The sequence below is a fragment of the Rhipicephalus microplus genome, unplaced genomic scaffold (genome assembly GCF_043290135.1).
Source record: "Rhipicephalus microplus isolate Deutch F79 unplaced genomic scaffold, USDA_Rmic scaffold_18, whole genome shotgun sequence".
Classification (NCBI taxonomy): Eukaryota; Metazoa; Arthropoda; class Arachnida; order Ixodida; family Ixodidae; genus Rhipicephalus; species Rhipicephalus microplus.
In genome coordinates, this window is record NW_027464591.1 from 10,001,962 (window position 1) to 10,290,319 (window position 288,358).

The following is a 288,358-nucleotide window of genomic DNA, read 5'->3' on the forward strand; positions in this document are numbered from 1 at the left end:
TAGCCGCGTTAGATGGCGCCACCTATTCAGCTGGTCTGGGCTTGCATATATTTAGTTTCTTTGTTCCAGGCCATTCTAGCTTTGGTAATCTGGCTGAAACCGTGTAATCGCTATAAGTGCTCGCACTTTGGCTCATTTTAACTCGACGGCTAGAGTAACCGCAGTGCGGATACTGTGAGTTCTTGCGAAGGCGGACCTTACAAGGCGGCCGATCCATGCTGTCCGAGATTTCGCGCCTTTGTGTCATGCTATTTGTATAGTGACTAGCCACTATAATATTTGCGCTTAAAACCTAAATGTCAAAGTGGTGGCTCTGGCCAGCCTCGGCTTTGCTCGCCGTGAAGGTAAGATGATGCGCCAGCATTTGCGCCGGGGCAGCTTATCTCCGCTGGGAGGCCAGTGGTGTCAGCGTTGTTTATGGGCGCACAGACACATCGCTCCATCGCCCCAGCGATCTTGCGACGCATCTGCTTGGGGCTTCGCGCATGCGCAATACCGCCGCCCCAACGTCCTGCGTACGCAAGCCGCTTGAGTACCCAGCACTAAAACTCCCTATTGACATGCGGCCCGCGGAAGAGTACGGCAATAGTTTTGTGCCTCATACTACAGGCATACTGCACGTAAATCGCTGCTGTAAAGTGAAACAGCTGGAATCACACAAGAATAAGGGCCATAAGTATACTTAATTGTACACTTCATAGGGCTCGTAGTTTTTCCTGCTGAATGCTAATATATCTCAAGGTGATGGAGCTCGGCGTTTTTCGTTGTGGACGGAAATCTGTGCAATCTCAAAACACCGCACCGGCACGATTCCCGCGATGCGCTGTGAACTTCACATGCAATGCTCAGCAATTCCTTCTTCTTGCGCAGGTTGTTGCCGAATCAGAAGACAGCGCAGTAGTATCCACATGGCATTTTATAAGCGGGCGCAGCGTGAACAGGTGCTTTTTCGCATTTGCAGCATCAGAGCCACTGCTTGCCATGCTAGCGAGGTGCGCCTTGGCAGTTCAAACAAATTATGTCGTCTCTAGGCGCAAGCGTATACCGCCGAAGGCGCCTAGCTGGGTGTGAGATAGGCGTGCTCTCGTCTATAGAACAGGAAAGGAAATTTTACGGCCTTGCTTTTCTTTGCTAGATGCAATAATAATGAGAACTAACCGATAACACTGCCAAGGAAAGTATAGGGATGCTATTAGTAGTGAATTTCATTGATTTCTGAAAGAAACGTACGTGAAAAGATCACTTGCCATGGTCAGTGACCAAACCCGCGACCTTAGAATAACGCGTCCGATGCTCTACCAACTGAGCTGCCACGGTAGATTTTTTCCAACTTCTGACCTTGCTATGTATGTTTTCGTCGTAACAGCGGACAATTTCAAAGGGTTCGAGAGTTTTCGGTGTTCTTTAGATCCATATGAATCAGAAATCATGCAGGTAAGTTATTATCAACAAACGACTGGCTTTGTTATATATTGCTTCTTAATAATCTGCATGAACGGTCAATATATATGAATGTTTTCCGAGCTACGGGTCACTGGCATGCAAGCAAAAATGCTCTGTTTGTTAGTCTGCCTATTATGTCTAGTCCACCTGAGCAAAATATGATAAGAGAAAATAAAAAAGAACTGTCATTCATAGATTTCGCTTTTTAACAGGTGAGGGTGTTTGAGCTATCGTTGACTTGTGCTCCGCCATACGAAATTCTACAGATGTGGATATGCCAAAGGAATTGGGTTAACCCAACTATGGAGCTAGTACTGCAGCGCCGAGCGTTAAACAAAAGCGCTGCATGGCAAATCGGATGACGTAAAACATGTCAAAGAGAAAAAAGGATGTGAAGGGAAAAAAAGAGAAAATAGAGAGAAAAACGTGAATAAGTCACAAAAATTCTGAAAGAGGAGGAAAGACGTAGAAGACAGAAAAAGATATAAAAAGTAATAATTATAAAAAACACGAAAACATGGGGAGCAAGACAGGTGGGTAGAGAGAAAGAAAGAAAGAGGGAGAAAAAAGGCGACGAAGAGACAGAAAAAGACATTAGAGGAAAAATAAAAAGATGGAAAGAATTATAGAGAAAAAGAAATAGAGAAAAAACTCAAAGTGACACAGAAAGAGAAAAAAAGGTAGAAATATCTAGAAACCTATAGAATATATAGAAAGAAATAAAAAAGAACGAATTAAAAAACGAGGTACAAGAAAACGAACAACAGCTAGGATAAAAAATATGAAAAAAGGCGCAAAAGATAGACATATTGAAGGTCACGAAGCTCTGTTCTTTTTTGAGGCTTCGCACCACAGTGCAAAGCTGCCATCGTTTTAGTTTATATTTTTTATTTTAGCTAATAGGATTGTTTAAGTATTTTGTGTTTTGGACTTTCAGCCATGCCAGCACCAAAGCTCCAACCATGTTTTTTTTTCATACTTGTCTCATACCCATTCACTATTCTGGCGTTGTCCGTGCAAGCAAGGACTTCGAGTCTCCATATCCCTCACTAAAAAAATTCGCCAGATCCCACGTACCTGGGAGTCGACGTTATGCGAAGCATGCAAAGGGAAGGTTACCGTGTTGCAATTTTTTATTAAGTGACATTTGTTTATTCGTTTATTAGTACCTCAAGGGTCCCGAGGGACATGACTACAGAGGTGGGCAAAAAAAACATAACACGTCGTCAAATGGCGCTAAATATATGTACAAATCTTGCGCGCACAGACATGTTGAAGAATTGCAGATGTTTGCCCCGCCGCGGTGGTCTAGTGGCTAAGGTAATCGGCTGCTGACCTGCAGGGCGCGGGTTCAAATCCCGGCTGCGGCGGCTGCATTTCCGATGGAGGCGGAAATGTTGTAGGCCCGTGTGCTCAGATTTGGGTGCACGTTAAAGAACCCCAGGTGGTCTAAATTTCCGGAGCCCTCCACTACGGCGTCTGTCATAATCATATAGTGGTTTTGGGACGTTAAACCCCACATATCTATCTAATTGCAGATGTTTACATAACCAACTGTCTGCACTTGCGTGACGATGCCAACTGGAACATGCGTATTACAACACCAGAAGCTGATATGAAGCACTGATGCTCGCAAGGATGCTTGCGCTAGACACTTCTACATAAATAAACTTCAGCGCATGACAATCACAATACTGCCCTCACGTTATACTGCCCTCACGTTAAACCGACGTGAGGGCAGTACCAAAGGAGTACATATGTAATGTTTATAAAATTGGGTAGGCAGCAATGCAATGACTAGTTTGTATGTATCATGAAGATTCGTGTCTATTTGAAAAGTAGTTCCGAGACCTGGCGTAGCTCTGTCATAAAATGCTTCATTGCCACGCAGAATGGTTGGGTTTGATTCCAACTGGGATCCTTACACTTATTATTTGCATTCATCGGCACGACGCTGCCGAAATTGGTTATTTCTTAACGCTTGCACATTAAAATTGCCCATGAGTGTTCTCGTCGTTCCTGGGTAGATACCGAGTGTAAATCACCTATGGCACATACCCAGATACCAGTGGCACATACCCGCCCGTGGGTATGTGTCAATGTCTGGCGGGGAGTGTTTGACGACGTACGCGATGGAATTGTGACAATATTCATGTCTCGACCAGTGCGTCACTTTTGTCAAAACAACTTACCCTCCCATGCTAACTTTGGTTCACGCCAAATCGCCAAGTGACCATGAGAGCACGCAAGCGTAAGCGGATGGATAGATAGATAGATGGATAGATAGATAGATAGATAGATAGATAGATACGCTCAACGTAGACGAATTTCGCTAAAATATGCTTCGCATTTAAAAACACCGAGGAAGAAGATCTTCCCGTTTAGTTGAAATAACATCCGTCATTTCTTTAGCTTTTCCGCGGGAAGTGTGCGTAGTTATTTGTTTAACGAGCTTCGCTCTAAAACTGCATGTTGAAATGAAACCCAGTCTTTCTTAAAACGGTGATGCTCTTCTTCTTGATATTGCTACGGGGCGCCACAAACGAACATTGTAGAAAAGAGGACGATGTTTAGGGCGAGCTCCTGCTGACTGGGCTCCATATTGTATGCCTGTCAGTTTACTATAAGTAAAAGAATTTTTTCAGACGCCTTCTCCCCGTAACATTTTGGTGCAGAGTGCGGGTCTTCCCACAGTCAACACCACGACAATTCTACGCAGCGGACGTTCCTTGGCTGCCAGTGCGATGCCTGATCAAGACGAGCACGAGGATTCTTCGAGCACGAGGATTCTTCGGAGACTGCCCCAACCGTGCTTCGTCTAACTACGCAGCAACCAACAGCACCGCATTCAGCTGCTACTAACCGCACCGTCATCCTGACTCAACCGCGACACCCAGGCACCTTTTCGGCCAGTGACGGTACTGACGTGGAGGAATGGCTTCAGCTGTACGAAAGGGTGAGTGCTCTTTGCAACTGGGACCCGACGCTCATGTTGGCCAATATTATTTTCTACCTTGATGGTACAGCTAAAGTGTGGTTTTCCAACCACGAGGAAGATATCATGAGTTGGGATACCTGTAAGCAGAAACTCATCGATCTCTTCGGCAAGCCCATCGGGCGTCGTCGTGCTGCGCAGAAGGAACTAGCGTGCCGAATCCAGTCCTGTACCGAGTCGTACGTTACGTACATACAACATGTGCTCGCCCTCGGCCGGAAGGTTGATGACAAAATGCCGGAATCTGAAAAGGTCCTGCACATCGTCAAAGGAATCACCGATCACGCCTTCAATCTCCTCGTATTTCGAAACTCATTGACCGTAGATGACGTTATCACTGAATGCCGACGCTTCGAAGACGCGAAAAGTCGCCATATCACTCCGCACTTTTCGCGTCTTCCCAACACGGCTGCAACATCTACCTGCGAGGACGCCCGTTTGCCACCAGCCCCTGCTGCTTCCGACAATATCGTGCGATCGTGCGCCACGAAATCGAGGCAGCGTCTCCCCTGTCTGACCAAGTCCAGGCCCCCGACGACTCTCGCGCCACGATTTCTTTGATCAAGAGTGTCGTACGCCAGGAACTGGCCAACGCCGGACTTCAGACGCTATGCCCCGTTAACCGACCTGACTACTGACTGCCCAGTACACCTAGTATGTCCCGCGGACCGACTAACCGCCCACGTTACCGGAGCCCGGCAGAATGGTGAACTTCCGATGACAGGCCGATCTGCTTTAACTGTGAAAGAGTCGGCCATATTTCATGTCATTGCTGCACTTCCCGGGGTTGGCAGCCATGGTCGCATTATGCCAACACCCGACGCCCACCTGCTGGCTCTCGGATGCCGATCTACAAGGCACAAGATGATGCTTCGCCATCCAGGCCCGCCTAACCAAGCCGCTCCCCATCGCCCTCTGGACGCATGTCCTGCTATGCCTGCGAGTCCACAGCGGACGTCCGTGCCTCTGAAAAAGGCAATCTGTGTCAAGGCCAGCCCGCCTGACGCGAACAACTTAACGGCGTAAACACGCGCGGCGCCTTTCTGTCGCCCACGTGCAGTGAGTCAGCGCAGCCAGCGAGCCCGTCGAGTAAACAACCGGCGTCTTCCTGTCTGGGTGGGGGGGGGGGTGACGCAATGCACGGCGACGTCACTCGTCCTTGGGTGCAGCCACCTGCAGCGCAGCCTCTCCAAATCTGATGAGAAAGAAGGACGCGGCCCAGCGGCGCCCTCTTTGGAGGATTCTGACCTCGCGGCCAGCGGCGCTTCGGGTTGGACATTTGGGTTGGACCCGGGGCATATAAAAGAAGCCCTGCGGCGCGTCGAGAAAGACCCCTTTGACAGCAGACCCATTTGAGAGCAGACCTATATGTTAGAGAGGAAAGCTCGGCTCCTCGAGTCTCTGTCGGCCCCAGTGCCGAATTTGTAACGCCTCTGTATATATGCTGTACATAAACCTTGTTTAACTCACCGTCGTCTAGTCCGCTCGTCTATCAGCTCTGCGCAGAAGCAGTCGCGAGCTGAAAAAGCTACGCTACCAAACGGCTGGTGACCTTCCCGGCAGAGTTCGAAGCAGTGGCGCCTTCGGGACCGTGTTGGCGTCCTCGTCTTTCGAAACAGTGGTCGCAGCGGTGAGATTCGTAGCGCCCTTCGTAACGTCGTCGGAGGCGCGCTTCGCAACAGTGGTGGCAGCGGTGGGATCGGCCGGCGTCAGCGACATTGATGCGGTGAGTGCCTGATGTTTTCCCCTCAGTTCATCAGACTACTCTAGCTCAGGTTGTAGTAGTTTAGAGAAGGGCTGTGTGAAGCACTGAAGTGAGCTTTGATCGTTTCAAGCAAAGTCGAAGTGCTTTGAAACCAAAGTTATTGCGGAGGGGGTAAACACAAGGTGTGAAAAATTGCTTGCGCGTCTTGCTAGTAGGCTTATAGTGGGTACGGCAAGTAGATTCTTAACAGAGGCAAACAGCAAGAGGCTAGTGTGAACGATGGAGAACCTTAAAGTGAAGGAACTCATCGAAATTTATGAGGAACTCGGCATTACTTTGGGCCATGCGAAACGAAAGCAAGCGATCCTCGAGATCATGAAGGAGAAGGGAGTGTCGGCTGAGGAAGTCGATGAGGCCTGGGTGGATATCAAAGCACACCGCGAGGAGGCTGAAAGGCGAGAAGCTCGCGAACGTGAAGAAGCTGAAAGGGGAGAAGCTCGCGAACGGGAAGAAAGGCGAGAAGCTCGCGAACGTGAAGAAGCTGAAAGGCGAGAAGCTCGCGAACGTGAACAAAGGCGAGAAGTTCGTGAAGAAGCTGAAAGGCGAGAACGCCGCGAGGAGGCCGAGAGACAGGAGCGCCTCGAGTTGAAACGAATGGAATTGGCGATACTACAGTGTTCGCAGGCGCCTAGCGTAGCTTCTCCAACAGTTCTGGTCAGCGGTTATGGAATTCGGGACCAACTGCCACCGTTCGTAGTAGGCGAGGACATGGCGAAGGATCTCGTCAAGTTTGAACACGTCTGTGAGCGAAACGCTTTGGAGCGGTCTGTTTGGGCGCAGAACCTGTTAGCTCTTCTTCCCGGCGAAGTGTCCGACGCGATAACTTGCTTGTCGAGGGAAGCGTTTGAGAGCTATGACGAGGTCAAGGAAGTGCTCTTGAGACGTTATAAGTTGTCACCCGAGGCTTTCAGGCAAAGGTTCCTGTATGCTAAAAAGGGGAATGAGTCACATGTTGACTTCGCGTTTCGTCTTAAAGCCGATTTAATTGAATGGCTCAAGGGCGAAGGTGTTTATGACGACCGCGATAAAGTGGTGGAATATGTTGCATTGGAGCAATTCTACCGCTGCATCGAGGAGGATGTCAAACTTTGGCTGCAGGACAAAATTGGTGAAGGGCAGCTAAACAAGGCACCAGAGTTAGCTGAGGAGTATTATACTCGCCGAAAGTTGCATAGCAGGGCAGTGCGCGTTGGAAAGGATGAAAGAAAAGAGGGCTTTTCAAAGAAACCTGATCAACGGAAACCCGCGCTCCGCATCGTAATTTCAAGACGGACCCGCCTCTTACGAAGGACAGTGTAGGGGAAGGGCAAACAGAAGCGGAGAAATCGAGTGAGGTTTCTAAACAACGCACAGATACCACACGGGCGTTTGAATCACGGAAGCCACTAATCTGCTACAACTACAAAAAAGAAGGGCACATCGCGATAAACTGTAAGCAAAAGTTTGCTTTTGCAACAATTCGAGAATCGGAAAAGAACATGCGGTTGTTGGAGCCGTATATCCAAGAAATTAGTGTGAATGGGCAAACGTGTCGAGCACTTCGTGACTCAGCGGCAACCATGGATGTTGTCCATCCTTCATTGGTGTCTCCGGATGACTTTACAGGAGAACGCGCGTGGATCAGGCAAGTCGCCGAGGAGCAGAGTGCTTGCTTACCAATCGCCACGGTTGTCATTGAAGGCCCGTTCGGTAAGCTTCGCACCGAAGCGGCTGTGTCTGCCACGCTTCCCGATAGTTTTCCTTATCTTTTCTCCAACAACTCAGAGCAGCTTCTCAAAAAGCAGGGTAAATCGTTCTTCCCAAACTTAGCGTACATGGCCCTCACGCGATCGCAAGCGCGGAAGCTTTCGCAGGAGCTTGATCTGGTTCAATGCGGTGAACTTTCAAGTGACCTTGTCGGCGGGTCGACGGAACCTCAAAGAGGAAATTTTCCGCGTGAGTCATTTGAGCCGTCACTCGAGCGGCCCGTCGCCGAAGCGACCGGCGCGGTATGCGCAGCAAGGGGAGATAACATGGCGCCATTGAATCAGAGAGAGAGGGCTGCCACGCTCTCGCCTGTAGCGGAAAGTTGGAGCGAGCTGTCGAGGGTTGATCGGGAGACGCTCATTCGAGAGCAGCGTGCGGACCTCTCGATTAAAGCGCTAGTGGAAAGCCACGTGAAAACTGCACGAGTGTTGTCGAAGGAGTGCTACGACAATTCGGCGAAGAAGCGCGCTTTTGATGTAGGAGGTCAGGTAAAGCTGCTGCAGCCGTCCAAAAGGAACAAGCTTGAGGTTCATTGGGAAGGGCCCGCCAAAGTAATATCCAAGCTTTCCGATACGAATTATGAGGTGAAATTAAGAAGGCGGCAGAACAAAATTTACAACTTGATGAAACCCTACGTTCAACATCAAGCGGTCGTAAATCAGCTATTGAATGCTTCAGAGGAAGAGGAAGCAGAAATTTTTAGTTCTTGTGAGGTAATCGAAGGGGGATCGAAAGTAATCTGGGAGCAGATAATCCTAGAGCCTAGGTTAAGTGAAGTCCGGAAGGAGGACCTGAGAAGGATTATTTCCGAGTTCGGAGACGTATTTTCGGACCGCCCCGGAAACACGAGGGTGATCGAACACGATATCGAGCTAAGCGGTGAGGAGCCAATCCCTAGCAAGCCATATCGTTGTTCTCCTGTGGAACGTCGCAAGTGTGAGCCGCTCTTGGTACCGCATAGGTATCGTCGCCTAAAAGTGGCCGGTAACTGATGATGGAGCATGATGCTCCAACGGCACAACTTTTACGTTCGCTACCAAAAAAAGGGAAAGCTAAACGCTAATGCAGACGCATTGAGCAGTGTGTTTAGTTAGTACCTTCTCCACCTTTCGGTTTCTCGCTGGCGATTCGGGGCAAAATTTTGTCCTCATCACGACCTGGGCTGAGCGCTCTCGTTCAGAGTGATCTCAAGGGACACACTTTATGTTGTATTCTAATTCGTTACGTTGTTGTCCGTGGAAAAAAAAGTCGTCATTTTAGGAGTCTTGTGTCCCACATGTGCCTCTTGATGTAGAGGGAATGAAATTCCGATAAACACATAGCTAGGTATATGTTGTACTATACTTTGTCTGGTGTTCTGTCGGGTGAGCAAGGGCACTTGCTTGTGTCGTGTGTTGTCTGTTGTCGATCCGTTCTTGACAAGTTGCAGAACCATCGACAAGTGCTGAAACCAAGGATCGTTAGAGACGAGCAAAGCTGGTCGACAAGTTGTGGCGACAAGCCAGTGGAGCAGGGATCCGTCCTCAAGAATGGGATGTGTTCCCGGAACGGAGTCTGGAGCTGCTTTCTCCCCATGGCCCTGGAGGCGAACCTGGAGGGACCTGGCGAACGAGCGCACCTGTCATCCGAGCCACCTGGAAGCAGCTCGTCTTTTCGGTGCATTGTCTGGCGGCGGGGGTGCTGTTATGCCTGCTAGTCCACAGCGGACGTCCGTGCCTCTGAAAAAGGTAATCTGTGTCAAGGCCAGCCCGCCTGACGCGAACAACTCAACGGCGTAAACACGCGCGGCGCCTTTCTGTCGCCCACGTGCAGTGAGTCAGCGCAGCCAGTGAGCCCGTCGAGTAAACAAACGGTGTCTTCCTGTCTGGGGGGGGTGACGCAATGCGCGGCGACGTCACTCGTCCTTGGGTGCAGCCACCTGCAGCGCAGTCTCTCCAGATCCGATGAGAAAGAAGGACGCGGCCCAGCGGCGCCCTCATTGGAGGATTCTGACCTCGCGACCAGCGGCGCTTCGGGCTGGACATTTGGGTTGGACCCGGGGCATATAAAAGAAGCCCTGCGGCGCGTCGAGAGAGACCCCTTTGACAGCAGACCCATTTGAGAGCAGACCTATGTGTTAGAGAGGAGAGCTCGGCTCCTCGAGTCTCTGTCGGCCCCAGTGCCGAATTTGTAACGCTTCTGTATATATGCTGTACATAAACCTTGTTTAACTCACCGTCGTCTAGTCCGCTCGTCTATCAGCTCTGCGCAGAAGCAGTCGCGAGCTGAAAAACCTACGCTACCATACGTCTGGTGACCTTCCCGGAGGAGTTCGAAGCAGTGGCGCCTTCGGGACCATGTTGGCGTCGCCGTCTTTCGAAACAGTGGTTGCAGCGGTGAGATTCGTAGCGCCCTTCGTAACGTCGTCGGAGGCGCGCTTCACAACAGTCCTGCTCAACTAAACGACGTCGCTCCTGCTCACCCTCCTACCACCAATCCTCGGAAAACTGACGGGCGCAGCTCCTAGAGGTGAGCCTGCTTTGACGAACCGACCCGAAATTCGTCTACACACGATACCCGGACACAACAACTTGATTAATGTAAATGTTGACGATACTTCTGTGGTAGCACTCACTGACACCGGCGCTCACATATCAGTCATGAACTCTAGCCTTTGTGCTCGACTCAAGAAAGTGCTCACTCCTGCTCCGATCACTGTTGTCCGAGTAGCTGATGGTGCAACACCAGCAGTCACTGAGATGTGTGCCGCCCGTGTCACTGTGGCTGGACGTCATACCACTGTTTTGTTTTACGTACGCGACCACTGCCCACATTACATCATTTTGGGACTCGATTTTCTGTCGGAGCATTCCGCCCTAATTGACTGTTCTGCTGGTGTTGTTCAGCTCGTCCTACCACACGCCGTAGACCCTCCTGATCCTGCACCGCCAAAGCTATGCTCCGCCGACTTTGTTCACCTATCTTGTCGAGCTGTGACGTATATTGACGTCTCTTCTGATCTACCTGTGGCTGACGGCGATTATGTCATTTCACCTAATCCTACAGTCGTCTGTTCGCTCAATGATGCGTTTCCCCACAACAACATCACAATGAAGGACAACGTGGAATTTCTCCCTAATGTGAATTTTGGACTTTGCTCTGAAGTGCTGCCACGAGGGATATCCCTTGCAACCCTTGCCCCGGCCAGCGACTACCACATATCGGCCATAATAGAGGATACACCGTCATCTGCCAGTATTCAGTCGGGCAGTACACTAGACTGCATAACTGAAATGATTGCCTGTGATCTCCCGGCCGAACATGTGTCTGCGCTTCGTGGCTTTCTTGCGTCGTATCAAGACGTCTTTGATTTCTGCGACCAACCCCTAGGTGAAACGACCGTCGTAAAGCATCGGATCAACACCGGTGATGCAAATCCAGAACACCGGTGACCCTATCGGGTTTCCTCCACCGAGCGCCACGTGATCCAGCAAGAAGTCGACAAGATGCTTGCCCGAGACAGCATTGAACCTTCTTCAAGCCCTTAGGCTTCGCCTGTTGTGCTCGTGAGAAAGAAGGATAACAGCTGGCGCTTCTGTGTCGACTACAGAAATCTTAACAAAGTTACAAAAAAGACGTGTATCCTCTGCCGCGGATAGATGACGCTCTTGACTGCCTTAGTGAAGCAAATTATTTCTCTTCCATCGACATTCGTTCCGGGTACTGGCAGATATCAGTTGATGATCTGGACCGTGAAAAGACGGCATTTATAATTCCCGACGGGCTCTATCAGTTTAAACTAATGCCGTTCGGGTTATGGAATGCCCCGGCTACATTCGAAAGAATGATGGACTCTCTTCTTCACGGTTTCAAGTGGTCAATCTGCTTATGCTACCTTGATGACGTCATTGTTTTTTCCTCAACTTTCGAAACTCACCTCGAGCGTCTCTCAACAATTCTTTCGGTTTTCCGCAAAGCAGGGCTCCAACTAAACTGGTCGAAATATCACTTCGGCCGCCGGCAGCCCACCGTCCTTGGACACCTTGTGGATTCTTCTGGTGTTCGTCCCGATCCTGAGAAAATCTGCACCGTCAAGGACTTCCCTGTGCCGACCTCTGCGAACGGATTTCGAAGTTTTGTGGGCCTTTGTTCTCACTTTCGTAGATTTCTGCGGAATTTCGCTGACGTCGCACGCCCGCTCACGGAACTACTAAAAATGTGATTTTTCTGTGGGGAACTGAACAAGCCAGAGCATTCGTTGAACTGACGAGTAGACTTATGACACCAGCGATTCTCGGCCACTTTGATTTATGCGCTCCAACGGAAGTGTGTACCGACGCCAGCGGCCACGGAATTGGAGCCGTTTTGGCACAACGACAGCACGGCCGCAAGCGCGTTATTGCATACGATAGCCGTTTTTTATCGCCAGCAGAGCGAAATTACTCCATCACGGAACGCGAATGCCTCGCGCTCGTCTGGGCAGTGGCTAAATTTCGGTCGTATTTGTATGGACGCCCGTTCACGGTTGTCACTGATCACCAAGCCTTATGCTGGTTGTCGTCCTTAAAAGATCCTAGTGGGCGTCTCGGCCGGTGGGCTCTACGGCTACAGGAATGTTCCTACCCGGTTGTCTACAAATCAGGTCACCACCATGAGGATGCTGATTGCTCGTCACGTCATCCAGTAGACCCAGCAGACGTTTCTGAGAGCGATGAGCCTACTTGCGTTTTGGCACTTTCCGCATTCAGCAACATCGGAGATCAGCAATGCCGTGATCCTCACCTCAGAGATATAATCCTTCGGCTTAGTGGTCCCCCAACTCCTCCTTCTCTCCGCATGTTCCTGCTACAAGATGGCGTCTTATATCGCTACAGTATGTATCCTGACGGACCTGAGCTGCTGTTGGTCATACCACAACATATGCGTCAGACTGTCCTTGCACAGTTGCATGATATTCCGACAGCTGGTCACCTGGGAGTTTCAAGAACTTATGACCGCGTTCGACGTCGCTTCTTTTGGCCCGGTATTTACCGATCCGTCTGCCGTTACGTCGCCTCATGCAAATCCTGTCAACACCGCAAAAAACCAGCAACCCTTCCAGCGGGACGCTTTCAGCCCATTAAGATCCCATCCGAACCATTTTAGAGGGTAGGTGTTGACTTACTAGGACCGTTTCCTTTATCGGCCAGCGGAAACAAGTGGATAGCTGTCGCCACGGATTACACCACTCGGTATGCCATCACGCGAGCCCTTCTTACCAGTTGTGCGACCGACGTCGCTGACTTGCTTCTAGAAGACGTCATATTACACCACGGCGCTCCTCGGCAACTGCTTACCGATCGGGGTCGCTACTTTTTATCACAAGTTAACCAAGACATATTACACTCTTGTGCTACAAAGCACAAGTTCACAACGGCGTATCATCCTCAAACCAACGGGCTCACGGAGCGGCTAAATAGAACCATCACGGACATGCTCGCCATGTTCGTTTCTTCCGACCATCGTGACTGGGACTCCGCCCTTCCATTTGTAACATTTGCCTATAATACGTCTCGGCATGACACTACAGGTTTCTCGCCTTTTTTCCTCCTGTACGGACGAGAACCTACGTTGCCTTTTGACACGCTCCTTCCTGCCGTTAGCCACACGTCAGAATATGCCCGCGATTTCATCTCTAGAGCTCTAGAGGCACGTGAGATTGCTCACCGGCGTCTGAGCGATTTGCAGTAACGACAACGACAGGTCTACAACGCGTGCCATCGTGATGTCCACTTCAGTCAAGGTGACACAGTCCTTCTCTGGACGTCGTTACGGTGAGTTGGCCTGTGCGAAAAGCTGACTTCACCGCACCTGGGTCCATAACGTGTGGTGCGCCGACGTGACATATGAAATTGAACCTCTTAACGCCACCAGCGCGCGATCGTGTTCAGACGTTGTTCACGTCACGAGGCTGAAGCGGTATTACTCGGACCAACCAAGCACCGAGACGGTGCCTTCGCCGCCGGGGGTGATGCTACGGGGCGCCACAAACGAACATTGTAGAAAAGAGGACGATGTTCAGGGCGAGCTCGTGCTGACTGGGCTCCATATTGTATGCCTGCCGGTTCACCAGAAGTCAAGGGATTTTTTCAGACGCCTTCTCCCCGTAACAATATATACCTCAATGCTTCTATCTTCAAAGTTAATACGTTCTGATAGCATCTTTTTTTTCTGTTTTGTCATCGCTGTTATAGAACATACATTCTCTGCTTCTCTGAGAATGGGCTTAGGGAGTCCAGCGCGAAATCTAGTGCCCTTATGTTTCCCCACTTTCGACCACCAATTAAAGTATTACCTTTTGACATTAAACATTTCACTGCGTAACACTGCAAATTCCTAATGCCAATTGTCTACTTTTATTCAAGAATGATATCAATAAATTTTAAGATTCAGAACATGTTGATTGAAAGGTACGTCTGATTCAGCACTGGTAGGAAGCCTCCAAGAGTGCTAAAGAATTTGCAGTACCAAAAGAAAACTTATGTGACTAATTGTTGTTTTCAAATATTAACAGGGCGGCCGCTGGGTATATTTTAAGCTAAAATGGAAGCTAAAAGTAGCCGAGGTAGCCGTGTCATGTAAGTTGATCGTCACATTTTCATTTATATACGCTAATAGCCCATGTGGGCATTACTTAAGGGTAGCGTTATGCTCACAATACAAATAATCACACAGAACATGAAAAACAAAAAATTAATAAAGCACAAAAAATCTGCATACAAAGAAAACAGGGTAGTGCAACATAGCACTCAGCCAAATAGAACGATATAGCCAAAATAAACAAAAGTGCTATTGTGACTGAAATTAATTTTATTATTATACAATAAATATGATTTCGAATATGCAAAAACATAGAATATGGTTAACAGTTTTACGGCCTTTCCTAATGTTCAAGTCACGTGTTAGTCGCAAAAAATATTTATTCATTTCTTTATTTATTATTCTGTCTATTCATTTGTTCATTCTAAATAAAACATAGAAATGCAACCAAAATAGAGTCATTAAAATAAAGAACGTAGGGACTTCCTCACGAAATTGATAAAGATTACCACTTTTTCGGTAAGGAGGTGCATGATTCCAATCGCTTGGGGTGCGCAGTAGAAAATAAACTATGGATTTCACAAAGTGTTATACCTATGTAATAGAGATAAACAAAGCATTGAGATAAATAGTGCGGTGATAAAATGAATGCACCGTAAAGAAATCTCAGCAACTTCAAGCGGCTAAATTTAGATGTGTTGTGAAAGATACGGGCAAAACGCTTGATTTTGTGGCTGTAATAATAAAGGTGATTGTGGTTATAAAGAATGTAACATTCTTCCCAGTCATATTACATGATACTTGACCGTATGAATAGTCGTAATAAGTGACGAGGCTTTAATAAAATGCTATACAAGGTAACGAGGCTGTTTCTATTTTGGCTAGCACCAATCGCCTTACATTTTCTGACGCTTCGTTCAATACAGCACGTTTTTTTTTCTCTACCCGGTAGCACTTCAACTATATAGGATTGGTTAATATGAATTTATTGTGCCTGTAGATAGTTTATGCAGCTGCAGAACAGAGTTTTCACCAGAGACCGAGTGGTTTTGGGACAATAAAAGCAAATAAGCCAGAGGCAACATTAAACATTGAGACGCAATAATAATGAGAACTAACCAATAATGGGCCAAGGAAAGTGTAGGGTACCTTATGAGAAGTAGTTGTGATGTAAATGCGAAAAAAAAATTTAGACTTAAATAAAACTTGCAGCGGCAGGATCTGACTTTCGTTGGCATTACTAACGGTTAGTTCTCATTTTTACTGCGCCTACCAGAAAAAAAAGCCCTTAAATTTCACGCTTTGCTTTATTCATAGCGAAGGCTTCGTTCTGCATGCTACCTGAAGGCTTCATGCCTTCAGGTAGCATGGGAGGCATTGCAGGTCCGGTGTCATGTCGTAATAATATCATAATATACGTGACGCCAAAGAGGCAAAAATAGTGTTACACACTCGCCATAATGGCAACGGGTCGCACTGACTGACGCTGTCACATTTAAACGCACATATATACCCCATAAACGTAGGCGTGGAGAGGGCCGCCACCATAGAACAAAAATCGAATGTTGCAGGTTCGGATCTTGCTGGTGGCACTACTCGTATAGGAGACCCACTTGCCTTGCCGTTTAACGGCCGGCAAACCACGCCGCGAGGCTGAAGCGACAATAATCAATCTGATACTGATTTTTGCATCGAGCGAAGCTGGAGTGCCTTTCTGCTTCTCAAGAAGAAGTGATTCAGCTGCACTTGATTACAAATTACGTGACAAAAACAATCTGCCGGTATTGCGAGATGGTTGCCATGTAGTCGGTGGTGATTCGTATCGGCTCGATCACAAACTACGTTTTCATCACGACAAAACTCGTGGCTTTTGCAACGATGCACTTGTATTTGGATTGATGAGAAGCCTGGAAGCAGAGGAAGGTGCTGCAACAGCAGCAGCCAGTCTGCATGCCCCAACGTGTGTCGCTTTTGCACGGCCGGCTGACTCTGCTGCCTCCGTTGCCGCTCTACTGGTGCATCTCCTGAATCAACGTTTGGAAAGGTAAATATTGTTTCTTTTTAGTTTTTGCGTGCATGACTCTTATTCGGTACCGAATTCAATTATCAGGTAACGGGCAAAACGGAATTAATTCATAAAGTGGCAAAGGTGGCGGCATGCTCCAAAGGCAGAAAAATGCAGACGTTTTGGACGTGCGCTGACATGTTTTTCCGGCCGCTCTGGCATTTGCCTCGCGAGTGACATGACGCTATACTACTGGCCCGTCGTCAATAAAGTATTGTAACGCACGACGATGAAGTATTGAAACGCATGGCGATTCTGGATGCTTTCCGATTCAGTCATTCGTACATGACACGAGGACCCAACGTTCACACCACCACTTGTGACGAAGAAGGGCTGATGCAACTTGCGCACTTGAAGACTTGCGATACCTATAGCAAGCAAAAGCAAATGATTTCTGCCAGAGCTGGTAGCTTCCGCAAGTATATTTATGATCTTTGATGAAATGGCGCATTGGCTAAGAAATATTAAAGTGGATTTGCCAGCCCACACATCGCCCTGCGAGAAGCTCCCACTTTAAAGACCTTCCGGCGCATCTTCTGTGGCGTATAGCTAAATATACGCCTTCGAGTATCGGTCTCTCGTCAGCCAACAGCTTCAAAGGTGAATGTGATTTTATATTTCGCACAAGAATATCGAAATTGTTATTGATTCGCTTTACAAAATTAATCGTGGAGATTGCTTGTCACCATAAATGCAGGCAAAAATAGTTTGGTTTGTTTTTCTTTAGCAATATGTAGGGTACGTTTTAGACAATAATTTTTAAAGTTAAGCTTCAACATTTTTTACCACAATAGTGTTGAAGAGCTTGATTAGCATAAATTTTGCCGTCGGCATCATTGGTTAGAGCGAAATGGCAACTTTTGTCATGAAGGAAAATTTCAGTTGATACAAGTAAAGATATGAGCCGGAGGGCGTCTTGAGTTCGGCTTTTCTATCGAAAGAACTGAGGACTTCATCGAGAAGCGAAGGCTCGCAATTGGGATGTCGATAGTGGGTGCTTGCGTGTATGTATGTGTGCCGTGTAAGAGCCGATCACTATCACGTCTTTTTCTTGTAGGTGCAACTTAAATGTACATATTAACGCCCTCGCTTTTTTACGTCACATCGCAATTTCACGTGAGAAATTTAAGACAGTTGTATTGCAGCGGAATTTGTTCGGAAAAAACCGCTAGTTGTCTATAACACAGAAGTGGTCCACATATTTTTCGCGTGTCATGCTTCGTGCTTGAAAGGTATTTTCGCGATGTACCAAACAAAACTAAGTGCCACCTTTTCTCTCACTGGGCAGCGTGAAACTATAGGGTGGAGCCCCTGCAACGCTTCTTATTAGAGGCGTTTCTCTACGCTTATTTAGATTGCGAGAAATAAATAAATTAGCAGATTAGCTGTAATTGCTGACTACACTCTACTGCGACGAGCCTTGATAGGAGCTCTATTTCGATAATTAACATATCAAATACGTGTTTTTTAAAGTTATTTACAAAAATGGGTATGGCAGATATCACCACATACCCCAAATATCCCATGAAAATAACTGCCGTCAAGTTAATATTTACAAAGTTATTTACCACATTTTTTCGGCTAGCCGTTTCAGTAGAACTTCATGTGTGAAAGGTATGTCTGCCTTGACGTAGAGCTCGCGTGCGAACAACGGCAAGCTCACCGGCTCAAAGCAATTTTATAAATGACTTGAAAAATCCCCAAAAGAAACATGCTTACGTGAACTAATATTACACATACAACACACATGTACTGAAATGCAATAGTTAGGCAGCAGAAAATATAAGCTTAACGGGATCATTGTTACATCACACCCGTGCTATTACCAAAAGTAAACTTAAATAAGCGGAAAAGAGGGTGTTTTATGTGAGCCACTTGAATGCGTCGCGATTTCCAGAAGTGTGGGGCAGATGAAATGCAGCCGAATGTTCGGTTTACCTTAATGAGTAGGATGTTAGTTTTATAACAGCTGTTGGTCGATTGTTCATAGTTCAGTCAAGTCTAGCCAATACCAGTTCGTTCGCTTGTAGTATGCGAGTGAGTACGCTGTTGAACCTATGCGAATTATTGTGACGCTACTTTAGGTGGTGCTTCTTTCCAGCGCAGCCGATATCGCTTGTCAGAAATTAGACATCGTTGTATACTGCATATAGAAGAAAGTATGAGGTCATTGTCCTCAAAACTAAATCCGCACAGTTTGCATTAGCGGCACAAAGCTGGAACCGTCAGCAGAGCTACTGTTCGACCTGGCTAAGTTTTGCTAGTGATACCAAGCTTTTGCTAGAAGTACTCAGTATTACTAGACTTCGCTATATATGTCATGTTACGATGTGTTACATGCTTGTGTCATTTTACCGCGAGACTAGCTGGTCTGGGGTATATGGCGGAATCCTGTCACATGACTACCTGCTACGTGGCGTATGACGGGAACATGTGACATGACTACCTATGAAGAGATATTGCTTGATTTGGTCTCGTGAATAAATTTTACATGATTTAGACAGGTGGCGAGACGCTCCGTGATGTTACGTGGTTTTCAGCTTGCGAGTAGTTACGCAACTGTACGAGATTCTAGTCACGTGGCTACTGACGTAACATTACGTGATTTTTCTTCACGCGAAGTTGTTTCGCGATGTTAGGTGATTTTAGCCGTGTAACAGAGTCACCCATCGTTGCTTTTGTAATACGCGCCGGTAAAATTGGCGCACGTGTTGTGGGAGCTGAGCAGTAGTCGAAGAGGACGAAGCGAGCACGCGTTCCGGTTCATAATGTTGATCATTCCTGTTCGCACTACCCTGCGCAACAAAAACCCTAAAGAGATCCGCTGTGAAAGGTAGGGGGAGGGGGGGCCGTGGTAAACCTCGATTGTTTAGCATGATCTGTTTGCCTGAGCTTCTAGAACTTCCTTGTGTGAGGTAGGATATGTGGGTACCTTCCACACGCACGTTTGTACGCCGCAGTGTTCGAGCTTGTGTACGAACGAATGCTCCGTACATTTTTTAGCTACATTGTCGAATTGGAATACAGTTGTCCCCAGTGACGTCGTGGGATAACGGTCGGGCCAGGTTTGGTTGAACAGAGAAGGTGTATGACTTCATAGAATGCCCCCCTCCCCTTTTTTTGTGACATCAATATCGCCCCACCGGTATAGATTGACTTCACTGTATAGCATCGCACCTCCGAGGGTGGAACCCTACCCCTTCCATGTGGGCGAAACACAATTCACTCCTGTCATGTTACAGACATGTGCGTGTGAAATTCTGACCGACTGGCAGTCGATATGAGAGGGACGCTTACAAAGTGTATTCACACTTAAAAGGTCACCGCTTTGCCACAGAGGTGAAGCAATGAACGCGATAACAGCAATTTGAAAGGTCACGCACAGAATGGAAAGCAGATTGAAACGTGCCCCGCGTTTCTCATGCAAAAATTACGCACGAAACGTACTCACAGCATCGGGTGCACAGGAATAGGCGTCTCATTTTTTACTTCGGAGCATCTGAAAAGCGCGCGCTTTTCGCGAACGCAGATTGCAATGATTGCAGTGATCATTGTGCACCCGGTAACTACAGCAGAGCCGTTACCCGGTAACTACAGCAGAACCGTTCCAACTAAAACCTACACCAGCCAAGGTGTATGATCCTCTCCTCCTCGCCACCGCGTGAGGGAACGTCGCCCCCGTTCTCTAAGCCGGGCGAAGTACGCGTAGGAGATTAGAGTGAGCGCCACTGCGTGATGTGGCGACGTGCGCTCATTGCGCCATCTTTCTGGTAATGCTGTAAACACATGCGCGGTAAGTGATAGATATAAATAGCTTGCTGTTTGAGCAATGAAGAACGTTCTCTATGGTGGTTCAGTGGTTAGCGCCTCACTTTCACGAAGCAGAAGTCCTACGTTCGGTTCCACGCCCCGGAGTGCTTTTTTTCTGGATTTTTTTCTTTCTTCTGTTTTCATATATATAGGTGCGTGTACATGTACGGCGCATGACATCGGCGCTGACGTTGACGCCCACGGCGGCCGCAAAATCTAGCCGAGTGTCTCCATATAATTGTAATCGCAATAAAAATCCCAGAAAAAAAGACTCCAGCGTGTGGACTCGCAAGCGAGACCTTCGCGTCGTGAATCCACTGAGGCACCGAAAGGTACCTCTATCAACCTTCAAACGGGAAGCTATTTATATCTACCACTTACCGCTGTTGGCAGGAATCTCTTGGGGAAACTATCGTGTTTTCAGCATTATCAGCAGGATGGCGCCGTGTGCACGCGGCGGCTGTCATCTCTCACGCCTACTGTGACCCGCGTAGAGAATAAGGGGGTGTACGCTTGATAGCCTGCCCTCATCTTGCAGGGGGGGAATCGTACGTCCTTGCTAGCCTTTGGGTTTCGTCGGAGCGATTCTGTTGTAGTTATCGGGCGCACAAAGGTCCCTGAAATCGTTGCACAGCTTCCGTTTGCGAAAAGGGCATGCTTTTCGGACACAGCGAAGTAGCAACTGAGACGCTTATTCGCGTTCATCTGTACCTGTGAGTACGTTTTGTGCGTCATTTGTGCGTGAGAAACATGGGGCACGTTTCGATCTGCTTGCCATTCTGCGCGTGACCTTCCAATTTGTTGCTATCGTGTTCCTTTCTTCGCCCTTGCGGAAAAGCTGTGACATCTCTGATATATTATTATATTATTATTGTAGTATAACAAATTATTATTATTATATTAGGTTTATTATTATTAATAATATAAATTATTATTATTATTATTTTAATATTGTTTGTGGTCAGACACATTCTTTCAGGTAACATTAATAATAGACGAGCAACAAAACACCACCACGTTCTCTTTACTTCCGGCAGATACGTGGGTAATGAAATACACAGCACATCGACCAATGAAAAGTGTGGGCCTTGAATTGACAAAAGCGCCTCTCGGAAAGGCGGCGCCTCTTTGAGCACGACAATGGAAAAGGTGGGAGGGAAAAGAAATAGGAAGAAGTAAAAGCCAGCGTTATGCAAAATGTCTGCAGATATCTTAAGAATTGTTTACGCCATATAAACATTCGAAATTGAAGTGAAAGATAACTTATCATCAATCTAGACCTAGCCATATATACCGCAGTGCCGAGTAGAATGAAAAAAAGGAAATGTTGGGAGCGAAGTATTGTTAAGCCGACAATGCAAAGAAGCACTTCACTGAAACATATTTATTGAATAAAACGATACCTGTCATAACCTGATGTCATCAAATAATTACACGAGTCAACAAAAGAATCAAACAAGGTGCTTTGTTGTAAGGCAAAGAGATAGGTTTTGTGTTGTTCATTTTCTCTTGTGATTGAAATAATTGGTGAGTGGGAAGATATAAACTTCAGGTACCAAGTTATATTTATTGAGATTAATTTAAGCTTGCACATTAACCATCTAATATTAGTAACAAGAATGCAGCGGACGGCAGATTGAGGCAGTGTCAAAATTCATCGCGAGCTCATATTCGCTAAAGCAATATAACTTCGTCAAATTGAATCGCAGGCAAGGATTACATACAGAAAATTGTATAATAGATCACTTGAGTACATAGTAAAAACTACGCATATAAATTCAGCAGTACAACCCCAACAGACTCCCCAGTTCAGCAACCACCGGAAAGGATAGGCCCTAGACGATGCTGAGACAGCTCATGCGTCCACTTTCGCGCACCACAGTGAGCCGCACGTGGCGGGATTTCCACGGCAGCTTGCCGCCTGCGCTACGCCGAAGTTGGCAGAACTCGGTGGCTACGGCGTCGAACAGCGTGTCCCGAGCGCCGCACTCCTGCGACTCTCGAAAAGCATCCGAACAGAGTTGCTTCAGCGCGACGCCTAGCAACCCGCTAGCCGCGATGAACATCATCTGTGGAATGAAAAGCAGCCGCAAGGGCAATAATACAGTAAATATTGTCAAGGAGTCGTTTTCGGGCAGTGTGCTTAATATGAATGGCGAATTACCGAAAGAAGAGAAGCAATTCGAAAGTGGACAAGAAGGCAATAAAGAATAATATTTTGCGTCCCAGTAACATGACCCATGACAGTAACATGAATTGGCAGCAGCAAGCATAGGACTAGGTTAACTGGCGGAACATGGGAGAGGCCTTTGTCCTGCACTTGACGTAGTCAGGCTGATGATGATGATGATGAACATTACCCAGAGTTATGATTTGCCACAGCTGATGTACGCAGACGTTGTACGCATTTTGATTGTGTCATATTCTAATCGCAGATACCTTTGAAGAGTCGGAAGCTTTTGTTTGTTATCCTAATCACTTTTTCTGACCATGATGACAAAAGCCCATGAGGTTTCACTGTTTGTTTACTGTGTTTCGCTTGGAAAAGCTGCAGTTGACGTGCCTCCTGTGCCTCATCTTTTCTAACACAAGTAAGCTCCAGATACGCGCTTCCGTTATTGTGTTATATTTGATGTGGACTTCTGGCTACAGCATAGCCAGAAAAGGCTTCGGAGACTAGTTTGATCAGAAATCAACCTTGAATAATAGAGGCCCACTAACGAATGCCCGTTGTACGCCTCAGAGCGCTCGGTGTAAAACTAATGTGGAACCGGCTAGGATTTGCTGCCTATTCCTTCCAACATGGTGCATTGGACCTGGAGCACTCTTTTGCGCGAGAAATCATAAGCTAGAGTGGAAGAACATCAACACATACATGTGTTACTGTGTCAAGTATTGTGAAGGCGTGTTCGAACGGTGCCTGTAGTTTCTTGAAAGAGATATTGGGAAATGTGTATTTTCATTGAGCAACTGTTCCATACTTGCAAAAATGTGAGAGATGTTAAAACTTTAGGAGTTAACAATATATTCAGTTTTACTTGTAAGTAAAAAGCAAGCTTCGGTTTCCTACTTTTTCATTAAAACCACTACCACGACACGACACCACTGTTAAAATGACATGACGCTTAGCAAACAATAAAACGAGCCAAAGGAAAATGCTGTCAGCGACACCAACTTCAGAATCCCGCTGCATACATCATAACGTAAGAATTTTCGAAAAAGTGTCTACAGGGTAATACGCAGCTTCCAATCAATAAAATGAAGTGCATTGGAAGCGTGTGTCTCTGACACATCTGAACATCGATCGCTTTCACTCAGCCGATCTGCTCTGATGATGTCGACCGTACACAGTCGTCAGTGCTCCCGCTGCCACGTTCGCACGGTTGAGCGCTGCCTGTTCTAAATTGCCGCTTTTCGGTGGCTATGGGTGTACAATCGGCAACTTTCTCCTGTAGGTTCCTAAAATGAAGTGCATTTTATTCTGTGGGTGAAATGAACATAGCATACAAAGTTTCAGCAAATTCCATCGAGCCAATGCCACGAAAATGCCGAAAATGCATTTTGAAATTTCATACATCACGCACGAAATCCCTGACCGCTCCCCCCCCCCCCCCCAAATTAAACCTCGACCTTCACTTTCTTCACTTATACCAAATTTATGTTAGTGAAACATATGTCGTTAGAGTTCTGAGAGTGCATTTTCTTAATATAATTCAAGCCATTGTTCCTCTTTAGTGTCCCTTTAAACTCGCTACAACTTTCCGGAATATTTAACTTCTGTTTTTTTTTTCTTTTCATAGGTGATCTTTCAGCATATCCTTCACTCTTAGCATCAATTTAAAAAGTGGCAGAACTTCGTATATAGATTTAACTGATTCGCACTTCATTATCTCAATTATTTAAAATGGCAATCAGCAAGAATATTGAATGAAATAAACATACCAAGCATTGCATAGTGACACCACAGCGAGATACACAACATATAACCAAGGCGTAAACGAGGGCCATACGGACTTGTTTGTATGAAATTTACGCGGATCAAAAGTATCCTCTTTGTAACTAGAGTAGATTTAGCACCTCCAGTGGCTTTAGCGTAATACTGGGTTAGTTGATGATTACAGCTACACATTGAGAGCCTTTCTGTAATTATTCTGCCATCTAGACCTGTTTTAATGTATGATCAACGCTGTCCTTTAATGTGCTAACATTGAAAAAATCTGCGCATTCCAAACTATCAAGCTTTCAATAACTGCTAACACAAGGAGTGAGATAAGACACACTTTATTTCCTCAATAACAGTTATTATTCTGGCCGGCTAATTTTTGTTGCCAGAGCACGCCCCCAGTACAATATGACCGCTCAAGCGTGCGAATGGTCAAGTTGGTGCGTTTAACGCACTGATTCACCGGTGACGTAGCAAATATTTATTGCACCGCCGTAGTGGTCTAGTGGCTAAGGTACTTGGCGGCTGACCTGCAGGTCGCGGGATTGAATCCCAGCTGCGGCGGCTGCATTTCCGATGTAGGCGGAAACGTAGGCCCGTGTGCTCAGATCTGGGTGCACGTTAAAGAACACCAGGTGGTAGAAATTTCCGGAACCCTCCACTAAGGCGTTTCTCATAATCATATGTTAGTTTTTGGACGTTAAACCTCATATATATATATATATATATATATTTATATATATATATATATATATATATATATATATATATATATATATATATATATATATATATATATATATATATATTGAAATACAACGGTTCAGCTGACGCTTTATTCAAGCAACAGCAAGACGGCGCCGTTGATTCAGAAGAATGGGCGAAGACTGATGATGGTTATTGACAGATGAGGAAGATGACGTCCAATGAATTCTTACACTAATTTCCCCCGTCGACGGAAGCGGCCAGCCTGGCCGCGAATTACGCTGGGGAACGCATACGATAGGGCTTGAGACGCGAAACGTGCACAATCTCTGTCCCGCGGCAGCGTTGGTCAGTGGGGACATGAACAGGTGTGACAAGGTAGTTCACCTGTGAGGTCTGTTCGACAACTTTGTAGGGAGCGTGACAACTTTGTAGGAGCGTGACTCAAGCTTCTCGCATAAGCCAGGCGTTCGCGCAGGAGTCCAAAGAAGGAGATCGTCGCCAGGGTGGTAGAGAACGACGCGGTGAGTGGCATCGTAACGATGTTTGCGATCTTTTTGGCTAGCTTCGGTGTTTACACGGGCAAGACGACGGCATCGAGCACCACGGGACAGAAACTGGTCGCAAACGAATGGTGAAGAGTTGACGGGGCCAGAAAAGAATGAAACGTCATCTTCCTCTTCTGTCAATAACCATCATCAGTCTTTGCCCGTTCTTCTTCATCATCGGCGCCATCTTGCTGTTGCTTGAATAAAGCGTCAGCTGAACCGTTGTATTTCAAGCAACAGCAAGATGGCGCCGATGATGAAGAAGAACGGGCGAAGACTGATGATGGTTATTGACAGATGAGGAAAATGACGTCCAATGAATACTTACTATATATATATATATATATATATATATATATATATATATATATATATATATATATATATATATATATATATATATATATATATATATACATATATATACATATATATATATATATATATATATATATATATATATATATATAAAGAAAATATTTATTGCTAAGCAACTGTTTGGTCGAACCTTCTAGTTCAACGGACACTGAAGGTGCGTTCAAATTATTGACGCCGTTGGTCATCTGGGCTGTTGGCGCCACGTGTGCACGTGTGACACGCACGTGGATAAGTGAATAGATTCAAGAAACATACAGAGATATTTTGTTGCACGAAAACAAGGAATAGATATATGCACACGTCCCACCACGCTCCACCCCATCACCTCTGTTAGTCATGGCAGCACATTGGCTTTCACAGTTGATGTCGGAGCCATGTGAACTTGCGCACGACATTGAAACTGTGTGCTGTAAAAAGTAGGGACGTCGCAGAGCACAGAACAGTTGATGCAAACGTTCAAGAAAACACCAAGTCAGAATCTGTACAGTTAGCCGAAAGCCTACTCTCCTAAATTGTGGTTGTTTGGAAAGTGTAATGTATTGAAGATGACGCATACTTCGCGTCATTTAAACATATCCATCGTCTTTTTATGTCTCCGGGTTCGAAGACAGTTATATTGATTTGTGAAAGGTATGACGACAACTTACCTTGCAACGAATGCTTTTTTTGGTTTCCAGCACGATTATTCTTTGTTCTTTCGAATTCATGAAGCAGTATTCGTTTTCTTGCCAGGCTTTCATCCACGACGTGTCCTTTAATGTTTGGCACATTTGTAATACGCGAGCGAATTTCAAGATGACCCGAAAGCTCCAGTGACGCTTCAATTTTTAAAGTATGACTCATTGCTTGTGGTTTACGAGGAGGTATTGATTATAAAGCACTCAAAACAGCTCAAAATTATGCGCTCAGTTACAAGAGATCAGAACAAGGGAATATTATAAAATATGTGCTATGGTTATCCTGCATGCTGCATATAGTGTACACAGTTTGTAACAATTTTGACCACCTGGTCTTTCAGTGTGCGCTATTGAATTCAAGTTCTTGCTTCTAGCCAGGTCGAAATATAGGCACCCAGCCAGGAGCCTGATACGAGCGGCAGAGCCGTACGGCCGCTTGGGAACGCCGATCGTACCTTGGTACAGATATTTCCGGAGAAAGCACTGGCTATAGGAGTGCTATAAGAACCACCACGTTTACCTAAATGTAATACCTATACATCTCACAATAGCACAATGCTTTGCATGGAAGGCTGCCATCGTACTCATGTATCAACGTAGGTAGCATGTAGGTGAACGTCATTCCGGCGAACTTGCGTCCCAATTACGTGCACTTTGCACTGCACAGCAAATGCAGCACCCAGCTAGAGCTGCAGAAATAAACATTTCAGGTATGTGTTGAAAAAAATGCGAGTACCTCGAAGAAGGTCCAGACACCCGGCGAAGAGTGGTACTGTCTCTTCGGGGCCAGCCCCCAGCATCCGATTCCTTCGGAGAAGCTGGCAACTCTGGGCAGAGCATCTCGCAGCTCGAACTCTCGCGACATGAATGGCACCACAGGAACCAGCCGAGACAATGTGTTCGTGCTGGCGTACATCATTCCAAGAGTGGTGTTCTGTAAGGATAGCCCAGTAGAATAATCTCATGACGTCAAGCTCTGTTGGTAAATATAGTTACACTCCCCGAATGCGACGTCAGGAATGCATCCCTGCATTTTCATTCAAGCAGTGTCATATATAGTGCCTAACATGAATACTTCCTTCAAGGCTCTATAATAGTTGAGGGGCGTTCAACAGTCAAAGCGATGAGACAAATACAAAAACCGGTCGTAAAACAAAAATCGTAAACTGCGAGAAAGTGCAGCGAGAAAGCAATACTACATATCAACATCCACGCATGGATATGCTTAAAAAATTCGAACCATAAAACAAACACCTCATTAATCATGGTATTTTTTCTGTAACGCTTCATCATTTAAGTGCAATCCTACGCTGACAGCACGGAGAAATAGAGAAAGTGTTTTCTGATCTCCCATATTGATAACTATGAGTAGTGACGTAGCAAAGATGTTTTCGGGATAAGTGGGTGAGAGGTGGGGCGTTGAACCATACTTTGTGTTTGGCCATGCATTTGAATGTGCCTGTGTCATAACACTATAAATAATTGAAACATTTAGAGGGTGATCGTTAAGGGCAGGAAGGTGTCTAACCCCTTGTCCCACTGACGACGCTAATGTTTGTTTTGAGCAGGAAGCATGAATTTACAACGGTAATGATGTGGACAAGATGTATATATAAACAGAAATATGGACCCTTGCATAAAGAATACATCAGTATGTCGGTAAATTCTTCATTGACTCATTGTGTTAAGTTTAACATCTTGACGTTATAATGTAACATAAACCTGTATCGAAAGGACAGAAGAACGTCAGGCTAGTCTGATTACTGGCAACACAAACTTATCTTTTTTTCGCGAGCCTATTTTCACCATCTTTCCAACAGTGGCATATACAAGCCTGTCAACAACGATAGCGCGGAATGCAAGGTAATATGCTCGTGGCAATATATCTGTTTCCCCGCTTCTTAGCAGTAGCCGTTCCTTGGCGCTCTCACACTTATGTAGTAGTACGCAGCGAATCATACGAAGTTTCTTCAAGTGGACTGAGCCTGCTTCCTTAAGTCATGGAAGGCTCAACCTACATTTGTTCTCTTAGTAGTGCAGGTTCTACATAATTACCACAAGTTGTGACAACGAGCACTGTTAGTGATAAAATATCTGACCCAGGAAGCGTTTTCGTAAAGCGGAGTGTGGGCCGAGGAAACCTAGGCCTTTCAAACAAGATCTTGTGTGTTCAGCACCAAAAAGTCGACGGCCCTGCATGAAATAAACGGGCTCTAAATGCTTTCGCAGCTGCGCACATCTCCAAACGTCTGTCAGTCTATGCAGAACAAGTAGTGTTTCCGCAAAGAACGCAACCAAATATAATAAACTTTCTTGGTTAACAAAATACTCCTGTTAGCGGATGCTATGTTCATTCCCTTTTTGTAGAGATTATTTATTTTAGCGTTACAGGAACGTAGAAATGTACTGCACAGCCTAGCTGAAAATTTAGCTGAAAATATAGCGGTCGCAGATGTACCCACGGCTTTCTTTAGGGTAACGCGACAAGTTTTGCCTAGGCAATGCAGGTGACTCAAAGTACTTTTATTTCGCTTCCATTTTCTTCTCTCATATAAATTTAATTACCTGAGCAAGTTTCTACACTGGTGAGGCAAAGATATGCGCATGAGATAGAGCCTACATGGCAACATAGAAAGTGTACTCGGCTCTAACATAAACTTTGTAGACAATCACACACGCAGAAAAGGTATCATTTTCCAGCATGTATTCTTCTATGTTTGTATAGAGAATGTAGTAAATCATCTGTTTTCTATTAAAATTGTTAGTTATTCAGTCAGTGCGCAAATTAATATGGATGCCAAGTATAGCTCCCTTCCCCTTTCTCAATAACATGGACCATGGGAGATGTCGGTGGTATATATAACATAGTAGGCACAGTAACTAAACTTCAAGACCGTCGAATATTTTCGAAACTCAATACAGTCTAGGAGAAGGTGCGCAGAACATGGAGAGTACAATGTCAAAGCTCTGGACAGAATTTAAGTCGGTAGCCATTGGGAACCACTAAGGTGACTCGAATACATTTTTACATGCGGACCATTCGTTTTGATCTCCCATATCGGTAATCAACTTTCTAATTCTTCGCTTCAAAAAAATGGTCATGGTACATTTATTTAAAAATTAGGTATTCCAGGCTGAACACTACAGTGCTGAACACGACGTCGTTGAAGGCAACCGGTCAATGGCAAAAAACACGGCTGAACAAGAAAGTCTGTGAATTCAATCTATAATTCTTGCCCTCTATCATCTTGCAAAAGCAACTTCCCGCGGTGTAATGATGGCTCGAAAAGATGGGCGCTTTCACTGTGATACTTCATTGCTTTATGAAGACAACGCAAACATTGAAAAACGCATTGCATCACTGGTAGAAGCAGGAAACGAACGGCATTCTATGCAAACTAAGGGACCTGTGCCCTTTACCGCGAAATCCACAAAGTGAACACTCATTGTATTCATCATCTGACACTCTTCGGGAGCTCATTGCTTGTGAGCCGTTATAATGGCAGTCTCATCCGTGTTTCCTAATGACCGAAAACATAACTGAGAGAGAATGAATGCGATGCATATTATCAGAATACGAGAGTTTAATTCTTATTTCTGGGTGCTTTTACAATGGCTCCAAATTTTCTGTTTTGAGCCTGCGTTCACCATCTCTGAGACCGTACGAATCTACCTAATGTTCACATCAATGGTCAACAGATGGCGAAAGTAGCTAAGCATATTGAGTGTTGTTTAGGAAAGGGCAAGGTTTTTCTACGATGAGGAAACTTCATGGCACCTTTTTAAACGCTAAACGACGATTATACAACCAACTGGCCCAAAGGTTTGCACGATTAAACATCCATTTCATTTGAAAAATACGTGCTTATAAAAACTGATCAAGTGCACGTGCGGATGATAGTAGTTTCTTGACAAGATTCTACAATAATAGAAAGTGAACAACTACATGTGCTGATTCTTACATGAAGTCAGAATATTGTTCACACATTTTAGGTTTCGATTTCATCTTTGAGCACTGCAAAATACAGATGTTATATGACGGCTACTTGAAAGGCGTTGAAGACTTAAGGTCTTTGTGAGATTTCATATTCGAACAAGGCTGCTTGGTTCGATTGAAGCTGCATGTTATGGCTTGCGTGGTTCTCTTCTAGACATCGAAAATCGCTGGAATCCCTTGATGTGTTGGTTTTTGTACTTTAGCTGCTGCGATTACTAGATGCATATTTTTCTACCTGATTACAGTCGTCGGTTTTCCTTTGTTTGCTAGTTTCTCAGTTTAGGACTCTCGCATGTCGCGTATATTTTGTAGAATTTGTAATGAAATTGTTCCCACCTTGTTTTCGTAGCAAATGAAAACACAAAATTTTCTTTGGGAGCAGTAGCCATCATGAAGACACTTTTGTTACTTTGAAGCTCTTATCCTATATGTGGGACAATGTGGCCCATTTTTATGTGCAATGTAGCAGGAGAGTTATGTCAGAATAACTTTCCTGAAATTCATATTTTTGCTGCTGTTTTCCTCGCCGATAATGCAGCCTTTTATATTAACGATAAGCGATGCTGACATTCGCAAGAAGTCTTATTTTATCTAATCAAATAAGACTGAAAAGATTATAAATCCTAATTCATGATGGCATATTTGTCTGTATAAGAAGCTTCTTATCAAAGTCTCTAACACGTTTTTTGTTGTTTTAAATAATGTCAGTGCTGTGCCAGAACTGTTCGTATTACTGTGATACATGTAATAGCTAATTAGCAAGAGAATGCTCCATGGAGACGGCGGCCATTATGCGCTTCATTGCATAGGCAAGCATTCTACTATTTCCCGTGTATAAAGCAAAGACTGTATACATGAGTACCAAGTATAAAGATTTTTCAGCATGTAGTCGTAATTATTGTCAATTTCATTTCTTCTCGTTTTTCACTCACCTGTGTAGCTGCCTCAAGTCCATCTGATTCACAAAACTGGGCGTCATGTAAACATTCGCACTCAATATCCACAGTTGCGTTGCTAACGCCATCTCCATAGACACAGCCTGCAACACAACGGAAATTTCTTTCTTGCACTTTATATGCTGAGATATATACTTGTATATATCTTAGCATATAACCATTGTGTTGGTTATGGAACTCAAGATGCTAAGTGATAGAGGTCACGAAGTTTATTTGAGATTATCGCAGTAACGTTTTCCTGATGCATAATGGAAAACCACTGATATTTAAATCATTAGTTCTACTTTAAGATAGACCTCACAAAAATCCAACAAGAACCATGGCAGAGTGAAACGAAGAAAATTTCTTTCGAGACGCTGTATTTCATCATACCCTTGAAATGCCATATACATTTCAGAGATCACCAGATGGCACGTATAGCGCATTTTAATACAACCTGTGTCGTTGCAGAAGTGTGTATATGTTTACGTGAAACACTTATTTTATTGTAATTAGGCAGCTCCTATGAATATCAGCATAGAGCTCAATCGATCCTTAACGTAGAGATCAAGGAAATACCAACAGGCTTATAACTCCACACTAAAGCAGTAACCACAGTAGCGACTTTCGGCAATATGTACCACCATAGTGGTCTAGTGGCTAATGTACTCGGCTGCTTACCCAATGGTCGCGAAATTGAATCCCGGCTGCGGCGGCTGCATTTCCGATGGAGGCGGAAATGTTGTAGGCCCGTGTGCTCAGATTTAAGCGCACGTTAAATAACCCTAGGTGGTCGAAATTTGCGGAGCCTTCCACTGTGGCGTCTCTCATAATCATATGGTGGTTTTGGGAAGTTGAACCCCAAAAATCAATCAATCAAACTTTCGGCATTATGTCCTGAAGAGTGGTAAACTGTTGACTTAAAGTTCTCAGAATGTTGTTAACGAGCATTATAATTCATAACGTGGTTTAACTTTAAACGTTTACTTTTCAAGTGCGCTTTCGTCTACACCTAACAAGTTTTCCTCTTTAAGCTGGTAGCTTTCAACGTCTATGTGACAAATACAAGGATTTCAGCCCATCACTACTCTTTATAGATCAATTAACAGAATCCACAATCTACAACGTAGTAATGCTTGCTACAATGTTAACAACCGCAAAAATGCATCGGTGCCCTCAATAATTACGAACTAATGTACGCTGCTTTCGCCTTATTCCATTTGATGAAAGCTTATTTTTTCAAGAAATTCAGCAGCGGCTTTCAAACAAGATTTTCAAGTTGTGTAACATATATATTGTTTTTTTCCAGCGTAGCATTAGCTTTCTATATAAATATTGTACGTATGAGTTTATACGCCTATAACGTTTTTAATGGATTTGAAACTTGTGATAATTTGTAGACTTCATAATCAAGTGGAGAATGATATTTTGTTATGTTAATTACGGCAACACTCCTGCACAGCAACAACACTTCGGCAAGTAAATGTGGCGTTCTGTGCTCTTCAGTGCATTTGAACATGTTTTACGACACCACACATGAGCGACGGGAACTTCATGAAAAAGTTACCTATGCTGGATTGAAACAACGCTTCATTAGAAGGTTGACCAAACGCAACCCATCGTTACTGAATGCCTCGCTTTGCTAAAGGAAGGTTACGCTGCTTTAAAATCGATTGCGATGTAAAGTTTCGCGCCGTTAACTTACCTTGACCAGAGCGTCAAAAGCAAGAGCAGCTGTGTCTTCGGGTATGTCGACTTCTACAACATCGAAGCTGTTTTTTATTGCCCACTGACCACACTAATGGTGAGTAGTATCGAGTTTGAAGCCGCCCCGGTGACGTCTCGGACCATCACGGATACCAGTACAGGTAGACCAGGCCGCCTCAGGGTCAGAAAATTCGCGAGAGAGACTGCGTGTAATCAAGAGAACGATGGCACACGTATGATGTGCCTAAACGTGAACGTTTAGGCACATCATTCACCCGAGTGCCACTTGTATTATCGGTGCATCCTTTGAACTTAGCATCTTTCTATGTGCACTAATGATCATATTTGTATGTGCCAAAATGATGGATGCGTTCCTTCGCGTTAAGCTATATTAACGCAGCAATATTAAACAGCTCGTCATCAAAAGTCCGGTGTCGGCATCGGTTACAATGGTGCTGTCTGTGGATGTGAGGGCAACATTGGCGTTGTTCGCGAACAAAACAATGCGAGAGACGCAAACGAAAAAATAATAAAGAAATATTCGGTCCACGTTGGAAGCCAGTTCAGTACTTCTGCATGGCAAGGCGGCGTTATATCGCGGAGTCGCGTAAATGTTTAGAACGGCCTCGTATGAAAACGCTATGAATGCAATGTAAGAAAACGAGTCCGCCTTAACACTTCTAGTATTGCGTGGTAAAAAAACAAGTTCGCAGGTGTCGAAATATTGTCATGGTGTCGTGTCGTCAATAAAGGCAGAGACGACTTGCTCAAAATGAAACTGTTTATTTGGCCTAACTTTTAGCCGGCAAACAGAAACTCGGCAACTATACTCACAGTACGCCCTTTAGGACAGTTTGAACGATCCAAAGTTACGTGCACAAACATTCTTTTAGTTGGGGCAAGTTTGATGGCAATGTTCACCGGACTTGTTTGCGCTATAACGTTCTTCTCTTGAAGGGGAAGCTAAAGAAGCGTTCATCGAGAATGTTTGGTAGCTGTATGTTTTTGGGACTTTACAGGGCAGTACCCATGCACTGTGCGTGTTATAGTCGGCCTTATGAATTATATGGCTTAATGCCAAGCATATTCTGCGTATTCTTGTTCAATGTGAAATACTGAAAATTTCTGGGAACCAATTGTGTGGTGTAAAAACAAATGTGCGTAACACAAGTGTTGTCAGTAGCATCTCCTTTTATATATTTTACCATTAAATTCTATATCAAAGCTCGTGCGATAAAAGCTTTGTTGATATTCTCCTCTGCTCCAACACAACCCATGTTTTCGCCACGAGGGTTTCTTATTGAGCAAGTCTTTTAACAAACCGGCATTGATTAATCAAGCAAAGCTTTGGAAACCTTACAAGCGTTCGCTTGTCTACCTGCGACGTATCCCGGAATTACGATGCCACGGTAGTCATACTGCACGCCCACAAAGACCGCGTGCGTGCGTGCACGTGTCGGTGTGAAAGTGCTGCAGCAGGTCGTAGGCCCAGGTGCCACGTTTGGTCATGTTCGACCACGCCGGATCATAGTAGCAGCTTATCACGGGACTAGGAACCGAACCACGTGGGCGGGTGAGCACGAAGACTGTTGGCATGAATGAGGCCACGTGCATTAACGTTAGGATAACTTACTGAGCTGCCAAGTTTTTCTTCCTTATAACACCATATCTTACGCATATAACTGGCGAGCTTACACCTGTCTCAAAGCTCTGATACATTAGCTAGTTCGCTCGTGCACAAAAATTGTGAGAGGTGTCTTAGGAGCCAGAAGGTACAATTTTTCATTTCTCCTGCGGAATAGCTACCGAGATGCACGCTGAACTCCAGGGACCATTCCTGGGTTGTTGACACTAGAAAGTACAAAACGTTTTTCAATTGAAAGCAGCGTCTGGTGACACCAACACTTTTTTCATTCAAGAGAGAAAAGCTAGATAAAACGGGCTATCCAATTTATCGTATTTAATTTAGGTTCACAATGTCGCCATGCAGCTTTGATGGTGGGGCTGATATTTGAGACCCCCTACAGAATCAAGTATAGCGCTGGAGATCTCAATCCTGCCCAATAGAAGCATCGTTCATTCAGTAGCTGCAATGCTGACTTCTTCAATCGACATTTTGGTAGTGGAGGAGCTTAAGCGAAGAGCACACCGGATGTATCTGTCCACCAGCTAGTGCAGAAGCTCAAGCAAATTGTATATAGACTGCTGGATTCTATTGCGAACTGTCGTCGGTGACAAGAAGCGATGGCAACGTTTTGCACCGCTTAATGATCGTCGTGGCTGTGATAATGTGGCCACACATACTGGCTTCAGCGTTCATATAAGCATTCGACTGGCACAACTGCATCTGCACCTTGAGGACTACGTGACACAGCAGTAGATTGTCAGGTGGGCTATGCAACGCGGAAACATAATGTAATGCTGAGGTTAGATATTGGAAGGTCCCGAGGTCTGTCAGAATCAGAATAATTCTTTTTCAATGAATTTAAACTGTGCATCGATGTAAGTTTTTTTTCGCAGTTGAATTCATAAGCGAGAAGAAAATAGCTTCATTACCTTTGACTGAGCGTTCTGGTGCATCGTCTGCAGAAAGCAACAGGTGGAAAGCTTAATGGTGATGGAGACATGGCTGGTGAACTACTAAAAACGCAACAAATGGCAGGACGAAGACGGTAGAAGCTTCCAATGAAAAATAAATGCCAGGCCTGCGCAGAACACGCAGTACAATCACAGCAAAAGCTGGAACAACGTGTTTTCTAGGCCTCGTTGTAGACTATCTTGGGTCAACTAATAAAAATATACATGTAAGGTACCCACTGCGACATGCACCGCCGTAACATTCAAGAAGTATGCAAGCACCTAATAAGCCATTGTTCGTTATTCTGCGGATACGAGACACACCCGCTAATGTAAGGCATTATGCTCACTGTGCCCGTGCTCTGGCTGATGATGGTGAATAATTATGGCTGAGTCTTTTATAAGGGGTACATTGAATGATTCACTCGTCGTGTATATCGCGTTGTGGGACACCTGGTTGAAGTTTACTCTTATACGATGCTAAATGACGCCTATATACGTTAACAAGGCTCCTTGCCCGACATGACACCTGGCGTTCTCATGAAGGAGTTTCAAGAACCAGCGTGACTTGAATACTCACCGGCCTCGCAGAGATCCCGGGTTGGAATTCCATTCATTCCTACAGTCTTTTTAATTACACATTTATGTTTCTCGCTATAGTGTAGTGGATGCGAACACTAGAGATGTCGGCGGCGTATAGCGACTTCTAAATGGGTCCCTGTGGTGATCTCAACACAGCTTTCACTGGAATATCATGAGGGCTCATGCTATCATCACTATAGGAAGAGTCATAGCGGTCAGCCTGGAGGGGCTCCTCATTAATGGTTAGGTCGATATATGGTGGATGGCAGCAGAGAATAACAGCCACCATCAGTTATAACTTTCACTCAGGTTGATGCCGTTCATTGATATTGAAAAACAATGTTGCTTTCGCGGGACCACAATAGTTTTTACAAATGTTCATGCTTGATTGACGGCAATATTCAGTAAAAGTGACCGACGTTCGTAAAATTGTTTTCCTGGAGGCATTTTTTCAATTTCGGCTGATTCGGTTACAGACACCAGAGGCGGACCACTAACACACTGCCACTGTCGTTGTGATCTCATATTAGCTTTCACGGTAAAATCCGTAAACAGGGATTATGTGCACGAGTCGGCATTTTCACAAGCGGGTTTGCCTTCCTGAAGCTTGGACCAGAAGTTATGTTCTAGCCTCGAGGAAGACAAATCTGCAAGTCGAAACTTCGCTTCAAGCGTACAAGCCTTGTTTAACGATTTAACTGGGCAACAGCTTTGTTGAGACAGGGCCTCAGCTGGCTGCAGCTGAGAGAAATGCGTCATACAAGAAGTATTCAGGAATTAGTTAAGGAACTGGCTTTTGGCTTAATCACTGCTCGGACAGAATATAAGAAAGTTAGTTTGTGAAAATGAACTGGGCATTTACTTTCATTCTTGTGTGTACCAGGGGCAACTTGCCGGAGAACTCAGGGCCAGTATATAGCTTAGGCACTCTGCGTGAGAATGTACAATATTTGTTGAATTTGTTCGTCGTAGCTCATTTTCGTACTTAGTGATGTCAAGGAATTCTAGAGGAAATAATTTTCAATAAAATTATGTATCCTACCACTCTGCCGTGCTTTGCGACGTGACTTCAAGCAGTAAAAATAATAGATGCTTATGAAGCTATCCTAATACTCGCCGGGAAAAGCAATGAGGAAAAGTTATGCCATTTCTATCGTGGTGATTGTCACTGTTAATGCGAGAGCAATCACATACGCATCATTTGAATAAATATTCCATTATGTGTTCATTCACTTAATTCAACTTTCACTGTAAATTCTGTTATGGTTATGGGAGAAATTACCGGACTATGATGGTACATGCGTATTCATGCAAAGTGCCCATGAATTGGAACGCGACATAAGTTTTGCAAGAACGACTGGCATGCGCCACTTTTGGAAATAGCCGCGTAATGTCAGCACGAGTCTGGCCGCTAAAGGTAATTCTGGTTCTAATGGAAGTACGCCAGTTACAATTAAGCTGACATGATACGAACTAGATACAGCGGAAACAGATGTATATACGTTACCATGCGCTGAATTGTGTTTCAAAAAGTGAGCATTGTAGAATTTCTACGTATTTGCAATATCTACGACGAATGCTGGCCTTGCCAGGATAGCAAGTTTACTAAGGAAAGCTTTACTTCAGTGCCAGACGCTAAGCGCTAAATGATGTTTAATTGATTGCCACTTATCATGGACGTCATCTTCGAAAGATTCCATCGAATGACCTGCGAGTATACACACGGGAAGACTCTGCCGGGAGGATGTACGGGGATCGTAGTCTAGCCATCGTAGTCTCACAATCTTTCCAGCCATCTTCGAGAAAATTTTAATCAAGGCAAGGTCAATTCAAGTAGTTCGCGAAATTTGGAACGAAAACTGGTCCGAAACCTATCGCGACAGACATCAACAACCACGTGACGATTGAAGCGTGACTGAGTGAGGAGGGGAGAAATAACGAAAACAAAAATACTTAAACGTTTATTTTCAATAGTTTAATTTATTTGTTACAAAAAATTAGTAGATTGCTTCAATAAAGCTTTATTCTTAGGAATTTTTTTTGCTTTTCTAGCTTTCGTTTAAAGATGTAGTGTTAGAGCAGAAGAAAGGTTAGGTTGACTACAATTTCAGTTGTCTTGAGATGACGTCATACATTGGTGTATATAGCCACAACCAGCGCCACATGGTCGTTTCAGAAGCCCTAGAAAACCACCATTTCAGTTTGTCCTCATTAATTAATCACAGGATACTATGCCAAAATATTTCGGAGTCAGCCTGTATAATCCTTAATGAAGCAGCCGAACAGCTTCATTTTTTACGCGAGTCTTTATTGCGCACCCTATATGGAGGTGTCATAAGGCTGATATTTTGGAAATTGTAATATTGTCACGGGCTAAGTAGATGCCTGAGGATGACGACGACGAAGTGCTGAACGTGACCGTGCTCGGACTGCAGCAGCGTTGTACGCATTAGCTCGCCAGTATATTCGCCAGTACGCATTTGCTCGCCAGCGTATACTTTATTCCCCGTAACATCATTGGTGGAGGTGCTGGGTACCACTCGCTATACAGCCCAACGAGCTGGATCTTCGCAGCGGACGGCGCATTGCAGCTACCACGATGACTGACCAGGCAACTCAATGTCAACAAGATCCGTCAGCCCCACAGCCGATCGTTGTGGTGCAACCTCGTGACCCAGGCCCATTCAACGGCACAAGTGGCATAGACGTCGATGACTGGCTGGTTCTATATGAGCGCGTCAGCAGCAGCAACCATTGGGATCCGACGCTTATGTTGGCGAACATCATCTTCTACTTGCATGGCACGGCAAAACTCTGGTACGAGAAACATCAAGAAGAGTTGACTAGCTGGGACGTCTGTAAGCAGAAATTGCGCTATCTATTTGGGAAACCCATCGGACGTCAAGTGGCCGCAAAGAAAGAGCTTGCGACTCGTGCCCAGACATCCACAGAGCCGTACATCGCGTACATCCAGGACGTGTTGGCTTTCTGCCGCAAGGTCGACAAGGACATGCTCGACGAGGACAAAGTCGGACACATCCTGAAACAAATTGCCGATGACGCCTTCAATTTTCTCCTGTGCAAGGACTGCTCGACAGTGGAGTCGGTCATCGAAGCATGTCGTCGCTTCGAACAGGCAAAAAGTAGGCGCATAGTTCACCGATTTGACCGCCTTCCCAACACGGCGGCTACGTCCTCTTGCGAAGATTTGCCCACACTACATCAACCACCAGCGCCAGAAAACGTCACCAGAATAGTCCGTCGGGAACTCGAGGCTATGGCTCCCGCTATGTCTAGCGTCAGCGCGCCAGGACACAACCTCGATGCTGTTTTAATGATACAGACCGTGGTTCGCCAAGAGATCGCGAATATGGGCATTACGCCACCTCATCAAAATGCCCCTGCTACTTCCAGCTTGGCTCCAGTCGTTGCGGCTACCACTCCGAACCGCACGTTCGCGCCACGATGAAACCCAGCTGAATGGCGCACTCATGATGATCGGCCCATATGTTTCACAAGCCATCGGATAGGACACATCACTCGCCATTGCCGCAGCCGTTGGACCTCATCACCTCGACCGAGCTTCTATGACTGGCGGCCTCACTCTGAACGTGCACCTTATGCCCCGTCCTACCGTGCTAAGACAGGTGCAGAACATAATCCAGAACGTCAGACCAGCCGCTGGCCATCGCCCGTGCGTCGTCAGCCCCGCTCGCCCCAACCCCGCCGTTCTCGGTCTCCCTATGACCGTCGCTCGGAAAACTAGCCGGTGCAGCCCCCGGAGGTGACGCTGCATACACGACTCGGACTGCAAATCCTCTGATTCCTCCTGAGCAGCGGTGCAACCTTCTTACAATTTTGGTTGATGGTTTACCTGTAACTGATCTTATTGATACCGGTGCACAAATATCTGTGATGAGCTCAGACCTCCGCCGCCGCCTCCAAAAAGTTCTGACGCCTCCGATTGCACCTACCGTTCCAGCGAATGGGAGTACTCCTGCTGTGCTTGGAATGTGCACTGCGCGATTAACGATTTCTGAGCATCAAACTTCAGTTCTGTTCGCTGTACTGGAAAATTGGCCTCATCACCTCATCCTTAGACTCGACTTTCTGACTTCACACGCTGCGGTCATTGATTGCTCCAAAGGTCTTCTTCGGCTCGAACTACCATCCTTCTCAGAGACCGTCTCTACCAGCCCACCTCGTCTACGCTCTGTCGATTTCTTCAGACTTCCGCCGCAAGCCGCAGTCCAAGTCCAACTCTCGCCATATCCTCCAGTACCCGATGGTGATTATGTTGCTGCCCCAATTTCTGACGTGGCCATGACACGCAATGTTGCACTCCCCAACACGGTGGTTACCGTTAAGGACAACCGAACTTCATTTCCCGTCCTCAATTTCGGCTTCTCAGCGCAAGTTATTCCTCACGGCATGTCACTTGCGCATCTGACATCACTGGTCGACCACACAGTTTCCGCCCTAACCACCGATTCCGCCCTAACCACCGCCCTAACCACCGCCCTAACCACCCAGTTTTTCATCAACGTCGCTCTCGTCACGTTCCTGTTTCGACATTTTCAAGCCAATGCTATCTGACAAGCTCACCTCTGAACAAGTCTCTGCTTTCTGCCGTGTGCTTGCTTCATATCAGGACATCTTTGACTTCGGCGACCGTAATTTGAGCCAGACATCCGTGGTAACCCATCGCATCGACACCGGTGACGCTTGACCCATTCGCCGACGACCCTACCGTGTGTCAGCCCCGGAGCGTGCTATTATGCAACGAGAAGTCGATAAAATGCTTGATAAGCGCATAATCGAACCCTCATCTAGTCCCTGGTCCTCACCCGTTGTACTTGTTAAAAAGAGGGACAACAGCTGGAGATTCTGTGTTGATTACCGCCATCTCAACCATATTACCAAGAAAGATGTCTATCCCCTACCGCGCATTGATGATGCACTCGATTGCTTGCATGGTGCCAAATATTTCTCTTCAATAGACCTTCGCTCAGGCTACTGGCAGATCGCTGTGGACGACAAAGACACAGAGAAGACGGCCTTCGTGACTCCTGATGGACTTTATCAGTTCAAGATGATGCCTTTTGGAATATGCAATGCCCTCGCGACATTTGAGCGCATGATGGACTCTCTCCTTCGAGGCATGAAGTGGACCATCTGCCTCTGCTATCTTGACGACGTTATTGTTTTTTCGACTACTTTCGACGACCATCTTACGCATCTGTCCACAGTGCTTGATGTTTTTCAACGTGCCGACTTGCAACTTAACTCGTCCAAATGCCACTTTGGGCAACGCCAAATCTGCGTACTCGGCCATCTTGTTAACGTTGCGGGCGTTCAACCAGACCCTGCGAAAGTCCGAGCAGTTCGCGACTTCCCCACACCCCGCTCAGCCAAGGACGTCCGACGTTTTCTGGGACTAGCCTCCTATTTCCGTCGTTTTGTCGAGAAGTTTGCTGAAGTAGCCCGTCCTCTAACCGGCCTCCTCAAAACGGATGTCGCATTCACCTGGGGCCAACAGCAAGCAAACGCCTTCTCGTCGCTCGTTGACATTCTCACCAATCCACCAGTCCTAGCACACTTCGACCCATCTGCCGCCACGGAACTTCGTACTGACGCCAGTGGCCACGGCCAAGGCGCAGTGCTGGCGCAGCGGCAACAAGGCCTGCACCGCGTCGTCGCGTATGCAAGCAGACTGTTGTCGCGCTCGGAACAAAATTATTCCATCACAGAACGTGAGTGCTTAGCTCTCATCTGGGCCATTGCGAGATTCCGACCGTACCTGTATGGCCGACCATTCTCAGTTATTACGGACCACCATGCGCTTTGCTGGCTCTTCTCACTCAAGGACCCTACGGGACGCCTTGGTCGCTGGGTGCTGCGCTTACAAGAGTACACTTTTTCCGTATACTATAAATCCGGACAACTTCACAAGGATGCCGACTGCTTGTCCCGTTACCAAGTCGATCCCCCTGACACGAGGGAAGATGAACAAGACGCCCTCGTTCTTTCAATTACCGACTTCACCGATATTGCTGCTGAGCAACGCCGCGACCCCTCTTTGCGTGCTATTATCAATGGTCTGCACTCTCCCCACCCTGACCACTCCTTACAACTGTTCGTTCTTCACAACGACATCTTGCACCGCTACAACGCCCGCCCTGAAGGGGCTTTGCTTTTACGCGTGTTTCCTGTGCATCTTCGCTCAGACGTTTTGGCCCAGCTGCATGATGCCCCCTCCGCTGGACACCTAGGGGTGTCACGCACGTATGACCGCATTCGCCACCGATTGTTTTGGCCTGGCCTCTACCGTTCTGTGCGACAGTACGTTGCGGCATGCGACCTCTGCCAGCGCCGCAAGACACCTGCTCTGAGACCTGCTGGTACCCTCCAGCCCTTTGAAGTACAAGATGAGCCATTTTTCCGAGTCGGCCTCGATATTCTAGGACCCTTTCTCGTGTCGGCCACTGGTAATAGGTCGATTGCTATTGCTACCGACTACGCAACGCGGTATGCCGTTACACGTGCCCTCCCCACCAGCTGCGCTACTGATGTTGCTGATTTCCTTCTTTATGACATCATTCTGCGTCATGGTGCTCCTCGTCAGTTGATCACCGACCACGGCAGCTGTTTTCTATCTAAAGTAGTCGACGAGCTCCTGCGATCCTGCTCTACCCACCACAAGTTCACTACAGCGTACCATCCGCAAACCAACGGCCTCACGGAACGCCTCAACTGCAACGTAAAGCAATAAGATTCATTTTCTCCAAATACCGTTCAACTGATTCCCCATCAACCCTAATGCTAACTAATAGCATTCCAACATTACAACTACGGCGTAAAATTCTCAGACTAAAATTTATGTTCTTGCTGAAAAATAATCGTTTATCCCTTAACCCGCAGCCTTTCATAACTCCGCTCGAAGCACGCCGGACAAGGCATCGCCACGCTGAATCCCTAACGCCTTATAGCACTAAAACTAACGTATTTAAGTATTCATTTTTTCCGCGTACAATATCAGACTGGAACAACTTGCCTTGTGAACAGCTGTCCAATATTGACGCAATTGCTCAGTTAAGATGTTAAGTTTTTTATGCTTTGTGTATGCCTTGTGTATGCCTTTTTGTTCTTGCCTTGTATTTGCTTTGCATATGCTTAGTTTTTATGCCAACATTTGTATTGTTTCTTTTCCCGTTCCATACTTACAATGTTGTTTCCCTCTGGTTATTATAATTTGTACTTCCCATGCCCCTCCTGCTTGGGCCCTTACCTGGGCCTGCAGTATGTCATAAATAAATAAAATATATAAATAAATAACTGTACCTTGACGAATATGTTAGCGATGTACGTCTCCAAGGATCACAAAGATTGGGACATCCACTTACCTTTCGTTACCTTCGCATACAACAGTTCACGTCATGATACAGCTGGATTTTCACCTTTTTACCTACTGTTTGGTTATGACCCGCCTTTGCCCATAGACACCATGCTCCAATCTCGACTGCTTATGCTCGTGATGTCCTGGCCCGAGCTAAAATCGCCCGCCAAGTCGCCCGAGATTGTTTATGTTCCTCGCAGCTTAACCAAAAGAGTGCTTACGATCGCCGGCACCGCGACGTACAGTACTCTCCGGGGTCACTCGTCTTGCTGTGGTTACCATCACGTCGGGTTGGTCTCTGCGAAAAACTGATGTCCCGTTACGTTGGCCCCTACCGCGTCATACGCAAGGTCACCAGCGCGACCTATGAGATAGCTCCCCTTCATACCACGTCAGTACCAGCTTCAGTCCCGACCAATATACTGAACGTCTCACGGCTTAAACCATACTACTCACGCCTCGAGAATTGATCGCACCGAGATGGTGCTTCTGCCGCCGGCGGGTAATGTCACGGGCTAAGTAGATGCCTGAGGATGACGACGACGAAGTCCTGAACGTGACCGTGCTCGGATTGCAGCAGCGTTGTTCGCATTAGCTCGCCAGTATATTCGCCAGTACGCATTTGCTCACCAGTGTATACTTTATTCCCCGTAACAATATGTGGTCTTGCGTCCCAAAACCAAAATACAGATACTGAAATGGGCGGCTGTGGAAATTATGACCATCTGGTGATCTTTACAGGGACACTAACGGAAAGTATTAAGCCAACGTTGATTGTTGAAATAGTGGTCCAGAATGCTCGTAGTGTTACTTTTGTGCCAAGCAAAGGCCTATTTGGAAAGAAAATCAAGTTTTAGTGGTTCGCATCGGGTTAGCGCACTTCAAAGTACCCGCCTAAAGAAGCGGACTGACCGGACCAACTCACGCCACTGTTGCCAGGCACAATGTTGCCCGGCTTCACTGTGCTATTAGTAACAAACCGAGAGCAGCGGGAGGCACAACAGCAACAACCATAACCTTCGAGATGGCGGGCGCGCACGCCCGTTATCTCGGAGGCCATAGCGGACGTTTTTTTGTTTTGTTTTTAGCTGCGTCTCGCTGGATGACAGCACCTGTCCAATGTTACTACACGTAAACTGAATTTTTAAACCACTAGCGCCATTCCCCTTAGTAACGCCCGGCCGTTCTTTTTTCAATGAATCAAACGAAAAAGAACAAGCATCATTTTATTGCGTCTCTTGATGCACGGAAGGTTCTTTATATAGTGCAGATAAATCGATTACTAGTGATAATATGTAGGCGATCCGTCTGATGTCTTCGGGATCATTTTGAGAATGTCCTACTGCGGCGCTTGTGTTCTTGTGCATTTACCTTAATTTCTCTGTAAGTAAGGTACTGTTGTTGATAAAATTGTTTTGAATTTTGTAATACATTGAGCTTTCACTCTGACGTTAATTATTATGACTTGAGTGCCCCGTTAACGTGCACTGGCATCCAACAGTACCGGGCCTCTACCAGTTCACCTTAATCAAAATCTGACCACAGCAGCCTGGCTCACATCCGTGACCTTAGGGTCAGCAGCCGTAGCCACTGTTCCTGTTCTACCGAGGAGAACTGCGGAAATCAAAAGTTCAAACACTGCAGTGGCGTTGATTCATTGCAATGCTTTATTATCCCTAAAAATGGTCAATGAAAATGAGGAACAAATTACGCCACGCCAAAGTTTATAGGATCAGCACAGATTTTATAAAATAAGCAAACTATAGGTCTGTCTAAAGAGAACGCCATATATGTCGATCGCCATCGCACACAACGCGAATGCGAGCTGTGATATCAAATAACAAATTATATTATCAATGTTTATGCTTCGATAAGCCACTATTCGGATTTAAGTTAATGCAATATATTTTTTATCATTTAGCGCTAATAAGCGTGTAGTAGCTATTTTTATGTAAATACAATTCGCTATGACTGCAGTTGTTTAGCTAGCAGAGCAGGTATACGGGGCTCGCTGGTTAGTCGTGTTCAATCTGGCCCAGCGAACGGCCTTCAGTTTCGGGGATCAGGTATATGGCTGTCGCGGCGACAACTGCCACTGTAAGGCTTAGCGCCAAAAGCGGTCCCTTCTGCTGGAATGCGGTGAGCACGTCGACGTCGAAGTACAGCACCAGGAAGGCCAAGAGCCAGCGTGACGACCACACGATGGACGAGCCCAGAAAACGTATCCTCGAAGGCATGAGCTCACCGGTCAGCAGCGTCGGCAGGTGGCACACGCCCACCGAGTAGGCCACGACGAGCATTCCGATGGAGATCGCGGCCCCCCAGCTTGTCTTGCCTGACTGTTCAGTCACAGACCAGTGGCTGGGCGAGTTAAGATGTGGGCACAGTTTCTGTCAGCCTTCATGAATAGCGAAACCACCAACCCACATGCCACGTACGAACTTTCACAAAATGATACTATACAGTGGCATGCTACGATGGATATTTAGCTACTTTTGTTAGTCTGCAGATATCCGAGAATATCCTTTGTTATATTAAACTGCGTTGAAAATTAGGGAACATGTGCCCATACCTGTCTTTTTTACAAGACTTAAATGTATGCCTATTGTACATTGGTACGTTTGCGTTTTATGTTTGAACGTGTGCTCGCATATGACAGAGACGTCTGTATACTGTGTACTAATTTTTATGGAAACAAGTACTCTTGATTTCCTGTTGTAGGGTGCTGGCGCGCGAAGTGCAAATAAATAAACCAACTTATGTTTATTATCAGAAATTTAGAAGGCTTTTGTCGCGTTAATAGAATTCGCAAACACGAAAGTAATAGCATCGTTCATAAACGTTTGTAGATGACTGCATTACAAATTCACATGTGGTATAACTACTAAAAATGAAACTCCGGAAAGCTCCAGCACTCCGTCACATGCTCAGAAAACCCCATTATCGGTTATATTTCATTGTACATAACATTAGCTCCTTGAGAACACGACAGAGCATTGTGGCAATGTGAGCACCATGGGTTTCTTCCAGGACACCGCGCTCTACTATTGTGTTCGGAGCAATACCGGGATCTAGCAGAGTTCTACCTTCGGTATCTAGCGGAGCAGAGCGCCACCAGTATCTAGCAGATCTGGCACCGCAATTTAGCCAAGTGGCTTGCGCAGCTTCTGTTGTTGGCACGGTGGTGAATGTACCACCTTCCTTGACTGATGCCTGTGTGACTGATTTTGTTTTGTTTTGTTTCCGTTGTTTTTGCAAAATACGTCAGACGTGCAAACATGTTCTCCTATTTTGGCCACCAATTTCTACGACGAAACATTCCTCGTAAGAGTCGATCATGCTTTCTTTTGACTGCATCAAAATTAAACTTGTTGTTGTTAATTCCATGGATCAGCACAGATATTCTTTTGTGCATATAGTCGGACAGCCTGGGAAGTGTGTGTATTAGGCTGGCGAGATCATGTGGTTTCGGAAATTCTACGCAAAATTTGAAATGTATCCTCTTACACATGAATCGGTAAGTGTGGGTGAGTGTGCCAATGGTAATGATAGTTGCTTTCAGACCATGAGGGCTCGGGTTCAAACCTTGCCTCTCAGTAAAAAGTGATTTACTTGTTATATATTTTATTTCTTCATTTAACTTGAGTACTGGTCACGCACTCTGCGTGACATCTACTACTACTACTACCACTATTACTACTGTGACTACGACTACGGGAACAATGGAACGAAGTAGACTAAGACAGCCACAGGGTAACTTCTTCTTGGACGTGTTTACTAGACATATTATGGTAGTGCGAATTTCGGTAAAAAAAGCAAACTTGAAAAAGTAGACGAAAAATCATTTATGCGCTGTTGCATTTCTGTTTCCCTTTTTACACGAACTCCGTGCTACAGAATGTTAAGACAGCATTGCTGCAATGCTCTCGGTAAGCTCTTGTACATTGAGAGAGTGAGACTCACGTGAATGTTAGGTGGTCCAGCGGCCTAAAAATGAAGAGGGTGACTGCAACCAGGAAGGCTGAGATTCCGAGCTGCGTGCGACGATTTGTGAGGGGCGTTAAGGCTGTGGCCAGGGTGGTGCATGCGAGGTGCGAGAAAACCAGCACTACGGCCAGGAACTGTGGTGGCACTTCTACCACCACGTTGCTCATCACTTGAACAGCACGCAGCAGACACATTTGGGCGCCTGAGATGTTCTGAAGGAGGTACAGCAGGAGGCATGTCGACACCACCCTGTCAATGTGGAAAAATTATAGAAATGGAAGATACAAAATGAATGAAAAATGGCTGGCTAAGTGTGACTTCCCACTGAGTATAACACTGCCGTATTTGTACATTGGGTAAAGGGCTCCAGCAAGAATATGACACTTTTAGAGCTGTGACAATTTTGATGTCTTCACATTGATCATAAGTAACATGTACGAATAAGCAGTTCATTAAGTGGTATCGAAAGGACAACTTCTCAAACCACTTTAAGTAATATGTATAATGTCAGAAGAGTAACACACACGTACATTGTTCTAAGGTATTTATCACTCAGAAGCATAGCGAGAATGGAATAACAATAGAAAAAAGTAATGTACCATCATGGAAAGATGTCCAATGTCGTATTAATGCAATTCTTCGGTGAACTCGTTATACACCTGGTATTAGTTGAACCCACAAAAAGCTCGTAATAAAAGCGAAAAAAATAAGAAACTTCATGATGGGCTAAGCAAGCAAACGTTGTTTATGTTTGTCATAGCGTGTGAAAAGACTGGAATATAGTATGACACTATGGCATACTAACAATCATCAACATTTCTCTTTGGATGAATAGTAATAAACTGATCTGAACAGAACATTCGGCTAGTAGATGCATAGTCTCTATTTAAACTGCAACAATGTGGAGCCTGCTATTGACCTCAGCCTCAGGATGCGTGTCCGAGTTTAACGTATTATCGATAGCCCGAGCAATCGGTGAAATGAAGAGGGATTACGCCAACGCATATACTACGGCAAACAAAGTGCGCAGGCAGTGAAGAAACGCCACGGGGAACACAGCAACTCCCGTCACGATCAAGCATGGGTCTCAAACACGCAGCCCACTGGCCTTTTGCTTGCAGCTTGCTGCTTCACATTGAATAAAGTTACGCGACTTTGGTAAATAGCGTTCGCATCACCTTGACGATAGACGTGCTTTGGCTCGTAAATCTAACGTTTGGCGCACTCCTGATCGTCGACCTCTGTGCTTCCGCTGCGGTGACGCGTACCATTTGTACCACCAGTGACCATACCGGCGCCTCGAGCTGCGGGACATTTCAGTATATTCAGCGCCTCTTTGGTATGGCCAGTGACCCCGGGACATTGCGGACTGCCTGGCTCAGCAGCGCATGCCACCGCCATCTGGATGGCAGTCACGCTCACTGTCTCAGGAGTGCTTTTCATCTCCGTCCCAGTGACATGCCTGCGCGTGGTCCCCATGTCCCCACCGAGAAAACTAAGGAAAGTGACCTATGGAGGCGAGGTCGCTGGCAGTCAACGTGCTGAAGACCTCCGATTCACGCTAGCAGGCAAGGGTGTGGATTTGACTGAACGGTATGTGCAGCTTTCTCTGGATACACCGGTGCTAATCGACGGCTATGCAGCTGGTGCTTTAGTGGATACTGGGGCTGACTATTCGATACTAAGCGGGTAAATAACCACACTACTAAAGAAGGCAATCACGCCCTGGCATGGCTCCGTGATTCGAACGGCTGGTGGTCACACCGTCTCTCCGCTTGCAACTTGCACGAGTACGGGTCTGCGGTTTTACTTTCGTAGCAAGTTTTCTTGTGCTCCGTGAATGTTCACACGACGCCATTCTTGGTGTTGACTGCTTACAGGAGTATGGACCTGTCATCGATCTTCAAGAAAATCGCATCACCTTCTCAGCCGACCGAGCAAGAGATAAGCATGACGACCAACAGCGTGCCAACTGCTGACATTATTCGTGTTTTTTGCTGAAAGTGTAACGCTCCTTTCAAGAGCCAGTGTTGTTGTTGATGTCACATGTAGTGTATTGTGAAATGGCGCAGCGATTGTGGAAAGCGATTTTTAAGACCTGCTGACTAAAGGTGTTTGTGTGGCTGGAAGTATCATACAGCTCCGTGCTGGCCGATCTCAACTGCCGGTTACAAATTTTAGTAAATACCAACACCTTTATTGTGGCACTTCGTTAGCGTTTGCAGATGAATTAGAAACCGTTCCCACCTGCTTCACGTCGGACGCAGCAGAAGCCGCCCATACGTCTCTAAACAATATCGACATTATTTTTGACCTCTTACGAGAAAACCAAACAGCATTGCGAAAACTCTTGCTTGAATTCAAGTCATGCTTCACTACTTCCTCTAATGTGCGCCAGACTTCGATCACTAGGCACAAAATCGTCACTTACGATAACGCCCACCCAGTACACCAGCAGCCTTACGGCGTGTCAACAAAGGGACGTGAAGCGATTCGTACGCAAGTTTGAGAAATGCTTGACAACGGCATCGTCGAGCCTTCCCACAGTGCGAGGTCCTCTCCGGTCGTCCTAGTCATTAAGAAAGACGGAACGTTACGCTTTTGCGTCGATTACCGAAAGCTGAACAGCGTGACTAAAAAGGACGTTTACCTGCTGCCACGCATCGACGACTCATTATACAGATTACGCAGCGCTCACTATTTTTCTTCCTTGGATTTAAAAAGTGGGCACTAGCAGATTGAGGCTGACGAGCGAGACCATGTGAAAACGGCCTTTGTGACCACCAATGGCATGTATAAGGTTCGAGTTCTTTTTTTTGGCTTGTGTTCAGCGCCCGCAACTTTCCAGTGAATGATCTACACTGTAAAAGACTTGTCTTGTATACCTTGATGATGTAGTCGTTTTTCTGAAACATTGCAGCAACATCTTCACCGCCTCAGTAGTGTGCCAGAGGCTATTTGATCAGTAGATCTTACATTCAAACCGGAGAAGTGTCATTTTGGTTATGAAAAGCTCAAGTTTATTGGCCATGTAGTGAACGTGAAAGGAGTTCAACCCGATCCCGACAAGCTTGCCGCTGTAGCCGCATTTCCGTCTTCTTAAGACAAACAGGCTGCTTGGCGCTTTCTGCGCTAGTGCGTCTACTATCGATGATTTATCAGAGGGATTCCAAAGGTAGTGAAACCCTTGACCCGCTTTACACGAGACGACACACCGTTCGAATGGGCTACCGAGCAACATGCTGCTTTTGCCAAACTACGACAGTGGATGCAGTCAGCCCCCCGTTCTTGCGCATTTCGACGGTGATGCTGACACAGAGGTGCACACTGACGCCAGTAACATCGGCGTCGGTGCAGTGCTCGTCCAGCATCAACACAACCAAGAACGATTCATAGCCTATGCCAGCCGCTCACTGTCCCGTACCGAGGTAAATTATATGACCACAGAGAAAGAGTGTCTCGCAGTAGTATGGGCGATCACCATGCTTCACCCGTACCTCTATGGTCATCCGTTCAAAGTGGTGACGGACCACCATGCCCTCTGCTGGTTTGTGAACACACGTTATCCCTCAGGACGACTGGACCCAGTGGAGCTTTCGTCTACAGGAATTTGATGCGACCATCGTCTATAAGTGTGGACGGAAGCACGAAGTCACTGATACACTGTCGCGTGTGCCCATACATTGTCAGTCAGGAAGAAGAGAACGATGATGGTTTCCTGGGCGCCTTTAGTTCATCTAACTTGAGCAGACGGCAGCAAAGCGAGGGAATGAACAGATTAAGATCTATCTCACGTCGTTATGTCTTTCTGCCTCCGAGATAATGCCCTGTATAAGAGAAAAAGTCACAGCTTTGCGCCAAAAAGGTGAAAAAATGAACACGAAAGCAACAAATTGGAAAGTCACGAGCAGAATGGCAAGCAGATAGAAACGCGCCCCGCGTTTCTCACGCACACATAATGCACGAAACGTGCTCACAGGTACAGATGAACGCGAATAAGCGTCTCAGTTGCTACTTCGCTGTACCTGAAAAGCGCACCCTTTCCGCGAATGGAGGTGGTTGCAGTGACCTTTGTGCGCCCGGTAACTACAACATAATTGTCCCGGTAAAACGCAAAGGCTATCCAAGACGCATGACCTCCCCACTGCAAGATAAGGGCGCGTGATCGAGGTACACCCTTCTTATTTTCAACGCGGGCCAAGCTACGGGTGGGAGATTAGACCCGCCTCTAGGATGCCTCAATGCGCGCATCCCAAGTGGAGGAGCCATCTTGCTGATAATGCTCAAAACACGATAGCCCCCCTTCCCCTGAAATGCCCACCAACAGCCCTAAGTGGTAGATATAAATAGCTTGCCGTTTGGACGTCGAAGGAGGTACCTTTCGGTGGCTCAGTGGTTAACGTCTCGCATTCACGACGCAGAGGTCCCACGTTCGTTTCCGCCCGCCGGAGTCTTTTTTCTGAATTTTTCGTTCTTGCGTTTTCATATGTATACAGACACGTACAAATATATGGTTCATGACGCCGACGCTGGCGGCGAAATTCAGCCGAGAGTGTCCGGGCCTCGGAAAGTCTCAAATTCTGTCCATCGCCGACGGGGGGGGGGGAGGTGGGGGGGGGGGGGAGGTGGGCGGGGAAAAAATCAACAGCTAATGATGTAACATAGTGGCTCCGTTCATATCTGCCCTCAGGGACGCCACAAAATTTGCTAGGGGCACCATAGTAAGCTCAAAATTTAAAGCAAAGAGAGCCACCATTTTTGCAAAAATTATTGTTTCCTATATAATCGAAGTGTAACATCCGAATTCCGCGTTGTGCGTTCTTCTGAGCACTAAATTTGTTCAGCGATCGCGGTGCCATGCGAGTTCTACTACGGATTCTCTTATCTGTGATGGTGACGGAGGGGAAACATGCGCTGCCGCTGTTCGACGAGTGCAGCCGACGTGCATATGCGCAGTAAGTTTTCACGCGATGGCTGGCGTGGTGCTCGGCGTTCCATTTCATTTCTAGCACGTGTTTATTCGCTTCGGTAAGTCACTGCAGTTGCTGTCCGCAGCAACTGTAATATCGGCGAAGGCATCTATTTCTGCAAGTTTTGTGGCGATGACAGGTTGCTTATTTTTGCGAATGCCCACATATTTGTTTTTGCTTTTTTATCGTTAGTTTCACTCTCAGACGTTGTTATTGCTGCTAGTGTCGTGTAATAGTGCACTACGTTCATTTGCACGGATCCTGCAGATGATAAAATGCTTGCGCTTCTCTCGACATTCGCTCCACCGTAATTTACTTGCAAAAAAAAAAAAACCTCCTTGGGTCCTCAGCTTGACTGCTCTACGTTGTAATGCAAAAAAGTGGGTGTTGAAGCCATGCTCGGCGAAAGCAGGAGCTGTAATTCAAAGCTGTTACTGATGCAACTCAGGCTGATCCTTATGACTGTTTTGCAATGATAGTTACTACTAACGAGACAGGCTGTTCTGTTCGTTTTGCTTCTGAAAACGAAGGCGTGCCGTTTGCACACTGGTGATAATGCTTCTAACACAATAGATTTTTTTGCATTGAAATGTGATTGCTGGTTCGTTGTCAATGTTGTTTCCCGTACCGAGTTGTGCATTGTTTGTACTGGTGCCAACTGCCAATGAATGCCTTTCGGTTCCATGTAACCGTTGTACGCAGAGGTACGGTGTTCCAAAGGATACTTTGGTGTGCTGCTTGGCGTATCGATGCGCTTAAAACAACCGGGCGAAAGATAACGAGACACCCGTAGCCTTGCACAAGTCCCGGTGTCTTTCGTCCACTTCTGTTTAAAAAAGGGATATCTATTAAATAAAGAATCAGCCGAGGCAACCGAAATTCAGAATACGTACCCGGTACGCAATAAAAAAAGCGATAATTTTTTGTGCTACCTATAAAACAAAAAAAATATTTTCCGCTTTCTGCTTAATCAGCGCCATCTCTCGCAGAGCTACAAGTGGAATTCGCAGAACGCAATAATTTACGAAGTTTGAATACTTTCTACCGAAAACGAGGAAACCCTAAGTCGACATGAAGGAGCCCTATTGGTGAAAATAAGAATGAAATAGACTTTATAATGAGTGCAAACCCAGGCATCGTGCAGGATGTGGTAGGGGATGGCAAGGTACGATGCAGTGGCCATAGAATGGTACGGTCTCGAATTCACCTAGACTTGAAGAAGGAACGACAGAAATTGATACGCAAGAAGCCAATCATTGAGCTAGCACTGAGAGGGGAAGTACAGGAATTCAGAGTTTCGCTTCAGAACAAGTTCTCGGCTCTTATTGAGGAAACCAACCTTAGCGTAGATACAATGAATGACAATGTGACGAGTATCATTACGGAGTGTGCAGTGAAAGTTGGAGGCTCGGTAGTTAGACAGGACACTGGCAATCTTTCCAAGGAAACAAAGAATCTCATTAGAAAGCGTCAAAGCATAAAAGTCTCAATTACAAGAGACAAATAAGAACTGGCAGAGCTTTCGAAGTTGATTATTAAGCGTAAGGTATCTGATGTAAAAAGGTATAACATAGAGGGAATGGAACATGCTCTGAAAAACGGAGGAAGCATCAAAGCAGTGAAGAGGAAACTTGAGATAGGCAAAATCGGATGTATGCACTAATTGACAAATAAGGCAAAGTGACTTCCAGTATAGATAGGATAGTTGAAATAGCGGAGAATTTTTACAGAAATCTGTACAGTAGCCGGTACAACCAGGACCTTAATACCTTAAGAACTAGCCGTTATCCAGATGACACCCCACCAGTAATGATAGAAGAAGTCAGAAATGCCTGACCATGCAAAGAGGCAAAGCTGCTGGTGAAGATCAGGTAACATCAGATCTGCTGAAAGATGGAAGACAGATTGTGTTAGAAAAACTAGCCACCCTTTTTACGAGGTGTCTCCCGATAGCAAGAGTACCAGAGTCTTGGAAGAATGCTAACATCATCTTAATGCATGAGATAGGAGATGACAAGGGCTTGAAGAATTACAGGCTGATTAGCTTGCTCTCAGTAGTATACAAGCTATATACAAAGGTAATTGTGAACTCAGTTAAGAAAACATTAGAATTTAATAACCAAAACGAACAAGCCGCATTTCGAACAGGCTACTCAACAACCGACTACATTCATAATAACAATCAGGTAGTACAGGAATACTCAGAATACAGCCAACAACTATAACTATAAGGAGCCTATACAATTAACTATAACTATAACAACTATAAGGAGCCTTCATTGATTACGCCTTCATTGATTGAACAACTATAAGGAGCCTTCATTGATTACGAGAAGGCGTTTGATTCAGTAGAAATATCAGCAGTCATTCAGACGCTGTGGAATCAGTGCATCGATGAAGCATATATAAACATCCTGGAATAAATCTACATGCGATCAACTGCAAATATAGTGCTTCATAAAGAAAGCAACAAAATACCAATCAACAAGTGTATAAGGCAGAAGTATATATCTCACCAATGCTATTTACCGTGTACATACGAGAGGTTTTCAGAGACCTAGAATGGGAAGAGTTAGAGATAAGACTTAATGGAGAGTACCTTAGTAACCTGCGTTTTGCCGATTACATTGCATTGTTGAGTAACTCAGAGTATGAATCGCAACTGATGATTACGAGGTTAGACAAGGAGAGCAGAAAGATGGGACTTCTAATTATTCTGCAAAAAATGAAAGTAATGTACAACAAAGTCGGAAGAGACCAGCGCTTCGAGATAAGTAATAGTGCACTTCAAGTTGTAAAAGACTATGTCTACTTAGGGCAGGTAATAACCGCGGAGCCGAACCACGAGAGTCAAGTAGCTAGAAGAATACGAATGGGGTGGAGAACATTTGGCAAGCACTTTCAAATTATGACAGGTAGATTGCCACTATCCCTCAAGAGGAAGGTATATAACAGCTGTATCTTGCCGGTACATAGCTACGGAACAGAAACCTGGAGACTTACAAAAGAAGGATCAGCTTAAATTGAAGACGACGCAGTTAGCAATGGAAAGAAAAATGGTAGGTGTAACCTTAAGGGTCAAAAAAAGAGCAGAGTGGATTAGCGGAACAAACCGGGATTAAGAATGTCATAGTTGAAATCAAGAAGTGGAAATGGACATGGGCCGGGCATGTAGCGCGCGGACAGGATAACCACTGGTCATTAAGGGTAACAATCTGGATTCCCAGAGAAGGCAAGTGGGTTAAGGAGGACAGAAGATTAGGTGGGCAGATGAGATTAAGAAGTTTGTGGGTGTAAATTGGCAGCAGCAAGCACAGGACAGAGTTAACAGACGGAACATTGAAGAGGTCTTTGTGCTGCAGTGAATGTAGACAGGTCGATGATGATGATCATCATCATCATCATCATTATCATCATCATCTCTTGGTTGCACTCGGCAGTTCCAAGCCCCACCGATGCTTATTTTGCGTACTTCTGTCAAGGCTACAGTTTCCCTCCTCTAAATTGGTTCTTTATTCTATGGAGTGTCCCTATAATTGCTATCGCAATAAAACGCCCATTCTACGAGCCACGCCAACCTCCTCGTCGTTCCGAAGGACATGCGGGACGAAGTCGTCTACGCGTGTCATGAGGAGCACACATATGGTCATCTAGGTTACTCGCGAACGCTCGCCAGAGTAAATGAGACGTACTACTGGCCCGGACTTTCGGCAAGCGTGAAGCAGTAGGTTAACAGCTGTCATGAATGCCAGCGTGGAAAGTCGCCACCAAGCAAGCAGGCGGGATTACTTCAGCCAATTGGTCCATCCCACAAGCCATTCGATCAAATCGGCATGGACATTCTAGGCCTATTTCCTTTATCGGCCGACGGCAACAAATGGGTCATTGTTGCAACTGATTATCTGACTCGCTATTGCGCCGCGTGAGTGATGCAAACTACGAATTTGTTACGGACACTGCGTGGACAAAATGGGCCCAACGAAGACAACCGAGCACTAACATAGTTCACGTGGTGCGCATGAAACTTTATTTTGCGCGTTCATAAAGGAACACTTTTCTTGCGTTTTTTTATTCGTGCAACGGCCATTGCTTCATTATTGGTGAACTGTTCACGTGTAACATTTGACTATTAGTGTACTTTTCTATAGATCAGCCTCCTTTGTTTGTTTGTTTTGCAATAACTTTACTATATTGGAACGATGATCTGTTTTTGTTTGTGAAAGAGGAATACTGCACCTACTTTTAGTAGTGGGTCCTATGCCAAGGCGAAGACTCACACCACTAAAGAAAGAAGTGCCTGCGTGCCCCTGCTCTGGCGAGCAAGTCTATTGTTATTCATGGCTACGAGACTACCTGAATGCCTGACTTAGCACACTTGATGATCCTGCCGCCCAGTTCTTGGCCGATCCCCCTTTGTGGGCGAGTGCCAACAAAGCTAAAGGTTCATCATCATCATCATCAAGCCCAACCGACGCGCTTGGTAAGCGCCCTCTTGCTCAGACCTCAATAAATCTTCTCTGGGCCCCTGGAGTGACGTGATAATCAGTATACTTTTTTTGCAAACTTTGACCTCCCTCCTCCCGCCCTCTTTGGCCTCTTCAATGTCCCGGGGCTTGTGAGACTAAATTGCGACTACGTCTTGCTAGCGGAGCTGAGTTGGAGTGAGACCCCTGCAGTAAAGAAGCGGTTGGAGCGACGTGACCAGTATTATGCCAAAATCACCGTCATGGGCCATGCGGAAGAGCCTGAAAACGCTCACACATCCTACGTTATGGTATAAAACAATGAGTAGTCAAAAAACACATGTTAGTGTGTTCACAGAATTCGATTTTGACCAGTCCGATGTCCACGGCACAACTTTCCTACCTTACGTCACTGGGCCACAGGCGGCTGGAAGTGGAGGCTGGCTTATGCTCCTCGGCTCCTTTTTTGTTCCTTTCGCGGAAGTCGGGTGGAGGATCGAGACCGTACAGGCGCATCACGGATGTGTCGGCGTCCAGTGAAAGGTGCTTGGACATCAGCCACCGCGGATTCTCGATCACATAGCGCTGCAAAGCCATCATGGGAACCGAGGCCATCGCGCAGCCGACCGCCTGTTGCTGCCATGCGAAGCCAGCCATGGCGTACGCACACAGCATGCCCACACTTGTCGACACCTACATGCCACAAACATTGCAAGCGCTGTAGGGACAAATTGACTTCAATTGTTTACAGGTTGTTTTCTAATTTTGTATGCGATCCACGCATGAGCTGATTTCATTTATGTTGCAAATAGCCGAGTGTTATTATACATAATTGGCTCCGAATCTGTTCTAACGGCTGCACATACTACTCATTATAGCACTAGAATATCTTGGTTCTATAAAGCTTCGAAAAAGTCCCTAAAATGTGGTTTCCCTGCGACTCATTCAACTTCCACATTGAATATTTTGTTTGAATATGGATAGTTTATACTACATCCACTCACACGGTAGAGCCTCAGACTCGTAATTTGAAGGTTGTGGGTATAGATACCACATACCCGAAATGTAGTTTGTCAATTTACATCATCACTGTCACACTAAAGCTAAATAAAACAATCAATCTTCTACATGCTCTCTTTGTGCTAATCATCTGTTTGATTCATTTCATTGTAGCCACCCTACCAATAACACAGAGTGCAATAGATAGAAACATTTAGACAGGTTGCTCACTTTGGGAAGCGATTGGTTAAAACTGAGCTTTATAGGGCTTGTCCACAAAGCAGCTATCTATGGGAGAAACCATAAAATGTGCTATTCGCAAGGAGCAGATGGCGATGACAGGAAGGAAAATTTGTATTTTGGCTTGATCACCAACGCATACTACCACCCATAAGTAGAATAAGACTGACCTGGTTATAAGTACCCCTGGCTAATGATTCATTCATTCATCATCCGAAAAGAATGCTTACTAATGAGCACGCCGCTGCAAGAGTGTAGCGTTCACTCCTAGGAACAACTTACAAGCAATTCAGTGTTAGCACACGAGGCGCAGTGGTGTAGAAATTCAGCTACACTTGGCTGATTGCAGACAGCGAAAGAGCGCTCCGAAAAACCAGGCGTGCAGCGCGAATGTTTTCTTCTGAACTTCCCGCCGTTTTCCAAGGACCAACAGTACGCAATGTTGTGCCGAAAATCGTCTCACAGCTTTACATTATTATTATGATTTATTATTATTATTATTATTATTATTATTATTATTATCATTGTTGTTGTTGGTGGTGGTGTTGGTGGTGTTGGTGTTGGTATTGTTGTTGTTGTTGTTGTTGGTGTTGTTGTTGTGGCGGTAATAATTTAGACCCTCATAATAACGTCTTTTTACATTATAATTTCCCCCATCGAAAAATATGAACCCATTCTGGCAATCTAACAGGTGGGAACAACCTACTTGAAGTACGGTTTGAGGTGGTCTACGTGGACGATATCATGGTACGCTGACGATAGTCGCTCGGTGGCGTGAGAGGTACGATGGCGTAATTCACGGGCTATGCACACTCAACCACGCGGTAGGTACCATAATAATTGGAGAGTAACTTGGGCGTTAAAAGAGGAGTGCAGGATGGCACGTGGAGCCAACAAGTGCCCCCGAACGAACGTTGCTGCATGAGAATGGTCGTCGTCGTGGGTGTATTTCTGGCGCAATGTCTTCTGGCTCATTATTGCAATGTCTGTAGATAGTGGAGACCGCGACAGTGCACAATCATCGGTATGCTTACGACCGGAACAATATATAGCGCTGATGTCATAATTTTGAAGCTGAAGAGCCCAACGGGCAAGGTGTCCCGATATATCCTTGAGCGAAGACAACCGGCATACTGCGTTGTGATTCATTACTACATCAAAAGTACGGCCATAAAAATGAGGACGGAACTTGACGAGAACCCAACCGATCGCCAGGCCTTCTTTCTCGGTGACACTATACTGTTGAACTTCGCCTTGGTCAAAGTTCTGCTCGCGTATGCGATGACATACTCGCCGAATCCAGAATTTTGTTGCGCGAGGACAGTACCGATGGTGTGGAGCTCAGTAGCCATCCATAGGATCGTAGTGACGCAATATTGGTGCTGCATTGAGGACACAACGAACGGTAAGGAAGGCGGGACAGAACTCGGAAGACAGCGACAAAATATCGGTGGCGCTGTTTAACATTGGGTCGAAGGCACTAAGTAGAGGCGAAAATGCACACGAACCGGCGAAAGGAGGAGTATAACACTATGAAGCTTTGCTGCTTCACAGTCATTGGTACGGGGAAGTAGGCAACAGCAGGTAATTTAGCCAGGGCTGGAAGTATACTGTGCTTGAATACGACGTGACCGAGAATCGTAGGCGGCAGCATTCATCATCATGATTATTATTATTATTATTATTATTATTATTATTATTATTATTATTATTATTATTATTATTATTATTATTATTATTATTATTATTATTATTATTATTATTATTATTATTATTAATGTTATTAATGTTATTATACTATTATTATTAATAGCTTAGCGCGAAAATTGCAAGTCAATGCAGTATATGTTACTTCATAAAGCGAAATTAGTCGTCATGGCATATTTTTCAGAGCTAGATTTATCCATACTTTACCAAGAACTTTCCTGTTGTGGGCGCCGCCATACTATTCAGATGCTGCGATAAAAAAAAGCACTACAGAATAGCTCGAAAAAAAGTTGGCCCGAATCTACACGTTACACTGTAAATGTCGTCCAGGCGCTTGCGTCTGGAGAGAGGGAACAAAACGTTTTTTGTGTGTGTGTGTTCTGCGCAAGAAAATCGGTGAATGGCATTCTGAAGGCGCTGCATTAGAGTTCCTCGAGCGTGTAACGGAGGTGAACAAGCGCATCTAGGCACGTTAAATACGAACGCAATCTGGCAGTTATCTTCGAAAATGAAGGCATGCGTGATCGCGCAGAAACATGCGTGCCAGTCATGGAGGTGATAAGGTGTAGAATGGAAAGCGACGGGCAGGTGCCACCACCGTGCCGTCGTAGCAAAGCGTTGGAAACACCCTTCTTGAACATCTCGTTGCACTGTTAGCGCAGCTCGAGAAACGTTACAGTCCTTAGAGTATTTTGTGTGTGTCCTCTTCTAGTATAAAGGCACACATACAAAACATAGACATATTGTAATGGTGCCTCAAATATGCGCAATATTTGATTTTTAATTGACAATTGCACAACTATGAACGCTAAACCCTGAGCAATATTAGTAGGCGCTGTGGATTGGGTTGACCGTTCAGTGCCGTTTGAGGTATTGTTGGGGCGGACAAATAGACAAATGTACAGACAGACATGCAGACAGACAGACAGACAGACAGACAGACAGACAGACTAAAATTTTTCCGTCGAAGTTGCCCAAGAAAGACTATCGTCTTTAAAAAAGATCAGCATATCCCTCGTATCCTAATTGATGCTATGCGAAGCAAGCGAATGGAAGGTGACTGTGTTGTGATTTTTATATTCAACAAAACATTACGAAATAGCGTTAAATATAAGTACGCACAGATATACGTAAGACAGCCACATAATCTTTATACTAGCACTTCACTGTTTCGCAAGGATGCCAACAGCTACTTGGATATTAGCAACACCAGAAGCGGTCAGCTGATATGAGCGCTGGTGCTTGCGCTGGTGCTCGCGCTGGTGCTCGCGAGGATAGTAGCCCTGAACACTGCTACATAAATCAACATCATCAGATGGCACCTAATTACAATTGGCATAAACCGGACATGGCGGTTAAGCCATAATAGTATAAATATGATGATTATAAAATTAGATGGCCAGCACTGCAAACAAATTGTCGTCTCATGTACATTACGCTACATTTAAAAAAATAGTTCTAAGACCTCGCTTGGCTCTGTGGTATAATACTTGATTGCCACGCAGAATGGTAAGCTCTAATTCTTGGTGATATCCTTGCATTTATTCTTTGCATTTGTAAAGTCCATGCTAAGGACCTCGGCTTTTAATTGATGCTCATGCCTTAAAACTACCATTGTGTGTTCTCGCTGTTCCTTGGTAGATATAACTGTCAATATCCTGTGGCACGTTCCTGCATACCAGTGGCACATACCCGCCCGTGGGTATGTGCCACTGTCTGAAGGAAAGCGTTTGACGACCTACGCGACGGGATTGCCATTTTTCATGTCATGACCAGTGAGTCGTATTCGTCAAACCATCTCAGCATCCCATACTAGAAAGAGAGATATCAATAGAGAGAAAAGGCAGGGAGGTTAACCAAGCATGGCTCGGTTGGCTACCCTACACTTGGGGTGGGGCAAAAGGGGAATAATAGAACGGAAAGAGACAGAAAAGAAGAGGAGTAAGAAAGAGAAGCATAAATAGTCAGCTCTAGACTACACAGCACGGCCTCGCACAGTTCTTTCACAAGCGGTCGTGAAGTTTGGTGGTCCTTAAAAAGTACAAGAGGGCTTTCGTGGCTTTGCGCGTATGGGAAGCCATCTGCCAAGGTCCCAGGATCTTCTCTTCTGTAAGCGGCCGTGAATCCAGCTGACAGAGCTTGGCTTCCATAATACGTCGTTCGGTCAGGTATGTTGGGCAATGACATAGAATGTGCTCAAGCGTTTCCTCGCAGGCGCAGATATTGCATGCCGAAGTGCTCGCCATTCCAAGGAGACGAGAGTACGAATTCGTAAATGCCACGCCCAACCTCATGCGACACAGCAAAGTTTCAGTGCATCGTGGGAGCCCGGATGGCAAACGAAGTTGCAAGTTTGGGTCGATCGAATACAGGTGCGTGTTGGAGAAACCCTGCGTATTCCATTGTAGGAGAGATATACGGCGAGCAAGTGATTGTAGTAGCCTTGCAGCGTCCGTTCTCAAGAGTGGTATGGGCGTGAGCTCGTCTTGGTCATGAGCCGATCGAGCAGCTTCATCCGCATGGTCATTTCCGACGATTCCGCAATGACTCGGCAACCACTGAAATACAATATCGTGACCTTCAGTAAGCGCTTTGTGGTAGTCGTGCCTTATCTGATATACGGACTGTTCATGTAACCCGTGCTGCATAACAAACCGTAGTGACTGTAAGGCTGACCTGGAGTCGCAAAAGATGGCCCATTGGTTAGGTTGCTGGCGAAGAATGTACTTTACTGCACCTTGAAGTGCTGCGAGCTCTGCTGCTATCAACGTCGTGGTGTGAGAAAACTTGTACTGAAGCAACACATCTTCAGATGGAACAACCACTGCTCCTGTGGAGCTGTTGGAATTAGTGGAGCCATCGGTGTAAACATGTATGCGGTCGAAGTACCTTTCGTCCAACAGAGGCAAAGTCAAATGCTTCAGGGCTAGCGTTGACATGCGTGCCTTCTTAAAGATTCCAGGAACTGATAAGCGCACGTCTGGTTGACGAAGACTCCATGGCGCAGTTGCTGGATGCATCGCAATTTTGAAGCCAGGCGGTAGTATGCCCTGATGTTTTGTCACGATACCGCAGTACGAGGAATGGGGCCTCCGAGCTGTCAAACACGCTAAATGATGTAACGGTAGCCGTGATAAATGCCGAATGTGCGCTCTCAGCGTCTCGACAATGATGTGCGTTGTGACCGGTTGTTCTTGTGCAATAACAATAATTGACACTGTCGATGAGCATCTTGGAAGGCCAAGGCATGTCCGAAGTGCTTGGGCTTGTACGCTTTGCAGTGCACGGATATTAGTCTTGCACGTGTTGGACAGGACAGGAAGGCTGTACCGGAGAGTTCCGAGAAAGAGGGCTGTGTAAAGCTGCAACATGGAGTGCACGAATGGGCCCCATGATTTTCCGGCGACGAACTTGAATACATTCTCAATGCCAATGAGCTTTTTCTTCAGGTATGTGACATGTGGGCTCCAGGTTAGGTCACGATCTACGATGACGCCTAAGAATCTATGAGTGCTCTTATATGGGATTGATCTGCCATCGATGCACAATGAGTAAAAAGACATCGGTTTGCGTGTAAACGCCACCGCTGCGCATTTTTCTGTGGCGATAGTCAAACCTTGCTGGCGAAGGTATGTCGATGTAATTGTTGCCGCTTTCTGTATTCTTGCGCGCACTTGAGGCCGTGTCACGCCGGACACCCAAATGCAGATATCGTCAGCGTAGAGATATATCAGCTGTCTGTGGCAGCAATACGGTGAGCCCCGCGAGAACCAGGTTGAAAAGTGTTGTACTCAAAACACCGCCTTGTGGCACCCCACGACTTGTGAAATACTTATTCGTAGACGCATCTTCAGTTAAAACGAACATAGATCTCTTTGTGAGGTAGCTTCTTACCCCCCAAACGTAGGCGAATAGATAGATAGATAGATAGATAGGTAGATAGATAGATAGATAGATAAATAGATAGATAGATAGATAGATAGATAGATAGATAGATAGATAGATAGATAGATAGATAGATAGACAGATAGATAGATAGATAGATAGATAGATAGACAGATAGATAGACAGACAGACAGACAGACAGACAGACAGACAGACAGACAGACAGACAGACAGACAGACAGACAGACAGATAGATAGATAGATAGACAGATAGATAGATAGATAGATAGATAGATAGATAGATAGATAGATAGATAGATAGATAGATAGATAGATAGATAGATAGATAGATAGATAGATAGATAGATACATAGATAGATAGATAGATAGATGCTTAAAGAGCCTGCAATATTAAAAGAAAGACATCGCATATTATTTGCTTGAGAATATGAGAACATATGAGAATTATCTTAAAGTGGCTAGACATTCAGTCGAAGAGAACGTGTCACGCCGAATTCCTTAGTGCACATGTGTACTTGTCACATCCTGTTTTTAAAAACAAAGCAATTATCAGCGAACTTCGGCGACTTTGAGTGAATATATCTCTTAATAGCCGCTTAGGTGCGGGTGCTCTCGTCGTCACCCCCTTAAGTTAGCGTGCACCAAATTTAGCATGGGAGGGTAACTTGGTTTGACAAATATTACGCGCTAGTCAAGACATGTATAATTCCCCAATCCCTTCGCGTACGTCGTCAAACACTTCCCGCCAGACAGTGGCATATACCTACTATGGGCGGGTGTGTGCCACTGCTATGCGGGTGCGTGCCACAGGTTATTGGCACTTAATATCTACCCAGCAACGATGAGAACACACATGGGTACTTTCAACGCCTGCGCATTAAGTAATACCCGACATCGGTAGCGTCGATTCAACGAAGGCATGCAATAAATGTCAGTGTTAAGAAAAACCTGACATTGGCAGCGTAGACCCCCCGACGAACGCAAAGAATAAATTTCAGGATCCCAGCAGGAATCAAACCCGAGCAGTCTGCGTGGCAGTCAAGCATTCTAGTGTAGAGCTACGCCAGGTCTCGGAACTACTTTTGAAATAGACGCTAATCTTTTCTGAACATGAATAGTGGTTGCAGTGCTGCCTACCCAATTTTATGTGCTCCTTTCATACAGCCGTCACGTCGGGGTAACGTCAATTGTAGTTAGGTGCCATGCACTGAAAATGATTTATGTAGCAGTGTCCAGGGCCAGCATCTTCAAGAGCATCAGCGCTTCATATCAGCATCTGGTGTTGCTAATACGCTTGTTCCAGTTGACTTCATTGCGCAAGTTCAAACAACTGGTTATATAAACGTCTGCAACTCTTCAACATGTCTGTGCGTGCAACATTTGTACTTATATTTAGCGTCATTTCATGACGTGTCACTCAATAAAAAGAAAAATTTAAACATATTCACCTTCCCTCCGCAAGCTTCGCATAACGCCGATTCCTAGGTACGTGGGATCTGCCAAATTTATTTGTGGTACGTACTTTAACCCGCAGCTGTCTCATAATGGGGTTATCTCGGCCCTAATACACCACCTGTCGTAAATTAGAAAGTATTGCGCAGGCTGCTGCATGTGGACCCGTCCTCGCTCTTTTATCTGCAGGGTGGGCGGTGTTCCGTGAGCATAAACCCAGCAGTCACAACTGTCCTCCCAGCGAAATTTACTGAACTTGGTCAAACTTAATGGCAGTTTTTGTTACCTCATTATGCGTGTCTTTTTCATATAGCTGGTATGATACAAACCTCAACGAGGCCTCCGTAGAGTGTTCTCTTGGCTGGAGGAGCGACGTCAGTGACGTAAAGGCAGACGCAGTTGGTCATGACGCCCACGCAAAGGCCGATGGCCACACGGCTGACGACTATCATGCTGACCCTGTTCGCCAGCATCAAGGACACCCAGAAGCTAGTTAGGCCACCCGAACTCAGCAGCAGGGTCCATCGGTGGCCCACAAGGTGCAGCAGAATTCCTTCATTGCCAACAAGCATAAACCAACCAACGTGAAAAATACATATTCCCGCCACAAATCACTGAATGCATGATGCGCAATACACAACAGGGAGAATTTTACGAGAATAGCTTGTAGGCTTCATGCGTTTCTCGGAAAAAAAAAGTCAGCGAGAAAACATATATACGTAATCGGCAATGTTCATGCGTGTAGAATTCAATGCGTTGAAGACATGTAAACAACCACGGCAGAACGCTTTGTTGCACCCATCACAGCAAGCATAGAATGTTGAATACTGCAGAGCAACACTTAGCATTATGCTTTCGGGTGATGGAGATTATAGACGAATGTTGGTTTCACAGTTATAAGTTGGAAAAAATTCACCTCTATACTGCACCACCCAACGTGACTCTCGACATGACATCGTAGGCATGCAGCCTTGCGAGAGCACACATACGAACGCTATAAAATGCGTGTTGTACCACAACACCTGGCGTCATAACAACTGATTCTCTAAATTAGGGGTCTCAATCACGTGACCCATGGGCCGCATGCGGCTCACGACACCTCCCAGCAGTCAGGCCTGCACATCACTTCGTGCTATATATCTTTAAATATTTTGTTAGAAAGCATCTAGGTAAGCTTGACAGATATAATAGCCATCAGTATTATCTTTCACAAACAATCCTATGTAGCTCCTATGAGTTAAGACACAACCGAAAGAAAAAGAAACTGTATTTTCAGAATTGACATCTGCACATTAGTGTTGCTATTTGCCCCGAAGAGTGCAAGGTCTAAGTTATCTTCAGAAATGATTAAACTAAACACTTCAACCATGAAAGTCTTCATGGTCTCGGCATTTACAGGAGAGTAAGGGTTCTGACGAACTTTCTTGCGGATATGAGTTCAGAGGCACAGACCGCCCAGCGTAGAATAGAACACAGAGAGAGTAGAGCAAAATAATACTATTTATTTGCCCTGTAGTTACACCATACGTGGCTCCCAAAGGTTCATCGGGGAGCCCTGCACAATAACCATTAGGGCCCTTTAAACTTCAGCTGTGCACTGCCATCACGCGCAGCATGAGAATATGTTGCAACGACTATCTGGAAATTCGTTATCACGATGGCATCACTGCTATGCCTATATACCAGACATGATATCTACAACTGAAACTCGCATACCGGAGACAAGAGCGCCAACAGTGGCACCCAGGAAGAGGCTGTCGGGGATCCAGCGATTTTCGGGTGGGCCGGACGGTGCGTCGCGCCAGAAGCGGCGTTCGATGGAGGGCATGGCGGCCGAGGCGTTGCCGAGAGCCATACCGGCGGCCAACATGCCTGAGAGAGCCATCAGCATGGCACGCACATGGTGACCACAGGGCCTGAAGCTGTCCATTTGGCTAAACGGTGTAGCACCTTTTACCGGATGCTTCAGCTTCTGCAGCGCTTGCATGGCCGTGTTGAACGGTGGCGACGACAGTGCATCCATGGAATGGCTCATCAGCGTCGACCCCGGTGCGTGCTGCCGTGGTGCCAGGGATGTGTGTCTCGTCTTCGACGGCCTGCAATTAATGAGAAAAAAAACGTGGTTAATCCGTCTTTCTGGGAATTGGTACAACGCGAAAGTAAGCCGTGTTCTCGTAGTGGTATTCAAGCGTCCATTCTGCATTGTTTTACTCCAAGAGCGAAGGAAGGTATGTTACAGGAACGAAATGCATTATGTCACACGAAGAACGGCAAAAAAAACTAAACTTGTAGTGGCCACCCCAAGCATAAAGCACGCTCAAAATGAGCGTAGACAGGATCATCGTGGACAAACAACTGTCAAAGCTAGACACTTGACGCGCGCTGGTCAAATTGGAAGACGCAAGAAATGAGCGCACAGGTATGCACAGGACGAGTGCGAAGTGTACAAATACATACTTTTTCACCTATGAGCAGCATGCTCCTTTCGTAACGCAGCCGCGCCAACAAGCGAAGTGACGTTCCTTTTCTCTTTAGCTACTATGAATTCAGAAGTAAACTTGCAAGGTATAGAGTGCCCGAATCTAGTGATATTCACGCGCGGGAGTGAGCCGTCATGCCAGAGAACTTCTATACGAACTTTGACTATGCCTTGTGGAGGCGCGTGCTCATAGCGACCCGTGGGGTGGCGCGGCACGACGACCTTTAGAGACACGGCCGTCGTACCATCTTGCTACTGATAATGAAAAGGCGCTGTGTTCGTTGAGATCAAAGGATTGCCAGTGGTAAATTGCGTATATAAATGGCTCGCCATTATTAAGTTCGAAAAGGATCGTTGGTTAGCGTCGTGCGCTGAGGAGCGCGAGGTCACTGGTTGGACGCCCCGCGTTGCGAAATACGCCTTCTAGTTTATTTCTTTCGGATCTGCAAATACTATTTACGACGTCATATTCGTGACGGGAATACGTCACGAATACGTCAAGAATACGGCTCCCCTGACGGAAATACGTCAGGGGAGCCGTGGGTGACCCCGGCATAAAACACCTTCGTGTTTAAAAAGTTATCTGTTGTGTCGTTTTCTTCAAATCTACGCTGACAAAGTGTTATTTCAAAAGTGTGGGTGTGCTAACTTCCTTGTCACTACTGTAATTACGCCAGCAGGAAAAAGTAAAGGACTAAGCATTGATTGCACGGGCGAGGAAGGCACCGGCCTTTCAAACTACAGATGTCTGAAAGGCTGAGCTCGCCTCCCTTTGCTTTGTTCTGTGATCGGTCACTTTGAGGGGCACCCTAGCAAACAAACAACTGCCACTTAATCTCATGTTGAAGATTAACGTATACCCTGTTTCTAAAGGAAACATTCTCTTCCGCGCGCCACTTCGACGCATGCTGGTTTCTCTGGAGCATGGCGCGTACAAGGGAAGATATTCGCATTTTGTGCTCTTGAATGACGGACCAGGCTACCAGTCAGCAAGGGCTCTGTAGCGTCAAACTATTCCATCCGGTACTTGTTTTCTCTTGTTTACACATTTTTTGTTTCCTTTTGTGTTTGATATCTCTCTACACCCATTTATTCTGTGGTCTGTGGTTGCCGAGTTGAAACCCTCGAATACAAGTGGACAGCTAGGCGAAGTAATTAACAAACAAGTGTATGAGAAGTAACAACCTTTTACTCGTAAGCCTTCCTGAAGGCGATTATGAGAGTCACGCAGAGACAAAACTAATCCTCATTGCTTGTTCCTTCATCGCCTTATCAATATAGTTAGCGATATTGAACAGGCACATCACATTGGCTAACGTCATAACGGCTTGCTGCATCCTATCCGTAAAGTTTCTTAACCTTTAAACTGAAATAGATTCCCTGCGCAACTCGTATGAGCGTTGAAAACTGGAGACATCAAAAGTTTGCTGGAAGAGGATTTCTGATTGATTGATTGATTGATTGATTGATCGATACGCGGGGTTTAACGTCCAAAAACGACCATATGATTATGAGAGACGCCGTAGTGGAGGGCTCTGGAAATTTCGACCACCTGGGGTTCTTTAACGTGTACCCAAATCTGAGCACATTGGCCTACAACATTTCCGCCTCCATCGGAAATGCAGCCGCCGCAGCCAGGATTAGAACCCGCGATCTGCGGGTCAGCAGCCGACTACCTTAGCCACTAGAACACCGCGGCAGGGGAAAGAGAATTTCTCGCTGATTATTGAAATCGCTACAAAGAAGCTGTGGGAATTCACCAGGCGTAACGTACGGACCACGCCATATATTGAGTGATCTTTAACAACCTCTACTGCAGGGAAAGGTTTATCAGTTTGAGCCAATAGTTTGAGCTTGCCCACGTCTCGATGGATAAAACATCTTCTGACCCTGAATGAGCTGCTAGAGCGTTTTCAGTGGCACACGGTCAGCGACCTACCCCTATAAAATCATTTTCAGTGCTTTTGGCCAACTTACGTTCCATGTACCATGAAACTGACATCTTAAAAGCCTTCATGCAAATGTGCCTCGCATTATAGGTACCTGCACAGTACATTGCACGTACAGTACATGTAGTGCTTCGCTCCTAATAATGTATTGGGTGTTTCACTTAGCAACACCACATCGTATTGCCTATTGCCGCGGTAAGGTGAGTCCCTTTCTGTTGGCAGTATCGAGAACAGAAAATCAAATCATTGCTTATAGACAATAAATACAGCATGCAGAAGCATCCCTCAAGGCAGACTCAATACCGAACACGAAACTGCCATCGGAAGGGGGACCTTTCTGCGTTCATATGGATGTCTATGACATCGTACTGCCAAAGTGTGCTCGCATGATCACGACAAATGCAAAAAAGAACTCACGCATTTGATTTTTTAAGCCAGACCAGCTTATGAAACATAGCCTTGACTTTCTCCATCTCTTCTTCTTTACGCGTGCACTTTTTAGGAGTGTGAGGCTGCTTGGTAATGACGATGAAAGTCTCGAATAATGGCACCTACCCAGAAGGAAGATCGCAATATTCAAAAAGTGAGAGGTAGGGAAATATTTAAAAAAAGAATGAGATCAGGCGCAAATAGCAGTGTAAGAAAACTAAAGCTGAAGAATTACTTGCAATGCTATTTATTCGCATATTGCAGTTTCTCAAGCATAAATTATACGCACTAGACTTTGTGGTCAAATACTGCACTGGAATAAGAAAGATCCAAGCGAAATGTGCACTTGCTTCTGTTTACTTAAAAATAGGATCTAAAAGCAGCATTCAATTAAACAGTATTGCTACTTTTTATATTCTGCCTTTGATATCTTCATTATGCCACCTCAAGGGTATCTGCTACGCTGTTGAAAAATATTTATTAAATCAGGGTGGCTTTCATACAAAGTTCAAAAATTAGCAATATAATACGGAGTGATCCCCGTAATATTTTTCAATATTCTTGCGATTCATGCGTTAACTCCTGAGAAGTATTCGTTTCTTGCCCATCACTCAGGGTGGGTGTGAGCCCCATAAGTGACATCATGATCAAAATTCTCGTGATCATTGATCATCCTAAGCCATTGCCTTGAAAATATGCGCAAGGACATGTTTCCCCGACGTAAATACCAATGAAATGTCTTTCCAAACAAGTGAAAATAAGCAAATACCTTCTGATGTGCAGTCTCATAACCGAAAAGTTAGCATATTTCTGGTGCAATCCGGCGACACCACATAAAAAGAATTGATTCACTTTGACAGCTGCTTCAGATGTTCAGAAAAGCGATATCATTATGAGAAACGTCGTAGAGGAGGTCACTGAATTCATTTAAGCCACTTGGGATTATTTAACGTGCACATCATGCATACCTGTAATGGGGAGATCATCTTCAGGAATGAGCTTGGCTGCCTCGTGCTCCTTAACACAAAGCGATGATTTCTGTAAGCCACCAGAGCAGATGCGGGCTTCTACAAGGGGCACACGTGTTCAACACGAAGGCTTTGCAAGAGGGTGAAAAAAACGGGAAATGAACAACGTGATATAATCCACAATGACACTAAAGCAAAAAAAAAATGAAGGGGCCAATGTGACACCAATGTGGTGGCCTCCACTATATGACCCGACATAGGGAGATGGTGCCGATGAATCTTGGCTGACGCAAACGGTATATATTGATGGCAATGGCATGACTAGGACATCGCCACTACGACGACATAACCCTTATGAAAGATGATAACTTTATGACAATGTTTCATCAGTGTGGATGTCATGGCCATAATCATCACCATCAGCCTGACTGTGGACACTGCTAGGTAAAGGCCTCTTGCATGTTCCGCAAGTCAACGAAGTCCTGTGTTTGTTGCGGTCACGTCATACAGCAGAACTTACTAATCTCATGTGCTCGTCTAACTCTTTGTCGCTCCCTCGCGCGTTTCCTCTATGTTATTCTTAAAATAACCTTAAAACACTTCTAATAGCTATTCCTCGAACACCCTGACCTTATTCCTCCATCACCCTGACACAATAAACTTTTCAGGAACAAGGTAAGTTTTGCCATTTCCCATTTATTCAAAGGGGTAGGAGCGTACGTAGAACACTGTTCTTGGGTAGAATACGTGTGTTGTCTTTCACGTTCTTCCCTGCCTTCTTTGACCTGTTAAATAGCCCCGCCAGAGGACCATCGTGCTATCATGGAAACGCTGTTTAGTTCAGTTTTCTCAAAATCGGCATTTCCGTTAGATGTGCAGTTTCTTATATCTACCTCGTGTACGCGTTACCCAGCAGGTCACTCGTAGTCCACTAATAGTAAACATTGCAGTGAAGTGCCCACAGTAAGCGTACTGCACTCCGAATGTTGTCCAAGGCGAAAGCCATAGGCATCTCATCCCAGGCGAAGTTTTACAGCGGGCATCCCGCGTTGGTGACATCGGGGGCAAGTGCTGCAAATAAAAGCACAGCATACCTACGGCGTTAAATATGATGGGTTGGGCGAAGCCTCCGTCTGTCCATCCAACAGTTAATCCATCTGTTTGTCCGTCTATGTGTCTGTCCGTCCACCCGTCCACCCATCCATCTGTCTGTGCTTCCGTCCACGCTTCCATTCATTCGTCATTCCGTGTGTGCGTCTGTCTGTCTGTCTGTCTGTACGTCTGTACGTCTGTACGCCTGTCCGTCTGTCTGTCTGTCTGTCTGTCTGTCTGTCTGTCTGTCTGTCTGTGTGTCTGTCTGATGCTTCCGGTTACGCCCGACGTAAGACAAAGAAACTACGAAGAGCTGCGCCCCTAAAATTACTATCACGAGAGGACCTAACCATACGACGTGATGATGGCGTCAGATATCACGAAAACTTGTGACGTCGTTATGACGTAATCATGACGCCCTGTCAAACTTGAAATGATGAGGTCTTCACATGACCTTGTGGCAGACCTTGCTGCAGAGTGCTACAGAATCATATCTTGGTCAGAGGTGGTCCTATCAAGTACAACAGACAAAATAGAACTAGCAGAGTTTTTAAGTTTATTAATAGGCGTAAGGTGTGCGATGTAAGAAGGTATAACATGGAGAGAATTAAACACGCTCTGAAAAACGGAGGCAACGTCAAAGCGGTGAAATACAAACTTGAATAGGCAAAAAAAAAATAGAATGTATGCACTAAGGGACAACGAAGGCAAAATAACTACCAATATAGATAGGATAGTTAAAATAGCGGAGGAGTTTTACAGAGATCTGTACACTAGCCGGGACCAGCACGACCTTATTACTTTAAGAACTAGCACTAATTCAGATGACACCCCACCAGTAATGATTGAAGAAGTCGGAAACGTTTTGGGGCGCATGCAAAGAGGCAAAGCTGCTGGTGAGGATCAGGTACTCGGCTGCTGACCCGCAGGTCGTGGGTTAGATTCCCGGTAGCGGCGGCAGCATTTTCGATGGAGGCAGAAATGTTGTAGGCCCGTGTACTCAGATTTGGGTGCACGTTAAAGAACCCCAGGTGGTCAAAATTTCTGGAGCCCTCCACTACGGCGTCTCTCATAATCAAATGGTGGTTTTGGGACGTTAAACCTCACAAATCAATCAATCAATCATGGTGAGGATCAGGTAACAACAGATCTGCTGAAAGATGGAGGACAGATTGTGTTAGAAAAACTAGCCACCGAGTTTACGAGGTGTTCTGTTAGAAAAACTAGCCACCCTGTTTACGAGGTGTCTCCTGACGAGGAGAGTACCAGAGTCTTGGAAGACTGCTAACATCATCTTAATACATAAGAAAGGAGATAACAAGGACTTGAATTACAAGCTGATCAGCTTGCTCTCTGTAGTATACAAGCTTTTTATAAAGGTAATTGCTAACAGAGTAGAGAAAACATTACAAATCAATCAACCAAAGGAACAAGCAGGATTTCGAACAGGGTACTCAACAATCGACCACATTTATATATATATATATATATATATATATATATATATATATATATATATATATATATATATATATATATATATATATTTATTCGATGAACATACTTCAATATAATCGTAATGAAGCAATGCATTCTATTGATTAAAATTCTTGTAGTGCTCTTTATTGTTTACTGAATGTAGTTCGTACGTACTCTGTGCCGTTAGCCACAGTGCAGGCAAAAAAAAACTAATAGTGCTATATATAACGATTCAAAGTTGCGACCCAATGAGAGGTTTTTTGCCTTTATTACATGCGTCGAGGTTCATTGAAAAACGTGACAGGGCAGCAACTACCTTACTGATGAGAAATTGAACAGACTCAGTAGGTTTGCGAAAGAAATATTTTATCCATGGAAGACGTAGAAATCAGAAACATATTTATATAGAAGATACCCGGCTTAACACCGTAAACATCACTTCCTGCCTACTCCACGTTGCAGCGGCAAACCTATATTTGTGCCAGGTGGAGCAACGGCGGGTACGACGCGGCCGACGGTCTGTCAGGCGGTTATCTATGAATGTCCGTCAGTGTGCGTCCTTCGGTTTCGGGGATGAGAGCAATGGCAGTGACCGCCACCACTGCGACAACCACGCTGAGCGTGAGCAGCGTTTCCCTGTTCTCGAAAGCGGCGAGCACGTCGTCGTCGAAGTGGATCATCACGAAGGTCAGCGACCACCGCGACGCCCACACGAACGAGGAGCCGACGTATCTCCGCCGCAGAGGGATCAGCTCGCCGGTGAGCAGTGCGGGGATGTGGCACAAGCCCACCGAGTAAGCCAGCACGAGCAGGCCCACCGAAAGCAAGACCGTCCAGCTGGCTCTGGTGGAGTCCTTGTCCACGGTCCAGTCTCTGTCCGGAAATCAGTATGCATAGTGCTCATTTTTGAATAGAAGTGTTGCTTCATTTGCTTATAATAGAGAATAAAGGAAGTGTGGATGAATCTCGGTGCTGCTGCGTTATAATTGAATGTGATTTTTTTAACTTCTCCTGCTCAACTGAGAAATCTCCAGTGTTTCTTGATTTAATAAATAATTTCTGCCAAGATGAAAACATTGACACATCAAAGACTGTAGCCTATTTAATCTGTTCGACAGTATGTACGGGTAATAAGATAAATGGAAGAGATATGCACATTTAAAAAGATCGGACAAAGGTATGCCGCTTTTCAGCCTGCTATTTCGGAAGCTAAGTAAGCAATTTTTTTCCTTACTGTAGAGGGCTAACGTCTGCGAAGCACTTTATTCTAATTTTATTAACAGAATATTTCACAGTACTGAATGCACGCATAAATATATCTATATTCATTTTTTTACAAAACTCGACGGAAACCAGCCACTCAAGAAACATTTCGCTGAAATCAATATATTGATGAGAAGCCCCTCTGAATGTCTTTTTCCGGACATACACTTGCACAGTATTACGCCTACTCTACAAAAACTGAGAGAAGCGTTATGTAGGTCTCGGTGGCAGAAGCGTCATTCCGGATTAGGAAGAAAGAGGGAAGGGTAAAATGGAAGCGGACGAAGTGTTACTCAAACCTATCTGCCAGCAGTTACTTCTGTAGGCTACAGGTTTTAAATTAAATGAACAAACAAACTTGTGCACCTTACGAACCTACGAAAGTTGTTCAGAATTTTGTTTACCACAACGAATAATTGAAAGAGAAAAGAGAGAATGCGCAAAAGTGCCATTGTGCCGGAAACTTGGCAGAATTGATTTTGCATGAAACAACATGGCTTGACTGATGCGAGAAAACATGATGCGAGAACAGTACTGCGTTCTTATACAGCACGAAAATGACTAAATGGCTCCTAAACATCAGTTTCGCCAACACAATTACTTATTTTTGTTTAGATGGCTCCTGCCTAGACCCCCCCCCCCCCTCTCTTTAATGACTCGGGTATGTCTATATGCAGTTACATTCTTATCAGCCTATCACTATCTGATTAGCAGGGTGAGCTCCGTTGATTAAAGAACCTCAGGCATTGAAAAGCTCGACAACGTTTTCACTAAAGGACCGAATGCTGGCGTTGTTAAAGCAAAGATCTCTACCATAAAATATGATGGGTCGTCTCCTTATGCACGGGCTTATAGTAAACTGTTAAAAATTTACACCCTCAATGATGCCACGTTCTTCTATAGGTTTTACAAAACTTTTATCTTTACAAATTCCCTACGAACGATGTGGGGCTCAAGCTACATGTATTATGAGCATCAGTGTCAATAATTTTTAATGCTTCGGATAGACAGACATGCATACCTCAATAAGACATGATCTTTCGGCAGGGATGGCCAAGAAGATAGTTATTGGAATATGTTTCACCATTGTCGGAATTGCTAGTTACAATGGAAACTCGTAAAACAAGGAAATTATAATCACTGCTACCTACGAATTGATCGTATGATTTCTTTGTGAACCAAGTGCCTTTTAACCGTTTCTGTTCTTCTACACGCCTACGTCAGGATGCTCTATTAGTCTTCTCGTTGATTTGGTCTATACTAAATCTGGCATATTTCTTTGGGGGGGGGGATGATGTCTGAACCATGAGCACAACAGCTAACGGTACGAATAACATGACAAACCTGTCGTCTACGTCATTAAAACCCTTTGCGAAAGTCCCTGTCAATCGTATAGGGGCATAACATGCTCCATTGTACGCGGGTATGTCGCACAGCTGACTCTCACTCAACATCTCTTCAGGTGAGTGAAAATAGGCATCAAAACATTATGTTAGGGGGTCCAACATATCATATGTTAGAGATCGCTCTGCTGCTGTAACTCTGCACTTGTTGATTTGTACGCATGTGCTTCTGCCATTCAAGTTATAGTTCGGCACTACTCACCCCGTCCGATGAACGATATTTGTACTTGCACTTTGTTTCGAAAAGGGGAAGTGTGTGCTGCAACTAGAGTGTTTGCATTGCGCCAAAGAAAAAAAACTATTCCGTAGGGGGCAGAATGTAGTCGGTATGCCTGGTAAACCCATGATATATATGCACGCAACAACAGAAAGTAAGCAAATGTGGTAAACGTCTTGGTAATACCTAACCGAAAGCGGTGTTAAGCGGCTACAGCCACAGGCTGCTTCGCATAGCAATGATTCTCACAATGCGTGGTATATACAGTTATTTCTCACACTGACAAGGTTCTTCAAAATTTTCGTTTGTAGGCATGCCGTCAAATTGTCAAATTACGCTGAAGAAGCTACGTGAACAGGTTAGGAAGTCCGTGTTCTTTAATAGGAGAACGCTTACATGAAGCCAAGATGATCCAGTGGTCGCAGTATGAACAAAACAGCTGCGACCAGTAAGGCCGACAGACCAAGGAGTCCACGTCGGCTGGCTTTTTTTGTTGCGGTAATGGCTAAGGTGGCGCATCCTATGTGCAAGATGATTAGGAACATAGCGAAGGCCTGTGGGGGCACGTCTGCCACTGCGCCGGCCATCACCTGCACAGCTCGAAGCAGGCAAAGCTGAGCGCAGGAGATGTTCTGAAGAAGGTACAGTAACAGACAAGCCGTGAAATTCCTGCGATTGTTTAAAGAGAGCCATACATAAAACAAGTGCAATTACAACAGAAATCTATTAAAGTAAAATCATTGTCAGGTTATTTTCTCGCTCAGCGAGGCCATGACGCACTCTCTGGTGCCCTGCCGCATGTGCACGAATCAGCCCCATGTGCACGAAAGATTTTCTTCTTCCTGGTTATTTCTGTAAATTATATTGCGATAAACCTCATTCGTTCATTTCAAGCCAGTGTCGATCATTTCTAGCCTTGTAATGACCCGTATAGTAGCTCCCTTTACCTGTATTGAACGCCGTATACCATGAGCGTTACGACGCCTCAAGATATAGATGGAGGGACGAAAGGGTGCGTCCGTGGAGCACTCCGAATCAAACAAAAATGGTGGGAATTAAACTCAGCCATGTAATGGATGTTGCATAAAAAGAAGGCAGTTAAAACTGCGTATAGCATACACTAATTCTTCCTTAAAATGTTGAGTAATTGTTATACTTAGCTATAACTTTACCGACACTACGAAGTCAGTCAAAGGTCAGGTAAAAGCTGTCACTGTAGGTGTCATGTGATTACACACACTAAGTAATTAAGGGAGGCCTCTACTAGGGACAAATTCAATTCATTAAGTAATGGATCAAGCCCTCTTACAGATGGATAGTGTTAGAGGCCGCGCAAGGCGTAGTCTTCAAACAATTTTCACCTGGCTTCCTTCGGCCATCGGCTGGCATCTGCGGATCTCTGCTGGTCCGAGGCGCCCTCGACTTTGCGCTGTCGGAAGTCAGCGGGCGGGTCGATGCCGTACAGTCGCAACACGGCCGTGTCAGCGTCCAAAGAGCGGTCCCGTGCAAGCAGCCAGCGCGGGTTTTCGACAATGTAGCGCTGCATCGCCAGCATGGGGACGGCCGTGAGGGCGCAACCGCCCGCCTGCACTTCCCAGGGAAATCCGGACAGCGAGTAAGCCGTCAGAAGCCCGGCGCTCATGGCTACCTGCAAGTATACCGACGTTAAATTCACGAGTGGCCAATAGCACGCGGTGAACGATCTCTCTTGGAAGAAAATGCCGAAAGCAGTGGCCACTTCGAGGTGCCTCAATAGCCACACGATCACCAGCTGATAAACAGAAGATGCAAAGTACAATTTCCGATCTGTGCGAGTGCATTCCGAAGTAAGAGAAGTTGCATTTAGAGATGCAACACTTGCGTCAAAACCTGTGTGTTAGTGAGGCACGAAACGAAAGCTAACCGAAATTACGCGAGTAAGCGATTGCATTACTTAAAAGCTATATGTCGTGATCATACTAATTATTTCCATACTACACACAACGTGCTGTGTCAATGTGCACAGTGTTTACTATAATTTTTCATGCTTCTGTAAATGCACATATCAACACATATCAACAGTTTCGTGCTGCGAGATATTTTGGTTTTATTAAAAGGAGAAAGAGTGGCACCGGGGCACGGTCGCATAGAAAAAATAGAGCGCGAAAAATCGAGGAGCCTTAAGCTTCGCGTTTAAAAGTTGAACACGATAGTGATACTCTGTTCCGAGTGCGTACTTCAAACACTTGGTAAATGAAATATTTTCAAACTGCCTAAGCACGCACTACGTGACCATAAGGTTGCAGTAGCGAGTGTGTTTCTATTAATGGGTGACTGACTTTAAACTATGAATTTGTCGTATTAATTCCATGTTGTGACCTCCAATAGCAATGTAAGCTTGTACCACGCATTATTGCGCAATTTTTCATGGTGTATGTATACAGGACGCGCGTGTTAAGTACGAGTTCCTTCTAATGCATTTTCAAGCAGAGGAAGGTATTTTCACTGTACCCAGGAGCAGAGACATGGATGTGTGATCGAACACCCGCATGCCATGCAAACGACCATAGTTCGATCCGCACTCGATACCAGAATTCTTTATTTTATTTTATTTGCATCTTTCTCAATTTTTCGTCATGCAAAGTTGCTTGTTTTAATTTTTTTTTCACGCAAAGACTATAATTGCTCGCTCACAGCCAACGACGTCCATACCGACTCCGTGATTTCGGCTGAACGAACTATTTAATGCTGTCGCGTAAAATGTTTAGCATAAATAAACACTAAATTAGAAGCGACTCCACGGCACTACCACTGGAAGGGTTTGAGAGCAATTAGCTTTTCCACTATAGCTCTTCGAGGTCTCAGGGGGCTACCGAGGGGCGTGAGTTTTTTTTAAAACAACCCAGCCGCCTATTGGTGTGATCGAGCGTTGTCAGCGAGAAAGGTTTTCTTAGTAGAAGTAGTGTATGATGTGGCCATTGCAGATTGTGCACTGTGATTAGATCAGACATGTGGCAAGTGCATCGCTTGGAATCTAGTTAGTTATCAAGGTACTGGGCTCTGAATGTCAAAGCGGCTACCGTTCAGGTGCTGAAACAGCAGAACGGAGTAGGACGAAGAAGAGTGGCAGAAAAGCGCGGCTTGCATTGTTAGCTACGATAGCTCCCCGCAATGGCGCACTGCCGATGGTAATCGTGGAGTTGTCGCCGAGCTGTTTGTGAGGCGGGTGACACAGCCATAGTCGACAATGGAGAGCAGTCGTGGTATAGGTGGTTTTCATGCCAGGCTAACTGGAACTCAACCACACAAATTTGATTTGTTATTCGTCTGATGAACATTCGGAAGCTTATAAAGGGTACGTAGTCTAGATCAAAGTACGACCAGGTATTACGACTGTCGAGATGCGCGGTGTCAGAGAGAGCTAGGGGTCGAAGCCCCTGAGGGAGAACGAGTCGCGGAGCGAGCTTAAACCGGACGGCATAAAGTAGTTCAGCGTACCTCCGGAAGACCTCCAAAAGTGGTTCTCTTGGCTGGAGGCGCGACGTCGGCAACGTAGAGACAAACGCAGTTGGCGACAACGCCCACAAAGAGACCGCAAGCAACCCGGCCGACTAGTATCACGCTCACGCTGTTTCCCACGGCCAAGCACATCCACGAACTGACAAGGCCGGCGGAAGACAGCAACATAATTGTTCTGTGGCCGACTAGATGCAGTAGAAATCCTGAAACGTGCATCATGGACGAAGAAATGGTGTATTACTTAACCACACTAAAGAACAACGCAGTGCATCTTATTTAGTGTTTAACACATGTTCGTGAAGTACCGTACCATAGTTATGCAGAAATACTTCTTCTAACTTATGATTTACAACGGCTTAAAAGAATACCCATCATGAAACAATTTCGAGCAGCTTCTGCTTCGTGTTACGAAGAGGCTGTCTTTAAGGACATAAGAAAGCAGAGCAGAAAAATGCACATTACTCGAATATTTTAGTACTTCAATAAAATGTAGGTTTATTGGGAAGCGAAACATGAAATGACAGCTGGTGCTCGCCGTCCTGGCTCAGCTGATTTCCTCAAACAAAAACATGCACTGCGTACCATAGAAGTAAATAAAAAGCTCACGTAATTTCTCGGCTGCGTCGCTTGCTCACCTGAGAACAGAGAGCCCACAGTGGCACCCAGGAAGAGGCTGTCGGCGATCCACCTGTTCTCAGGCGGAATCCGTGGCAGGTCGTACCAGGGTTGGCGTTCAATGGATTCCATGGCGGCCGAGGCGAACCCGAGTGCGGTGCCAGCGGCCAAGGTACCAGAGCATGCGACCAGCATCGCGTAAAAGTGGTGACCGCAGGGCAGTGCGCTGTCCGGGTCCGTGACCGGCGTCGCACCCTTGGCCGGCGGCTGCATGCGCCGCAGCGCCTCCATTGCCGCATTGAATGGCGGGGATTGCGGCTCATTTGGCGAGCTGAACAAGGCGGGCGCTGTCGCGGTATGCCGCGAGGACGTCGACTCGTGGCTATGCCTCGACGAGCTACGAATAGGACAGTATAGTGATAGAACCACATCGTTATACAAGGATGGGATGGTCACGAACGCCTGCATGCGTCTCCTCACATTACCCTAACCGAACCTCACTTCATGGCAGATCTAATGCTCGAACTTTCTTCTTGTTCTCTTGTGCTGATGTTCCATGGCACCACCTAAGTTTGTAGACCGTGCTCGGTGCATCGCTATACGAGCCACGTGTTGTGCATTTAATAAAAAGCTTTTATATGGTGGATCCAATGGGCACCTTTAGGCTACATGACCCGGTGTGATGCTGGGCAGTATTAAATGCGAAGTACTTCTTCACGAACTTCAGCAACTTAGCGCGTATCTATCTATCTATCTATCTATCTATCTATCTATCTATCTATCTATCTATCTATCTATCTATCTATCTATCTATCTATCTATCTATCTATCTATCTATCTATCTATCTGTCTGTCTGTCTGTCTGTCTGTCTGTCTGTCTGTCTGTCTGTCTGTCTGTCTGTCTGTCTGTCTGTCTGTCTATCTATCTATCTATCTATCTATCTATCTATCTATCTATCTATCTATCTATCTATCTATCTATCTATCTATCTATCTATATATCTATCTATCTATCTATCTATCTATCTATCTATCTATCTATCTATCTAGCCGCCTACAACTTTTAGCTTTCCTGGCCGTTTCAATAACGGTATCGATACCAAACTTGGTATGGCATAACATGACTGTATGAAGAACATATTTGACTAGTCATAACATGAAAAGCATGATGTGGATGTCATAAATGTCATGATTTACATTTCATGATCCTGCAGCTCTTACAGTGATTTCGTTCTTATGGCATGTTACAAAACTGGTATGGCATGACATGATTGCATGGCGAACACAAGGGACAGACCCTAACCTGAAAATCATAATATTCATGTCATGTAAGAACATGACTACACGCCAAGCTCATGATGCGCTCGCGGACGTTTCGCTAGCGTCACATTTACCAAATTTGGTATTACAGTACGCGAATAGATTACGAAAGTATGTGACTGATGCAAACATGATGATCATAAGATGCGTGTCTTTTAACAACATTACAACATTCCACGCTCGTGATGCGCTGGCAGCCGTTTCGGTAGCTTCACTTATACCGAATTCGGTATTACGGGACCTGAATGAATGACGAAGGTATGATACTGGTGCAAACATGATAAACATGAGATGCATGACATGTAACAACAAGACTACAAGCAATGCTCATGATGCGGGTCGCGGGTTCGAATCCCGGATGCGACGGCTGCATTTCCGATGGAGGCGGAAATGTTGTAGGCCCGTGTGCTCAGATTTGGGTGCACGTTAAAGAGCCCCAGGTGGTCAAAATTTTCGGAGCCCTCCGCTACGGCGTCTCTCATAATCATATGGTGGTTTTGGGACGTTAAACCCCACAAATCAAATCAAATCAATCAGCTATGCTCATGATGCGCTCACGGCCGTTTCGCCAGCTTCACATGTACCAAACTCAGTATTACGTGACGTGAATGGACAACATAGGTAAATGACACATACAAACATGATAATCACGACTTGCGTGTCATGTAACAACATGAATACCTACAACACTCATGATGCGCTCACGGCTATTTCGCTAGCTTTACATATGCCAAATTTGGTATTACGTGACGTCAATGGATTACGAAGGTATGTGACTGGTTCAAACATAATAATCAAGAGATGCGTGTCATGTGAGAACATAACTACATGCCACAGTCAAGGTGCCAATACATTTCGGCGTGACGGGGTGCGCGTGGTCACCGGCGTTCATTTCGTCGGGTCACGCCGGCGTTTCCACGCCAGGCACCAGTCCTGCCATGAACTCGCAGGCACGCGCCGCGCTGCGTTGCTTTGACGCATGCGCGTTCAGCGCATCCGGCATCCTTTCGTCACGAAAAGTGGGAGACGCTGTGTTGTCTGGGTAGCGCATGGGCGTGAATCGAAGCATGTCGCATTTCGCGCCGTTCATCGTTGGGCCGCGCCGACGAACGCTGGTCGCGCTGGCCACACCTTGCATCAGACTATTGAGTGCTCGCGTTCTGCTAACGTAGAGTCGGTGTTCCCAGCGTGCGCGTGAGTCAACGCAACATTAGAGTATATTGAGCCCTTCATAATGCGCACGCGGCCGTTTTACTAGCTGCACATATACCAAACTTGGTGTTACGTGACGTCAATGGATGACGAAAGTATATGACTGGTGCAAATATGATAATCCTGATACGCGTGTTATGTAAGAACATGACAACATACCACGCTCATAGCTTGCTCGCGGACGTTTCACTTCCTCCACATATACTAAATTTGGTATCACGGGGCGTGAATAGATGACGAAATTAAACGACACATCCAAACATGATAATCATGACACGGAAGTCATGTACGGCCGCATTCACCTCCACCTCGTAACGCTGCGCTGATTTTAAAGTGACATGTCAACCTTTTTCATTCGTGCTTCGCATATGACCGATTCCCACTGTGTGTGGGATCTGCCAATTTTTTTCAACCAAGGTGATCAGAGACCAACCAGTCCTGTCGGCTAAAATCAGTTGGCCGCAAGATTCTATCGATTTCAGGAGTGCAAATACATCTTCATTATAGACGGTGGCAGAAACAGTAACTGTCATAAAAATTACTTATGCTCTCGTAACGTCCTTAGGATAAATGCCGCACGCTACACCTGTGTCACACTCGGACAGCTTTCGCACAGGTCCTCCGGGTCTTCCGTGCATCATACGGAGCCTTAAAGTTCATCGGCAAATATCTTAAAATATTGCGTGTTAGTTCTGCGAAACTAATTTATACTCGCGTGCCAATGTCTCTGCGCTTTAATTGCGAACGTGCCTACTTCGCACAGAAGTAAGCGAAAGGTCTTTCGGTTTGGCACATTCGTGGGGGAGTGCTTGTCAGGATGTTGCATTCAAAGGTGAAGTGTGAAGTTTGGTTAAGGGAGTGGAAAATGCTAGGCAAGGGTTAACCCTAATAGCTCCTAACATTGGCTACAATGGCTGACTTTCCGCTTATTCTGCAGTTAAGGCGCCCAACTTGAACGCACCTCGGGAACAAAACTAGTCCTCTCCTTTAAGGTAAATATTGAAGTTATTACCTGCTCGATCTCCTTCTGGACGCCAGGGCAGCAGCGGTTAGAGACAACGTTCTTGCCTTTCGTTCTTCTTCTTCTTCTTCTTCTTCTTAGTCTCTTTTGTCGCATGGCAAGCTTGCTCGCTTGGCCCGTGTGATTCAGCTGTTACCGAGTTTGGGGGATTTGCTCTGAACCGGTGGTTAATATAGGCATAATGTTTAGAATTGAGACGAAGAAAAAAAAGCCTAATTGGTCAAGGTGGAAGTATAGAATTTTTAAGATGAATGTTTTATGTACCATTAAACTAGGCATAGAACAACGCAGAGGCACATGCAATCACCTAACAACAAAAAAAAGGCTGACCTGCAGTAGTTGGAACGAAAATAATTTACCAAGGAATCCTCTCTGTGTGATTGATTGATTGATTGATTGATTAAAACTTTATTTTTGTCCTGAGAAGACGCAGGGGAGACCCCGCGCCACCCGGCTAATCCCACGTTGGGACCGTCAAGCCGAGCTTGGCGGCCTGTTTACGGGCCCTCTGGACGGCCAGGGTTTGATCCTTAAGTTCGGGGCTGCGTAAGAGCGCAGCCCACCTGTCCTCGCTGAGGGCGGGGCCGATGGCTTCACACTCCCACAACACATGATTGAATGTGGCTAACAGTCCACAAGCGGGGCAATCCGCACTTGGATACCATTCAGGGTAGATGGCTTGAAGAACCACAGGGTTAGGATACGCACTGGCTTGGAATATTCTTAGGGTGACTGCCTGCGCCCTGCACAAGGCCGGGTGTGGGAGAGGGAATACCCTTCTTGACATATAGAAGTGCTTTGTCATTTCGTTGAACGTAAGTAAGGGTTCCCAGCGAGGCAGAGGGACTGTGGAGGCGGCGCGGTCAGTGAGTCCTCGCGCGGCCTCGTGTGCGCCCTCGTTCGGGTTAGAGGTAAAGCCCTCAATCGACCCCAGGTGAGCGGGAAACCAAGCGAGAGAATGGGACGTGATACTCTTGACGCTTTGGAGAATGCGGAGGGCCTGAGGGGCTACCATCCCAGTTTCTTAGGCTTTGATAGCCGCCTTGGAGCCGCTGTATATTGACTCTCTGCGACAGTCTAGCATAGCCAGCGCGATTGCAACCTGTTCAGCTCTGACGGGCTTCAATGTGCGTACTGTGGCGGAGCAAGTGAGCCTGGAATTTGAGTCGACGATAGAAACAGCGAATGCTTCTTTTTGGACATATGGCGCAGCATCCACAAAGCTTGCATCAGTGGGGTTGCTACGGACGTGCTCGAGCAGAGCTCTACCCCTGGCCCTACGCCGACCGACGTTGTGAGCAGGGTGCATAATGCGGGGAACGGGTGCGATGCGCAGTTCAGACCTGATGTTTCTGGGAATCTGCATGGAGTCGGGGCACTGGTCAATAGAGTTGAGGCCCAAATCATCGAGTATCTTGTGGCCCGATATGGTTCCGGAAAGCCTGAGCAGCTGTGAGCGCTCTTGCGCCTCGATTATCTCTTCGAGTGTATTGTGAACACCGAGCTTGAAAAGGTTTTCAGTGCGAGTGCTTACAGGCAAGCCGAGCGCGAGCTTGAAGACCTTTCTTATGAGGGAATTGAGCTTACTTCTCTCTGCAACATGCCGATTATACATTGCCGCTGAGTACGAAAGGTGGCAGAGCACAAACGCATGTATGATGCGGATGCGATTGTCTTCCTTGATTCCGCGGTGTCTGTTGGTGATCCTCCGGATGAGGCCGAGAGCACTTTCCGTCTTGGTAGTGATCTGTTTCAGTGCAGCTCCGTTAGCGCCGTTGGACTCGATATACATTCCCAATATTTGGAGCGAATCCACTCTGGGCACTGGGGACCCGTCACTAGTGAAAAGCCGTATTTCTATTTGAGACGCAGGTTTCCAGTCACGGTGGCCGCCGCCTCGGGGTCTTTTCTTGTTCAGATTTCCAGGGGGAGCACCTGAGACCGGTGGGACGGAGGAAACGTTCGGTCACGTCGATTGCGTGCTGCATGGCTTCCTCAACTTGACCATCGCTCCCACCGGTGCACCAGATGGTTATATCATCTGCGTAGGTGGTATGATTGATTCCTTGAATCTTCGCGAGTTCCTTGGAGAGCCCGATCATCACGATGTTAAATAGTGTTGGTGAAATAACTGAGCCCTGAGGCGTGCCACGTGAACCGAGGTTGATCTCTCGTGAGAAGTATCCTTCGATCTTGAGCTTGGTAGTTCTCTGGTAAAGAAAGGATCTCACGAAGTCGTAGACCCTCTTCCCTAGCCCTAGGCTGGCAATAGACTGGAGAATGAATTCGTGAGAAAAGTTGTCGAAAGCCTTCTCCAGGTCTAATCCAAGGATGGCTCTGGTATCTCCTGTGCTCCGGTCGATGATCTGATGCTTTATCAGCTTCATGGCGTCCTGTGTCGAGAGACCAGCTCTGAAAGCAATCATATTGTGGGTGTACATGTCATTGGTCTCGAGGTTCCCCTTGAGTCGGTCCAGAAGGGCGTGCTCTGCGACCTTATCGACACAGGAAGTTAAGGAAATCGGTCTTAGATTATCTATTCCTGGTGCTTTACCAGGTTTCGGGATTAGAACTGTGTCGGCCGTCTTCCATTCTGCGGGAACCTCCCCACTGTGCCACACCTCATTATTCTTTTCCGTAAGAAATTCGATGGAGTCATCGCCAAGGTTCTTGAGCATCTCATTGGTTATGCCATCAGGGCCAGGGGCGGATTTGGCATTTAGGGAAAAAAGAGCCTGCCGTATCTCGGCCACAGTATAGTCCTGGTACAACTCCGGCACGTCGCACCCCGCGTAGTCCGGAAACTGTGTGGGTGCAGAGCTATCCGCGACTCGCAGATACCTGTCTATAAGCTTGTTGACAACCAATTCCTCCGGGGTAGAGTCAGTAGCAAGAGGGATGGCTCGCGCGAGGGATCGCCTCTGACTGGACCTGGTGCTGCCCTGAACGAGAAGGTGTTTGAGAAGACCCCAGCTCTTCCCAGATCTGAGCTGACCCTCGATGCTCTCACTGAGCTCATGCCATTGTTGTTTACACAAGGTTTTGCAGTGCTCCTCGATCGCCCTGTTAACCTCGGAAACCTTCTTGCGGAGCCTCCTGTTATGCTTCTGTCCCTTCCACCTCGTGAGTAGGGCTTGCTTGGCTTCTAGTAGGTGTGCCAACCTGCTGTTCATATTTTCAACATCGAGGTCAGTGACGACCTCCTTGGTCGCTGCCGTGGCGTCATCTCTCATTCCTTTGTACCATTCTTCAAAGTCTGTCCCAGCTGTCGGTGCTCTCTCCGCTCTGACTTTGCGAAAAACGTCCCAGTCGACCACCTTGAATTTTTTCGTCCTAAAGCGGGCAATCGCGAAGGATACCTCGATGATGTAGTGGTCACTTCCGAGGTCTAGAGCCGTGTTGACCCATTTGACCCCATCTATATGCTTCACAAAAGTCAGGTCAGGGGTGGTATCCCGACATATGGAGTTACCTCTCCTAGTGGGGAAATCCTTGTCAGTTATAAGCGTCAAGTCGGCTTCTATCGCAGTCTGCCATAGCTCGCGTCCCTTGGGGGTATCATACATGTATCCCCACACGCTGTGTGGGGCGTTGAAATCCCATACAACTACAAGGGGGTAACTACTGGCCATGCTCACAGCCCTTTTGAGGAGAGAGTTTGCTCTCGCCCTGCGATTACCGGGACTGCAGTATACGTTGAGAATAAAAAGGCTATTTCTTCGAAGACCCTTCTTGGGTGAGTTCATTATAATTTCAGTCATTACGTACTCAATGATATCGGCAACTGCACCGAGGTCACGCGATAGGTAATTGTACCTTCTGCTGATAAGTGTGGCAACTCCCCTACCTCCTGAATGTGATGACGCTACTAGGTAACCCGGGAGTTTGATGGGGGTGCCAGACGCAACTTCCTGAACAGCGATGATTTGGGGCTTAACATCGAGAGTTCTTAAATATTGCTGTAGAATGGGCTTTTTGTGAGTAAGCCCGCCACAGTTTCATTGCCAAATTCTGAAGTTTTCCTCCACACTATCTATGTTTAGGCTGAGGGGATGGTTGAGCAGCTATAGCAGCCCGGAGGATCGCGCCCTCAGTCGGTGGCGCTAATATAATGCGTTGTGCTGGGACCGTTGTGCTGGGTGCGTTGTGCTGGCATTAGGAGCACTGGGACTCCGTGCTCCTAATCCCATCTTGGGGTGCGCCACGGCTTCTTGAATTTTCGCTGAAGTAGCCTGCATGTTCACAAAGAAAAACTTGAGTTACGACAGGAAGTTTACCGCCTCTTCTTCTTGTGTGTTCTCAACCGCTCGGCGCTTGGTTCCACTAGGCCTATGAAGTGCCTCAGACGTATCCATGGCGACCGGGGTTGGGGCGGACTGCACCGAAGGGGGCGAGGACGCGATCTTTCTAATCTCCGCTATCTCCGCTGCTAGCCTGCTCTTTTCTTGCTTAAGCTGCGCGTTTTCTTTCCCCAGCTGCTCGTTAGCTCGTCGCATCTCGTCGAGCTCACTCGCGTGGGGAGAACCGCGATTCGATTCGTCGCCTCTAGGAGACTCACCTCTTCCTCGGGCTTTGTCGGCCCAGGAGAGCGTCGGCTTCTTGCTGTTAGAGGTGGTGGGCGTGCGGGAGCGGGACCTGGTCGGCCCCGACGAAACGTGCCCCAGCTTTGAGTTGGAGCGAGGCTGAGAAGTGGAACTTCCCCTGGCACGTTCTGTCGACCTGGAGCGCGAGCCGGAACATACCTTGGAGGCACCACGGCACCTGGATCCGGAGCGGCCTCCCGAGCGTCCCCTGGAACGGGGGCGTCCTCTGCGCTGAGCATCCGTGGTGGGTGACGAAGACTGGAACTCGTCCGCAGTGTCGAGGTGACGTTGCGGAGACGGTGACGCAGCACCAGCCATTCTGGCACGCTCACTGCGACGACGGCGCACAATGTACGGGATCTTGAACCTTTGAGAACAGTCTTTGCTAGCTGTGAGATGCTGGCCACCACAGAGTTTGCACTTGGGAGTACACACATGTTGCTTGTCAGGGCTTGCGGCACCACAGCCTCGGCAAATCGTGTCACCGGGAGTGGGGCACACGTCAGCGCGATGACCAAGACGGCCGCACGCATGACACACGTCGATTCGCTTGCGGTAGAGTGAGCACTGCATCAGCACTGATCCATACCTTTCAAAGTTCGGTACACGATACCCGTCGAAAGCGATGAATACCGTGCCAGTTTGGGCTATTCTCTTGGCTGCTAAGGCGAGTATATTATTTGGGTTGACCACCTTCGCATCGATGACGTCAGGGCCGTCTTGATGTGGGACGTTGAGAATCACCCCTTTGCAAGTAGAGTGTGGGGCAGTCTCGTGCACCTTGCCCTAAATGAGTATTTGCTTCATCCGAACGTATCGGTGTGCGTTTTCGCGCTTGGGAGTACTGGCAACCATAATATTTTGCTGCAGATTCGGGCATAGAGTATCCTGGCACAAATCTTCCTGGCTTATGCCAGCGGCAACTAGTATTGCGTCTGCCACCGTAGCTGCACCAACTTTCGAGATATTGAGTCCACCTCTCGGCCGGATCAAATCTTGATGTCATCTTGAGGAAGGAAGGGCATCTTTCCCGCCCGTATTGCTTTGGACTTCAGCGCAGCGCCTCTCGATTTGCCGCGGCGTGCGCCCGGCTGCGACGATGGCACGTTAGAGTCAGCAGTGCGTGTTTTGGCGCCAGCTCTTCTGTCCCCAGCGGACTGCCAACCTTTTTCTTGAGTAAACTCTTCTTCTGAAATATCCTCTCCGTGCACTTCATACTCCATCGTGAGCAAATAATTCCGCGCACCGGGCCTCCGAAGGGCCGGCCGCAGGCGAGAACAAGCCCAGCAAAAGCGCGGTCTCCCGAGCCACTCGTTAGGGTTAAAGAGGGCACCGCTCCACAGGAAAAGAAATTGTTCCTAACTTGACAAAAACTTACTGTGGTCAAATATGGTATCGGTAGGATCCTGATGACTTCTCGGAACCGATGCGAGCAACAGTTCATGAACACTTGAAGAAAAAACTCTCTCCTCTCTGTGTCGCCGAAGAAATCACATATGGGTAAGCAAATGTTCATTTTTTTGGGGGGGAGGGTGCCAGAGAAGAAGCTACAAAGAAATAATATTTTCTGAGTGAAGAGTTATTCCAAAGTGTCTCAATACAATGTCAAGATATGTTTTCCCGGCTAGAGAAAGGACGGCAAGTTAGTGAAATGTGATCAATATTTTTTTTGGGTTCTTGACAGTTAAAGCATAGTGGAGAGGGCACCGAACCAGCCCTGTGTAAATGAAAATGCATGTGTGTTTCTTTTTAGCTTATTTTCCTTCTCAATCTCTAAGATGCGAATCTAACATAGTATGGACGTTTTCGCTTATTTTCAAACATACGCATGAACCTCCCTTCCTTTATCTTTTGTCGCTGCCTTCATGCTTGAGGTTCCTCAAGGTATATCTGTACCAGCTGGCGCTTTGTTTGGTCTTTCTTGGGGTATTGCTATTGAACTTACAGAAAACGGTCATTTATCAAAGCCCCAGGTATTATGCGGATAGCAAATGAACAATATATGCAGGTAAGCAATCCGTCCTCTTATTAGATGCGAAGCAGCCTATGGTCAGAGATTTTCCCTTGTACGTCGTCATAGCCACGCTAGTACTTGTAGAACCCACTAGATGGTTCTGTTATAGAGCACTCGCTCCATTCCGGCGCGTGCTCGGTATCAGTGGAGACCACTATAGCGACACTGCGCTCCTTTCTAGGAGCGCTTACTCCTCCTATCTAGGAGCGCTTACTCCTAGGAGTAAGTAAGTTTCTAGAAGCTCTTACTGCTCCTATATAGGTCTGCGGTAGAACGCTCGCTTAACTCCTGCAAGTGGTCTGGTATTAGTGGAGATCGCTAGAGGCGCTGCGCCGCTCTGTATAATAAAAGCGTTTACTCCTCTTCCTCTCTCACACACAGCGTAATAGTATGAATGAAGACATGAGCATAAGTGTGGTGGAGGCGAGCGCTCGGAAAGCGGCTGTGCGCGTAAATTATCAAAGTCTACAGTGACGAGTAACGAACACCTCTTTACAAAACTTCAAGTCGACCCATGGCTGCTTCGCACGCTACGCATGCTTCGCCTACTTCACGCTCGTCTGAGCGACGTGTGTGATTTTTTAACGGGTGTTTTTGTAGAGTTAGGCACAGCCGAGCCAAAGCGGCTTCGCTTGCACGTACAAGAACCGTGCTGCGCATGCGCGAGGAGCAGCCACAGTGCGTGCCTTGCCGGTGTGCGCATTCCAGGGGAGTGATGTCACAGCCTCTGCAGGCGCATTCTCATCGTACTCGGTGGCTCATACACCTCAAGCCGCACTGCCCTCTTCGGCCGCGTCTGCCGCGGCAGGATTAAAAAAATTGCTGGAGTGGAAGCGCCTGCAATGCTTTGACAGCAAGCGTGAAGCCAGGTTTTGCCCCCCAAAGATCTCGAAAACATGCTCTGTTCTGGCAGCTTGCACTTAGGGATCAAGGGATTTTGATTTGTTAGTGTAACAATTAGGTAATTATGAATTGATGGACAGTTATTCCCGACAATGTAAAAGAGACGAGTATCGGTGACTCCATCTTAAATAAAATCTGCTTAGAAATAGAGGCTTACTAAGAAAAACGAGTAACACGAAGAAGCCCTTTCAGCCCTTTGCGACCCGAAAACGTTACATTAAACTCGTTCGGCCTGCGAGCAAAGTGCTCTGTTTCACTCGCCAAACGCCGGCAGTTTATCACACCTCCAGTAACCGCAGTCGCCATCTTTTGATGGATACGGTTTCACCCCTGTGCAGTGCTCTCCGCTCCAGCAATTTTTTAAAACTTCTTTGGGCGCAACGTACATACAGCGGGGCATTTTTCCCTATAGTATAACCATGTAGACAGAGAGCGGAGAAGCTTAATGTTGAAGTAGTTGCTGGGCAATTAATGGTTGAGCATAGGAAGAACAAACAGAAGAAGGCTAAGCTTGCTGCGCCACCCGCCGTGGTGGTCTTGTGGCTAAGGTACTCGGCTGTGGACCCGAAGGTGACGGGATCGAAGCCCAGCCATGGCGGCTGCATTTTCGATGGAGGTGAAAAGGCTTGTGGCCCGTGAGCTTAGATTTAGGTGCACGTTAAAGAAGCTTAGGGGGTCTAAATTTCCGGAGCATTCTACTATGGCGTCTCTCATAATTATATGGAGGTTTCGGGATGTTAAACCACAACAATCATCATTAAACGTGGTGTGGAGACACCGGAGCAAAAGAAGTAACGTCTAGCAAATCGGTGTCGCTAGGAGGCCGATTGACTGATTATGCGGTCAAGTTTAGCGAAAGTGTCAGTATGACTCGGACCTCCCCTATTGACCTCATAAACAACCCGTTTGGATACGTGTACAACGTGTGTGAAAGACTTCACGCCTGTAATTAGTACCATGCGTGAAACGTTGATTTTAGCGCGGCTCCCTTAGCTCACACTACGTATATATTCGTATAGGCCAGCAAAGCCCTTGCTAGCCATATAGAAGCTTTTTGCTTGCAGATAGCGGAAAAAATTGGGCCTTCTTGGCTACTCATTTCAGCTACGCGTATAGCGAGGAGATGGAATGGGAGGGAAAATCCTTTGTCGATGACGAATAAATTTGGTCATTTTGTGTATATTAGGTCATTGTTATCAAACATGCGGTTATATTTCTAGAATTACATGCAGTTTAAGAAGCATGAATATTTCGTCATGCCAATTCGGAAGGATAACTTTGACTAAACAGAGATATCTAAAAAGTACATAAACATGTTAGAATATTTTGAAATGAGAATAGGCAAGCAAAAAAAAAGATGTAGCAATGTGAGTGTCTTTGAACCGAAGGTTACAACATGGTCATGATCTACGCATGAGTCGACACTGGTCAACAGGAAGCTGAGGTTCGACTGATAGCTGAACATACCATAAGTTGTGTTTATCGATAGGCGTAAAACATTGATTTTTTGTTTATTGCATACAGTTCCCATATCACTTTACTGTGATAAGCCGATTGACATAGCAACTTTCTCAATAAACAAAAAAACGTTGCTCACATGGAAGTACATAATATGTTCGAGATTCTTAAGAAACAACACCAGAACTGCATATAAAGACTGAAAAATTGCTAGAATACCTGGGAACTAACAACACACGTAATATCAGGACAGAAATATTCATAAACACTGAGAGTTTCATAAATTAGGCCTTTCATTGATTGATTGAAATCTGGGGTTTAACGTCCCGAAACCACCATATGATTATGAGACACTGTAATGGAGGGCTCCGGACATTTCGATCACCTGGGGTTCTTAAACGGCACCCAAATCTGAGCACACAGACCTACAGCGGTTAGTCAGGTATTTTATAAATATGTTTTATGAGGCAGTGTTCTATTTAAAGGTGCAAGGTTCTACTGAAAAACAAGCCTATGAAGAATGCAGCGAGATTCCGGCAGCTTTATGCTAACACAGCCAAATCTTGAGCGGCTGGTTGTTTTATATGTAATAAATCAAAGTATAAAAGAATGCTGGTAACACATACTTTCACTTCAATCCACCTAGAACGTTTTCTGAGCAGTGTGAAGAAACTTCGTATGTGCTTCTCAGTTGTAACACTCAGAGGCATTTGCACAATTTTTTGAAGGGCATAAAGAGTCACCAAAGAGCAAAAAGATTTTCCCCGTATTAGTAAAGTGTACTTTCACAACCCCGAAAACACCCCCATTACCGCGAAATTACGCTTGGTAAAGCTGAAAACGCGCGAAAAGAAAATGAGTTCGGACAACACACCGTGAAATTCTTGCACCAAACACCATGCCGTTGTAAATTTTCAAAGCTGCTACTTGGTTCTGCGTAGCTTCTAGTCATTGAAAATGAAGCGCATTGTCTTCTGTTGGCGCCGTATATAGAGTTTTCTAAAATAAGCTAGAGGGGACTCTTGCGCTGCGATCATACAGCAACCATGAGAATGATGGGTAGCACACAGATTCGCCTATAGTCTTTGTACTTGCGGGTAGCGAATCGTACTTGCGGCTTCTTTTATTGCTGGTTTCGGTTTCGATTTGAAGGAACGAAACTTTGTGACTACATTTGAAATAGTAAGTCTCAAACAGATAAGGTCACAACCGCTGAACATTTGCAGATTTTTGTTTCGTAAGAAAACAGCTCCCAGCCACACGAACCCATACGGAGCTAGAAGCAGGCCAGAAGTACAAAGATTAGACAAATTCGCGAACTACTCATCATTCCCACGCTCGCTGAAGCACCATGCGTTGCAGATCGCATAGAAACTAGCGCCAGAGTTACCTCTAGTGTACATTATGAAATTCTATGGTTGGTGCCATAGCCCTTGCATATCAAGTTCCAGAAAATTTCATGGAGCCAATGCCGTGTAATTACGAAGAATGCACTGAAATTCGTTACGTGCCGCGAGGAAATTTCGGCACGAAATTTAGAATGAATGTTGAACCTTGATTTTCTCCTCTAATCATGCACTTATGACAGTAAAACTTATGTCAATAAATTTTTAAAAGTGCAGTTAATTAATCTAAACCAAGGTATTGCTTCTCTTTAGTGTTCCTTTGTATACTGCTTGATTTAAATAAATTTAACGCCTTACTAAAAACATAGTTCTTCACCGTGAACATCGAGCCCTATAGTCACATTTATTTCTTCCCAAATTCTAGTGGCTAAGGTACTCGACCTGTCACCAGCAGGCCACGGGATCGAATCCCGGCTGCGGCGGCTGCATTTCCGATGGAGGTGGAAATGTCGTAGGCCCGTGTGCTCAGATTTAGGTGCACGTTAAAGAACCCCAGGTGGTCGAAATTTCTGGAGCCTTCCACTACGGCGCCTCTCATAATCATATGATGGTTTTGGGACGTTAAACCCCACATATCAATAAATAAATAAATAAATAAATAAATATATCGAATCGAATCAGTTCATTCTAAACACGCGGGAAGCGAATCACACGGTTCTTGCCACACCCTTGAACCAACTCTTGTTAGGGCAAGTTAGAAAACACCAGGTGATCGCTATTTCTAGAGCCCTCCCCTACGGCGTGCCTGATAATCATATAATAGTTATGGCATTTAGAACTTCAGGTATTAATAAACTCCGAATGAACGAGTGCTGTGAACTTGATTAATGTATTCTGCTATGATTTCCCTGTATTGTGCGGATGAAGGGGCATTGACGAAGCGAGCATCGCGCTGAATATACGGCACAAAAATAAGGAACAAAAAAGTTTCGATGCCTCAAAAAGAAAAAAATGAACTACTGTTGCGGTACACTTTTTCAGCTGTTGCATTTTTTACATCGGCGTAAAAATTGAAACGAAATTGAAACGTACCATTCCAGGTTGAAGAAAACAACAATAACTACTTCTTTCTTCTTAGCTGGTGGTTTTCCGCAAAAAAACTGAATATTTTGGCCAATTTGGGAATTCCCATGTAAAGAAAGTTTACCCAGACCAAAAAAAACATCGTATGTTTTAAAAAGGTACGCAGAAACTAAAACACATCAAAACCATCGAATATTCGTACTTATTATTTCATTAGTGCATAGACAATAAAAAATCGAGCAAAGTTTTTTTTTAAGGTAATGGCCATTATCAGCACGTATTATCAACTGGCGGATTGCAAGCGAATGCTCGGCCAAAAAGAGCCGACGTGTTGGTCGCGAAGCGCAGGAAGCTGATGTAATCCTCGCCGCAGAAGGTCCGGCCAAAGCGCACGAAAAAGAACTGATCGAAGACGAGCTTATCCAAGTAATTGTGGTTGCGTTTCATGGCCATGAATGCCACTTCCAAAGCCCACTTCATGACAGCGTAAGCCTTCCAATCCTTGGGATCAAAAGTAATATTTAGTGCTTTTTTCGCATACGACGCGAGGCACGTTCCGTAATCTTCCACCTCCTGGTCCTCAGCGTCTCGCGATGATGGTTGCAGGGCGGCTCCAATTAGCATGTTTGCGATCATTACGCCCATCGTGGCGTAGTTTATACTTGGCTCCGGGGCCAAAGGGTACATGAAGTCTGGCCGCACGTGGATGGCGTCGAAGTTCCCGTGTGTCAGAGGCAAGGACGCCAGCCCCCGGCTGATGTTGATCTGGTTACCCGTGAGTCTCGTGTTCAGGACGAGGTTGCTCAGGAAGTCCGGGCCGTAGGCTTCCTTCAGCGAAGGTGCATCTTCATCGCTAGGTTCGAGTGCATCTGCAGAAAAAAAAGTAATGAATATGGTGCACGCTTGAAATACCACTCTCATTACGCGCCACCCTCGTGATTACATCATAGGTCAGTAATAAAACTGTAGTAAGAGCTGTAAAATGATAAAACGCTCTGGGCACATATGACAACCAGCTTTATCATATAGCAGTTTTAGCTATCGTTAGCCAGTTTCTGGTGCGTGCACGTCGAGCAGATGATTAGGCCTTCCTATTGATCAACGTTTCTATGACGAAAAAAATAAAGCTCGTCAAAAATATTAAAAACCATTGAAAAAGCTGCATGAACTTCAGCCAAGGGTGTCAAAAGCAGCAAAATGTAGCCACGCGTGTTAGAAAACAAACTCGCCGTTTTCTTCATTAAACGCGAATCATTTCTTCGCGTACTACAAGCACTTTGAGTGGTGTCTGTCTGCCATCCATCTATCTATCTATCTATCTATCTATCTATCTATCTATCTATCTATCTATCTATCTATCTATCTATCTATCTATCTCTGTGTGCTCTAATGATCACTCCCTTAATTTGGGGTCAGGCAAAATTAGTATGGGAGTGTAAGATGGTTTGACGAGTATGACTCGCTGGTTGCAGCGGACATAAAATTGGCTGCCTATCTGCGTGCTTCGCTGCCAGAGCTTGTTGAAAGACGATAGTCTTCTGTCTGGAGAGAGAGAAAGGAACGTATATTTGTCCTCTGCGCTAGAAAATTTGCGAGCAGGCGCTGCGTAAAATATGGGCGAAATCTAGCAGTATTTTGAAGAAACAAAATTTTTTATAGAACGCAACGTGACTGGTAGGTGAGAGCACCTTGTAGTTCTAGTGAAGCGTAGCAAACACAGTTTTTTTCGGTCATAGCATCACATTGCCAGAGCCGCGTAATAGGCGCTGCAGTAATTATAATTACGTAACTATGCAATTTTAAAATAAAGTAGCACAGTACCTAATGACCACGTACTGCTCTTGGGCCAAAACATGCGTAATATTCGTTTTTTGATTGACAATGTTGGCACCTATGTGTGCAGAAATCGTATGAAGATGACTGGTCGCTTGGGAAAGGGTCAAACTTTCGCCGGGCTACAGCATTGGGTGAAAGACAAAAATTCTACGTCGACAAGTCCTAAGGTGAAGTGACGGGTGGCTTTATGTTCTCCCATAGTAGAGTACCTAGTGCTCGAAATCGTTAAGCACTTTTGTAAACAAACAAGAAAACATTTGTAGCCTTGACCTCGTCTGCTTGTTTGGGACGGCTTTTCACTCCTCCATGGTAGGGTACCAAGTAATCAAAATTGTTAGCAACTTTTTCAAAGCACACTACTATCGCCTTTAAAACTGGTCATGCCGTGAGTTATGTCACAAGCTAGTCCCGTACGTCGTCAAACCCTCTCCGCCAGAGGTGTGGCACTTACTCGCGGGCGTGTGTGTGTCATGGCTATGCAGAAACAGGTGCCACAGCTGATTGACTGTTTATAAGTACCCAAGAACGGTGAAAACATATACGGGAAATATAACGTCTGAGAGTCAAAAAAAATTTAACATCGGCAGCGTTCACCCAACGAATGCAAAGAATAAATGACAAGGTCCCAGAAAAAATGAAAGCTCAAGAATTCTGCGTGGCAAACAACTATTCTACCAAAGAGCCACGCCAGATCTCGGAAATATACTTTTTACTCTAATGTTCGTGAAATGCCATTTTGGGTTGCATTGCTGGCTTTCCAGTTTATAAACCTTAAATGTACACTTTCACGGTACAGCCATCACGTCGGGTAACATCAATTGTAGTGGACCTTTCCAGAAATTCGCGCGCGCCCCCTAGGCTTGCCGTAAAGCATTCTGGCAAGCCGGAGCGCCGGCATAGTGTCATCTGCTCGCGGAAGCGTTGGCTTACATCGTTTCCCACATTGCATGCGCGTACCAACGCGCCCTTGCGGGAATATCGCGTGTGATAATCCTGCTTCAATCTGCACTCACAGAAAAGGCACAACGCAGAGCAACATAAATTAAGCAAACGGTAAGTATCCTTGACTTATTAAAGACCCGGGAAAATGCTAACGTACCCACGAAAAAGCCCACTTAATCGGAAACATTTCACTGCTTTCGCGGCAAGCCCGTGCGCTTCATTGGTGATATTTTATGAAGCAGAAGCTTTTTCTCTTGTTTTCTTTTCAGCAGGACTGTACAGCTTTACTATTAGTACTGTATGTTATGCACTATCACTCGTGATATACTTCTGCGCAATACTCGGTGCAAGACCGTGGCACTTCATGCATGATAATCAATGTCGAAATTCGACCCCTATAGTTTAGTTGGAGCCCCACTATGCTGGCGGATCGAAATCCTAGTTGCATGTTTCAAATGCTGTGCCAGAGAAACTTTGCACTAGGAATGGTGAGAGTGTAGCAAAAACCAGCTACCAGCACGCTTATAGAGCAGACATCAAGCGAGTACTCTCGGGTGTGGAGATTACATAGTTACAGCGCAGTGTCACACTTCATAAAGCGAGGATATTCTGCACATTTGACTTCGCAGTATTTTTGTGAAATAGCGTAAAACATCTTGTCTCTGTGTGGCTCATGTTAAGAACTTAAGAATTTTCGACTTGTCTTACCTTTCCTTTCACCGCACTGCATACAGTACTGTCCACTGTTAAAGGGAACACACAACTGCACATCATATATAATGCTGGCCCACTCACAGCAAGTTGTTATGAAAACAATCTTCCTGTACATCACTAGTCTGTCAAGAGCAGTCAGAACCTTAAACCACCAGTATAGTCTTATTCACATCTAGGCTACTGTGCTTCCATAAGATAGCGAAATCTATACGTGCTATTCACTCAGGTATATCCCTTTAACAGTGGACGCAGTCGTACATCGATCATGAAGGCCCAACTTGCCCAATACCCTCTCCCCACCTTGAAAATTACAATTGCGAGTTCGCATGAATCACTGTCACCTTTAATCTTGTGTTTTGTGTGTGTTTGTGTGTGTGGGCAATGCCGATGTGCGAGCAGTTTGTAATTGTAAGTCGCAGCGAGCAATCACTATTATGAAATGACAGAATGGTTCGTGAGATATCTGTTCTGTTCCGTCAACGGAGGGCAGAGAGTGTTCGGTGCGCAACGCTCTCGATTGTCCTGCTAAGTCTAATTACGGCAACATAGATATTCTGCAAAGTTAGTTTCAATGCAGCAGTTTTGCTCAAGGCCAGGGTCACGCATCCAGGAGGCTTTTACTTTGTGTAATGCAATGGCCTGAAAACTTGCCTTCACTGCCTCGTTTCGACACTAAGCACTATTGAGGTAGATACTGGGAAATCACAAAATGTGATTCATTCGATCAAAAAACGGAACAAGAAAATATAGGAAGAAGCGAAGCGCCCAAAGCATTTCTTCTGCCTCCCCCAGCTTGAAAAAGTAGAATTCAGCACGAAGTAGCAACAGTTGACAACTATTTTATGAACGTGACTCCGAACCATTGCCATTGCGTTGTGTTTGATAAACATCAAACTTACTATCTCTAACAACAACGTAGTCTGAAGAACTTCCGCAAAAGCGACCAAGCATAACGACCGAAGCGCCGCGCAACTCCTACAGTGGGGCTTACGAAACGTGGATCTCCATGAGGCGAGTAACACAAATTGCCCAAATAGTTTTATCTCTAATCAATCTTATGCAGATTATTCCTGCACTGTATTTCGGAGCCATATCAATGGAACATTCATATGCTTGCATAACTTAGACGATATGATATCAAGCAGTGTTGATATTGGAGACATAATTAGCGAGCGCGATCATGCAATGGGAATCATTGGGATGTCCCATTTCAGTTTACACTACGGGAACGCCTTCTGTATATCCTTATCTCGCACAATGTTCTGTGAAATAATAAGAATTGATTTGATTTTATTTAAATGCTTACGAAAGAAACGAAAGTTAACCTCAGAGTACGTTCGAAACAGCTCTAGCCTAATCTACCTACGTGAACATTCCACAGAGCAGATGCCAGCTTGTGTGTTTGGCAGCATTACTCTCGGCGGTTTCCTAAATGCGAAACATCTCTCACGAAGAATTAGTCGAGTGAATTTAATTTCTCGATTACGCATCCCGACAACGCAATCGCGTTGGTATGATTGAGGTAAGAGTGAATGAACTAAAAGGCTACGGTAGCAAAAGCCGAGATTCTACCGCGTGACCACAAGAAAGTATTCATTTTAAGACAACTACTTTAGCGGAAAACAAGCTCTCCCTTACAGTGTAATTGATCAGCGGCAATGTGGGTGTGCAGTATCGTCCTGTTCAGCTCCAAACCTGTGCTGACATTCCACAGATCCAATGCCTGGCCGCGAACGTGTTTCCAGATGAAAATGACGGTATCCGCCTCCCTGTCTTGGCTTTCCTCATCCTCAGCGATCGCATCCTGCAGCTCTCGGTCGAAGTGGAACTGCGCGACCTGCAAGCACCTGCATTTGGATGCAACAGGGAAAGCACGTCTTCGGCGAGATACACACAAATGGAGTACTGTCATGTGTTTTCAGCGTTATGTCATGGTTGAGTTATAGGAAATAAATTTTTCAAAATTGGGTACCACCCCCACAGTTTCTAGATGCTGTCGAGCCAACAAGCCAATAATCAGCACAAATGAAGTGCGAAAGTACAGCCAATGTATTAATTTTTTTCAATATCAATAATATTAGGAACGTTTCAAAAAAAAAAACATGGTTCATATACGATGCCGCATTAAAAAAGATCACATTAACAATTTTGTAAAGGGAAAATACGTGCAGCTACGAGCGAAAGCACCATAATTGTTTCACATTCTCTTCAACATAATATCAATGTGGTTAAATGCACGTTTTAAGTGCCTAATTAATGTTACTCTGTGATTTACCCAACGAATACGTGCTTGACTTCACCACTCAACCACTAAAAATTATCGGAAATTCACTATTTGTGAACGATGAACGCGTTATTGGTGAACGCAGTGATCACTAATATGAATATGTTCACTAGAAAAAAAATGCGGGAGCCTACAGCTTCGCATTTAAGAGTTGAACGCGATAGCGATGTCCTGTCCTTAGTGCGTACATCGTACACCTGGTGCGTTAAATCTTTTCGAACTTGCTATGCACACTACATGGCCTCAAGAGGATAGGCAGAGGAATGTGTCGGTATTTTGGAGTGGGTGATCGGTTTTAAACCATGAAGTCATTATAATAATCACATGTTCTGACGTGCATCCGTAAAGCACGCTTGTACGCACCACACATCATTGCTCAAATATTTCATGTTGTATTGTGATACATGTACACAGGTCGCTAGTGATTGTAAAGCATCAAAGTTATTTTCACTTCATTTTCAAGCAGAACAAGTTATTTTCACTGTAATCAAAAGCAGACGCGTGGCTATGTGGTGAAGTATCAGCTTGCCTGGCAAACGGCCCACCTTTGATGCGTCAATCGGACCCAGAAGTTCTTGTTATTTTTATTTTATTTGGATCTTTCGCCACTTTCCGGTCACGCACAGTATGATGATTTTCGCTGACAACCAACGAGGCCAACGCCAGAACTTCTGCGAAACGAGCTCTTTATTTCCACTAAGTTAAGTGTAACTAACCTCTCAGAAAGCGACAAGCAATTGGAAAATTCTGCAAGCAACTGCGAAAAAAAAAAAGGAGCTGAAACCGTTTGTCATAAGTGGAACTGAAAACTCTGACCTTCACCTAAGCAAAACGAAGAGCTTAGGTACAGTGTACACAGTAGCTTTGATGTCAGTGTTGGGCGGTGCTCTCGGAGAGGCGGTGACCTCGATTCAACAGGTATCTTACGAAAAAAAAAGTGTCTCGTCGTAAGGGTAAATCAATGAACCAGCTGAGAAAAAGTTGTAATGCTGTATGAAATAATGCAAGCAGCAAATTCTTCTGAATCTGATTTAGTGTAATCGTAAAATAATGCCGCCGTACTTGAATACGGCCACCCCAAAGAGTGAGTTATTTTCACGCTGTCTATCGTCGTAACACTAAGTAAGTGGTCGGAGAGCACAGCATCCGCAACGGCATACCAGCAGCATTGGATGTCTGTCGAAAAAAAGCTCGAAACCAAGCCCTTTTGATCAAAGTTCGCAGTACCTTTCTAAGCAAGGCCGCCCCTCTCAGCCCCCTCTACCGGTGCCCCATCGATCTCTTTCTCCTTAGACGTGTGGCAGCTTGGGTTAGTTGGTATGGCATGACGATAGTTATAGCGCGAGAACAAAACGACGACACAGAGTCTTTCGTGTCCTTCTTGTCTCTGTGTCGTCGTTTTGTTCTCGCGCTATAACTATCGTCATGCTCTTTCTCCTGACAAAAGACGGGCGGGGTACTTCCTCTCTGGTTGGGGAGCCATTCGCACTAGTTCTCGCGCTTCGTGCGACAGATTATGGCCGGCTCCTTTCATCTCTACTTCAGCCGCATTCGTCCGCCACATTCACGCGCTTTTACTTGAGCATAGAACACATAATCCAAGGAAGGAGGCTACTAATTAGACTTTATACTGAACATTATTGCGACGACCAAACTCACCGAGAGTGTATATATAGTTACCATCGCTGCGAAGGTTCTTTTCGCGAACGTGTGCGGGAGCAATAGTGCACAATGTGAAAACGATCGTATATGCGCCTGCTGCCGATTCCTCCCCCTCAGCTTTACTCTTCAGACTAACCCTTAAAAGTAGGCGCGCGCGTACCACACATTTATGCGTTAGCGCAACAGCTCATAGTTACGTCAGCTCGGCTGCCACCTTTGGCTCTACTTAGCGGTCAGCAGGCGGTTGGCGGAGAGTGCATGATCTAGCGGCTCACGCCAACGGCTGCGCAAACGTGCCACTACGGAAGAAGCATTGTCGCTGCTTTTGATCTTGTAGAGTCAGGGGCGTAAGCCACGATTTTTTTTTCTGAGGGTGAGGGGGTAGGGAATCTTCTCGATCTGAAGTGAGGGTCGGACCGGCATATGCATCTGAGTATATTGTTTTTTTTGGATGACTTCCTGGCATGTCGCTAAGCGCTGGAACACGCCAGGCCTGCTGTCAACAATACCGACAAGCGACGCGGTGCGGTGGTCTAGAAGGGCTGCTCGCTTCAGAATACTGTCGCCTTTGGCACCCACCTCGCTCCCTTCTACGAGTGCACCGGCTCCGCCACAAACTCGGCAGCCACCTCACCCCATTTTACGTGTGCGCCGGCTCCCAACAACAACCGTGTACGGATGTGCTGACAGCTGTACCTGCTGCGACCATACGTGCTGTGCTTGTGCTTATACCGATACACAATCTCCGTCCCATGAATTACGTACCGCTGCTCCTGCCACGCACGAAGCAATCGCCGCGGAGAATTAGTCGGCCAAAAGTGCTCCCGCATTGAGGCCAACAGGACTTCAACACGTGAGTTGAAAAAACCGCTAATTTTTTCTTGCCTGCGCTACGCGCCCCGGCGAGTGCTTCACGCGCTCAGGTAATCTGAACCTGCCGTTCTGAAGTCAGTGAAGGTGGCGATTTCGGCTTGTTGGTATGGTAGCGTGATAATGTGGGGGTTTAGAATAGCGCACCGCAAGCCCTTCTGGTACACTCACTGCCCCTGCCCATGCGTCGTAACGCGAGCCACCATTCACGTTTGCGGCCCGCCCGCAGAAATTCCAAAATAGCGTGCTTCGATCATGGCGCGCGCGAGGCCTGCGAAGGGCTTTGTGTAGCTTCCATGCATTTGAGTTTGCGGTCAGGTTCAAAGTCTTTAGACTTTTTCCTAAGGCGAGCAAACGCTATTCTAAAGCTTATATGGGGCCCGCAACTGAAGCAACGCCCGCAACGCTCGTGAACGTTATTCTAAACCTCCCTAATGTATGGTAGCGCAGTTAGCCAAGTTATTGCTATATATGTTGTCTTGAATGTACCTTCTAATGTTCATGTCGTTTGTCTGTGCTATCATATATTATCATGCGCCATTCTGACCCGCTTGTTTTGCTTCTTGAGGGAGTAGTTTTTCCGGCCTGTACCCAGCGGCTTTTGCTGTGGGCTGTGCGTTGCGTGCAAAAGCGCTAACGGGTGGCAGACAGACTCACTCCATTTTTTTGGGAGAGCGGATCTTATTCAGCCAACACTCCGCCATCGCCGTTTTATTTTTTTTATTTTTTGGCGGACCCTTCGCTCCATAGCGAAAGGAATGTTTGCGCACTTAGCATTGGCCCATTGAAGCTATCCTATAAAATGTGTGCTGCAAGTGCACTTGCGCAGTTCTGACTACGCCGAATTGCGTCTTCTAATTGGCGAAGTACCCCCTATGACCCGTAAGATAACACGCACAACTGCACGCTTTGGTGATGATACTGCTGATTATGAATAATTATGAGTCCATTCTAATCAGTGGGCCTTTAGACCAACCCCTTTGCACAGTTCGCAAGTTTGTACGCCTGGTCAAATTCTACGTTTCAACTACGCTATTTTACATGCTGTAATGATAATCCTCTCACTACAGGGGCGCTGGTGTGTTAAGTAGCGTCAACCTATCTTATTCACTTGTTGACATGATCCACACCTGTTTAATTACACCTAAGATATTGTCAGCTAACGCGAGAAACCGATGAAAAAATTATAAATGCCTTGGTGTTTATTTTTTATCAACTCTTACTTGTCCTAAGCCTCGTGATGATGATGTGGTTATCCTACATAATGTTAAATTTTGTTAAACGTAACTACCGCTTAGCTTCTCTCAAAAATAAAATAAGTATATATAGTTTATCTTTCGAACGTCAGACCTATAATTAAATAAGCTTGTGTAGCTTGGGTCTCACAACTTAATTCCCTATCTATTATGCTCAGTCTGGTAAAAAAAGACAAAAAACAATGCGGCTCGTCTTGTTAGTGTTAACTATGATCTCTCGTTTAGTGGTACTGCACTTTAGAGATTATGGTGGGCACTACGAAGTACCCGCAAAAAAATGTCATTATGGAAATCCTTTTCGATGTATTTTGTGGGATGTGGTGAAAATAAATATTGAATCTTATCTTTACCTTCCCATATCTTAGCTCGCAAAAGTGACGAACCTCTGAATAAAAAAAAGTTTTTGCAGAACACGCGCATACAAATGCACGTTCTTTTTTTTCGCACAATTTTCCTGTGCAATCAACTTTCTCTGGAGATCGTTTACTGCTGCACTGAAACATTGCTTGAAGACGTAGCAATATTTTTTTCTTTTCTTCTTTTTTTGGTTTTGTTTGCGTGTACATAAGTTTTATGCAAGCATATGTTACCCAGTGTGTGTGTCCCCCCCCCCCCTGCAACAATGCTTCAGGTGCTGCAAAAACTTTGAATTCAAAAAATAGGTAAATAAATTACGAAACAGTTTTCAGCACTAACATATACATGGTATGCAAGAAAACCTCACCACGCAGGCAATCGTATACTATGTGAAATTTTCGCTCGCACACAACGCCAATGTTTTGCCGCCAATCAACGATGCCACCGCCGGAATTCCTGCGATACAAGCTGCCTAGTTAAATGTTTTATTACACCTACAATAGGTGAACTGGTGTGGACATCGGTTGCACAGCTGAGGAGGTCGGCGGTGATCTTTCCAGATTCCGTACGAGCCCGATGTCGAAAGGCGCGTTCCCAATTGCCTTCAAAGCGAGCGGGATTGGAAAAACTCAGCTGAAATGCACTCACTATGTCGCCTAAGAGGCCTGAAAACTACGCCCCGAGGCCGGTGCGAAACGAATTGGTCGTAGAACGATATTTGCGCCACGTGGTGACAGATCACCTTTCAGCTGCACGGCTTTTGCTGCACTAGTGCCACTAACCCAAGCTACGGGATGTCAACGACCAGCAGAAAATCCAACATGGCGGCAAAGAGGTCTGTGGTGGCTCGCATCACCGTAATTGCTGATTGATCGTGCAGTACGACAAAGCACATGGCCTGGACAATGACGCTATCGTCGAGAGACCCGTTTTAATTACGACCGCCGCAGACACAGGAAGCTGAAAAAAGTGCAGCTGCAGTGAGTCGACATACCTTCCCGTGTCTCGCTTTCCTACAGCCGGCTGAAACCACCGCCATTGCCCACTCGTGTCGTTTCTGCTGATGCATCTTCGAAAACAACGTTTAAAAAAGTGCAGACTGATCCTTTTCAGTGCTGTGAATATATACCTAAAACGTGGTATGAAGTTTACTGCTCAGGAAAAGGGCATAATGTAATGAATTGTGAAGGTGTTGAAGGTGGCGGTGACATGTATACGAGATGCAGAACGAACGTGAACGTTTTTGACGTGCGTAGACGTGGCTTTTCGGCTACTCTGTCACTTTTGTTTTGCTTCTCAATTATGAATGTGCCATAACTGTGGAAACGAGATGCAAAGCAATGACGTGCGCCACGAGCAAACGATAAAAATATATTTGAAACGCAGAAACGAGCTCGCATGAAGAATTCGAAGTGTTGATCCAAACATCTGTCCAGTGTGGCTATTCTTGACTAACATGAGTGCAGCGATGAGTTTGCCTTGTTCAGTGACGTGTGCATAAAGCCCCCACTGATTTTAAAGAGATCAACATCATGCATTGCTATGACCTGCTTTTCCGTAGTTTTGCCAAGTGTAATCTAGTGACATGATTTTAGTGTTTAAAAGTCAACGAGAGTCCAACGAGGGGGTTGCCTGCATAGGACGACAATTGCCGTACCTTCTTTGCACATCCTTGGTTTCAAGTCGTGGTTCTCGTTTGGTCTCCGAGGCGAACCTTATGAAGGGGGCGAACTGAACGAGAAGCAAGTACACTCGCGTGGCCTCGAACTTGCTTTTTGCCAGTGCCTTGAGAATACCGAGGATTGCATCACCGTTAGTTGCCCGAACTTGATGCTGGGACGAGGACGATGGGGCGTATACATCGAGCACGGGCATCCACCTGGAAGTATATGTTACGTACTCCTCAGTATATAACGTACCAGATATAGTCTGTGCAAGTAACATTGTTATGAGGTAAGAGCAAAGCCGGTTTCTTAATGCGGTAGCTGCAGCACGACGTCAATGAAAAGAAAATTTGAGGCAGGAAAGTACATTCGCTTTCTCTTTCCTTCAGATCGATTTCTTAATTATTGTCCAGCAGAATTTAACACATCCCGAATCATCAGCTTACCCAAATCAATCTGTTCCTGCTAAATTATTTGGCGTGAGCAGTTGTAAGCATAGCAGGGGAGTTTTGTCAACAATCATATAAATGTGACATAGCCTTGTGCACTTAATGTCACCCATATGTTTCATCTTTTCGCAGGTATCTGAAACTTTCATGCACGTGTTCTAAGGCAAGCATGGTACAAAATCTCTAAGTCACAACGTAGCGGTGCATGAACAGCGTCTTCCGCACAACAAATGACCAATATTCAGCACCGTTTACTTGCACTCAGCGTGGCCGAAAATATAAAGTTCTACAAGACCCATCTCGTGCAGGGCACATTATTAGTTTGACATGTGTTTCCCCGCCGTGGTGATCTAGTGGCTAAGTTACTCGGCTGCTGACCCGCAAGCCACGGCATCAAATCCTGGCTATGGCGGCTGCATTTCCGATAGAGGCGAAATGTTAAGGCCCATGTGCTCAGATTTGGGTACGTGTTAAAGAACCCCATGTGGTCGAAATTTCCGGAGCCCTTCACTACGGCGTCTCTCTAAATCATATGGTGGTTTTCGAAAGTTAAACACCACATATCAATCATTAGTTTGACATGTGGTCTAAACTGGGTCAACCGAAACCAAATGTCACGATATTATCTATTTGAGACATTCACATTTGAGGGCAAACAATCGCAAAGGGCAGTGTTGCCATAAACTAGAATTAGAGCAATAATTTCACCCCCACACCCAAAATAACTCAGTGTTACTAGTGTTTTTGGCTGCAAGACACTTCTTTTACTTGCCGAGCCTCTGCCCCTCAACACAGGTCAGACTGATGATGAGTATGTACATATAAGATGACGCGTATGAATAAAGCTCACACTTATTTTCCCCCCACGCGTAAGCGGCCAGCCCGGACGCGTCTTAGATGGAAACGGAATGTCGAACGAATGGCTTCAGACGCGATACGTGAACAATCTCCGAACCACGACAGCGACGATCCTAAGAAAGGTGGTGGGAGTGACAGGATAGTTCACTGGGGACGTTTGTTCATTGATTGTATATGGTCCAATGAAGCGTGACTGAAACTTGTCACACAATCCTGGAGTACGAATGGGCGTCCAAAGCCCCCCGGACTTCATCCCCCGGACTGAAGGAGACGTCGCGATGAGAGCTGTCGTAGCGTTGCTTGCGATCTTGCTGGTTGGCTTCTCTATTAAGGCGAGCCCGTTGCCGGCATTCTTCAAGTCTTGTGATGAACTGCTCCGATACGGTTGCTGAGGCGTCGGTTGGCACATTTAGGAAAGAGACGTCGATGGTGAATGTCGGTGAACGGCCGTACACGAGGTAGAAAGGCGAGTAGCCAGTAGTTCTTTGAACAGCGGTGTTATGGGCAAACGTCACAAAAGGCAAAATCGTATTCCAGTTGTTGTGGTTTGGTGCGATGTACATCGACAGCATGTCTGTTAGTGTCCGATGAAATCTCTCTGTCAGCCCATTAGTTTGGGGATGGTAGGCTGACGTCGTCTTATGTTCTGTGCCACAGGTTGTGAGCAGGGCTTCATTATGGTGGACAGGAACGTCTTGCCGCGATCCCTCAGGAGGACGCGAGGTGCACCGTGACGCAATACAATGGCGTTGAGAAAGACGTCTGCGACGTCTGAAGCAGAACTTGTGCGTAGTGCAGCAGTCTCTGCGTACCGTGTCAGGTGGTCGACAGCAGTCACAATCCAACGATTACCTGCTGGCGTGATGGGGAGAGGTCCGAGTAGGTCTATACCAACGATGGCAAATGGAGTCTCGGGACACGGGATAGGTTGCAGAAGGCCAGCAGGAGACGAAGTTGGTCGCTTCCGCCGTTGACACAGATGGCAAGATGCAACGTACTTGGCCACAAAGGTAGAGATGCCTGGCCACAAGAAACGGTTTCTGATGCGGCTTTGTGTTTTGTAAAATCCCAAATGGCCTGCACATGGGTCGTCGTGAAAGGCTTCGAGGACTTGATAACGTAGAGAACGCGGAACTACTGGAACCCAGCGGTGTCCATCAGTAGTGTAAACATAACGATGGAGCACATTGTTATCGAGCTTAAATTGCCGTAGTTGTCGGCGCAGTCTAGCATTAGAAGTAGGTGATACGCCATTTAGGCGTTGGACAATGCGATTGCAATATGGATCATCACGCTGGCGTGTGGCGAACTCGGTGTTGCGATTTGAAGCCAGCATGCCGATAACCGCAAGGTGTGATAATGTGAGGGGTGACGCAGTGCCTTGCCCACCAGACGAGCAATAAGCTGACGTACTTGATGATGAAAGCGGAAGGGAGCAGCGAGAGAGAGAGCATCTGCATCTTGGTGTCTTTTGCCAGACCTATAGATGACGTCAAATTCGTACTCTTGTAGGCGGAGCACCCAACGACCGAGGCGACCAGGCAAGTTTCTCAGTGTCGAGAGCCAGCACAAGGCGTGGTGGTCTGTAATAACCGTGAAATGGCGTCCGTAAAGATACGGTCGAAATGTTTGTATGGCCCAAACAACAGCAAGGCACTCCTGCTCAGTTACGGAGTAGTTCTGTTCAGCAGCCGTAAGAGCATGACTAGCATATGCTATAACTCTTTCCCATGAAGTGGCATCCCGCTGTAGAAGAACTGCACCACTGCCATGGCCGGTCGCGTCGGTGTGCAGACATGTAGGTGCGTTCTCGTCGAAATGGCACAGAACAGGGTCGGACGTTAAAGCATTCTTGAGGGCTTGAAAGGCACGCTCGCAGTCGTCGTTCCAAGCGAAAGTTGATACGAATGTGAGCAGCCTGTGCAGTGGCGACGCGATCGCAGCAAAATGACTAATGAAGCGGCGGAAGTAAGATGCCAGGACCAGGAAACTTCGTAGGTGTTTCTGATTTTCTGGCCGAGGGAAGAGTATCACGGCAGCAAGCTTAACAGGATCCGGACGAAGGCCATCTTTGCTGACATGGTGGCCCAACACCTTGATGTTCTAGTTGGCAAAATGGCATTTTTTTATGTTGAGCTGAAGACCAGCACTAGAAATACACGTCAAAACTTCGTCCAAACGATCAAGATGCTGACGAAAAGATGAGAAAATGACGATGTCATCTAGATAACAGAGACATGTTTTCGATTTTAGGCCGCGTAGAACTGTGTCTATCATGCGTCCAAACGTTGCGGGAGCGTTACATAAACCGAATGGCATGACATTGAATTCGTAGAGCCCGCCTGGTGTTGCAAAGGCAGTTTTTTCTTTGTCCGCTTCATGCATAGATATTTGCTAATAACCAGACCATAAATCGAGGCTGGAGAAAAATTCAGCGCCTTGCAGAGAGTCAAGTACGTCGTCGACTCGTGGCATCGGGTAGACGTCTTTACGCGTGATCTTATTAAGTGCTCGATAATCGACGCAGAATCGCACCGAACCATCCTTCTTTCAGACTAGCACTACAGGTGATGATCACGAGCTGGACGAAGGCCAGATAACATCTCGTTTGAGCATATCAGCAACGTTGTCCTCGATGATTTTCCGCTCTGCGGATGACACTCGATATGGGTGGCGGCGTACGATTGTATTGCCTTCCGTTTCAATTCGATTCACGGTGACAGAAGTGCGACCCAGAAGCTGGGAAGATACATCAAATGAAGCGCTGTGTTTTTGAAGCATACCCAAAAGTTCTTGCTTTTGCGCGATCGTGATTGTGGCTGTTAAAGCAGCCGTCGTAGCATCGTCATGAGTACTCGTAGAGAAAGCTGGTGAGTCTGCGTGAAGGGGCACCAGAGAAAGTGGTTCGGTATCTGTGAAGCAAACCACACTGGTGCCCTGGGGCAGTGCAACAGGCAGTGAAGTGGGGTTAACTGCCGTAACTAATGCTCTGCGATCACGAAAGCGCACCAGGCTAGGAGCGATGGTAAGTCCACCAGATATGTAGTGTCCACACGGTGCTATGAACACATCACGAGTACCAATCTTATCTGATGTCAGGGTCAGAATATGCTCACTACCTGGAGGAGTAAAACAGTCATCAGCGGTGACAAAACGCTGGCTATGGGCATAGTTATCAGACGAAAGCGCAGTATCTGACATGCGAATGACCCTCTGACGACAAGATATCACGGCTGAAGGTGAGGAGAGAAAGTCCCATCCTAAAATGAGCGCACTGGTACAGGATGACAGAACGACGAACTGTATATGGTGAAGGATGCCCTCAATAAAAACTTGTGCTGTGCAAACACCAGAAGGCTGAACAAAAACCGCATTAGCACAGCGAAGGGGAGGGCCATCATACGGTGTCTTCACTTTGCGCAAACGGGAGCACAAGTCCACACTAATAACTGAGAGCGATGCACCTGTGTCCACCAAGGCTTCAGTCCGTATACCCTCAACACACACTGAAAGTACATTTGAGGGGCGTTCCGGAGGAGTTCAATGCAGTCCGCAAAATGCAGCTTTCCCTCCTGAAGCTGCACTGTTTAGTTTTCCGGGCGATGATCAGACACCGTGGTAGCCGGACGAAGTGGTGACGAGGAACGGCGCATAGGTGACGGGGAGCGACGGCGCGAGGAGCGGAAGCTACTGGCTGCATCGAAATGTTGTGGAGAGGGTGAGCTGCGTTGGTACAGTTGGTATGGGTGACGATGTTGTGGAGCAGGGGCAAACTCCTCCCTCTCGAAGTCACCATAGCCACGCCTTTCGTCTTGTTGACGTCGACGACAGAACCGTGAGATGTGGCCGCGTATTCCGCAATAATAGCAAATTGGTCTAGATGGATGCCAGGCTTGAAAAGAATTAGGTGTTGCTCTCAGGGCGAGGACATTTAGTGAAGGCTGCATAGTTGACCCATATTGTAGTGATTGCTGAGGAGGTGACGCTGCAACCACCTGAGCGTACGTCGGTTTTGGAGTGGTATGCGAGCTCGGAACTTGCTCACACGTCATGGACGCTAGTTCTTCCCTCACAATGTTGCGGAGGATGCCTGCAGAAGGCGTCATGCGGAGCTCACCAGATGACGAGGTGGCCTGGAGCTGCAGCTCCTCGCGGATCATGGACCGTATCAGCGCACGGAGCTCACCGTCATGCGCTGGCCTGATATCTGCTGTTTCAGGTTGTAAACGTATAAGTTGAAAGGCATCGAGTCGCTGACACGTACTGATGATATCGGCAATCGTGGTCGGGTTCTTTGCCGCCAGAGCGTTAAATGCGACGGCGCCTATGCCCTTGAGCAAGTGGCGAACGCGGTCATGCTCCGCCATCGACCTGTTGACGCGACGGCGTAGGGCAAGAACATCTTCAATGTATGAAGTATAGAACTCGCCGGAGTACTGGACACGTTCAGCAAGCTGCCGTTTGGCGATGTCTGCACGTACAGAAGGGTTGGCAAATATCTGACGGAGCTGCTGCTTAAAGGTAGGCCAGTCTGGGAAATCCAGCTGATGGTTGAGAAACCATGTCTTAGCGACACCCGTCAGATAGAACGGTACGCGGGACAGCTTGACAGAATCATGCCATTAGTTAAGCGCAATCACACGGTCGTACTCGTCCAACCAGTCTTCAACGTCTTCACCGCGAAGGCCGGCGAATATCGGGGAATCTTTTTGAGGGGCGGTGACAGTCCAAGAAGGCATTCCCAGGGGTGCAGGTGGGGTGGATGGCGCCGTGTTGTTGTGCTCGTCTTGCGACCGTAGGCTGACTGCGCAGACGGCGACCCAACCGGAGCTCCAGGGATGGTTCGTAGTCGAAGATAACGAAAAAACGCTGCATGGAGAGGAACAGGGGACCGGAAAGCACTCTCCACCACTTGTAAGGCAACGTTTTTGGCTGCAAGACGCTTCTTTTACTTGCCGAGCCTCTGCCCCACAACACAGGTCAGACTGATGATGATGAGTATGTACATATAAGATGACGCGTATGAATAATGCTCACACTAGGAATAAACGAGCAAAGAGAACGTGATTTCTTTCTGGTGTTCACAGATACGGGTCTTTCTCTGGAACTGGGACCGCACTATATCACAATAAAACATAGAGGTACCTTAGTAACATTGATTTACTCTTACCAGGCTGCACGCCACGCCCGTGCACAGATCAACGCACTACACCGTCGGTTGCCCACTTACGTACAGGGAACATAGCTAGCGGTAATGGTAGTTACTTTCGTTCTTTAGTGATTTATTCAGCACTTATTATCTCCTCAAACCGTTTTCGCTTACCTACTTAGCACAGTCACTTCATTCGTTTTCTGCGTCATGGCAGATCGTTAACCTGTGATAGCTCAACGTACAGTGGAAGAATTCCAGCACTGTTTTATGTAACCACCTACGTGGCCAGCATTGTCCGGACATGATTTAGCACCCTCTGTCCGAGCCATCCTCGGGCGGCCCTCGAAGACTTAGGACGCACAGGTGTGTGTTACAGCTGACAACAAAGCTGTGAAGCCATGATAGCTACTGGATATCGCTACATTGCAACTTCAGGTTAAAAATATCAGATTTCTTCATTTTACGACGTTCCAGATCTAACCGAATATTTTGAGCAGGGTAATCACTTTGTTAATTATAGTTTCAACTGTATATTTCATTTGGTATATAGATTACGATGTAAAATCACCTCGTGACTTTGATGAATAACGATTGCGGGTTCTTCGTAATGGCGAAAGCCGTCAGGCGTGATCACTCCTTCTGGTCTCGCGTGCATAAGTGGTATTCGTAAGGCGAGAAACCCGTTTTTTTTTCTACTTGACCCGAGAGAGCTAAATGAGTAAATGCTCTTCTGTGCAGCTTTATCCAAATGCAAAGTGATTCTTTATCAGGTGTGTGTTTTGAAAAAGCAGGGAAGGTCAAATAAATGTGTTAGGATAAAGCATTATGAGGCTAACCGGTGTTGGAACGCGCTATATATAGGCCTGCTGCACTGCAATTCGGCTGCAAATTCGCTGCAAATGCAATTCGGCTAGCTATGTTTAGATCTTGTTACATGTCACAGACGATACTATCATACTGTCAGACGATACTAAAAGTGACACATCACTCAATCCCGCACACCAGCGCGCGTGGACAGCCAGGGTATGTAGAAGGGACCTCAAACACGCGGTGCGGTAGCCCCATGCAGCCTGCTGAGGAGGACAAGAAAGAAACTTTATTGAGAGGGAAAAACAAAGACGTTTCAATAACGACACACAGCTACACAAGAAACAAAATGTTTGTGACTATATCAAATGGTACTCGTGATAATACCTCTCTTATGGCGATTACTAACGCTTTGTTGGGGTAAGCTGGAGAGACGAGACTGGTCTCGAGGGTTTTTTTTTTTTCGTTACGCACCCCATGCAGTGATGCATTTGTTCAAACGAAAGCATGGTGCGAGATCTCTTAGTCACAATCGACGACCTCTTTCAAATCATTGTTGAGACCAGTATAGGGATATGTTTCTCGAATACTGACGCAAAATCTACTTCAAAAATTAACGACACATGGGATATGCAAAGTGACTACGTTTGGCGAAACGTTCCTCACCAAACTCTCCCCTTTAACCTTCTTCCCGGTACTTGCGGCAGTAAATTTTCGGATTGCGGCACGCTAATTGCGGCGAGTTCAGGGCATCTGAGATAGGTGGTTTAAATATAGCCAGCTCTGCCATATGAGAGAGTAGATGTAATCACGAAAGCGCTACCTGTAAAGCAGATTTATTGCCAACTATATTACCGTAATATTAGTATGTAGTCATTGATGATTATATATAGTGTTTCTTGGCCCAAGGGCCATGTAATGGCCAAAGAGCGCCAATACATCAGACAAAGGAAGTGAGTAATGAGTGTGGTGACTGGCTGTATAGGGGCCTAATATTCCTCGCACTAAAGCCTGGTAAACCATATACGTATTAAAATTATGAGAGTGACATTAAATGTGTACAGTGAAAATGACTAACGAAAGGCTTGAATGCAATCCTGAAAGCTTGCTGAGCCAAAATAAACCTGTTTTGAGTTAAATCTCATTGCATGTCTTGTCTCATTCAAAGCCCAACCCGCATGACCACGCCAAGTACACTGTTGGCATGGCACCATCTCTCGAAGGAGGCTATGAAGGAAGAAACGAGTGGGAATTCACGGGATTTTGTTTGGAGGTCATACAGTAACATCCGCTATAGTTGGTGACGAGCTTTTGTTCTTGGCGGATATTCTTCTCTTGGCGCTCCGCGCTGACGTCGTGGGTGGCTGGCGCCGGCAGCGTCAGCGTGCTGCGGCCTTTCGTTCTTGTTCTTCTTCGGCGTCGCGGCCAGCTGACTTCGACACAACAATGGCACAACTATTATTTTCACAACAGTGCGTTAGTTTTCATTGTCATTGTGCCAAACAAGAAAAAACGAGCCCTCAGAGTTCCACCTCAACATTTGCTTCCCAACCCAGTCGCGGCGGCTGCCTTCAATAGGTTCTTTGGAACCTTCTTCCCAGGGCGCAAATCACGAGTTAATCTACCATTCTGTCTGTTTCCTGCGTTGATAGTTATGTTCTCGTTCTGGCTAACTTGATGCGTTCTCTATACGAAGGTCACAAGATCGGCCCCTGTCAACGGCAAGTTAACTTCTCCTGCAATTTTCATTCTTTTATAATGTATAATTTTAATTGTTGGATTTTAACGTCCCCACACCAGCTTATGATTACGAGAGATGCCGTAGTGGAGGGTTCCGAAAATTTCCACCACCTGGGGCTCATTAACGTGCACCCAAATCTGAGCACACGGACTTCAAGCGATTTCGCCTCCATCGAAAATGCGGTTGCCATAGCTGGCATACGGGTCAGCAGCCGAGTGACTTGGCCCCTAGACCATGGACCGTAGCGCGTCACTTTTCTTTTTAAAGATCTAAATTACCCTTACTACTAATAACAACCCCTTAACGTTTTCTGATGTGACTGCCTGTTTGTTTGCATGAATGTTATCGCTATGTATTTCAGGCGGTCGTCTTAAGGCTACGCAGTGCGGGATCTTGGTCTATGGGGCATTTACAGCATGCTCTGTTGTATTCATAGTTCGGAGAATACGTGAACCTTCTATATCGATGTCATCTGTGCTGACATGCTCTCTTACCGGCATGCTTTATTTTTTTTATTCAGTTTCTCAGTGATAAACATGTTTAGGTGAATGGCAATAGTCCATGATATGGGCATTTTGATATTGTACATCCTTTTTTAGTATAGGGGTGTTAGTTAGCATGGTGAAACTCTCGTAAGGGTGTAGACTGCTTTATTTGCGCACTGACTCTATTACTGGTACTTTTTATTGGCGGGATGTTTCACACTCGTCTTGCTGTTTCTTAACAGCATCACTTACGTTAATAATTTTCTGAGCTGCATGTTAATAGACAACCTAAAAGTAGACTTCGTTATAAATAGTTTACCATTATGTGAATTACTCTAAATTGAATTTATAGCAGAAATACTTAGGCAGTGCGTAAATTTCAAGTACTCATTGTTACACGTGTCGTTTGCCCGAAGTATCGACCACACACCTTTTCCCGCTGAATCCTTCCAGAACATATGACTGACTTGCCTAATCGTACCACACCACACTTGGTGATTACTCTGAACAATCATTCTACGTGATTCCTCACTTTCATCGTGTTGTAGTGATGAGCAGTGAGTGCTGGTGACAGCTAAAGTCGGCAGCCCATTGCTTGAGTTAATGACGAACCGTCTTACACAAGAAAAGCGTCCTGGCTCTGTCTGAGGTTACAATCTCACCGTTGAATGGGTTTATAACGCACTGGCTTTTTTTGTTGCATAGTGGGACACATTTAATGACATTGGCAGTTTTCTGAGCTCCTGTTAACCGCAACATCACAGGTTTGTTTTTTTTTCTTTATGGCGTAACCGCTTTCTCGTGAAGGTGGAATAAAGAAGGGCTTTGATACGGTGTTGAGCTACGGGCTTAGCGAAAACCTCACTGTCAGAATAAGTTCGGAGGTTTAAAAATGCAGTGTTTGTAATAAGCACTCGACCACTTCTAGTCCTTTTTAAATTTTCTTTTTACGATTGCCAGTGAACACATCTATGAATTATATATATATATATATATATATATATATATATATATATATATATATATATATATATATATATATATATATAGAGAGAGAGAGAGAGAGAGAGAGATGGCTTTTTCGCAGTGCCAGCGAAACGAAGATGTAAATTATTTCCGCGAAAAAGGAACATGTTTGTTTCTCTCACCTGACATTTTCTTCGTCCAGGTCTAGAGCGTCACTTTCTATTGAATGCAAGGGCGTAACATTCACTTGCGCTGAGTGGACGAATGCGCGTACAGCTTCGTCCAAGTGTTTCACGTGGATGTTTAGAGCCCAAATGCCTTGTATCCCGTGTTGAGTGGAGGCCTCGTCTAGCAACGCACTCGTCAGATCAGAGGCATTGCTGAGAACGAAAGAGAAGCAGCAAGCTTACAAACGGCGCTACATAGTGACGCCAGCGCGTTCAATATAATGTAATAATTGGGGGAGGGGAGTGATTTTAAATGAAAAGAAGAGAAAAGTGGACCCCGTCACTGTCCCTCAGGGGGAGGACACCTCAATGGTAGCTCACGAGGGCTGGGGGTAAAGGAGGGATTTAAAGGATACGATTAGAAGGTAAAGAGATAGAGAGAGAGGAAGGAAAGGGTGAGGCGCAGGGACAGTGAATGACAGAAGTAAGAAGATAGGAAAGATGGAGACGGTCACAGGAGTCCGAGGACGGGGCACCACTCGGCGCGAGCACTTGTCGACGTCACGAGATGGCGTAGGGCGAGTCCAGTCGGCCAGAGCTGCGCTGTTGTCGGAGATCGCGGGGGCACAACCGGTCGGCACGAAATCCAGTGAGCGAGTCCGAAATAATCGTTAGGGTTCAACGTCCCAATACCACCACATGATTGTGAGAGAAACCGTGGTGAAGGGCCTAAGAAATTTTGACCACCTGGAGTTCTTTAACGTGCACCTGAATATAAGCACACGAGCTTCAAGCATTTGCGCCTCCATCAATAATGCGGCCGGCGCAGTCGGAATTCGATCCCACCACGTGCGAGTCAGCAGCCGAGTGCCTTAGTCACTAGACCAAAGTGGTGGGTTGTAGCGCATTCTAATGCAAACTGAAAACTACAGTGGAGCGAAACGTTCACAGTGAGAAGGTATACGATACCACACCACATATTAATGTCCCTAGTCAGGAACTGGGCAGTTTTAGTTGGGCGTACTCAACCGTTCTACGTACGCAGCACGGTACGTTGTATACGCTGCAAGCGAAGCGCTCCACAACACTTTTAATTGATCGTATCGACCGCACCGAGATGCGTTTCGTTCAAGTCGATGTGTCACATGCGAAACGAAACAGCTTTCGGGAGATTCAAGGAAAACTTGTGTGTGCAAGTAAAGACAAGGACACGGAAAGACCGGAGAGGGAGAGCTGCATCAGGCGCTGTGTCTGCCTTTATTTGCGCACACCAGTAAACCTTGAAATATGAGTTAACTCGCCCAGCTTCAAGTTTTGCTGAACCACATTCCCGGCGCTTCTTTCCGTCATCGTGTGGAAGCACCCGTGCTCGGCTACTGGCATCCAAGTCAAAACCAGTAGTTGGATCCATGGTTTTACGTTCTGTGCCATCCTGCAATCTGACTGCTCTTTGATTCGATATCTCGTGGAAGAGTATCGTAGCCAGCACTACATTTCGTTACGTTTGCGTGTGTCGGGTCTTTCTTTTTTTCGGACGTATTCACGCATCGGTAGAATAGATACGTTACGTACTGCGCATGCGCATTTCTCTCCCGTAATCACGCTGCCTATACGTAAGCTCGTTACGTATGCCCAACTAAAGTTTCTAATCCCCTTGTTATCGTATACCCTTGCTTACCCGTACATGTCAATTGGGCTGCCTGGGTACACGTCAACTGTTCCATCTTTGTGGCTGCGAATCATCAGAGCAGACTGCAGGTGGCTCTCCAGAATTCCGCGAACCATAAGTTGGAAGAGCGCTGAGAAAGTGGACACCTGCATCCATGCGTCCGTGTTCAATTTAGCAGCATGCCACATTGAGCTCAGGTGACCTTTGGTGGTTGTGTTATCGAAAAAGGCGATGCAAGATTGGTACGATCTGGCCACCTGAAATTGAAAACAAAAGTGACTCTGTAACAAGCTCGCAGCAGTTGGCATGCGTTCCCGATGTAATAATCTGGCCTCTCCACGGTGATCTAGTGGCTAAGGTACTCGGCTGCTGACCCGCAGGCCGCCGAATCGAATCCCGGCTGCGGTGGCTGCATTTTTGATGGAGGTGAAAATGCAGTCACCGTGTGCTGAGATTTGGGTGCTCGGTAAAAAACCCCAGGTGGTGGAAATTTCCGGAATCCTCAACAACGGCGTCTCTCATAATCATATGGTGGTTTTGGGACGTACTTGAAACCCCATAAATCAATCAATCATGTCATAATCTGCATGAGAATTGAAACTTGAGCAAGTTGGTAAGTATTCATCTTTATTTTAGCAGCGAATTTGGGAACGAGGAAAAATGGCGAATTTTATTGAGAGTAAAGAAGTAGAAGGAGAGGGCAGTGGGGAGTGGGAGACAGAGCACTGGGAAACAAGGTCACACGATCTGCCACTGGAATGCGGCCCGCTCCCGGAGAGCAGGTGAGAGGGGTATGAGTGCGGAGACCATGTGAAAGCAAAATACGCCTGAAATCGGACAGTCACTACTTCGTTACCCTAGTACATAGTATATTTGTGCAAGGATGCATTTGCCAGACGTTCAGCTGTCATCGTCGCCACCCGTAAAGAAACGGGGAACAGTGGTTTTGAACTACACATGATTCCGACCAATGCCACCGCACTCACCGGATTAAGACAAATTGGGAGAAAGTGACGTTCATAGTCGATATGACTCGTTGTACTGCGCCTACTCCGCTTTTCAGGCTAGAGCACCATACAAACTGCTCCTCGCTTCTCTCGGTGCAGCAGAAGCGCTCTCGCTCAACCAATGAATGAAAGGGCTCCTGCCCCTGTTCGACCACTAAAACACATTGGCTCTGAGGGGAGCACTTTCAGCGTTCTGTTGGGTGCACCTGCTCTCCTAGTGGAATTCACCATAGAAGATCCGTGTTGTGCACATTCTCTTCTTCTTAGTCCTCGTCTTCTGGTGCGCTGCTAAAATCAAGTTAAGTCATTATCTGCTATGTTTGAAAACCTTCGATAACCGCACGTTTAAGTAACAAAGTGCGCACAATCTGTTTTATTGAAGTGGCAGGCTGGCGATCACCTTTTTCACGTATATCGTTTGTGGACGTGAAATGGCGTTGCTTTTAAACATCTTCCAGAACGATCGGAAGATAAAAATTTCATGCACAATCTTTAAAACTAGGCTTCTCGTACTTGATTCACGGTTAACAACCGCGCAATCACCATTTCTTGCATTAATACAGGTATGTATTTCGCTATTTTTTTCGGTCCCATGACTTGCAGCTGGCAGTACCACCTGTTCATGCTTAAATCAGTGAATGCACAAAAGCAAGCACACACGTGAATATTTTACCTCGGATGTGTGTGAATTTTCTTGCATATCTATGAATATCTGTATGCTTCTCTAATCTTGGATAACTATTTCATACTTTGCCTGATCAAGTTGGCAGTAGACTGTTATGAATCGCACAAGGTATTAACATTCCAGACAATAACACAACATTAAGTTGTTTGTAACAAAAGAGCGCGAGCAATAGCATAACATTTCAGTACGTTTAGATATGTAAGATCTCCCCATGCGGTGTTGGTCGCCTTATTAATGTTATCTGGAGTTTAACTTCCCCACACTACGATATGATTTTGAGAGATGTCGTAGCGGAGGGCTCCGGAAATTTTGGACATGTGGGGTTGCTAACCATGTTTCGACATTTCACAGAATCACAGACTCACAGTACACGGGCCTCTAGCATTTCACCTCCATCGAAAGGCGATTGCCACGGCGGGAATCGAACCCGCGACTTTTGCGTCCTCGTACGTTAACCACTACACCAACGCAGCAAGTGAGGGTCACCTTTAAGGGCCGATGAGGACGCTCGATTTTGACGTCAGCGGACGGACGGTGCGAAGGCTGCAGCAGTGTTTCACATTCAGGATGTGAGCGAGAACATTTGCTATGTTCTCGCGTTAGAACTGAAAGAGGTGGCGCGATATCAAATAAAACATGCCGCACACTCATTAAAGTATCAATGCAGCACCCGGAAATTGAGATTCCTGGTGTAACACTCCGAAATCGAAACTCATCTAGTACCCTTCCTGCGGAAGGATCGTTTCTGTCGTCGTCATCGTCCGTGTTCTTGGAGTTGAGTAGTTCTAGCAGCCTGGTGTTAACGTGGGCGACGTAGCGATCTTCCAGCCACTGCTGATAAGTGCCCGAGTGGTTGCCGCCGTCCTCGAGACCCTGCTGCGATACGTTCCAGAGTCCGCAGCAGAACTGGTAGAAATCGGAGCACGGATTGACACCACGAGTACGGACCGAGTCGGTGAGGGCATAGGCGGCTGTTCTGCAGTCCTGAAACGCAGTAATAGGAGAATGAAGCAGAAAAACATAGGCACGAAAAAAAAAACTATTATTGTAACTAAAATAACACCATTGCAGTCACTGAGTCTTCGGGTTGCCACTCTTTGTTCAACAATTATTCAGCAACATACGGCTATTGTTCTTGTTCGCATTTTTACGCCTTTGTTCTTCTAATCGATCGTCAGCTGAGTGTTATGACCATCTGTGTTCCGTGCAAAGTCCATAACAATCATGACTGTAATAAAAAAAAATAAAGAACTAAACACTTTTGATGAACGTGTTGCTTGAACTTCAGTGATGAAATCTGTGTAAGTATGTTCTTTTTTGCGTTTTCCGATCTTTTAAATTTCAGTTGTAAAATCTCGGAAAGATTATTCAATATAAAATTAGCACTGAAGTGAATTCACTATGTTTCCGGTAAGGTAGTCTTATTTTCTCAGGAGGGTAGCTGTAAAAATACACTTGTACTCAATTTGCTCCACTGTCCGATGTCTGATACAAAATAGCGCACTTTCGATATATTGGAGTGTTGTCCATCCGGCTTAATGCGGTTGCGCATGACGATGCAGAGTAGAGTTGCTCTTCCAGACGAAATTGTGTATTAATAAATTCACATTGCCAGAGAGTGGCGTCTGGCACATATTTAGGCTTATTTAAAGCTGTAGCGCAGTAGTGCGGGCTACAAAATTCCGACCAGGAGAAGACGATGAAGGCACAACAAGCACAAGATGATGGCGCCTGTTCCTACTGGTGTCCCCAAAGATGGCTTCAGAATAAATACATCGTGGTCTTGAAGCATCGTCATTTGTCTCCCAGTTTGCAGGAAACAGGTACACGGAATAAAAACTTGGCAACTGCGATTCAAATCCGAGCTTTTCGAAGGGGAAGCGAGCATTTTACCGCTGCAGCACTTTGGTGCAGCCGCGTGCCGCTCTCAAGGCAGACTCATTTCAAACTACTGATCCAGCACTCCAAGTGGGTTGACCCTGTTTGGGCTTCACTTTTCGACGCTCGTTCTGGACGCCCCCCTGGTGTAGTACACTATACCATATGTGAACATAAAATTGAAAATTTCCTTTGGCTGCGAAAAAAAAAATGGCAGCATATCCACGGAGTGAATGGTGAAGAGTGGGGCGAAGAATTCGTCCGTCCATTCGTTCTTGCTTCCGTCCGCCCATGCGTCCGTCAGTGTGACCGTCCATGCGTCCATCAGCCCGTCCGTGTGTGCGTCTGTTCGCGCGTCCGTCCCTGCGTTCGTCCATGCAGCCGCCCCTGAGTCCGTTCATGCGTCCATACATGCATCTGTCTATGTGTCCGTTCGTTCATCTATTCAACACTCCAACTACCACCATCTCGCATCTTTTCATCATATATTCCCCATATAGAAGCACCGCCATCCAGCGGACATTCCAAGGACTAAACAAGAGGTGGCACACGCACACTTTCTTACGGCTTGCGCTTCGGGTCCACTTCCCACCTTTAACCACCTCGAGTTCATGGTATATACTAGTTCACTGCATTCATGGCACTGCGGCCGCACGCTCGCTAAACCTTTCGAAAACCAAGGAGGTTACGCCCGGCGAGTATGACGTAGCAAACTTTTTCAGTCAGATAGTGCTCAATGTACATGCCAATGGCTGCTAATGGGAAATGAGAGGCGGAGAATTCGGCTTTTACTTTCTTACGGCTTGCGCTTCGTATCTACTTCCCAATTAAACCACCTCGAGTTCATTCATGGTATATACAAGTTCATTGTATTCATGGCACTGCGGCCCAACGCTCGCTAAATATTTCTAAAGCTAAGGAGGTTACACCCAGCGAGTATAACCTAGCAACACTTTCTTGTCAGATAGTGGTCAATGTACATGCCAATGGCTGCTAATGGTGATCGCAGCCTGCGCGTTAACTAAAAGCCGAATGCTCCTGTCTCTCATTCCCCATTAGCAGCCATTGACATGTACATTGAGCACTATTTTTTATTGTGCAACAACGCACAGAAGAAGTCTCTCACCGGCACTACCTTGGAGGTCAAAATGTTATACTTGTTACATACTACGGGGGACGAACGGGTGGCGCTATAAAGAGTTTCGACCCTAAAACTTGCTATAATGACAGCCCAAACACTAATTTTGCTTCCTAAGTTGACGGATTCATATATTTACTCGGCCCCGTATACTGACTTAGTAGCAAGGAAGGTGCTGCGAAGGATGTCCCCCTTTTCTGCCGGGACACCCTGCTGACGCATATAACAAAGAACAACGTAAGGTACAACATCTAGTGACACTAATTATATGACGCAGCAAATCATCTCCGTTACATCCAAATCTTACTTGGGAGGTACAAGATTTCGTCACGTCTTTGATGAGGTGACGAAGTTTGAGTGGGTCGGTGCCGTTGAGCGCTTGGAGTGCCTTGGCGATCATGATGCTGAAGGACCAAACGCCGAGGCAGAGGATAGCAAGGGCAATCACGAGAGCGCCGATGACAAGGAGCAGAGATATGTGCTCGGCAGCCTCCTCATCGTCATCCACATCCTCACCACCAGCGTCGGTCTGGCCTTTCGTTTTCGATTTGACTGCATCAACAGCAATCGATTTGTTAAAGTACAACTGCGCCTTTCGTCAGCATGAATAGCACACGCTTTTGATCAATTTATTGAAAGCTCTGAATTGTCCAGTCGAATCAGTAAAGAGAGAATTTACTTCATAAAACAAGCTATTAATCCCAGCAGCCAGAGTTACAAGAGAGACAATGATTTCCTCTAAGATATAAGACTGCATTAGTCGTTCTTTGTTCAGACCACAATTTGCACATATACACTTAAAAAATTGAGTGCCAAAGTGAACTATAACTGACTGATAGGTTTGTGTGAGGAAAATTCAATCTGAAAATAATAAAAGTAAAACAACGAACAATGCACTGTCGGCTACACCGAAGTATTGCAGGCTACCACAATAAAGAATGCATAGAAGAAGTGTAAAGTAGTAATTTTGAAGAAGAAAAAAGAGAGGGAGAAATAAAAAGTAGAAAGCATCATCACTATCGCCAACCTCCTTCAAAAGAACCGCCGAGGAACTCAGCGATGTACTGTACAAAACTATATAACGTAATACACAAATAAATTTTTCGAACTTGGTCATGATTTGCAAATTGTTGACTTACAAATATACAAATACAATTTTTTCGCTCATTTTTTTTTCTTCAGCTTGATATATTTCTATCTTCCACGGTGAACCCTCCGTCTTCCTTGCCTCTTCCTTTCATGTCCTTCGCTCCACTTTCTTGTGTATCACAGTGAACCATAAATAATAAAGCTGTGTCGTGATGCACGCGTCCACACGAATCCTTAACAACATTTGAGCTTAGTCGAGTCTTTGTAGCCACCGGCACTGTACAAGTTAGAGCTAACACTGTATCAGCACTGTTTAAAATAATGCAGAAAAAGACAAATAAACAGGTAAGCGCTAGTCGGACAGTTGGTACGACTTCCCATGAAGGGCCGGCAACGCCTGTAGCTGTCTAATTATTCCTATCTTTATCTCGCACCATGCCGTTGGGCCATACGATGTGGCCAGAGAATTCACTTGTTTGGTTAGGAAAAAAATGTGCGTAATAAAGTCGTGCCATTATCAACCGAATCTGTGTCAGGGGCAAGGGATGTCTTGGAGAACGCATCCAGATTCATATAATCGAAAGTCATATCCCTAAAATAAGTTATATGTTTTCAATGACTTGCCAGTAGTTTCGAGCTCTAGAAGAAATGATTGATTTGTGGGGTTTAACGTCCCAAAACCACCATTTGATTATGAGAGACGCCGTAGTGGAGGGCTCCGGAAATTTTGACCACCTGGGGTTCTTTAACGTGCACCCAAATCTGAGTACACGGGCCTACAACATTTCCGCCTCCATCGGAAATGCAGCCGCCGCAGCCGGGAATCGAACCCGCGACCTGCGGGTCAGCAGCCGAGTACCTTAGCCACTTGACCACCGCGGCGGGGCGAGCTCTAGAAGAAAGGCGCCTTTGTTATAGAAAGGATTACTTATACGGCTATGGTTACAAGTAATTCTTATTTGTGTGTACACAATAAAGAAAGGCGAGGGTGGGCCTTTTTATGAAGTATTGCGATATTGGGCAAACCCGCTGAGGGGGCAAAAGAGGTGTCATGCACGCCGCTGTTAGTAACACAAGTTATACACATTAGGTATATATATTCATGAGAACATGCCCACCCTCCCGGACATGGGTTACGTCACTGCATACGCAAATGTACATTATAATGCCAAGAATACGTCCTAAGTTAAAACCGAACCAATTTGTGTGTATCGGGGTAGTCGCAAAGCTATCCACACAACAATAGCGAAATGGTAAAAATAAGTACACGTCGTCTTTTCTAACATTTTGTGATGCTCTGCACTTTCATTGGGCATTCATCTTCACAGAGTGAAATGTCCCGTAGCATTTTTAAGCCTAAGTTACCTCTGCGTAGCTATGCAGCCCAACGCAAAATTTCCTGAACCTGGTGTTTTAGTTCTGAGGCACTTAGTGAAGCATGTAACAACTAGTACCAATTTCGTGGTTAACTTTTCATAATCTAAAGCGTCTGAGGCTAATAGGCAACTGATCAGAGCAAAAAAAAAATTACTACCCAAGTAAGTATTACTGTAGAATTTGTTACTTTTTTTTTGGCATGAAAGGAATACAATCAAACAAAGCCTAATGTAATGCAGATGGTTGCTTTTATCTTTATTGCCCAAAAGCTTCTTATTTTCCCTTTTGTTTGATTCAGTTTTTGCCCAGAAAGCCTGGGTCAAGAATGCTCAGCGCAAACTGCGCCTCATTGCTCGAAAAGGATCGCGATCATTGTAGATCATTCTGTTAAGATTGCGAGCAAGACATGCACACTCAAAATTATTCCAAAGTTTGCGCGACGACCAGTGAAATGGCTGGAATATTCGACAGCACATGTATAAATGCCGACACACTTCGCCGCATGTCAGTTGATCGACAGCCGACGTTCTGTTCGCCGCTATCAGTGCCTGTGTGTATCTCTGTGATCAAACCTTCCGTTTACCGGCCACAAGTTCGGCATAATAAAGTTCAATCGTGAACATACAGTTAGCTCTCTCCATCCCCGTCACGACCCCATGACAATATGTTTAATAAACATTGGGTCAGCTTTCCTTCATTTTCTTTTTTGGGGGTTCTGTTTGTTAGATTACCCCCATATCTATACTGTCGCAATAAAGTTTAAAATATTGTAAATTTCAAAAACCAGTCATACATTATGCTCTGTAGCAAAACAAAGAAAGCTACTGCAAGTACGCTTAAAATGTCGCCGCGGCTTCTGCTATGTCATAGACACATTTAAGCAAGGTCTCCTTTGATTTAGACTGCATATTTATAAGCAAATATATAAAGCACGTGAACGCATCGTTCAAGCTACGCACATTCGACAATTCGTATGCATCGCCACTGAGGTATATCACGAGCTTTTCACAAATCTTGAAAGTTCTAATGCCGATTACTTTGTGTCTGCCTTCAGAAATGTAGTGTCGAATTGCCGGTATTTATGGATCAAGAATTATGTATAAAAATTTAGTCTATTGAACCTTTGGTGACAAAATAATCCTACCACACCCGCGGTCATAACAATCAACCTTTCATTAAGAAGAGAACATTTAGTTACAAAAAATTTCTACCTTCCCAGTGGTCATAAGAATCTATCATTCATTAGAAAAAGGGAGTGGCTTGGAAGGACTGTATCTGTAAAAAAAAAGGAAGGGAGCTGTTCAGTGAACTTAGCTTGTATTAGCACGGTACATGTAAAGAGAAAACTCGACAAAGACGTAAACAGACAGGATGGCGCAAAATCAAAACACTTAACAGAAAATGACAAACACAAAAAAAAGATGGGTGCTCACAACCGTTACATAGCGCCTGCCAGTTTCTTACGTATGTGTCGAGTTTTCATATTATATTGCCAAATGTAACTTTCCTTCCTCAAGTTTTGCTATCGCCATGTTACAGTGTAAGCAATGTTCGTCTAAGTAACTTCATGAGTAGCACGTGTATTCATGAGTAGCACATGTATAAATGCCGACGCGTTTCACCACTTGTCAGTTCTTTGAAGGCCGACGCCCTGTTCCCGCAATCAGTGACAAAGTGTTACTGTAATATGACTTTTCGTTGACCAGCCACAAGTACGGCCAAATAAATACATTGATCTCCGACCTGCAGTCTGCTTCTTTTGTCGACGTCACGACCCCGCGACAAGAAGTACAGCGCTAATACAAGATAAGTTCACGAATGACCAACTCACCCGAGCTACAACACTTTTGTTCAGTGATTGAGGTTCTTCGCGTTGTCATCAGTACTAAGGATAATACAGCAGAAAAGAATAAAAATCATGGCTGGTTCTGGTATGACTGCGAGTCCAAACCACACTTCATTGCTTTTGCAAAGTATTCAAGCTAGTATCGTCGTGTCAAGACCGACAGACTGGCTGATGCGACCAGCGTCGAAACCAGTGAGCCAGCCAGGCTGATGCAATCGACGACATATCTAGCGGTGCGTCTTACGCAACGCGCGGCACGGCGTCCTCACCCACGGGTCCGATTTCAGCGAGCGACCAGCGGCGGTTCGTGACTGAAGCCTTCGAACTACTGTCTCATGCAAGAAATACCCAGGGCCTATAAAAGAATCAAGTGGTGCGAGGAGAGAGCAACGGAAGAAATCCCGGCTCATCGTAGCACCTAAATGCGTACTCCTTAAGCTGTCGGGTCCCAGTGCCGAATATGTTACGCCCCAGTTAACACCATACATAAATGCTGCCTTAACTCATCGTCGCCTTGTCCGCTTCGTCTATCAGCAGATGGAGCTGCGAGCTGAAACATGCGATAGCCAACAGTTCCCGAGTTATGATAATCAATATAAAAAAATATGTCCTTACACAAGTTGTTTGTCTATTATGGATCGATAGATCTGAGCTTGTAAAATCTCAATGAGTGTTTCGATGTTGCTTTACCATTTCACGTGGATGTACTCACGTCGATGCCCAAAGACAAATCTCCATTGTGGTTACTAACTCTAATGGTCATGATTTAGCCACTGTGGTAAGTGAAGTTGTTGGCGCACAGTTAAACACAGTATGACGTGAATCTCTCACGGGGATGCCTTAATTATGAGTGCATAATAAATGATTTTTATTTATACATCTCCAAAACATCGTGAAGTGAGAAACACCATGCTGTGCGCTCCCGAGTTATAGGGTGACATACGACTGAGCTTATGCCTTCACTATATACCACCTTTCAGCAGCATGGGAGACAGAGTTTGATAGCTTGAGCCGCGAACGCACAGAGAGATTCTGCATGCCGTTGGCCTCCATATCCATTTACATATGCACAAAGAAAAAGGCAGATACGGTTAAAGACTCGCTTTCTTCGTTGGAAAGATTATTAATGAGAACTGACAGACAAGGATTCAATGGAAAGTATAGAGAATATTGTTAGTTTCACATTGTCTACTCTCGTACAAACGTAATCGAAGGCCGAGAAACGTACGAAGGCCGCGAATTCATTCCAGCGCAAGCTCGGGTCGCGCGTGTATATCACTGACGCTGTGGCTTGCCTTCTCGACTACTTCGTCGTCGTCGCGCAATGCTCACTCCATTAAAAGCAATTGTAACATAAATGTAAAGAAATATTAGGGGATGAAAGGATAACTTGTTTGGGGCAGGAACCAAATCTGCGACGCTCGAATGACGCGTGCGATATTTTATCAACTGAACTACCACGGCGGCTATCTCCCCCCCCCCCCCTTTTCACTTTATGGCGTGTGCATGTTTACTTGAACGTGGGAGCGTCGGTGAGCGCCACATGTTGACATTCAGGCGAGTGTGGGGCACTTTTTTTTTGCCTATTGGCGTCCAGCAACTTGCACGTCAACATCGTTTTCTTCTTGCTACGCTACTTGAAGCGATTTTACCAGTCAGTGCTATCGCCAAATTTAACGCTTTCCACAGACAACATGACATTGTCTCGCTCTATTTCAGCTTGGACACAGCACGCTAAACAAACCGCAACAAGAACTGAGACATCTTTCACTGGACATTGGGAGGAAAATTGAAGTAAGCCCCATACCCCGCATCATGCACCCTGATCGACATATAGGACGGAAGCGAGCAAGATTTCAGTCATAATGCGAGTCGTAGGTGATGGTACATCTAACAAACCAGTTCTTTACACTGATCTGCCCGGATATTCACAAAAACAGGTCATGTGTTTGGTCGTAGTTGACAATACCGATTCCGTAACGATATACGCTACGCTTAAAACCGTGAACAGTGGCCCGCCAGAGGAGGCTGCTATCACCTTGACTATCATACATGTTTCATGAATACCAGCACCGGACGAAGCAATCACAATACTAACTGATTCACAAACTGCATATCGGAATTTCGCGAAAGGAATACTCACACCGAACGCACTGTATCCTGGCATATGTACATCCCACTTTGACACACAGGGGGCGTATCATCTGGACACTTGGACACGTCTCTCTCCATTGCACTGAAGATGCTGATGTGGTAGCTCGAGGGCTTACAAGCTGGGTGCCATCGGGAGTGCATCGGGACTTCCCACCACCACACAAATCACTCAACCCAAGAGGATGGAGCTGTCTGGCAGCAGCTTCAGACTAATTCATTTCTCGGCCTTCACATCCTTGAACTCTTCCACCCCACACAATATCCCTCACCTGCCCCGCTTGTGGAGCAAAGCCCACGGTATATCAGTGCACCTTTATATGTCCGCAACCACAGGGCTACCGCCCTATTCTTACACCCTTACATTTCTTCGGAGCATGCATGCGCTGACCAGCTCAGAGCCGCAAGAGCAACGTCGGCTGATCCAGCGGACGCATGGCGAGGCGCCAGCCAATGGGGCCCTGAACTAAGAACTTCTTTAGGAAGGATGACCCTTTCGGCATGCATGAATAAAAGTTTTTCTCTCCTTCTCGCCGATATTCACTCTATAGCAGCGTCATCGTAAAATTACTCCATTTGGCGCTCGTTAGTGTCATGATGCTGTAGTTCACTTCACAGCTCATCGACGGTGTCACCGCCACATTCCACCTGGTCCCACTAACAAAACGTTCCGCGCAAGAGAGCATACGATACCTTTGTAAAGCGTCCTGCGTGTGCTCCGGTGGCGAAGTTGTCAGAGTGGTAGGCACTTATGGTTGCACACCGCGAAGTCGTCGGTTTTATTCCCGACAGCCAACTTTCCTGTAGTCTTTTTTCTCATATGTTAATGGGCATTTTGCGCTCATCACAGGCGTTGCTAAACTTCATCGGGGACGCCTTAGTGGACCATGGCATAAACTTTCGTGTTGGAACTGTTCATGCTGCTTCCCATCATGCTAAATTCTTTAACAATAAACCTTATTCACGGTTCTCAATCACTGTAATCAGTGCAACGTTTCATAATCAAGGAGTTAGTATGAAAGCTTTCACTCAAAATTTCTGGTTAATTCAAGAGGTAAGGGCGTTGCATGACGAAAGCCAGATGGAAATCAAACTTTGAGAAAATTAAAAAAAAATTGTTACAAGTATATTTTTGGTTTTAAGGAAGTTACGAGAAGGACCGAAAAGAATTACGACGTTTGAATAGATGTATGTAGAAAGAATTTTTCCCACAGCAGATTTCCGAGTGACTAAAGATTCTTAGGTTTCAACTTGTAGTACCTTGTTTTGAAAAGGCCATTTCAAAGGTTGGAGGCTATCTTTAAGGCCACAACAAAGTTACATTGTTATTTTACAAGCTCGTCACCGGTAAGACAACAAGGTACCATGGAAAAATTTAGGAGTAGTAAAAGCTGCACAAAAGAGACACAACAACGCGCAACATTTGTGTCACTTGAAATAGCATAGAAGCATATCTTTTCATTTTAAGGGTTAAACGAATACAAACCTTGAGTAACCGCAAAAGTGATTAGAGGGGTAATTTTTAAAAATCACTGCCATATCCTCAGAGTGAAAGACGTTAGAGGAGCTTGCTCGAAGGTGCACGGGCGAAGCTTCTTAAAGCGGCACCCGTTCATTCCTCGTAGTAGTGCGTAACATGTCTAACGCTTTGACCTGCCAGGTGGTGCCGGTGGGAGATTTCTCCAGTGCGTTGTCGAACAATAAAAAATTCGCAGCGTGGGCGTTAACTAAAAGCCGAATTCTCCTGTCTCTCATTCCCCATTAGCAGCCATTGGCATGTACTATAAGTACTATCTGACAAGAAAGGGTTGCTATGTTATACTCACTGGGTGTAACCTCCTCGACTTTAGAGAGTTTAGCGAGCGCTGGGCCGCAGTGCCATGAATACAGTGAACTAGTATATACTATGAACTCGAGGGGCTTAAAAGTGGGAAGTAGACACGAAGCGCAAGCAAGCCGTAAGAAAGTGCACGTGTGCCACATCTCGTTTAGTCCTTGAAATGTCCGCTGGATGGCGGTGCTTTTATATGCGGAATATAAGATGAAAAGATGTGAGATGGTGGTACTTGGAGTGTTGACCAGATGGACGAACGGACACACAGACCGATGCATGGACGGACGCACGGATGGCTGCACGGACGGATGGACGCATGGATGAACGCAGGGAAGAACGCACGGATGGCCGTGCGATGCACGAACAGGCTAACGCACGGACGGGCGGATGGACGCACGGACGGTCACACAGACGGACGCATGGACGGACGGAAGCAAGAACGAATGGATGGACGGATGCTAAGCCCCACTCTCCATCATTCACCCCGTGGATATGCTGCCTTTTTTTTTGGGGGGGGGGGGGCGAGGCCATTTCTGTAGGAAGGCTTGCTAACTAAACGGTGCATTATGTGTACGTCGAAGGCAGCGTGGTCGGGCACGTTCCGCGGCTGGTGCTGCACAGTTTTGGCCACGTCGATCGGCACGTTAGGCACCTGCCCCTTTATGCCATACTGGCCGCTGCTGTGGGTCAAGTGCCTAACGCAGATAAATGGCAGACGTGTAGCCATCAGCCGTGTTTGGGAGCAGGCAGGTGGGGGGATAAAGAGGATATCGGTACTCGTGCGTAACACTGATCGTAGGAGCTTGTGCCGTACTGCTGAGCCTACGAAAGGACGTTAAGGAAGTACACGTAGTCGCGAGGAGGAAGCGCGCGGGTTATCGAAAACCGACGCCTTGGGTGCAAGCGCGACAGCAGGAAGGAGGGGGGGGGGGGGGTGCTTCAAAGGGTATTTTTGGCAGCAGTGGTTGCGGCTGTGTACAAGCATTGACCCTTGTGTTCGCTCCGTCCAGGTGGTGAACCTTATCTGCACGGCTCACTGGACAGCACTGCTTAGCTGCTGCTGCTGTATCCTCGGCACGTGCAACTACGTCACTGAACTTCAGCCGCTACGTTCGCCATCTACCGCACAAGGAGCCCTACAAATAGACCATCGCTTGCCATTGCTTGTCATTTTGGCAGCAGCGGTTGCGACTGTGTACAAGCATTGACCCTTGTGTTCGCTCCGTCCAGGTGGTGAATCTTATCTGCACGGCTCACTGGACAGCACTGCTTAGCTGCTGCTGCTGTATCCTCGGCACGTGCAACTACGTCACTGAACTTCAGCCGCTACGTTCACCATCTACCGGACAAGGAGCCCTACAAATAGACCATCGCTTGCCATTGCTTGTTATTTTGGCAGCAGCGGTTGCGGCTGTGTACAAGCATTGACCCTTGTGTTCGCTCCGTCCAGGTTCGTTGTTTCTCGGTGCACTCCTTTCTGTTTTGCGTTTTTTCTCGCTTCCACTGCTGCCTTTAGTATGGTTTATATAGTTTATTTTCTTTTTTATTTTGTGTCTTGTGTTCCGTATTTTGAGTTTACTTTTCTTCATTACTTATCTTGAGAATGCCGACTTGCGCGGAACTAGCAAAGGAATTACAGGCTCTTCGGCAGGAGGTCGCAGAGATGAAAACAAGCCTTGTGATGTTCAATGACTTCTGTGAACGTGTAAAGAATGAAAATGAGGCACTAACTAAAGAAAACAAGGTCCTGAGGAATGAGAATAAGAAGCTCGGTAAACAAATGTGTGATCTCGAACAATACTCGCGACTTAATAATGTTGAACTGAAGGGAATCCCTGAGACAAAGGGCGAAGACTGCTTGGCAGTCGTCCAGGTTATCGGTGAGAAGATTGGTTGTCTAATTGCCGATACAGACATAGACGCCGCGCATCGGGTGCCCGCAAAGAATGGAAGCAACATTATTGCGCGATTCTGTTCGAGAAACAAGAAGGCTGAATTCGCTAAGAAGGCAAGAAAGGCACGCCTGTCTACCACAGATATAGGGTTTTCTCAGAGCACAGGCCCTAAACCTGTGTATGTGAATGACCATCTCACACCAGAGCGAAAGCGCCTTTTTGCACAGGCACTTGCGCTTAAAAAAGCCAACCAGTGGAAGCATCTCTGGACTGACAATTGTACAATCAAAGCCAGGAAGGCGGATGACAGTCGCGTGTTTCGAATTGATTTGATTTGATATGTGGGGTTTAACGTCCCAAAACCACTATATGATTATGAGAGACGCCGTAGTGGAGGGCTCCGGAAATTTAGACCACCTGGGGTTCTTTAACGTGCACCCAAATCTGAGCACACGGGCCTACAACATTTCCGCCTCCATCGGAAATGCAGCCGCCGCAGCCGGGATTTGAACCCGCGCCCTGCGGGTCAGCAGCCGAGTACCTTAGCCACTAGACCACCGCGGCGGGGCGCGTGTTTCGAATTGCATACGTAGATCTCCGAGTATTCTCTTAGATATCCTATCAGTCCCCACTTTAAACCGACCTTAAATCAACATGGCTGCGTTCTCGTGCCAGCAAACATCACAATTGCTACTCGAGAAGTCACCATCCCTATCACTACTTCACTTAAACATTCGCAGTCTTAGAAAGCACCAGGATGACCTTGTTGCGTTGATTTCCTTGCTTAAACATTCATTCTCTGTGATATGTTTATCTGAAACTTGGTTGTCTGGTAATGAGGATAACTTGTACGGATTGCCATGTTATTATTCTGAATACTGTAATCGTGAGCTCTGTCGTGGTGGCGGTAGTGCCATACTTGTCAACTCATCCTTAACCTACACACGCCGTAGTGACATAACCTTCAACAATAATTTATGTGAATCTGTTTGGCTTGAATTCAACCATAGTGTTATACCATTGAATAGCCGTAGTACTATTATAACTTCCATTTATCGGTCACCTTCATCGTCGTATTCTGATTTTTGTAATCAGTTAAGCATCATTCTTAATAACCTAGTGAGGGAAAATAAAAACGTTGTCTTATGTCGTGATTTTAATATAAACATTATTGATCCTGATAGTGCATCGTGCTTAGAATATAAGAACTGTTTATAGTGCTATGGCTTTACGTTAGAAACGATTTACTAGGTTCGAATTCCCTAATAGATCATATCATCTCCAACATTTCCACTGAACACGTTGCAGGTGTAATAGATCATAGCATTACAGACCATAATCCCGTATTTTTCATTCTGGGCTCCGAAAATGCCAAGGCCAGTAACATCTTTACGAAACGCCGATTCGATGCGGACAAGTTTGTGCAATGAATTAGCACAGTAGTCTGGACATCGGTGACTAATCTAGACTGCGCAGAAAAGGCTTTTGAGTCTTTCTCAGAAGTAATAGCTTCAGGTATAGATGCATGCACCACTTCCACTACTGTCACGAAGTGGTATCGTTACCCTAGAAATCCATGGATAAGCAACTCGTTGTTGAAGGCCATTAATAAAAAGAATAACCTTCATAAGAAACTAAAGTCGCAGCCTTATAACCTCACATTAGAATGCCGCTTTCACAAATACTCAGCAACATTATCTTCCTTACTTAGGCGTGCTAAGCGCAATTACTACCGGAATCTTATTGTAAAAAACACAGGTAACACGAGACGCTGCTGGGAAATCATTAAAGAATTTTTGAACATCAAAAACTGCTCAGAGCCCAAAATAAGAATAAAGCAAGGCGACGAAATGTATACCGACCCTGTAAGAGAGGCCGCCACGTTCATTGAGCCTTTCTGCGCATCTGCGGATACGCAGCGATCCCCAGGTCATTTACGCAATATACCACGGTGTACTTATTATTTTTATCTTGATTCCACGTCTGCAGATGAAGTCCTTCAGGTCATCACATCACTAAAGACCACAAGTGCTGGTTTAGATAATAGTGATCCTTTTAAAGTAAAACTAGTTTCAAACTTTATATCACCACCTTTGGCAGTAATTATTAACAAGCTGTTTTAGCGGGTGTGTTTCCGAGCTGCCTTAAGGCTGGTAAAATAGTTCCAGTTTTTAAAAAGGGTGATAAGACTTTTGTACAGAATTATAGGCCAATCTGTATCCTGCCTTTCTTCGGTAAGGTAATTGAAAAGTTATTCCACATTAGATTAATGCGTTATCTGAAAAAATTTAATCGTTTATCTCCACAACAATTCGGATTCCGCCAAGGATATTCAACTGAGCTGGCACTAATTACCTTAACGGAGGAAATTAAACAAGCTATTGATAGAGATTACTTGTGGGATCTGTGTTTATCGATTTGACGAAGGCTTTTGACACTATAAATCATCACGTTCTACTTGCTAATCTCGAATCATTTGGTATGTCTGGTCCGCCACTAAGTTTTATTAAGAGCTACCTCAGTAACCGGTCTCAAATGGTTCATGTTAATGACCATCTTTCAACGCCCAAGTTAATTACTGTTGGTGTTCCACAGGGATCAATTTTAGGCCCACTTTTATTTTTGATGTTTATTAATGATCTACCTACCATTTTTACAAGGACCAAGTGCATACTTTACGCTGACGACACAACCATCTTTCAGTCATCTAAATCAGTTTCTTCACTCCAGTCTGACCTCAACACAGATTTACATAACATAACTTTATGGTGCCAGGCCAATTATCTTCAGATCAATGCTACTAAAACCGTGTTTATGTTGTTCCATTCCCCGCGCATTTCACTTGACATACAACCTTCCCTTCACATTGGTAATACCGTCATAAACATTTCCAGTGAAGCGCGGTTTCTTGGTGTCATCTTAGATAGCGAACTAAAATTTCATAAACATGCAGCATCACTCGTTAAAAGGATTGCATTTGGTATTCACGTTATCATCAAGACACGAACTTATTTACCGCCTCACATCATACGTACTTTGTATTTTGCTTATATTCATAGCCATATTTTGTATTGCGTATCATCTTGGGCCAACACATATTTCACGCACATCGAACGTTTGCAGCGACTTCAGAATCAAGCAGTTATATTAATGACTTTCAGCCCATTTTACTTCTCCTGCAGCTCGTTGTTTCCTCAGCTTAACATACTCCCATTGAAACAATTATTTTGTCATAGAATGTCCATTGTCGCCTTTAGACTCATCACGCATGACATTTTTATTGCATGCATTGATCATCGTCACTTAACTAATGGTAACATCACCCGGTTTTCTCAGTGCAATAATCTTCTTTTGCCGGCCGTAAGGACAAACTACGGCAAGTTCTCAACCTTATTTACTAGCATAGCCATTTGGAATTCATTGCCTTTCGAATTGAAATCATCGCATAACATCCATATTTTCACTTCGCGCAGTAAGAAATATTACGTTCAGGATATAATCAACTCATCCGATTTGTTTAATTAACTGTTAATAGCTCTCCACAGTTCTGTGCTAATTTACTACTTCAATTTGCCTTTGTATGATTGATAACACTGATAATAAAACGTGTTGCATTTGTCACGTAGAATTCATTAATATTGTTTTTGTCTTCACTTGCTTTTGACTATTTCCTTGTTATTTTTCAATAGTGAGTATTACCATTATGTTGTGTATTGATCGTATTTTTATTGTTAATCAAGATTATTCATTTATACTCACAAGTCCGTATACTATTGCTGTATTTTTTGTAATTACCCCATCCATGTAGCCATAGGAGGTCCCCCTGTAAGTTTCTCTGAAACTTTGGGACCTCCTGCTGTAATAACGCTAACCATGTAACTCAACTGAACTATTTAATAAACTTGACTTGAGTAATAATATTGATACCCGTGCGTAACACTCATCGTTGGAATTTGTCACGTGCTGCCGAGCCTACGAAGCGACGCGAACGAAGTGGACGTAGTCGCGAGGCGGCGAGCGTGTGGTCAAGCGTAGTGCGAGCCATCGAAAAACGGACGCCTTGGGTGGCGGCGCTCCATCTAATAAGCATTGTTAGAATCACTAGAGCCCACCAGAGCACCGCTATTGAGCGGCGACTCAAGAAGTGTGCAGTGGCAACAGTGGTATATGAGCCATCGGCTGACGGACAGAGCGCGAGCCTTAGGAGCAAGCCCCTAAAAGGCCACATAAAGCCACCAGGACACCTCAAAGAAATGGCAGCAGTAATTCGCTGTAAAAGTGGCTGATGACACCATACAGCAGATCTTCACGCAAACAAACAAGGAATACTGAAAATTATGCTACATGGTTCTGCCTAATCACAACAGAAGATAATTTGGAACTACCACGTCACAGAAGCTTGTTTTCAAGATTGCCATGGTCTGATGAAAAAGAAGGATCGATGCCTTCTCCACAGCGCCTTCATAGATTCAGCCACTACGTTCACTGAGACTTTGTTTTCTGGGCTAACCTATGCACATTAATTACTTCAGGAAGCTTGAACGCAGTGTACGAGTTTCGAAGTATGAGCAAGCAATGCAAACGCATGCGAACCTTCTCTGCTTTCTTGTCTAGCACTTCACGAGCCCCAATAACTAACGTTCTCTAATCTTAATAGTGCGGAAGTGCTTTTAACAAAGACGAATGATAAAATGTCTTTAGTTTTACATTTTCAAGGCGGAGACCCTTCATCCCACTTAGGGATAGAACACCAGAAGTAAGCTTTCACCAGTAAGCATACTTCAGGCGATATTATGAATACCTTTATTTCTCGCACAGAACAACAAGAACATTCGCAACAATTATTTTTAACATAGGTCAAAAATATAGGCACTAATGTGTTTGAAGCTGTCGGAGTTTATTCACTACTTTTCTCTGCTAGATTTGTCCGGGGTAGCTTTTCATACGGGCTAGCCTGCAGAATATCGGCTCTAATGTATACCTCTCAAGCAATTTTTTTCTCGAGAAGGCTAGTAAAATAAGATACCATCAAATGTACGTGATAGGTGACTGCACAGACAAATTGTTGAAGTATGTTATGTTTCTTACGTTTTTGTTACTTTGAGCATGTATGATTGAAAAAACTGCGAAATACTTTATATTGAAATGAAAATTCCACTGCTTATTTGCCAAAGCCATACTGATCGTTAGTGACCCTGTATAATTGTTAGCTGGGGAATCGTTTGGGCACTCTGGTGCCCTTTGATACGAACACGGATTTATCGAGATGGCTGCAGCGCATGAGATATTTTTATGAAGTCTGGTATACAGACGCCATTGAAATGCGATCGTAGTTGCCCAGGAAGAAAAGCTTGAGCACTGGTTCCTATATCAGCGGAACGCCGTAGCGAGAACTCCACCATTCGGTTGAATCCTAAAGTTCATTATAAAACTTTCATTATGATTTCCCTTTTGGCGAAGAACTTACGCGGGCTGAATAATTTAAGCGGTGTGCTGCCATGTCCACGCGTCACTTTTCGCCGGCGACGCATTTTGATCAGGGCCCTGCTCACGGTAGTGAGGTGCTGGTCATTGTTGTGGCCAGACGATTCCATTGGAGAAGTGGGCTGTTCATCTGGCTCGTGCGGCATTCCTGCCTGCACCTGTTCTTCTGGCTTGGGTGACCTTTGCTCGTCGTTTGCGTTCACTCTTGGCTGCTTCCCATCGATCTTCACCTGCGGTTTGATAGACAAAACAGGACATAAGGTACGATTTCCAAGATATCACTTGAAGTTGTACAACACGCCGGCTCCGGCGCATCATTCCTTTGCATGTTACGTGCTCCATTTGTAATGCGGGAATTGTGTTTAATTTCAGAACAACACCCCTGATATAAACGAACCTGTAACATGAGTAGCGAATACGTTGCGCCTTCCTCGCCGGTCTTCTTGCTTTCTTTTGGTATAATGGCGTCCCTTGTAAGCAAAGCACTTCACGCGTGGTGCTTGCAGACAGCTCTCGCAGCGGCCTTCAAGCACGTGGCACTACGGTTGCACGCGCTCTCTATTGGCGCACCGTCGCAGCATGCGCCAAGATGCTCTCTATCAATAACACAACACAACGTCGTTCTAGGCACAGAAGGCCTTAGAGGAGGCCTTCGTTAGGACCATGAAAGAATAAATTACTTAGTTCCTTCACAGCTCGAGTCACGAAAATAAGTCTTGTCAAGGCTTACAAGTTGCTTTGTTGTCGTTGATCGGTGCACATTACTTCTTGTTTATAAGGACATAAAGCTCACTTAAAACATTTGGGAACGCTATTTTTGTAGCTACATATCTCGACAACGGTACAACTACAATGCTGAAACGAGTATAGCAATAGACAACCGAAATGCGAGCCCGGTTAGAATATTTAAAGTGCAATCTCTCCTACTTGTTTTTGCACGTGCGTTTATTGTATTAATGCATTTTCCTTGTACGGTTCGTATGTGGCCCAAGATATCTTACGCAGCTGCATAATTACCAAAGTGAGATTGAGGTCTGCGAACGTTGTTTGCGGAAGCCGCTGCACTTAATTTCTTGTTCGCGCTCCACTTGTCCGTATATTCCCTTGTATACAGCACTGGAGCAGAGATGTTCGAACTGTAGGTGTGTTTAAGTGCGTGCGGCAAAACAAACAGTCAGGAAAGCATGTCTTAAACCGTGAAAATCTGAGCACAACATTTTACACCACCAAGTTATTGTTATGTTTTGAAATATAAGCCCTTAGGAGCGCATAGAGGGGATATAGTAGGCATAGTCGGTGGTAAGTTTCACCTAGAATTGCTTCTAACCATACGCATCAACGAGGACAAATAACTTATTCTGACATTCTGCGGTGAGCATCTCACATGCGTCATCCTAGGCTGAAGCCCAGTTCACAACTATGGTGGTCCAACAAGTTCCTGCGTATATTGAGTAACAATGTTTTCGCAGCATTGCGGTAATTACTGATCAGTTACAACCAAAAAGCAGAAATAGCTTCCTAATATCCTATTTTTCACCACCTCAAATTAACAGCATGCTGATAATATGAAGCTGCTGCAATCCAGTTTAAATATGGCATCATTTCAGTCACCTTGATCAACAATAACGGCTCTTTATGTACTCACTAACAAATCGCATTCTCGTGAATTCCGATGCTTTTCATATACACCTGCTCAACTTGCCTCAAGGGGAGATTGTTCTGGAACAGGGCTTTTGGGTGTTTTGGCACCACCCGTGCCTGGCTGCTTGCGTGGCAGGCTGAGCTGGTCAGATTTACCACACTTGACTCCTGGCGATCCTTCTTGCGGCATCTGCGTTGAGTAGCGAACACATACTAATGGGAAGGCGTTACTTCGAACTCCTCGCCTTCCCCTATGGCGGTAAGCAATAACAAGTGCATGCGTACGTCGTCATGAAAGGAGACAGTGAAGTGTGAGTGTGAAGCCATATCCATAAAAGCAGAAGCTTTGTGGTAGGCTCAGTGCATTATTGAGGAATGCTCATCGTGTTACTGGTCAGGGCTTGTGCGCTGCTAGGACAATTCACAAGTTTTAAAAAAATACCCTGCAACACTTTTTCAAGCAGCCATGAAAGTTAACCACAAGAGAAGCTTATTGCCTCATGAATTCACTGCAACAATAACTATTAGAATATTTTTAGTACCAGTGGAGTTACAAAGATTTGTCGCACGCTGCTATTGCATTATCTTTTCTCTCATCCCGACGAGAACTCTGGAAGCTAAGCAAAAAGAAATGGCTCGGGGAAAGAAACTACGTCACCTCAGCTTTGTGACCCACGATCGGCTTTCTGCGTTAAAGGTTGCACTGGTCAAGTTTTGCGCGCTTGACTTCTGCTGATCGTTCTTGGGGCATCTGTGTTGAGTACAGCATATATAACGGAGAATGTTCGTTCAAGAACCTGATGTCTCAAGTTTGGCACTGCGTTTGGCCACTAACATAATTTATTCGCGACTCTAACTGAGCGCTCTCCACCTAGCGGCCGCGCCTAGAAACGGCACAACAGGATCAATGTTGACAGGAGATACGTTACCACGTTGCGCGCCTTGAGAAGCGGCCGCATAGTTTCATTTTTGCTATGCCACACGCGTGAGCCCGAAAGAGGACAGCGACTTTCAATTATCATTGCACTGTTCCACGATGCGTGGTGTTTCGGAGGAAAGATAGCAATGTTTCGTTCTATCACTTCCCGAAGATTGCAGAGAAAGTCTTACGCTTTGGAAAAAAGGTGATGATTAAAATGATAGTTTGTTCTACTAAACTCGCTCGCGATGACTTAATTCTCCTCGGTGAGTACACCATTATTTAGCGTGTGTGCATTTTTGTGAATATTTCGGCTTTTTAAAGCTCGGAGGCCATTACATGGTGTGCCCGGTAGCACGCACGCCGTCTGCCAACAGGGATGAAGATTTCGAGTGGTTCATACCTGCTCCGACAGGTGCCGCCATCCTACCTGTCGATCTTACTTCGGCGCATTCCACAGCCCATGACAGCCAATCAGACCCGCAGCCACACTGACGTCAAGTGACCAGAGCATGTCACTCTGTTAATGGATGGTTGAAAACGCGCGTGCTCGAGTCGCAGTGGCCGTAAGTGATCTGCAGCGATTTGCAGCTTTAAAGCGTTGCAACAAATTACACAGTTTACGCAGAGAGCTTTAATCAGTTTTTAAATGACTTCTACCAGCCCTATGTGTTTGTGCAAATTGTCGAAAACCGTTTCAGGGTTACTTTATTGGCGGCTCCCAATTAGTGCACTTATGCGACTGCAAACGCCTTCTACTCTATTTCGCTGCTTTTCAAAACGTGCAAGTATTCAACTTGCCTCTGGCGGTGGTTGTTCCAGATCTGGGATTTTGGATACCTCGACACGTTCCACGACTGGCTTCTTGCGTGGCAGATTGCTCTGATCACGTCTCCCGCTCTTGACTACTGGCGATCCTTCCGGCTTCTGTGTTTAGTACAGAAGATGTTAGTTATTACAGAAGAGGTTTTACCTATTTACCTTGCCTCGCAGCACTTTTTCCAAGCACTGTAACATACTACATTATTTTGCTGCTGTATGCTAATGCTGAACTGAGCGTACCTAAAAAATTAAACACCTTTCACGCAACAACGACGCTAAACAGAACAACTTTGTGTGTTCGCGAGTACACGTGCCTGAGTGTTAATGATTTCACAGTGTCTAACATTCATGAAAAAAATGGCTAGTGCAACGTAGAGACCGCCATATCAGTTGTACCAACTTGCCTTGTAAGGTGCTACGTATTGCATGCTGTTAGATTCGATGACCGCCCCATACGTAAAGGGACCGGCTCTCACTCAGGTCTTCTCACCAATTCATAGGAGAAAAAAGCTAAGTCTACGTGTCTGTAAATATATTGACGACTGATGGCAATTTGAAAGTTTCTATGAGACAAGACAAGGAATTGATTTTCCCTTTAAAAAATCTGTAGAAGCTAGTAAGTTCTTTTATTCGTGAGAGGCAAGCAGGCTCATCATATTACTCGCCAGTGCTCTAGCTCTGCTCGAGTGCTTAAAACTAATTAGTGCAACCGAGAATATTTCGGGGGTTGTTTAGGTTGCATTGATAAACATAGCCTGCTGGCTTTCGTACAGTATATACTGCTAGGATGGCAAGCGCGTTCGACACTAATTGGTTGGTTTTCAAAAGGCACATATATTCAACTTACCTCAGGGGGTGGTTGTTCCGAGTCTGGGCTTGTGGATGTTTCAGCACCACCCATGCCCGGCTTCTTACGTGGCGGGTTTAACTGGTCACGTCCTCCACGCTTGACTTCCACTAGTCTTTCTTGCGCCGTCTGTGTGCAAAGTTGCACATATAACGAGGAATAGTTGTACAAAAACCAGTAGTACACATGTTTGCACATTTTCGGGCATAGTAATATATTCATTTACCATATTGCTGCTGTATGTTATTGTTGCATCCAGCATGGTTAAAAATCACAAACGCCTCCACTACTCTACTCTTCCCCGCATTACAACATGTGTACGTCCTCAATAAGCCTACCTCAAGGTTACGCGAACACACATGTACGCCTATGCCTGTGCGCCTGTCGGTGTGTCTGCGCATACATATGTGTGTGTGAATGTGTGCAGATGTCAGGCTAACAGTACGCGTCAACAACCGCTCCCCAACAAATGTAATTTCTCAATGTCAATAATATTCCTTGTTGTAAGAAATGCGCACGAGAGTGGTGCAACTTTTATTATGTTACAACGTTACAGAACACTGAAGAATGAGCAGACTGATAGGAAGAGAAACGACGCATACAACAAGCGTTTATTCTTAACAAAGCGGTTCGAAGTATATTACGCATTCGTACAAGCAACCTTACTAATTGCAACTCATGATTACGGAGTTAGACAAGGAGAGCAGAAAGGTGGGTCTTAAAATAATCTGCAGAAAATGAAAGTAATGTACAACAATCTCGAAAGAGTGCAGCGCTTCGAAGTAGGTAATAGTGCACTTCAAGTTGTAAAAGAGTATGTCTACTTAGGGCAGGTAATAACCGCGAAGCCGAACCACGAGATTGAAGTAACTAGAAGAATAAGAATGGGGTGGAGCACATTTTACAAGCACTCTCAGATTATGACAGGTAGATTGTCACTATCTCTCGAGAGGAAGGTATATAACAGCCGTATCTTGCCAGGTACTTAACTACGGAGCAGAAACCTGGAGACTTACAAAGAAAGTTCAGCTTAAATTGAGGACGACGCATCGAGCAATAGAAAGAAAAATGGTAGGTGTAACCTTAAAAGACACGAAGAGATTTATTTATTTATTTATTTATTCAATACTGTGGGCCTTTTCAGGCCTATACAGGAGAGGGCGTACAGAGGAAATAACACTTCATATCGCGAAGATGAAAAGAAAAGAAAAATAACGATATAACAGTATAAAGCAATGAATGAACAATGCACATGTTTTTCACTAAAAGATCTACTTAGCATGATAACATCAACTGTAACATTCATACACAGTTGCAGGTGGTTAAGCACATGTAGCAATGTGCAAGCACATACGCGATACACTGTTTCAACCTTTATTTCGGCGAAGATAGCACAGGATTTATTGCAATGCCTCTAAATGAATTTTCAACAGCGATGAAAATGATTCAGGTGACTGTGGACTGACAACGTCGTTCGACAAGTCATTCCACATATCTATAGCTGCAGGAAAAAAAGAATACTTGAACGTGTTACAACGTGACAGGAATGGGCGTATGCATTTGTCATTGTTAGTTCTGCTGGAGTGACGGTGCGGAGCTTTAGGTAATCATCCTTATTTAAATTTACCAGGTTGTTTGAAAGAAGGAAAAGAAATTTCAGGCTCGCTAATTGTCGTCGGCTAGCAAGAGTTGCGACACGTGCTTGAAAACGCAGCGCAACAGATCAGAGTGGATTAGGGAACAAACGGGGGTTAAGGATATCATAATTGAAATCAAGAAGAGCGATTGGACATGGGCTGGGCATGTAGCGCGTAGACAGGATAACCGCTGGTCATTAAGGGTAACTGACTGGATTCCCAGAGAAGGCAAGCGGGTTAGGGGGAGACAGAAAGTTGGGTGGGCCGATGAGATTAAGAAGTTTGCGGGTATAAATTGGCAGCAGCAAGCACAGGACCGAGTTAACTGACAGAACATGGGAGAGGCCTTTGTCCTGCAGCGGACGTAGTGAGGCTGCTGCTGCTGCTGATGATGATGATGATGACGATGATGACGATGATGGTGATGATGGTGATGATGGTGATGATGATGATGATGATGATGATGATGATGATGATGATAAGCAACCTGTATGTGCACATGACATGACTGTCACCTCTGGCTTGTCTATGTAATATTTCAAGGAGTGAAAATGCTAGCCGCATAAAATGAAATTCATTGTCCAATTGATCAACTGAACCTTTGCTTACCCATTTTCATCTTTTTGCCAATGCCAAAGGGATCTACCACCAATCTGTCAATATGATACCATTGCATATATATCATACAAGCTTATGTATTAAACTGTATAGGCCTCATCTGTCCTCCTAAACTCACTGAGCCCTAATACATTCCATTTAACACCCTCTAGCTCCTCGAATAGTACAGCTAGACTTACCTCACTTGATAAGGTTCTGGCAATAAACGTTGCCAAATTCAGGTTCCAATGGCGGCCTGTACAGACCCACAGATTCTTAGTACCCTCTGATGCGTTGCAGATCTGACCGCCGCCATGGTCAGTTGCTTCGCAGCCGCTGGGACCTGAGGGCCGTGAGTTAATTGACGTATGCATGTGGGAGGTAGTGGCCTGTGCTATCGTGGCTTGGCTGACAGAAGAGAACTGGGAGTGGGATTGCTTATCCACAAAACATAGCTGGCAACATAGAGGAATACTATAGCATCAATTAAAGGGTGGTAGGTATCGTAATTAAACTCAATGAGAGACACAAGATGAAGGTGGTACAGGCTTAAGCGCCTACATCTAACCATGATGACGCGTCGGATGAAAGCTTCTGTGAAGACGTGAAATCGGCGATGAGTAAGGTAAAAACACAGTATGCCCGATTGTTGGGTGTCTTGAATGCGAAGGTAAGGAAGAAGCCGGCTGGAGACCAGGCAGTAGGAGATTACGTCATCGGTATTCCAAATGCCCGAGGGGGGCTATTCATAGCATTCGCAGAACGCAATAATTTACGAATCTTGAATACCTTCTACTGAAAACTAGGGAATTATAAGTGGACCTGAAGGAGCCTTAATAGCGAAAATAAGAACGAAATAGAGTTTATAGTGAGTGCACACCCAGACATTGTGCAGAATGTGTAAGTTCCTGGCATGGTACGATACAATGACCATAGAATGGTATGGTCTCGAATTCGCCTAGACTTAAGGAACGACAGAAACTGATACAAAAAAAGCCAATCAGTGAGCCAGCATTGAGAGGGAAAGTACGGGCATGCCGAGTCTCACTTCAGAACATGAGCTCGGCTCTTATTGAGGAAGCCGACCTTAGAGTTGAAGCAATTAACGATAATCTCACGAGTATCATTACGGAGCGTGCAGTGATATTGGGAGTTGTGGTAGTTAGAAAGGACCATTCCAAGCTGTCCAACAAACTAAGAACCTCATTAAGAAGCGTCGAAGCATGAAAGCATCAAGTGAAACAGACAAAATAGGGTTGAAAGAGCTTTCCAAAATTGATTAATAAGCGCAAATTGTCCTATGTAAGCAGGTATAGCATGAATAAAATTGAACGTGCTCCGAAGAATGGGGGAACCATCAAAGCAGTCAAGAGGAAACTTGGGATATGCAAAAGTCAGATGTACGCACTAAGGGACAAGGAAGGCAAAATAACGACCAATATGGAAAGCATAGTTAAAATCACGGAGCAGTTCTACAGAAATCTGTACAGTAACCGGGAAAACGACGACCTTAATACTATGAGAACTAGCAGTAACCCAGATGGCACCCCAACAGTAATGATAGAAGTAAAAAAAACCTTTGAGAGCATGCAAAGTGGCAAAGCTGCTGGTCAGGATCAGGTAACATCAAATCTGCTGAAAGATGAAGGACAGATAGTGTTAGAAAATTTAGCCACCCTGTTTTCGAGGAGTCCCCTGACGGGAAGAGTACCATAATCTTGGAAGAATGCTAACATCAACTCGACACGTAAAAAAGGCGATGACAAGGACTTGACTTCTAAGACGATCAGCTTGCTCTTTGTCGTATAGGAGCCATTTACCTAGGTAATTGCTAACAGAGTAAAGAAAACATTAGAATTCAATCAACCAAAGGAACAAGCAGGATTTCGAACAGGCTACTCAACAAGTGACCACATTCATGCTATCAATCAGGTAATAGCGAAATGCTCAGAGTATAACCAACCACTATACATAGCCTTCATAGATTACGAGGAGGCGTTTGATTCAGTAGAAATATCAGCAGTCATGCAGACACTGTGGAATCAGGGCGTCAACTAAGCATATATAAAATCCTGGAAGAAATCTACGGGGTATCAACTGGTACCATTGTGCTTCATAAAGAGAGCTACAGAATGCAAATCAAGAAGGGTGTGAGGCATGGGTATACAATCTCCTCAATGCTATTTACCACGTGCTTACAGGAGGTTTTCAGAAGACTAGAATGGGAACAGTTAGGGATAAGAGTTATTGGAGAGTACCTTAGTAATCGTTTCGCGGATGGCATTGCATAGCTGAGTAACTTAGGGGACGAATTGCAACTCATGATCACTAAGTTGGACAAAGAAAGCAGAAAGATAGTTCTTAAAATAATATGCAGAAAATGAAGGTAATGTACGACGACCTTGCAAGAGAACAGTACTACGAGATAGGTAACAGTGCACTAAACGTTGTAAAAGACTACTTAAAACAAGTAATAACCGTGGAGCCGAACCATGAGATTGAAGTAACTAGAATAATAAACATGGGGGAGCACATTCGGCAAACACTCTCAAAGTATGACAGGTAGATTGCCAGTATCCCTCAAGACGAAGGTATATGAAAGCTGCACCTTGCCGGTACTCAGCAATGGAGCAGAGACTTGGAGACTTACAAAGAGGGTTCAGATTGAATTGAGGACGTTGCAGCGAGCAATGGAAATAAAAATGGTAGGTGTAACCTTAAGAGACAAGAAGAGAGCAGAGTGGATCAGGGAACAAACCACGGTTAATTATATCATAGTTGAAGAAGAGGAAATGAACATGGGCTGGGCATGTAGCACGTAGACAGGATAACCACTCGTACTTAAGGGTAACTAACTAGATTCTCTGAGAACGCACTTGGGTTAGAGGGAGACGGAAAATTTGGTGGGCATATAACATTAATAAGTTTGCGGGTATCAAAAGTTAGCAGAAAGCACAGGACCAAGTTGACTGGCGGAACGTGGGAGAGGTCTTTGTCCTGCAGTTGACGTAGTCAGGATGATGTAAATAATGATGATGATGACGATGATGACGACGATGATGATCATATTTTACACTAGTGCTTGTGAAAACAAGGAAGTGCCCATACTATCAACGGTGCACAGCTGGTTCAGCATTAGCAACATTCTATAAAAAGGCATTTTGTTTCTTCAGTCGATGGCTGCATTTCATGTCACGTGTACCTGCATGTTGCTCATATCTATGTTGGGGTTCTTGAAATACGAGCAGCGCCACTCTCAAAAACCACGAACACAGTTGACGCGTCGGAACCTGACTAGATATTGTGTAAATTTCTTCAACTATTCCTACATCAACGATATCACTAGCCGAATCAAAAACGTAACTAGTGACACACTAAAACAGCCACATAGAATATTTCAATACACTCAATCACTCTAAACACTGAATAACGTGAAGGTGCTGTCCTCTAATCACCACGGGGGGCGCACGAGAGACATCCCGCGCTGTCGCCCCCATGGACCTACCGGGGGCGACGACTGTTCGAGCCAACCGCAACACGCCAGAGACTTGTCCATGATTTTTGTACGGCCACCTTGTCTCGCCACAAGAGGGCCCTTCTGGCGCTACTGCGCTAACCCTGATGACGATGATGACAGTGAACTCACGGAAGCAGTGCGCCACCTATCGGCCCGTGGTTGAACTCTTATGCGGCCTATACGCGAGACATGTGTGCCCCACGGGGCACACACACACTTACATTACAGTGAGTCTTAGCACCCCCTCAATGTGCAATGCGCTATGAATTGTTTAGTTACGTGTCAACACATGAAGGTGCGTTGTTTGTTCTTTTATCAAGCTGCCTATTTGGAGGTGTGATGTAACATTCAAATAGGAACCCATACCTACTCGCCCGAGTGGCCGTTTTACTACTGTTATATTGATTGCGCCACTCCGCGATAACGCGCGTAATTCAGTGCACCTCAGTTGGCACATTTGGCGACAGTCACGGACTTGCGAAGCTCCTTGCGTTAAGATGGTCGTCTGAGGGATCTTTACGTGAATACACAAGTTGCAACTCTTCATTAAATGTAGCTAGGCTTTGATTGGACGGTGTTATTATTGCGTTCTCATGAAAAAGAACAGAGAAGTGCTTCTGTTTTCATAAATATCCCTTGAAGGCTGTAGCAGTATATTGTTCAGAGTACATCATCGTAACATCCTCGTCGTGTTACTCGTCGGGCAGCCATCTCTGCTGTAAACTGGTAACTAGCCTGCTCAACGCGATGTCAATGCAACCGAGAAGAACTCGAGTAATTTCAGTCACCCGGTTCAAATATTACTGAAGAGTTCTGTTTAATATACTCCTACGATGGCAAGCGCCCTCTACTCTATCCTGCTGCTTTTCAACCAGTACGCATACTGAACTTACCTCAAAGGGGGATTGTTCTGGATCCTTGCTTTTGAAGGCGGCGGCACCACCCACCTGCGGTTTCTTGCGTGGCTGGTTGAGCTGGTCCCGTCTTGCGCGCTTGACACCTGGTGACGCTTGTTGTGGTTTCTGTGTTGGGTGTAGCACACAATCTGAACATGTGGGCAAAATAACTTTGCCTTCTTGAACTACTTTCAAGCATTTTAACATTCCTTCTTCGTTTTGCTGCTGTATGATAATACTGCTCCAACTTTCGGTAAAATCATAAAAACCTCCCTTCCACCAATGGCGGTGAACAAGAACAAGTGCTTGTGTCTTTTCGTGAGTGCGTAAATATGTTCAGTGATAGACACGCGCGCTTGCGCACGTGTCAACCCATGAACACATTCACTACAATGAACAAGTTTATTAATATATTAGCCAATAAGGGCTAATGCAGTGACGCGACTGCTATATCAATAGTCCCTATATGTGTTATGAGGGGCAACCTAATGAATGTTGCTAGATTTGATGACAGCCCCCTAATTCACGACTTCTGTGCACGAAAACGGTCCCATGATTATATATGGCTATAGCAAACACTGCGTATTCTCATAATATGTAATGAAATATACGATTGAACACAATTTTTAATTTTCGTTAGTAGACGAGGAAGTGCTTTTGTATTGAATGGATCTGTAAACGTAAAGAAGCAAATTGGGCTAGTTGGAACATACTTATGGCGATCAGCATACAAAAACGAACAAAAACACAAGAAAATGTACAACGCAGTGCTACCATCGTGCACTTTCATGTGTTTTTATAAATTTTTATGCGCCGATCGGTATGGGAATCGGTATCAACCAGTAGCAGTTTTAATGGTCTGAAGACAGCTTCATGATACGCTCATGCGATTACTCGTCGATGCGTGAGCTCTGCTCTGACCTTGCTTAAAAGCAATGCCAACTTGCTTAAAAGCAATGCCAACTTGCTTAAAGCTTGCTTAAAAGCAACGCCAAACTACTGCATCCAGGGAGAATTTAATGCTAACTTCCTTCACTCTTTTTAACTTTAACGACCACTTTTGTGTAGTATATGCTTACGATGGCAAACGCCTTGTAATTTAATCTACTGCCTTACTATAGTAAGCATACTTAACATGCCTCAGGGGGTGATTGTTCCGGATCTGGGGTTTTCGACGTTTCGGCTTCGCCCGTGTCCTGCTTCTTGCCTGGCAGGTTGACGAGGTCATGTCTTCCACGCATGACTTGCAGCAATTCTCCCAGCTCCTGTTTTGAACATAGCGCACTTAATTAGGAACGTTGGTTACAAAACCTGAACTCTCTTTACGCTACTTTTGGACACTAATATATTCCAATACCACTTCACTGCTTCGTGTTATTACTGTGTACAGCGTGGTTCAAATCGTATGCTCTTTTCCTCTGCCCTTCCCCTATTGTAGTATGCTCAAGCACTCAACAACGGTACCGCGCGCGTACGCGTACGCACGTGTGTGCCCACGCGTGCGTGCCTGTGTGAGTGCAGCCAAGTTTTGCCGAGTGACTGCAGCGCTAGAGCGCCAAGCCTAGCGGATAATAATAGCAACAATAAGACGTGGTTGGTCAGACCGTAGACAGAATCGAAAGTGATGCGTGCGTCTGCTTTTGTGCATGAGCAGGTGAATTATGGCAGGGTAACCAAGCGCAACACGAGGAACGTGTGCGCGCGTCTGTTTTCAGCGTGCTGCTAACGGTCCATGCCAACGAATTTCGTACAGGGAAGTGTGAGAAACTCAGCTATTTTGGGCCAGTGTCCGGCGCCTATATGCATGTGCACGTTTGTGTTTATAAATTTCTGGCTGACAGTACACGTTAACAGCCGCTGCCCAAGAGCCCTTGTTTTAGACGCGAAGCAGCTCTTTGACTAGCCTATGTAACGCTCTCCCGTACGTCTGTACTAACTCCCTCGCCGCAGGTGTTGGAGTGGTGCCAAGTAGGTCAAGTCGCTACACGCGGTGACGTCATTGTCCTCTTCACCCGCATTAGCTGCCGGCCCTTCCACCCGCTCGCAACACGATTCTCTCTCGCTTCACCCTCTCCACCACCTGCAACGCTCGACCGCACTTCGAGTGAAACCACTTTTTCGCCTCGCTTATTTACGATGAAACGAAAACAACACCAAACACGCCTCCAGTGTCTTTGCGTTTCAAACAAACGTTTACTCGAGTGAGCGCTACACCGAGTTTCGCTTCAAACCGTTCTTCTGGCACATGCGTCGACGCCCGTTTCAACCGGGCCAACGACGTTGATGGTCCATAACTTTTCAGTGCCTACAATATTCCTGGGAATAATCGCACACTGTAAATAATATCTACCGCATGCAGTGACTGTTATCTAATTATGAAAATCTGCGTTAACGGGTGCATTTCACTTTATTCTGCCAATTTTGGCAATGGTCGCCAACTTGGCGACCCTCGGCGATCTTTCCGTGAAGAGAAACACTGCATTTTTGATCATATATGTCTGTAATACAATTTACAATTGGGGTCATTTTTTTTAGTTTTCAAGAGTAGAGCCAAAGAAGTGCTTTACAATTGAAAGAAATCTGCCAAAATGAGCAATTCGTTCATTGGCCTGAGGGCATCTTGAGAGTAGTTTCTGTGCTACTCCTCGGGAATTAGCCTCTGAACCATTCGTCCCATGCTTAAAAGTGCCTATGTTACACTCGCTATGTTACAGCGCACGAGAAGTCGACTGTCGTGTCCATCACCTGCACAAACATTACGAGCTGACCTCATTCAGCATAAATTACAACGGCAAGCACCTTCTATTTTTTCCGCTGCTTTTAAAATAGTATAGACGAACTCATCTTGCCTCAGGGGGTGGTTGTTCCGGGTCTGAGCTTTTGGGTGTTTTGGCACCACCCGTGTCCGGCTTCTTGCGTGGAAGGTTGCGCTGGTCAGGTCTTCCACGTTTAACATCCGGCAATCCTCTTTGTGGCTTCTGAGTTGAGCACAACACATATAATGAAGATGGTTGTTTCGAAAACCTGAATTCTCTTGCTCGGAAGTGGATTGAGGCACTGTATCTCACCCTTACACCATTTTTGTTCTATACGTTGTTGCTGTATTCAACATGCTTTAAATTATAAACGCCTCGGCTGACCTGTCGAACTCAGCATAGTAGCATTTGCAGATCCTCATTACACTAGCGCGAGCGTACGCGCGCGTTGGCTTGCGTGCATGTGTTTGCGTATTCGTTCGTGTGTTTGTTTATGTATGTGTGTTTGGGTGTGTGTATGTGTTTCCGAATACCTCAGTAATACTACGTGTCTAGAACCACCTCCCAAGAGTCCTAATTTTTTTACATCGAAAGCTGTTATAAAATCACAACTGGGGTCACGCCCAGTTCGCCGCCTCTGCCGGTGTCCGTAACCACATCACGCGAAAAAAAAAACATAGCGTTAATGACTCAGTGAGGCTCTAACTCGGGTCCGCTGGGTGCCGGTCCAGTATTTTACCACTGAGATACGCCGGTGCTTGTGACTTGTTGGCAAAATTGTGTTAGGTAGGCTTCATGTCAGGAAAGCAATCACGTTAATACGAGTTATAAAGTGTTTAGCGATTAGCGAATGCGATTTGCGTAACGAGTGGGCTGTCCAATGCTCCAACGCATTACAAAAGCTTTTTCTTTTTCCTCTATTAACTATGGCGCACACCCACTTCAGCCATGATTCTTCATCGTCGTCAGCCACTTAATGACCAATTGGCACAATATTGCTTGCATGTGTTTAGCGGATACCACGCTTCTCAGAGAAATGATGTAAAACGGCATAGCGAATGCCAGCCTACTACCCAAACAATTTCTTATTAATGCCCCAGTGGGCATTACTCAAGTGTACTTGCAGTAGTCTCCCAATGAGAGTTTCGAAAAGGCTCTGAGGGCCGCTCTTCTTGCTTTCGCTGTGACTGTGCTGCGCCTTCCGCGCAGGCCTGGCGTTTTTTAATGTCTATAATATCCCTCGCAAAAAACTTATAGTGGAAACAGTGTTTACTGCAGCCGTGCTACTATTACATTTATCGCACCAGCCTGGAAAGCGGAACCCATATCACGCCAAAACACTAGACGACCAGATTGCGCCAAGACAGTTTTTTGGGTGACCCTTCCGAGAAAAGAAAGACAGGCGTCTCTTCATAATCCCTAAGTAAGCTCACCAATAGGTGCAGTTTGCGTTTTCATCACTGGAGACGAATAAGTGCTTTTGTGTTTAATGATACAGCTCTCGAAAGCGGCAACTGCTTTTTTTCTTTTTTTTTTTGAACAATTTTAAAGCGGGCTCATAGTTCGACTCATCAGGACGCGATCTCTGCTCCGAACTACTACACGTACGATTAAAAACAATGCCAAGCTATTGCAACCGACGGCAGCTCGTGTGTAGTTTCAGTCACCCTGATAGACAATGACGACGGCTCTCGTTCAGTAACTTCTATAAAGAATCGCAAGCGTGTTCTACTTTATATTCATCTTCTTTTCAAATATTACACTAACTAAGCTTGCCTGAAGAGGTGGTGTTTGCAGATCAAGCATTTTGGGTATTTTGGCGCCGCCCATGTCCGGCTTCTTGCGTGGCAGGCTGATCTGGTCACGTATTCCGCACTTAGCTTCCGGTATTTTTTCTTGTAGCTTCTGCGTGAGATACAGCACATAAAACAGGAAGATGCTGAATAATAATATTTAGGTATCCTGCTTCTATTTCTTTCGGGTTCTAGCTATGACCTAACCGTACACTTTTTGACTTCTTAATGTTATTACTGTATCCAACCTGGTTAAAACAATATACGCCTCAAAATATTTTATGCACAACTTGGGAGAACATGAAAAAAACGCTCGGCAGTAATCACTGTCTCCTCAGATTTATAATCTCCTCTAACATATGCCGTAAAACATGGATCCAAGCAAAGCTCACAGACTGCACAACCTTCTGCTCTCAGGTCATCCCCTATGTACAAGGGGTGGGAGCATATACAGAATGGGCGTAACAGCTTGTTGCAGCCCATTCAAATTGTCTTAAAACTTTAGACTACGGAAGACACCCTCGCCATTTTTGAGTATTTGCTTCACCTTTAGGACGCCCGCAACGGCTTTACGAAAATATTAGCGGCAAAATAAAAACAACCTCAAGTTAAAACTTATAATGGCCTAGTTGAGTAAGCAAGCGGAGGAACACGCTGGTCATCTCAACGAATAGAATTGGATGCAATTTGATAGAACGGTGCATTGCTGTAGCTATAGAGGTGAATACAAGAAAAGCATGGCACCTGTTTTGCACTCTCATCGAGCACGCTCAAACCAGAGAAGCGCAAAAGCACCTCCGTCGAGCCCTGCGTGGTTTTCAAAGAACTAACTCCCAGTTGGCTGATGTTTTATCTGATAGATACCTATGTTCTACCCTGTATCCTAACAAGAATGCGTACGAATACGCGAGTATAGAAAACAGTCAGCTCGAAGTCTCTTTTGAAATGTGTGACCAGAAAGCAGCATTGAATAGAATGCACAGTGGCACTGCCATGGGCCGGCATCTCATCACTTTAACAAATCTGTCAGACAATTTTTATCGCCATGTATTGAAGTACATTAACACGATCTGAGATGGCCAACCACTCCCAACTGAATGGAAAACGGCGGTTATCACAATCATCCCCAAACCATGCAAGAAAATCAGCACGGACATCATCAGACAAATAGATCATTACTTTTGTGTGCCGGCCAAATAATGGAAGCAATGGCTACAGACCGTTTGTCCGCGTACCTTGAGTGCGAATGGTATTTCTCAGATTCCATTTTTGGCTGTAGGCCACACCTGTCTGCACAAGATATTCTTTTGCAACTAAAGTGAGACATTATCCCACCCATTCACTCAACGCACAACGACAGGGAAATTTTCGCGCTCAACTAGAAAGGTGCATTCGGCAACTTTAAACATGAAAGCATCCTGAACAACCTGAGTCGTACCCAGTGCGGTGGGAAAATCTTTGCCTACATCAGAGACCTTCTCTCCGAGGGACTGGCGATTCTACCCATAGATAACGAGGAACATGAACCATTCAAAATGGGGACGTGGGGAACCGCACAAGGATTTCTCCCATCTCCGCTGCTATTCAACATCGCTATGATGAAGCTCCTGTGGGCATTGGCAGAAGTGTAAGGGATATATCATGCAATATACGCTGATGATATAACGTAATGGACCAATCGCGGCAGTTTAGGAAAAGTTGAACAGCGCCTGTATTAGGCCGCCTCTGATGTGAACGCCTATGTGGCTGTGTTGCAATGCGCTCAAGCCAAATCTGTAGTCCTGCGAATTAGGGAAAGCGTTCAAAACAGGTCAACCCGATACTTAACCGTATCAGGAGCACCTATTCGGCAGGTTTCGCAAATAAGAATTCTGGGTCTCCTCAATCACAACAGAATAAAACCGGCACTACGCTTGAAAAGCTACGGAAAATTTGGCAACAGCTAGGATGATGATCCACCGGGTCTCAAACAAACACGAGAGGCTACGAGGCAGGGACGTGCTTCGGCTCGCCCATGGCTTTGTAACTAGCAGGAATCTATTCTGAACGCCGCACTTACGAATGACTAAACATGAAGAGAGCAGAGTCGATGGCACTCTCAAGAAAGCAATTAAACGCACCCAAGACCATCAACTTGTCCAGCACTTCAAATCGTAAACTGTTTGTACTAGGAGTCTAGCTTTATGCCGGAGCTAATGTCAGCACATCTCACAAATCAATATACACGTCTTAAGTAGCAGTCCCCTTGGCGGTGCCCACTGCACCAGCTGTTAATCTGGCACGAATGCGAAACTAAACACGTGGAGCGCATTGCTGAGTTTTCGAACTGAAGTCCGGGTTTCCCCGCTTCCCCCTAATACTGTCACAAAGACACAGGCACGAGGGCACAAAACAGGGCGTTTACTTTCGGTAGAAAAGGCCAAAAAACGAACACCAGCTAGAGCACGCGTCCACTGAACTACCATTATCCTCCTTAGAGGCTGGTCACTATAGTTGCTAGAATACCTTGCGTCGACTCCCTTCTTTCAAGAGCGACTGTCCCGGTCGATTAATTAAGATGCTGAAGATGGCCAGGGATAAAGATTGTCACACCAACGAAAAAAAAGTAATAAGACCTTGCTGTCGTAGATAATACAAAAAAAGTTCAAAGTGTTCAAAAATCGCGCGCGTGGTAAGGTTTCATCCGTACTACGTGGACTACTACTGGACGTGAACGTCGTCGGCCTAAACTGGCATCGAAGCTTTGGGGAACTACCTCACAATTCACGTCACCGAGGCAGCTCACAACTTCGTAAGGGCCAAAGTAGCATCGTAATAGCTTCTCCGAAAGTCCACAATGTCGTACAAGTGTCCATACCCATAACTAGTCACTTGGTTGATCGTGGACGTTCCTTCTGCCTTGCTTGTAACGGCGAGCGTCGTTATCTTGCTGCGTGCGAATGCGGTTCCGTGGAAGTTGACGGGCTTCCTCAGCTTTCTGAACGAAGTTGTCAACGCCGTCATTTCTGCTGGCGTCCGGGTCAACGGGTAGCATAGCGTCTAACGGTGTTGTGACGGGGCGGCCATGAACAAGCTCGAACGGTGTTAGGTCTGTCTTCTATTGTACAGTGGTATTACAAGCAAACGTTACGTACGGCAAAATTTGATCCCTCGTCTTGCGCTCTACATCAACATATATAGGTAGCACGTCGGCCAGTGTTTTGTTTAACCGCTTCGTCAAGCCGTCCGTTTCGGGATGATAAACTGTTGTTTTCCGGTGGTTGGTATGCGTCAGCTTGGTGACCTGTTGCAGTACCTCAGCGTAAATACTGATTCGCGATCAGTTATCAGAACAGCAGGTGCACCGTGACGCAAAAGAATGTCATCGACGAAGAATCTGGCGACTTCAACTAGAGTTTTCTTAGGCACAGCTTTGGTTCCTGCATAGCGAGCCAGATAGTCGGTTGCGACAATTATCCACTTATTTTCTGGTGATGACGTATATAGGTGATGGGCCGAGAAGATCCATTCCCACTTGCTGAAACGGTGCTGGAGGTGGATCTAAAAGCAGGAAGAAACCGGCGGGCTTTACAGGTGGAACTTTACGCTTCAGACAGTCACAGCAGGTTTGGACGTATCGCTGAACAGACGAATACAGCTGTGGCCAGTAGTACTTTTGTTGTATGCGCGATAATGTCCTAGCAAAGCCTAAGTGACCAGCAGAAGGATCGCCGTGGCACGCCTGCAAAACTTCCTCACGCAGTGCCGTTGCAACGCCGAGGAGAAACGTTTCGTGGCTGTTTTCAAGATTTCTCTTGCAGAGAACACTGTTCCGCAGGCTTTAAGATGTTAATCCACGCGAGAGCAGGCGTGAGACGATAACGTGTTCCCCTTGAAGATACTGGAAGACAGGAAGCAGCTCACTGTCCTCACGTTAAAGTTCAGTCATCCGCACTAAATCGACGATGCAAGAAACGGTACATCTTGTTCAGTGTCAAATGACGTCGGGGAAATAAGAGCACGAGACAGGGCGGTTACGTTTGGCACAAAAGGTAAAAAAGAAGAACACCAGAGCACGCGCCCACTTCGTTATCCTTCTCAGAGGCTGGCCACTATAGTTACCAGCTTACCTTGAGTCACTATTACGAGGAAGGTGCACGAGGGTAGAAGGCAAGCGCGTGCTTGGGAGCTCCAAAACGACTTCGCTCCGGTAACGACGTCTATTACGCTGACGGTGCCGGACCATTCCCCTGGTTTACTACACGGCTGCGGTGATGCATCAAGAAACGCAGGTGGATGGCCTTACCTTCAAAGCCTAAGTCAAAACAAATAGTTGCCGACTCTCGAAAAGCCTGTGAGAGCTATCGGGCACAGTACATACCCTCGCTGGCCAATAGACTATTGAGATTGAGCATCATGGATCACGATCCTACCCCGAAACCCCCTATGTAGACATCAGCTTCAACGAAGCTGCAGATGCAGGGACCGGGGCGCTATGTTCCTGGGAAGCTCCCCATTGTCCTGGTACATCTGAACGTCCCACTCTTTCAACACTGTTTCGAGAAATCTGAGGTTATTACATCGAGTAAGACCACTTGTATCCCGCACTAGCGAAAGGACTCTCAAAAACGGAGGAGTGTGTCCTCGGCGTTTACAGATAAACACGCTGCTCTGTCCAGCCGTACTCACACATTAGAAACCAAAAATAAGTGGGCATTGCCAGTACTGGGGGTGTTTAACACTACCATACGATCTGAGCCTGCCAAATGAACCCCAATATTAACTCCAATTCCCAACCACACCAAACAGGACTGGGAGACGACCCTGCTCAATAGCTCCGCACTCTGGTGAAGCCAGCCCGGGTGGCGGCCTCGACTTATGACCTCCTGGACTAACGAGGTCGATCAACCCGGTGGGTATGAGCTGTCTGGCACTGGCGGCTTAAATCAAGGTTTCTACTCCTCCGCCTCCGCTGCCCTTCCTTTGCCTCCCTGTAGCATTTTCATGTCCTCAGTGACACTACCACGAGCGTACGCACGTGCGCGAGTGTGCAGTTGTTTTCCCGCGTGTGCTTGTGGGAGTGCGTGCGTACGCGCGTGTGTGCATAACTGTATGTTTGCGAGTGTTTGCAAATCTCTGGCTGAACATAAGCGGCAGCAGCTGCTGCCCTACACAACTGAATTTTGATTGCCATAGGCTAGAACTGCACACTCTAAAGAGTTCTTGCTGCAGTTGTGTGACTGTTACATTATTGGCGCCAGTTTTCATTAACAAGCGTAATAAATCGCAGCCTGATATATTTGCTGACATTCATCGATTCAGTGACCATACTGCACCAAGCAGTGTTGCCAACTAACTTTTGCAGCATATCCTACGTCGTGGTTAAAGTTACCCTACTCTACTTCACGCAGCCTTTTACTCTACCGTACATTTTACCCCATGCCTAAACTAACAATGTTAATATAATACTGCGTTTATTATATTTTACCATGCGTATTATATATTATATATCTTACCACCAGTATTATTTTAACATTTGGTAAGAAAGTGGAAAAGTGTACATGCTGTGTAGAAGATAAGGAAACAACAGAGCATGCTCTGATTGGTTGAGATCATACCCACCAGGTTTATATGGGAGTTGCTCTATATGAAGACTTGGCTTTTTAGAAACATAATTCTAAAGGTAAGCAGGATGGCGATACAGATAAGAATATACAAAGGGACTAGAATATTGGTAGAAAAAAGTATACAGTGAAAATTTCAGGAAAACTAAGCTTAGGGTGCGGTAAAGCATAGAAAGCTGGGCTGTCAATTTATAAGAGTTTTCTTTCTTTAAGAGGACGAGGAAGTTAATTCAGCTAGACAGATATGGGCCATGACGCTCTTTACAATCACTCACACGCTGTTATTGAAAACATTGCATGCAATCGTCTGAGCTGAATGGAAAGCCGAAGCCATCTTCTTTTGCTTCGATATATTTCGGCAGTGTCGTTTTGGTTCTGCACTGCCTCCGGGATCAAAGAATTGCAAACTTTCTGCAATTCACGCACTTATGGCATCGGCCCAACTACGCATAGGAGATTCCGAGTGAGAATGCCATTTCACATTACATCTGCGATGTCATAGTAACGTCGCTATGACTTTACGATGATGTCACAAATGCTGACGCTTTGTGAGGCCAGAATGACGTAATGAAGCGACAAAATACGTAATCTTTTTAGCCTCTCTCGCGTTGACACCCACCGTGACTTTTCTTTCTTGGTGGGCCTTTGCTTCAGCTGGACTGACCGCGGTCACAAAATTTAAAAGCCTCTCCACGCAACTAATGAATGGGAGACGACGGAGAGGGAAGAAACAACACGTGGAAAAAACAACAGTAGTGCCCCGGGGATGTCTAGCATATTATATTCCGTCTCTGCCTTATGTGAATTATGTGAAATGTGAATTGAAAAATTTTCAATTTTACGGAAATAAATAGTTTTAGAATGTATTCAGGAATGTAACCCTAATATAATTTCTCTCGTGGATTGTCTACATCTTTCACTGATCGATGGCGAGCTAAGGGGGGTGGGGGGGGGAACACTACGTCTGATAAGGAAATAGTTTTACTTTCTTACTATCTCGAGTGTTCGAAAAGTTCCAAAAACATGGCTGTTTTCTCTGACATAGGAATCAATATAATGAGAAAGTGAAACGTGTCTTCACAAAAGTGGTGAAGACTTTATTGTGCATTGTTTCAACACAAGCAGGAATGAATCAACGCTACAGAAATAAACTGTACTATCACACTTCAAGCATCTCTAAACTTCCTGCGTGCACCTCAAGCAGCAAATGAAATTAGCATACACAGACGAGCGCAGTATACCAACTGCTTGAGATGTTGAGCGCGCTGCTCCTACATAACGAAGGACCGACGCAACGAACACGCACGTATGGACGAGCTTCAACTGCCGCTGTTGCTTCTATCGCAAACGTGCTGCAGCGAGAGGAGTGACCTGGGTGTTTTGTGTAACTTCAGCGCCAACTTTGGCGAAGTACGAGACGTGCGAACCACCTCCACCAATGTGGGGCACTTCCCGCCAGTCGCCCCATATTGCTAGTAAAGACCGAAACGCGCTGTATTTAGTGAGCGTTGAGCACCTAGCCGTTAGAAAGTTGAGCATGCGCTCTGTGGCTAAGTGGTTTCACGCCACTCACTGCCGAGCGAGGGGTCGTAGGTTTCGCACCCGGCAGCGAAACTTTTCCTGCAGTTTTCTTCACAATAGCCTAAGTTTATAGCTTTTCACGTCCTATCCGTGAAAAAAATACGTCAGTGGAGCCGTGTTAAACCCCGGCATAAAACACTTTCGGGTTGAAAACCCTAAAAATAGGGCAACTACCACACGTCTTTTTATTCTCTCGCATAGAGTAGCAAAACAAGCATGTGCCTAGTTGACCTCCCTGCCCTCTCTTGTTATCCCTCTCTTCTTTCATACTTTTTAGTGCAATTTCGAAGTGATACTGAGAGGAGGCAAGAAAGTGATTGTGAGTGAGAGATCTGTAGAAACAGAAACTGCTTTGTCGCTCTGAGGTCAGTTTTGAAGTAGGCTGATCGTTTCACTCATCGTGGCGCGGGCTTTCATCTGAAAAGCAAAGCCAAGACAATGCAAGCGAGGAGAACTCACGGCTTGTTTCGGTCACACTGATGAACATTACGGCGGCTCTTGTTCAGTGTACTCCTACGATGGCAAGCGTGTCATTCCCTAATCAGCTGCTTTTCACGTAGTCCACATACTCAACTTACTTCAGGCCCCTCCGCGGTGGTCTAGCGGCTAAGGTACTCGTCTGCTGACCCGCAGGTCGCGGGTTCGAATCCTGCCTGTGGCGGCTGCATTTCCGATGGGGGCGGAAATGTTGTAGGCCCGTGTGCTTAGATTTGGGTGCACGTTAAAGAACCCCAGGTGGTCTAAATTTCCGGAGCCCTCCACTACGGCGTCTCTCATAATCATATGGTGGTTTTGGGACGTTAAACCCCACATATCAATCAATCAAATCAACTTACTTCAGGGGGTGGTTGTTCCGGATCTGGGCTTCTCGGTGTTTTGGCTCCGCTGCTGTCCGGCTTCTTGCGTGGCAGGTTGCGCTGGTCAGGTATTCCGCTCTTGCTTTCTAATTGAGCTTGATCCGGCTTCTGTATTTAGATAAGTGCTCATAATGAGAAAATAATGACTGAAAAACATGTTGTCTTCTGACACTTCTTTCGGGCACTGAGCGTATATCATACTCCATCTGTACAGTGCTAGCTTCATATCACCAACACGAGTGCGCATGTAAAGCGTGTGCGTGAGAGAGAGAGAGAGAGAGAGAGTGAATGAGTGCAGACGCCTATATTATTCATAAAAAAATAATACAAGAACGACTATTGAAGCGATGCGTTTGCTACATTAGTAGTGCCAGATTCGCGCTGGCAAGCCCAACCTACTGGGGCCAAGAGTAATTTCTCTGTTCTCGTAAAAAAAAAGACAGGTAGATGCTTTGGAATTCAACTGTACCTTCAAGAACACTGAAATGCTTATTGCTCCGGTGAAAATATTGGAATGGTTCACAGCGCTAATCGTTGGGGCTAGAGCTATATATGTCTGAACTACTACTAGCATGCTTCTAAGTAACATTGTCAGTGCGATCGAGAACTAGTGTACTGTTTCAATCACGATAAATATTAGCAACGACTCGGTTTCAATATATTTCTACTACAAAAGAAGTCTTCTACAGTAATTCATTACTTTTCAGCTACACCAACCCTACTTGCCTCAACAGGTGGTTGTTCGGGATTTGGGCTTCTAGTTGTATCGGCACTGACCGTCTTCGCCTTCTCGCGTGGCTGGTTCTGTTGGTCACGGCTTCCGGGCTTGCCTCGCGGTGAACCTTGCCGGGGCTTCTGCATTAAGAACATTGCATACCATGGAGCAATGTACGCCTAAAACATAACAGAGCCCAACACTTGGAGAACGCAAAAACGAGGACAGCGGGAGGCGACCATAACACAGCGTGAAACACTAAAGTTTCCTTCCAGAATAGCTTTCATGTAATGGAATATAACTTGCCCGAACAGGTGGTTGGTCCGGATCTGGGCTTTTAGGTGTTTTGACACAATCTGCGTCAAGCATCTTGAGTACCTGGTTCAGTTGGTCCCATGTTACATCTTTGCCGCGGGGCGAACCTTCTCGGGGCTTTTTCTGCATTGAGAACAGGTGATATATAGGGAAAATGCGCGCTTAATGCCTGATGTTTCCCTTCAGTCATTGCAACACAACTCGCCTCAAGGGGTGCTGGTTCCGGATCTGGGCTTTTCAGTGTTTTGGCCGTGTTCAGCTTCTTACGGGGCTCGTTGTGCTCGTCCTGATTTGCGAGTTTGGCTCCAGATGGCCCTTTTAACGGCTTCTGCATTGACAATATAGCATATAAGAGGAAAGAATGGTTGAAAAGGGCAACGTCTATTTGTGCAACTTCATCACCGCACTACAATATATAGTAATACGCGACTGCTTCATATTATTGTTAACGGACTCAGTTTGTTCAAAATGGCAAATGCTCCCACAAGAGATGAGTTAAATAAAAAACAAAGCAGCATTTGCCCGTTCTCATCAGCCCTGCCTCTAACGCATGTCTCGTGTTTGAGCGTGAATATACATTTCAGAAATAAGAGCTCTCAGCAGTGTCACATTAACTAGGTACCCTGGTTTGTCGCTCTCGGTTATCGTTGGCGAATATTGTACGCTGCAAGAAACGTCTACTGCAACAATGTGATTGTTTTGCGTAATGCTCCGAGAAATGAAACTTGTTAGATGCAGCTAAACCATACCAAAACTAGATTTATTGCGCCTTCGCTTTGTCAGGGTGCAAATGATTTTAACTTGATATCACGGTTTTGTCATGGAGCTTGTGCTTGCAAGGAATGAAGCGAATACTTTTGTGAGATTACTTTACTAGGTCGTATCAGAAGATGTCGTAAATGTTATGATGTCTGTGGAGTGTTCACATTGATTAGAGCACGGTTACTGCTATTAAAGCTCAGCCACAGCAAATGTTTGCACTAACGAATTTTTCAAACTTATTGTGATGCGTTACCTATAACTGGATGATTTGAGATCCTACTTTGATTATCTGTGGTTCAACTTTCAGAATCAATGAACGTTGCATTTCATGTACAACACGTAACTATTACACAATGGTTTTTCACTCGAGCACAACAGCAGCTGGGCTTTATCACCCATTCACACTTAGTTTACACTTAAAGTCCAAATGCTACGAAAGAGTTATTCGACAGTAAAAGTAATTCCGTAAATATTTACGATATGTTGCCAGATTAAGTCTATTCCAGCCTGCGTATCGCACACAACGAGCCATCTCAGCAAAATGATGAGATGCTACCAACATTCAGCGAGGTTTTTCAAGGGCTGTGTTTGATGGCAGATGAGTATATGCATCGCATGTCACACTCCAGTTCCCATAGTACAGTCAAAATAGCAAAACAGCATCGGTCACAAATCACGCGGCAACCCCACAGTGAAACGACAAAGAGTGACTTGAGCCTGAATAGAGCCTAATCTCACAGTATCAGGCGCTATCATAAGCCCTTCTTGTGCATCAATTTTCAACTAATCATGCAAACAAACACGCCGTCAAAAAAAATAGATCACAGAAAATCACTACGGAAATACAGGGAACCCACAGCTCTGATGTCGCTACATATTGTAAGCTTTGACGGTGGAGCTGTTGTAGTTCTTAGTAGTTTGTTTGGTGTCCCCAGATAAAAACATAATGAACCAGCATGTGCTCCTTTTGTTCTCTTCTTTTTCACCATCGTCGTCTTCATCTTCCGCTTCGCTCCCAGAGCACAAGCGCCAATTACTACCACACGGGATGTAATTCTCATGAGTCAGACACCGAGTACAGGTGGAAAGGGAGAGGAAAAAATAAAAATAAATGTGAAAAAATAAATTCCAAAGGAAAGATATTTCCGAGAGGTGGGATTTTAATCTGCACATCATTCGTGCATGAGCGACTGACAGAGCTCAAATAGCAAGCGAGTAGAAAATAGTATATAGAGAGAGGAGGACAAATGTTAAAGATAAGGAGAGATAGAAAAACATGTTCGAAAAAGAAAACTGGAAGAAACACAGAGAACAAAAAACGATCGAAAGAAAGAGAGAGAATCAAGGACAGAAATATATTTCGATAGAGGTAGAGTAAGTGATAAATACCAGGAGAGAAACAACGAAATGAAAGACGGAACTTCAAAAACAAAAGAAATTTAAGGAAACGAAGCAGGAAGAAACATGAAGGTCAAGGTAGAGAGGAGGGGAATGCCACCATCTCCTCCCTTACCTTAGTTGTCGCGCCACTATAGTTCAGAGCTGCCTTTTTTTTTTTCTGACTTTAATTTTTAAACAACGAGGCATTATGCAATGCATTCGGGAAGTGGTGTGAAGCAGAAGACCTGAAGTCACGCCATTCATTGAACTTAGGACAATCCACAGAAAAAAGGAGTATCGCTCAGTTATATTGACGATATGGGGCATTCCGAAAGGTCCGAAGGTCCGCGCTGCTAAAACGCATATATTGACTGTTAGTGCTGAACGAACACCTTCCACTCTTGTTGAAAATTCCTTTAAAATTTGTGCAATGTGAGACTGTTCTGAGGCGTTCACAGGGCCGCTTATAGGCTTACTTGGGGCTAAGTGATGCTTTTACAGCGCCCAAGTAGAAAAACTACAATTCAAGACGTGCAAACGGAAGCCAATAATAGATTTGCTACTTCGAATTGAGGTACTCATCAAACCTCTCCCGAAGTAACAATAATTGACGAACACATGAGAGCCGTACAGTTGTTGTAATAGCCATAATGCAGCACTTTAGGCAATTCCATTAGCACTGCACGCTGTGTAACGGCATAGTTGCAAAGCAATCAACACTTTGCACCTTATGAAGGCAGAAACCTGTCCCGTTGTTACAACTACATTTTTATAGAGGCAGTGAAACTCTAACAACACAACCAACCCTTCGCGAATTGAAGTTGGACTGTGTATGTTCAATACTGTCGCTGCAGAATTTTAAACCTATCATGTGACACTACGAATATCAGTGTCGAGGGAACCGCGTCAGTCGGAAATTGATTGCCCGGTACACGTAAAGGGGTATTACTCTAAATCATGCGATCTGCCGCTACTGCATGCTTATATGCCATTCGTCCTTTAGGGAACGAAGTATATCTTGCGAACGCATGTCTTGGGTTAACTAGCCTGTAGAGATCTTTTCTCCAATGTCCTAAACCACATTTAAAGATTACATACGCCATGTTGCCCTGGCATTGAAAGAAATCTTGAAGAGTTGCCATATTATTGTCTGTTCCATAAAAAAATCATAGTGAGGTAAAATATAAATTACACATGCGCATTGAATTAAGAACAATGGTGCACACACCGTATACAGAAGTTCTCGCTATCATTGAAGGAAGATGCAAAGTCCTATGGGTCGTGCGTGTAGTCTTCCCCACTTCCAATAAGCTTGCCAACATTAGTACTCGATTTTATGGAAGACATTTGTGCTGTGGTGCGGCTTGTAGTATGTGTGCAGATAAAGAAGAATAATAGATATACTTGTTTCCGTAAACTATTCTTCGTTAACAACTTGACTTTCTCATGCAGGCAGATTTACGTGGGCCAAGTACGATGTATGAACATAGGACGTTTCTAAAGTAATGTTTATTCACTAAACTTTTCTCGTCAAAATGTTGAGCATTTGGTCGCCATGCAAAGTACAAACACATTTTGTTTCTTCATACGTATGAGCAGAAGAAAGATAATCAAAGCGTTTTGTTTTGATAGAGAAGGGGAAATACCTGCATACAGAAGTAAGCTTTTGGTGCCGTAGCATAAAAGAGTCAAAGCTAGGTAATCTTTGCCACGTTTGAGTATTTCGGTCTAACAGGTGTTTCATTTTCATTTATTTGGGCTTAGTTATAACCTACGTGGCACGTGTATTAACATTATAACGCGCACAGCCTCTAGCCCGCATTCGCAGTGCTTGGCTGTAGCGAGGCACTGTCAGCGTCTCTTCTGTAAGTGAGCTTGTCGTGAGAAAACACTCGCGTTGTGATCATCCTTTTCACAGTCCTTGCCTGTCTGGCCTTGTTTCCTGTTAAGTATGAATTGCCATAAATTCTACGAAACTTTTTTTTTCTAATGTAGTGTTTGGCAAAATGAATGTTAAAAGAGAGTGTAAGTACGTTAATCTAGGTTTTACAGGAGGGCAATATTTATTCCATGATATATCGCAGACTTAGTATTTCAACAAGCAAGAATAGGCCAACAAAAACACAGTATTTATGAAGCTACGCTGCCGGAATAAATGGATCTGGACTTCAAGAAATTGATAACAAAAATAAGTTCAAACTTTTTGGGGCTATGTAATAGTCTTCTCGGTGTCAGTAGAACATTTGATGTTGGCTTAACTACCTGGCACCTATACGTACGTGAACGACGGCCGGTTCCAAATCTGGTTTCTTCAAAGTCCCCAATTTCACCTTAGCCGAATTCCTCGCTGATTGCTTTGCGGGTTCGCGGATCTCCATTTCCGCCTGCAAATGCCAGGAATCATGACTTCATTCATGTGCTCAGAATTTCCACACTTCAACTACTAAAGGCAAAAAGGAACGTCATGCATTGATGCCTAGGCAACAATTACTTGTGGCACCGAGAAATGGCAAAGTATATCGATGAAATATCAGATTACCCTAATAGAAACGGCTCATCGCCGACATGCTCACATTTCAGAGAGCACCAGTTACTGGCAAGCGACGGGAACAGTCTCGCATGTGACTGGTACAGTTTTGAGAGCCGCATTTACGTGCGTTAACCGCCGCTGCGTTTTTCGCCTGAAACGCCACCGAGTTCTATGACTTCGCATGAAAAGGTTAACCAGAGACGACTTCAAGTTGGACACGCTGTACACGCAGTGTAAAGATCGAAAGGTGAAGAAGCTCGCTGTATGAAGCTCATGAGAGGGTGCATTGAATGTGCTGTCACTGTTCGCGATAAATGCCTTTAACTTGTGCACACCTACTTCTTAGCTCCCAACAAAACTTCAACTGCTTTCTAAAGAGATAATTCGCTTTTGGGTTCATATCAGTGGCTACGCAAAAGGGATCGACTGTCATTTTCCCAATAAATCGAATGCAACGAATATCACAATTCTAACCATCCATCTCAGTTGGTCGAAGTGGCGCACAATACCTGCGCAAACAATCCGTAAATATAAATTCAAATATATACTGAGCATTGACAAATTAGCTATCTCATATGTGGTCTTGCAGGCACTGTTGCAATTACGAACTGAAGCCCATGATGTTAGCCACATTGCCTTTGAACATTTTTTTAGTGATGCCAGTTTTGAGACATTCCTTGCCACTGCTTTTGCGCCCGACCGCGTTGGAGATGTACCTACGCTCTAGTGCTTCACAGTGTAAAACGGTGTTTTGTTATAAAAAATGTTATGCTGCAACACATGGGGCATGAGACTTTATTCTTTATTCGAAGTATACCTGCAGCGCCCGAAGGCGTTATAGCAGGGGGGTTACAGATTCGAAAAAAACAAATTTTCATTTACAGCAGACACTTGTACACTTGTGAGCCCATTCCACTCTTGTATTGTTCTGACAAAAAAAGAATTTGCAAAAAGTCCAGTCCTGGGACGGTATTCTCTCAGTTTAAAAGGATGATCAATTCGATTTGACAAATAATACGGCGTCTGTAAATACATATCCTTATTGATTCAAGTTTTATTATTAAATATTAGATATAAAAGTTTTAATCGCAATTTTCTTCTACGCGATGAAAGCAGCTCCCAATTCAATTCTTGTTTCATAGCGGTAGAGCTTTCCCGCCATTGATACCGTCCCAGGACGAACCTTGCCGCCCTGTTCTGTATTTTTTCTATCTTATCACTAAGATATACCTGCGCCGGATCCGACACAGCGCAGGCGTACTCTAAGACTGGTTGTACACACGTCAAATACGCACATTCTTTAAGTCGCTGATGCGAACATCGTAAGTTAGGCTGAATAAAATTTAACACCCTCGCAGCTTTCGCGACAACATAATCAACATGTACATTCCATGAACAGTCAGAAGAAAAGAACACACCCAGGTATTTGTAAGTTGTCTTCGTGGTAACTGGCACACCGTTTATACAATATCTAAATTCGATCTTCTTTGTCTTCTTTGAAAAACAAAGGTTAATGCACTTATTAAAATTTAAAGACATTTTCCACGTTGTACACCAGTCATGAATACGCACCAAGTCATTTTGAAGTTGGGAGGAATCCTGCTCACTCTTAATTTTCCGGTAGACTATACAGTCATCGGCAAAAAGCCGGGTAGACGATGAGATACCAACCGAAATATCATTGATATATGATATAACATGTCAATAACCAATTGTAGTACATTTCGCAACAAAAAACTCCAATGAATCGCAGTTTTACTATTTGCAACACCACACTCGAAAAATGCTATCAGGTACCATTCATGGGCCTTATCCTCACTTCTAAACATAAATGGGAAGCTCACATCTACTCAATCTGTCAGACCGGCAAATGCAAATTAAATTTTTTAAGAAGAAAGCTACGTAACAATCCATCACGTGTCAAATTAGGTGCCTTCAAAACAATTTTATGCCCTCAATAAACTATGATGATTAAATGTGGAGCCCTTATCAAAAAAGGACGCCATATCCACGAAGTGAATGATTGTCAAGGAGCTTGCTTTGGAAGCAAATGTAGTAAATCGTGAATTCCTCGTACATCCACTAGATCATCATTCATCATACAAAGACGTGCCCTATCAGATACAGCGAATGCTTTAGGAAGTTAAACTCAAACAATTACTATTATTATATCATTATTATTACAGCGAAGGTTCTCTGCACCGCCTCCTCTCACTCCTATTTGGTCGATGTATGACCAAACTTTTTGTACCCACTTCTGAGGTGACCAGGGGGTGGCTGCCTCCCCCCCTCCAATCCCCCGAAACACGCTGACCCAGAAAAACCCGCGCTGCAGTCGCGTTGCGAACCCTCCGCTTCACCACCTTAGCTTCTTCAATGTTCATGGTGTGTAGCAGTATCGAAGCGCACAGACTGGCGTCTGGCGAAACATAGAGGAAGCGCACGAGCAAGCGTTGTACCTCTCTTTATGTCTGTTTTTCGTGCGCTTTAAATGATAGTTATACCATGCATATCCAACTAGCCCAACTTTCGATTCTGTTGTACATAGGCGTGGTTCCATCCAACAAGAACACGCGCCGAGTGTCAAGCAAGCATCGACTAAGCGGCGGCGCGCCATCTAGTGAGCCTTCTTGAAACAAAAAGCACCGCTGCGCCTCTAGCGGGAGCAATGAGCACTAGCGTACACAACGGCACAACGACTAGAGAAAACCCCTGAGCAAAAGGAGCAAGCTCCTAAAACAATTAACTGATAAAATTGAACGGATACAAAAGCTATCCACTATATCCATGTACTCTGTGCCCAGAGAATGCAGCGTCTCTGAGCTATTAGCAAAAGCAAACCTTGAACTACTTTCATAACGATTATTACTTGCCAGGTGTTAATTCAGTGATCGTTTGTCCTATCATCACTTCCAATTCCAAAGTCGCGTTATTTACGTCATCCTTTTTTACACTCATTCAGAACTGTCCACAGCAAGGCAACCAGACAACTTGGCAGCCGCGTGCACACGCACTATTTCCTATTCACTATTTTCCTCAGCAATTTTTCAGAAGAACAAGCTTTCTTATAGTGTTGTGAATTCGGCTACTGTGTAACCATTTGTTACTGTAGTGCAAGCCATAAACTTCCGTTCGTGATTGTCATTTTTATGGTTACTTCTACAACTACTTCTGCAAAGGCCGATGGAGTCTGCAGTATGTTCAAAGGGAAAAAAAACAATTGGGCATTCTCCACACGACTTCGGTGGCGCATATCTTTGCATCTGCATCTGGTAAAGATTTCAATTAAAGTGAATGGGATTCTTCACGACATGCAACTCGCAATTTGAAATGTGCGAACAAAGGGAATAGTTAATTTAGTGGATGCGAGCATGAAGTCACATAAGCGGGCTTTTCTTCGTTCGACAGTGATATGATAATATCTTCTTTCACAAATGTTCTACCCTGCTCGTTGTACAGCTTCCCTTGACTAGCAGAGCAGCCATTGGTGGCCTTACTAGTCAAGGTAAGTTTTCCATGCTGAAAGCACAAATCCCCATTACCCTCTCCTTTAAACACCCTTCTAGTCCAAGTAAGCTTTCCTTGCTGGAAAAACGGAGCCCCACCACCCTCTTCCTTCCACCAGGCTCCGTGCCAGTGGCCGCACGCAGGCTTACGTTATCGTGACCGATGACGATGATGAAAAACTTCATTACACCTATTGAGCAATGAGTGGTGTCCCTAGTCCGGGACTCCATCGGATCGCTCCCCTATCCTTGCGCAGGCCACTAGTGCCTCTTGGACCCCCCGGTCCGAGCTGGAGAGGGCCGCCTCCCACCCATCTTTACTGAAATCCTTAAGAGATCGTTTTCACTCTACTCGGGGCCGCGTTCGTCAGCAGCGCTCGAGCGCTCTTAAGGCACGTTAACATTGCACGCGAAGAAAGTAAGCGGGCAAGCTTATATAAAATCAGATAGAAAGCAGAGGCGCGCGTCTGTTCAGACCGATCGCGTTGCCTTCTGCACGCGCCACAGCGGGGGCGAAGCAAACCACCAATCTACAGTGTATGCGCCGCCATGTTGTGGCACTACGCGATTCGGTGCGAGTGCCTCAAACCCTGATTGGCTACTGTCAAAGCGGCCAAATTTACCTCGCAGGGAAAATTAGTCCCTCAGCGATACCGGTGAACTTCTGCGCGTTTTCCACTTTTGCGGCTTATGCGCGCCTGCTTTCCCGATCCGCGCCTGGTGTGAACATGCGTTTACTCACACGTAGAGGAAACTATACGTGCGTGGATATGCTATCGATTTCGACTTTACACTCAACATGATGGTGACGCCTACGCGAAAACCTGCCACAAGTGTTTATGCAATAGCTACATTTATGAACATAAGCGTGACTTGCCTCTGGAGCTACTTTGTCAATGTCCTCGGGGCTAGTGCTGCCAGTGCCATGACCTTCCGCGCGCTGCCAAGCAAGCTCCCACGGTTTCTTTTTCCTAGAAAAACGCCGGCGAGTGGTCTGCGCTGACGTATAACTGTACCGCACAGGATCAGGTGGATACAGATGTAGATCGGGCGTTTCGAAGCCGGCTGCTTGTTCTTTTTCTCGTCGATCTATAAACTGTGGCTCACCCTCAATGATTGGTTGGTTGGTTGGTTCCTCAACACCTTGGCGCAACCCACCTAGGGGGATAGGCCATGAATGGGACGGTGCCTTGCTTTATAAATTAATTCACTTCTTGAAAGAGAGGGTTGGATTAATTAGGTAATATAGGTAATAATAAAAAGGTGTTACATTTCAAAAAAAAGAACCTTGAAAAGAAAACATATAAACATACAAAAAAGAGAAAAAAAATATAGATAAATCAACTGAAGTTACCTTTTTTTTTTAGAATTCCATTCTTTTAGATTCTCGTAAGAAATTTGTAACAGCGGTAAAAACGCTCCTGTGGCTGAATCCAAATGCAACTGCGCCAAATGAAAGAATCACCGGAAGTGTCAAGTTTAAGCCCAACTTTCGTAGGGGTTCTTCTAGTAGATTTTCCCTTTGAGTTTTCAATTTTCGGCATGACAAAAAGAAGTGCTCCAAAGATTCCCTCTCATTACAATAAAGGCACAAAGGCGAGTGTGCCAGACCCGACCTGTGAAGGTAAAAGTTCAATGAGGGGACTCGACAACGCAGCCTGGTAATTACTATTTCTTCCTTCCTTGATGAACACCACTTGTTCTTCCAAGGGAACTTTAGCTGTGTGAAGTCTGATACAAACAAAGGGGATTTTTCAAAGTTATTGGCCGTTGTGCGTTTTTCAAAGCGTGCTGCTGTTATATATTCAGAAGTAGGCAAAATAGGTAAAACAGGACAATCAAGGGAAGATACAGCTAGTGCATCTGCATGCTCATTTAGAGCTAAACCTCTATGGCCTGGTACCCAAACTAGTCGGACGAGTCGCACATGTGTATGAATGAGCGAGTAGAAAGTTTCTAAGGTACGCGAAAAAGTTGGTGAGCTTAAGGCAGTACAGACCGAGAGACAGTCTGTTATAACAATCACCGCTGATAGATCTTGCGGCACTTTACGCAATGCAAGGACTATTGCCAGTAGTTCTGCTTGGTAAATAGGTGTAAAGTCGGGTAATCGAATTGCGAAAGCCCAATCTAGAGAGGATGATACGATTCCTACACTAGCCTTCTCACCATAAACCGAAGCGTCAGTCGCTATCACAGTGGATGTTTCTAGATTGGCCAAATGAGCTTCCAAAATGCCATTTATATACTGATATGGTAAAGTTTTTGCATTCTTGGGATATATATCGTCAAATTCTATCCTAATTGCATCTACAGTGTTGAGCACAAGTGTTTCCCAAAGGTTAACTCTTAAGGGCTCCAAAAGTTTCTGAGTAAATATTCCTTGAGGACACCTTAATTTAGGCCATTGGTGGTTGAAGAATGAGGTCTGCTGGCTAATGAACACATACTGTGCCCTCCGCTGAGGTGATGCATAGATTTTAAGGAATGTACGTACTGTTAGAATATGAAATCTTTTGATAAGAGAAGGCAGGCGGGATTCTTCGTATAGGATATTGTTGGCAACATATTTGGGTAGCCCTAGGCATAAGCGTAAAGATTCGCGTTCTAGCAGAATCAGTGGTCGAACTCTGTAGGCCGGAGCGCCAGAAAACAAAACACAGCCGAATTCTAGTATCGGTCGAATGTACATGCAATATATCATAATGAGCACGTCTCTACGCAAACCGGCACGATAATTACTGAGCCTGCGCAGCATCCCTACCGCACGTGCTCCTTTAGCGGCCATGTTTTCTATGTGGGGACTCCAGTTTAGTGTTTCGGTGTAGGTTACCCCCAAGTACCTAACTGACTCGACCTGAGGTATGGTGTCCTGCCGGTACGTTAGTGAAATTCGCACTGGGGCATTTTGTGCGAAAACTATGATTGTACTTTTGTTCGTATTGAGGCATAGGTTGATATCCTCCAGCCACGTTTCCAGACTATTCATGTATGTCGGCAGAATCAGGTACAGTGTGTGAATATCCGTCGACGCAGCAAAAAATGCAATATGATCGGCATACACATAGACCTGTACATCTTGCTGTATGGGAATGGAACATAGTAGAGCATTAAATAATAAGGGCGATAGTACTGACCCTTGCGGTATACCTCTCGTTTGCCTGTATACTGAAGAGTTGACTCCAGATTGCGAGCAGTAAAATTCTCTATCACCTAAGAAAGCATGGATCCAGGCCACAAAGTATTGAGGAAGTCCTAAATTCTGAAGTGAATCTAGAAGTTTAACATGCTCCACGCTATCATAGGCTTTTGTGATATCTAAGGTTACCAAAGCGGAGTATTGTTTCTGATAGCGAGCAAGTTGAATTCTGCTTTCGAGATCCACGTGCGCACACCAAATGGAGCAACCACGCCTGAATCCAATCTGACATGGGCTCAGTGTCAGTTTTTCTGACATCCATCGATCTATACGTCTATATAAAATTCTTTCAACTAGTTTTACTAGGTTCGATGTAAGTGTAATGGGCCTGATATTATCTAAGGTAAACCCAGCGCCTTGCTTCTTTAATAATGGAATCACTTTTGTCATTCTCCAAACAGGTGGGATCCAAGAGCTTCTAAGTGAGTGATTGATAATTTCGAGTAGGCCAAGTGGGAATATTTTATGCACAGATTTTATCACTGATGTCGTCATGCCATCAGGACCAGGAGCCGAATGTGGTAGTGTTCTGACTACGTTTGCTAATTCTGCAGGCGTAACCTCTTCAAAATCCTCAGCCCTTTGGGGGGACTGGGCTTGGTATGAGAGAAGTGTCGTAAAGCGACTTTCTAGGCCCTGAGCTATATCTTCTAGAAGGGCCTTCAGTTCAACTGGTGATGATACTACAGATTCTATATTTCTTTGTACCGGAAGAACTTTCTTAGTTCTCAGAAAGCGAAAAAGTGCTTTTCTATTGACCGGCTTTGACAGGAACTCACATCGGTCGTTGTTAAATTTGTCCTTCGCATTAGCGATGGTTCTCTTAAAAATAGACGCTGCATACTTATAATCACTCCAGTTCCTGGGACACTGGTTGAAGATTAATTTTTTCCATGCAGCCTTTCTTAGTCTATAAGCCCGCGAACAGTCCGCATTCCACCAAGGGTTGGTAGACGGTTTAGCGCTTTCAATGGTGAATTTTGATTTATTTAACGACTCTTTTAAAATGTCGCTAATTCTGATGGCGTCTAGTTCTGCATCATTCGTTTTATTAGATAAAGCGCCTCGTAAGGATTTCTCGAAAGCATTAAAGTTTACATGTGTTACGGCAGATCTATTCTTGGAGGTTGTTGGACATACCACCTCGAACAATATTGGCATATGGTCACTACTTGTTCCCGAGTTAATCGCAGACCATGATAAGATGGAGAGGTTAGCGTTAGAAAAAGTTAGATCGAGTACCGAGGAGGACTGATTACACATAAAAGTAGGAGTTTTTGTGTTTATGCATATAAAGTTATTATTGTTCACCCAATCCCATAAACGTTTGCCATTCAGATCAGTTTTAAAACCCCAAGATATATGATGAGAATTGAAGTCACCTACTAATACAATATCTTTTTGGCAATATTGAACTGCAGTATCTAGGACGGAAGAATTTAGAACACCCGCAGGAAAATAAGCATTAATAAATGAGAATGGGAGGGACCCAGGAATAGTAATGCTTATTGCTAAAATCTCGCTTTCTGAAGCCAATGACTGATAAATAATTTTAGCTCTATGGGCGATTTTAGATGAGATAAATATTGCCAAACCTCCAGCCCGAGTTGGGCGGTCTAGACAAAATGTGCGGTAATTTTTAATCCTAAAATACTTAATTTCTGCAAGCCAAGTTTCTTGTAAAGCAACAATATCAGGGGAGTAATTATCGCAAAGTTGAAGTAAATCTGTGGCTGCTGAAAAAATGGAGCGGCAATTCCACTGTAGTACTTTTAAATTCCCTATTTTGAAGAGATACCAGCAGCACTCACTGCTTTCTCTAAGATGCTATCCTTTAAAAAATCTTTTTTTGATGGGTTTTCCTTCTGATATCTCTTATTTCTTGATTTAGGACTAATTGAGGACCGTTGTGCCTCAGGAGAAGCACGTCGTTTCATATTTCTTGAGTCAGAGTCCATTTGTTCTGGTTGTGAGACATGAGAATCGGAGTCCGAGCTCAAATCTAGGTCTTGTACAAGAGGCTTAATTATTCTACGGCCAGTGTTCGGCGTGTTTGGCTTTGACTTCGAAGGGCCTGGTTCCGATGGAATATCAGTAACCTTAACTGGTGAAGGGGGCACGGTAGGTTGGTTACCTCCCTGCAATATTTGATTCAACTGAGTGCTCACTATTTGTGCCAATGACTCCGTTAGGCTCACGAATAGAGATTCCATAAGTTTCGTCATGGCCTTTTCCACCGTTGATGTTATTAAATCAGGCAACGATGAGTCAAGCATCTGGTTTGCCCGGTTGGCAACGGAGGCATAGCCACGTGAGCGCTCAGAAAGAATAGATCAGGCCTCACGCCGGGAGCATCGTTGTTGTTCGATGATCTCTAGAAGTTGCAACTCACATGTCCTCATGGGGCAACTTTCATCGTCAGCCGCGTGATTTCCTCTGCATAGACAGCATCTCACCTCTTGGGTTGAACATTCGTCGGGTTTATGTTGGTCAGAACATGTGCGACACCTCACATCCGATCTACATCCCTTGATGGTATGCCCATACCTCCAGCATTTTTTGCACTGCAGTGGACGAGGGGATAGTGCATCAACACGATAAATTAGTGGCCATGCCTTAATTTCGGTTGGTCGAGCCGTGCCGACGAAAGTCACAATCACTGATTCTGTGGGGACCTTTTTGTTCTCAACGTTACGCGAGCATCGAAATACAGAGACTGCTCCTGCGGCCGCAAACATTTCAAGTATTTCGGGTGGTGTAAGGCTCAAGTCCACTCCTCGAACTAGTCCCTTCACACAGGCCAAATGGGCAGGTACGAAACAGCTCACCGGATTTGAGGCAAACGTTGTGCATTTTAGAAGATCTGTGATGCAGGCCTGGTCCGGCGAGCAGCACAGGATGCCTCCACGCCCAAATTGACGCACCTCAGTAATGATGATGATGATGATCCTTGACACTCTGGCGCACACCCACAAAGGGGGATCGGCCAAGAACCGGGCGGCAGGATCTTAACTAAAAGGCTAATGGTTTTTCAAAGAAAACGTAATTTTGGGCTAAAAAAATATAGAAAGGAAAGCCGAAAATCGAAAAAGGAGTATATCTGAGCAGGGAGCGATGCAGGCCATCAGATGCGATTTGAGACAGAGGTAATGGTGGGTCTATATATATATATATATATATATATATATATATATACATATATATATATATATATACACATATATATATACATATATAGGCAGATTAACATGGCAATCGCTTTGTTTCAATTATGTATTCAAATACCGCAGAGCAGACGTCCCTGTGGCTATAACCGAATTTAATGCTGCCAAACGACAAAATTACTGCCACATTTAATTCTAATCCCAATTTTTCAAGTGGAGCTACCAGGTATCTTTTCCGCTGATGAGAATACCGGCGACAGAACAAAAAGAAGTGATCTATCGTTTCCATTTTTTGGCAAGTCTGACATAAAGGTGACGCCTTTAGACCAACTTTATGCAAATAATAATTCAGTTGAGGAATTCTGCAACGCAATCTTGTAAAAGTAACTTCCAAGTGCCGTGTTGCACACCACTGTCTATTCCAGCGGCATCTTAGATGTGCGAAATCTCGATATTTATCCAATGAGTAGTAGTCGTATTCACGCAAACAGAGGTTTCTAAACCTTATTGCTGTCGCGTAAGCCGTATCAGGCAAAATCGGGATAATGGGACCGCTAAGAGATACTGTGGCTAGTGCATCCGCCATCTCATTGAGATATATGCCACGATGACCTGGTACCCATAAGAGCTGCAGTTTTTTCAAATTTGTCGGTATGAGTTGTCGAAACATGTGCATAAGTGTTAAGTTGGCTCCTGAAGACAGAGCAGCACATACTGAAAAAGAATCTGTAATTACGACTGCTTCCGATTCGCCCAAAGGAAGTTTCCGTAGTGCCAGTACAATAGCAAATAATTCTGCCATGAATATTGGTGTGTAATCTGGGAGTCTAACCGAAAAGGACCAGTCAAGGGAACGTGAGAAGATACCTGCCCCAGCCTTTTCATTTGATACGGATGCATCGGTCGCAATTATGTTGTTCAAGTTCAAATGCGCCAAGTAATCCAGCAGCCGATCATTTAAATATTGAAATGGCATTTGCTTTGCGTTAGAGGGATAAATATTCTCAAATTCTATCATAAGATCTAAGTTAACGTCTCTTGTTGTGAAAATATGTTTTATTTTGACGTTCAGTGGTTCTAGCAGAGCTTGAACGAACAAGATCTGTGGGCAGTGGATTCGTGACCACCAAGTTTCAAAAAATAAACTTGGTTCTTTAATAAAAGCATAAAAGGATGCTCTCTGGGGCACAGTGTATAGTTTTAAAAATGTTTGGATAGTAAGCATTTTGAATCTATTTAACAATGACGGTAGACGCGCTTCCATGTATAGCACGTTGTTAGCAACAAACTTGGGCAGTCCAAGGCACAGTCGTAAGGCCTCCCTTTCTAATAGTATTAGCGGTCTCATTTTATATGTCGCACTGCCCGAAAATAAGACGCAGCCGAATTCCATGATAGGACGAATGTACATTTTATAGACCATTACCAATGTATTTCTTCGCAACCCCCTTTTTATGTTGCTGAGCTTGCGTAACCACCCCATGGCTCGTGTTGCTTTGGACGCAATGTGATCGATGTGGCTTTTCCAATTTAACGAGCTGTTATATATGATGCCTAAGTATTTAAGTGAATCCACCTGGGGAATCTGCTCTGTGCCATACATCAAGGAGATGTTAACAGGATCCCTGAACGAGAACGCTAGAAGCGCGCTTTTGTTTACATTTAGAGACATTCCAATTTTTTGAAGCCATTCCTCTATCATGTTTAGGTAATTCTGTAATGTCTGATAAAGTAATTGCAGATCACTGTTTGTCGCAAAGAAAGCAATGTCATCTGCGTAAAGATATAAATGAATATCGCTATGTGTTGGAATCGAACTGAGGAAGATGTTAAACAACACCGGTGAGAGCACTGCACCTTGTGGTACGCCACGGTATTGTCGATATCTGTTAGAAAAACAACCCCTTTGAAAGCAATAAAACTCTCTCTCCCTTAAAAACTCTGCTACCCATGATGTCATGTATTTTGGTAAGTGTGACCTTTCCATCTGCTCTATTAGTATTTTATGCTCCACTTTGTCATACGCCTTGGCCAAATCCAGAGTAACTAATGCACAATACTCTCTTCTACGCCTAGCCAACTGTATACGACTCTCCAAATCCGCGTGCGCACACCATATGGAGCATCCCGATTTAAAACCAATTTGACTGGGGTTCAATATTGATTTCTCCTCAATGTATTTTATCACACGTGCATTCAAAACTCTTTCAGTTAGTTTAACCAAATTAGATGTAAGAGAAATTGGCCTCACATTGTCAAGTGTATACCCAAGCCCCTGTTTTTTAAGTATCGGAATTATTTTGGAAAGTTTCCAATCCGCCGGTATCCAAGAAGTAATCAATTGGTAATGATGGCACCTCAGTAATCAATTGGTAATGATGTCCGGATTCCCATTCATCTTCTTCTTTACCATCGCGTGGACGCATGGTGCACGTTCGTTCTTTTCTTGCTTGCTTGAACCTTTCTTGTGGCTCGTACCCGCTAAGGAGGATTGGCCAAGAAGCCGGCGGGTAATGTAAGTGAGCGATTTAAGAATATCCAGGCTATAAAGGAATATGATTACTTTGTTTCGACAAGACACGATTATTTGGCACAATGTTGAAAGCGAGTGGAAGAAAAGAAACGATACGATTTTTTTTAATAACTGAGGCATATTCATAATATAGACTTCTCATGTAGGTTAAGTCATTACAGTGTAATACTGAAATGCTAAATAATAAAATACTAAAAGTTTTCTTGGGCCTTAAAACAATATTGCACACACCTTCCTTGGTGATTGGCCAAAAATTCGTAGTTTAAAATTTAGCAGATATTTTAAATAATGTATGAATGATATACAACAACAATCTCATAAATAATAGAGTACCAGGTAAAATATAAAAGAACTGCTGCAGACCACACTGCCACATTCCAATGATGGATTGTTTGGTTAGTCGGTTCGTAGATGAGTGGCTAGGCCCACTACACAGAATTGGCCACGAATCGGCGTTGTTGTTCTCTAGAGAATGGTACGGCCAACCACGGGGGATTGGCCGCAAACGTGCGGCAGTATAATTTATGAAAAACGGGGGAAAAGGAGGGGGATATGCGAAACGGTCATTCATACAGGAAGCAAGAATATTTGTAGTACTTTGGTTTTGAAATCATAGAAATATTTAAATAAATACAGATAAAATGAATGAATAGACCACAATAAATGAGTCGACGTACCTATAATATTACCAAGGCAATTTTCGTTTCTTGTATATGACTAAATACAGCATCATATACGACACAGTAGCAATGTCCCAGTGCCGACACCCCTAGGGAGAGCAATGCTTTTGTAAAAAGCTCAAGGCGCCCTTTTTTGAAGATGGTTTGCGGAATCTTCGAATTAGGTTTCGATGTCGGGGACATTCGTGCAGCAGAAGCATTTCTGGGGAAAATAACTGAAAATCTTAAAAACGTATTTTTCAGGCAAGCGAAAACATTATGGCTGCGCACGGAATTCATCTTTGAATGCTGAAGAGAAGGAGAATGTTAAATAAAATAATTGTGTAAAATTAAATATAAATAGCAATTTATCTCTATTTGGATTTGAAAGAGAACGTTTGAATTCAGTGTCCGCCACACCTGGCTAAATTCCTTAAAGTGTTTGTTTCACAAATAACAATGGGAGAGGAAGTGCTAATAGCAAGGAATAACAGCCGGGAACGATAGTGTTGAGTAACAGTATCAACGGCAGTAATAAAAACATGAAAGAAAAAAAACGCAACGACCACTTCTTTGAAAAATAAAATTGCAATGTTAAAAAGACGAAACCCTGGTGCAAAACAAAATAAGAGGGTAACAATTGTACGCACGCCTACAGTGCCATAATAAAATTCTCAGAATTGGCACAGCCAGCAGCAATTGCAATCTCTCCTTTTCAATGACGTTTACTGATTCTCGCCGCATGATTTTCGTTGTATTACCTTATTATTCGTTTTTAATGCTATAAGAAACTGCCGGTTGTCAAGCGGCTCGTACAACCATGCGAATCACAGAGTGCTTCGAAACGCTTCCTGGACTTTGTTTTGCGTTCGTATATATTCATAAAGATGGTGCCTCAGATAGGAAACTTTACAACGTTCACGGTTTGAAACAATTCATTAGAGCGCGTCATAATTCACAGCATACTTCAGCGTATAGACAGATACGTAGATAGAAACGCTCTGATTACCGGCAGTTTGCTAAGAAATGCTTCGCATTTATTAAAGAACTAACAATAGAGTGTGCTCCAACTTGTAGTCGTGGTGATTTGACGTCGCCAAATCGCTCCAAATTCGGCACAATCCCAAGTGACCTCAAATTGTGCTGCGCCTAGCACGATGCTAGAAGTATCAGTACTAATAGACCTTACTAATTTTTAGGGGGGGGAGACCACCCTTCAGAATGAGTATCCACAAGGTACCGAGCACCAGCACGCAGCACTCTGTCCGTGAGAAAAATCTCTGGGTTCGTGACCGGCACTGCGGCTTGAACCCATAACTACCTCATTCGGTATAGGACACTCCAGCTCCAGCTACGAGCATACTTATTATTTCAAGCGCCTTAGATGCCTCAAACGAGAAAATTGTCCAATATCTCACGCAGGCAGAGTCACCATAAATGCTGCAGCATCACCATCATGTGACGACGTCCCCCTACCATGACGTCTTGACGTCACAGATCGCCGAAACCGGCGGCATCATCAGGACCTATACTGACATCACGTGTGGTAAAGTGACATGATGACGTCATCACATGACATTGTAGCACATGACATCGCCTTATGAAGTGCCTTTGATTTCGGAGGCAGCGTAATACCACGTAAGCTGCAGAAACCTTTCGTGGGCTTGAAGGGCAGGTTGTTATATCAACCGAAGGGGGGGGGAGCACCAGACCTCGGCGGAACACGACACACTTGTAACAGGAAAAGCTGGAAAGGTGGCCTTTCTAGGGCCTTTTTAAACACTTTTTGAGTCTCTGCTGTTATATAGGGCGTCGCTGCCGACTACGGCGCTATGCGCTGGCACGCGCTCGGCGGCCACCGCAGAGAGGAAAAAGAGGATGGAATAAACAGGGACGTCTCCTTTACCTTAAAGAAAATCATCTCAAAATTACTTGAGCTCTTTCTAAATAATAACCATTAATCTAGTATGTATGATTCGCCCGATTCATGACCGATCACCCAGAGTGGGCAAGGGCCAATGGTCCAAGGAGCATCATCATCATCATCCGTTCATGCTGTGATAGCTATGATCCCTTAAGGAGCTACGACTGCGTAGTTTCTTAGGACCCAAATAAAATTTTTTGACTGACTGACTGTGCCTTCCATGGGTTCTACGCTCGATGTAACAACTCCTACAAGTACACTTGCAGGGTACCCACTAGGGCATTGGTCATCATAATGTTTTTTTTTTAGTAATAGGGCAGCATTCCCTATCACTACGCCATTTTTCGTCGTTCTTCACAGAAGCATGGATACCCGCTAAAGGCTGGCGAGGAATTTTGTGCGATTTTTCGATGTTGTGTGTGACGGCAACGAAGAATTATGCGGGAGGCTTCTATAATGGGTTCGGGCAGTCGATGACCTACTGGCTACATAATTTGCATTGTGTGATGCCTAATTGTTCCTTTGGTGTTCTAAAATGGTTTATTACATGTATTAAGCGCGATTTCTGTCACACATTATGTATGTCTAGATCAGCTTGCAAATGAGTTTTAAGCACCGGCATAGCACATTGGTTTATTACTGGGCTGCCACGCAGGGCACTCAGGTTCGAAAACCATTCTGTCCTTGGTGTTTTAATTATTTAATTTTCAGCGAAAGCTGTTGTGGGATCACAACAAGAGTGGCGTGTGCCATAGTTGCCCACCGCGGCGACACTGTACCGCGGCCGCCTACAGTGTCCGTAAACACTATCAAGTAAGAAAAAAACTTAGTAAATAAAAAAAAAACATTAGGGACTCGATGAGATTTCAACCTGTGTCTCCCTGAGTCAGCCCAGTATTCTACCACTGAGCCCCACAGGTACTTGAAGCTTCGTTGCAAACTGATCAGTACCCTTTCGACGGTAGTTTTCTTAGTGGTACATTGGCTTCAGCTGCTACGACGTCCGCAACTCCCCTGAGGCCACGCGTTTCAGCTTCACAAAGTGATCATATGTACGAAGTGCTTGGACGATGATTTTTAGGGGCGAAGCTCCTGAAAGCGGCACTTGTTCGTTCCTTGTAGTAGTAGTAGTAGTCATAGGGTGTAACCAGTCTTCGATTTTGACCTGAAAGGTGGTGCAGGTGGGAGATTTTTTCTGAGCGTTGTTGAACAATAAAAAAAATGCAGCGTGCGCGTTAACTAAAAGCCAAATTCTCCTGTCTCTCATTACCCTTAGCAGCCATTGGCAAGTACATTGAGACTATCTGACTAGAAAGGGCTGCTACGTTATACTCGCTGGGTGTAACCTCCTTGGTTTTAGAAAGGTTTAGCGAGCGTTGGACCACAGTGCGATGAATACAGTGAACTAGTATATATCGAGGTGGTTAAAGGTGGGAAGTAGACACGAAGCGCAAGCCGTAAGAAAGTGTGCGTGTGCCTCCTCTAGTTCAGTCCTTAAAATGTCCGCTGGATGACGGTGCTTCAATATGAGGAATATATGATGAAAAGATGCGAGATGGTAGTACTTGGAGTGTTGAATAGGTGGACCATCAGACATACAGACAGATGCATAGACGGACGCACGGATGGCTGCACGAATGGATGGACGCATGGATGGACGAGGAGCAGATGCATGGACGAACGCAGGGACGGACGCACAGATGGACGTGCGGACGCACGAACAGACGCACGCACGGACGGGCGGATGGACGCGCGGGCGGTAACACAGGCGCACGCATGGACGGACGGAAGCAAGAACGAATGGACGGACGGATGCTACGCCCCACTCTCCATCATTCACTGCGTGGATATGCTGCCATTTTTTTTCAAGAGCTTGCTCGCCAAGCTTTGGTGCTCGGCGCAAGCCCCTTGGCGTGTCATAGGTTCTCCCGACCAGTTCCAAGCAAGCTCTTCCACCATCACTCACTTCTTGGAGGTGGCGGGATTTTTTCATTGTACCGTGTTTCTTTGCATCTCAATATCTTGCTTCACACTCGTGCTCTCCCTTTCCGCTTTTTTTTCGACGCTTGCGATGAGATCTTGGTTGGGCAGTGTACACTAAACAGGTTCACTAGCGTGAAACCGGAAGAGATGCAAAATACCATTAATTTCTATAGAGACTTGTCAATAGCAGTGAAGGGACAGCGTCCTCTCATTCCTACAAACAGAATCGCAGGCAGCGTCCACTGCAGAAGCTGAGCTTTTCCTGAGCCGATGCGCTGTTCTAATTGCCACTCGGTCACGTGCACGTGGCATTACCTCTCATTAGCGAGAGAGGGCTTTCGCGAACTTTTCCTGAGCGAGCGCTCCATCTTATTGGCCTCTTAGTTGCTTCACCGTAACCAGCTACAACAACGTGAAGCACCGTCAGCCTTAGCGCATGAAGTGCTCGGGATGACCAGCGCATCATTTCGCCCCTAAATACTTTCCCTTTCCAGATGTCTTAAGTTATTTCGCAAGGGAGCCTGCGATTTTTTGAGGTCAGGTCAGTGTATTAGCCGTCATAGAAGCTGCTTTCTAGACACTTTGAGCATTACAGCTGATAGAAACATCCATCATGATTGCATGCCAGGCCAGCGACATCCTGATGGTTCTTGAGACTTTGTCACTGGAACGAGCACTTAAGTATATCTACTTCGCAGTACTAAACACTCTCCTAACACAATATAGACCATAAGCCAGTCATTATGCACATTTGCTGCCGTAACACTGTGGGAAGTTAAGATCGGCAACAATGATTGCAAGTTGTCAAACAGTAAAAGAAACAGGACCAGATTTACCGTCGCAATTTACTAATTTACGAAGCTAAAAATATATCTGGCATGAAACGTTATTTAGGTGTCGATAATTGCGGTATCTCATTCAAACTCACTGCGAAGAAGATGTAGAAGAAGACTATTCTAGCTTGATTCCAGTTCTGTCGTACTAGGAGAAACAGCAACTGTGTCTACTTCACGCCTGGGGGCAAACTTTCTGGTCAAGCACTGGAATGACCATTGTGGAGTGCATCGGCTACTCACTGATAGCGTTCGGGCCATCGCTGGCTATCTTCTGGGTAGTCGTTGCTGCCCAGCCGAGCCGGCTCGTTGTGTTCCTCGTCTCCTCGTTCTTTTGGCTCCTGGCGCTGCTACTGTCATCTGTCGCCTGGTACATCATGCGAGAACTTTTCGATGCGATGTTCGCTGTTGGCTTGATCACGTCTGTGTGTCTTCAGGTACTTCACTTTGTTCAGTCATCCTCTTACAATCGAATGAAAATGTGAAGCTTGCACGATTTTATGCCCACGCAGTATAGAAGTTGGTAAAAGGAAGTTAGAGAACACAGACTTCTCAGTGATCTTTCGAGACTGTTTGCTTACTCGCAACCGTTATGTATCGATATACAATAAAATATTGAGATCGCTATTGTCGACATGAAAATTGGAGATGGTACGATTGTTCAAAACATTTGCGACTTGATTAAGTTGACGCGAATCTCACTTGGATGAGACTATGGAATTGCTCGTTTTGTTCAATGAAAAAAAAAACACATGCCCACTAATTTAATTCCCCCAACAAGACAGCATATCTCAGTGATATCGAATTTCCTGTCCAGCGCCAGCTTTTTTTATGTATTGCGAATCAATTCCTTAATTTTATCCTATTACCTAATTCTCTGCCGTTCTTGGCTGCTTTTCCTATCCTTTGTTACCGATTCCGCCACTCTAAATACCAGACATCTGCTTATCAAACTATCTGTCAGTCTATATTCAAAAATATGTGTTCATTGGAGTGATTCATGTCAAAAAAGAGCCGGTATCTTATCTACCATTAAAGGAAAGCAAGGTCGTCGGTGGGTCGCGGAGGGTTTTTCTAGAAGCTGCCAAGGGTACGCTCGAGTGGTGTGAGTCGTATAAACCTCTTTAATTTCCGAACAACACACTTCAGATAACCTATAGGACGCCTTAAAAGTATTTTCTTTTCACTAACCTCTCTAGACTAAATAGCCGACATAATAAGGCTGGCAATTGGGCAAGTTCGTTGCATTGTTCTTGACACCGTGGTATCGGGAGAATGGACGACATTTATTCGCAATGCGAGTGCCCGTCACACAGATGTCTAGTGTCTGACCATGCATCGCGATATACATGCCCGTTTCAAGATGTAGCTCAATTAGAAATACAAACATTATATCGTTCGACCTTATGAGTTTGACCTTTCATGTCGTGCGTTTCCTTCTAGTTTAATGCTATCCATGCTCATCACAATGTAATAATAAAAAATATCCTAAAATTAAAGAAGGAAAGAGATTGAAAACTGTCACACAGGTCTCCAACGATTCCGAAACACTGCATTTCTTAAAATCCAGCCAATGTAGACGCTGATAATTCAAACTAAATTTTACAGGAATTGTTCAGGTATCTGGCGTTTCGAACACTGCGTCAGGCCGAGAATGCGCTGGAAGTGGTTAATCTCGTCGGCAGTGAGCTCGACGTGGTTCTTTTCCGCTACCACTCTACGTACGCCTGCGTCTCCGGCCTTGGCTTTGGAGCTACCAGTGCTGCCACAGCGATGCTCAACGTCCTCGCTGACGTGGCCGATGGACCAGGTACGTCGGACTCGTAAGCATGACAATACATGTATTGTCTTTATCCTAGCTATGTGTTATTATACACGCGAAGAAGTTGCCAGGAACATATGTATATAAGGGATAATTGTGAGCCACACAATGCCACTTATAGGTATCATGCCACGTATATTATATAGCTTGAGCACGTCCAACCTATCTTTCACGTAGACTGCATTCTCACAGTACTGATACCTCGGGTCGCAGTGGTGGTCAGTGTATAGTGAATTCAGCGCACTTATTTTCTATGACGAGTTCCCTCTTTAGTCGTTTCTGACAATCGAAAATGTTTATCACCCTTTTCGTCGCAGATCTCTGTCGCATGGAGCAAAAAATAAACGCCCTTTTTCAGGGTGTTCAGCAGAAACTACTTCTGCATGAATCAGTCGAAGACCGGACAAATTTCAATTCTGCACCTTAATCTCAATGAATCCTATGCCGTTGGCCTGAAATAATCTGGCCCCCAAGTGCCGCCTGCTTGTCGCGCAACGACTTCATCGTACAAATAAGAAAACCCACGAGGTAAACACGACGTGTGACACCTAACACCGCCCTAATAAGGCGAAGAGAACAAACTTGTGCAATAGCTGATGAGCGCTCCGTTGCATTAGGAATCCATGACGGCGGCACTTCGAGCGTAGTCAGACTGACTGCTCGCAATATTAGCAAAAAAGTGTTAATTTGCCTAAAATAAATATTCCCCATGGTATTCTGTCAATGCCGAGCCCTTTTACGCCTCAAAGATAGCGATTTGCCATGGAAGATGATGGCCGGTTGGACGTGTTTGTATATGTTCATGATGGTGACGTGCTGCTAAGAATGAAGTCTTTGAAACAGGTGTCTCAAACTCACCTCAGCTAGCAGCCCACAACCCGCAAACCTTAGTCCAGCATGAGGCGGGAAGAAGATCAAAGAGGAGAGAGGGGGACACCAAGCGTTCCCTAAAGCGTCCTTTCATTTTCAACAGCTGAGTTGTGCATAAATTCTGAGAAGGATATGGCGTTAGGATGGAACTTACATATATCTTTTGCAAGAAGACTTCATTCAAATCTGAACGAAGGCTCTGAAATGTCGAGAATTTGTTCAGGGGATATGTTTCAACACATTCGACAAATGGTGGACGCATTGACTTTACCACAAAAAAAAGGGGGGGGGGAGTTGAGACCAATCCCGCTACTGCGGCTTACCCAAACAGAACGTTATTGATCACAATAGGGACTAAATAAAGGCAGTGCCATAGGAAAGACACTCTGTTGAATAATGGTTGTCCGAAGGGAACACCACTTGACATTGAGAATTTTATAAAGATAACCATATTTCAATTTTCTTTAAAAAATGGGCTCAACTCTCGTATTTGTTCAGTATGTATTATATCGGACAGATAGAAACGCTAATGCCTGCTATCTCGAGTATTTTAAACGTGTGAATAAGTTACTACTCTTTGTATTTTGTGTCTACTGCGGGCCAGTAGTCTGACTGAAGTATGTAAGGTTCGAGACCGTCAACGTTAAGAGCTACTGCACTGAAATACCATACAACGACTTCAAGAAACTTCTTCCCTAAGTGTTGTTGGCCCCGCCGCGGTGGTCTAGTTGCTAAGGTACTCGGCTGCTGACCCTCAGGTCGCGGGATCAAATCCCGGCTGCGGCGGCTGCATTTCCGATGGAGGCGGAAATGTTGTAGGCCCGTGTGCTCAGATTTGGGTGCACGTTAAGGAACCCCAGGTGGTCGAAATTTCCGGAGCCTCTCAACTACGGCGTCTCTCACAATCGTATGGTGGTTTTGGGACGTTAAACCCCACATATCAATCAATCAATCAATTCCCTAAGTGTTTGCGATGCCAATTGAGGTTAACGTTAACAGGCTCTCCTATTTCGCTGCTCCACTGCTTGCAACAAGAATAAAGTTCTATCGTGGATAACGTTTGAACTCATGCCAGTAAATTTCGATTTTTAATTATGGACGCATTCACTTCGGGTGCTTTTAAGTACGACATTACATTGAAGATATTTGCAAGACATATTTTTAACAAGAAAAAGGCATTAATTGGCCATGAAATCACTGTTTACGTTTGCATACTCTTTAAAGAGGAACTCTGGCAACTTTTTATATTCACTTACTACAATAAAACTTCGAACATGTGTTGTCGCTCGTACTGTGGTGATATGTGCCAAATTATGCAACCGTAAGTCATTTAGTATTTAGAAAACCAATTATAACGATTGGCCATCAATTCTGAAATCACACTTGTAAAGGCGGGCCACCCTGTGTATGAGACCTAAGTGCCCACCCTTTTTCGAAACCCCTTTTTGCCCAGCAGACAGATGCCGCGCGCGCTTTTATCTACGAGACGACGACGACGCGAGTGCAGTTCAGTTTTCTTAGGTGCATACAGCTTATTAGTAGTCCTTGGCGTCGGGTCTTGCATTCACAATATTCAGCTACGAGGAGAATAATAAATCAAAAGGCGATGCTTCCGCAGTCAGATATCTTTTCTTAGCACTCAAGGAAAAGCTACGGAGCCAAATCACGCACATCCTACGCCAGGGAAGGTAGTTGCAGAGAAGCGCCCATATTTTCAAAGTTAAGTATAAATATTCCTCCTTTATTTTCTACGTGGAGCTTTTCGAGACAGAATGCCGCACACACCCGTAAGATATTCGTATTTCTTTTCATTTATATCTTGTGACTTCGCGTTTTTGAATGTGTGAAAAATTTCCGCCTTCTTACGTGCACCTCAAACGCTAAGCAGCGTCTGCGTATACATGAAACGCTGCTGGTGCGCCCCCGTCATTTTCCACAGCGTTATACGAGAAGCGCGCCGAAATGACTACTTCGCGTAGTGCTACATTGGCAGAAGCTCCGCCTCCATAGCTTTCAATTCATTGCCAAGAAAAGTTGGCGCCGACTATAATAGCTGAAATCATAGCGAAACTTTGTCCCTGGTAAGTCAAGATGAGCTGGCACAGTTTAATTCTGCGTCGGATGGCGTCGCCGACTTGCTTTTCGCGTGTGATAAGAGGCATGTGGGCTATGCACCCTGACCAGCCGTGGCGGTGTGTAGTGGATTTCGTGACGTCATCCAATGCCCACCATGGAGGACAGAGCAGCTTCCGGCTTTGGTTTCTGTTTTGAATAATTGTTCATCGCTTAATTAAAATTAATAATGAGCGTCTAGCCAAAATGAACCACCAAAGCTGTTGCAGAACTCTGAATACTATATTAAGCCGGTATAATCTATGTAATCTCTACGAAAGTAATATACAACAACCTCGGAAGAGAACAGCGCTTCGAGATAGATAATAGTGCATTTGAAGTTGTGAAAGACCATGTCTACATAGGACAGGTAATAACCGCGGAGCCGAACCACGAGACTGAACTAACTAGAAGAATAAGAATTGGGTGGAGCACATTCGACAAGCACTCTCAAATCATGGCAGATAGATTGCCATTATCCCTCAAGAGAAAAATATATAACAGCTGCATTTTGCCGGTACTTAGCTACGGAGCAGAAAGATGGTGACTTATAAAGAGGTTTCAGCTTAAACTGAGGATGATGCCGCGAGCAATGGAAAGGAAAATGGTAAGTGTAACCTGAAGAGACAAGAATAAAAGCAGAGTGTATTGGTGAAGCAACCAGGGTTAAGGACATCATAGTTGAAATCAAGAAGAGGAAATGGACTTGGGCAGGGCATGTAGCACGTATACAGGATAACCGCTGTTCTTTAGGGTAACTAACCGGATTCCTAGAGAAGGCGACCGGGTTAGAGGGAGACAGAACGTTAGGTGGGCAGATGAGATTACGAAGTATGCCGGTATATATTGGCAGCAGCAAGCACAGGATCGAGTTGATTGCTGGAACAAGAGAGAGCCCTTTGTCCTGCAAGGGACGTAGTCAGGCTGATGATGATGATGATGATGATGATGATGATGATGATGATGATGAATCTCTGTTTTAAAATACACCGGAATCCCCTTTCATGTTCCTAGGGGGTAGTACAAGACCTTAGATACTTGGCAGTAGACGTTGCTAAAGCGCGAGGGTAGGTGCTCAAGAATTAGATTCGTACAAACTCGCCCTAACTTCAGTTGCCTTGAGACTTAGGCTGTTTTAAATACGAAGCACTCCTTAGCGAACTTCGGCGACTTTGAGCGTATCTATCTATCTATCTATCTATCTATCTATCTATCTATCTATCTATCTATCTATCTATCTATCTATCTATCTATCTATCTATCTATCTATCTATCTATCTATCTATCTATCTATCTATCTATCTATCTATCTATCTATCTATCTATCTATCTATCTATCTATCTATCTATCTATCTAACCGCCAATGACTTTTATCTCTCCTGGCCGTTTCGATAATGGTATTGATACCTAACTCGGTATGGCATAACATGATTGTATGAAAAACATATTTGACGAGTAATAACATCAAAATCATGAAAGGTATATCATGGATGTCAAGATTTACATTTCGTGGTCCTGCAGCTCTTGCGGTGGTTTCGCTCACACGGCATGTTGCAAAACTGGTGTGGTATGACATGATTGCGTGGCGAACACAAGCGACAGACCCTAACATGAAAATCGTGGTATGCGTGTCGCGTAACAGCATGATTACATGCCACGCTCATGATGCGCTCGCAGCCGTTTCGCTAGCGTCACATGTACCGAATTTGGTATCACAGTACGGGAATGGATGACGAAGGTATGTGACAGGTGCAAACATAGTCAATAGATGCGTGTCATGTAACAACATGACTACATGCAACATGACTACATGACACATCCATACATGATAATCACGACATGCATGTCACGTAACAACATGACTACATGCCACATTGATGAAGCGGTCATGGCCGTTTCGCTAGCTTCACATATGCCAAATTTGGTATTACGTGACGCCAATGGATGACGAAGGTATGCGACTGGTGTGAGAATGATGCGCTCACGGCCGTTTCGCTATCTTCACATGTACCAAACTCGGTATTACGCTGCACGAACGGACGACATAGGTAAATGACACATCCATACATGATAATCACGACATGCATGTCACGTAACAACATGACTACATGCCACATTGATGAAGCGGTCATGGCCGTTTCGCTAGCTTCACATATGCCAAATTTGGTATTACGTGACGCCAATGGATGACGAAGGTATGCGACTGGTGTGAGAATAATAATCATGCAATGCGTGTTATGTGAGTACATGACTACACGCTACAGTCAAGGCGCCAATACATTTTGACGTGACGTGGTGCGCGTGCTCGCCGGCGTTCATGTCGTCGCGTCACGCCGTCGTTGCCACACCAAGCGCCGGTCCTGCCATATACTCACGGGTGCGCTTCGCGCTGCGTTGCTTTGACACATGCGCGTTTCAGCGCGTCCGACGTCCCTCCGTCACGAAAAGAGGGAGACGCAGTGTTGTCTGGGTAACGCATTGGCGCGAAATGCAGCATGTCGCTATCTTGCCGGTTGCCGTTGGGCCGTGCCGACGAACACAGGCGTCAGGCTTCAGAGTGCTCGCATTTTGCTAACGTAGCGTCACTGTGCCCAGCGTGCGCGCGCGTCAACGCTACATTGGAGTGTATTGGGCCCTTCATGAGGCGCTCACGGCCGTTTTCCTAGCTCGGCATATACGAAGTTTGGTGTTAGGTAACGTCAATGAATGACGAAATATATGACTGGTGCAAACATGATAATCCTGACTCACGTGTCATGTAAGAACATGACAACATACCACGCTCATAGCGTGCTCGCAGCCGTTTCGCTGGCTTCAAATATAGTAAATTTGGTATCACGTAAAGTGAATAGATGACGACGGTAAACGACACATCCAAATATGATGATCATGGCACGAAAGTCATGTACGGCATCATTTACCTCCACCTCGTAGCATTGTGCTGATTTTAAAGTCACATATGGACATTTCTCATTCGTACTTCGCATATCATCGATTCCCATTGTACGTGGGATCTGCCAATTTTTGGTTATTCACTGATATTGCGCCCGCTTGTTTGTCAAGCTGGAATAAAATGTGTCCGCGGAAGTGGTATTGTGTTATCGGTGCTTGGCTGCTCATGTGAAAATGGAGGGTTTGATCCTGGCCACGGTGATAGCGTTTAAATAACACCGAAATGCTGGAGGTCCAGGTACTGCGCCATTTCGTGACACTTGAGAAAACACCCAATGGTCGACATTTTTAGAGCCCACCACTACGGCGCGCCTCATAATTATATCGTGCGATTTCGCCATGGAGACCAGGAAAAGTTCTTGTTTAACTCAATAATAAATCATAAATAACCTACGAGTAAAAAATTTGGACCGGTTGAATGGCATTTCAGCCAATGCTTGATTGATGACAACCTGTATTTATCAACCTCGCTACTTCAAGTAATCTAAGAAGGTGGTAATTATTTAGTGCAAGAATCAGCAACTTGGATAACGCACGCATCCCGCCAGACAGTATTCTAATAAGCCGCCCGCGGCGCGATGTCAGACCCCTGTCTTCTTTCCGTATCACTTTATATGCGGAAGACGAAGTACAACTTTTGAACTAAAATGCAATTTTTGCCTGAGACCCGTTTCATTGAATGCTTGTAATATGCATGCTCAAAATAAACATGAATTCCACTCAAGTTCAGAAAATTTCTTACAGTTAGTCGAGTTCTTTCTTTTCATTTGCTAAGCCTCCCCTTCCCCACCCCTGCCACCTCTATTTGCCACCTCTATTTGCCACTGATATGTCGGCTCCCCGCAACTTGGCCCGATGTCTCAAAAGGTGGCCAACCCCTAATTTAGTGTAACAGGAAGCACAATAATAAACTGCGAAAGAGTATAACTGGTATAAATTACGGCTGCTAGAGATCTGAAACTTTGTAGAACACTTTATTAAAAGAAATATTTGAAAAATTCAACACACAAGACTATAGTTGACAGAGTGGTTTATACCATGTATGATTATTTTCGTTCTTGCAGAAAGAGATCAATTCTTGATACGGCTGTCATAGACGAGGCAATAACATAAAACAGGGCTCATCAAGAAATTGCTTCCGCTTTATTCATCTCTCTGCTTTAGATTCTTCCCGTAGGTACACGCCAGAAATTTAGAAGCGTTAGGCGGGTTCTATACGAAACATAAAACACGCATGATTGGAAAGATAAAACACGAGTAAACTGCACCACTTTCTTTTTCCTTCTTGTAAACTAATGTCTTTCCGATTTTATGGATAAAAGCACCTACACAGACAATATCGTAGTTGTAACTTCGTAGCCAATCATGGAATAAATGAGTATAGGTAGCGTGAAAACGGCCTATAAAGCGTTCAAGATGAGGGTGGCGTGATTGGTACGATTATGCTTCATTATTTAATAAATCTTATAGTTGGTCATGCCGCCTTAGAATGCACCACTTCAAAGTCACGCGCTTCATTGAAAGCGTCATTCAAAAAGTTTCGCCATTCGTAACTGCCGATTTTCATTGTGAGCGATCTATGTGTTGTCCACATTTGCAACTGAAATGTTACCAGTGAGGTGCCGAATGGGGTAATGATGCAACTGAAATGTTCTAGCAGCAGCAGTTCCACTGCCAGACACTTTCGTGAACACGTACCCACGTTTCAAAGTGAACCGAACGTTCGACAGGGTTCTGCATTTAATGAGCCCAGCCGTCTTAAATTTCATAGAATCAAGGCCTATGGCACGGAGACACTGAATAAAAAGATGCAGTGACACACAGCAAGTGCGTGTCTTTTTAAAAGAGAAGCTCCTTGGGCCCACACACCACCATCGCCGTCGAAACTCCATGCGCCAGGTAAGCGCACCGAGAAAAGCAGGTGCGTGCTCCCGGCGCAGCGTTAAAGCAGGCACCACGGATGATGGCCTGCGCTGAGCCGTGCGCGCCCCACATTCATTCACCGAGTCATTCCCATAACCGAGCGCGGCCGACGCTTTCCCTACTTGCTCCCCACGCTACCGGCTTCATGAAAGCCAGCAGTGAGATCAGGCGCATAGTCATTTGCCTTTCATTTCTAAGAACCTTCGCTCAACGGTTGAATTCGAAGTGACTTTGACTTTGAAAAGGAAAAAAGAAAGAAATGAGCGCAGTTTCGTTACTGTCTCTCTTAAACGAGGGCACCTCCACAGTTCTGTGCAGGGAATGGGGGAATAGGAATTAAACGGAGAGGAGAAAAGAGGCAAGAAAAAGGTAGAGGAAAAAAAAGCGGATTCAAACTGCAAGTCGCGCGCGCGCAAGATGAAGACCCGTATGCCACACGCAGTCGACGGAGATTATCACGACGAAGGCTGGGGGTAGAATGATGTGCACGTTTCAACGCGGGCCATCGGTTGTATTCGTACTTCGGAACTGCTAGTTTTTCGGGTGTCTTTATGATGTGCCGCGAAACATCGTAGTTTTGGATGCTGAACGCGTACTTCGCTGGTTAGCAACGTCATCACAGAATTTAGGTTCGATATCGTGTAAGGACCTCCACCCGTATTCTTTTGGGACATGCAGGTACTTTGGGATTCTTCGGCGACCACAACAGTATGGACTACGTCTTCTTCTCGGCGATGGCTTCGAGCTTCTCAGTGCTGCACACATTGTGGAGCGTAATAGCCTCCCGGGCTCTGATTCTACGGCAAAACTGCGTTTTTCTCTTCGTGCCCGTGGCCCACTTGTTCACGTCATCCATGACGATGCTAACTCAACAAGCGCAAGTGGACGTCAGGTACAAGGTCATTCCTTTCGTATCAGTCGGCGTGGTGCTCTACCTGACGGCCGTGACGGCTTTCATTGTGTCCGGAGGTACACCGAAGAATCTGCTTAGCTGTCTCGAAAATCTGCGACGTGGCACAACCATGCCTTCTAACGTACCTGAGAGACTCTTGTTCCATCCGGGGCCTCTTTAAGGACAACGGGCACATATTTGATGAGACATTTTATCTGGACTTCAAGATGATAAAGTTTTATTACTATATTTTTAAAAAGTAGACGTCTGCCTGCTTTGGTGGAGTATCACTAACAGCGCAAGCCTTCTTCTTTTGGATGTGTTGCGCAAAGCATTCTTATCCCGTTTTACAATCCTCGTTTGTTCATGGTACCGACAGATCTTGCCTTCGACCGAACTCAGTCAGGATGATTCGCTGCAAACGGAGAATGTGTTGCGTACAAATAAATAAATAAATAAAGCTCAACTTCATATGGCTCCATTCAAGTTATTTCTCAATCCAGAAGCTGCAGACGTACACAAAAAAGACAGTAATGGGATTGTGAAAGCTTGCGAAGAGAAATTCAAAAACAGGAGGTGTATACAGATACCGGCATTTTGACAAGTGAATTTGTGTTTTTTTTTTTGAGGACATGCGTTAGTGATTTATAACTTGAGATATTATCAGAATATGCGTAAAAGCAGAATGGTTTAGTAACGAGAAAAGGCAGGGCAAGAACGAGACTTATGTGGTGCGCAACATTGACTAGCAATCATCATTTGTTCGATTCTTTAGTGATTATCTATAATGCATGACACTGCCGCTTAGTAAAATGTGCACAATACAGCACTTGGTGCTGTGCAAAATGACGTAGTTTATCTAATAAACGAATTATGGTAAAGCGATGGATCACAAGATGAAGCTTTTGTTCTCAAGCCAGCATTCATCTCGCTAAAGAGAATTCTGTATTATCGTCGGTAGTCGCACTGCTGCCATTGTCGCATTGTACGAGATCGAGCTTGGACAATGCATATCTCGCTATGTCACTTTCCGTTTCCTATTGCACGTGCGTCGGGCAAGGACAAATAGGAGCAGGAGCATGGTGATTAGTATCAGTGCGCAAGAGACCATTTCACAGTGTTAGAAATGCAACATCTGAGGCTGCCTATAAGGTGGCAGTCTTGCTGCACGTTTATTCCTTTACACTCTATATTTTCTTCGTCTTATATATGCACCCGCACGAATTAACTGTAACAACATGACTTTCTGATCTTTCCTATTTTCCTCACTTTAGCCTTTTACATCACAATCAGGTATATTCGCTGTCTTTGATTTTGACCTGCTCGAACGAACTAAAGAGGCAACGATGGCGAGTCCTCGAGAGAAAATTATTCCGGCTATCATACGATAGGTTGTCATAGGAGCCCATGCGGTCCCGAAAGAAACCTGCAAAGTCCAGAAATGCGACATGTTAGAGGAAGTGCACGAATAGTTAAAGTTTTGAAAAGTGTATTAAAGCGAGTGCACAACGAGATTTATTAAAATAGGCGTGTTTATGGCCTGATAAACACAGCAGTCATGCTTGCTTCATCACAACTTGCGAACGAAGTAGTCATTACCTGTCCTAAATAGACACATTCCTACTTGGGACAATGACCAGGGGGCCGAACCGTGAGAGTGAAATTACTAAAATAAAAAAATTCGGCAGATCCGATGTACGTAGTAAATCAATGGTATGCGAAGCATGTGCGTGCAAGCTGTCTGTGTTGCAACTTTTTTATTGAACGAAACGTTATGAAGTTGCGCTCAAGATATTTACAAATGCACCCATAGACATGCGTTTAACAGTCGCATATGTTTTATATAACCAGTTGATTACAGTAGAGTAAAGATTCCAACAGCAACATGAGTATTAGCAACATCAGCAGCGTTAAGCTGATATAAAGCACTGCTGCTGCGAGGATCGTAGCCGCGGACAATGCTACATAAATAAACTTAAGCGGATGACACTTGACCACAATTGATGTAAAGCTGACGTAACAGCTGCATGGTAGGAGAACTTATGCAACGTTTACAAAATTGGAAAGCCAGCACTCCACCACAATTGGCATTACACGAACGATAGGATATATTTGAAAGGTTGTTCACTTGGCATGACTCTGGAGTAGAATACTTGATTGGCACAGAGATTTATTGATTGATTTGTGGGGTTTAACGTCCCAAAACCACGATATGATTATGAGAGACACCGTATTGGAGGGCTCCGGAAATTTTGACCATACCTGGGGTTCTTTAACGTGCACCCAAATCTGAGCACACGGGCCTACAACATTTCCGCCTCCACCGTAAATGCAGCCGCCACAGCCGAGTTCGATCCCGCGACCTGCGGGTCGCGGGATCAAACTTAGCCACTAGACCACCGTGGCGGGGCCGGGGAACAAAACTTAGGTAGCAATCGTGGCGCAAGTAAGCAAGTAATTATTAATTTGGCAATAGAATTGCGCGAACTTGCTCGGGAGGAAGGCCGTCTTGCCGCAGTTCGGTTAGCTCATAGGCGAATAAGCCAGTCGTAATACTCCTCCAGGAGATCCTTAAAGGAGAGGTAGCCCTCCGGAGTTATCAGTCCGGAGTAAAACGAGGGGTCACCAACCTCGTTCCCAAAGAGTTCTCTTTTGAGGTTCCCAATGTACGTCTGCGTTTGAAGGTAGAACACTTTTTTATTGTGTTAATTCCAAACTGTCGGCTTAAGGAGCACCTCTCCATACTGAATCTTTATAGCTCACAATCAGATGCTCGGCAAACTTCCGATGCGCTTCTGTGCAAAGCCACCAATGTCGCAGGCTCGGTTCCCTTGGCACTTACTGGCGAGTTCAAAGCGCATCACCAGGCATTTCTCGGCACGTCTCGGCAATTCTGCAGCGAGTGAGGGACACCACGCCGTACCTGGCTTTTCTCAGGAACGTTGAGCACCTCCTCTGGCAGAACTTGCATAGAAACCTGGGGAGAGACCAATTTATTTTGTTGGTCTCCCGCGAAATTGAGGTACCACCACCGCGAGTTTTCAAAATTGTTGATTCGGACGTCTTTAGGGAAATTCTAAAGCGCGATGAAAATGACTACAATGACCTTGGTTACCTACTCCAGCAGCTCGCCTTCTTGAAGCTTCTTGAAGCGAAGACCTTCATACTGAACAGATGGCGTACGCAGACTGCTGCAAAGCGATATTTGCCCGTCGCCCTTAGTTTAAAGTAAGTTTATTGACAGTATGAAGCCTCCCTGCCCTCATTGCGATGAGAAACGATGCACCTTATCCCACATGCTCTGGCAATGTACGGAGCTTCGCGATGGCGAGCCTCTAAGCACAGAGGAGGCCTGCGGGACGGCAATCACAATCTGGGACCAAGAGGTCCAAATCTGGGCTGTCCAGAGGACGCGCAGTTTAAGGGAGGGCATGCCCTTCCTGTCCGAAGGTGTGGGTTGCCCGCAGCCGACCCCCCCTCTTCACGAGCTCCTCAGGACAATGTATGACATGCATTGTCCTGTCAAGAGCATCGGCTCCTCGGGACAATGTATGAATAAGGTTCGTTGGAGGGTTGGAGCATTAGACAACCCCCTCGTTACGCTTTCGCATTGTGCGACGCCTGATTGTTCTTTCGCCTTTTAAAACGTCTTATAAGTCGTATTAATGCGATTGCTTTCCCATCCCCAAGCCTGCCTAAGGCAGGTTTGCCAACAAGTCCCAAGCACCGGCATTGCTCAGTGGTAGAGTACTGGACTGGCACCTGGCGGACCCAGTTTCAGCCCCACTGTGTTATTAGTACTAGGTTTTTTTTTATAGTTTCGCGTTAAGGGGTTGCGGACACTGGCGGTCCATGTTGGCGGCAGCTGCGGACAACCACAGGGCTGCGCGTGACTGGAGTTGTGATCTAATAACATTTTTCGCTAAAAAAACATGGGACGTAAACAGTCGTATGTGCCACAAGCCGCAAGCAAGACGTTTGCGGTCCGCATGAGGCTTATGGGTTCGTTTTTTTTTTGGATGCCGGGCATACAAACCTCGCCGACTGATTCACATGACACCTCTTCACACAAGACGTGGGATGTGTCGAATATTTAGGGGCGAAGCTCTTTATAGTGGCACCTGTTTGTTCCTCGTAGCCGTTGTAGAAGTGCATGACGAGTATAACATTTTGACCTCCAAGGTAATGCCGGTGAGAGATTTCTTCTGTGCGTTGTTGAACAATAAAACATAGTGCTCAATGTACATGCCAATGGCTGATAATGGAGAATGAGAGACAGGAGCATTTGGCTTTTAGTTATTGCGCACGCTGCGATCCCCATCAGCAGCCATTGGCATGTACATTGAGCACTATCTGACAAGAAAGGGTTGCTACGTTATACTCGCTGGGTGTAACCTTCTTAGTTTTAGAAAAGTTTAGCGAGCGTTGAGCCGCAGTGTCATGAATACAATGAACTAGTATATACCATGAACTCGAGGTGGTTAAAGGTCGGAAGTAGATACGAAGCGCAAGCCGTAAGAAAGTAAAAGCCGAATTCTCCTGTCTCTCATTTCCCATTAGCAGCCATTGGCATGTACATTGAGCACTATCTGACAGGAAAAGGTTGCTACGTTATACTCGCTGGGCGTAACCTCCTTGGTTTTAGAAAGGTTTAGCGAGCGTTGGGCCACAGTGCCATGAATACAGTGAACTAGTATATAACACGAACTCGAGGTGGTTAAAGGTGGGAAGTTGACCCGAAGCGCAAGCCGTAAGAAAGTGTGTGTGCCACCTCTCGTTTAGTCCTTGGAATGTCCGTTGGATGGCGGTGCTTCTATATGGGGAATATATGATGAAAAGCTGCGAGATGGTGGTACTTGGAGTGTTGAATAGATGGACGAACGGACACACAGACAGATGCATGGATGGATGCATGAACGGACGCAGGGGCGAATGCACGAACGAACGCGGGAACGGACGCACGAACAGACGCACGCACGGATGGGCGGGTGGACGCATGGACGGTCACACACATGGACGCATGGACGAACGGAAGCAAGAACGAATAGACGGACGAATGTTTCGCCCACTCTTCATCTTTCACTCCTTGGATATGCTGCAAATTTTTTTATGAGGGTTGATTTGTGTTAGACACCGTGCATCAGATTGTTTGTGGTCGGACACATTGCAGTTATTTCAGGTAACATTAATAATAAACGAGCAATAAAACACCACCACGTTCTCTTTTATTCTGACAGTTTCGTGGGTAATGAAAGACGCAGCACATCGACCAATGAAAAGTGAGGGGCTTGACTTGAGAAATGCGTCTCTCGGAAAGGCGGCGCCCCCTTGAGCATGACAATGAGAAAGGTGGGTGGGAACGTAGAAAAAAATAAAAGCCCGCGTTATGCGAAATGTCTGCAGATATCTGCAGAATTGTTTACGCCATATAAAGCGTGCGGAATTGAAATGAAAGACCAGTTATAATCAATTTAAACCTAGCCATGTATACCGCAATGCGGAGTAGAATGAAGAAATGGGAAGTGCTAGGAGCAACGTATTTTTAAACAGACGTTGCGGAGCAGCTTTTTACCGAAACATATTTAGTGAAGAAAATGATAATTGTCGTAACCTGATATCATCAAATGTTTAGATGAGCCAACAAAAGAATCAAATAAGGTTCTTTGTATGTAAGGCAACAAGATATGTTTGCGTTGTTAATTTTTTTTTATTTAAATAGTTGGTAAGTGTGAACATATAAACGCCAAGAACCGAGTTATATTTATTGAGATTAATTTATTCTTGGGCTTCAACCATCTACTATAAGCAACAAGACTGCAGCGGACAGCAGATAGAGGCAGTGTCAAATTGCAACACGAGCTAAAATTCGCTAAAGCAATACAACTGCGCGAAATCGAATCACAGGCAAGCATTACTTACAGGAAATTGTATAATAGAATGCTTGAGCACATTGTGAAAACTACGCATATAAATTAAACAGTACAAGCCCAACAGAGTCCCCAGTTCGGCAACCATCGGAAAGAATGGGCCCTAGACGATGCCGAGACAGCTCGTGCGTCCACTTTTGTGCACCACAGTGAGCCGCACGTGGCGGGATTTTCACGGCAGCTTGCCGCCTGCGCTGCGCCGAAGTTGGCGGAACTCGGTGGCTACGGCGTCGAACAGCGTGTCCTAAGCGCCGCACTCCTGCGACTCTCGAAAAGCATCCGAACCGAGTTGCTTCAGCGCGACGCCTAGCAACCCGCTAGCCGCGATGAACATCATCTGTGCAATACAAAGCAGCCGCAAGGGCAATAATACAGTAAATATTGTCAAGGAGTCGCTTTCGGACAGTGTGCCTAATATGAATGGCGAATTACCCAAGGAAGAGAAGCAATTCGAAAGTGGACAAGAAGGCAATAAAGAATAATATTTTGCGTCCCAGTAACATGACCCATGACAGTAACATGAATTGGCAGCAGCAAGCACAGGACCGGGTTAACTGGCGGAACTTGGGAGAGGCCTTTGTCCTGCACTGGACGTAGTCAGGCTGATGATGATGATGATGAACATTACCCAGAGTTATGATTTGCCACAGCTGATGTACATAGACGTTGTTCGAATTTTGATTGTGTCATATTCTAATCGCAGATACCTTTGAAGAGTCGGAAGTTTTTGTTTGTTATCCTAATCACTTTTTTCTGACCATGACGACAAAAGCCCATGAGGTTTCGCTGTTTGTTTACTGTGTTTTGCTCGGAAAAGCTGCAGTTGACGTGCCTCCTGCTCTTCATCTTTTCTAACACAAGTAAGCTCCAGATACGCGCTTCCGATATTGTGTTATAATTGATGTGGACTTCCGGCTACAGCATAGCCAGGAAAGGCTTCGGAGACGAGTTTGATCAGAAATCAACATAGAATCGTAGAGGACCACTAACGAATGCTCGTCGTACGCCTCAGAGCGCTCGGTGTAAAACTAATGTGGAACCAGCTAGGATTTGCTGCCTATTCCTTCAACATGGTGCCTTGGACCTGGGGCATTCTTTTGCGCGAGAAATCGTAAGCTAGAGTGGAAAAACATCTACACATACATGTGTTACTGTGTTAAGTATTGTGAAAGCGTGTTCGAACGGTGCCTGTAGTTTCTTGCAAGAGATATTGAGAAATGTGTATTTTCATTGAGCAACTGTTTCATACCTGCAAAAATGTGAGAGATGGTAAATCTTTAGGACTTAACAATATATTCAGTTTTACTTGCAAGTAAAAAGCAAGCTTCGGTTTCCTACTTTTTCATTAAAATCACTACCACGACACGACACCACTGTTAAAATGACATGACGCTTGGCAAACAATAAAACGAGCCAAAGGAAAATGCTGTCGGCGACGCCAACTTGAGCATCCCGCTGCATACATCATGACGTAAGAATTTTCGAAAAAGTGTCTACAGGGTAATACGCAGCTTCCAATCAATAAAATGAAGTGCCTTTTATTCTGTGGGTGAAACGGACATAGCATACAAATTTTCAGCAAATTCCATAGAGCCAATGTCACGAAAATGCCGAAAATGCATTTTGAAATTTCATACATCACGCACGAAATTTCTGCGCCCCTCCCCCCAAAATTAAACCTCGACCTTCATTTTCTTCACTTATACCAAATTTATTTTAGTGAAACATATGTCATTAGAGTTCTGAGAGTGCATTTTCCTAATATAATTCCAGCCATTGTTTCTCTTTAGTGTCCCTTTAAACTCACTACAACTTTCAGGAATATTCAACTTCTGTTTTTCTTTCTTTTCATAGGTGATCTTGCAGCATATCCTTCACTCTTAGCATCAATTTAGAAAGTGGCATAATTTCGTATATAGATTTAATTGGTTCATACTTCATTATCTCAATTATTTAAAATAGCAATCACCAAGAATATTCAATGAAATAAGCGTACCAAGCATAGCGACACCACAGCGAGATACACAACATATAAGCAAGGCGTAAACGTGGGCCATACGTACTTGTTTGTATGGAATTTACGCGGATCAAAAGTCTCTTCTTTGTAACTAGAGTAGATTTAGCACGTTCAGTGGGTTTAACGTAATACTGGGTTAGTAGATGATGGCAGCTACACATTGAGAGTCTTTCTGTAATTGCACTGCCTTCTAGACCTGTTTTAATGTACGTCAACGCTGTCCTTTATAGTGCTAACATTTAAAAAATCTGCGCATTCCAAACTATCAAGCTTTCAATAACTGCAAACACAAGGAGTGAGATACGACACACTTTATTTCCTCAATAACAGTTATTAATCTGGCCGGCTAATTTTTGTTGACAGAGCACGCTCCCAGTACAATATGACCGCTCAAGCTTGCGAATGGTCAAGTTGGTGCGTTTAGCGCACTGATTCACCGGTGACGTTGCAAATATTAATTGCACCGCCGCGGTGGTCTAGTGGCTAAGGTACTAGGCTGCTGACCGGCAGGTCACGGGATTGAATCCCGGCTGCGGCGGCTGCATTTCCGATGGAGGCGGAAATGTTGTAGGCCCATGTGCTTAGATCTGGGTGCACGTTAGAGAACACCAGGCGGTCGAAATTTCCGGAACCCTCCACTAAGGCGTCTCTCATAATCATATGTTGGTTTTGTGACATTAAACCCCACATATATATCAGAAAATATTTATTGCTAAGAAAATTTTTGCTCAAACTAAAGTCTTCTAGTTCAACAGACAGTGAAGGTGCGTTCGAATTATTGACGCCGTCGGTCTTCTGGGCTGTTGGCGCCACGTGTGCACGTGTGACACGCACGGGGATAAGTGAATAGATTCAAGAAACATACAGAGACATTTTGTTGCACAAAAACAAGGAATGGATGTATGCACACGTCCCACCACGCTCTACCCTATCACCTCTGTTAGAGTCATGGCAGCACATTGGCTTTCACAGTTGATGTGATAGCCATGCAAACTTGCCCACGACATTGAGACTGTGTGCTGTAAAAAGTAGGGACGTCGTAGAGCACAGAGTACTTGTTGCAGACATTCAAGAAAACACCAAGTCAGAATCTGTACAGTTAGCCTAAAGCCCGCTCTCCTAAATCGTGGCTGTTTCGAAAGTGCAACGTATTGAATATGACGCATACCTCGAGCCATTTAAGCATATCCATCGTCCTTTTATGTCTCCGGGTTCGAAGACAGTTATATAGATTTGTGAAGGGTGTGATGACCACTTACCTTACAACGAATGCTTTCTTTGGTTTCCAGCACGATTAATCTTTGTTCTTTGGAATTCATGAAGCTGTAATCGTCTTCCTGCCAGGCTTTCATCCACGACGTGTCGTTTAATGTTTGGCACAGCTGTAATAGGCGGGCTAATTTCAAGATGACCCGAAAGCTCCAGTGATGCTTCAATTTTTAAAGTATGACTCATTGCTTGTGGTTTACGAGGAGGTATTGATTATAAAGCACTCAAAACAGCTCAAAATTATGCGACCAATTACAAGAGATCAGAACAAGGGAATATTATAAAATATGTGCTATGATTATACTGCATGCCGTATATAGTGTACACAGTTTGTAACAATTTTGACCACCTGGTCTTTCAGTGTGCGCAATTAAATCCAAGTTCTTGCTTCTAGCCAAATCGAAATATAGGCACCCAGCCAGGAGCCTGATACGAGCGGCAGAGCCGTGCGGCCGCTTGGGAACGCCGATTGGTACAGATATTTCCGGAGAAAGCACTGGCTATAGGAGTGCTATAAGAACCACCACATTTAACTAAATGTCATACCTATACAACTCACAATGGCACAATGTTTTGGCATGGAAGGCTGCCATCGCACTCATGTATCAACGTAGGTAGCATGTAGGTGAACGTCATTCCGGCGAACTTGCGTCCCAATTACGTGCACTTTGCACTGCACAGCAAACGCAGCGCCCAGCTAGAGCTGCAGAAATAAACGTTTGAAGTATGTGTTGAAGAAAATGCGAGTACCTCTAAAGAAGGTCCTGACACCCGGCGAAGAGTGGTACTGTCTCTTCGCGGCCAGCCCCCGGCATCTGATTCCTTCGGAGACGCTGGCAACGCTGGGCAGAGCATCTCGCAGCTCGAACTTTCGCGACATGAATGGCACCACGGGAACCAGCCGAGACAATGTGTCCGTGCGGGCGTACATCATTCCAAGAGTGGTGTTCTGTAAGGATCGCCCAGTAGAATAATCTCATGACGTCAAGCTCTGTTGGTAAATATAGTTACAGTCCCCGAATGCGACGTCAGGAATGCATCCCTGCATTTTCATTCAAGCAGTGTCTTATATAGTGCCTAACATGAATACTTTCTTCAAGGCTATATAATAGTTGAGGGGCGTTCAGCAGTCAAAGCGATGAGACAACTACAAAAACCGGCCGTAAAACAAAAATCGTAAACTGCGAGAAAGTGCAGCGAGAAAGCAATACTACATATCAACATCCACGGATGAATATGCTTAAAAATTCGAATCGTAAAACAAACACCTCAATAATCATGGTAATTTTTCTGTAACGCTTCATCATTTAAGTGCAATCCTACGCTGACATCACGGAGAAATAGAGAAAGTGTATTCTGATCTCCCATATTGATAACCTAGGAGTAGTAACGTAGCAAAAATGTTTTCGGAATAAGTGGGTGAGAGGTGGGGTGTTGAACCATACTTTGTGTTTGGCCGTGCATTTGAATGTGCCTGTGTCATTACACTATAAATAATTGAAACATTTAGAGGGTGAGCGTTAAGGGCAGGAGGGTGTCTAACCCCTTGTCCCACTGATGACGCCAATGTTTGTTTTGAGCAGGAAGCATGAGTTTACAACCATGAATTTTCGCCATCTTTCCAACAGTGGCATATACAAGCCTGTCAGCAACGACAGCGCGGAATACAAGGTAATATGCTCGTGGCAATATATATCTGTTTCCCCGCTTCTTAGCAATAGCCGTTCCTTGGCGCTCTCACACTTATGTAGTAGTACGCACCGAATCATACGACGTTTCTTCAAGTGGACTGAGCCTGCTTCCTTAAATCACGGAAGGCTCAACCTACATTTGTTCTGTTGGTAGTGCAGGTTCTACATAATTACCACAAGTTGTGACAACGAGCAGCTGCGTAGAACGCATACGATTGTGAGCGCTGCCAGTGCAAAAATATCTGACCCAGGAAGCGTTTCCGTAAAGTGGAGAGTTGGTCGAGGTAACCTGGTTCTTTCGAACAAGATTTTGTGTGTTCAGCACCAAAAAGTCCACGGCCCTGCATGAAATAAAAGGGCTCTAAATGCTTTGGCAGCTGCGCGCATCTCCAAACGTCTGTCAGTCTATGCAGAACAAGTAGTGTTTCCGTAAAGAACGCAACCAAATATATTAAATTTCCTTGGTTAACAAAATACCCCTGTTAGCGGATGCTATGTCCATTCCCTTTCTGGAGAGATTATTTATTTTAGCGTTACAGGAACGTAGAAACGCACAGCACAGCCTAGCTGAAAATCTAGCTGAAAATCTAGCGGTCGCAGATGTACCCACGGCTTTCTTTATGGTAACGCGCCAAGTTCTGCCTAGGCAATGCAGGTGACTCAAAGTACTTTTATTTCGCTTCCATTTTCTTGTCTCATATAAATTTCATTACCTGAGCAAGTTTCTACACTGGTGAGGCCAAAATATGCGCATGAGATAGAGCCTACATGGCAACATAGAATGTGTACTCGGCTCTAACATAAACTTTGTAGACAATCGCACACGCAGAAAAGGTATCATTTTCCAGCATGTGTTCTTCTATGTTTGTATAGAGAATGTAGTATATCATCTGTTTTCTATTAAAATTGTTAGTTATTCAGTCAGTGCGCAAATTAATATGGATGACAAGTATAGCTCCCTTCCCCTTTCTCAATTACTTGGACCATGGGAGATGTCGGTGGTATATATAACATAGTAGGCACGGTAACTAAACTTCAAGACCGTCGAATATTTTCGAAACTCAATACAGACTAGGAGAAAGTGCCCAGAACATGGAGAGTATAATGTCAAAGTTCTGGACAGAATTTAAGTCGGTAGACATTGGGAACCACTAAGGCGACCCAAATACATTTTTACACGCGGACCATTCGTTTTGATCCTACTGGGAATTTCTCCCATATTGGTAATCAACTTTCTAATTCTTCGCTTTAAAAAATGCCTCATGCTACATTTATTTAAAAAATTAGGCATTCCAGGCTGAACACTACAGTGCTGAAGATGACGTCGTTGAAGGCAGCCGGTCAATGGCAAAAAACACGGCTGAACAAGAACGTTTGTGAATTCAATCTATAATTCTTGCCCTCTATCGTCTTGCAAAAGCAACTTACCGCGGTGTAATGATGGCTCGAAAAGATGGGCGCTTTCACTGTGATACTTCATTGCTTTCTGAAGACAACGCAAACATTGAAAAACGCATTGCATCACTAGTAGGAGAAGGAAACGAACGGCATTCTGTGCAAACTAAGGGGCCTGTGCCCTCTACCGCGGAATCCACAAAGTGAACACTCATTGTATTCATCATCTGACACTCTTCGGGAGCTTATTGCTTGTGAGCCGTTATAATGGCAGTCTCATCCGTGTTTCCTAATGACCGAAAACATAACTGAGAGAGAATGAATGCGACGCATATTACCAGAATACGAGAGTTTTATTCTTTGTTCTGGGCGCTTTTAGAAGGCCTCCAAGTTTCTTGTTCCGAGCCTGCGTTGACCATCTCCGAGACCGTACGCATCTGCCTATTGTTCACGTCGATGGTCAACAGATGGCGAAAGTAGCTAAGTATATCGTGTGTAATTTCGGGAAAGGCAAGGTTTTTCTACGATGAGGAAATCTCATGGCACTTTTTTAAACATTAAACGACGATTGTACAACCAACTAGCCCAAAGGTTTGCACTATTAAACATCCATTTCATTTGGAAAATACGTGCCTATAAAAATTGATCAAGTGCAAGTGCGGATGATAGTAGTTCCTTGACAAGATTCTACAATAATAGAAAGTGAACAACTACATGTACTGATTCTTACATGAGGTCAGAATATTGTTCACACAATTTAGGTTTGGATTTCATCTTTGAGCACTGCAAAATACAGATGTGATATGACAGCTACTTGAAATGCGTTGAAGATTTAAGGTCTTTGTGAGATTTCATATTTGAACAAGGCTGCTTGGTTCGATTGAAGCTGCATGTTATGACTTGCGTGGGTCTTTTCTGGACATCAAAAATCGCTGGAATCCCTTGATGTGTTGGTGTTTGTACTTTAGATGCTGCGATTACTAGTATGCATATTTTTCTACCTGATTACAGTCGTTGGCTTTCCTTTGTTTGCTAGTTTCTCAGTTTAGGACTCTCGCATGTCGCGTATATTTTGTGGAATTTGTAATGAAATTGTTCCCACCTTGTTTCGTAGCAAATGAAAATGCAAAATTTTTTCTGGGAGCAGTAGCCATCATGAAGCCACTTTTGTTGCTTCTGTTCCACCTTGAAGCACTCAATCTATATGTGGGACAATGTGGACAATTTTTATGTGCAATGTAGCAGGAGAGTTATGTCAGAATAACTTTCCTGAAATTCATATTTTTGCTGCGCTTTTTCTCGCCGATAATGCAGCCTTTTATAATAACACTAAGCGGTGCTGGCATTCGCAAGAAGTTTTATTTTATGTAATCAATTAAGACTGGAAAGAATATAAATCCCAATTCATGATGACATTTTTGTCTATATAAGAAGCTTCTTATCAAAGTCTCTAACACGTTTTTTCTTGTTTTAAATAATGTCAGTGCTGTGCCAGAACTGTTCGTATTCCTGTGATACATGTAATAGCTAATTAGCAAGGGAATGCTCCATTAAGACGGCGGTCATTATACGCTTCATTGCATAGGCAAGCATTCTACTATTTCCCGTGTATAAAGCAAAGACTGTATACATGAGTACCAAGTATAAAGATTTTTCAGCATGTAGTCGTAATTATTGTCAATTTTATTTCTTCTCGTTTTTCACTCACCTGTGTAGCTGCCTCAAGTCCATCTGATTCACAAAACTGGGCGTCATGTAAACATTCGCACTCAATATCCACAGTTGCGTTGCTAACGCCATCTCCATAGACACAGCCTGCAATACAACGGAAATTTCTTTCTTGCACTTTATATGCTGAGATATATACTTGTATATATCTTAGCATATAACCATTGAGTTGGCTATGGAACTCAAGATGCTAAGTGATAGAGGTCACAAAGTTTATTTGAGATTGTCGCAGTAACGTTTTCCTCATGCATAATGGAAAACCACTGATATTTAAATCATTAGTTCTACTTTAGGTTATGCCTCACAAAAATCCAACAAGAACCATGGCAGAGTGAAACGAAGAAAACTTCTTTCGAGACGTTGTTTTTCGTCATACCCTTGAAAAGCCATATACATTTCAGAGATCACCAGATGGCACGTATAGCACATTTTGATACAACCTGTGTCGTTACAGAAGTGTGTATATGTTTACGTGAAACACTTATTTTATTGTAATTAGGCAGCTCCTATGAATATCAGCATTGAGCTCAATCGATTCTTAACGTAGAGATCAAGGAAATACCAACAGGCTTATAACGCCACACTAAAGCAGTAACCACAGCAGTGACTTTCGGCATTATGTACCGCCGTAGTGGTCTAGTTTCTAAGGTACTCGGCTGCTTACCCGCAGGTCGCGAGATCGAATCCCGGCTGCGGCGGCTGCATTTCCGATGGAGGCGGAAATGTTGTAGGCCCGTGTGCTCAGATTTAAGTGCACGTTAAAGAATCCCAGGTGGTCGGAATTTCCGGAGCCCTCCACTGGGGCGTCTCTCATAATCATATGGTGGTTTTGGGACGTTGAACCCCAAAAATCAATCAAACTTTCGGGATTATGTCCTGAGGTGTGGTATACTGTTGACACAAAGTTCTCACAATGTTCTTACCAAGCATTATAATTCATAACGCAGTTCTCTAACTTTGAACGTTTACTTTTCAAGTGCGCTTTCGTCTACACCTAACAATTTTTCCCCTTTAAGCTGGTAGCTTTAAACGTCTATGTGGCAAATACAAGGATTTCAGCCCATCACTACTCTTTATAAATCAACTTATCAGAATCCACATTCTACAACGTAGTAATGCTTGCTACAATGTTAACAACCGCAAAAATGCATCGGTGCACTCAATAACTACGAACTAAATACGCTGTCTTCGCCTTATTGCATTTGATGAAAGCATATTTTTTTGAAGAAATTCAGCAACGGCTTTCAAACAAAATTTTCAAGTTGTGTGACATATATATTGTTTTTTTTCTAACTTAGGATTAGCTTTCTATATAAATATTATACGTATGAGTTTATACGCCTCTAACGTTTTTAATCAAATTGAAAATAATTGGGGAAAATTTGTAGACTTCAGAATCAAGTGGAGAATGATATTTTGTTATAATAATTATGGCAGCACTCCTGTATAGCAACACTTCGACAAGTAAATGTGGCGTTCTGTGCTCTTCGGGGCATTTGAACATGATGTACGACACCACACATGAGCGATGGGAACTTCATGAAAAAGTTACCTATGCTGGATTGAAACAACGCTTCATTAGAAGGTTGGCCAAACGCAACCCATCGTTACTGAATGTCTCGTTTTGCTAAAGGAAGGTTACGCTGCCTCAAAATCGATTGCGATGTAAAGTTTCGCACAGTTAACTTACCTTGACCAGAGCGTCAAAACCAAGAGCAGCTGTGTCTTCGGGTATGTCGACTTCTACACCATCAAAGCTGTTTTTTATTGCCCACTTGACCACACTACTGGCGAATAGTATCGTGTGTGAGGCCGCCCCGGTGACGTCTCGGACCATCACGGATACTAGCAAAAATAGATCAGGGCACCTCAGGGTCAGAAAATTCGCGAGATAGACTGCGTGTAATCAAGAGAACCATGGCACACGTATTATGTGCCTAAACGTGAAGCCACACTCACCCGAGTGCCACTTGTATTATCGGTGCATCCATTGAACTTAGCATGTTTATATGTGTACTAATGATCATATTTGTATGGGCCAAAATGATGAATGCGTTCCTTCACGTTAAGCTATATTAACGCAGCAATATTAAACAGCTCGTTATCAAAAGTCCGGTGTCGGCATCGGTGTCAATGGTGCTGTCAGTGGATGTTTTATTCAGTGTTTATTCAATCAACGTAATACAAAAACATGGTTACAAAAGTATTTGGACCATTAGCCTGTGTGGCTAGTCAGTGGTCCAATCAATGTGAGTGCCACATTGGCGTTGTCCGCGAACAATGTGACAGACGCAAATTAAAAAAATTATAAAGAAATATTCGGTCCACGTTGGAAGCCAGTTCAGTACTTCTGCATGGCAAGGCGGCGTTATATCCCGAAGTCGCGCCAATGTTTAGAACGGCCTCGTATGAAAACGCTATGAATGCTATGTAAGAAAACGAGTCCACCTTAACGCTTCTAGTATTGCGTGGTAAAAACACAAATTCGCACAAGGTGTCGAAATATTGTCATGGTGTCGTGTCGTCAATAAACGCAGAGACGACTTGCTCAAAATGAAACTGTTTAATCGGCCTAACTTGTAGCCGGTAAACAGAAGCTCGGTAACTATACTTACGGTACGCCCTCTAGGACCGTTTGAACCATCCAAAGTTACGTGTACAAACATTCTTTTAGTTGGGGCAAGTTTGATGGCGATGTTCACCAGACTTGTTTGCACTATCACGTTCTTCTCTTGAAGGGGAGGCTCAAGCAAGCGTTTATCGAGTATTTTGGTCGCTGTATGTTTATGGGACTTTACAGTGCAGTACCCATGCATTGTGCGTGTTATAGTCGGCCTTATGAATTCTATGGCTTATTGCCAAGCATATTCTGCGTATTCTTGTTCAATGGTGAAATACTGAAAATTTGTCGCGACCATTTGTGGGGGGTAAAAAAAAATGTGCTTGAAACAAGTGTTGTGAATAGCAGCTCCTTTTATTCATTTTACCATTAAATTCTATATCAAAGCTTGTGCGATAAAAGCTTTATTGATATTCTCCTTTGCTCCTACACAACCCATGTTTTCGCCACGAGGGTTTCTTACTAAGCAAGTCCTTTAACAAACCGGCATTGATAATTCAAGCAAAGCTTTGGAAACCTTACAAGCGTTCGCTTGTCTACCTGCGACGTATCCCGGAATTACGATGCCACGGTAGTCATACTCCACGCCCACAAAGGCCGCGTGCGTGCACGTGTCGGTGTGAAAGTGCTGCAGCGGGTCGTAGAGCCAGCTGCCACGTTTGGCCACGTTCGGCCACGCCGGCTCGTAGTAGCAGCTCATCACGGGGCCAGGAACTGAACCACGTGGGCGGGTGAGCACGAAGACTGTTGGCATGAATGAGGCCACGTGCATTAACGTGAGGATAACTTACTGAGCTGCCAAGTTTTACTTGCATACACCGCCATATATTACGCGTATAACGGGCGAGCTTACACCTGTGTCAAAGCTCTGATGTATTAGCTAATTCGATCGTGAACAAAAATTGTGGGGAGTGTCTTATAGGAGTCAGAAAGCACAATTTTTCATTTCTCCTGTGGAATAGCTACCGAGATGCACGCTGAACTCCAGGGACCGTTTCTAGGTTGTTGACACTATAAAGTACAAAATATTTTTCAATTGAAAGCAGCGTCTGGTGACACCAACACTTTTTTCATTCAAGAGAGAAAAGCTAGATAAAACGGGCTCTCCAATGTATCGTATTTATTTAGGTTCACAATGTCGCCATGCAGCTTTGATGGTGGGGCTAATATTTGGGACCCTCTACAGAATAAAATATAGCACTGGAGATCTCTATCCTGCCCAATAGAAGCATCGTTCATTCAGTAGCTGCAATGCTGACTTCTTCAATTGACATTTTGGTAGTGGAAGAGCTTAAGCGAAGAGGACACCGGATGTATCAGTATACATTCCACCGGCTAGTGCAGAAGCTGAAGCAAAGTGTATATAGACTGCTGGATTCTATTGCGAACAAGAAGCGAAGGCAACGTTTTGCACCACTTAATGATCGTCGTAGGTGTGATCATGTTGCCACACATACTGGTTTCAGCGTTCTTATAAGCATTCGAGTGGCACAACTGCATCTGTACCTAGAGGACTACGTGACACAGCAGTAGATTGTCAGGTGGGCTATGCAACGCGGAAACATAATGTAATGCTGAGGTTAGATATTGGAAGGTCCCGAGGTCTGTCCGAATCAGAATAATTCTTTTTCAATGAATATAAACTGTGCATCGATGTAAGTTTTTTTTTTTCGCAGCTGAATTCAGAAGCGAGATGAAAATAGCTTCATTACCTTTGGCTGAGCGTTCTGGTGCATTGTCTGCAGAAAGCAACAGGTGGAAAGCTTAATGGTAATGCAGACATAGCTGGTAAATTACTAAATACGCAACAAATGGCAGGACGAAGACGGTAGAAGCTTGCAATGAAAAATAAATGCCAGGCCTGCGCAGAACACGCAGTACAATCACGGCAAAAGCTGGAACAACGTCTTTTCTAGGCCTCGTTGTAGGCTATCTTGGGTCAACTAATAAAAATATCCATGTAAGGTACCCACTGCGACATGAACCGCCGCAACATTCAAGAAGTATGCGAGTACCTAATAAGCCATTGTTCGTTATTCTGCGGATTCGAGAGACACCCGCTAATGTAAGGAGGCATTATGCGCACTGTGCCCGTGCTCTGGCTGATGACAGTGAATAATTACGGCTGAGTCTTTTATAATGGGTAGATTGAATGATTCACTCGTCGCTCATATCGCGTTGTGTGACACCTGGTTGAATTTTACCCTTATACGATGCTATATGACGCCTATATACGTTAACAAGGTTGCTTGCCCGACAAGACACTTGGCGTTCTCGTGAAGGAGTTTCAAGAACAAGCGTGACTTGAATACTCACCGGCCTCGCAGAGGTCCCGGGTTCGAATTCCATTCATTCTTACAGTCTTTTTATTACACATTTATGTTTCTCGCTATAGTGTAGTGGATGCGAACACTAGAGATGTCGGCGTCGTATAGCGACTTCTAAATGGGCCCCTGTGGTGATCTCAATAGAGCTTTCACTGGAATATCATGAGGGCCCATGCTATCATGACTATAGGAAGAGTCATAGCCGTCAGCCGGGAGGGGCTCCTTATTAATGGCTAGGTCGATATATGGTGGATGGCAGCAGAGAATAACAGCCACCATCAGTTATATCTTTCACTCAGGTTGATGCCGTTCATTGATATTGAAAAACTATGTTGCTTTCGCGGGACCACACTAGCCTTTACAAATTTTCATGCTTGATTAACGGCAATAATCAGTAAAAGTGACCGACGTTCGTAAAATGGTTTTCCTGGAGACATTTTTTAAATTTCGGGTGATTCGGTTACAGACACCAGAGGTGGACCACTAACACACTGCCACTGTCGTTGTGATCTCATACCAGCTTTCACGGTAAAATCCGTAAACAGGGATCATGTGCACGAGTCGGCATTTTCACAAGCGGACTTGCCTTCCTGAAGCTTGGAACAGAAGTTATGTTCTAGCCTTGAGGAAGACAAGTCCGCTAGTCGAAACGTCGCTTCAAGCGTACAAACTTTGTTTAACGACTTAACTGGGCAACAGCTTTGTTGTGACAGGGCCTCAGCTGGCTGCAGCTGAGAGAAATGGGTCATACATGAAGTATTTAGGAATTAGTTAAGGAACTGGCTTTTGGCTGAATCACTGCTTGGACAGAATATAAGAAAGTTAGTTTGTGAAAATGAACTGGGCATTTACTTTCATTCTTCTATGTACCATGGGCAACTTGCCGGAGAACTCAGGGCCAGTTTAGCTTAGGCACTCTGCGTGAGAATGTACAATATTTGTTGAATTAGTTCGTCGTAGCTCATTTTCGTACTTACGGATGTCAAGGAATCCTAGAGGAAATAGTTTTCAATAAAATTATGTATCCCACCACACTTCCGTGCTTTGCAACGTGGTGACATCAAGCAGTAAGAATAATAGATGCTTATGAAGCAATCCTAATACTCGCCGAGAAAAGCAATCAGGAAAAGTTACGCCATTTCTATCGTAGTGATTTTCAGTGTTAATGCGAGAGAAATCACATACGCATCATTTGACTAAAAATCCCATTAGATGTTAATTTAGTTATCGCAGCTTTCACTATAAATTTTGTCGTGTTTATGGGAGAAATTACCGGACTATGATGGTACATGCGTATGCATGCAATGTGCCCAGGAATTGGAACGCGACATAAAAAGTTATACAAGAACGACTGGCATGCGCCACTTCTGGAAATAGCCGCGTTATGTCAGCACGAGTCTGGCCGCTAAAGGTAATTCTGGTTCTAATGGAAGTGCGCCATTTAAAATTAAGCCGACATGATACGAACTAGAGACAGCGGAAACAGATGTATGTACGTTACTATGCGCTAAATTGTGTTTCAAAAAGTGAGCGTTGTGCAACTTCTACGTATTTGCAATATTTACGACGAATGCTGCCCTTGCCAGGATAGCAAGTGTACTAAGCAAAGCTTTACTTCAGTGCCGGACGCTAAGCGTGAAATGATGTTTAATTGATTGCCACTTATCACGGACGTCATCTTCGAGAGATTCCATTGAATGACCTGCGAGTATACACACGGGAAGACTCTGCCGGGAGGACGTAAGGGGATCGTAGTCTTGCCATCGTAGTCTCACAATCTTTCCAGCCATCTTCGAGAAAATTTTAGGCAAGGTCAATTCAAGTAGTTCGCGAAAGTTGGAACGAAAACTGGTCTGAAACCTATCGCGACCGACATCAACAACCACGTGACGAATGAAGCGTGACTGGATGAGGAGGGGAGAAATAATGAAAACAAAAATATTTAAACGTTTATTTTCAATAGTTTAATTTAATTTGTTACAAAAATTAGTAGATTGCTTCAATAAAGCTTTATTCTTAGGAACTTTTCTTGCTTTTCTACCTTTCGTATAAAGATGAAGTGTTAGAGCAGAAGAAAGGTTAGGTTGACTACAATTTCAGTTGTCTTGAGGTGACGTCATACATTGGTGTATATGGCCACAACCAGCGCCGCATGGTCGTTTTAGAAGCCCTAGAAAACCACCATTTCAGTTTGTCGTCATTAATTAACCACAGGATACTATGCCGAAATATTTCGGAGTCAGCCTGTATAATCCTTAATGAAGCAGCCGAAGAGTTTCATTTTTTACACGAGTCTTTATTGCGCAACCAATATGGAGGTGTCAGAAGGCTGATATTTCGGAAATTGTAATATGTGGTCTTGCGTCCCAAAACCAAAATATAGACACTGAAATGGGCGGCTGTGGAAATTATGACCATCTGGTGCCCTTTAAAGGGACACTAACGGCAAGTATTAAGCCAACGTTGATTGTTGAAATAGCGGTCCAGAATGCTCGTAGTGTTACTTTTGTGCCAAGCAAAGGCATATTTTGAAAGAAAATCACGTTTTAGTGGTTCGCATCGGGTTAGCGCACTTCAAAGTACCCGCCTTAAGAAGCGGACTGACCGGACCGACTCACGTCACTGTTGCCAGACACAATGTTGTCCGGCTTTATTGTGCTATTAGTAACAAACCGAGAGCAGCGGGAGGCACAACAGCAACAACCATAGCCTTCGAGATGGCGGGTGCGCACGCCTGCTATCTCGGAGGCCATAGCGGACGTTTTTTTTGTTTTGTTTTTTAGCTGCGCCTCGCTAGATGACAGCACCTGTCCAATGTAACTACACGAAAACTGAATTTTTAAACTACTCGCGCCATCTCCTTAGTAACGTCCGGCGGTTCTTTTTTCAATGAATCAAACGAAACAGAACAAGCATCATTTTATTGCGTCTCTCGATGCACGGAAGGTTCTTTATTTAGTGCAGATAAATCGATTACTACTGATAATTTGTAGGTGGTCCGTCTGATGTCATCGGGATCATTTTGAGAATGCCCTACTGCGGCGCTTGTGTTCTTGTGCATTTACCTTAATTTCTCGGTAAGTAAGACACTGTTGTTGATAAAATTGTCGTTTTGGATTTTGTTATACGTTGAGCTTTCACTCTGACGTTAATTATTATTTGACTTGAGTGCCCCGTTAACGTGCACTGGCATCCAACAGTACCGGGCCTCTACGAATTCACCTTAATCAAAATGGGACCACAGCAGCCGGGCTCACATCCGTGACCTTAGGGTCAGCAGCCGTAGCCACTGTTCCTGTTCCACCGAGAAGAATTGCGGAAATCAAAAGTTCAAACACTGCAGTGGCATTGATTCTTTGCAATGCTTTAATATCCCTGAATATGGAAAATAAAAAATGAGGAACAAAATATGCAACGCCAAAGTTTTAGAGGATCAGCACAGATTTTATAAAGTAAGCAAACTATAGGTCTGTCTAAAAAGAACGCCATATATGTCGATAGCCAACGTACACAACGCGAATACGAGCCGCGATATCATGTAAAAAACTATATTATCAATGTTTACGTTTCGATGAGCCACTATTCGGATTGAAATTGATGCAATATCTTTTGATCATACAGCGTTAATAAACGTGTAGTAGCTATTAATTATGTAAATACAATACACTATGATTGCAGTTGTTTAGCTATTAAATCAGGAATACGGGGCTCGCTGGTTAATCGTGTTCAATCTGTTCCAGCGAACGGCCTTCAGTTTCGGGGATGAGGTATATGGTGGTCGCAGCGACAACTGCCACTGTAAGGCTTAGCGCCAGCAGCGGTCCCTTCTGCTGGAATGCGGTGAGCACGTCGATGTCGAAGTACAGCACATGGAATGCCAAGAGCCAGCGCGACGACCACGCGATGGACGAGCCCAGCAAACGTATCCTCGAAGGCATGAGCTCGCCGGTCAGCAGCGTCGGAAGGTGGCACACGCCCACCGAGTAGGCCACGACGAGCATTCCGATGGAGATCGCGGCCCTCCAGCTCGTCTTGCCGGACTGTTCAGTCACGGACCAGTGGCTGGGCGAGTTACGAAGTGGGCACAGTTTCTGTCAGCGTTCATGAATAGCGAAACCACCATCCCAACTGCCACGTACGAGCTTTCACAAACTGATACTACACAGTGGCATGCTACGATGTATATTTAGCTACTTTTGTTAGTCTGCAGATATCCGAGAATATCCTTTGTTATATTAAACTGCGTTGAAAATTAGGGAACATGTGCCCATACCTTTGTTTTTAACAAGACTTAAATGTATGCCTATTGTACATTGGTACGTTTGCGTTTTATGTTTGAACGTGTGCTTGCATATGACCGAGACGTCTGTATACTGTGTACAAATTTTTATGAGAACAAGTACTCTTGATTTCCTGTTGTAGGGTGCTGGTGCGCGAAGTGCAAATAAATAAATCAACATATGTTTATTATCAAAAATTTAGAAGGCTTTTGTCGCGTTAATAGAATTCGCAAACACGAAAGTAGTAGCATCGTTCATAGTGCATTTGTAGATGACCGCATTACAAATTCAAATGTGGTATAACTACTAAAAATGAATCTCCGGAAAGCTCAAGCACTCCGCTACATGCTCAGAAAACCCCATTATCATTTATATTTCATTGTACATCACATTAGCTCCTTGAGAACACGACAGAGCATTGTGGCAATGTGAGCACCATGGGTTTCTTCCGGGGCACCACGGTCTACTATTGTGCCCGGAGCACCACCGTCATCTAGCAGAGTTCTACCATAGGGATCTAGCAGAGCACAGCGCCACCAGGATCTAGCAGATCTAGCACCGCAATTTAGCGAAGTGGCTTGCGCAGCTTCTGTTGTTGGCACGGCGGTGAATGTACCACCTCCCTTGACTGATGCCTGTGTGACTGATTTTGTTTTGTTTTGTTTTTGTTGTTGTTTTTGAAAAATACGTCAGACGTGCAGACATGTTCTGCTATTTTGGCCACCGATTTCTACGACGAAACATTCCTCGTAAGAGTCAATCATGCTTTCTTGCCACTGCATCAAAATTAAACTTCTTGTCATAGTTAATTCCATGGATCAGCACAAATACCCCGTTGTGCATATAGTCGGACAGCCATTCTGTAAATAGGGAAGTGTGTGTATTTGGCTGGCGAGATCATGTGGTTTCGGAAATTCTCCGCTAAATTTCGTATGTATCCGCTTGCACATGACTCGGTAAGTGTGAGTGAGTAGACCAATGGTAATGACACTTGCTTTCAGACCGTGAGGGCTTGGGTTCAAACCCTGCCTTGCCAGGGAAATTGATTTACTTTTTATTTATTTTATTTCTTCATTCACCGCGAGCCCTTGTCACGCAATCTGCGTGATGTACTACTACTACTACTACTACTACTACTACTACTACCAGTACTAGTACTATGACTACGACTACGGGAACGATGGAACGCCGTAGACTAAGACAGCCACAGGATAACTTCTTCTTGGACGTGTTTACTAAACGTATTGTGGTAGCGCGAATTTCGGGAAAGGAAGCAAACATAAAAAAGAGAGACAGAAAATCATTTGTGCTCTTGCTTTTCTGTTTCCTTTTTTACACCAACCCTGTGCTACAGAATGGTAAGACAGCATTGCTGTCATGCACTCGGTAAGCTCTTGCACATTAAGAAAGTGGGACTCACGTGAATGTTAGGTGGTCCAGCGGTCGAAAAATGAAGAGAGTGACTGCAACCAGGAAGGCCGAGATTCCGAGCTGCGTGCGACGATTTGTGAGGGGCGTTAAGGCTGTGGCCAGGGTGGTGCATGCGAGGTGCGAGAAAACCAGCACAACGGCCAGGAACTGTGGTGGCACTTCTACCACCACGTTGCTCATCACTTGAACAGCACGCAGCAGACACATTTGGGCGCCTGAGATGTTCTGAAGGAGGTACAGCAGGAGGCATGTCGACACCACCCTGTCAATGTGGAAAGAAATAGAGAAATGGAAGATACAAAATGAATGAAATCTGGCTGGCTACGTGTGACTTCCCACTGAGTATAGCACTGGCGTATTCCTACATTTTGTAAAGGGCTCGAGCAAGAATATTGTAACGGGGAGTATTTAATAAGTGAACGCCGGGTGGCTAACACTGCACACAGTATGCAAGGATGCAGGACAAGAGGGTAGTTCAGACACAGCCCCACAACAACATCGTCGTCTTCATTCCTTCTACGTCATTTCTGCACCCGTGCCTGAGGTACCTTTCTATACCCGTCACATTACCCCGGGCGGCAAAGCACCGTCCCGGTGCGTGCTGTTATTCGACAGACGGGTCTCTGTGATAGGGCTTCAGGCGAGACATATGCACAATGTGACTTCTGGATGAAACAGTGGAGTTCGTAGTAGGATAAATCTCATAGGTGACAGGTGTGACTTGGCACAAAACTCGGTAAGGCTCAACGTATTGCGATAAAAGTTTCTCGCACAGGCCGACACGACGGGATGGCAGCCACAGTAGCACGAGAGAGCCCGGAGAAAAATCGACATACCTATGTCGGCTGTCGTAGAGCAAATTTTGTGCTCTCTGCGACGATGAGAATCTGGCGCGGGCTATTGTACGTGCGATCAGAGCACGGGAGATGGCATCTTGTGCGTACAAAGTGGTGGACGGAAGGCCATGCGCAAGCAGGGTATCGAAAGGTAGTAAGGGATCACGGCCAAAGAGAAGATAAAATGGTGAGTAGCCGGCAGTTTCATGACGGGACGAGTTGTAGGCGAAGGTTACGAACTGGCCCCGTCGCGGTGATATAGTGGCTAAGCTACTCGGCTGCTGACCCACAGGTCGCGGGATCGAATCCCGGCTGCGGCGGCTGCATTTCCGATGGAGGCAGAAATGTTGTAGGCCCGTGTGCTTAGATTTGGGTGCACGTTTTAGAACCCCAGGTGGTCGAAATTTCCGGAGCTATCCACCACTGCGTCTCTCATAATCATATGGTGGTTTTGGGACGTTAAACCCCACATATCAATCAATCAAGGTTACGAACGGAAGGGCAGTGTCACAATCGGTGTGGTCGTCAGAAACATACACAGCAAGCATGTCTGTCAGTGTGCGGTTGAGGCGCTCAGTAAGTTTGTTGGTCTGAGAATGGTAAGAAGTCGTAAAATTGTGCCGCGTAGCACAGGATCTAAGCAGGTCGTCAACCACACAAGACAGGAAGCGGCGGCCACGGTTCGTGAGTAGGTGAGAAGGAGCGAAATGCTAAAGGATGATGTCATAGAGTAGGAAATCTGCGACGTCCGTTGCGCAGCTGGTCGGTAGCGCTCGAGTAATTGTATATCGAGTGGTAAATCCGTAGCTACTGCTATCCATTTGTTTCCCATTGCCGATATTGGGAAGGGACCTAACAAATTCAAACCCACACGATGAAACGGCTCGGCTGGGACTTCAATAGTTGAAGGTGACCGGCAGGGAACGACGTAGGCTTCTTCCAACGCTGGCACAGGTCACACGCTGCAACGTAGCGGCGAACGGAACGATAAAGGCCCTTTCAGAATACCTGTCGGTGGACGCGATCATAGGTTCTGGAGACACCTAAATGTCCGGCAGTTGGGGTGTTGTGAAGTTCTTGCAAAATGTCCTTGCGCTGATGACGTGGGACGACTAGCAAAAGTTCCGCGCCATCGGGCTGTAAGTTGCGGCGGTACGAAACGTTATCTTGAAGAAAAAATAGGCTCATTGAAGGGTCTTTATGGCCGGATTGAAGACGGTCTATCATCGATAGGAGCGATGGATCTCAGCGTTGTTCGTCGGCTATTTGCAGAAAATCTGTTATGGCAAGGATGTTGGCATCAGCTTCTAACTCAGAGGAGTCAGGTGGATCAACAGGGTGTCGAGATAAGCAGTCGGCATCGCTGTGAAGCTTGCCAGACTTGTACACTACAGAGAATGTGTACTCTTGCAATTGCAATGCCTATCGCCCAAGTCTTCCTGTGGGATCCTTAAGGGTTGAGAGCCAGCAGAGCGCATGGTTGTCTGTGATGACTGCGAACGTGCGTCCTTATAGGTGCGGACGAAATTTTGCGATAGCCCAGATGAGAGCCAGGCACTCTCGCTCAATATTTAAATAGTTCCTTTCCGACTGAGAAAGTAGGCGGCTTGCGTGCACTATGGCTCGCTTTGTGCCGTTCTGCATTTGTGCGAGTATTGCCCCTATGCCATTGGCCACTTACGTCAGTGCGTAGCTCCGTTCGAGTGGCTGGGTCAAAATGAGCCAACACAGGTGGTGATGTGAGGGCAGAAATCAACGATGCAAAGGAATGTTCTTGGTCTTCACACCAGAAAAAAGCCACGTTCTTTTTAAGGAGATCCGTGAGGGCCCGAGCAATTTCCGCGAAGTTGTTGACAAAATGGTAGAAATACGAACAGAGTACCAAAAAGCTTCGGACTTCTTGCGTGAAACGTGGGACTGAAAACTCGCGCACCGCGCGGACTTTATCAGGGTCGGGTCGTACACCAGCAGCGTCAACAAGGTGGCCAAGTAGCTCTATTTGATGGTGCCCAAAGGTGCACTTAGACGCGTCAAGCTGGAGGCCAGCACAGCGAAAAACGTCAAGGATGGCCGACAGACGTGGAAGATGGCTCTCGAAGGTTGGCGAGAAAACGATGACATCGTCTAGATAGCACAGGCACACCGACCATTTAAAACCGCGAAGGAGGGAGTCCATCATGCGTTCAAAAGTTGCTGGCGCATCGCACAACCCAAAAGGCATGACTTTAAATTGATAAAGCCCGTCGAGTGTTATGAATGCGTCTTCTTGCGGTCGCGGTCATCGGCTGAAATTTGCCAATATCCGGATCAGAGGTGCAGGGAAGAGAAATACTTGGCACCATGAAGGCAGTCAAGCGCATCATCAATTCGAGGTAGAGGATAGACATCCTTCTTGGTTATTCGATTGAGATAACGATAGTCGACGCAGAACCGCCAGGTGTTGTCCTTGTTTTTAACAAGCACTACAGGTGATGCCCAAGGACGGGTTGAAGGCTCTATGACGTCTTTGTCGAGCATTTTCTCTACCTCATTCTGGATTATTTGGCCCTCTGAATGAGACACACGGTAAGGACGCTTATGAATGGGACTGGCGTCGCCAGTATCGATACGGTAGGTTACGACGTTCGTGCGGCCCAAGCAATGGTCGTCGATATCAAAAATGTCGAGCTAAGAAAATAGAAGACCACGGAGCGCTTCAACTTGGGACGGCGACAGGTCACTTGATATTATTTTGTCTAAGAAAGCTCTATTCTGTGCAGCTACGACAGGTTCGGCTACGGTCTTGATGTCAGGAGTAAGAGATGAAATTGTACATTGGTCAAGAGTGGAGAGTTCTGCTAAGGCAATACCTTAAGGAATGACCTGGGTCGACATGGAGAAGTTGAGGACAGGAAGAAGCGTCTTGATGTCGCTAAGCCTCACTATACTATGAAAAAGTATGATGTTGCGGGAAAGGGTCAGGTCAATGAGTGGAACTCTCAAGTAGTCGTCATCAAGAACAGGTGGGAACGGCGACATAGAAAGGTATACCGCGGCCTGAGACGGTAATCGCAGACACTCCACGGACCGTAGCCGTGTGCGAGCTGCAGGAGGGACATCAGAGTACAAAGGCAACTCTAGCTCTAAAGTGCCGGTTGAACAATCAATGAGGGCTGAATGCGCGGTCAAGAATTCAATGCCGAGAATCACGTCGTGTGGGCAAGCGTCTAGAACAGCGAAGAGGACTGAAGTGTGAAGGCCGGCAACAGTGACGTGGGCAGTGCACATACCAAGAATTGATGTTCGGCTGCCGTCGGCTACTCGCACAGTCGAAGACATGGCAGGGGTAAGAACTTTTTTCAGGTGGGACCGAAGACGTGAACTCATAACGGATATGTGGGCACCAGTTTCTATTGTAGCTGTAACGGTCAGGCCATCGATAAACATCACCAAGTAAATTTCGTCTGAAATTAGTGGTCGGTAGAGGTTTTCGGTCCGAGGTTTCGATGCAGCGCCACCTCCAGGAGCTTCATCTGTTAGTTTCCCGAGAACTGCCCAGAATACGCCGGTGACGGGGAGCGACGGCGTTGATAGGAGCGGGGCTGGTGACACTGAGGCGACGGCGAGCGACTGGATCGGGCTCCCTGGGCGCCGACATTGGCGTAGGATGGTTCGGAGCGTTGCGTAGAATAACTAGGTGAAACGTCCTGAAGGTGGTCATCGGTAAAACGAGGTGGCGAATACTGCCCACGATCCTGTCGGTGGTCGTCTAGAAAACGTTGCCGGAAAGGCCATCTGTTGCGGCAGTGGCGGGAAATGTGGCCAACGCGATGGTAAGAGAAGCGTATCGGTCGATCATCTTGTGTGCGACACTCAGATGGATTTCGGTAGTGTGATGAGAACAGCGGGACCGACGCGGCATCAGCAACAAGTGTGGCGGCGTGGTAGTGAGCGTTAAGATTTATGGGCTGTGGTGTGAGGCTGGAGTTTTGGGGAACTAAGACGCCCATGTTGGCAAAATCTTGTCGCACAACAGTCTGAATAAGAGATACTGGGACTGAGTTGTCAGGCACAGGGGGTTCATAAGTGGAAGGAGCCATGGCTTCCAGCTCCTGGCGGACAATTCTTGTGATATTTGGAGGATTCACGAATAGACGTGGTGCCACAGGATCCTCGCAGGGAGATGTCACAGTGGTGTTCGGGAGTCAGGAAAAACGTTGAGTGATTCTCCTGCTTTTGGCTAGTTTGAACCGCCGACATTCACTGGCAATTGAGTCAAAGGTGGTACAGTTCTTGGATATCAGAATGTTGAAGGCATCGTTGGCTATGCCTTTCAACACATTGCCGACCTTGTTTAGTTCGGTCATGTCTTTGTCGGCCTTCCGACAAGAGGCGAGCACATCTTGGATATAGGTGACGTACGACTCAGTGGAAGATTGAACTAGTGACGCGAGTTCCTGCCTGGCTGCCATTTGTCGAGCAACTGACCAGCCGAACAAGTCACGGAGCTTCTGCTTGCACACGTCCCAACTCGTCAGGTCTTCCTCGTGCGTCTCGTACCAGGCGCGTGCATTACTTCGCAGGTAAAAGATGATGTTGGCCAGCATAAGCGTCTCATCCCACCTGTATTGCTTGCTGACGCGCTCGTATAAGACGAGCCACTCGTCAACGTCAGTTGTGTCGGTGCCGCAAAATGTACCTGGATCGAGAAGATCGGAAGGGATCACAGGTGACGGAGCAGGCGTAGACTGAACGGATGGCGCACTGCCTTCAGGCATCGTGGCTGGACGAAGCTGACGTCCGCTACGGAGATCCAGAGTCGGAATATTACCCCGCGCATCCACCAAAAATATGTAACGGGGAGTATTTAATAAGTGAACGCCGGGTGGCTAACACTGGACACAGTATGCAAGGATGCAGGACAAGAGGGCAGTTCAGACACAGCCCCACAACAACATCGTCGTCTTCATTCCTTCTGTGTCATTTCTGCACCCGTGTCTGAGGTACCTTTCTATACACGTGACATTTAGAGCTGTGCCTATTTCGATGTCTTGATAATAAGTAACATGTATGAATAAGCAGTTCCTTAAGTGGTATCGAAAAGAGCACTTCTCAAACCACTTTAAATAATATGTAAAATGTCAGGAGAGTAACACACACGCACATTGTCCTATGGTAGTCATCACTGAGAAGCATAGCGAGAATGAAAGACCAATAGAATAAAGTAATAGGCCATCATTGAAAGATATCGAATGTTGTATTAATGCGATTCTTCGGTAAACTCGTCATACATGCGGCATTAGTAGAACCCACAAAAAGCGCGTAATAAAAGAGAACAATTAGGAAACTTCATCATGAGCTAAGCAAGCAAATGCTCGTTATAACTGTCATTGATCATGACGGGCGAAAAGAGTGAGATATATTATGACTATTGCATGCTACAAATCATAAATCTTTGTATTTGAATGAATAATGATAGACTGAGCTGAACTGAAAATTCGGCTAGTAGATGCAAAGTCTCGATTTCAGCTGCAACAATGCGGAGCCTGCTCTTGACCTAAGCCTTAGGTGGAGTGTCCGAGTCTAAAGTGCCGTGATAGCCAAAGCAATCGGTGAAATGAAGAGGGATTACATCAACGCATATACTACCGCAGACAAACTGCGCAGGCAGTGAAGAAACGCCACGCGTAACACAGCAACTCTCGTCACGATCAAGCATGGGTCCCAAACATGCAGCCCATGGACCTTTTGCTTACGGCCCGTTGCTTCACGTGAAATAAAGTTACGCGACTTTGCTAAATAGTGCTCGCATTAAATAGTGTCGAATTTTCCTACCTATTGCAATTGATTAATGGCACTTTCTTCGGTAAGCTAGGGAGACGGGGCAGGTCTAAAGTGTTTTTTTTTTCCGTCAGGCACTCTACAGGTCACTATCACCATGGAAAAAAACTCATTTCAAAGTCGGCTTCCAGGTTTTAGTCACTGCGGAAATAAATCTTGATATTTCGACCTCCATCTAGTAGTTGGTTGTATACAAAGGCAAAGACTCGCACCACTAAAGAAAGAAGTGCCCTCGCGCCCAAGCTCTGGTGAACAAGCCGGACCGACGCGCTTGGTAAGATCCAGCTGTTGCTCAGACCTTGATGAACCTTCTCTAGACCCCTAGAGCGACGTGACAATTGGTGGATGTCCTGGGTGTCCTCTCGGGGATGTTTCAAGCCCCTCCTGGAAGCAGCACCACGAGTTCAGCGCGAGTCACCACTCCCGTTCATCTGACCAGCCGCAGCATCAGGGGATTACCACCCGAAGCTGACGTTACAGTTCACACCAGTATGGTGAGCACGTCCGTTCAAACTACTTCAACAGGTACGGAAAAACCAAAGGCGATTGGGTACCTCCTCAAAAGTCCACAGGTGCTGACACAGTTTCATAGCACCGAGCTTGAAGACATCGAGGACTGGTTGGTCGACTTCGAGTGCGTGGCTACCTTGAACGAATCCAAACTACGGCGTGTGTACTTCTACTTGGAGGATGGAGCACGCACGTGGTACTTGAACCATGGGGAACAGATGACGTCTACCGCCAGCTGCTGGATACTTACACATGTGCTGATCACCACGGACGAGCAGAACGAGCGATCCAGGCCCGCATTCAAATGCCAAAGGAAATTGTCATGACCCATGTCGAAAATATGACGTGCCTGTTTCGACGGGCTGATCCGGAAATGACAGAGGAGAAGTTGCGTTAGCTGATTCGGGGAGCTAAGGAGCAGCTTTTCGCTGGCCTTGTACGGAGCTCGCCGTTAACGGCCGCCGAGTTTTTGTTCGAGGCCGTCACGATGGAAAAGATGCTTCAGCATTGATCGAACTCGCCGCTAGAGGGCCAGCGTGAGCAAATGCCTGTAATGTGGGCTCCGGCAAACGGTACGTGCCACTCCTACCCAACCTTTTCTACGGTCACTAACCTGCTCGAACAGCGACATAAAGGTCTGAGGAAGACAGAGACGACGCCCATTACGGGCCAGCTCCGACGTTCTGTGTGCAACGGGCACTTAGTGAACCGAGACGCCGAGCATCCGAGCTAAGCCTCTCTGAGACTCCGCTCCTTCGTCGACACTGCCAGCGACGCCTCCCGTTATCATGGAAGTAACGGTTGAGGGCATCACCATTTCTGCTGAAGAGTTCCAGGCCGGCAATCGGACACCAGTTCTCTACAAAGACTATGCGTCTCGACCAGCTTGTTTACAGAAACCAGTTTCGCAACCCAACGCTACCTCCGAGGCGGCCAACCCGAACACCAGGAACATTGCGTGCGTCGAAGCAGCCGTAACTGGCAGAGGCAAAATGCCGGCCCACCTACCACCTGCTACGAAGCAGATGCGCATCATCGTACAACGCAGCAAGCAAGTGCCACCACTCCCACCAAACGCTATTCGCGTCGTCGTTCGTCCGTGAGGTCAACTGCGACTCTAAGATGTCCCAACGCCTCGACTCATGAAGACAGTGCAGGCTGCACTCCAAATCACTCTACCTAATGATTTATGTCTGCGCATACACCCCACCAATAATACATTCACTGCAGCTACAACACACTCCGCAGCAGCTGAGCTCCTAAAGGCGCTGACTTCACTCACCATTGGCGACCATGCTTACCCTTGCGTGGCTTACGTGGCACCCCCCCCCCCCCCGAAGAGCTACAAGAGGAGTCATCTCAAACGCCTTTGACGACGAGACCCCAACTCAGCTGTACGAAGATCTGGTCGAACGGAATCCCGAATACTCAATACTCGCAGCCTGACGAATCGGGAAAACGCACTCCATTCTCATCAACTTCGCCAATGAGGTATTGCATTCCCTTAAATACATTGGAGCCATTCACCGCCGCAGTCCATACCGTGGAAGTCCGGATGCCTGTACGAATTGCAGACTACCGGGCCATCGTCATGACGTATGCCCAAGCCCAAAGACTAATCTTTGCCTACGTTGTGGCATCCAACATTCACCCCGGGAACCTCCTTGCACGCCTATGTGCATTCTGTGCGAGGGCTCTCATCTTACCGGCACTGGATCATGTAAAAGACGCAACCTTCACTAGCCACGCCAAAAGACAAGGCAACCTCAAACGCAGCGACAAGAACCGGCTGCACACGGGGTCAACTTCCCCCAGATGTCGCCGGGGCCCATTCAGCCCAGCCAACAAAACCAAGCCTGGACCAAGCTGCTTAAACGAGAATGGGGCCCTCCCCGTTCTTCCTCCAAGCACGCACCATCATCAGCAGCGACTTCCAGTCTACAATACGCTCTGACCAAGTCTCGGGAGGAGGCAGTGGCAGCCAGAGCTGAAGCTCAAGCAGCCCGAGCTGAAGCCGCCGCCCTTCGAGAACACATCGCGAAGCTGGAAGCGCAGATACGTACTCCTGCACACAAGCCATGCTATTCCAACTACACCAACTCCTACTACATCCCAACCTCCTGCGCCCAACCCACCCACCGCCTCTAGCATATCTTTTACACCCAGCCATGTCAACGTCACATCATCTTCTGATTCAGTCGAGTTAGATATCGACACGCAACTTCCTAGGCACACAAATCGGGACACAACACCGCACACTCCACGCACAGCTCACTAGCCGATATACCGACCCTGCTCGAGTCTTTCACTGCTCGTTTTGAGGCGAAATTGCAGGACGGTATCACTAGAATCAACCAGGAATGCACAATGCTCAAAGATGCGGGAATCCGTCTAACAACAGACAATGCTACGCTTAATCATCGTTTTGATGCGTTAGCTCAATCATTGACTGACCGCTACAACAATCTTGAATCACAGCTCAATTTGTTCGCAACACGCCTTCCAAAGCGAGATCTCGCCCCTAGTAAACGCAAGAAGCCCAAAGCAGCTGAAGGGCAAGAGAACCCGCTCTCTGAAGTCGCTAACGACTCTTAACTCTATGCGGCAGCTACGCCCCTTCTCAATTCTCATGATTGCAGCTCCATACCGTAACCTGACACTCTGGCAGTGGAACTGCCGAGGTTTTGGCCAAAAGCGTCATGTTGTGCAACTGCTATCGTACGCTGCGGGACCCGATATCCTTGCCCTGCAAGAACCCTCCAATCCAATAACCTTACCTGGCTATACTTCTATTACACCCACATCCCCTATATCCTCTCGGGTGTCGTTTCTAATTATTTGCTCAATTACCACCATCTCCCACTGTTTAGCAGTCCAAGACATTGATCACCACCTAATTGAGCTTGTCCCGCAACACGCTAGGGCTAAAAGCCTCTTCATCCTGAATGTATACAGCAGCCCTAAGCGCTTACAAGGCAACTTCCAGCGCTTGTTTCCGCTCGCGAAACGCATAGCCAATAAGTGCCCCCTACTTGTCGTGGGAGATTTTAACGCCCCACATATGGCCTGGGGTTACCCTCCCGACACACCAAAAGGATGTCGGGTGTGGTTAGCAGCGCAGCAAGCCGGTCTCTCCCAGCTCACTGATTCTGCTTTCCGACACGCATGGGGAATAGTGTCTGCAAATACACTATACCAGACCCCACGTTCGCACATCGCCTCCCTCATACCACATGGTGCAACACAAGAAAATTTGGGTGGTAACCATTACATTATCGAAATTCTCTTAAATATGCAACTACCCCACAGGGTTCCCAGAGGTTCCACTTTCACCAACTGGGATTTTTTCCGCACTTATAGGACAACGCACACCCACGCCTCTATCATGGACATCACTGAATGGTCCGAACAACTTTGTAGTGATGTCCGATCCTCAACTCGTCTAGTACGAGAAGACTGCCCAAGCGACACAAATGACTCCCGTCTTCTGCATTTATGGGACGCTAAAGCCAGCCTATAGAACGACGCTGGCAAAGTCAGCGTTGGAACCGAACTCTGAGACGTCGCCTCGCGCGCCTGACCAAAGAGATAGAGACCCATGCAGCCACTCTTTCACACAGAACTGTGAATCGCTCTGCAACAAATGAAATGACAATAGGAGTTTGCCTCAGACTTCGAATTTGTTCAGACACTCAATTGATCCAACTCAAAGACTAACCAAAGACACAACCTCACCAAACTCCTATATACTTGCGATAAACCTCCACCAGAGCTTCTTCAGGAACTTCGAAATCAGTACTTCACAACATAAACTGCCGTATTGCATCCCGACTATACAGGCCCTCCTAATCAGCTCCTCGACCAACTAATTACAGGAGCCGAACTACAGAAACTAAGCACTTCCTCAGCCGCCAGTCCAGACGGTATTCACAACAAAGCACTCCATAATCTCGACGACCAATCAATTGCCTTCCTTACTGTATACTTTATTGAGTGCTGGCTAAGGGGCATCCTCCCAACACAATGGAAGGAGGCCAAGGTTGTCTTTACACCTAAACCTGGGAAACGTCTCTTTACGTCTAACCTCAGGCCCATATCCCTCAATTCTCGTGTCGGCAAACTCATGGAACATGTACTCCAAACCAGGCTTTGCCAGTACTTAGAAGACAATAATCTCTTGCCTACTTGCAAGTTTGTATTTAGCCCTGGGCTTTCCACGCAGGATGTTTTCCTGCAACTGAAACACCACCTTCTCGACTCTCAAACTTTTCATACCAGAGCTATCTTAGCAGTAGGTCTAACAAAGGCATTCGACAACGTTGCGCACTCAGCTATCCTAGAGAACCCCATAACCCTGGGAGTCGGCGCAAAGACGTACAACTACCTCCGAGACTTCCTTAGCCATCGCACAGCAACACATACCTTTGGCGATCACAGCCTGCCAGGCATCACGCTTGGTGCACTTGTTACGCCTCAGGGTGCAGTTCTCTCACCTATTCTATTTATGCCCAAAAAACTTGGTCATATCCCCGACATCCACTTCAGCTTCTACGCCGACAACATCACCGTCTGGGCAAACCGTGGTAGTGACGCCGAAATAGAAGAACACTTACAGTTGGCACTAATCACCATCGACACATATGTTCGAGAACGTGGCCTTACCTGTTCGCCTTCCAAATCGGAGCTCTTTCTTTACCGACCGAAGGAACATACTTGAGCCATTCCCCTATCTCTCTCGCGCTAGGTTCCCACCCCATCCAACTTGTCTCGACAATTTGGGTGCTAGGGCTAGTTCTCTACTCACATGGAGCACATGGGGAAGTCATTAGGACTCTCCAAACACATGCTCAGCAGACCACTTGACTGATTCGCCGCATAGCGAACAGTCGGGCTGGCGTATACTCTAGCGAAACACGCTTCGCCTCACCCAGGCTTACATGGTAAGCCGCACCACGTATGCCCTCCCTTACATACCTCTCCTACAGAAGAAGAGAGACCGGGTTAACGCGCTTCTACGGAGTTGCACAAGAACGGCTCTGCGCCTTCCCCCAAGTACATCCAATGACAGACTTTTCAAACTTGGTGCACATAATACATTTGAGGAACTCGCTGAAGCCAATTTTATGGCACGAAGATGTCGTCTGTCTAATTCGGTGGCTGGCCGTGCTCTTTTGTCCCAAATAAACTTAGCCGCAGTTACACAACCACCTGAGGGGTCCCCTTTTCTTCTAACCTCCGCTCTCACCAAAACGTACTCCCATCCCGAGGAAGATACATCCTGTGCGAGATGAGAAACGCAGAAAGGCAAGGGCTCGTGCCCTCCAGAGACAATTTGGCGAGGACCAGGTCGTGGTCTACGTGGATGCAGCGGAATATGCGTCAGGATCACGCATGGCCCTTGCGGTGGCTGACAATCACGCAAATCTTCTAACTTCGTGCTCAATTGTCACAAGTTCCTCCACAGAGGCAGAAGAGGCAGCTATCGCGCTTGCTCTCTTCTCAGCATCCGCCAACATAATCATTAGCGACACAAAATCAGCTATTTTGAACTACGCCAATGGCTTGATATCCCGTACCGTTTGCTCGCTTGCTACGCTTCTGGCAGTATCAGCGTTCCACATCCCTCATCTGGATGCCAGCACATGCCGGCCTACTTGGCAACGAGGAGGCTCCTTCTATAGCCCGAGGTCTCACATTCCGGGCAGGAGAAATGGAGCCCCCTCCACAGGTAGAGGAGCGCTTGCTCTCTTTTCATGAAATTTTAACGTATTACCGGTTTCAACGAAGAATATACACACCCGCAGCCCCATCCCTAAACATAGCGCAGGCTGCACATTGGCGACGCCTACAAACTCGGACTGCTCCATACCTCTTATTACTAAACGCCCGTTACCTAGACAACTTCCCCTCCTCGTGCAAACTGCGCGGCAAACCAGGAGACTTCCTCCACATACTCCTCACATGTCCCACATCCCCCACCTCTACCTGTGGCAGTGTCATACTGGGAGACCATGATGACCAGCACTTCTGCGTTTTATCAGCGCCGGGTCATCTCGTGCGCCATGAAGAGGATCGCACTTCATGGGCTTTCTTTTGCTTTGTAAGGGTGCCTTCTCACCGTGCGGGAGCGCCGACGTGCCATGAGGGGGCTCGGCCCCCGCGCTCTAAAGTGGCAATAAATGTTTCTACTACCACCACCACCAGCATCGATCCACCCTGTATGAACGGTATGTGAACAACACGTCAGCTGCTCAAGTTCTCACGGCTATCAGAAGCAACGCCGAGTGTCTGCTCGACCTCTCTATATTATGCGAGAAGCTGCAAAAGGCTGCCGCCCCACCACCACCTCCTATGGTGAGTTTCATGGCAGGCATCGCCAAGGACGAGCTGCACTAGGCCCTTTGTGACCCAGTGAGTCTGGATAACGCCACACCCGCTTCAGTTGACTTCCACCGTGCGACCTATGCGGAAGCCTTGAAGCGCCCTGCTTCCTCTTCCCCGCTGTTCGTTCAGGCACCTCCTTCGGTTTCATTTCAGCCGGTGCAGCCGCTCCGGTACTACGAGAACACACGCACGCCGCCGCCCTTCGTTTACCGCAGTCCTGCACATTTTGCCGAGCAACCAGCGCATTACCTTGACGCTAGACACGCTTCGGCTCGGAAATTTCATGTTTGGCGCACTCCTGATCGCCGACCTCTGTGCCTCCACTGCAGTGAAGCGGACCATTTGTACCGCCAGTGCCCATACCGGCGGCTCGGGCTGCGAGATTTTAAGTATATTCAGCGCCTCTTCGATATGAAAATTGACCCCAGGACATTGGGAACTACCTGGCTCAGCAGTGCATGCCACCGCCATCTGGACGGCAGACGCGCTCACCGTCGCAGGAGGGCTTTTCATCCCCGCCCCTGCGACATACTGGCGCGCGGTCCCCGCCGAGAAAACTAAGGAAAGCGACCTTTGGAGGTGAGGTCGCTGACAGTAGACATGCTGAAGACCTCCGATCCACGCTGACAGGCAAGGTTGTAGATTCGACTGAACGGTATGTGCAGCTTTCTCTGGATACACTGGTCCTAATCGATGGCTATGCAGTTGGTTCATTAGTGGATACCAGCACTGACTATTCGATACTAAGCGGGTAAATAACCACACTACTAAAGAAGGCAATCATGCCCTGGCATGGCTCCGTGATTCGAACGGCTGGTGGCCACACCGTCTCTCTACTTCCAACCTGCACAAGTAGAGTACGGGTCTGCGGTTTTACTTTCGTAGCAAGTTTCCTTGTGCTCCGTGAATGTTCACGCGACGCCATTCTTTGTGTTGACTGCCTACAGGAGCATGGACATGTCAGTGATCTTCAAGAACATCGCATCACCTTCTCAGCCGACCGAGCAATTGACAAGCAGGACGACCAACAGCGTACCAACTGCCGACATTCATCGTGTTTTTGCTGAAAGTGTAACGCTCCTTGCAAGAACCAGTGTTGTAGTTGATGTCACATGCTGTGGATTGCGAATTGGTGAAGCGATTGCGGAAAGTAATTTTGAGCACCTGCTGACTCAAGGTGTCTGTGTGGCTAGGAGTATCATACAGCTCCGGGATGGCTGATTTCAACTACTGGTTGCAAATTTTAGTAACCAATATCGACACCTTTTTCGTGGCACTTCGCTAGCCTTTGCCGATGAATGAGGAACCGTTCCCACCTGCTTCACGTCGGATGCAGCGGTGGCCGCCCATACGTCTCTAAACAATGTCGACATTAATTCTGACCTCTCGTCAGAAAACCAAACAGCACTGCGAAAACTCTTACTTGAATTCAAGTCATGCTTCGCTGCTTCCTCTAAGGTGCACCCGACTTCGATCACTAGGCACAGAATCATCACTTACGACGACTCCCACCCAGTACACCAGCAGCCTTACCGCGTGTCAACGAAGGAACGAGAAGCCATTCGTACGCAAGTTCGAGAAATGCTTGACGACGGCATCATCTAGCCTACCAACAGCACGTGGTCCTCTCCGGTCATCCTAGTCAAAAAGAAAGACGGAACGATACGCTATTGCGTCGATTACCGAAAGCTGAACAGCGTGACTGAAAAGGACGTGTACCCGCTGCCACGCATCGATGACTCGTTAGACAGATTATGCCGCGCTCACTACTTTTCCTCTTTGGATTTAAAAAGCGGGTAATGGCAGATTGAGGTTGACGAGCGAGACCGCGAGAAAACGGCCTTTGTACCCCGGACGGCATGTATGAATTTCGAGTCCTTCCTTTTGGTTTGTGTTCAGCGCCCACAACTTTCCAGCGAATGATGGACACTGTGCTAACTAGTCTGAAGTGGAATACTTGCCTCCTGTACCTTGATGATATAGTCGTTTTTTCTGAAACATTCCAGCAACATCTTCACCACCTTAGGGGTGCGCTAGAGGCTATTTGATGAGTAGATCTTAACCTAAAACCGGAGAAGTGTCCCTTTGGTTACGAAGAGCTCAAGTTCATTGGACATGTAGTGAACGCGAAAGGACTCCACTCCGATCCCGACAAACTTGCCAAACTTGCCGCTGTAGCCACGTTTCCGCCTCCTACAGACAAAAAGGCTGTTCGGCGCTTTTTGGGCTTGTGCGCCTACTATCGACTGCTATCAACACAAGACCACACACCGTTTGTAAGGGCTACCGAGCAACAGGTTGCTTTTGCCAAACTACGACATGGGATGCAGTAAGCCCCCGTTCTTGCGCATTCTGACGATGATGCCTACACAGAGGTGCACACTGATGCCGGTAACATCGGCCTCGGCGCAGTGCTCGTCCAGCATCAAGACGGCCAAGAAGGGGTCATAGCCTACGCCAGCCGCTCACTGTCCCGTACCGAGGTGAATTACTCGACCACAGAGAAAGAGTGCCTCGCAGTAGTATGGGCGATCCCCAAGTTTCACCCATGCCTCTATGGTCATCCTTTCAAAGTGGTAACGGACCACCATGCCCTCTGCTGGTTGGTGAACACGTGTGATCCCTCAGGACGTCTGGCACCAGTGAAGCTTGCGTCTACAGGAATTTGATGCGACCATCGTCTATAAGTCTGGACGGAAGCACGAAGACGCTGATACACTGTCTCATTCGCCCATACATTTAGTCAGTCAGAAAGAAGAGAACCATGATGAATTCCTGGGCGCCCTTAGCTCATCGAACTTGAGCAGACGGCAGCGAGAGAATGAAGAGATTCGACCGCACATCAATTCTTTAGAGAGTCGTAGCACCGTTATACCTCGCCATCTATCTCGCATCGCGACGTCTTTCTGCCTTCGAGATAACATCCTGTAGAGAGAAAAATTGGCAGATTCCGCGTAAGGTGGGAATCAATGATATGCGAAGCACGAATAAGAAAAGCTAATAAGTCACTTTAAAATCAGCACAACATTTTGAGGTGGAGGTTAATGATGCCGTACATTACTTCCGTGTCATGGTTTTCATGTTTGAATGTGTCGTTTACCTTCGTCATCTATTCACGTCACGTGATACCAAAACTAGTACATGTGGAGCTAGCGAAACGACCACGAGCACGCTGTGAGCATGGTATGTTGTCATGTTCCTATATGACACGCGTGTCAGGATTATCAGGTTTGCACCAGTCATATACTTTCATCATGCACTGGCGTCACGTGACACCAAATTTTGTATATAAAAAGCGTGTCATGAAGGACTCAATATACTCCAATGTGCCGTTGACGCGCGCGCACGCTGGGCACAGCGACGCTACGCTAGCAAAACGCGAGCACTCTATTGACCTTTTAAAAAATGCCTCCCTGGGCACCGCCATAGTCCTCTTTGGGCTGTGCAAATTGGCGTCTCTCCTAAAAAATACATTGACAAGACTGCGCCCTCAGCGTTCGTACTCCCGCGCACAGCCCATCTTGGCGGGGTTTTTTTCCCTCTGTGAAAAGGTGGATAGTCTGACACCAGGCACGACCAGCGTCCGTCGGCGCGGACCGACGGCAACCAGCGCGAAATGCGACTTGCTGCATTTCGCGCCGATGTGTTCCCAGAGAACACTGCGTCTCCCTCTTTTCGTGACGTAGGGATGACGGATGCACTGAAATGCGCATGCATCAAGGAAGAGGAGGAAAAAACCCTTATTGATGCCGGCTGTGCCAGATAGCCCTTATCCCCACCGGGCTGGTTGACATCCCTAGTCCGGGACGTCATTAGTCGAGGCCGCCACCCGAGCCCGCTGAACTAGAGTTCGCTGTTCGTCTAGTGTGGAGCTATTGAGTAGGATCGTCTCCCAGTCCTCTTTGGTGGGGTTGGGAAAGGGGGTTAATTTTGGGTTCATTTGGCAGTCCCAGACCATATGGTAAGTGTTGGCCACTTCCCCACAGTACTGGCACTGCCCACTTATTTTTGGGTCGTAATATTTGAGTATGGCTGGACAGAGCAGCGTGTTTGTCTGTAGGCACCGCAGGACGCGCTCCTCCGTTTTCGAGAGTCCCTTCACTGGTGCGGGATACAAGCGGCGTTGCTCAATGTAGTATTCTTTGATTTCTCGAAACCGTGTTAAAGGTGTGGGACGTTCAGGTCTATCAGGGGAACAGGGAGTTTCCCGGGAAGTAAGCACGCGGGCCGCTGCATGTGCAGCCTCGTTACCCTGTAGACCCTGATGTCCCGGAGTCCATATAAGACGTTTTGGGGTAGGATCGCGGTTCCTGATGCGGAATTTTAAAAGTCTATTAGCCAATGGAGAGATTTCTCCTGCAAGATAGCTCTCGCAGGCTCTTCGAGAGTCTGTAACTATTTGTTTTGAGTTTGGATGGGATACTGCGAGTGCAATTGCCACCTCCTCCGCCTTACTTGAGCTTGTGGCTCTGAAAGTGAGGCCGTCCACCTGCGTTCCTTGATGTATTACCGCCGCCGTGTAATATCCCTTGGTGACGGCCCGGCCACATCGACGTAATAGACCCCATTACGGGAGCCAAGCCGTTGTTCAAGTGCCTCAGCGCGCGCTTGCCTTCTACCCTGGTGCGCCTCCCTGGTCATATTGCGGGGAAGCGGGAACACCCAGAGTTTTGTTCTCCAAAGTTCAGTAATACGCTCCGCGTTTTCGATTTCGCATTCGTGCCGGATCAAGAGGCGGTCCAGTAGGCGCCGCCCGGGGGGCATCTACGTAAGACGCGTATATTGATTTGTGAGGTGGGCTTCGTGGAGCTCTTGTATAGAGTTAAAGACTCCCAAGGCAGAGAGTTTCTGATTTGAAGTGCTGATGGGTAAATCAAGTGCGCGCTTAATTACTTTCTTAAGAATAGCATCGACTCTGTTCTCTTCGTGTTTAGTCATTCGTAAGTACGGTATTGAATCATGCGTCAAAGCAACGCCGCGCGGTGCGCGCCTTCGAGAATATGGCAGGACCAGTGCCTGGCGTGCCAACACTGGCCTGACCCGACGAAATGAACGCCGGTGAGCACGCACACCACGTCACGTTGAAATGTATTGGCGCCTTGACTGTGGCATGTAGCCATGTTCTCACATGGCAGACATCTCATGATTATCATGTTTGGACAAGTCAGGCAGCTTCGTCATTCATTGACGTAACGTAATACCAAATTTGGTATATCTAAAGCTAGCGAAACGGCCGTGAGTGCGTCATAAGTGTGGCATGTAGTCATGTTTTTACATGACACGTACGTCGTGATTATCAAGTTTGTATGTGTCATCTATGTCGTCCGTTCGCGTCGCGCAATACTAATTTTGGTGCATGCCAAGCTATGGAAACGGCCGCGAGCGCATCATGAGCGTGACATGTAGTCATGTTGATACATGACACGCATCTCTTGTTTATCATGTCTGCACCAGTAATAAACCTTCGTCATCCGTTGACGTCCAGTAATACCAAATTTGTTATAAGTGAACCTGGTGAAACGGTCGCCAGCGCATCATGAGCGTGGCATGTATTCACGTTGTTACATGACACCCATGTCATGATTTTCATGTTAGGGTCTGTCGCTTGTGTTCACCATGCAATCATAATATACCATACCAGTTTTGCAACCTGCCATGCGAACGAAACTACCGTAAAAGCGACAGGACCATGAAATCTAAATCATGAAATTCATGGCATCCATGTCATGATTTTCTTGTTGCGACTAGTCAAATATGTGCTTGATACAGTCATGTTATGTCATGCCAAGTTTGGTAGTGATACCATTTTTGAAACGGCCAGAAGAACTAAAGATCGTAGGTGGCTAGATAGATAGATAGATAGATAGATAGATAGATAGAGAGATAGATAGATAGATAGATAGATAGATAGATAGATAGATAGATAGATAGATAGATAGATAGATAGATAGATACGCACAAAGTCGCCGAAGTTTGCTAAGAAATGCTTCGCATTTAGAAGTCGCAGCTTTGCCGAAAAGGCGAAGCAATGAACATGATATCAACAAACTGGAAGGTCACGAGCAGAATGGCAAGCGATCGAAACGTGCCCCGCGTTTCTCACGCCCAAATAACGCTTGAAACGTACTCACAGGTACAGGTGAACACGTATAAGCATCTCAGTTGATACTTCGCTGTGTCTGAACAGCGCACCCTTTTCGCAAACGGAGGCGATTGCGGTGCACGTTGTGCGCCAGGTAACAACAGAATTGTTCCGGTGAAACTCAAAGGCTAGCCAAGACGCATGATCTTCACCACTGCAAGATAAGGGCTCGTGATCGAGCGTACACCCCTTTATTCTCTACGGGGGCCAAAGTTCGCGTGAGAGATGAGAGCCGCCACTAGGGTGCCTCGATGTGCGCACCCCCGAGCAGAGGAGCGGGTATCGAGGCACTCTAGCCGCCGTGCGCTCACTGTGCCATCTTGCTGATAAGGCTGAAAACACTAGTCCCCCCCACCCCGAAATGTTCGCTAACAGGGGTAAGTGATAAATATAAATAGCTTGCCGTTTGGACGTCGAAAGAGGTCCCTTCCGGTTGCAAAGTGATTAACACCTCGCAATAGACGCAGAGGTCCCTCGTTCGATTCAGCGTGCCGGAGTCTTTTTTATAGATTTTGCTTTCTTGCGTTTTTATATATATAGACACGTATGAATATACCATGCATGACGCCGACGCCGGTGGTGAAATCCAGCCGAGAGTGTGCATTTAATTACTATCGCAATAAAACGCCTGCTCTATGAGCCGCGTATACCTCCTCGTCGTTGCGAAGGACATGCGGGACGAAGTCCTCTCCGCGTGTCACGATGAGCCCACATATGGTCATCTAGGTTACTCTCGAACGCTCGCCAGAGCAAGCGGGACGTACTACTAGCCTTGACTTTTGGAAGCGTGAAGCAGTACGTTAAAAGCTGTCGTCAATGCCAGCGTTGAACGTCGCCACCAAGCAAGTCGGCTGGATTACTTCAGCCAATTGATCCACCCCACAAGACATTCGACCAAGTCGGCATAGACATTCTCGGCCCTTTTCCTTTATTGGCCGACGGCAACAAATGGGTCATTGTTGCAACTGACTATCTGATTCGCTATGATTCGCTGAAACAGAGGCGATACCACGAGCCACGGTTTCTGAGGTAGCAAAGTTATTCATGTACCACATTGTTCGGTACCACGGTGCTCCATCTGCAGTGATAACCGACAGAGGAACAGTGTTCACTGCAAAGCTTATGGATGAAGGTTTTCGACTAAGAAAGGCTAGGCATGAAACGACGACTGCTTACCATTCGCACAGAAACGAGCTCACCATGTACATCAAAGTCCAACACAAAACATGGGATCCCATTTTGATTTATGTGACGGTCGCTTATAACACCGCTGTTCAAGAAACAACGCTATTTACACCGTTTCGCCTTCTCCAAAGCCGCGAAGTTCAGACGATGATGGATGTTATGCTTCCTTGTGAAGACGCCGATAAATTAATAAATGACGCCGAAGAATTTTCAGAGCTGGCCGAGGAAACTCACCAGCACGCAGAACTACGCATTAGTCAGCAGCAACAGGTCGATGCACGACGTTACAACATTCGTCACAATGACGTATCTTACTGTCTGGGAGACCAAGTTTGGGTTTGGACCCCTGTTCGTCGCTGTGGCCTCTCCGAAAAGTTTCTAAGCAGATACTTCGGTCCGTATAAAGTGTTGCGCCGCGTGAGTGACGCAAACTGCGAATTCGTTCCGGACCCTGCGTCGTCAACATGGGTGCAACGAAGACAACCAAGCTCTGACATAGTTCGTGTGGTGCGCATGATGCCTTATTTTGCGCGTTCATAAAAGAACCTTTTCCTGTGTTTTTTATTTGTGCTACAGCGATTGCTTTATCATTGGTGAACTGTTTGCGTGTAACACTTGACTATTAGTGTCCTTTTCTATAGCTTTAGCTGCTTCGTTTTTGTTTCGTTTTTACAATAACTTTACACCATTGAGACGATGCTCGTTTTTGTTTGTGAAGGAGGAATATTGCTACCTACTTCTAGTACTGGGTCGTATGCCAAGGCGAAGACTCACACCACTAAAAAAAGAAGTGCCCGCTTGCCCCAGTTCTGGCGAGCGAGCCCAACCAACGCGTTTGGTAAGAGCCCTGTTGCTCCGAACTCAATACACTTTCTCTAGACACCTGGAGCGTCGTGACAATATGTATACTTTTTTTAGGGGCGAAGCTCCTTAAAGCGGCACCCGTTCATCCCTCGTCGTAGTCGTAGTGTGTAACCAGTCTTACATTTTGACCTGTAAAGTGGTGCCGGTGGGAGATTTCTCCTTTGCGTTGTTGAACAATAAAAAATTCGTAGCGTGCGCGTTAACTAAAAGCCGGATTCTCCTGTCTCTCATTCCCAATCAGCAGCCATTGGCATGTACGTTGAGCACTATCTGACAAGAAAGGGTTGCTACGTTATATTCGCTGGGCGTAACCTCCTTCGTTTTAGAAAGGTTTAGCGAGCGTTGGGACGCAGTGTCATGAATACAGTGAACTAGTATATACCATGAAGTCGAGGTGGTTAAAGGTGGGAAGTAGACCCGATGCGCAAGCCGTACGAAAGTGTGCGTGTGCCACCTCTAGTTTAGTCCTTGGAATGTCCGCTGTATGGTGGTGCTTCTATATCGGGAATATATGATGAAAATATGCGAGATGGTGGTACTTGGAGTGTTGAATAGAAGGACGAACAGACACACAGAGATATGCATGGACGGACTCACGGATGGCTGCACCGACGGATGGACGCATGGACGGACGCAGGGGCGGATGCATGGACGAACGCAGGGACGGACGCACAGGTGGACGTGTGGACGCACGAACAGACGCACGTACAGACGGCCGAATGGACGCACGGACGGTCACACAGACGGACGCATGGACGGACGGAAGCAAGAACAAATGGACGGACGGATGCTTCGCCCAAAGCTCCATCATTCACTCTGTAGATATGCTGCCATTTTTTAAAACTTCGACCTCCCTCCTCCCACTCACTTTGACCTCTTCAATGTCCCGGGCCTTGTGAGACTAAATTGGTACTGCGTCCTGCTCGCTGAGCTGAGTTGGAGTGAGACCCCTGCAGTGAAGGAAGCGGTTGGAGCGACGTGACCAGTATTATGCCAAAATCACCGTCATGAGCCATGCGCGGAAGAGCCTGAAAACGCTCACACATCCTACGTTATGGCATAAAACAATGAGTAGTCAAAAAACACATGTTAGTGTGTTCACAGAATTCGATTTTGACCAGTCCAATGTCCACAGCACAGCTTCCCTACCTTACGTCACTGGGCCACAGGCGGCTGGAAGTAGAGGCTGGCTTACGCTCCTCGGCTCCTTTTTTCTTCCTCTCGCGCAGGTCGGGTGGAGGATCGAGACCGTACAGGCGCATCACGGACGTGTCGGCGTCCAGTGAAAGGTGCTTGGACATCAGCCACCGCGGATTCTCGATCACATAGCGCTGCAAAGCCAGCATGGGAACCGAGGCCATCGCGCAGCCGACCGCCTGTTGCTGCCATGCGAAGCCAGCCATGGCGTACGCACACAGCATGCCCACACTTGTCGACACCTACATGCCACAAACATCGCAAGCACTGTCAAGACAAATTGATTTTAATTGTTTACAGTTTATTTTCTAATTTTGTATGCGATCCACGCATGAGCTGATTTTATTTATGTTGCAAATAGCTGAGTGTTATTATATACAATTGGCTCTGAATCTGTTTTAACGGCTGCACATGCTTCTCATTATAGCACTAGAATATCTTGGTTCTATAAAACTTCGAAAAAGTCCCTAAAATGTGGTTTCCCTCCGATTCATCCAACTTCAACATTGAACATTTTGTTTGAATATGTATAGTTTATACTACATCCACTCAAATGGTAGAGCCTCAGACTCGTAATTTGAAGGTTGTGGGTTTAGATACCACTTACGGTAAAGGTAATTTGCCAATTTACACCATCATTGTCACACTAAAACTAAATATAACAATGAATCTTCTACATTCTCTCTTTGGGCTAATCATCTGTTCGATTCATTTCATTGTAGCCACCCTACCAATAACAGTGTGCAATAGATGGAAACACTTGGACAGGTTGCTCACTTTGGGAAGCGATTGGTTCACACTGAGCTTTATAGGGCTTGTCCACAAAGCAGCTATCTATGGGAGAGATCACAAAATGTGCTATTCGCAAGGAGCAGATGGCGATGACAGGAAGGAAAATTTGTATTTTGGCTTGATCACCAACGAATACTACAACCCATAAGTAGAATAACACTGACCTGGTTATAGGTACCCCTGGGTAATGATTCATTCATTCATCATCTGAAAAGAAGGCTTACTAATCAGCACGCAGCTGCAAGAGTGTAGCAATCACTCCTAGGAACATTTTACAAAGCAATTCAGTGTTAGCACACATAGCGCAGTGGTGTAGACATTCAGCTACAGTTGGCTGACTGCAGACGGCGAAAGAGCGCTGAGAAAAACCAGGCGTTAATCGCGAATGTTTTCTCCTGAACTTCCCGCCGTTTTCCGAGGACCAACAGTACGCATTGTTGCGCCGAAAATCGTGTCACAGCTTTCCATATTATTATATTATTATTATTAATATTATTATTATTATTATTATTATTATTATTATTATTATTATTATTATTATTATTATTATTAATATCATTGTTGTTGTTGTTGTTGTTGTTGTTGTTGTCGTTGTTTTTGAGCAAGCCAAGAAAGCGGGTGGTAGCTCGAAATGTACGCAGGCAGGCCGTGATTGTGGTGCTCGAGTGCCAATTTCGTGCCTTCGTCTCATCGCGGTGATAATTTAGACCGTCATATTAACGTCTTTTTACATTATAATTGCCCCCCATCGAAAAATATGAACCCATCCTGGCAATCTAACAGGTGGGAACAAGCTGCTTGAAGTACGGCTTGAGGTGGTCTACGTGGACGTTATCACGTCCACGCTGACGATAGTCGCTCGGTGGCTTGAGAGGTACGATGGCGTAGTTCACGGGCTATGCACACTCAACCACGCGGTAGGGACCATAATAATTGGAGAGTAACTTGGGCGTTAAAACAGGAGTGCAGGATGGTACATGGAGCCAACAAGTGCCCCTGAACGAACCTTGCTGCAGGAGGATGGTCGTCGTCGTGGGTGTCTTTCTGGCGCAATGTCTTCTGGCTCATTATTGCAATGTCTGTAGATAGTGGAGACCGCGACAGAGCATAATCATCGGTATGCTTGCGACCGGAACAATATATAGCGCTGATGTCATAATTTTCAAGCCGAAGAGCTCAACGGGAAAGGTGTCCCGATATATCCTTGAGCGAAGACAACCGGCATACTGCGTTGCGATCAGTTACTACATCAAAAGTACGGCCATAAAGATGAGGGCGGAACTTGACGAGAACCCAAACGATCGCCAGGCCTTCTTTCTCGGTGACACTATACTGTTGGACTTCGCCTTGGTCAAAGTTCTGCTCGCGTATGCGATGACATACTCGCCGAATCCAGAATTTTGTTGCGCAAGGACCGAACCGATGGTGTGGACCTCACTAGCCAGCCATAGGATCGTAGTGACGCAATATTGTTGCTGCAGTGAGGACACATCGAACGGTAGAGAAGGTGGGACAGCGCTTGGAAGACCGCGACGAAATATCGGTGGCGCTGCTTAAACGTTGGGTGAGAGGCGCAAAGAAGAGGCGAAAATGCACACGAACCGGCGAAAGAAGGAGTATAACCCTATGAAGCTTACCTGCTTCACAGTCGTTGGTGCGGGGAAGTAGGCTAGAGCAGGTAATTTAGCTGGGTCTGGATGTATACTGTGCTTGGATACGACGTGACCGAGAATCGTAGGTGGCATCATTCTTCATTATTATTATTATTATTATTATTATTATTAATATTATTATTATTATTATTATTATTATTATTATTATTATTTGATTTTAATGGCTTAGCGCAAAAATTACAAGTCAATGCCGTATATGTTACTGCATAAAGCGAAATTAGTTGTCATGGCATATTTTTCAAAGCTAGATTTCTTCATACTTTACCAAGCATTTTCCTGTTGTTGTGGGCCGCCATACTATTCAGATGCTGCGGTAAAAAAAGCACGACAGAATAGCTCGAAAAAAAAAATTGGCCCGAATCTACACGTTACACAGTAATTGTCGTCCAGACGCAAGACGTCTTGCGTCTGGAGAGAGTGATCAAAAACGTTTATTTGATGTTCTGCGCAAGAAAATCGCTGAATGGTATTCTGAAGGCGCTGCGTTAGAGTGCCTCGAGCGTGTAACGGAGGTGAACAAGCGCATCTAGGCACGTTAAACACCAGCGCCATCTGGCAGTTATCTTCGAAAACGTAGGCATGCGCGACCGCGCAGAAAGATGCGCGCCAGTCACGGAGGTGATAAGGTGTAGAATGGAAAGCGACGGGCAGGTGCCACCACCGTGCCGTCGTAGCAAAACGTTGGAAACACCTTCTTGATCATCGCGTTGCACTGTTAGCGCAGCGCGATAAACGCTACAGTCCTTAGAGTATTTTGTGTGTGTCCTCTTCTAGTATAAAGTCAGACATACAAAACATAGACATGTTGTAATAGTGCCTCAAATATGCGCAATATTTGATTTTTAATTGACAATCGCACAACTATAAACGCTAAACCTTGAGCAATATTGGTGGGCGCAGCGGATGGGGTTGGCCGTTCGGTGCCGTTTGAGGTATCGTTAGGGCGGACAAATAGTGTTAAGGTTGAAGGAAGAAAGACGGTCGCTCATGGCATCCCACCGCTGCCACCAGTTGTAAAGTGGACGAAGGAAGTTGCAGGTGATGGCATCCCACCGCTGTCACCAGTTGTAAGGGATGGGAAAGAAGGAGGGTCGCTGATGGAACGGAGGAGGATACGAGAAACAAAACATGGGTTTATGTCACTATTTACACATATTTACAGAAAGGAAAAGGTTAGTGGTTTCACAAACCACGAGCGTGGTGGTTGAACGATACATAGTTCAGAGCGACGTCCAGCACTCTGTCGCGTCGTTTTATGCCCTGTCAGGCTCCTCCTCTCCGAGTCGAACACCAATCACGCACACACAGGTGAGGGGGGCGAGCATGCACGGTCCACGTGAACACTGCACTGTGGTGGCGCCAGCAGGGCTCTTCCTCGTCGTGTGTGTGCCGCTACTCGAGAGTTCCCACGATCCTGGCAGCATACTTCAAAGGGTCCGCCGATTTTGTTCGCTCAATTAGCGGGGTGATTTGCGGTGGCCGTCGGTCTCCTCCAGGAAGATGCTGGCTTTGTTGGCCTCTCTCGAATGGTTAACAGCGTCTTGGCGACACGACGTCTCGTCCTCCGGCTAGCACGTACAATGCCTGACGAGCATAGGCAGTCGGCCGGTCGGCTTGGTGATTGGGGATCAAAAGGGAGCGCCGCTCCTCTGTCAGCTCCGGCGCCGGCCACGCCAGCCCTCCTGTCGCCCGACGAGTCGACGAGGCCATCAGTCACGCTGCTGCCTGAAGGGACGACAAAGGCGTCCGCACTTGAAGGACGGGAACTCGCCTCTGCCCGCCGCCTGGTCTGGATAATCGCTCAAATACCCGACAGCGTCCGTCAGACAGGGCGCCGACGGGATTGAGAGACGAATCTCCAGGCCAAACCTAACAATAGACAAATGTACAGACAGACAGACAGACAGACCAAATTTTTTTCGTCGAAGGTCCCCAAGAAAGACTATCGTCTTTAAAAAAGATCAGCATATCCCACGTACCTTAATTGATGTTATGCGAAGCAAGCGAATGGAAGGTGACTGTGTTGTGATTTTTATATTCAGCAAAACATTACGAAGTGGCGTTAAATATAAGTACGCACACACATACGTAAGATAGCCACATAATATTTATACTAGCACTTCTTCACTGTTTCACAAGGATGCCAACAGCTACTTGGATATTACCAACACCACAAGCGGTCAGCTGATATGAACGCTGGTGCTTGCGCTGGTGCTCGCGAGGATGGTAGCCCTGAACAGTGCTACATAAATCAACGTCAGCAGTTTGCACATAATTACAATTGGCATTAACCGGACATGACGGTTAAAGCATAAGAGTATATATAGGATGATTATAAAATTAGATAGCCAAAATTGTCGTCTCATGTACATTACGCTACATTTAAAAATATTGCTACGATACTGAGGGGTCGTTTGCTGGAAGCCGTCCCCAACATACGCGTCCCGCATTGAACGCATACCACCACGCCAGCGGTTTTGTCGAGAAGAAGCTGATGATCCCTCGTAGTAGCGCTGCTAGGGGCGACGCCTTTTACCACAGAATCGAGCCACATGTCCACGAAAACCGCAGTTATAGCACACAGGAGCCTCACGCACGTCGCCAAACCTTCCACGAGGCATCATGTGCCCATGATCGTCCCACGAAGACAGCATTGTAGGTGGTTGGCGGGAGGCGTTCTGGAAACCACGGCGATGATGTAAGTTGTCGGTTGGGGGCTCTGGTGCTCTTGATTGGGGCACATCATATAGCGTGGCATCAACGGCAGCACACATTGCATCGTATGGCGGGGAGGTGTTGATAGCAGGTGCTCTCGGCGGGTTGACAGCATCACGTCGTCCAAGTTCTTCGCGTACGATTTGCCTGATCATTGAGGCAAGATCACAGGAGGATGTTGGAGGAACGTCGACACTTGCAACGGTGGTGACGTTGGCAAGTCTACCAAATTTGGGAGTGATGCGCCTAGCCTTCAGGGTCTCAAACGTGCGGCAGTGTTGTATTACGTCCGCTACAGACGCCAAGGTGTCCTTGCCGATGAGGAAATTGCAGACATCCTCAGCAACCCCTTTGAGGAGATGCCCTACCTTGTCATCTTCTTTCATGCGTGGGTCTACAGACTTGCACAATTTTAGAATCTCTTCAATGTACGTTGTGCATGTTTCACCGGGGACTTGAGCACGCTGCATCAAAGTTTGCTCAGCGCGCTTCTTCTTCATCGATGGGTCCCCGAAGCAGCTCGCTATTTCTTTCTCAAACGCTTCCCAGGTCGTTAGTGTTTCTTCGTGGTTTTCAAACCACACCAACGCTGTCCCTTGAAGAAACAATCCGACGTTGGACAACCGGGAGGCCGCGTCCAAACAATTGTATTTACTCACAAGGTTGAAGTGTTTCAGACATTCGTCGACGTCTTCTCCGACCCTCCCAGAGAAGCTTCGTGGTACTATGTGTCGGGGCCACGTAGCGCCAGACGAAGAGTGCGTGGTGTCGCCGTCAGCAATCGGATCCATAGAGAGCGGTGAGACCAGCCAGTCGGCGGCTTCGGCGTAGTTCTTGAGGTAGCGCTTCCGTGATCGTTCGCCTGGGATCGCTCCGCTGTACCCCGCACCTTCCACCAATCTTGTTACGGTGAGATGCCTTTATTTACAGGAGATGATGAATGCGAGAGTCCAGGTATGATGATGATGATGATGATCCTTGATACTCTGGCGCACACCCACAAAGGGGGATTGGCCAAGAACCGGGTGGCAGGATCTTAACTAAAAGGCTAATGGTTTTTCAAACACAACGTAATTTTGGGCTGAAAAAAAAATATAGAAAGAAAAGCCGAAAATCGAAAAAGGAGTATATCTGAGCAGGGAGCGGTGCAGGCTATCAGATGCGATTGGAGACAGAGGTAATGGTGGGTCTAAAATGATTATATATATATATATATATATATATATATATATATATATATATATATATATATATAAGCAGATTAACATGGCAATCGCTTTGTTTCAATTATGTATTCAAATACGGCAGAGCAGACGTCCCTGTGGCTATAACCGAATTTAATGCTGCCAAACGACAAAATTACTGCCTCATTTAATTCTAATCCCAATTTTTCAAGTGGAGCTACCAGGTATCTTTTCCGCTGATGAGAATATCGGCGACAGAACAAAAAGAAGTGAGCTATCGTTTCCATTTCTTCGCAAGTCTGACATAAAGGTGACGCCTTTAGACCAACTTTATGCAAATAATAATTCAGTTGCGGAATTCTGCAACGCAATCTTGTAAAAGTAACTTCCAAGTGCCGTGTTGCACACCACTGTCTATTCCAGCAGCATCTTAGATGTGCAAAATCTCGATATTTATCCAATGAGTAGCAGTCGTATTCATGCAAACAGAGGTTTCTAAACCTTATTGCTGTCGCGTAAGCCGTATCAGGCAAAATCGGGATAAGGGGACCGCTAAGAGATACTGTGGCTAGTGCATCCGCCATCTCAATGAGATATACGCCACGATGGCCTGGTACCCATAAGAGCTGCAGTTTTTTCAAGTTTGTCGGTATGAGTTGTCGAAACATGTGCATAAGTGTTAAGTTGGCTCCTGAAGACAGAGCAGCACATACTGAAAAAGAATCTGTAATTACGACTGCTTCCGATTCGCCCAAAGGAAGTTTCCGTAGTGCCAGTACAATAGAAAATAATTCTGCTATGAATATTGGTGTGTAATCTGGGAGTCTAACCGAAAAGGACCAGTCAAGGGAACGTGAGAAGATACCTACCCCAGCCTTTTCATTTGATACGGATGCATCAGTCGCAATTATGTTGTTCATGTTCACATGTGCCAAGTAATCCTGCAGCCGATCATTTAAATATTGAAATGGCATTTGCTTTGCGTTAGAGGGATAAATATTCGCAAATTCTATCTTAAGATCTAAATTAACGTTTCTTGTTGAGAAAATATGTTTGATTTTGACGTTCATTGGTTCTAGCAGCGCTTGAACAAACAAGATCTGTGGGCAGTGGAATCGTGACCACCAAGTCCAGGTATCTGGCCGATCACCGCTCGTGCCAACCTCGTTCTCCTCTTCTTCCACACGACCCCTCAGTATCGTAGCAATATAGTTCCAAGACCTCGCTTGGCTCTGTGGTATAATACTTGATTGCCACGCTGAATGCTAAGCTCTGATTCCTGGTGATATCCTTGCATTTAATCTTTGCATTTGTTAAGTCCATGCTAACGACATCGGCTTTTAATTGATGCTCATGCCTTAAAACTACCCTTGTGTGTTCTCGCAGTTCCTTGGTAGATATAACTGTCAATCTCCTGTGGCACGTACCTGCATACCAGTGGCACATACCCGCCCCTGGGTATGTGCCACTGTCTGAATGAAAGCGTTTGACGACCTACGCGACGGGATTGCCATTTTTCATGCCATGACCAGTGAGTCGTATTCGTCAAACCATCTTACCCTCCCATACTAATTTCAGTTTACGCCAAGGGGGTGATCACGAGATCACCCAGACATAGGCGGATAGATAGATAGATAGATAGATAGATAGATAGATAGATAGATAGATAGATAGATGCTCAAAGAGCCTGCAGTATGCAAAGAAAGGCATCGCATGTTATTTGCTTGAGATGAAAAAACATGAGAACTATCGTAAAGTCGCTAGACCTTCGGTCGAAGGGAGCGTGTCACGCCGAATTCCTTAGTGCGCTTGTGTACTTGCCACATCCTGTTTTTAATAACAAAGGAATTCTCAGCGAACTTCGGCGACTTTCAGCGAATATTTAGCTCTATAGCCGCTTAGGTGTGGGTGCTCTCGTCGTCACCCCCTTAACTTAGCGTGCACCAAAATTAGCATGGGAGGGTAACATGGTTTGACAAATATGACGCGCTAGTCAAGACATGTGTAATGCCCCTATCCCGTCGCGTACGTCGTCAAACACTTCCCGCCAGACAGTGGCATAAACCTACTGGCGGGTGTGTGCCGCTGGTATGCAGGTGTGTGCCACAGGTGATTGGCACTTAATATCTACCCAGCAACGATGAGAACACACATGGGTACTTTCAACGCGTGCGCGTTAAGCAATACCCGACATCGGTAGTGTCGATTCAACGAAGGGATACAATAAACGTCAGTGTTAAGAAAAACCTGACATTGGCAGCATTGACCCCCCGACGAACGCAAATAATAAATTTCAGTATCCCAGCAGGAATCGAACCCAAGCAGTCTGCGTGATAGTCAAGCATTTTAGTATAAAGCTACGCCAGGTCTCGGAACTACTTTTGAAATAGACGCTAATCTTCTCGAAACTTCAATAGTGGTTGCAGTGCTGCCTAACCAATTTTATGTGCTCCTTTTATACAGCCGTCACGTCGGGTTAACGTCAATTGTGGTTAGGTGCCATGCGCTGAAGTTGATTTATGTAGCAGTGTCCAGGGCCAGCATCTTTACGAGCATCAGAAATTAGAAAATGGCAGTTTTTGTTACCTCATTATGCGTGTCTTTTAGGAGCGAAGCTCCTTAACGCGTGGGCTGTGCGTCCCCTGTATGTAGCCACCTCTCGTGGCTACATACAGGGGACTACATACAGTGGCTACATATAGTGGCTAGCGTAGTATTACGCTAGCCACCGCCCGATCTAAAGGGTACAGCCATATCCATCCGTCCATCCGTCCGTCCGTCCGTCCATCCATCCATCCATCCGTCCGTTCGTCCGTCCGTCCGTCCGTCCGTCCGTCCAAAAGATGCAAGATGTTATAAACTAGACGGCGGTACGTGTAGTTGATTATGAAAGATGCGAGGTGTTATAAAATAGGAATGATGCCACATATGGCGCGTGTCATCGTTCGATATAGTGCGGCGACGTACGCTAGTGGGAGCGTTGCAATAAAATCGAGTGGGCAAAATGTACGGAGGATTCATGGTTTACCAGGTTTACCTCCGGAGCTTCGCCCACTCATCATCATTCACTTCGTGGATATGGCGGCATTTTTTTATATAGCTGGTATGATACAAACCTCAACGAGGCCTCCGTAGAGTGTTCTCTTGGCTGGAGGAGCAACGTCAGTGACGTAAAGGCAGACGCAGTTGGTCATGACGCCCACGCAAATGCCGATGGCCACACGGCTGACGACTATCATGCTGACCCTGTTCGCCAGCATCAAGGACACCCAGAAGCTAGTTAGGCCACCCGAACTCAGCAGCAGGGTCCTTCGGTGGCCCGCAAGGTGCAGCAGAATTCCTTCATTGCCAACAAGCATAAATTAAAAACCAACGTGAAAAATACATATTCCCGCCACAAATCACTGAATGCATGATGAGCAATACACAACAGGGAGAATTTTACGAGAATAGCTTGTAGGCCTCATGCGTTTATCGAAAAAGAAAAGTCGGCGAGAAAACATATATACGTAATCGGCAATGTTCATTCACGTAGAATTCAATGCGTTGAAGACATGTCAACACCAACGGCAGAGCGCTTTGTTGCACCCATCACAGCAAGCGTATAATGTCGAATACTGCAGATTGACACATAGCATAATGCTTTCGGGTGTTGGAGATTATAGGCGAATGTTGGTTTCACAGTTATAAGTGGCAAAAAAGTCACCTCACTACTGCATGACCCAACGTGACTCTCGACACGACATCGTGGGCATGCAGCCTTGCGAGAGCGCACAAACGAACGCTATAAAATGCGTGTAGTACCGCAACACCTGGCGTCATAACAACTGATTCTCTAAATTAGGGGTCTCAATCACGTGACCCATGGGCCGCATGCGGCTCACGACACCTCCCAGCAGTCAGGCCTGCACACCACTTCGTGCCATATATCTTTAAAAGATTTTCTCAGAAAGCATCTAGGTGAGCTCCACAGATATAATAGCCGTCAGTATTATCTTTTACAAACAATCCTATGTAGCCCCTATGAGTCAAGACACAACCGAAAAAAAAAAGAAACTGTGTATTTAGAATTGACATCTGCAGATTAGCGTTGCTATTTCCCCCGAAGAGTGCAAGGTGTAAGTTATCCTCAGAAATGAATATACTTAACACGTCAACCATGAAAGTCTTCATGGTCTCGGCATTTACAGGAGAGTAAGGTTCCTGACTAACTTACTTGCGGAGGCACAGACCACCAAGCGTAGAATAGAACGCAGAGAGAGTAGAACAAAACAATAGTATTTATTTGCCCTGTAGTTAGCCCATACGTGGCTCCCAAAGGTTCATCGGGGAGCCCTGCACAATAACCACTAGGGCCCCTTAAATTTCAGCTGTGCACTGCCATCACGCGCAACATGAGAATATGTTGCAACGACTATCTGGAAAACCGTTATCACGATGGCATCACTGCTATGCCTATATACCAGACAAGATATCTACAACTGAAACTCGCGTACCAGAGACAAGAGCGCCAACGGTGGCACCCAGGAAGAGGCTGTCGGGGATCCAGCGATTTTCGGGTGGGCTGGATGGTTCGTCGCGCCAGAAGCGGCGCTCGATGGAGGGCATGGCGGCCGAGGCGTTGCCGAGAGCCATACCGGCGGCCAACGTGCCTGAGAGAGCCATCAGCATGGCACGCACATGGTGACCACAGGGCCTGAAGCTGTCCATTTGGCTAAACGGTGTAGCACCTTTTACCGGATGCTTCAGCTTCTGCAGCACTTGCATGGCCGTGTTGAACGGTGGCGACGACAGTGCATCCATGGAATGACTCATCAGCGTCGACCCCTGTGCGTGCTGCCGTGGTGCCAGGGATGTGTGTCTTGTCTTCGACGGCCTGCAATTAATGAGAAAAAAAACGTGGCTCATCCCTCTTTCTGGGAATTGGTACAATGCGAAAGTGAAACGTGTTCTCGTAGAGGTATTTGAGCGTCTATTCCGCATTGTTTCAGCCCAAGGGCGAAAAATGTATGTTACAGGAACTAAATGCATTATGTCACACGAAGAACGGCAAAAAGATATAAACTTGTTGTGCCCACCCCAAGCATAAAGCACGCACAAAATGAGCGTAGACAGGATGAGCGTGGACAAACAACTGTCAAAGCTAGACACTTGAAGCGCGCTGGCCAAACTGGAAGACGCATGAAATGAGCGCGCAGGTATGCACAGGACGAGTGCGAACTGTCACAATACATACTTTTTCGCCTATGAGCAGCATGCTCTTTTCGTAACGCGGCCGCGGCAACGAGCGAACTGACGTTCGTGTTCTCTTTAGCTACTCTAAATTCAGAAGTAAACTTGCAAGGTATCGAGTGCCCAAATCTAGAGATATGCACGCGCGTGAGTTAGCCATCATGCCAGAGAACTTCTATACGCACTTTGACTATGCCTTGTGGAGGCGCGTGCTCATCGCGACCCGTGGGGTGGCGCGGCACGAACCTTTAGAGACGCGCCCGTCGTACCATCTTGCTACTCATAATGAAAAGGCGCTGTGTTTGTTGAGATCAAAGAATTGCCAGTGGTAAATTGTGTATATAAATGGCTCACCATTATTAAGTTCGTAAAGGATCGTTGGTTAGCGTCGTTAGCTGAGGAGCGCGAGGTCACTGGTTGGACGCCCCGCATTGCGAGATACGCCTTCTCGTTTATTTCTTTCCGATCTGCTAATACTATTTACAACGTCATATTCGTGACGGAAATACGTCAGGGGAGCCGTGGTGGACCCCGGCATAAAACACCTTCGTGTTAAAAAAACTGATCTGTTGTGTCGTTTTCTTCAAATATACGCTCACAAAGTATTATTCCAAAAGTGTGGGTGTGCTAACTTCCTTGTCACTACTGTAATTACGCCAGCAGGAAAAAGTAAAGGACTAAGCATTGATTGCACGTGCGAGGTAGGCACCGGCCTTTCAAATTACAGATGTCTGAAAGGCTGAGCTCGCCTTCCCTTTCCTTTGTTCTGAGAGCGGTCACTTTGAGGGGCACCCTAGCAAACAAACAACTGTCACGTAATCTCATGTTGAAAGTTAACGTATACCCTGTTTCTAAAGGGAACATTCTCTTCCGCGCGCCACTTCGACGCATGCTGGTTTCACTGGAGCATGGCGCGTACAAGGGAGGATATTCGCATTTTGTGCTCTTGAATGACGGACCAGGCTACCAATCAGCAAGGGCTCTGTAGCGTCAAGCTATTTCATCCGGTACTTTTACACAATTTTTTGTTTCCTTTTGTCTTTGATATCTCTCTACACCCTTTTATTCTGTGGTCTGTGGTTGCCGAGTTGAAACCCTCGAATACAAGTGGACAGCTAGGTGAAGTAATTAACAAACAAGTGAATGAGGAGTAACAACCTTTTAATCGTAAGCCTTCCTGAAGGCGATTATGATAGTCACGCAGAGACAGAACTAATCCTCATTGCTTGTTCCTTCATCGCCTTACCAATATAGTTAGCGATATTGAACAGGCACACCACATTGGCTAACGTCATACCAGCTTGCAGCATTCTATCCAGAAAGTTTCTTAACCTTTAAACTGAAATAGATTCCCTGCGCAACTCGTATGAGCGTTAAAAACTGGAGACACCAAAAGTTTGCTGGAAGAAGATTTCTGATTGATAGATTGATACGCGGGGTTTAACGTCCAAAAACGACCATATGATTATGAGAGACGCCGTAGTGGAGGGCTCTGGAAATTTCGACCACCTGGGGTTCTTTAACGTGAACCGAAATCTGAGCACACGGGCCTACAACATTTGCACCTCCATCGGAAATGAGCCCCGCCGCGGTGGTCTAGTGGCTAAGGTACTCAGCTGCTGACCCGCAGGTCGCGGGTTCAAATCCCGGCTGCGGCGGCTGCATTTCCGATGGAGGCGGAAATGTCGTAGGCCCGTGTGCTCAGATTTGGGTGCACGTTAAAGAACCCCAGGTGGTCAAAATTTCCGGAGCCCTCCACTACGGCGTCTCTCATAATCATATGGTGGTTTTGGGACGTTAAACCCCACAAATCAATCAATCAATCCATCGGAAATGCAGCCGCCGCAGCCGGGAATCGAACCCGCTAACTGCGGGTCAGCAGCCGACTACCTTAGCCTCTAGAACACCGCGGCGGGGGAAAGAGAATTTCTCGCTGATTATTCAGATCGCTACAAAGAAGCTGTGGGAATTCGCCAGGAGCAACGCATGGACGCCATATATTGAGTGATTTTAACAACCTCTACTGCAGGAAAATGTTTATCAGTTTGAGCCAATGGTTTGAGCTCGCCAACGTCTCGGGGGATAAAACATCTTCGGACTCTGAATGAGCTGCTAGAGCATTTTCAGTGGCACACGATCAGCGTCCTACCCCTATCAAATCATCTTCGGACTCTGAATGAGCTGCTAGAGCATTTTCAATGGCACACGATCAGCGTCCTACCCCTATCAAATCATTTTCAGTGCTTTTGGCCAACTTACGTTTCATGTACCATGAAACTGACATCTTAAAAGCCATCATACAAATGTGCCTCGCATTATAAGCACCTGCACAGTACATTGCACGCACAGTACATGAAGTGCTTCGCTCCTAATAATGTATTGGGTGTTTCACTTAGCAACACCACATCGTATTGCGTATTGCCGCGGTGAGGTGAGTCCCTTTCTGCTGGCCGTATCGAGAATAGAAAATCAAATCATTGCTTATAGACATTAAACACAGAATGCAGTAGCATCCCTCAAGGCAGACTCGATACCGAACACGAAACTGCTATCGGAAGGGGGACCTTTCTGCGTTCATATAGAAGTCTATGACATCGTACTGCCAAAGTGTGCTCCCATGATCGCGACAAATGCAGTAAAGAACTCACACATTTGATTTTTTAAGCCAGTCCAGTTTAGGAAACACAGCCTTGACTTTCTCCATCTCTTCTTCTTTACGCGTGCACTTTTTAGGAGCGTGAGGCTGCTGGGTAATGACGATGAAAGTCACGAATAATGGCACCTACCCAGAAGGAAGATCGCAAAATTCAAAAGTGAGAGGTAGAGAAATATTTAAAAAAGAATGAGATCAGGCGCAAATAGCAGCGATAGAAAATTAAAGCTGAAGAATTACTTGCAATGCTATTTATTCGCATATTGCTGTTTCTCAAGCATGATTTATACGCACCAGAGGTTGTGGTCAAACACTGCAGTGGAATTAGCGAAATATGCACTTTGCGAATGTGCATCCAAGCGAAATGTGCACTTGCTTTTGTTTACTTAAAAATAAAATTTGAAAGCCGCGTTTACTTACAATGTATTGCTGCTTGTTATATTCGGTCCTTGAGATCTTTATTATGCCACTGCAGAGATATCTGCTACGCTGTTGAAAAATATTCATTGAACAGGGGTGGTTTTCAAACAAAGTTCGAAAATTAGCACTAATAATACAGAATGATCCCTTTAAAAGTCTTCAATATTCGTGCAATTCATCTGTTCATTCCTGAGAGCTATTCGTTTCTTGGCCAATCACTCAGGGTGGGCGTGATCCGCATACGTGACATCAATTATCGTGATCATTATCATCATCCGAAGCCATTAGCTTGAAAATATGCGCAAGGGCATGTTTCCCTGACGTAAATACTAATGAAAGGCCCTTACAAACGAGTGAAAGTAAGCAAATACCTCCTGATGTGCAGTCTCATCACCGAAAAGTTGCCACTATTCTTGGTGCATTCTTGCGACACCATATTAAACAATTGAATCACTTTGACAGCTGCTTCAGATGTTCAGAGCAATGATTTCTGTTATGAGATACGTCGTATAGGACGACACCGAATTCATTCAAGCCACTTGGGATTATTTAACGTGCACATCAAGCACACCTGTAATGGGGGAATCATTTTCAGGAATCAGCTTGGCCACCTCGTGCTCTGTAACAAAAAGCGGTGGTTTCTGTAAGCCACCAGAGCAGATGGGGGCTTGTACATGAGGAACTCGTGTTCAACACGGACACTTTGCAAGAGGGTGATGACAGTAAAGCAAAAGAATGAAGGGGTCAACATGACGCCATTGTGGTGGCCTCCACAGTATGACCCGACATAGGGAGATGGTGCCGATGAACCTTGGCTGATGCAGGCGGTATATGTTGATGCCAGTGGCATGACTAGGACATCCTCACCTCGATGGCATGGCCCTGATGAAAGAGGATGTCATTATAACGATGTTTCATCAGTATGGATGTCATGGTCATAATCATCATCACCCTCATCCTGACTGCGGACCCTGCAGGTTAAAGGCCTCTTGCATGTTCCGCCAATCAACGCAGAACTGTGTTTGTTGCGGGCACGTCATACAGCAGAACTTCCCAATCTCATGTGCTTGTCTGACTCTCTGTCTTCCCGTCGCGCGTTTCCTGTATGTCATTCTTAAGAGGACTATAGAACACTTCTCCAAATAGCTATGGAATGAATTCACTAAAGGAGCTTATCGGCCAACGAATTCACCGTTACAAAAAATTACAATCTGTCCAGTATGAGCGAAGCCACAAATATATGTCGCACGCTGCAACTGCATTCTATTTTCTCGTCCTGACAAAGGCGCTGGAAGCTAAGCAGAGAGGGATGGCGGTGGGAAGAATATATGTCACGTGTGCCTCGTGACATTAAGCACTTTTTCTCTTCTTTTTTGCCTCGAATGCGTGGTTCTCAGTGCGATCACGTGTGCACGCGTAGACAAGTCGTGGCCTCCCGCCACGGCGTCAGTAACGAGCGAGTGCACCATGCTCATATCAGCCAATGGCTCATGCTTGGCCAGTGACGCAGTTATTTTGGATCGTGTCGCGTAATTTGCCCAGAGGAGACAAAGCGATTTTTTATCTGACCTTGAACATTTATTTTCAGTTTCAGGCCGCGTGTTCATATTTCGCTGGCATGACAATATTTAGCTCGCGCGTTTTCGGGAGCCTCGACTACAGATCGGCAACGTTTTCTGACCAGGCTCAAAACGTTTTGCAGGGACCCTTTAATGACCACCACTTCTTATCTTGCTTATGCACGACATGCCCTTCCCATGCCCATTTCGCATTTTTTTTATTTTTTAAGCCAATTTGTGCTTAACACCCCTTTGTTTCATTACTTACTCGCCTCTCTTCTGGGACTGACCTAGTTCCTCCATCACCCAGACACGATAAACTTTTCGCGAACTAGGTCAGTTTTCCCGTTTCCCATAAACGCCAGCTCTCTCGGGTAGATGCAGTGGCCGTTGGGAAAACTAACGACGCTGCCATGCCAGTGTGCTTCACGCCGCGTGCAGCGTCGGCTGCCGGCCGCACACTCCGCGTTGTCATCCGAGTTTTCGCCAGTCGTGAGAATCAGAACTTGCCATTTAGACTTGGACACGAAACTGCTTTAAAAAGCAGAATTCTTAACATTTTTCTTCCATAATCACCACAGAAATTAAAGAGCTCTTCCGCTATCTTTGATATGTGGGCAAAAGAAGCTTGGCGTTGTCGTGCCCTACGTACTCTCCTTTCAATGATAATTTATTAATTGTTTATTTATCTATTACAATATTTATTGATTTATTTATTTATTTTAATATTTATTTATTCAAAGGGGTAGGAGCGTACGTAGGACACTGTTCTTGTGTGGAATCGGTGTGTAGTCTTTCACGTTCTTCCCTGTTTTCGTTGACCTGTTAAATAGCCCCACCAGAGGACCATTGTCCTATCATGGAAACGCTGTTTAGTTCAGTTGTCGACATTGCCATTGCCGTTAGATGTGCAGTTTCTTATATCTACCTTATGTACGCGTTGCCCAGTAGGTCACTCGTAGTCCACCAATAGTAAATATTGCAGTGAAGTGCCCACAGTAAGTGTGCTGCTCTCCGAATGTTTTTCAAGGCGAAAGCCGTAGGCGTCTCATCCAGGGCGAAGTTTTACAGCGAGCTTCCCGCGTTGGTGACGTCGGGGGCAAGTGCTGCAAATAAAAGCACAGCATATTCATGGAGTTAACAATGATGAGTTGGGCGAAGCCTCCGTCTGTCCATCCGACAGTCCATCAGTCTGTCTGTCCGTCCGCCCGTCCACCCATCCATCCGTCTGTGCTTCCGTCCACGCTTCCATCCAGTCGTCCATCCGTGTCTCCATCTGTCTGTCTGTCTGTCTGTCTGTCTGTCTGTCTGTCTGTCTGTCTGTCTGTCTGTCTGTCTGTCTGTCTGTCTGTCTGTCTGTCTGTCTGTCTGTCTGTCTGTCTGTCTGTCTGTCTGTCTGTCTGTCTGTCTGTCTGATACTGCCGGTTACGCCCGATGCAAGACAAGTTAAACTACGAAGAGCTTCGCCCCTAAAATTACTATCACGAGAGGACCTAACCATACGACGTGATGATGGCGTCAGATATCGCAAAGATTTGTGACGTCGTTATGACGTGATAATGACGCCCTGTCAAACTTTAAATGATGAGGTCTTCACATGACGTGGCAGAGCTTGCTGCAGAGTGCTACACAAACATATCTTGGTCAGAGGTGGTCCAATCAAGTACAACAGACTAAATAGAACTGGCAGAGCTTTCGAAGTTGATTAATAGGCGTAAGGTATGCGATGTAAGAAGGTATAACATGGAGAGAATTAAAAAAAACTCTCAAAAACGGAGGAAGCGTCAAAGCAGTGAAGAGGAAACTGGGGATAGGCAAAAATCAGATGTATGCACTAAGGGACAACAAAGACAAATTAGCTACCATTATGAATAGGATAGTTAAAATAGCGGAGTAGTTTTACAGAGATCTGTACAGTACCCATGACAACCATGACCTTAATACTATAAGAACTAGCAGTAACCCAGATGACACCCCACCAGTAATGATAGAAGTCAGAAAAGTTTTGAAGAGCATGCAAAGAGGCAAAGCTGCTGGTGAGGATCAGGTAACATCAGATCTGCTGAAAGATGGAAGACAGATTGTGTTAGATAAACTAGCAACCCTGTTTATGAGGTGTTGTGTTAGAAAACTAGCCACGCTGTTTACGAGGTATCTCCTGACGGGAAGAATACCAGAGTCTTGGAAGAATGGTAACATCATCTTAATACATAATTAAGGAGATGACAAGACTTGAAGAATTACAGGCCGATCAGCTTGCTCTCTGTAGTATACAAGCTATTTACAAAGGCAATTGCTAACAGAGTAAAGAAAACATTAGAATTCAATCAACCAAAGGAACAGGCAGGATTCGAACAGGGTACTCAACAATCGACATTTATACTATCGATCAGGTAATAGAGAAATGCTCAGAATATAACCAACCACTATACATAGCCTTCATAGATTACGAGAAGGCATTTGATTCAGTAGAAATATCAGCCGTCATGCAGACACTGCGTAATCATGGCGTCGATGAAATATATATAAACATCCTGCAAGAAATCTACAGGGGTTCAACTGCTACCACACTGCTTCATAAACAAAGCAACAGAATACCAATCAAGAAGGGTGTAAGGCAGGGGCACACAATCTCCCCAATGCTATTTACCGCGTGCTTACAGGAGGTTTTCGGAATCTTAGAATGGGAGTAATTAGGGATAAGAGTTAAGAGAGAGTACCTTAGTAACCTGCGCTTCGCCGATGACATTGCATTGCTGAGTAACTTAGGGGACGAATTGCAACTCATGATTACGGAGTTAGACAAGGAGAGCAGATAGGTGTGTCTTAAACTATCTGCAGAAAACGAAAGTAATGTACAACAACCTCGGAAAAGAGCAGCGGTTCGAGATAGGTAATAGTGCACTTCAAGTAGTAAAAGACTATGTCTACTTAGGGCAGGTAATAACCGCGGAGCCGCACCACGAGATTGAAGTAACTAGAAGAATAAGGATGGGGTGGAGCACATTTGACAAGCACTCTCAAGTTATGACAGGTAGATTGCCACTATCCCTGAAAGGAAGGTATATAACAGCTGTACCTTGCCGGTACTTAGCTACGGAGCAGAAACCTGGAGACTTACAAAGAGGGTTCAGCTTAAATGAAATGGAGGACGACGCAGCGAGCAATGGAAAGAAAAATGGTAGGAGTAACCTTAAGAGACAAGAAGAGAGCAGAGTGGATTACGGGACAAGCGGGGGTTAAGGATATCATAGTTGAAATCAAGAAGAGGAAATGGACATGGGCCGGGCATATAGCGCGTAGACAGGATAACCGCTGGTCATTAAGGGTAACTAACTTGATTCCCAGAGAAGGCGAGCGGGTTAGGGGGAGACGGAAGGTTAGGTGGGCATATGAGATTATGAAGTTTGCGGGTATAAATTGGCAACAGCAAGCACAGGACCGAGTTAACTGGCGAACATGGGAGAGGCCTTTGTCCTGCAGTGGACGTAATCAGGCTGATGATGATGATGATGATCCGATCAGTGATGTAATGTGAAACCGGGTAAAGTGCTTCTGATTTCGGAGGCAGTGCAGGACCACGTAAGATGCAGAAAGCTTTCCAAGTGTGGTTGGTAGGGGATCAATGCATCGACGAGCAAAACAAAAAAGGAAGATGGCTTTCGTCTTCCAGTCGTATGAAGCAAATGAATAAGGGACCCTGTTAGTATCTGCATCGCCAGTAGAACGCATTCATGTGATTCAGTTCAGTTCAGATATTGCGGAAGCGTGAACGCTTGGCATAGTGTTCAAGGCGCTCGTTTTCAAACGGAAGAGTCTCGGTTACAACCACTCTCCTGAAAGAAAACTCATTTTGTTTCATTAATGTCATGAATGCCTCCTCAAACGCAAAAATTCCCCGTTGGTGTGGTGGCGTCAACATAAGTGATGCAAGGAGTCGTCACGTGATGACGTTAAATATCTACCAAGTTTGAGGCGTCATCACGATGTCACTGCATGACGTTTTCAATTTGCACTGCCATTGGGATCGACCCGCCGATCATGGAGGCATCGCAAAGCCAGATAGGGTGTAGAAAGCTTGTAATGTCTCCGATCTCGGAGCGAGTCAGGGCAAAACCAGGTTAGGAGCTGAAAGCTTTTGGTGGCTGGGAGGGTGAGCAAGGATCAGTGGATCGACGGAAGAAAAAGAAGACGGCTTTCGCTTATGACTCATTCTGGGCGAGCCAATTAGGGACCCCGTGGGTTCTACATTACTCCTATGGCTCATGGGCCACCTATGGGTGAGGAGAGTTTTTCGTAACACTACCAACTACCCAGGTCATTCAATACAACCTTCGCTCGAACATAATTAAATTCTAATCACAACAGTGGTTTTACTTTCACTGTACTGAAATATCAGAACAAATTTTCACATGCCTGCAACCCGGGTATTCTAGCGCTGAGTTGATAAGCTGTCGAAAAACAAGCCGGTTCTTTTATAATTTACTGTATCAATGAAAACGCTGAGACATTCTTGCACTCAAAAATATTAGCTATCTCGCGTACACTCTTGGCTCATTGCCGAACACCCGTTATTTGACAGTCATGAAGGGTGTGTGTTTAATGGAGAGCACATAGCTGTCAAGAACCCCAGCCACGCAGATGATCACTATTTATGGGTATTTTAAATAGCGTAAATAGTGATCATCTGCGTGGCTGGGGTTCTTGACAGCAATGTGCTCTCCATTAAACACACACACACGGGTATTTTAAATAGTGGAGAACTGGCTAAACTCCCTGTCCTTCCTCTTTCATTCCTCCTCCTCCTCCTTAAATAGCGGTATTATTGAAACATGTCTGATTTCCTTTAGTGTGTGTTCGCAAAGAAAAAAAAAAACAACAGAAGTGAAGTAGGAAACCGTGACCTGCTGTGAAGAACACCACTCGTCATCGATGAATTCTTGGCGCCAATGCGTGAAAGGCAATGACATGCAGGTTTGACACTTCGTTGAGTGTGAACGCTATGGCTGATGGGCTACTGACATGCACGGAGATGTGTCTTCGGAAGATTCACTCGACCGACTCAATAACGGCACGCAATTATTTAGCCTGAAATAAAACTCATCCTTGCCTGTTACACTGGTGATCTCCCGGTCGTCACTTGTGGCTTCGAGATGCGCTCTGGCACACCAAAAATCAGGCGAAGCGATGCCCTGGGTGCTCGAGCATTTCCGCCTTCATTGCAAATCCCAGCCGCCGTGGCAGGTATTTCAACGCGCGACCTGCAGTTCAGCAGTCGAGCTCCATAACCCCAAGAACACGGTGGCGGGTTTTCCTCCCGAGAAACCACAATTCGCAAACAATAGCAATAACCGACCGCATGGCAACGTACTCTGCAACGCCTGCATTTGAGTCTAAGCATCAGCACGTGCATCGCGATTCACAACGTGACACGCGCTGCAAATCTAAGAAGCCTTGGTGTACGTTTATTTCTTGTTAGGGTGGGAGCGGGGCACGCATCGATGCACACTATAAGCAAAACGCGACAGCGGCACCTTTCGTTCATTCGTCAGCCACTTGCGCCGTCATGCGCACAGATGTATCAAACTGAACTGGTTCTATAACCATTCTACACGATGGTGTCACGTCAACTGAATGAACACAGCGTGCTGTCGATATAGCAGCTGAACGTTACGACTTTGACATCATAAGGCTAGTGGCTAGAATACGACAGTGGTTCTGTTACAATCGCATGATGGCGATGGCCTGATGAGAACTGATTGACGGTAAAGTAGTGATGACACTGGTATAAGATGGTGATGGCGGGACAATAAGAAAACACGAATTCAGGTAAGGTAATAAAATCACGCATCTCCAGGATGTGAATCTTGATGGGTGGCCGAAGCTCTGGGAATCGTTCTTACCGTGAATCAACCCTGACAATGCCCACTCGCACATGCGAATCAGGGAGAACGCGTGTGTACGATATATGCAATCTGTTTTTGTCATTGAGCCGCCATTTCCCACGACCTGGACTCCGGAGCAGTAGCTTGTTGTCGGTGCTGCCGTTTTAGCGCAGCTTCCCGAGCTCTCACATCCGGGTATCTTGCTGTCGGCCTAGACGTTGAGCCACCGCATGCCGTTCTCTCAACTCAGGAGTAGCAGCTTGTTTTCGGTGTTGCAGCTTTGCTTCTGCTTCGCGAGCTCTCGCCTTCAGGGCAGTTTGTTGTGAGCGTCGGTGTTGCTTTTCGCGGGCGAGTGCACGTTCATCTTCGTTTCCATCTATGGCAGAAAAAGAGTGAGTTGTCTAGAATACAGTTACTCTTCACCGTCATAAGCGTCATCGTCCCTGCGAGCATGGACGATGGACAATCCTAAATCCTAAAGTGATTCACCCTTCAGAATAATTACGGGATGACAGTGAAGGCACGATTCATGATAAATGACAATACCTTATAGTTAGAGCTCTGTGTTTCCTTACATATAGGGAAAAATAACATGGCTGAGCTGTCTGTCATCAAAAAAAGTAAAACACGAAAGTGAAACTTGTCTCAACAGAGCTATATGAGTGCTTATTGTGCACTATTTCGCAACTAGGCCGAAAGAAGGAATCTGTAGCAAGGAATTGTAATGTCACGTCAACAATGACCATCATCTTGAAACTTACAGTGTGCTCCTCAAGCGGAAAGCCCACACGAAATGAATAATTGTTGGGGTTCAAGGTATGAGGCAACGTTAAAAAATGATGCTTTTTCAAAATGCCATCTTTATTGCTCGTTTTCAATGCAAAATTCATTGCCCATCATATTGCTGCAGACAATTTTTGTCTACGCAGTTTTTTTTTTCTTTTTCAACAGAAAGAAGCAAAAATGTTTTATGACCCACCACCTACGAAACCGAAACTGAAAGGGCCAGTTTTGTCTGCATCATTATATTAGCTTGATATGGTGTGCTTTAATATCAATTTAGTATTTTTATCAAGCGTGAACATGTGAAAATGCCCCAAAGGCTTTGTCAACACGTCGTTTTCAGGCATAAAAGTCATAAACTTCTCACCAGGTGAACGTGTAACGTGGTGCATGTGTTGTGCACGCTTAACGGCACGGATGTGAGCTTAAAAACCATCAAACTTGCTTTGGTTGATGCTGTCTGTCATTTCTCTAATGACAGCCGAAGCACATTTATTATTTTTAGGCAAATATGGATCGTGTCTGGCTTCTACACTGCAAAAGCTTACCAGCACCGCAGCGCGTAAGCGCCCCGTAATGGCAGTGACGATACATAACAAGCTAGAAAACAAAAATTCTGATTTGCCACTCGAGCTATAAGGTACACAGTAATAAGTTACACGATGGAACTGGCTGCCCATATGGCAAGTTCCGCTCCTCCGGAGTATCGTGTGTGAGCTTCGCATCGATCTCAGATCTGTTTTGTTGATTTCCTCAGAAGTCATGTTTCTGGTATTTTTCCGTACGCGATTAGTCATAACTCCTTTCCTAATGAACATTTCTCATTAAAACTTGGCAAACTTTCATATCAAATTAGTAGAAGTGCAATGAATCTCAGTAGGCGAAATCGCGCCAGAAGACTTTATACGGGTGTCTGTTATACTTGCGGGCCCCTAATGCTATTGCATACTTTTGGGGGGGATTTATTCACTATGTCTTTATTATTTATCAGATAACGTTTGATTTAGTATATTGCATAAGACAAACCTTTTTTTATGTCTTTACAAGAAATAGTTTTAAAGGTTAGTGTTACTTGAGTTAAAAGTTTTCGTGTAAGGCCCACTTTTAATGAAATTTTACTTATGAAAAAATAACGAAAATGGGACTTTATATAGAGTGCTCACGTATGCCTGAAAAGTTGTTCTTTCATATTGTAGATTATTATTCTCTGGTGAGTATATCTTTAAAAAAAACTTTGCGACACTTGTTCTAATACCTCAACGTACCATAAAATATAATTTAAAAAGACGCAATAATAATAATAATAATAATAATAATAATAATAATAATAATAATAATAATAATAATAATAATAATATATGCGGTTTAAGGTCCCCAAACAGCCTCATGATTACGAAGGACGCTGTAGGGGAGGTCTGCGGAAATTTGGACCACTTGGGCACAAATGAACACACACACGAGGAGCGTGAACTAACCGTCTCATTTGTTTGTTCTTTGTGCGTTAGCCACGCACTCCATTCACGAACTCGGCCACCGCGACAAGCGAAGTACAAGGTGGGAAAAGAAGAACAAAAAATAGGGTCATTATGATGTAGGGGCCGAGAACGGGGATGTGAATTTACCGTGTCTTTTTTTGAAGGGGTGGAGCTCCTTGTGGTCGAGGCTTATCGCCCCATCGTGGTAGCCTGCCACTGATAACGCTCACGATGACGTTGATGACGATGAAGAACAAGAGCGTTCCAGACCACACATTCTCCTTCTGCCATCACGGCACAGCACATGTAAGGCACCCGCTATACGTCCTGACGATGGAGATCACGGACACCGACTGGCTTGTGGAGAATATGACGTCTCGATATGGTTATGCATTTCGTATGATTGGAAGCAACCAACAGCAACCAGGGGAACGTGCGCAGACCTCGTATTTTCCAACTTCACGCTAAGTCTACGATACGACAAAGTAGTAATAGTGAAGGAGACTCGCTCACTGGATTCCGCGCCGACCGATTGTGCCCTCGCGATCTCCGACGACAGTGCAGCTCTGGCCGACTGGGTTGGTCCTACGCCACCTCCTGACGCCGGTCCCCGACGACGACGACAGCGTAGCTCTGGCCGACTGGATTAGCCCTACGCCATCTCCTGACGCCGACAAGAGCTCTCGCCAATGGTGCCCCGTCCTTAGACTGCTGCAACCTTGTCCATCTTTCCTGTCTTCTCCTTACTTCCGTCGTTCGCTGTGCCTGCGCCTCGCTCTCTCCTTCCTCTCTCTCTATCTCTTTACCTTTTAATGCTAACCTTTTAATCCCTTCTTTACCCCCATCCCTTGTGAGCTACTGTTGAGGTGTCCTCCCCCTGAGAGACAGTTACGGGGCTCACTTTTCTATTCTTTTCATTTAAAATCACTCCCCCCCCCTTAATAATAGTGAAGACAAAACGCAATTCACAACTCCATACAACGTACAGTTTATTACTTATAAACATTGTATATAACTGTACACCGCTTTGATATTCATGCACATACGTGAGTGTTCAATCTCGCGGGGTCATTAACGGTAACCCCCAAAGATGCCACTGCTTCGGCTGCCCATCATTATTCAATTCGTGGATATGCCGCGAAATTTTGGTTCTACGATAAGATAGATTTATTCAAAGGTGACATGGCATTAGGCCATCTTATACTCAACAGGAAAATATTTTTCGTGGAGCCTCGTTATAAATGGGATGCTCGTAGTATCTATTCATCCATTCAGCCTCCTACAGCGCTAAGAAGAGATGATGCATCAGTTGGGCAAACCAACCTGGGGCTGTTGTAAAAAATGCAGCCGAAGGCTGATAGAAAGATCATTCTCCAATGTTTTCATTTTTTTTCATTTTTGGTGACATCAGTGTAAATTACACGTATGCACGAAAATAAGATGTATGAACCGACAGTCTACAGGTGGTAGTGTTTCTAATGGCCGAGTATTTGTGCACCTGTGCACATGTCAGACACATATGACGAGAAGGAACCCACAACCAAAGGGAAGCATGGATGCAGGTTCACTGTGGCGACTCGCTTTCACTGTGAGTCAGGCCTGTAAAACAGGGATATGCAGCAAATTCGAAGACTGTGGTAGAAATCGGGGTAAGCTCCACTTCTTCTTTCGAAGGACACTATCTCTCCGACTTGTCAACACGCGAATCACGACGCAGAAAGCCCAGCACCGACTTTTAATCTATGTGTCAATTAAAAGTCATGCACCCTTACAGCAATGAGTATGGATGTCTTGCTTCTCTGAGTCAATTAAATCATATTTTCTTTGTTGCTACAATAGCAATTCCAGCTATCAACCATAAAAACACACTAGATAAACGATATTTTTACAACGCTACTATCATTTGTAGGATACCACTGAAAAGCAATTATTCAACTGTTTTAGTAGAAATTGACGCTAGTAAGTAGAATAAGTAAGTAGACGCTAGTAAGTAGAAATTGACGCTAGTAAAATCCTATGTGCTGCTTTGCGCGCCGAAGGCGATGCTTTTATGAATGAAGTTGCTGCGGTATAGTTGTTCCAGCTACTTTGTTTGGTATTAAGATGTTCTAGATAGGCACTAGTCTAGTTTAACAACTTATTGGCATGGTGGGAGCATGCGCGTCGTATCGGCTGCAGGTGTGATGTGGCGAGAAACCTCGTGATAAATTTCTATTTTCAGCTCGTATGCATATCTGATTTGTGATCGTACACGTCCAACCCACCACGGAAATAATCTTGTTGATATCACACCGATCTGCTGGCGGAATTTCATATCCCCAGAAATGCACCTGCGAAGACCATCTCGATCACTTCTGGTGTAATCTATCGAAATGTAATTTTCCGCTAGGCATTCTGACGGCATCGAAAAGTGCTGCTTTTGCCAGCAAGTATTTCCAAAGGTGCGGCAAAAGCCTCATCTTGAACTTTCCCTCGACTACGCCGAAGATGATAAAGGTACACGCTTCAATGACACTTTTCTATAAGTACGCGGACCCTAACTTCTGCTTTGCAGAGATTTTCTTTATTAGAGTGCTTAGAATTAGCTACTGCACTGCAATGTACCGTAAATTAGGTATGAATTGAGACTTGGTTTTTTTATTAGGTTGCCTTAAGAAAGTCTAGTTCTATTACTTTCAACAAGCTAGCTGTTTGAAATCGACTAGAACAGCACTTCTTGAATTCGTTAGTCTTCTAAAGGGTGCATCTGTGTTATATTAGCATATACAGTACTTTGTTTTTGGCATTGCAGTTTTTTAAGTGATTGCATCCTGCAAGTCTATCCCCTGTTTTTCAAGTCGCATTCTCAGATTCCACCACCCCCACCGAGGTGTCGACGCTTATACGTACAGTCAGAAATAACGCTTCAGGGTGCAATATTTCTCAGATTAACGAACACACACTAATGCGACAAGATTTATAAGACACATGTGCAAATTAATAGTGAGACCTAGAAAAGCATAGAAGCATTGGTTTTATGTCGTTTATATTCATTGTAAATTGGAAATCATGACATTAGGTGAAAATGGCTTCAAGTAATTGAAGAACAAACTTGACGCTTGTGGAAAGCGTATAACCCGGTGCTTTCTAAACTTATGAAATCAATCTCCACCGGCGTTCTCTACCGGCGGTCTCTACCGGCGTTCTCTTCCGGCGTTGTAAACGGATATATATATATATATATATATATATATATATATATATATATATATATATATATATATATATATATATATATATATATATATATATATCCTGATGAAGGCCAGACTCTAGGCCGAAACATCGAAATAAACCACGTTGTGACCGCTCACGCAGGATCTACTGGACTATATATATATATATATATATATATATATATATATATATATATACATTTACAATTCGGCTTCTAAAGCTCGGTGGGTCGCAAGCCCAGCGCTGTGCTTCGCGCACTAACGCCAACAAAGACAGGCGACCCTGAGTGCCACCACAGCGTGGCAGTGCCGTGGCAGTGCCGCGCCAGCGGGAACCACTACACAAAAACCGTGGGGCGAGGTGGGCTACCCGCTGTTCCCTCCCTCTTAGCCGTGTGAGCATCCGACTCCACTCACACGTTGCCCTTGGCGGACCTGTAGGAGGTGGGGAGGGCTCGATCCGAGGTCGCGGCTCCAACTAAGCTGGATTACATGGGCGCGCCACCACCCGTACCGTCCAGGCACCTGGATCATGGAATGGACCGGAAACTTGTCTGCTAGGTGTGCAAGGACCGACTCCTTATCAGCGGCATCCACAAACGCTGGATTACAGAGGGACGCAAGCACCTCCTGCCAAAGCTGCCTAGTCTGTCAGGTCCTGTGTCAAGGAATGCGTTCCTAATGCCATCGCTTCTGAGTCGTCAGATTACAGGAGCTTAACAGTCTGCCAGCCATTCCGGCATTGTTCTGTTCGCAAGGCGAACTTTGGTGTTAGCCTTCCTTGGGAACACACCTTGGCAGAGTGGACCAGTGTCCACTCGTGTGAACTTCATTCTGTAAGGTACCTCGCCCCCACCCCCAGACGCTGGGTAACAGAGGCTCGCCACGACCTCTGGCGTGGATATATATATATATATATATATATATATATATATATATATATATATATATATATATATATATATATATATATATATATATATATATATATATATATATAGGCAAGGCTCCTTTTGGCGTTGCATAAATCTGTTGCCAGACTTTGGGGTGGTTGTTGCCAGACTGCCGCTAAATTTGGCTGAAAAGTTTTCTCCTGTAGCTGTGGCTTCTCCGTAAGAGTTTGGTGCTATCCGCGGTGCATTTCTTGGATGAAAAATTTTCTCCTGTAGTTGTGGCTTCTCCGTAAGAGTTTGGTGCTATCCGCGGTGCATTTCTTGGCTGAAAATTTTTCTCTTGTAGTTGTGGCTTCTCCGTAAGAGTTTAGTGCTATCCGCGGTGCATTTCGCGAGTGCATGAGCGACGCTGGCCGTTTTAATTAACGGAATGAACCGAGCCTAGCAGAAGTCGCGCGTGGTGCTGCCGTGCAATTAAGAGGCCGTTTTAATTCCGGTTTAATTAACGGAATGAACTGCGCATTACAGAATTCGTTTTATTTACGGAATGAACCGTGCCTGGCAGAAGTCGAGCGTAGTGCTGCCGTGCAATTAAGAGGTAGTTTTAATTCCGTTTTAATTAACGGAATGAACCGCGCATTACAAAATTCGTTTTATTTACGGAATGAACCGCGCCTAGCAGAAGTCGAGCGCGGCGCTGCTGCGATATTAAGAGGCCGTTTTAATTAACGGAATGAACCGCGCATTACAGAATTCGTTTTAATTAACAGAATGAACTGAGCCTAGCAGAAGTATAGGCGCGTTCTCTTGCTGTGTGCGCAGCTGTGCGATTAAGATATCGCGTCTCAGTATTAGGGATGACGGGGAAAACTGAATAGAGTCGCAGGTGGTCATGCGCTGCCCCCCTCCCCCCTTACTTTTCTTTTTTTTTTCTCTCAGCTGATCGTGTCGCGTCGACCGCGCGCTACGACGGGGGACGCTACGCTTCCCCTAGCTGTGTCAGCACAAGACATATCGTTCGGACTCGTGTATACATGTGATGACTAAGCGTTCCAAGGCTGGTTAATCAAGGTATGTCGGATATGCTACAGCTATGTACGCCTGGAAGGCTGCTTTATCGAAGCAGATGGAGCGAATTAAGCGCGACTTACGCGTACCTGTAAATGGGACCCGGCCGACGAGCCACCGTCGCTTACAGGGCCCCACCCACAATAAGCACAAACTACCAAAATTTCAAATAATGATTGCGTATTGTTTCTCAGCTCAAGAGCTTAGTATACAACAATAAGAATAAAATGACATAATAAACATAATAATGACAATAATAATAATACAACATAATGACAACATAAACAAGAATAAAATGACAATATGTCTCACTACGCGCTAATCACAATTAAACTGGATACCGGCGAGCAATTACCTCCATTAATCGAAGAAAAGGGTCTTTCACGTTGGGACGTGCGTTAATTGATCTCCACCAAAGCCAGGCGAGGTGAGACGGCCTAAGTGAGGTAGTCGTCTTGATGCTGTTGCGAACGAGACGGCGCTTGGCCTTTTGCCATTCACTTTCAATCCTTTGCATGTTGGCGCCTGTCGTAGGATCAACGAAGTTGACACTGTGTTTCACGGTGTGCCAGTCCAAGTTTAGCGGTGTTCCGTTGGTATCCACAAGTCTGGGTATGCACTGGTACGCGGCCCACTCGTCGCTGTACACCGTCGTCCCGGGAAGAATGTGCTGCCGGTCGAAGCGATGGCGCAGGCGACAGTCCGATTTCACAAAGGAAGGCCTCTTCCGCGGCAGGGTACCTTATGATGTCGGCGATTTCGACAATGCTGGGGTCTAGCCGTGGCGTGCCCATGACGAGACGCTTCCTGAACTGGTAACAGTGTAGCTTGCATGGCTAACGTTACGGCATTTTATAAGGGTCATGAGGTGAAAGGGGGATAGAGCGCTCTAACGTTGACAGGGCGCCTACGTGATGCAGCGTCAGCGGGGAAAGAGGGGGTGGATCACGGCGCCGACGTGGCGCGAGCACCTGCGGAGAAAGTCGGGATGGGCAAAAGACGCCTGGAATAAAAAAAACATAAAAAAGCCCTTTTGGACCTCTCAAGTTAGTTGACATGGCGCCGAGCCGACGCGACGCGAGTGTCTGCGGAGAAAGAGGGGGTGGGCAAAGACGCCTGGAATAAAAAAAAACATAAAAAACCTTTTTGTACCTCTAGCGTTGGTTGACATGGCGCCGACCCGACGCGAGTGTCTGCGGAGAAAGAGGGGGTGGGTCACGGCGCCGACGCGACGCGAGCATATGTGTGAAAATACAGGATAGGCGAAGACGCCTCGAATCGTACAACACCTAGGTCACGTACTCCACTTCGGTGCCCCTCCTTCTCCATAGCAACGGTGACTTGAGCGGGAGTACGAACGACGTTACGTGATGCTACGTGATGTGACCCACGTATCACGTAAACAGTACACCACCCAGGGCACGTACTCCACCTCGGTGCATTGGGCGTCGAGACATGGTCAAACTTGCTCACGTAAACCTCTTAAATTTCCTTATTTGGTGCTCCCTATCTCGGTCGCAATCCCTAAGCTTTAGGATCGTGATCCTTATGAAATGCCGTAACGTTAGTTGTGCAAAGTACATTGTCACCATTTCAGGAGCCGTCGCGTTATTGGACTGTCGAAGACGCCATCGCTTCGAGCGGCAGTTCGACCTGCAGACAGTCGGGAACAGCACAGAAGCGGCCGCCGACATCCGAGTGATGGGGAATTCGCAAGGACCTCGGCTTAATTATGGTGACCCAGGATGCAGTAAGTCGTCACGTACAATCGCCCCGGCAAAAAAAAAAAGAGCAGACCCACACTTCAGGTACAATGGTTGCAGGAAACATAGCTGTCCCAGCTCCGCGGGACACTCACGATGCAGGGTAGCCAGGGGCAAGGCTCCTTTTTTTTTGCCTCTCGAGACGTACTTGGTCCTTGCACGTCTCAACGTGAAAGACCCTTTCCTTCGATTAATGGAGGTGATCGCTCGCCGATATTCTGTTTAGGGATCCCTGCCATATCGTGTCTTATGTACCCACCCAATTGTTTTATACTGCGCTCTTGAGCTGAGAGACAATTTGTGCTTATTGTGGGTGGCGCCCTGTAAGCGACGGCGGCTCGTCGGCCGGGTCCTATTTACAGGTACGCGCAAGTCGCGCTTAATTCGCTCCATCTGCTTCGATAAAGCAGCCTTCCAGGGGTACATAGCTGTAGTATATCCGACGTGCCCCGATTAACCAGCCTTGGAACGCTTATTCATCACATGTATATACGAGTCCGAACGATATGTCTTGTGCTGACACAGCTAGGGCAAGCGTAGCGTCCCCCGTCGTAGCGCGCGGTCGACGCGACACGATCAGCTGAGAGAAAAAAAAAGAAAAATAAGGGGGGAGGCGGGCAGCGCATCACCTCCTGCGACTCTATTCAGTTTTCCCCGTAATCCCTAATACTGAGACGCGATATCTTAATCGCACAGCTGCGCACACAGCAAGAGAACGCGCCTCGACTTCTGTAATGGGTGGTTCATTCCGTTAATTAAAACGGCCTCTTAATTGCGCAGCAGCGCCGCGCTCGACTTCTGCTAGGTGCGGTTCATTCCGTTAATTAAAATGGCTTCTTAATTGCGCAGCAGCGCCGCGCTTGACTTCTGCTAGGCGCGGTTCATTCCGTAAATAAAACGAATTTTGTAATTTGCGGTTCATTCCCTTAATTAAAACGGAATTAAAACGGCCTCTTAATTGCATGGCAGCACCACGCGCGACTTCTGCTAGGCTCGGTTCATTCCGTTAATTAAAACGGCCAGCGTCGCTTATGCACTCGCGAAATGCACCGCGGATAGCACCAAACTCTTACAGAGAAGCCCCAACTACAAGAGAAAAATTTTCAGCCAAGAAATGCACCGCGGATAGCACCAAACTCTTACGGAGAAGCCACAACTACAGGAGAAAATTTTTCCGCCAAATTTAGCGGCAGTTTGGCAACAACCACCCTTCCAGTCTGGCAACCATTTATGCAACGCCAAAAGGAACCTTGCCTATATATATATATATATATATATATATATATATATATATATATATATATATATATATATATATATATATATATATATATATATATATATATATATATATATATATATAGAAATGCTCAGACTATAACCAACCACTATACATAGCCTTCATAGATTACGAGAAGGCGTTTGATTCAGTAGAAATATCAGCCGTCATGGAGACACCGCGGAATCAGGGCGTAGATGACGTATATATAAACATTCTGGAAGAAATCTACAGGGGATCAACTGCTACCATAGTGCTTCATAAAGAAAGCAACAGAATACCAATCAAGAAGGGCGTAAGGCAGGGGGACACAATATCCCCAATGCTATTTACCGCATGCTTACAGGAGGTTTTCAGAAGCCTAGAATGGGAACAGTTAGGGATAAGAGTTAATGGAGAATACCTTAGTAACCTGCGCTTCGCCGACGACATTGCATTGCTGAGTAACTCAAGGGACGAATTGCAACTCGTGATTACGGAGTTAGAAAAGGAGAGCAGAAAGGTGGGTCTTAAAATTAATCTGCAGAAATTGAAAGTGATGTACAACAACCTCGGAAAGGAGAAGCGCTTCGAGATAGGTAATAGTGCACTTGAAGTTGTAAAACACTATGTCTACTTAGGGCAGGTAATAACCGCAGAGCCGAACCACGAGATTGAAGTAACTAGAAGAATAAGAATGGGGTGGAGCACAGTCGGCAAGTGCCCTCAAATTATGACAGGTAGATTGCCACTATCCCTCAAGAGGAAGGTATATAACAGCTGTATCTTGCCGGTACTTAGCTACGGAGCAGAAACCTGGAGACTTACAAAGAGGGTTCAGCTTAAATTGAGGACGACGCAGCGAGCAATAGAAAGAAAACTGGTAGGTGTAACCTTAAGAGACAAGAAGAGAGCAGAGTGGATTAGGGGACAAGCGCGGGTTAAGGATATCATAGTTGAAATAAAGAAGAGGAAATGGACATGGGCCGGGCATGTAGCGCGTAAGCAGGATAACCGCTGGTCATTAAGGGTAACAAACTGGATTCCCAGAGAAGGGAAGCGGGTTAGGGGGAGACAGAAGGTTAGGTGGGCAGATGAGATTAAGAAGTTTGCGGGTATAAATTGGCAGCAGCAAGCACAGGACCGGGTTAACTGGCGGAACATGGGAGAGGCCTTTGTCCTGCAGTGGACGTAGTCAGGCTGATGATGATGATGATAATATATATATATATATATATATATATATATATATATATATATATATATATATATATATATATATATATATATATATTAATTACGGAACTTTTTTATGTGGCCCACTCAGCATTGAGTCACGCACTTCAGGACTAACGAAGTTTTCATGTGTTCATTCATCTGACCACCACCACCACCAAACTTCATCTGATGCCACCACGTGAAGTGAATGATATGAGATAGTCTTTTTTTGTGTAAACAGTTGCATGTGAAGGAAAGCTGTCTTGTCCACAAGCCTTGTGTGTGGCCACGTTCACCTACACCTCCGAGCAGTAATAAAAAAAAACCTCGCGGTGAACACTCGATGCTGAGATGCCTCTGTTTAACTTAAATTGTGCAAAAGACTGGGTTCTTGTGGCGAACGAAGCAGCACTATACTTGAAGCTTAGCTTTCTGGAGTCAGCCAACACGGTAATATTTTTTCTCACTGGCTACCGGGACTAAGTAATGTCGGAATTCGTGCCTTGCTAGAGAAGTATCGAATGTCTTCGATTTTTACTCTTTCTTTTGTTCACCTAGCACACAGATTCAGTTTTTTCGCTTGCCTGTGTCGGTCTGAAATGAAGGTGTCTGTTCAACATCTATAATTGCTAGGCTTTCATGTGCCAATCAAGATATCATTTTGAGGTTCGCTGTAGTGGCCGTATCGAGATTGTGATCACTTGGGATTCTCCGATGCACACATACATTTGGGTTCACAGGTGTTCTTTTTATAATTCACCTCCATCGAAGTGCGGCCGCCATGGTCGCTAATCTATCTTGCGTCCTCAAGAATAGAAGCATGATACCACACGTGCTATGATTCCACGATGGGTTGCTTGATCAACGTCCCCGTGCATAGATACCACAGACGAGGTGTACAAACGATGACAGAAAAAAAATGACGCAGCTACCACTTACTGTGCTTTTGATTTTGTTTTTTTTGTACCGGAGATGCTTTGCAGCGTGGTACCGTCGCAGTACAGACTTATCAATGGGGGAATGTCAGCAAGCATTACCATTAGCCAAAAACCTAGCATGCAAGCAAAAAAGGAGGACGAGGTAGTTGCCATATCACAGCACAGCACTGTCCCTTCGATATCATGTGTATAGACGCAGTCCACTTTGCAGGGCTTCTCTCCGGTTTGTAGTGCTTTTTATGTGACAGTAGCCTTCGGACCAGTTTATTTTTCTAAACCACAGTGCAGTATTACTGGCGCAATGGCTTTTCGAGCTGTTCGTTCCGAAATGAAGCACGGCAGTGGAGCACGCGCGTGCTCTCAGAGTGGCCGGTCGGCTGGGTGCAAGCAGCTGAGCTGTGCTGCGACTCTCCGCCAGGTGCTCTTTTTCGGCGCGCCACCTATCCAGCACTGCTCTCCCATACCCACCTGGATCTGCGGGCCACACAGATGCTCCCGCGAAGATATTCTCCACAAAGAGCTTAGAGAACTGAACGCTGGGCGAGTTGGTACTTCATAACTACAAAACTGTGCAAAAAAAGCGAGAAAAAAAACAAAGAAGGCAGGCACGCACACGCGCAGACTAGCAACTGAAAGTTTATTGAATGATACACATATATAACTAGCAAGAAAAATTATGACAAGAAAGATCAGAGGGTGGCAGTGAGATAATCTATCTCTAGTTGGTGCAAAGTCACCGAAGGCCTCGAAACATACGTGTCGCAATACTTGTGTATATAAAAAAAGCGATTCAGCAACTTCTCTCACTGTCCTATCTCTAGGCACCCTTGTTTCGCGAAGTAATGGGTAACACTTCCAAACCCTGCAATGTAGGCACTGTCCTATCTCTAGGCATAGGCACCCTTGTTTCGCGAAGTAATGGGTAACACTTCCAAACCCTGCAATGTAGGCACAGCTTCGACGAAGGGTGAGTCTTATCATTTAAAACGCCCGCGCACGCGTACACACACACACACACACACACACACACACACACACACACACGCACACGCACACGCACACGCACACACACACACACACACACACACCAAACAGAGAAGAATGGGAAGTGATCTTAGGTATGACAGACAAGCACGGCGTAGTACTGAAAAGTGCAGGTGTGATAATAAAGGCAGCATCGCATACCGAACGTTTCAAGAAAAGTTCTACAAAGTTATGTTCATAGACATTCTTATAGTTTTTTAAGTGGCATAAGATTGGTGTTCAATAGGTGTGAGAAATGTATAGTTTGCTAGAACCTCAAGAAGTTGTTTCATCACCCAATAATTTGATGTGCTTCGATACGCTTCGGAAGCACATCACCCAGTGCTTATGGTGATGGCCTTCAGACCCAAAAGTTTCGACCTCGATTGCAGCCACGGCGGTCTACTGTCGATGGTGGCGAAATGCTGTTGGGCTCATGTACTATCAGTGCGCCGATGAAATCAAGGTAGTCGAAGTTATCCGAAGAGCTAAACCATGTCACATCTTGTAGCCTTAATCTCCTTCGGATTCCAACGAATCATCAAAGAACTCCAAGGAAGGTCCCCAGCAGCACAAAAAAAACCGCACTTTTTACTACCGTTTCGATAGGAGGGATTTGGTCAAAGAAAAAACTGTATATATATATATATATATATATATATATATATATATATATATATATATATATTCAGGTGGACGTATTTCAACTTATTCGTAATGAAGCAATGCATCCTATCCTATCGATGAAAATTCTTATAGTGCTCTTTATTGTTTACTGAATGGAGTTCGTGCGTACTTTGTGCCATTGGCCACAGTGCAGGCACAAAAACCAGGAGTTCATATATAACAATTCAAAGCTGCGACCCGAAGCAAGGGTTTTGTCTTTATTACAATGCATTGAGTATCAGTGAAAAAATAGACAGGGCAGCAATTACCTCACTGATGGAAAAATGAACAGACGAGTAGGACTGCGAAAGAAATATTTCATGCATGAAAGACGTAAAAATCAGCAACATAATTACATAGAAGATACTCGGCTTCACACCGTAAACAACATCACTTCCTGCCTACTCCACGTTGCAGCGGCAAACCAATATTTGGGCCACGTGGAGCAACGGCGGGTACGACGCGGCTGACGGTCTGTCAGGTGGTTATCTATGAATGTCCGTCAGCGTGCGTCCTTCGGTTTCGGGGATGAGAGCAATGGCAGTGACCGCCACCACTGCGACCACCACGCTGAGCGTGAGCAGCGTTCCCCTGTTCTCGAAAGCGGCGAGCACGTCCTCGTCGAAGTGGATCATCACGAAGGTCAGGGACCACCGCGACGCCCACACGAACGAGGAGCCGACGTATCGCCGCCGCAGAGGGATCAGCTCGCCGGTGAGCAGTACGGGGATGTGGCACAAGCCCACCGAGTAAGCCAGCACGAACAGGCCCACCGAAAGCAAGACCGTCCAGCTGGCAGTGGTGGAGTCCTTGTCCACAGCCCAGTCTCTGTCCGGAAATCAGTATGCATAGTGATCATTTTTGAATGGAACTGCTGCTTTTTAGTTTATAATAGAGAATAAAGGAAGTGTGGATGAATCTCGGTGCAGCTGCGTTGTAATTGAATGTGATTTTTTTTAACTTCTCCTGCTCAACTGAGAAATCTCTAGTGTTTCTCGATTTAATCAATAATTTCTGCCAAGATGAAAACATTCACACATCAAAGACTGTAGCCTGTTTAATCTGTTCGACAGTATGTACGGGTAATAAGATAAATGGAAGAGATATGCACATTTAAAAAGATCGGACAAAGGTATGCCGCTTTTCAGCCTGCTATTTCGGGAGCCAAGTTAGCAATATTTTCCTTACTGTAGAGGGCTAACGTCTGCGAAGCACTTCATTATAATTTTATTAACAGAATATTTCACAGTACTGAATGGACGCAGAAATATATCTATAATTAATTTTTGCAAAACTAGAAGGAAACCAGCCACTCAAGAAACATTTCGCTGAAATCAACATATCGATGAGAAGCCCCTCTTAATGTCCTTTTCCGGACATGCACTTGCACAGTATTACGCCTACTCTACAAAAACTGAGAGAAGCGTTACCTAGGTCCCGGTGGCAGTAGCGTCATTCCGGATTAGGAAGAAAGAGGGAAGGGTAAAATTGAAGCGGACGAAGTGTTACTCTAACCTATCTGCCAGCAGTTACTTGTGTAAGCTACAAGTTTTAAATTAAATGAGCAAACAAACTTTAGCACCTTACGAACCTACGAAAGTTGTTCAGAATTTTGTTTACCACAACGAATTAATGGAAGAGAAAAGACAGGATGCACAAAAGTGCCATTGTGCCGGAAACTTGGCAGAATTGATTTTGCATGAAACCACATGGCTTGACTTATGCGTGAAAACATGATGCGAGAACAGTACTACATTCTTATACAGCACGAAAATGACTAAATGGCTCCCAAATATCGGTTTCGCCAACACAATTACTTCTTTTTGTATAGATGGCTCCTGCCTAGACCCCCCCTCTCTCTTTAATGACTCGGGTATGCCTATATGCAGTCACATTCTTATCAGCCTATCACTATCTGGTAAGCAGTGTGAGCTCCGTTGATTAAAGAACCCCAGGCATTGAAAAGCTCGACAACGTTTTCAACGTTTTCACTAAAGGACCGAATGCTGGCGTTGTTAAAGCAAGGGCCTCTACCATAAAATTTGATGGGTTGTCTCCTTATGCACGGGCTTATAGTAAACTGTTGAAAATTTATACCCTCAATGATGTCACGTTGTTCTATGGGTTTTACAAAACGTTTATCTTTACATATTCACTACGAACGATGTGGGGCTCAAGCTACATGTATTATGAGCATCAGTGTCAATAATTCTTAATGCTTCGGATAGACAGACATGCATACCTCTATAAGACATGATCTTTCGGCAGGGATGGCCAAAAAGATAGTTATTGGCATATGTTTCACCATTGTCGGAATTGCTAGTTATAATGAAAACTCGTCATACAAGGAAATTATAATCACTGCTACTTACGAATTGATCGTATGAATTCCTTTTGAACCAAGGGCCTTTTAACTGTTTCTGTTCTTCTAGATGCATACGCCAGGATGCTCTATTGGTCTCCTCGTTGATTTGGTCTATACCAAAACTGGAATATTTCTTGGGGGGGGGGGGGGAAGATGTTTGAACCATGAGCACAACTAACAGCTAACGGCACGAATAACATGACAAACCTGTCGTCTACGTCATTAAAACCCTTTGCGAAAGTCCCTGTCAATTGTATAGGGGCATAACATGCCCCATTGTACGCGGGCATGTCGCACAGCTGACTCTCACTCAACATCTATTCAGGTGAGTGAAAATCGGCATCAAAACATTATTTTTGGGGGTCCAACATATCATATGTTAGAGATCGCTCTGCTGCTGTAACTCTGCACTTGTTGATTTGTACGCATGTGCTTCTGCCATTCAAGATATAGTTCGGCACTACTCACCCCGTCAAGAAAAACTCCGACGAACGCTATTTGTACTTGCACTTTGTTTCGAAAAAGGGAAGTGTGTGCTGCAACTAGACTGTTTGCATTGCGCCAAAGAAAAAAAAACTATTTCGTAGGAGGCAGAGTGTAGTCGGTATGCCTGGTAAGCCCATGATATATATGCACGCAACAACAGAAATTAAGCAAATGTGGTAATCGTCTTGGTAATACCTAACCGAAAGCGGGGTTAAGCGGCTATAGCGACAGAATGTTTCGCATATCAATGATTCTCACAATCCATGGTATATACAGTTATTTCTCACACTGACAAGGTTCTTCAAAATTTTCGTTTGTAGGCATGCCGTGAAATTGTCAAATTGCGCTGGAAGGAGCTACGTGAACAGGTTAGGAAATCCGTGTTATTTAATAGGAGAATGCTTACATGAAGCCAAGATGATCCAGTGGTCGCAGTATGAACAAAACAGCTGCGACCAGTAAGGCCGACAGACCAAGCAGTCCACGTCGGCTGGCTTTTTTTGTTGCGGTAATGGCTAAGGTAGCGCATCCTATGTGCAAGATGATTAGGAACATAGCGAAGGCCTGTGGGGGTACGTCTGCCACTGCGGCGCCCATTACCTGCACAGCTCGAAGCAGGCAAAGCTGAGCGCAGGAGATGTTCTGAAGAAGGTACAGTAGCAGACAAGCCGTGAAATTCCTGCGATTGTTTTAGAAAGAGCCATACATAAAACAAGTGCAATTACAACAGAAATCCATTAAAGTAAAATCATTGTCAGATTATTTTCTCGCTCAGCGAGGCCATGACGCCCTCTCTGGTGCCCTGCCGGAGTCAGCCCCATGTGAACGAAAGATTTTCTTCTTCCTGGTTATTTCTGTAAATTATATTACGATAGACCTCATTCGTTCATTTCAAGCCAGTGTCGATCATTTCTAGCCTTGTAATGACCTGTATAGTAGCTCCCCTTACCTGTATTGAACGCCGTATACCATGAGCGTTACGACGCCTCAAAATATGGATGGAGGGACGAAAGGCTGCGTCCGTGGAGCGCTCCGCATTAAAAAAAATGGTGGGAATTAAACTCAGCTATGCAATGGATGTTGCATAAAAAGAAGGCAGTTAAAACAGCGTATAGCATACGCTAATACTTCCTTAAAATGTTGAGTAATTGTTATACTTAGCTATAACCTTACCGACACTACGAAGTCAGTCAAAGGTCAGGTAAAAGCTGTCACTGTAGGTGTCATGTGATTACACACATTAAGTAATTAAGGGAGGCTTCTACTAGGGACAAGTTCTATTCAATAAGTAATGGATCAAGCCCACCTACAGATAGATAGTGTTAGAGGCCGCGCAAGGCGTAGTCTTCAAAGTATTTTCACCTGGCTTCCTTCGGCCATCGGCTGGCATCTGCGGGTCTCAGTTGGTCCGAGGCGCCGTCCACTTTGCGCTGTCGGAAGTCAGCGGGCGGGTCAATGCCGTACAGTCGCAACACGGCCGTGTCAGCGTCCAAAGAGCGGTCCCGCGCAAGCAGCCAGCGCGGGTTTTCGACAATGTAGCGCTGCATCGCCAACATGGGGACGGCCGTGAGGGCGCAAGCGCCCGCCTGCACTTCCCAGGGAAATCCGGACAGCGAGTAAGCCGTCAGAAGCCCGGCACTCATGGCTACTTGCAAGTATACCGACGTTAAATTCACGAGTGGCCAATAACACACGGTGAAAGATCTCTTGGAAGATAATGCCGAAAGCCGCGGCCACTTCGAGGTGCCTCACTGGCCACACGACCACCAGCTGATAAACAAGAGACGCAAAGTACCATTTCCGATCTGTGCGAGTACAATCCGAAGTTAGAGAAGTTGCGTTTAGAGATGCAACACCTACGTCCGAACCTGTGTGTAAGTGAGGCATGAGACGAAAGCTATCCGAAATGACGCGAGTAAACGATTGCATTACTTAAAAATATATATGTCGTTGTCATACTAATTATTTTCATACCGCACACAACGTACTGTGTCAATGTGCACAGTGTTGGCTATAATTTTTCATGCTTCTGTAAATTTACATATCAACAGTTTCGTGCTGCGAGATGTTTTGGTTTTATTAAAAGGAGAAAGAGCGGCACCGCGGGCACGGTCGCATAGAAAAAAGAGAGAGCGAAAAATTGGGGAGCCTTAAGCTTCGCGTTCATAAAGTTGAACACGAGAGTGATACTCTGTTCCGAGTGCGCACTTCAAACACTTGGTATATAAATTATTTTCAGGCTGCCTGTGCACGCACTACGTGACCATAAGGTTACAGTAGCGTTTGTGTTTTTAGTAATGGGTGACTGACTTTAAACTAAGAAGTTGTTATGTTAATTCCATGTACTGACCCCCAATAGCAATGTAAGCTTGTACACGCATTATTGCGCAATGTTTCATGGTGTATGTATACAGGACACGCGTGTTAGTAAAGTATGAAAGTTATTTCCAATGCATTTTCACGCAGATAAAGATATTTTAACTGTACCCAGGAGCAGAGACATGGCTGTGTGATAGAACACCCGCTTGCCACGCAAACGAACGTGGTTTGATCCCCACTCGGCACCAGAATATTTTATTTTATTTTATTTGCATCTTTGTATTTTTTTTTTGTCACGCAAAGATGCTTGTTTTTTTTTTCACGCAACGACGATGATTGCTCGCTCACAGCCAACGGCGCCGATACCGACTCCGTAATTTCGGTTGAACGAGCTATTCAACGCTATCGCGTAAAAATGTTTAGCATAAATAAACACTAAATTAGAAGCAACCACACGGCACTACCACTGGAAGGGTTTGAGAGCAATTAGCTTTTCAACTATAGCTATGCGAGCTCTCAAGGGGCTGCCGAGGAGTGAGTTCCTTTTAAAACGACTCAGCCGCGTATTGGTGTGATCCAGCGTTGTCAGCCAGAAAGGGTTTCTAGAAGTTGCGTAGGATGTGGCCATTGCAGATTGTGCACTGTGATTCGATCAGACGTGTGGCAAGTGCATCGCTTGGAACCTAGTTAGTTATCAAGGTACTGGGCTCTGAATGTAAAAGCGGCTACCGTTCAGGTGCTGAAACAGCAGAGCGGAGTAGGACGAAAAAGAGTGGCGGAAAAGCGCGGCTTCCATTATTAGCTCCGATAGCTCCCCGCAATGGCGCACCGCCGATGGTAATCGTGGAGTTGTCGCCGAGCTGTTTGGGAGGCGGGCGACACAGCCATATAGTCGACAATGGAGAACACTGGTGGTAGGTGGCTTTCATGCCAGGCTAACTGGGAACTCAACCACACAAATTTGATCTGTTATTCTTGTGATGAACATTTGGAAGCTTATATAAGGTACATTTCAGCAGTATACATGGAAGTCTAGATCAAAGTACGAGCAGGTATTACGACTGTCGAGATGCGCGGCGTCAGAGAGAGCTAGGGGTCGAAGCCCCTGAGGGAGAATGAGTCACGGAGGGAGCTTAAATCGGACGGCATAAAGTAGTTCAGCGTACCTCCGGAAGACCTCCAAAAGTGGTTCTCTTGACTGGAGGCGCGACGTCGGCAACGTAGAGACAAACGCAGTTGGCGACAACGCCCACAAAGAGACCGCAAGCAACCCGGCCGACTAGTATCACGCTCACGCTGTTTCCCACGGCCAAGCACATCCACGAACTGACAAGGCCGGCGGAACACAGCAACATGATTGTTCTGTGGCCGACTAGATGCAATAGAAAGCCTGAAACGTGCATCACGGACGAAGAAATGGTGTATTATTTAACCACACTAAAATACAATGCAGTGCATCTTATTT

At 45.6% G+C, this 288,358-nt stretch overlaps 4 protein-coding genes across 5 annotated transcripts; 1 reads left to right on the top strand and 3 right to left on the bottom strand.

Annotated features, from left to right (window-relative positions):
* The first annotated feature begins 16,451 nt into the window (after positions 1-16,451).
* Positions 16,452-198,158, top strand: LOC142785144 (gamma-secretase subunit Aph-1-like). 2 transcript variants are annotated; one of them, XM_075883586.1, is made up of 3 exons: positions 16,452-16,551; positions 188,724-188,925; positions 197,474-198,158. In XM_075883586.1, the coding sequence occupies exons 2-3, from the start codon at positions 188,889-188,891 to the stop codon at positions 197,866-197,868; spliced, it is 432 nt and encodes a 143-aa protein (XP_075739701.1). In that variant the 5' UTR covers positions 16,452-16,551; positions 188,724-188,888; the 3' UTR covers positions 197,869-198,158. The 2 variants fall into 2 exon arrangements, with proteins under 2 accessions (XP_075739701.1, XP_075739700.1); XM_075883585.1 differs by lacking the exon at positions 16,452-16,551 and adding an exon at positions 103,592-104,174.
* Positions 45,843-67,574, bottom strand: LOC119182238 (facilitated trehalose transporter Tret1-like). The gene is made up of 5 exons (XM_075883643.1): positions 67,268-67,574; positions 65,881-66,104; positions 57,651-57,940; positions 47,791-48,063; positions 45,843-46,188 (listed from the first exon to the last, which is right to left on the bottom strand). Exons 1-5 carry the CDS (start codon positions 67,572-67,574, stop codon positions 45,843-45,845), a joined length of 1,440 nt encoding a protein of 479 aa, XP_075739758.1.
* On the bottom strand, positions 74,478-81,234 carry LOC142785187 (facilitated trehalose transporter Tret1-like). Its single transcript, XM_075883644.1, has 4 exons — positions 80,964-81,234; positions 80,308-80,531; positions 78,192-78,478; positions 74,478-74,820 (listed from the first exon to the last, which is right to left on the bottom strand). The coding sequence occupies exons 1-4, from the start codon at positions 81,232-81,234 to the stop codon at positions 74,478-74,480; spliced, it is 1,125 nt and encodes a 374-aa protein (XP_075739759.1).
* Positions 198,159-220,377: 22,219 nt separating the features above from the next.
* LOC119178595 (facilitated trehalose transporter Tret1-like) lies at positions 220,378-256,477 on the bottom strand. Its single transcript, XM_075883645.1, has 5 exons — positions 256,171-256,477; positions 254,791-255,014; positions 245,263-245,552; positions 222,362-222,634; positions 220,378-220,723 (listed from the first exon to the last, which is right to left on the bottom strand). Exons 1-5 carry the CDS (start codon positions 256,475-256,477, stop codon positions 220,378-220,380), a joined length of 1,440 nt encoding a protein of 479 aa, XP_075739760.1.
* Positions 256,478-288,358: the final 31,881 nt, after the last annotated feature.

What these genes read in the sequence shown, in the direction of transcription:
- LOC119182238 (XM_075883643.1), bottom strand. Translation starts at nt 67,574, where the DNA reads ATGGATGCACTGTCGTCGCCACCGTTCAACACGGCCATGCAAGCGCTG. An exon ending in CTGTGGCCCAGTGACGTAAG is followed by an intron (nt 48,064 to 57,650) that starts GTAGGAAAGTTG and finishes CCACATTGACAG; the next exon opens with GGTGGTGTCGACATGCCTCC. An exon ending in CTGGACCACCTAACATTCAC is followed by an intron (nt 46,189 to 47,790) that starts GTGAGTCTCACT and finishes TAACTCGCCCAG; the next exon opens with CCACTGGTCTGTGACTGAAC.
- LOC142785187 (XM_075883644.1), bottom strand. Translation starts at nt 81,234, where the DNA reads ATGGAGGCGCTGCGGCGCATGCAGCCGCCGGCCAAGGGTGCGACGCCG. An exon ending in TGTGGGCTCTCTGTTCTCAG is followed by an intron (nt 80,532 to 80,963) that starts GTGAGCAAGCGA and finishes TGCACGTTTCAG; the next exon opens with GATTTCTACTGCATCTAGTC. An exon ending in CTTTTGGAGGTCTTCCGGAG is followed by an intron (nt 78,479 to 80,307) that starts GTACGCTGAACT and finishes GTATACTTGCAG; the next exon opens with GTAGCCATGAGCGCCGGGCT.
- LOC142785144 (XM_075883586.1), top strand. Translation starts at nt 188,889, where the DNA reads ATGCTCAACGTCCTCGCTGACGTGGCCGATGGACCAG. An exon ending in TGACGTGGCCGATGGACCAG is followed by an intron (nt 188,926 to 197,473) that starts GTACGTCGGACT and finishes TGGGACATGCAG; the next exon opens with GTACTTTGGGATTCTTCGGC.
- LOC119178595 (XM_075883645.1), bottom strand. Translation starts at nt 256,477, where the DNA reads ATGGATGCACTGTCGTCGCCACCGTTCAACACGGCCATGCAAGTGCTG. An exon ending in CTGTGGCCCAGTGACGTAAG is followed by an intron (nt 222,635 to 245,262) that starts GTAGGGAAGCTG and finishes CCACATTGACAG; the next exon opens with GGTGGTGTCGACATGCCTCC. An exon ending in CTGGACCACCTAACATTCAC is followed by an intron (nt 220,724 to 222,361) that starts GTGAGTCCCACT and finishes TAACTCGCCCAG; the next exon opens with CCACTGGTCCGTGACTGAAC.